We start from the raw sequence: 288,358 nt of genomic DNA, 5'->3' as shown, positions 1-288,358 counted from the left end.
CCCCCCTTCCCATTTGAGAAGAGAAAGGTGGAGGTCTTTCCATCAATTTCTCTCCCACTTGCTTCCCTCACCTTCTCTCCTTCTTAATCTACCCATGGCTCTAAAAGGATTAATTAGAGAGATGTGAGCAGGGGTTGGGACGTTAGAGAACAATCGTCACTTTCCTATCTGACCTCTCTCACCAGCTGCAGAATTAACAAATTGAATGTCCTCAGCAGACAGGAGTGGCACATGATACGAGTTCATTACCAGCCTGGCCAGGGCCTCTACGCGGAGCCCCGTTTAGACAACTCCTGCTGATTAAATTCCTCCCGGGCGCTCCTGCCAGACGCTGTTAGAGAATCCTCACGGCCAATAGCGTTTTAATTTTTTTTTAAACATGTGCCAGTTCTTGGCCCGCTATCTGCAGGTGCTGGCCAGCATCACGGCCAGGCCGGCCTCGCTGTCTACACTCTTATCCACCCGGCGCCTGCCTGGGGGCTTGCGGCGGCAGGAATAGGACCCCGGGCTCTGCTCTGGGCTGTCAAACGCTCTCCAGCCACCCTCCAGGGCCGGCCCTCCCTGCCCCCAGGCCCGGCCCGCACGTCTCACCTTCTGAAGCTCACAGCTCTCTCAAATGTTTCAAGGTGACAACACAGCCCGGTGACCTGCTGGAAGTGGGGCCTGGAGGGGCAGGCACGCATTCGTGCCTGGGCTGGTGCCAGCTGCGCCCCAGCCAGGTTGTGCTTCAGACCTGAGCCAAACAGGGACGTGTGATCGCCTGTCAGGGACCGGGTGGGCAGCGCGATCCTGCTTGTGAAAGGGCTCGGCGTTTGCTCACAGACCCCTTGAAAACAGGCCTCAGAATCCACTTCTCTTCCCGCTCCCACTCCCGCCATCCTGATCACTCACGTCATTCCCCGTCTGATGCTTAATGAAAGCCGATGAGTTCTTAGCAGTCTAATAGATGCCAGTGAATATCTAAAAGTGAGGGTTTGAAAATATAAGCGATAGGATTTGTATCAATGTTCATATTTGTTTAGCAGAGGCAATAGATAAGTTATGCCAGTAAGACTGCCTTGTGTTCCGCTGTAACCCACTCTCCCCACCCCACCCCAGGTCAGGCATGGTGACCTGTCCCATGAGGCCAGCTCCCTGGACTGCACCTTCCCTGTGGTTTCCCTGCACCCTGTCTACACCTTTGGGATCCACTTATTAGCCTCTCCTCTAGTTTCAACATGAGAGGCCATCTCACCGACAACAGCGGCTCCAGCTAGGAATGGATGCCCCCCGCCCAGCTTCCTTGGCAAGTCCTGTCCTGCCCTTTGATGATGCCCAGCACCAGTCGATGGGCATTATTTCCCCGGCACGCTCACCTCTGGGCGCTTATGAGACTGTGTGTTCCTGCTTCTCATGAAATGAAGAGCTCCCACGAGTCAGAGGACTCAACTAAGCAGGCACATGGAGTTGCAGGAGGGAACTGAACAGGTTTGTCTTAGAGAAGAGACACCTTGGGGGTGGGAGGAGAACGTGAAATCTCCATTAGGTTGAGTGACAGGCCATGTGAGGAAGAGGTGACAGACTCCAGCTCTGAGTCATTTGCGGCAGAACCAGGATCCATGGAGGGAAGCAGCAGGGAAATACATTTCAGGTCAGTAGAAGACATGCCTTTATCACAATCAGAGCTGCCCTGAGAGGGAATCAACTGCACTGAGAGGTAGTGAGCTCCTCACCACTGGAGGGATTCAAGCAGAGGCCAGATGGCCCCTCGGTGAGTGTGCAGGGCTGGGTGGGAGGTGGGGACAGGGTGAGAGGGTGACTGGATTATACCTTTAAAATATTTGCTCCCAACCTGGGATTTTATGACTCTCTTTTCAGAAATAAGCATAATCCTTTTCAACCACAGCGCTTTAGAGGCTTCAGATCAAAAAGAACAGGGTGGTCCTACAGGGACCCAGGCAGAAAGGGACCCCGTCTGAAGATTAGGATGAGGGAGCAAAAAGGCAAAAGGTTTTCAAAAGTGCAACAGGCTGGGACCGCTTAGTGTAGGGACACTACCTTAGAAACTTTAATAGCCTAGAAATGATCACTCTGTTAGAGCCCCGGACAATTTTGAAAATGTATAAAGGCTATGTCATTAGGAAGAAAAATTAAGAATAAAATCCAGCGAAATTTGGAATTCAGAAGTTAGAATTTTTTATTTAACTTGGTGTCTGGCATAGTCCCCCTACCCCGAATGGCAGTACCAAAGTCACGAAAATGCAACACACAGACAAGCAGATAACAACCCTTTAGCAGAATATGAGACGTCATGTATTAAATTCTGGGGATAGCTGTTATTAACCTCACCAACGAGAAAGAATTGAGAAATTATTTTGGAGCACACATTTGCCAATTAAAACAGCCCACATCCAAAGAGAGAAGAGGAAATACGCTTAACACCTCCCTGCTGATGTCCCTATCTTAGAGTCACAGGCACAAGGATTAGAGAAACAGGCTGTCTCATGCCCACTATCTTCAAAGCCAGCTGAGCCGCCCGGGGTCCATCTTTCCCCGGGTGCCCCCCACCATCCACTGCCCACTGCCTTCAGGTGATCTGGACCTGTACCCTTCCGATGCCACGTGCCCCCCAGCAGAGAGGGCTGGAGGAAGCGCAGTGCGTCTTGGCTGACTCGGATGCCCACAGAGAAGCAGGGGAGAGTCCACAAGAGCCTGGATACCATTCGTGGTTTAAATTATATACGAGAGGAACGAAGGCTGCATCTCATCCAGAGCACCTGGTAACTGGAGCAGGGAAAATCTAAGCTCAGTCCAGCAGCATCACCCAAGACAGAGGCCCCCCAGTGGACTCAATGGTTGGTTCTTAGCTCTGCGCCTTAGAAGGGCGGCTGTAGCCCCAGAATGTGCAGCGAGGAGGGTCGCTGGAAACTCCAGCTTCCTTAGCAACCCCTTCTCTCAAGGCTGAATGAAAAGATTAATAAGGAGCTGAAAGGAAGGTACTATGAATTATGGAAAGGTACACAAATTATGGGAGGCTACCTAATGATTCATGGCCCTAAAGTGTTATTCTGATAGAAAAAGAGGAGACTTGCGGAATAAACCTTCCTGCAGTCTCCTGTGAAACAGGAGCAGGAAGCCGTGAAGTGAGAATGGGCGGAGATGGAGGCACTGTGCAAAAGTAGTTGGCTGTAATGAGAAAAGAAAGCAAGGGAATTCCAAAGACGGTAGCAGGATTAAGATCCAATTGAGTATGAAAAGTAAAAGAATAGGTCTTGCGCAAAATTATACCAGAAATATGGAGAAGGAACTGAGGAACTTCCTGAACACAGAGGGAAATGATTCAAAGATAAACATGGCGATGGGCAGTAGGTCTCAAGACAGGAACGTACAGTAAACCTGTGAATTCTCCATGCCCCAGACATTCAGTATAGCCCACTTTTAAGCTGGGGCTTCCGCTTCAAGACAAGATGTACAAACATCCCCAATAAAACACTAGCAAATTAGATTTGACAGGTTAGTAAAAGAATTATCTATCATAATAAATATGGGGTTGATTTCAGATATGTGAAAATGGTTTAATATTATTACAGGTTTCATAATTGGTGGATTACCTGCGTAATCAATCCATGGGTTAAAAAAAGTATTATGATCATTTAAATATAGACTTAAAAATGTTTGATTAAATCCAATAGTCTTAGACTCCAAGCTCAGAAAGATTTTTTTGGTTGTATATACCCATGTTTTCTCCCCCCAAATATTTTTTTACCCTAGTGCCGATGGTGAGATTTAGTTTTTTCAGTATTTCTGGTGTTTTGCATATAGCACTATGACCTTAGGTCAGTCACCTGAGTGGATGTGCAAACAGCTCCCTGCCCCTCCTGGTCCTCACCTACAGTGTTCCCTGCATTTCCCAGGTGCTCTCTGTCTTCAGGGCCCCTCCCAACACTTCTGCTCTGTGGGCCAGCACTGAGCCAGGGACTCGTGCTGCAGACCTCATGCAGCACTTTCAACACACCTCGTTCCCCCTCACAGCCGTGCTCCCGTGCGCTGTGCTCCCACCAGGGAGCAGCAGGGACCACTCAGAGGTGCTGCGTGTGGAAAATCATTAGCAGGGGCTTCTCCCTGGCGGTGGAGGATGTAGCTCTGCCCAAGAAGGTGTGGCCCTGCAGCTGTCCCCCGACGCAGAGAACACCCTGCAGGACAGCCACTGTGCCACAAACCTTGGGTTGGCCCAAGACACAGCCGTAAGCTTTCTAAGAGCCGCCGTGTGGGATTTCTTACCTTTCCAACTTTGACTTGGCCAGAGTGCCCTGAGCCCAGCTTCTCAGCCCTGGTTTAGCACTTCTGCCCCCAGCTGCCCCAGCAGCAGTGACGGTAGGGACGAGACGCCAGCAGTGTGCCACCCGCACACCGGGGCCTCTGGGTTGGTCACTGGTGACCTCTGAGAAAGCCGCTCAGCAGACGAGAGGGCGCGGTTCTCACCTGAACTTGCTGAGGAAGGGGTGGGAGGCGAGGCTGGAGGCGAGAGTGGCGCCCCTCCCGAGAAACCTTTCTGAGAGACGGAGCGGTGGGCCGAGACGGGGAGCCGACCAGTTTAACCAGGGAGGACAAGTCAGCGTGTGGCGAAGGCATGGCCGGAGCAAGGGCGGCGTCCCCGGCGTGGCTCCGAGGGGTGGGCACGGCCCGACTGGGGGGCCAGGGCTGTGCGAGTGGGAGGCGGGCGAGGGGGCTCGGCTTAGGAAGGAGAAGGCCCCGGGAGATTACAGGGCACGCTGCAGGACAGAGGGGGACACTGCAGGATAGAGGGGGACACTGCAGGACAGAGGGGACACTGCAGGACAGAGGGGGACACTGCAGGACAGAGGGGGACACTGCAGGACAGGGGGGACACTGCTGGACAGAGGGGGACACTGCAGGACAGAGGGGGACACTGCAGGACAGGGGCACACTGCAGGACAGAGGGGACACTGCAGGGTAGAGGGGGACACTGCAGGACAGAGGGGACACTGCAGGACAGAGGGGGCACACTGCAGGACAGGGGGGACACTGCAGGACAGGGGCACACTGCAGGACAGAGGGGACACTGCAGGATAGAGGGGGACACTGCAGGACAGAGGGGACACTGCAGGACAGAGGGGACACTGCAGGACAGAGGGCACACTGCAGGACAGAGGGGCACACTGCAGGACAGAGGAGGGAGGCCAAGGAGACTCAAGGAAGGTGGCCTGACGTCACCTGCTGAGCATGCGGGGCCAGAGGCGGGCCTGGGGGCCGAGCCCGTGTGTTCGGAATCCCTGGTGTGAGGACTTTAATGGGGGGGAAGCGTCAAAGCCCCGGAGCTGCAGGAGGGGCCGTGGCCTTGACTCCCTCTCCCCCACTCAGGCCGCCGCTGACTGGCGGGTGCCGCAGGCCCACGTCCGCTTCCTGCCACCTCGCTGCTGAGGTGTCCCTTCGGCCCAAGCGTTCACGTGGCCCCCACACCAGTTCCGGGCCTCTGCCCGTGATGTGATTAAGCGAGACCCGGGCCTTTAAGGAGCGCCCCCTCCCTCAGCCCTTCCCCCTCCAATTACAGCACTAATTTCAGTAATGGAGCATTAATAGAGTAATGGGCGAGGGAGGCTGGCCTGCAGGAACTGTGGAGCTCAGCACAAATTGAGTAAATAAACCATATATTAGATTTCTAAACAATACTTTTAGTCCAGTCTCCAGGGAAAGAGAGTCGTCAAGACTTACTTAAGTCGTCCCCGCAAAGTGTATGTAAAAGAAGCCTCCTCTCAGCCTGGTTGTTGGAGAGGCTGGAAACCTCCCCTCTCTCCCAGGGACGGGAGAGGGGGCACTGCAGTTCCCACACCCGCCCTTTCTCCTGGTTTCCCAATTTCTCTGACTTTGACAGATGTATCAGAGGTGAGAACCCCCCAGGGTGCCTCCTCCTGGGGACCCTGACCAGCTGGAGGGGACGGGACATCTCACGGAAAGTGGCCCAAGGCAGGTGGCAGTGTGGATGGGAAGCGGGGGGAGGGGCAGGCCAGCGAGGAGAGGAATGTGGGGGAAAAGGGGACATTATTAGCAAATAACCTCAGGATGGGAGAACGGCCCTGTCTTTGCCACTACTTGGCAGTGTTTTCATAGGGTCCCTTTCAGGAGACGAAGGGATGAGTGACAACAGGTGCTACAGAGAGGCCAGCGGAAAGCACAGGCTCATTGCAGACCAAGGAGGTGGGCTCAGCTCTGTTCATCACTAGCTTTGGAGCTGGACAAACAGTCCCTCTCTGGGCCTCAGTTTCCGTGTCTGTAAAGTGGGAAGCGCAGGAAACTGGGAGGGTGAAGGAGGCTGTGTTGGTTGGGTGGAGGCCCTGCCTGCAGTGGCGGGCGGCTGCATCCCTGCCCCTGCTGCGCGTGGCCCAGCTGCAGCCCCCGAGCGCAAGGAGAGGGGCTCCTGGGCCGTGAGGCCTGGGTGGCAGAGGAAGCCCCTGGAAGACGAATCAGGCACCGCATCGATCCCCAGCTCCACGATGATGGCACTCGGAAGCTGGGAAACGGGATCATGGGATTCCAGTACTGTTGCTAAAATCCATCCTGACTTTGTTGGTTCCCACGGCCCAAGCGAGTCCTGTACGTGGGCTGAGAGCCGAGGGTGGGGGCCTGATAGGAGCCCCGTCTCCTCCACGAAGGGCCTGCTGCCTCCACAAGGGCTGATCCTCAGAGTGGCTTTCGGTGGCTGTGAAGAGACCCCAGGGGGAGGCATTGCTAGCCAATGGCTGCTCTACTAAACCTGCCCAATGTTCTGGAAGGTCCACCTGCTAGCGGTCAGCTCTGAAGGTAAGGTCCTTGAGAGGCTCCTGTCTGCAGGGAATGGGGGTGAGGAAGGAAGCAGGTGGGTTCTAGGACCTGCTCTGTCTCAGTGGGTGAGAGCTTGGGCTCTGTGTTCAAAGTTGGGTTCAAATCCTGTCCTACTACTTACTGGCTGTGTGGCCTTGGGTGAATTTCCTGTCACCTCTAGGCAGCAGTTTCCTAAATGTTGGTGTGTGTGAGCCGCCTGTCTTGAAGGCCTGTCAGTGACATATACAGGACTTTATCTTACAAATTGCCGTCGTTTTATATCTCTCTCTCTGAGCTCTTTAAGATCAGGTGTTATGCTTTTCTCTTTAAACCTAGCACCTACATAAATAAGGAAGGAAGGTAGGAGGGAGGGAAAGAAGGAAAAAGGAAGAAAGAAGAAAAGAAAGAAAGAGAGAGAGAGAAGGAAGGAAGGAAGGAAGGAAGGAAGGAAGGAAGGAAGGAAGGAAGGAAGGAAGGAAGGAAGGAAGGAAGGAAGGGGGTTTGCTGGGGAGGGATCTGGATTTCTACTAACCCCTCATGGCCTTCAGTGGCCTTAGAGCTGGGTCCGTAGGTGGTGAGGCTCAGGGCTCTTGTCTGGATGCTTGAGAGGAGCCTTTGCTCTAGGGAACATGGGGAAAACAGGATTCCCCCCCCATTCCCCACTCCCCCCCTGCCACCTGTGCCTCCTTCTGGGATAGTCATCCAAACAGACGCCCATCTTGTAAACAGTCAAGGGAACTATCACTCAACTGGAGTGACAGGTTGCTTTCTGACATAGGGCCCTGGGTCAGGAAGCTCAAAGTGGCACACAGGCCCTGGGAGCACTGCATCCCGACAGCTGCTGGGTGGCAACCACCTCCAGGCATCTGCAAGGGCAGAGGACCTGGCCTTGTTCGAGAAGCCACTCAGGTGAACACAGCTTTGGGGACTTCAGGGTGCATTAGATGTACAAACAAGCACATACAGAGAGAAAGGGCTGGAAGAACAGAGGGGAAGAGGAACATACGCAATGAGGGAGGAGAGGCTGGGGCTAGGCTTGTAGCTGACATCCTGACCTTGTGCCTAGTCTTGCCATTGCCAACTCTGTGACCTTAGCCAAGTCACCTCGCCTTCCTGAGTCTCCTTTCTCACTACACAGTTATACAGTTGGCTGTTTGGGATCAGACAATCCATGCTCTGCATGCAAGAAGGTCAGTCTGGAAGTCCAAATGAGAAATGAATTTGAGTCAGAGGGTCTGCCTCTGACCTGGCCTTGATGATCCCTGCGAGCGTAAACTCGAGTTACTAGTGGTGGCAGATGCAACCAGTTCCCCCTTAGTTACTGGCTTAGATGGGGCTTCCGGCAGGCAGGTGTCTCCAAGAATCTCAGGCATAAAATAATTACAAACTCCGGAAGAAAATGCTTTGTTACATATATCACTTTTGGGGGGAAAAGTCCAAATCTGTATGCTATTTTCTTCATTTGCAACACAATGCAACCTGAAGGTATTTGCTCTAATTAGATTCCTACTGAGACACAAGCCCTGTGAAATAGCAAATGCATTGGATTACTCCCAGACAGTGCATCTCACAGAGCAACTCTGGAGTTCTACTCTCATCCAGATGTGTCCTACTCAAATTGGGAGGTCTAGCCCATCCAGCCTGGACAATGATATGCTCTACGAGTCACTGTGTATAACGTTGGGTTGACAGTTTTCATAAGTTGTTTTAGAACCTTTGGGAGAAAGTATTCTTTTAGGGACGACCTATATTCAAATTCCGAAAGGAGCCCCCTTTAGGAGAGAGGGAGAACACATTTCTAGCCGTGTTTTTTGGCTGTCGCTCTGAAATTCAACCTCATCTGGGCTCAGAGGTTTAGAACATAGGTAGACATTTAATAACTTGACTTGGAAGGGAGCTAAAGGTACTGCCTGTCGCATGCAGGACGAGGACATTCTGGGTAGCGCTTTCCTGGCCTTGACTGAGGCCTCCACGGGGGGAGAAAGGCTAGAAAAGGAGATGGGCATGGGGGAGAGATTACACCACCCTGCTCCGGTTGATGAGTTCAAGTCTTAATTTAATTGATGGCTGCGGTCCCGCGAGAGCCCACTGCGGTGTCAGAATGGCGTTTGTTGAGCTTGGCAAAGAGACAGACCCTGCCTGTGTGTGCTCCCCAGTCTCTGAAACCAGCACTTTTTTCTTTAATGTCCCTTTGATGTGTTACAAGACCCTAATTAGAGCAGTTCAATAAATCAGGCCCTTGGGCATTGACACTTCAACACGGGCCTAATTTGCTAAGGGGGGGGATATTAACCAGTTGTTGGAGATTTGCTGCGACATTCCTTAAAGACACACAGGGATGGAGTCCCACCAGAGGCCCCATACCAGGTTCTGGCCCTGAGTGTATGTTCCCAAAAGTCTATCTCAGATAGCTCATGACTAATAATACCTCCCCAGGCCCTGAGTGGATTAGGCTATTGTTTGCCTGAGCTCCAGGAGAGACAGAGATATGCAAGTGTTAAGTGGTGGCCTCATGGCTCCAAGTTTCCTGTGGTTACTGCCCAGCCTTCAGGATTGATGTGGGGCCTATCTCTGCAGAGAGTCAACTGTCCTGTGCAATCCTCATTCATAACTTCCTGCTACATGTGGCCAGACGCCAGATCACTCATTCTTTGTCTACTGGGCCGAAAGGGGAAAAAAGAGGGGGTGGAGGATTATGGAGGAAGGAAGGGAATTAGGGATGCCTTATCTCCAGGGAGCTCCTCCATCCCTTCTCTGCAGATAAGAATAGCAAATCAGCCCCATTGGAGTCCTGGGATCCAGCCTGGGCTAGAACAGGAAGGGTATGATATGATGGGGAAGGGACACTCCCACCTGACACGGCTTCGGAACTGGCACCTGGAGAAGTAGGAGGACACCACCAGCATTTTCTGAGCCTTTCCTAAAGCCAGGCCCTGTGTTCGTGACTTCAAGGGCAATCTTTTATTTAAACTTTCCTGCACCCCTATGGCTTTCTTTGAGGTAGAAACTCTTATTATTTACATTTTAGAGAGGATGAGACTGAGGCCAGAGGTTCAGCTCCATGTCTGTCATAGAGCTAACAAGAGGCCTGTGGTCTGACCCTGAGCCACCATGCTGTGTGGGAGGGGCAGTTTCCAGCCTGTCCTGGCAGCTGCGAATGGGATGGAACTGGATTGTGCACAGTCCCAGAGGGCTGATTATGGAACTGGCCCCAAAATCCAGAGAAATAAAATGAGGTGGAATGAACTTACTATTACAGAGGGCAAAGCCTGGACCTGCTCTAACTGATGTTTGAGAAGTAGATGGTTTGCAAACTTCGGAATCCTTAACTCCTCTTAGGCAGATATCACCTGCATGCCATCTCATGGCTGATCGCAGTCAACCTGTGGATGCTTGTCTTCACTGTGCCTCATGCAGACAGTGCTCAGCTTCCTTCTGTGACGCTGAGTGTGGCTTTGGCTTTGGTTCCTGCCACTCTTTCTTCCGTACGCGCCTCTTAGGTTCTCACACATCTGTCGGGGCAGTGCTTGTGGACTAGGTTATGGGGGACTAGGCAGTGATTCTTGCCACTGACTTGAGCCCGGGCTGGGATGTGGTTCTGCTACTGCCGTGAGCCCCGGCTGGGGTGTGGTCAGCATAGATCGTGCAAGGGCCCGGATCAGACTATTTAAGTTCTGCACCCAGCTCCGCCAAGTATCCAACCTGTTGAGTCTTGGTTTCCTCATCTATAAAATGGGGAGAATAATAGGACTGACTTCACTAGGAATAGCAAAGATTAATAGCAGAGATAATCCCTATAAAACCTTGACCCAGTCTCTGCTGTATAATGAGCTCAAATGGACACCAGCAGTTATAGTTTCCTGACTGTTTGGATTTCCCATCTTTTCATGACAGCCAGGGTGTCCTGGCTTAGTGGCCCTGGCTCTTGAATCTGTGTTTGGTTGCTGACTCCCTGACAACATAGTCTCTGTTTTCAACTGGCCCAGGTTACAAGACTGTGTGGTGGCTCATGCCCCCAGTGAATCCAAACTGGGGAAGCTGCCATGGTGCTCACTCCTGGGCCTGATTTAAATTGACATTTTGCCCAAAAAGATATGTGAATGGCTAATCAGCACATGAAAACATGTTTAACATCATTGGCCATTAGCAAACTGCAAATCAAAACCACAATGTGATGTCATTCACACCCACTAGGTTGGCTATAATTGAAAAGACAGATAATAACAAGTGTTGCCGAGGATGTAGAGAAACTGAAACCCTCATGAATGGCTAGCGGAAATGTAAAATGGCATAGCCACCTTGGAAAAGAGTTTGGCAGTTTCTTAAAAAGTGAAACAGATGCTTACAATACAACCCAGCAAATAGACTTGTAGGTATCTACCCAAGAGAAATGAAGACATATGTCTACACAAAGATTTACATGTGACTGTTCATAGGAGCATTATTCGGAATAGGCCCAAACTGAGACAGTCAGAATATCCATCAGCTGGAGAATGGATAAACAAACTGTGGTATGTCCATAAAATGGAATTCAATTCAGCAATCAAAAGGAATCAATACACATGAATACATGCTACGACATGGGAACATGGATAAAGCTCCCGAACACTGTTCTAAGTGAAAGAAGCCATATGCAAAAGCATACATATTGTATGATTCCATTTATATGAAATTTCTAGAAAAGACAAATTTATAGAAAACAGAAAGCTGGTCAATGGCTGTCTGGAACTGGGATGAAAATGAGGATCTATCGCAGGTGGTCATAAGGGAGATTTTGGGGTGATTGAAATGTTCTAAAATTGGATCAAAGAGATGTTTGCACAACTGTATATATACATTTACAAAAAAATAATTGATTGACCTGTATACTTACAATGACATTTTATGGTATATAAATTACACCTCAGTAATGATGTTATAAAACACACACAAATACTTGACCAAGGTCACACAAGCGGCAGAGTAGGGATTTGGACTCAATACTCCTTCCTTGCTCCTCTTGCTAGCCTCCACCATCCATTCTTGGGTATGGTTTGTCTCCCCAACAGATGGACAGCTCTTGGAGGCCAAGGAACGTGCCTTTACATCTTTGGGACTCACCTCCCCGTGTTCTCAACAACTACGTGGAGCAGAGCTGATAGGACATCATATTCTAAGCGGTTATTCTGTACCAGAGGGAACAGCGGGGGCTGCTGTTTCTCCAAAGGCTGCTCGGAGTGTTGAGACGCAAGGGGCAGATAGTCCATCAAAGGCGCCGCCTGCAGAACAGCGTAGTGACAGGGCTGGCTGACAACGAGAGACAAAGAGCTGTGCTGTCGAACACTGCCCAGAGCAACCTGTCTCTTCCTGCTCGGCCCAGCCGGCTGTTAAAGGACCACAAAAGGCTGCTGGGGAGATGACAAGAGCTTAAGAATTTGCTGAATGTGTTAGCCCTGATAGCGAGAGTAAACCCGAATGACCTTCCCGGGACACACAGTGGAGATGATTAGAATGTAGGCCAGACCTGAATCCAGGCAGGAGCAGAGATACGCGCTTGAGGACCTCACCGTGGCCTCGCACATATTCCATCCACTCGGTACAGTTAATGAAAACCAATATTAATTTTTTACTGGTTTACAATAACCAATATAAAATTTTAAAACTAATTTTAAAAGGCATTATCAGAAAAAAAATGTCCAAAACTTGAAAAAGGGTAAAAAGAGACTACTGGGTGTCCTTTCAGTGGCTCACTGGGCACTGTCTAGCATACTCTGTAAGGTGATGCCCCCCCCCCCAAACAGTTGACATTTGCTTGGCCATTAGAATGCGAATGGAGTGACATGTGTCCTGTCCCAGCAGGAGCGGTAAGAGCCCGTGCCTGCCTCAGCCACTCTCCTTCCCTCTGCCACGAGCCCAGCACATCCCAGGTATGAGGCTCTTTCTTGAGCTCGCATCTCAGAATGAAGACATTGGTCAGAGCTGCAGCCAACATGCAAAGGGCATGTCATGTAGAAAAGGATATAAACCTTGGACGTTGTAAACCAGTGAGATTTGGGGATTATTTGTTTCTGCGGCATAACCTCACAAAAACTAACACAGCTATATGCAGGAAAGAAAATCCGAGTCTCAAGTGCATTTATTATTATTAAAAGGAGTATCGAAAATAATCTAATCTCATTCCAGAGTAAGAGAGAAATATAAGGGAAGCAGGGAAAGGTAGTTAAAGGTTAAAGAAAAATTAATTAGAAAAGTGGAGAAATGATAAATCCAAAATCTATTTTTCAACGGAGCCAATTACATTGGCAAACCCTGTACAAGTACCATATAATCAAAACAAAAAAAGAGAAAAAAGGAAACTAACCCCTGGAAAATAAAAAAAAATTAAAATATATATATATATATATATACACACACACATATAAATATATAAATATATCAATCATGAGAAGTGGATTTAGGCAAAGATTAAAAAAGATTATGAAAACTTTTAAGAAATGCAATGTACTTTTCTATGTTGATAAATTTAAAAGTCCTGATTAAATGCATTTAAAAAAATAAAATGCATCAAGCTTGTACAAAAGAAGTTGAGAGTCTGTGAAGTACAAAAAGCAGGGGGAGGGTGGAAAGAATTGTTACAGATCTGTTGTTAAAGTACTGGATTCAGAGGAATTTACTGACAAGTTCTGTCACACTGGCAAGGAACACACAATTCCTGTGCATTAAAACTATTAAAAGGGAGGGAAATAAAAGCTTCACAATTTGTTTTAGAAAACTATTATAACCCTGATATCAAAATGCCATATTAGAACCAAAAAAAGAGACAGCTATAGACTAAATGTACAACTATATAAATGTAATAATCCCCTGTGAAATATTAGCAAACCAAGACTAGAACTATATTTAAAAACATACTTGTCCAAATGAATTTATTCTAGAAGTATAAGAATAATATAATGTTTAGGAAATTCATAAATATATAATTAATCATATTACTGGAGCAAGGAAAAATATTAGTGTCACAATATCAAAATATGAAAAATATTGATGTTGAACATTTGATAAAATCCAAAATCTGTTCCTGATTTTCAAAAAAGCTAAAAAATGTAACAATTAAGAATCCTAAAATTAATATTTTATAATTAATAGCAGAGAAATAGACTTCTGAAACCAGTTATGTTAGGTTTCCTGGTACTGGCAGATCAGCTTAATCCTAATTCCTTCTGATTGATGTTACTGTATGCCCGGTGTAGATTCAGAGAGGTTAAGCCCCTTGTACAGTCTGCACAGCTATTAAATGACTGTCAGAGTCTGAAACCAGGATGTCTGACTCAATGCTCCAGCTCTTAATCCTGTGCTCTTAAACTTCCCGCCCCAAGATGATTTCCAAATCTGAGCAAAGGGCTTCGAGGCCTCGATTTCAGAAGCTCATTCCTATGCTCTTCTCCAGCCAAAGTCCTAAACCCTTCTGGGGCTTCAGCAGTTGGAAATGAACAGGAGAGGACAAGAGAACAGGAATTCTTTCTAGGTATCTTCTTAGTTACCGCCACACCTTGCTGTGTCCTCAGCCCACTGTGTGACACCAACACTTTATTTGCATCTCTCTTTGGGGACCATCCGTTGTTGTTACTCAGGACAAAGGTTGCGAGCTTATAGGCAGTTGCCCCAGATCTATAGGCAAAAAAGCTTTTACCATCTCCCCTTCCTCCATGAGTGACCAGTGTGTCAGTATTAATGCATCTGATGGCACCAAGCCTTGGTGGCCTGAGTGAGGACAGTTGCCAAGCAGGGATTGAAATCACATTTTTATTTATATTATTACTTTTCCACAGCTTGGTTTCTTGCAGGCTTTTGCTCTATTAGGCTACACTACTTATCTGGACAGAACCCTTGAATTACTTTATTTTTCCTCTAAGACTCGCAAAGAACTTGATAAATTTGTAATCAAAATATTCACCTATAGTGTTGATACATCAGGCCTAAAAGTGAAACTGCTTGATGTGCACAGCATGGAAGACAATTTATAGATTTTCAAGTATGGACTTGGTGATTTTTATGTGTGAAGACTAACCATTGCTATTTTAGGGAGACCCTTATTAGAATTGGATGAGTCTGGATCCTTACGGTAAAATGTGAGGTCCACTCCTTCTTGTAAAGGAAACTCATATTACTTTACTGTGTCCAGTCATGGCATTGATAAAAACAGATTGTCCTGGATCAAACACATGGTTAGCCTTTACAACAGATGTGAAAATGGGATTATAGATAACTGCTGTTCTTTATTGTAAACATTAGGTTGTATTTACTGCCATGCTTTTTCAACAGCTTCTAAGGAGTAAGTTGTTAAATGTATTGCAATGGTACTAAAGTACCAGCTGCCACTCTGCTCCATGGCACTCCTCCTCCACACACCGATGACAGAGATGGAGACGTGGGCAATCCAAGGAGAGCCGAGGGATTTGCTCAATTCATTCATTCTGATTTTCACTTATTGTCACACAATAAGAGAGTAAAGATTCACTGAATTTTTCTTTTGATGAGTAAAATGAACAGCTTTCTCAGTACCACAGCTTAGTTTTGGAAGATAAGCCCTAAATGTGCCAGTGAGTGCAAACTCTAAATGACCTGCTGTGTATTTCAAGAGTGAGGGCCAGGAGGTTAGCACAGAAGTAGAGTGAGGGCCAGGAGGTTGGCACAGAGGTAGAGTGAGGGCCAGGAGGTTGGCACAGAAGTAGAGTGAGGGCCAGGAGGTTGGCACAGAGATGGAGTGAGGCCAGCAGTTTCCACTGTAATCGAGCAGGTCCCTGAGGAGGGCTGGAGGAAAAGCGGTTATCTTCCCTCCCTGGGCCCACTGGGGTGCTGCTTGTGTGTTGTACAGAATTTCCCAGAATTCCCTTCCCAGTGTGGCTCTGAGTTAGGGTGGGCCACAGGAGATTTGTAACAGTGACACTGCAGTCACTATGCTCCAAAGGCAGCTTGTGCGCCTTGCCGAGGATGTGCTGGCTCCCCTCGTCAGAGTTCACTGCCAAGGCTGAGCGTGCTGTGTTCTAGCTGCAAGGGAAGCAAGTACCTTCAGTCTAACCTTTACCCTGGGGGATGTGGACATTTCAGCTAATACAGGGAGGCCATTTAAAAGTTGATGGGCAGCAAGCATATGTCAAATGTCCACTAAGGGCCTGGAGTTCCTTACTACTACCAAGCTGTGCTTGCCTCAACATCTAAGCCCCTAAATGACAAAATTTGTGGTAGACAAATATAAATCTGGTGTTGAGCAAGGCTGACAATTCAAATATTTTCAATCAAATTCTCATCCAAAGCATTATATAAGATTTCCTACACTCAATACATGTTCAATATCCTCAAACATTTATTGAGTATTAATAAGTGAATAAATGTTGTCATGTAAAGTGTTCCTTTTCCTTAATGATAATTATTTGAACCTAAATTTTCGGGTTGTACTTCTAGGTTCTCATTTTCACCCCCCCAATGATGTCCACCCTTGCACCCAAGAACAGCATTTATCTATTGCTTGGTAACCTTGTTTCCCTAAAATTGGGGCACATGGTTCTAACAAAGAATCTTGGTACTTGTTTTTGGGAATATAAGCAAGCTGATCAGTGACACTCAAGTATTGAAATGGCCATTTTGATGGTTGGTGGAGACATGAGATCAGAATACTTCAAGTCAGGATTGTTCCAGAAAAGTAGGGCATGGTCATGATATAGTCCCATGGTACAGTGGGTGCAGCTCTTGCTTCAAGCAGCTTTACAGGCATTAGCTAAGTTACTCAGGCATTCACTTTTCCATCTGAAACATTTCTTGTGTGCCTGCTATGGGCAGACGCTGACCTAGGCCCTTGCATGTTGTGCAAAGTCTAATAGCATGAGACAAATGGGTAAGCAGAACAATGCAATAAAAGTCAGAGGCTCTAGAACAGAAACCTACATGTCTGCTTAACCACACACTGCATTATAATTACACAACAGAAGTAAATATGGCTCTACTCTTCCTCAACACCGAGTAACTACAAAGAAGTCCTATATTAATATCTGTCCCCAAGGCATAGCAGCTCCATATCAAGAGTATTTGAAAATCTCCTACCTCTGCTCCTCTGTTTAAAGACTTAGTTCCACTTTGCAGGCAGTAAAACGTCAACATGCTTCTGGAGCCCATGAGATAGAAAGGTTCCCGTAAATACAAAGGACAGCGGTGAGATTACATCGGCTTGTGTACACGGCAGGCTTTTAATGAGAAGCTCTTAGCACAGTCTTTTCTCTCTCAGACATCTAATCATTTCCAAGAACTTTTTCCAGCCCTGGCCAGTGTGGCTCAGTTGGTTGGGCACCAAAAGGTTTCTGGTTTGATTCTCAGTCAAGGGCACCTGCCTGGGTTGCAGGCTCAATCCCCTGTAGGGGACGTGCGGGAGGGAGCCGATCGATGTTATACTCTCACATTGATGTTTCTCTCTCTCTCTCTCTCTCTCTCTCTAAAAATCAATAAACTATTTTTTTTTTAAAAAGAACTCTTTCCAAAGAGGCCAACTTATACCCTAAAATCTTCTGTGGAATCTTTAAGAAAGACCTCTCCAGGTTTCCTACTGAATTTCATTCTTCTCTCTACCCATCGCCTTATTTGATGGTAGAGTATTTCTCTCTTTGTCTGTCTCCTGCCCTGTGCTGTGTGTTCTCCTGGCCCCTGGCCCCTGGCAGATGAGCGATCTCAGCAGAGCGAATGGACAGGTGGTGGATTAGAAGAACACGCCCTGTATGAGCCAGCAAGGCGTAGAGAGCCGCTTCCCACCTAGGACCACACGTTCAGGAGTTAGGCAGGCAGCTTGGCCTGGAACCTTCGCTGTGTGCAGGTGGTAGGAACCTGAGCCAAGCGTAGGCTCAAGTCGGGCAGCAAGCACATGACAAATGCCCACAAATGGAAGATGGGTGTCGTGAAGAGCACATGCCTCATGGCTTGCTGTGTGTAAGGCTGCCTGGGACAACAGGTGCCAGAGGTGTAGCTCGTGCTCTGCGGCACCTGCCAAGGCCATGGCTCACCCTCAGGAAGCGCTGGAGAGTCACCAGGACAGGCGTGCCCGTGGAGAGGGCGTGCTTCGTGGTGGCCGCACCCTCTCATTCAGGGGGCACAGAAACGTCTGGATCGAACAAATCGCACATCTGTCCTTCGGCTGCTATTTGCCTGCGTCTCAAATACTCTTTCGTAATATAGAATCAACGCCGCCACCTGCCCCAAATCTCAGGGCACTGTTGACCCTTGGAGAAGGCAGCCGTCTTCCTTACTGCTGTTGTTCAAAGTTCCCTTTCTCTGCCTCCCACTGCCCTGAGAGGGGATTTGGTAAGAAAGTGCCCCCCTGCTTCATTTGAAAGCCCAGCCTCTTAATTCATCATGAAACATAGAAATCTGACACACTGGCCTCATTAAAGTAAGAGCCCAGTATCGCTGCGCCGTGGAGTTTGGGGAGTAGAGGGAATACTGGCAGGTCGGGGGGGGGGGGGGGATGGCGGAATATGCCCCCAACCCCACCCAAACACAAACACACCCACTGTCTTAAAATAGCCTGAACTGTTTCTCTGTTTATCCTCAAGTAGAGGCTCAGTCTGAAACTGGACCAAGTGGAAAAACACAAAGCCCTTAGGATTTGTCCTGCTTTGTAACATTACATCGGGAGGGAGCATGTGACGGGGGTGGGGCGGTTTCATAATATAGTAAGTGGAACCTTTTAGCTGCAGTAAGTGAGTCTGACTCAGGAATGTAGGCGATTGTATCTCCAAAGAAATCAATATTAAGATGCACAATTGCTCCCCTGGTATCGAAGGAATTAGATGATCTACATGCTAAATGACAAGCCTCTTGATAACAGGGATTATGCGACCTGCCTTTCCAGCCAGGGCTGCTGAGGACTGTCCCTCAGGTCCCCAAGGCAGAGATAATTTAATTAGAGCAACAAAGCCCAGGTCCATTTGAGGAGAAGGCAGCCATGGGGGGGCAGGAGGTGAGGGTGGGTGTGCAGGGACTATGCTGGGTCTTGTCTCGCAGGGAGGGGCTCATCCAGACCCAAAGCATCTAGGTGGCGAGTTGCTGGGGAGAGAGGCCAGGAGGGGAGGGGATGCCTGAGAAAGAGTGGACAGAGGTCACCTCTAAAGCATGAGCTAATCTCCTCTTTGGCTCCACAAACACTGCCATGCTGGCTCCCAGACTCCAGCCAGACTTGACGGAAGGAGCGAGCAAGTCTCCAGACCATCCGATGCTGAGAGGCCCTGCAGCCAGTCACGGGAGAGAGGAAAGGGCCTGGGAAGTGGATGTGGCCTGTCTGCGCCAGGTCCTCCGCCTCCTGCCTGACCCCCACCGGCCCCAGGCCCAGGCCCGGGGCAACGTTCACCTGGGCACAGCGAAGGGAAAGATGAGGCTGCGAGCTGCGCTCTCCAGGAAACTAAGCTGCCTTCACTTAAAGGACTGTCCCCTCCCGGGCTGTGTCCCGATGTCTGGGTGGCGAAGGTTCCCTTTTAAAACAGGCGATGCTGAGAGTAGCTAGGAGAAGTTATTTGCTTTTGGTGGCTTTCCTTAGGTTTGTTTTCAATGCTCTTACCTGGTAGTGTAAGGAGTTTCCATCAATTTCAAAAAATATTCGTTTTAGCAATTCTGTGAGTTTGAAAAACAAAAATCAATGAAATCGTCTTGTTCAACACACTTCCCAGCGAATGTCTTAAAAATGTAGCCTCACACATTTCGTTTTTCTTGTGGGAAGAATCAGCCCAACAAGCTGTGCTCCTGGTTCCATGCCCTCAGCATCTTTTTGCTGTCAGAGTCCAAGGTGTTCGCAGTACCATGGGATTCTAGGGCAATAAGGCGTTCATTAGGCTGGTAGTTTCCCTATTTTTTAAAAATGCTTTTATTTATTTAGAGGGAGAGGAAGAGAGAGGGATAGAGATAGAAACATTGATCAGCTGTCTCTTGCACACCCCCTACTGGGCATGTGCCCCGACCAGGAATGGAACCGGTGACCTCTTGGTTCATAGGTTGATGCTCAACCACTGATGCATGCCAGCTGCACACTTTTTTAAAAGCAGGAGGGCCTTTTTCTGTGATCAGGTCACTCGGAACCTCAGTATGTACCACAGTGTGCCCTGCAGGAGAGGGGCTCTGACTTGGGACAGATGGAGCTCAGAGCCCTGCCTTCTAGGCCTCTTCTTCAAATGCCCTTCCCCTCACCCCCAGGGAGCTGGCTCCTTTGTGTGTCCCGGGCTCTGGGTGGTGGGGGTGCTGCAGATAAGTTCCCTGGCAGCCCATTCAGTTCTGGTCCAGTGGGAGAGGGCCTCCTTTCCTCTCCCCAGATGTTCGTGATGTGGAGAGGCTGACCTGGCCCATCACCTGGGTTTCAAACCCTAAAAAGCTGAGTGTACATGAGGCAAACCTTCACAAACCCAGGGCAGTGGTGATGCTGGGTGATTTACCCTGATTTATTTGAGGGGACCTTCCTACTCATCTAGGGGAGCATAGGTGGTGTCTGTGAATGCAGCTCAAAGGTTCTATTGATGCATCACTCAGTGTGGGAAATGAAGAAATGTTGTTGGGGAAGGGGGTGCAGGGTGGAGAGGAAAGGGCTTCGATTATCTACCAACCAGCTCTATAGGCAAACAAACGCTAATATCCTACCTAAAAAGAAACTAGAAAAATGTGTGAGGTGCCCTTAACAAAGGCAAAAGATCCTGAATTTTTATGCTCCCCATCCCCACCCTCTAACACACATTCCTGAGATTCTTAGAGATGGCCACTGAATAAATGATACATTCATTTGGTATTGCTTTTATTCAAAATTACATTACCGATAATTGTTTTGTTTTTCTGTTTTGGTAAGAACCGGCTTGCAGGATTTTGCTAAGGGGAAGAGGTTATGGATATTTTTGGGTGGAGTGTGAAAGCAAAAGTCTTTAGGGATATTATCTATATCTGACTTCCTTGCTAAGTTCTGAGGACCGAATTCTAGAATAAGTGACAGTTAATATCTGTTTAACTTGAGTTAAAACCGTACTTGGAAGGCTTAACAATCTCTGTCCTTGACTTACTGAAGTGCCAGGAATTTATATTAAATTGAGTTGCTTAAGCATACAGTTGGGTTTGGTTTTTTAAAAATGCTGCTTTTGTCTGAACCTCACTACGACTGAGTTTAGAAGGAGGTCATGGCTGAATGAATGAGAGGAAAGAAGGCAAAGGAGAGAGGATCCCCAAGTCCCACTTCTCTCCTACTCTAATAAAATGTACATGTATATTCTAAAAATTAAGACAAAATTTGCTAATCACTTTGGCTTCTAATATCAGTTGTTGGAAACCTCTTGTGTTCCCATTATTATTGGAGGTACCAAGAAACCATTCCTAGTTGGGGAGAAAAGACAAGCACAAAGGAAATAACTCAGGGGCAGAACAGACTGTAATTAAACACTAAATTGTGTGGTTGGTCACAATTCAGTTGGTCTCTGTGTGGGCTGTAGTGGTCTGGAAGGCTCTCTAGAGAACGAGGCCTGGTGGTTTGATTCGCTGGATGGAGAACATCACCGAGAGTATCCCAGGCAGGAAAACACAAAAGAAGGAAGCTCAGAAGCGGACGTAAGAAAGGCGTAGACGGAGTTCAGTGGGAAGGGTGAGTCAGGGTCGGACTCAGCAGAGGACCTTCATTTTGGAGCGAGGAAAAATGACGTTAGGTGAGTTGGATGAGGCCAGATTATGGTGGACCTTCACATGGCCATTTTCCATTCCTTTGTCTAAGAAAGACGTCACTAATCACGGTGTCCTGCCTAGTGCTCTCCAGGCGGCCACTGACAATTCAGTTTGGCCTCCAGGGTGAAATCTATTTTCTGTTCCCATCCCAGGCCAACATCTTTAGACTTGAGACATAGGAAATGGGGAGACACTGAGTGAAGAACAGATGAATGAAGGAGACACGAGGCCCCAAACTTCCCAGTTCCCCTGGGTTCCAGCCTTTCCTAACCCAGTTATGTTGTGAGCTGGAGCCAGCTGGGTGCAATGGGAAGAACACTGGACTAGAAATCTTGGGACTTAGATTTCACATCCAGTATGACCACCGACTTCCACAGTTGGTGCTTTGTTTTCCTCATCTGTAAACTGAAAGATTGAAATGGATTGATGGGTAAGGTCTGTCCTAACAACGAATTTTAACAATCCCACAAATGCGAACAGAAAGGCAGCCAGGCTGGGCCTTGCTTGAGCCCCTCGGGGGAGGAGTTGGATGGTGGTACAAGGCGGGCCAGCCATGCAGAAGAGGAAGCTGAGGTTCCGGCTAACGCACACCCTAAGTTAATAGCTCCCGGATAACCGCGTATCAGTGTCCCTGGACGCTATTTGTGTTAGATGATCCACATGGTACGGAACATGGTTTAGGCGCCTTGAGGTCTCTCAGTAGGAAGTCGATGAAAGGCCTCATCTGGAAACAGCTTTCTCTAAGGATCACTGCTGGTGGAAAATTTTTGTATATCATTGTTTGCTTCCCTCTGGATCACATGTCCTCAGCTTCATGTGGCCAGTTGGCAGATGTCCCCACCCAAAGGGACTTCACAACAAAACCGCCTTTCTCCCTGATGATGTCTCCTGCTTCCCTGTTTGTCAGTTTCTTTGGCCTCCGAGGGGTGCGCTTTGGAGACACGGACTGTGGCAGGATGAGGTCATGGCTCCATGCAGGAGGAGCTGCACGCCCTTTATCCATGGAGCAGACCTGAGGTTATTACCACATTTGCCGTCTCAGTATCAAGAGATCAGCTCCTGGGAGCCAGCTTGCCAGTAGCTTGGTTAAACTTCAAGAATGCAGATAAGGTGGGGACGCTTGGAGCCATGGTATTTGAATGTCTAGCTAGGCATTTTGTAGGCCTGAATTGGCTCAATTGATTAATTTGTTAGTATTTGGGCAGGGACACAATGAGATCTTGTGCTTCCTCTTGAAATGGGCCTTTCTCAGGCTCCCTACACACCCAGTCAGGGGCTCAGTGTGCGGAGTCCCATCTGAGGAATTCTACATGGCAGGAGTGATGTCTGTCTTTTGAATTCGCTCATTTTTAGAACGCTCTTTGATGGATGCATAATAAAACAAACATCCTTTGTCTATTGTCACTTTTAAAATACATCTTTGGAACATGTGGCTAGAGACAATAAGGGGGAAAATGTGTATTCCTTACTGATATTTTGCATTTCATAGTTCTAGGATGTCCAGGAATCCATGGACAGAAATCAGGAGTTTGATTTCAAAGGAGCTGAACTTGTTCCTCTCCTCCTCTTGGGTTTTGTCAGATCCATTCATCCATCCATCCACCCATCCATCCGTCTTTCCTTCTGTCTATCTGTCTGTCCATCCACCGCTCCATCATCTATCTATCCATTCATTTACTCCCGCAGTTGTTTACTAAACACTGCCTGAGTTTGCCATGGTGCATAAGACAGACCGAGCCTCTTCCTCCGCAGGCCCACAGCCGCAGGGGGCCCTGGCTGCGGGAGCTGTGGTGGTGGAGGCTGCTGGCCTTCAGCCCAAGAGCAAGAATTCGAAGATCTCTAAGTCCTGGCATTTTTCTTCCCTTCTCCAAACAACTGCCTCCCAGCAGAAAGACAGATGCCTGCACCTCATGCGCGCTTCTGTGATGCTGGGGGCAGTGAGACCCAGACACACTGCCATTGGGGGGCCACCAGGCTCCGTGGTAAGGGCCGGGCACCTGGACAGTGTGGAGGGCACCTTGAGTCACTGTCCTCGGCTCAGTGTGGCTTCTGGTGCCTGACTCCTCACATCAAATCCAGCTCCATTATTTACAGCTCACATGACATCAAGCAAGTTATTCGGTCTCTCTGAGCCTCAGACTGGGCTAATACCCACCATCCTCATAGGGTTATTGTGAGAGTGAAATAAAATAATGCACATCAAACACTTAGAGAACAGAGTCGTTCACATTTTAAGGTTATAAACATTCACCAAACACTAGCTACTATCATTACCGCAGAACTGAGCTTCCACATTTTTGAAAGGACACTAAATGAGGTCATCCTATTTTCTGGAATTGGTCCTCAGTCTTAAGATGTGAATTTTCAGAAAAGGTATCAAGATGAAGAAAAGAATCGATTGCTCTAAGACAAGCTTTCTAGAGGACGGAACTTGTTAACCTGCTTCGTTTTTCTTGCCTAACAGAATGGGCAGCGTGCCCTGCTTATGAGATTTCTTACAAAAATCACTTTTGCAGAATTCTAAGGGTTTACGTGAACTGAAAGGTCCTCTCTACCTTTCTTATGCTACTTTTTTATCTAGGTCAGCATCTTCAGTCATAGACTGGACTCCTTCATCTGCTGTAGGACACCTGACGTTTGTTTTACTTTGTTCTTCTCTGGCCAGTGTTGGGAAGGGTTCGATTGGCTGATTTTTCCTTCCTTGGCTCCCTCGTTGGGACATCCCCGGGAAGAGGGCAGGGCTGTGGGCCTGTGCACGTCTGAGCTGAGGTGTGGAGGTGAAGACCCACCACAGTCTGCTGTGCGGCTGGAGGGGGAACGGAGGAAGATGAAAGGAAACCAGTGGGAAAGAGTCCCTTAGGGACAGAGCCCACAAACGGCACTGACAGGTGCGTGACTGAGTGAGCCAGTCCCTCTAAGGCCTCCACTCACCTCCCAGTCCCAGGAGAAAGGAGCTGGGGGGAGGGACCCGATCCTCATGGGGGGGGGACCTGATCAGCCAACCTCGTGCCAGGTGCAAGCAGGGTGGACCCCATGGGGGGGGGTGTCCCTATTGCACAGGTGAGGAAGTTGTGACTACTCAAAGGTTATGAAGGGCCAGGAAGGGGCGCTCAGGCTGCTCAGGCAGCGGGGCCTGTGTTCCTACCCAGTGGTCCCTTTGGCTGAAACAAAGGCTTACAGATCCCACACTGTCTGATGCAGGACACAGTCAAGCGTGAGAACATACCTCCACGGCGGTCCTCTTTCTGGAGGTCTTGGGACTGTCACTCGCGCAGGCCACCAAGATAATTTCCTGAGTACTGGGTAGTTGTTAGAGGAGTTAAAAAAAAATCTGTTAGACAATGTTTCCCAGGAAATGCCTATCAGCTAAAATGATTCGAGATAAGGGTGAGCAGATGTCAGAATAGATCACCAAGGAGCCGAGAAGCCTGAGGAAACCTGGGACGACTCTGCGGGGGCAAAGACAGACTCAGATTTAGGAGCCACAGGCAGTGCCCACGCCCGTCCGAGAGGCAACTGCTCCTGCTTCCAGTCCATTCATTCGGAGTCACTCTCAAGATGTTGCATGAAAACAACCAAGTTGTCATTATTCTGCACTTTTAAACGGTGAAAGTAAGAAGCAGGGAGGGGACACTAACCTCCCTCCTCAGGGCGCGTGCTGCTCGGTCAAGAGCATGGGCCTGTGCGATGACACGGCTGAGGGTGTGTGGAAACGTCCTGTGTGAGCTGCAAACGGATCACACAGCAGCTGCCAGGGTGAAGGGGGCCCCAGGCCCCCCTCAGTTGTCGGCACAGAACAGAAGCCTCGAAGTCCAGGATTCGCAGGGGAATCTCACCCTTATATTTAAAAAGCCTATTATATCAGTTTTAGCCACTAGCTAACTTTAGATGATTCCTGTTTTACGTGGCAGCTTTGCATCATGTATATTTTCCACTGGAGCCTATTTATAAATAGACCAGTGACACTGTGTGTCCATCACGACCAAGAAGCCAGTAGCTTACAGAGAAGTGTTGATATTTCTGCTCAAGCTCACGGTTGAGTTACTTAGCTGCTTCATTCAGCACTATTAGCAAAACGAAAGGGTGTTAAAAAGAGTCCATCAATGAGTCCCAGGAAAAAGTTTTATCAGCAAACAAAATTTTGAAGTACTAATTATCCATAAATCAGATGACAGTCATAAGTTAAACCTGGATGGCATGGTCAAAGGACATGCCAACAGGAACACAATCTATGCTGTAACCAGCTTTCGTCAACTAATGAACATGAACTATAATATCCATCCATTCATTTAACAGGTTTATTGAAATACTTAAAAATATTTAAAAATTTAAAAGTTCTCAAAATAACTTTTTAAAAAATTACATAAGCATAAATTATGGCTTTGAATTTTAAATAGATTTTCAATTTAATTTATGGGGGAATTGGGATAACTTCATGGGCAGTATCTTGTCACCATAATATTACTGGCACCTAGCATGTCCTGGGTACTCAATAAATGTGTTAAATTAAATTGACTCTATTTCAATTTAAGCAGCATTCACTGTGTGTATAAATTCATGTGCACAGATCTGAAAACACAGCCAGGAATGAATCACTCTGAACCTTTGTGTAAATGCCTTAAAAGCCACATTTAATTTTCAATTAGTAGTCTGGGGACAGTGGAAGCCATTTGACTAATGAGACTCAGAGAATCACTGCATGCCTTTGATTGACCAATGGATTGTGACTTTGATCAAATTGTCTCTGCTGTATTGTCCTGGAAAAGTCTATTATTTTGTGACTTGCACAGACTAGTTTTACTGGGCTGGACGATTGCATGGTGTGGACAGAACTAATAAGGAGAACATAAAATATTTGACCTCAAGCACATTTTTAAATGTGATGGCGTTGATAATCCCTTTTGTTAAGTTTTGGCCGTGCACCTTCCTGTTATACTATTTTTTTTTTTTTTTTTTTTGAGGACAGGAATGGCCAAGTGATGATGACTCTTCATCAAAAACTCAGATTTTGCTGGCATTACACACGCAGATTGCATTGTGAGCACTTTCATCTGATTCCAAATAACATCCATTAAGAGGTTTGTTGTCAGGTTTCCAAAGGGAGGTTGGCGGTGGCAGGAAGCTCCTCTGTTTTAATTTGATTGATTAGTGACCTACATTCGCCTCTAAAAAGGCAGAAAATCACCCCTTCTCAGGTTAGAGATGACCAAGAAAACAGCCATGTTAGAAAGATATGAATATCACTAATTAATTAACCATATTAATTGAGCTGTTATAATGTTCAGCACATCACGGAGCATTTTACACATAAATCTCTGACCCTTCCAGCCATCTTCTGAGGTCGGCATTGTTCTGGTATCAATTGCTGTGTAACAAGTTACCCCAAACTCAGTGGCTTAAAAGAACACCCCTCTTCTTGATTGTTTTTGTTAAGGCCACTTCAAATGAGTTTTCATTGGCCCACAAGTGAAACAATTGTGGGTGCAGATATGAACGTGCAGTAGACAGAAGGAGATGAGACGTGCAAACCATTACAGTCGTGGTGGTAGAAGCTGGTGAGAAATGAATGGCTGAGGGGACGAGGGAAGGACTCGGGGGGAAGGGGTCCAGGAAGGTGCCACATAAAATGCAGAAACAAATGTTGAAGAAAGAGCAATGCCTGGCCAACGAGGGGGAATGGGGCTCCAGACAGAAGAGACAGGCTGTGCAGAGGAACAGGGAGTCAAGGATCGGAGGGTGGGCACTACCCACTGAGTGGTGGGCGAGGCAGAGTGGGTTCGAGGCTGGGGCTGGAGATGTGAGGACACCATTCTCCTCCATCCCCATGTCTGTAAAGTGGTGCTAATTCTTGTTCTTTTGGTTTGTTTCAAAGTGAGGATGAGAGAGAGTGTCTTTGAAGCCCCTGGCACCTAAAAAATGCAGAAAAATGTGACCGTTTTTATTGTCCTGTAGGAGTGGCGGAAGGTGAACATAGCAAGATTTAGAGTCCCAAGGGGAGGACGCCTTCTCTCTGCCTTACTCCTGCCGGGCCTGTATTGGCAGATCCTGTTCCTTTGGTTATTTCTGAAAGCAATCGCAGGGTCCACATGGAAGCCCAGTACAGGCGCCAAGTGCAAATTGTGCGTTTGCTCATGACATTCACGCAGCTCTCTTAGTTCAAGTGGGGAGTTTCCTGAAAATAAAAAGGGGCAACATGAGAAGTATCATGCAAGATCTGCATTGTGGGATGATGACTTTTGACTCTTTCCTCTGCATTGAACAGCCAGGGCTGTGAATCTGTAGCAATCTGGCGGGAGGGGCAGGCAGGGCCAAAGGGAAAGGGGTTCGGGTGGCCCGTAAGTCCACAGAAGGGTACAGGATGGCGGAGGAATTTGGGGGTTGGTGTAGACCTAGCTTTTCTGAGTTTGGGGAGAAGACATGATGTGTCTTTATTTTTTTATTATTTTAAACAGTCTCTGTTTCATTAAGTACATCTGGGTGAGTTTTTCTTGATTTTAAAAAAAATACATGTCTTTATTGATTTCAGAGAGAGGAAAGGAGAGGGAGATATAGAAACGTCAATGATGAGAGAGAGTTATTGGTCGGCAGCCTCCTGCACGCCCCCCACCGGGGATCGAGCCCACAGCCCGGGCCTGTGCCCTAACTGGGAATTGAGCGGCGATCTCCTGGATCCTAGGTCGATGCTCAACTACTGAGCCACGCCAGCCAGGCAGTTTTTCTTGATTTTATAGAACATTCTGAAACAAATCCCCACTGTCTCCCTGGGCTGTTGGTGTTGAAGAGATTTCCTGTCCTCTCGGCTTCTGCGGGGTTTTCCTGGGAAAGCTGCAGAGGCTGTGTCAGACACTGCTAACCAGATGCAGGCCCCTCCCACACCCTCACAGGCCCCTGTGCTCCTCTTGAGTCCCTTCACGGAGAGTGAGCCCCAGACTAGATGTGGCATGAGGGTGACCGCAAGCTCAGAACTCAAGCCAGAGCGGGGAGTGAGCTCTGGTTGGAAGCCTGGAGCTTCCCAAGGAGGGAACCAGACCTGTGGCTGCGGCGAGCCTGACTTGCACATGGCATGGCCAGGCCTGCGAGCACTCAGGCTCTCAGGCTCCGGTGACCTCTCCCTGGGATTGGTCCGAGAATGGAAGCAGACCCCCCCCCCCCCCCCCCGTGTTGTGCCTCCTCTTTGAAACACTTATTCCAAATCTCAACAGGTGAGTGAAACTGGGCAGTTTCGGTTCCAAGCTGGGTACCTTGGGCCGTGGCCTCTGCATATTCACTTGTTGCTTTCACAGAATTAACTGATGCTTTTCTGGCTCAGGGGAGGGCCCTGGTGTTTCAGACCTTGTGCAGATTTTGTTCTAACGTTGACTTTGCTCTCCTTGTGTATGTGGCTGCTCTGCTACAACATTAATGGGTTTGAGGAGGTAAATAATGCTATTAAAACCCTGAGCTCATGTGCCCGGGACCCAGCACAGAGCCAGTCGACCCCTCCTCCCCTGCCTGGTCTTCTAGTTTGTACAGATACTCTCAGCTTTGGACTGAGAGGTTCAGCTGAGTGTCCCCCTGGCTCACAAGTGGCCCTGTCACTTCCTACCATGTGATCACTGCCAATGCACTGTAACCTCTCTGGGCTTCAGCTTTCTCATCTGTAAAATGGGGACATTGGACTGAATCAGTTGTCTTCAAATTCTCTTCTGTGACCCTAAGAGTCTCTACCTCCAGGACACCGAGGAGAAAAATGATGGGAGGCTTAGGCTGTGGGCCCCTCCCCTACTCAGAAGCCTGGGCATCCCAGGCTTCTGCAAACGTTTCCTTTGCAGCAACCTCGTGCTTCTAAAAAGTTTGCAAATCACTGGCCTAAATCAGGGTTTGCCAAGATTGCCTGGCCGTGAAAATCTTCCTGGGGGCTGGTTAAAACATTCTCAGGCCCTTCTCCTGGGGTTTCTGAGTCAGTGGGTAGAGGGTAGAGTCCCTCTCCGGGGCCCTGACAAGTTCTCATGCAGCCTGAAAGCCCAGCACAACCCAAGCCCCTGCCCAGAGAGGCTGAGGATGGAGGCCCTCCCAGGCCCAGGAGCCCCGGCCAGAGGACACTGCAGCTGTCTAGTGACACCGCCTGGTGACGGGGTTGCCCAGCCCTGACCTCTGGGCTCTCGAGCCCTCCTCCCTCAGCCAGCAGCCAGCCCTGGACTGCTAGTGTGAACGTGGACGAAGGTGTCAGAGTCTGCTGGGTGCTCCTGTGGCGGGAGCCCCAGCCAGAGCCCAGGCACTTGCCCTGCAGTTTGGACCTGTTGAGACACATGGCAGGGTGGGTGGAGAGAGCTGACGGGACTCTCTGCAGAGGGAACTGAGGAGCCTCCTGGGAAAGGAACTACCAGAGTATAGAGGACGCATGAACTCGGTCTGAAGTCAAGGGGTCAGCATCAAAGGGGAGGAGAAATGTTAGCAGAGAAGGGTGGGCCTATCAGCCTGTTTGAAGAAGATGAGCAGAGCATGGGTGGGAAGAGCTGCCCCGGGAGGTGGGGAGGAGCTGCCCTGGGTGGGGAGGAGCTGCCCCGGGAGGTGGGGGAGGAGCTGCCCTGGGAGGTGGGGAGGAGCTGCCCTGGGAGGTGGGGAGGAGCTGCCCTGGGTGGGAGGAGCTGCCCCGGGAGGTGGGGGAGGAGCTGCCCTGGGAGGTGGGGAGGAGCTGCCCTGGGTGGGGAGGAGCTGCCCCGGGAGGTGGGGGAGGAGCTGCCCTGGGAGGTGGGGAGGAGCTGCCCTGAGAGGTGGGGAGGAGCTGCCCTGGGTGGGAGGAGCTGCCCTGGGTGGGGAGGAGCTGCCCCGGGAGGTGGGGGAGGAGCTGCCCTGGGAGGTGGGGAGGAGCTGCCCTGGGAGGTGGGGAGGAGCTGCCCTGGGAGGTGCAGGAGCTGCCCTGAGAGGTGGGGGAGGAGCTGCCTGTGGTGGGGGAGGAGCTGCCCCGGGAGGTGGGGAGGAGCTGCCCCGGGAGGTGGGGGAGGAGCTGCCCTGGGAGGTGGGGAGGAGCTGCCCTGGGAGGTGGGGAGGAGCTGCCCTGGGAGGTGCAGGAGCTGCCCTGAGAGGTGGGGGAGGAGCTGCCTGTGGTGGGGGAGGAGCTGCCCCGGGAGGTGGGGGAGGAGCTGCCCTGGGAGGTGGGGAGGAGCTGCCCTGGGTGGGGAGGAGCTGCCCTGGGAGGTGGGGAGGAGCTGCCCTGGGTGGGGAGGAGCTGCCCCGGGAGGTGGGGGAGGAGCTGCCCTGGGAGGTGGGGGAGGAGCTGCCTGTGGTGGTGGAGGAGCTGCCCCAGGAGGTGGGGGAGGAGCTGCCCTGGGTGGGGAGGAGCTGCCCCAGGAGGTGGGGGAGGAGCTGCCCTGGGTGGGGAGGAGCTGCCCCAGGAGGTGGGGGAGGAGCTGCCCTGGGTGGGGAGGAGCTGCCCCAGGAGGTGGGGGAGGAGCTGCCCTGGGTGGGGAGGAGCTGCCCCAGGAGGTGGGGGAGGAGCTGCCCTGGGAGGTGCAGGAGCTGCCCTGGGAGGTGGGGGAGGAGCTGCCCTGGGAGGTGCAGGAGCTGCCCTGGGAGGTGGGGGAGGAGCTGCCCTGGGAGGTGGGGGAGGAGCTGCCCCAGGAGGTGGGGGAGGAGCTGCCCTGGGAGGTGCAGGAGCTGCCCCAGGAGGTGGGGGAGGAGCTGCCCTGGGAGGTGGGGGAGGAGCTGCCCTGGGAGGTGCAGGAGCTGCCCTGGGAGGTGGGGGAGGAGCTGCCCTGGGAGGTGGGGGAGGAGCTGCCCCAGGAGGTGGGGGAGGAGCTGCCCTGGGTGGGGAGGAGCTGCCCCAGGAGGTGGGGGAGGAGCTGCCCTGGGAGGTGCAGGAGCTGCCCTGGGAGGTGGGGGAGGAGCTGCCCTGGGAGGTGCAGGAGCTGCCCTGGGAGGTGGGGGAGGAGCTGCCCTGGGAGGTGGGGGAGGAGCTGCCCTGGGAGGTGCAGGAGCTGCCCCGGGAGGTGGGGGAGGAGCTGCCCTGGGAGGTGCAGGAGCTGCCCTGGGAGGTGCGAGGCAATTGCAATGGGCCCCTGAAAGGACAGCCACACTGGGTACTAAACTCTGATGCAAAGACAGATCAGGCAGGACCCTGCCGGGAAAGCTCACAAAGTAGAGGATTTTTCTCCAAGTCTTAGAATCTCAGATCACTGTACTTACACAATTTAAATACCTCTCATCTGAAAACTCACCCATTGTCCTTAAAATTGTTGGTCAGCATCGCATTTGTGACTTTTCAATTCGACATCATGCTAGACACTCCACACACTTTATTTCTGATCTTCACAGCAACCCTGACGGAGAACTATTACCGCCCCCATTTACATGTTATTAGAGGGAGTTTTGCGGGGACATTAAACTGTGGATCTGGGCATCAGACTTCCCCGCCCCTGCTGTCTCAGGTGCCCACATGCTTCCCCCACCCCGGGGAGAGGTGGTTTGGGCTTCTTGCCCTTCTGTCTTGATAGATTTGCTGCCCCTTTATGAACACACCTTCCTCAGAGTAGAGCTGCGCCCAGTGTCTGGTGCACCAGGGTAGTTACCTTGGGCCCCTTTTCTCCATACTCACCCCTAAACACTTCACAAGTCCCTCAGTCTGTCCAAACCCAGTGTCGTCCTCCTTGAAATGGACAGGGCTGGCCTCCCTGTAAGAGATAAGTGTCCTCACGCTCCTGGCAGGGCACGGAACTGCGTTGTACATTGTGAGCTATCTGTGTGTTCCAGAAAACAACCAAAACATCCTCCAGAGTGTGGTTCATCAGCAGCCTAACACCGAGGCAAATGGAAAGGACAGATACTTCTCTACGCATGCGTGTACACACACGCACACGAGGCTGAATGTTTCCCTTCTGAGTTGAACTCGTTTCCTTTCCAAGTCATCTTTGATACACGTTTAAGTCTGATCTTGCCCACATGGAATGTTAGGGAGACAAAGACATAAAATAAGTGCAGTAAAGAGAAATAAAGCAGGGTAAGGGGGCAGAGGGTGACGGGAGTGCTAATGCATGTAGGGTGGCCCCAAGAAGGGAGGCCTTTCTGAAGAGGGCAGTTGAGCCAAGACCTACATGTCATTTTCTGGGGGGGAAGTGTCAGGCAGGGGAAGAGCAAACTCTGGGGCTGGGAGGATTAAAGAAGGCACTGTGTGTAAAACTCGACATATAGCAAGCTCTTGAGAACAAGAGAGAAGCTCAGTCTATCCCAACTCAGAACAATGATATAATTTTGAATAAAAATGTCTGCGTTGGGTCCATTAAGGTGGAACAGCACGCAGAGGAGTTCTTGTTATTTCCCCTTCCAATGGCGCATCTCCATATCTATGCAGTTGTCCAGGGTCACAGTTTCATTGCTGTCTCTGGGCTGCTGCCGACTTTGCCCCGTCTTCCAGAATGTGCCTACTGTTTTCAGGTCTGATCAAAACATCTTTGAAACACTGGTGCCACGGTTAGTCCTGGCCTTCAACCCTTGACTAAGAGAGTAATGTTGTCAACCAAGGTTCCCCTCCTAAAGATGATCCATATATCTAATTTTTAACCCGGCCTATCCATTGGTTCTCCGTGGCCATTCTGTTGTGAGTTCCAAATTGAATTTGTATGGATTGCTCATGCAAAAAGCCTTTTAGAGAGCATGGTGGGCAGACTTGCGGGGGTGGAATGGAGGTTTGGCCTGGGATGAGCCTGACTTTGAATAAACTCTCTCATTCCCTCTCTCTCCACCCCATTCCGTGAATGGTAGAGGTGAAATGAAAGTGGATTCTCCCTGTAGTGGGCATTTCAAGGAGCAGGATGGGTAGCCACAGACTTTAAAGTAAAACCTGAGAAGCAAAAAACATAACCCTTTGTGTTTGGTTATTGAAGGCAGCAAAAAAATGGGAAAGTGCCAGGAACCTCTGTGCTTCCCCTTGTCCCCCCACCAGCACATGCACTGGAGAAAATCATTCGTGTTTGCTCCCTCACCAAATGTCCGGGGTTCAGGTAGATCATTTCATTGTGGGGGCTCTGGTGGGAATTGGCGACAAGGCAGCCGGGCAGAAGAGTGAGGCCCTGAGCTGAGCACCCCACGGGAGGACAGCCCAGGGGAGTGGGGGAGAACGGATCCCCAAGGGAGATGTTAACAGCCGGGCCCAGCCCAGGAAGGTGGACGTTTTATTTCATTCCATTGCTCCCCACAGGGAAACCCTAGTGCCTGGGCCAACACAGCATTCGTCATCTTGACACCTTTCCATTGCTTGTCAAATCTTAAGGGCCCTCCTGGGCCTCTTCACAGGTCCTCTTTCTCCGAGGCACCTTTGCGTCCGGTGGGAGTCTCATTGCTGGAAGCTGTTAGGAAATGCTGTTAGCAGCTCAGGCCCGGTTTCGGGGAAATGCACATTCGTTCATATGGAGCATAATAGGAAGAGCGCAGACAGTGTCCTCCGTGTGGGCTTAAATCCCAGTATTTGGCCAGGCGTGGTGGCCACCCCCTCCTCGCTGCCCCTTCCACCTAATAAGGGGATCGCATTTCCCTCTACTGCCCTGTGCCCCGTGGGAGACGCACGCGGGCCCCGATTTCCTGACCCCCTTAAACGCGTTTTCCTGATGCCCCGGCCTCGCTGGGGTGCGCCCCTTGTATAATTTCTCAGCTACTTCAGCGCGTTGCTCCGCAGCCCAGGGTTTGCTCTCTAGATTCCCTTTTCCCATTCACACCCTTTTCTGCTGAACCGTAGCAATGCTTCGTGCGATTTTCTTCCTGTGGGGCACCCGGCCATCTCGGGGGGCCCCTGTTTGACCCTTGCTCTCCTTTCTGCGGAGACTTCTCAACGAATCCCTTAAGCCTGCTGGAATCCTCTCTTTTAAAATCCATTTACCTAATTTGGCCCCCGTCCCTGCTTTACTGCTGGCTCCAGCCCTGACCAGTTGGGCAGCCTGGTCCCAGGACACCCTTTCCTTTTTATATTCTTGTTGCCCAAACCCCTGCTCCCTGTAGGAAAAGCCTCAAACTGGAAGAAACACAAGCCTTTTCTCTCTATGGTCTTGAGAACGGCTTCGCTCTTGCTACCTCGCGAGGAACTAGCCATAGGAAGCTCGCTCTCTTCCTGGTCTCATGAAACCTTTTGCTCGTCAGGGTCCAGCGTCTGAGTTCAAGATCCACAGCATCTTTTCCCAAATGATTTAATTTTACTCCTAAAAGTCACAAGTAGCCCAAGAGGTGTGTCCCTGCATTTTAGATTTTGGGATTTTAATAAGGGGGGCATGCTTTCAACAGATTGCGTTCCTCCTTCAAGAAAAGCAGATGTGGCCCGGCCGGGCGTGGCTCAGTGGTTGAGCGTCGACCTAGGATCCAGGCGATCGGGGTTCGATTCCCGGTCAGGGCACATGTCCGGGTTGTGGGCTCGATCAATGGCTCTCTCATCATTGATGTTTCTGTCTCTCTCCCTCCCTCTCCTTTCCTCTCTCTGAAATCAATAAAGATATATTAAAAAAAAAAAAAAAAGCAGATGTGAGCAGGAACCCCAGGGGCTCCAGCGTGGTGCAAGACTGCAATTTCATAATCCACCATCAGCTTCCGCCCTCGACAGTAGGATGAACTGCCTGCCTGTGACCTCCCTTATTCTCCCTGTCACCTCCCACACTCACCACCACGTGTTCCCATGAGATGTCCATAAGATGACAGTGACACTGGGCAGCTGAAGCGCATACCCCAACCTGCTCTTCCTACGTCCGGCTTTCTTGGGATGTGTCACTCTGCTTCACCCCCAGGCCTCGGGGGTGCAAGGAGCCAGGAGACCCTCCAGTGAGAGTCTGTGCAGGTTTCACACGTGGTGATACCCAGGGAGTTTACAGAGGACTTGCTCTCTCTGGAACAATCAGTTTGTAGGCGCAGAGCAGCGCCCTGCTGTGAGGAGCAGAGCCACCTGCATTTGCATAATGTTCCATCGTTTTGAACCTGGCCTTGGCCCCTGAGTGCCGGGTGGCATGTGGAGGACAAGTGAGTTAAGCTGGGACGATTGCCCTATATTTTCCATCAGTACCAACAGCATCTCGGGGATTTTAGTGCGTTAGGTTTTTCCTATTTGGGTGAAGCAATCACACTTGAATTTGAGGGGATAGTAAGACTGTTCAATATTTCTGCAAATTGTTTGAAATGGACGATGTCTATTTCTTCATCAGTTTTTTACTGCTCGGTTAGGGAAAATCATGGTGACACTGAGTAAGCCTTTCCACTACTCCGTGTTCTTCCCCTCCCCGGCCTCCCCTCATGCCCTTCCCTCCAATAAATTACTCTTGCTTTCCAAGTTGGGTGTTTGGGGCCACTTTATAGCTCTCAGGACGCAGGAGTGCTATTAAGTAATCCGTCCATCGGTGTCCTGGGTGTAATTTTACAGCGTGAGAATACCGGCCGCTCCGCGTGGATGAGTAGAACTCCTTTCCCCGCAGATTTGCCTCAGTCCTGACTACACCCCTGGGTAGAAGGCAGTTATTTCTCGTGATTTCCCACGTCAGGAAATGGATGCAGAAGGATGAGGTAGTTTATCTAAAATCGCCCAGGGCCTGGCCGGGGTGGCTCAGCGGTTGAGCGTCGACCTAGGATCCAGGTGATTGGGGTTCGATTCCCGGTCAGGGCACATGCCTGGGTTGCAGGCTCGATCAATTACTCTCTCATCATTGATGCTCCTATCTCTCCCTCTCCCTTCTTCCTCTCTCTGAAATCAATAAAGCTATATTAATAAAATAAAATCCCCCAGGAAGTCAATGACATACACTCATGGGGGCTCGTTTTCTGCTGGGCGTGACAAAGCAAGGACCCGGAGGTGGGCCCTTCCCTTGGCTGTGTGGGTCGCTGCAAGCAGGCGGCATCGCACACGGAGGGAAGCACCGCAAACAGCGTGCGTGCTGGGGGAGACCCAGCTTCTAGCCTGACCCCCGCATTACCGCACTGATGGCTTCGGGAAAAGTCTTTTAAGCTCTTGGGCACAAGTGTCCTCTTCTGTAAAGTGAAAGACTGGAAGACAATGGCCTCTAAGGTTGTCAGCGTGGGCCATTTGCCGTCATATGATTGATGCGTGGCAGTCCCAGGTTAAGTGGGTTCTGAGAAAGATGGCTGAGGTCCACTTTGCTCGTGTTCTGTGCTTTCTTCTGTGCTCCAAGTGCCGGTGCCCTCACCTTGCAGGGTGGCATCTTGCAGTGTAGCCCTGGGACTGTCCTCAAGTCCGGCCTGCAAGCCGATTTCTGCCTCTGTCCTGGGAGCATCCCGCCCCATCCATGCTGTGAGGCACGTCCCTGGGTTGTTTGGAAACTTTTCTAGTAAACATCTGACTGTGACTAATATGCTGATTTACAAGTTGTAAGCAACCCTTTACCAAGGAGAAAGGCTGGCAGAGGTCTCTGTGGAAATGCACAGCGATACCAGGTGCCACAGGATCCCCCAAAGCCATTAACAAGCCGAGGTGATAGACACACGGTCGAAGGTGAAAAGAGAGCCTTGGGGAAATCAGCCATTAACATCAGGGAGAGGGAGAGAAGGCAAGTGTGAAGTGTAATAGCTGAGCAGGGTCAGCGGTTCTGTCCTGGGTGAGACTTCTCTTGTGTGGCCTCCGGGTCCAGGTCTGGTCAAGACAGTCCAGGGTTGCTGCCTGCCAGACATTTGGGGGCATTTTTGCTTGGATAGGGTGGATCATGAGAGAAAGAACCTCAGAAATTCTTAATCTGGCCATAACTCACCAAATGGTTCAGAGATTTAAGGATTTTAAAATATTAACTTCAAGAATACATCGTTCCACTCAAAAGTTGTGCACCATGGAAAAGCAGGATAGATGGGTCAGAGTCTGCCCGGGCGCGTCTACGAGGCCCTCTTCTAGGTTCAAATGTTTCACATCATTGGCTCTTGGGAAAGTCTCCCTTATGTGGAACCCAAAGTACCCCAACAGCGGTTTCAGTCTCACTCATTTGATGAGAGAAGCACTGGGGGTTGGGGGCAGGCAAAGAGTGGTGGACTTGGATAGACTTGAATTCTTAGAATTTACAGCTGTGCGATTTGGGTCAAACTAACCTCTGTGAGCCTCGGTTTACACATCTGTACAATCAGCATAACAGTGACCGTCACGGAGGGTTATCGTGAGAATTATTACATCAAGCCCAAGGGAGTTAGTTGCCTGTGCAGTGGCTGACACCCAGAAGTCATTCAAAAGCAGAAGTAAACCTGGAATCTCTTTTTGAGTGTCCAACATGAATATATTTTAAATGAGACATGAGGTGTGTTGAATGGTGGGGGTGAGGTGATTTTCTGGGGACATGAGCCTGAGACACTGTAAGGGGACCCAGACCCACTGCCCTCGGGGCCTGGTAGATGGATGCTCCATGTGCCCGCCGCCTTCCTCAACTCACAGAGATCCAGAACTTCCTCAACAGCGATCCAGAACTATTGGGCCACGTCCCCACCTCTCTGTGGTTGCTCCGTCTTTGCTCTTGATTATAGCCCAAGGTCAGAAGAGAAGCTGCCCAGGTGCCTCTGACTGGCCCATGTGTTTCTTCTGTTTCTTCGGGCTGATTCTGAGCTGGGAAAACACTCTTGGCCAATTTTAGAGTATTGTCTGGAAACAGCACACAGAGAATTTGGGTCTGGGACAAACATCATTTATGAACCATAATAGAATTTATACCTTCCATCCCCAGAGGGGGCAAGCAGTTTCTCCCCTGGCTTAGGCTGCGTGTAGGGTATGGCCACACACTATTTTCTCTGAACTTCCTGCAGCACTTAAATGAATTAGATGATTTCATAATCCTACAGTGTTTTCATTTAAAATGTTTTGTTTTTTAAAAAAAGAAGTTCTGGGAATTCTCAGCCCAGTGTTGCTTTAATGGTCTGCAAGAAGTTGAATTTGAATGTGACCTGCCTGAGAAATATCATTGAGTGAAGGCAAAGCCTAAAAAGAAGATAACCACAGGAAACTCAGTCCTTCCAAGGTGTCACCAGTAGAACAAAGGAGGTAAGCACGTGGCCATGGAGCAGCTCACATGAGCTCCGATGTTCACTGTAGAGAGAAGAGATCTCAACGCTGCATGATCCTTCCACACACACCACAGTTTCATGAATTGTGATTTTCTCTCCACAGCCCTGTCTTTCCTCCTGAAGCAGCTGGGGCTCTCCCATGCAATTCATTTTTGCATGGGACGTTATTTCATGTCCTGTCATGGTACCGCGGCTCTTCAAGGACATGATGTCACACTTCAGAACCAATTTTTCTTAATGGGCATTTCAATAGCCCTTCAGGGCTGGGTGCAGGGCTCGCTTCTGCGAGACAGTGCACTGTGGAGGGATTTGAAAGGGGCCCACCTCAAGGCGGTGATCAATCTGCTTCCCTTTGGGCTCAGTCACATCAAGAACATTCCTTAAAGTCCTGTCCTTGCTCAGTTTTCCAGCTCATCCTTCTGTGAAATGGTATGAAAAAATATATTGGTTAAAAAAAAAAAAGACATAAAAATTCTGTAGCTTGGGGGTCAGCAAGCATTTTCTGTAAAGGTCTGGATTGGAAGTATTTTTGGTCAGCAGGCTCAAGTCTGCCCAAAAGCAGTCATACGTACATGAATGATCGAGGCAATGTTCTGGTAAAACTTTATTTGTGGACACTGGAATTTGAATTTCACATAATTTTCATGTGTCTTGAAATATTATCCCTCTTGATTGCTTCAACCATTCAAAAATGTAAATGTAATTTTGTAGCCATGCAGAAGTAGGCTGTGGGCCAGGTCTGGCCTACCGTCTGTGGTTTGCTGACCCTGCTCTAAGTAAGGAAATATTTCCGTATCCAAACTGCATTAACTCCAATTTTCCAGCATCATTCTTGTGCAGCATGAACCATGTCAACTGGTTCCTCTTTCATGATGTCACCAATAACCCAATGAGTGATCCTAAAATTAGGGTGGGGTTTGCTCTCTCCCTAGAGGCAGAGACACCCCCCTCCAAGGAAACAAAAACCAGATTGTGTATGTGCGCACTCGCCTTGGTAGACCAGTGAGCTCCATGTGATAAGCATGTGTGCGTGGTAGGGAGTAAGACTTGGGTAGGAGAGGGCTCTTTTTGAAATTATCAGAGGCAGCTGAGCTACACTCCCTCTGTTTAATAATCACAAAGCCGGACTTAGAGCTCTTATCAAACCCTCTCGGTGGGGTCTGCATCATTTCACCAGTTTCAACAAACTGTCCCAGCACCGAGAAAGATTAGACCATGTGTGTTTACTCTGGAGTTATGGCTGCGTTCTCAGGAGGGTGAGATATGGAAGGGGAGCCCACTTCGTCTGCTCTCTGATGGGTTCCCGTGACAGGAAGGGGTGGGCAGGCTGTGCTCAGGTAAATGAGAGAGAAATTCTACCCGAATCCTCCCCTCTGGAGATGCAAGTTCTTCAATGGGGGCTGCAGGGTGGAGGGGCCCGGCGGCCTCTGCTCCAGTTGTAGTTGGGGCCGCAGAGGCTGGGCTGAGGCTCGGGAAGCAGGGAGGCAGGGGAGGCCAGCATGCTGAGCACTGCGCACTCCACGGCATCAGAGCTGGAGGAGGCTGCAGGCCCTCTCACCCAGAAGGGGAGTCGGAACCCAGAGAAAGGGGTGTGGTCACCCAAGGTGTCCCAGGGTGAGGGGACCAGGGACAGGCCAAAAGGCCCAAAGGAGGTGGACCAGCCAAGGGCCCCTTCCATCACTCACTGGATGGAGATGCCCACTGACCCCCCAACATCCCCACAGTGACCAGGCTCAGCTAGGTTCTCCTTAGGCACCTCTTGGGGCAGACGTGGGTGACCATTGAGTCTGCTCACCTATTGGGACTTGAGCTTCACTCCCTTCCTGCCCCAGGCCCACAGCTAGCCAGGGTGTGGCCACCACTGGATGTCAAAGGGCATGGCGGTTTATTCCATTCCCTTACTAGCTTTCCACAGAGGGATATTTTAGCAAAAGCCTTAAGCTGAACACTACAGCGAAGACCCAACCAGGAGGAGAATAGGAACCGGGGAAATATGGAGGAATTTTTTTGATGTGTTAAGTCTCTATATGACTGCTCCAGAGACCCGGGTGGGCCAGAACCCCAGCTACCCCCTTGGGAGAGACTTGGGCATAGGCCTGTGCCCACTACGCCCCCACCCCACCCCCAGGAACAAATGACACATGACTAGGCCTGGGGTAAAGACCCCCAGCATCAACTGTGTCCTCACTGTCCCTCCTTAGGCCTCAGGCTCCTCATCTGAGAAGGGCCAAGGCTGGGTGAGATGTGTTGAGACCAGGGCCATGCTAGCGTTTTCTTATAAGTGCTGGACACTGTTTGCATTACTTTTGATTATAACAACTATAATCAAAAGTAAAAGCTAAGAATGTCACAATTGCCTGTGGAATGGGAAGATAACACCAATGTGACAAAAGGGAAAAAACAGCGACCTGGACTCACATATCCAAGACGCTGACTTCAAAGCTCTTCATGCACATTGATTTAAAAAATATTGCGCTTACTCTGGGCCAGGTTTTATATGTTTTCTCACTGAATCTTTACAAGAACCACATGAGAAAATTAAAGCTGAGAGAGAGAAATTTGCCCCAACTTATCAAGCCAGTAAATGGTAGAGCCAGTGTGTGAACGTGGGTCTGTTTGGCTCCGAATTCCCCATTATAGAATAAGACAAAGATAAGATGAATCAACCTCTCATTTATCTAAACCTCCCTCCCCAGCCCACCCGACACCTCATAAAACCCAGCTTCTGAGGTTCTCTCTCCTACTGGTTGTACAGGATGGGGCAAAAGTAGGTTTACAGATGTTTGTGTGGAAAATAATACAATAAAATAATACAATAATTAATAATAATATAAGAATAAACTGTTTCACATAGTCATAACTGTAAATCTGCTTTTACCCCACCTTGTATATCTTTCCTTTAATCTCAGGGGCCAGGGCCCAATTAAGAAGCAAAGATTTCCTTTGCAACCTGGATAGAGATCACAGTACTTGAGGGATATGCTGTTCTAGCCAAAAACTCCACATCCATAGGGTCATTCAATAGGCAGAGAAGAGCTCACCTAGGGCTAATTTCAGAGGCTCTCCTTGTAATTTGGGCTCTGCTTTGTGCTTCTCTCTGTTTCTTGGCCTGGGTTGGCCATAGGTGGCCAGGGCCCATCGCTTCTTGGGTTAAGGAAATACGTTATCACCAGGAACCTATTGCCAGGAGAGACCAGATGGACGTTTTCACTGTTGCTGCACAGTTGTATCAGGGGGGCCACAGGGGAAGGGAGAGGGAGAGATGGTCCTAGGGGGTTCGCGTATGCACGTCCAAGTACACCAAATGCCTGGTGCCTCCAATCTGTTTCCCGCTGTCACAGGGAGCCGGTGAGGAGCCGCAGCTGTGCTGGGCCAATGTCAGCAAGGCCCGAAGAGCAGCCCCATGGCTAGAACTGGAGCCCTGCGTGGACCAGGGAGGCAGGAGTGGGTGGGAGAATGTGGCTGTGGGGATCCTCAGGGAATGGTTCTGTCCCAGGATCTCAGTTTATCTTGGGTGGAAGAGAAGTTCTCCTCCAATGGCCTGGCCAAGAATGTTGATGTCACCGGGAAAGGGAACAGAGTTTGATTGTGTGTCACACAGAACTGGGAACGGGAGGGACGCCCTTATCAATTAGGTAATGTCTGCTAATGATTGAGGAACTGTGTGAGGCAGTGCTCCAGCTGTGGACATGTTAGCAAACATCTGCAAAGGGCGCTAGTACCTTGTGGGAAAGGTTTTCTTAGACCGGATCCCGCTGGCCTGAGCCCTGGGAGACCGGTACACCCAGCAGCGTCCCAGGGCATCTGAGACAGGAATATGGCAGGAACGGGGACTGGGCATGGGGGCAGCTGTGGCTGGGGTTTTAGTTCCACCCCCAGGAGGTAGAAGTCTGCTTGTGCAGAGATGGTGCCTATAACCAAGTTTTCTTCCCCTCTTCCCCCCAGTCTTCCTTCCTTTCCCTCCCCTTTCTTTTCCCTTTCTCCCCCCTTCTCTCCCTCCTTCCTTCTCTTCAGTCTTCTCTTCCTTCCTTCCTTTCCCCCCCAGTCCTTCCTTTTCTTCTCTCTTCTCTCCCCCATTTTTCCCTTCCTCCCCCTTGGCCTGTCTCCCTTTCTCTCCCTCCCCTCTCCCGCCCTTCTGTGTTCCTTCCTTGAAATACTAAGATTGAATGATGCCTACAATATGTGTAACACTGCGCTAAGTGCTGGGCACACAAAGATAAAAATAGTGCCCTGTCCTCAAAGGAATAATAGTTAGAGGCACAAAATGAATGTGGAAACTGATGGATAAAAAATATGGAAAATAATACAATAGAAGTACATAAGCTCCACCATAGCCACTGTCTATGTAATTGGTTTTACTTAATGTTATCTCTTTTTTTAAAAAAATATATATTATAGGTTATAAAATTTAAAGATCAACAAAGTAATCCCCGTTCTCACCAATCAGTAATGGAAATGTCTGAACAACAGCCGTATATAATATGTACATGTCTAGATATGTGTACATATGTACATATTCGAAAACAAGAATGGGATATTTCTGCCCATACTGTTATGTGCTCTTTTTACTGAACGCATTATTGGCATCTTTCAGGATTAATAACCATAGATGAGCCCCATTATTTTCATTAGTTATATAGCAAGCAGCCCATCAAATGAACCCTACCAATTCTCTGTTGCTAAGAATTAACATTGTCCTCAATTTGGGGATATGATTTCTAAAAAACATAGCAAAAATCTTATAACTAAATAATTACCTTTGGTCAGATTATTTCCTCAGGATAACTCCCTAGAAATGGCACTTCAGGAGTAGTGTGTATGCATTTTTAAGACTTTTTGGTACACAACCCCACTGCAGCCCAAGAAGTTTATATCAAAAGATGATATTATTTGTTCAATGTTTTCCAATTCAATAGCTGAAAAATATATCTCATTTTTAAATGAACATATTGTTACATCTAAAAACCCCAAATATTTCAAATTTATGTGTTTGAATTCTGAGATTTCTATTTTATTAACTTTTTCCTATTCATATATTTTATGTATTAAGTCACTAATATTTTGTCACATATATTAGAAATATTTTCACAATTTGTCATATTCTTATAGACATTGCTTTCTAAACAATTTGTGTTGTCATTTTACTTTCCAACAAAAGAATTTTAGAAAAAAAGTTTATAGTTTATAAGTAGTTGAGGATTAATTTAAATAATTGTCTTTAATTTATGGTTTGCTACATTGCAGCCAAGAGTATGGATAGACTGTAGATGCTTTTCAACTTCTGGAAATTTTTGAGATTCTTTGAGTCCCTAACTGGTGTTTCATTAAGAAAGAGGGAAGATGGTTAAGTTTGGAATTCTAAATTTACTTGTGTTTCTCTCAAGTTGTTAAAGGAGATGTATTGTAATCTTACAGGCCATGAACACTCACTCCCCTGCTCGACCAGCACTCTCGGCCACACTTGATGCCATGCCTTGCTCCTCCTTGTCTAATATAATGTGCCACAGCATGTCCCTGACACTTCAGGTTTTACAGAGTCTGTGCCAGGTGGAGTACAGTTCTTTGACTTGTATTTTCTCCCTCAAATCTGTCCTTGGTGCTGTTATCCATCTTCAGAAAGTGGTGGAGGAAAGAGAAACTAAGGAGACAGAAGAGGAGGGGACAGATTGTAACCTCCATGGTCATTTAGATTCCACAATTAAAACTGTGACCCCTGCTTTCTGTTGCTGGTGATCATATGCTATCCTTCTGATTGAAGCTTTATCTTCATGTGTTATGTGTTTAGCTTTAAAGTTTAAATGGATTTTTCCACTCCCTATGAAACTATTGACAGATTATTAGGCAAGCTTAACCTGCTTATATTTATTGTTAAATCTACTTATTTCTTTTTAAATCTGACTTATTCTGTTGTGATTTCTGGTTTTTGTCTTCCTTGATTTTTCCTTCATTTTCAGTTCTTTAGTGAAGAATATATCCTATTTTCTTTTATCATCCTTAGAACGCAGTCCACTTTAAATTCCAATAGCTATTACCATCAAGCTGTTCAAAAGCATTAGTCATTTTCAAAAAGGTGAGGGCAGCTTAAGCCCCGACGTGTCAGTAGATAACCTGTGTGGATGGCCCTTGGCTCTAGGCTTTATCCACCAGGGATGGTTGGGTTCTGTTCTTCGTTCTGTGGTTGAAAGGTGGATTGATGTTCACAGCTCTCAATCTAGTTTACAGTATTTCTCAGGCTCTTACCAGCATATGATTGCCCTGCTGAGAAGGCCCTTTTTGCTACCCGGTCCAATCATTCTCGGAACCACTGGAATATGAAAAAATTGCAAGGCTAAGAATGGATCACTTCGAAGGTTCTGGCCAGCCCCACCCCCAGCTATCCCTATTTCTGGAGACTGTCATTGCCCAAAATATCATAGGCCATCACCGTTCCTCTCTTTTTGCTTTCTGATGTCCTATTTTCTAAGACTTGATGGGGGAAAGGGCATTGGTGCTTAGAAATTTTGGCTGCTTTGTAGGTTGACAGCCCTATGGAAAGAGGAAGGTACAGCCACAGTGAGTGTGTATATCTGGGGAGTTCAGAAGCTGGGATAGCCATTCACAGTGGTCCAGAGGAGGCGATGGGTCAAATGGCATTGGATGTGGACTCCCCTGGGCAGGGGGCTTGACCTGGGGTGAGGCAGCACTCTCCAGTTAAGTCAATCCCTGCAGACTGTGTTTTGGCAGAATTCCCAGCAGCTGGACAGTGATTTCTCCCACCCTGAAGGGGGTCTGGACAGCACATCACAGCATCTACCTCCTAATCATATGCTTATTCATGTAAGTTTTGCCTATTTTCTGTCTCTCCACTAGACCGTGTGCTTTATGAGAGCAGAAACTGCCTCTAACTTGTCCAGTGTTCGTCCCTAGTTCCTAGCAAAGTTTCCGATAGGCTCTTAATACACATTAGTTGAATGGGTGATGGATGAATGAATGACAGACACATAGTTAGGTGTAGGGGGAGGACCGAGGCTGAGAGGAGAGTAAGAACTGTAAAGAGGAGAGGAATCCCCCTTCTCATATAAGAAAGATGTTACGAGATGCAAGAATACTGTTAAATGACCTTCACATCCGCAAAAAGACAACAGAGACTGCAGAGTAATTCCCCACATCCCATTTGAGAAATGCAGCTGGAGATTGTGGGAAGAATATTTATGACCTTCAATTCCAAAGAGGGACATTAAATAGTCACCTGGCACAGTGATCTCTACCCTCCCGGGGCTCACAGCACACTCTCGCGGTTTCCTGGTGTATCTGCATCCAAATGCACCTCTACATTGTGTGCCTTTATTACAGAGAATCCAAATAAATTTGCGAAAGACAGATGATTGATAGATGATGATGATGATGATGATGATAGATAGATAGATGATAGATAGATAGATAGATAGATAGATAGATAGATAGATAGATGATAGATAGATAGGCAGATAGATAGATGATAGATAGATAGATAGATAGATAGATAGATAGATAGATAGATAGATAGATAGATAGATAATATATAGAAAGACCATAGGTCTCAGCATATCTCAACATTTTATGCTATTGAGATACTTGGAAATGCCTTGGAGTATCTGAAAAGTCGTACTATGGGAGACTGTCCTAGAATTTTCACTAGACAAGCTCAGGGCCCCTGTTTGCTTTCATTGGCTTTTATCTCATAAACAGAGCCACTCCCTCTGCCTGTGGAAGTCAGTCTCTGGTATGTTCAGTTGTGTTGGGACCTGGCTGCAGACACATTTGCTTCTTGCTTTCTCTGTTCCTTGGCCTCGCCCTTCCCTCTGAAGATTAACTCAGTGAGCAAAGCAAAGTGAGGCCATACGACAGATAAAGACAGCGAAGCTCAGGAGGTTCTCGCCTCTCAGAGGGCGCCCTGGGCAGATGGCACCTGCCTCGCCAGCCAGGGGGTGAGCTGTGAAACGCATATCCCCTTCTCTGAACCTCCTGCATGGGAGGTTACATGGTGTCTTCCCTGTGGAGGGAAAGACAGATGACTTTTCTTAAATAGAAACATCCTCGTCACAGACTATTTCTCTGTCACCGCTCTTCCTGGTTCCACTTTCAAGTGCAGAGTCCACAGATGCCCATCCCGAAGAGACCATGCCTGGCTTGCCCTGCCCTGGGGCCCCAGCCCTTCTGCAAGGAAACGTACTGCTGTGTATCGCGTCTCTAATCTGGTCTGGTACTGAACCTATGCAGTCTCCGTCTATCTCCATTTTACACACAAGCCTGCTGAAGTAAAGGAAGGGTTTGTCTTCCCAAGGTCGAGAGAGGAGTCAGAGTGACTGTGAAGGGTGTTCCTGACAACGGAACAGTTAGCATCTCAAGGGCGTCCTCTGCCTGCTTTTCTGCCCTGGCCTGGGAAAGCAGGTGCCCTTGCCCGAAGCAGCAGAGCTGACCACCCACAGGCCTGGTGCGAAGAAGCCACCAGGATGCACAGTGGGAAGGCTGGGGGAGCCAGAGGCAAAGGGAGACCTGGTCCCCTGCTGGGACAAATAGTCAAGGGTCCAGCGGGTGACAGGCAGGACAGGACCTGTCCACAGAAGCAGGGCTCTGGAGCCACCTCCTCTCCTCATTGCCTCACCTTCCCCTTGGAGCAGATGGCTGCTTCCAGAAGCAAGGAAAATCAAGTCCCAAGACCAGTCTTAGGCTGCTAAGAGAATCAAAACAGGAAAGCAGAACAAAAATGCCTACATTTTTATTTTACAGAAAATCAAACTGAGACTAGATTTCTGGATATTTTTTAATAAACGGGCACTTTTCCCACCAGCTCACCTCAATCCCCTTCACACTAATAAACTGTGAATTGCAAAAAATAAGCCACGCCAGCTAATTGCACAAAGGAGCATTTCACTCCGAACTGACCCTGTGCCCCTGAGCTAGGTGGGTGGGACTTACTTTCAGCCCCTGGACCCCTCGTACGGGGCACAGCCAGTGCCACCATTCACAGCTCCCTCGGGCAGTCTGCACACAGTGAAAACACGCACCCCGCGCATGGATTTATCCATCTCCCTGTATCAGTAAGGAGATGCGGCTATAGCCCATTAAATATTTACAATGATCAGAGACGAGACAGGACACAGTGCTGAGCCAAGATAAGAGTACGGTTTTAAAGTATTTACAATGTACACATCTTGTGCCTCTGGTTCTTTTCTTCAGCCTGGCGCTTTAGGTCTCTGATTTCTTTATTGTATTTTCTTTCCAGGCTCTCTGTCGTTTGAGAATATCTGACAGAGCTGCGAGGGTAAATCTTAAGAGGACTGTCATATCTATGAGAGACATTTGGGGGATTTCGTTCCCAGGCCTCCAGGCAGGAGGGTGTTTTGTTTGGTCTTTTAAGCTGATGTGTGTTTCTCCTACATGTGCCTGAATCAAGTGTGTGCGTGGTTCTGTCTATGGTCCTACCTGGGACAGGGAATGATATGCTAGTGAACCTGTACGAAGCATGAGAATCTGTTTGTGATGGTTTCCTGAATACTTAGTTATTTTAGTCATTGGAGTTAACAATGTGTTGGGAATTAGTTCAGTCCTAAAACATTATACACTGTCACACTCAGAAGCACAACTTCATCGAGTTTGATTTTAATCTCAATGACCAGTGATCAAGAACAATGGAGTTTCAACCTGAATGGGAGTCATTAGCAGCACTAGGGAGAAAGATCCATTAGAAAAACAAAGATTGGCGTGGTAATTCCACCCTGTTTAATTGTAAAGAGTGAAAATACTGGCTGGCCAGAGATGAAAGATCTCTAGCGTTTGAGGTGGGTGCCAGAGTTATCAGGGAGCTGTATTTGATGGGGGCCATAGTTGACCTTGAAGCGGCGAGGTTGGCACTCCTTTGCATCCTGGGGACCTCCTGATGTCCTTGCTCCCTGCCGGCATCTGCCCCCGGGCCTCTGAAGGCCTCGGCTCTGAGTCTGAGCATGTGCACGGTTCTGGTGTGTATTTATATCGAGGTGGCTGTGTTGCCAAGGAGCTCTGAGAGAAAGCAGAGCGGAGATAACTTCTAATCCACCTTTTTGTGATAATGTGGCGCAAAGTGAAGAGACCCAGGGCTCCATCCTCTGGTCTGGCATTGCCCGGGGAGGGGCGGCCTGAGGGGTGTCTTTTGCAAACCCAGCAGGCACTGGGGGTAGCTTTTGCATTAGAAATGCTAGTGACCACACAAATTGTGTGCAGCAAAAGAGAAAACTAGGAAGGAAGAGAAAACCAAACACAAACTGGGTTTGTAGGTAGCAAGAAGTGGATTTGAGTAACCATTTAGTGATTTGGACAACCAGAGAATTAGAATCTGGGAATGTTGGAGCTGGTGAGGAGCCAAGAGGGCCTTGGGCGCTGAGAGAGAAGCCCCTTGTCCAAGATCACAGTGGGACTGGCGACAGTGAGGCTGGGAGCCCAGCCCAGAATTCTTTGCTCCATGTCCCATGTATCCAGTGGGCTCTTACTCAGCAGTGAGGTGGTATTTCCCCGTCAGCACAGAGTTGGACAAGGGCGCCATCCCCTGAGGATTTCCTCCTGATGGGCCAACAGGTCTACCATCAGATGATCAGAAGAGTAGGGGGGTCTGCATAGAAGTGAGAGCAGAGGAGATGGGGGAGAGGGATAGTCCATCCCACGCACATAGGTTGTGTAGCAAGATAGTAACATATCTGACATCAGACACAGTTGGCTTTGCATCCTAGGCTCACCCTTGCATGAACTTGGGTGACTCATTTAAGTTTGGGGTGCCTCCATTCTCTCATCTTTAAAATGGGGATCAGGAAACCTTCACAGACTTGTTGTGAGTCTCACATAGGAAAATACACATGAAAGTCCTCTGTGATGGAAACGTGCTTTACAGTGGAGAGCTTGGGTTCCTGAGGAATTGCCTTTGGTCACCCCTTTTCATTCATAAGCATCATGCAGTGGTAGCTGGCCATTTTTTCATCCTTGCCATCCTTGTCTTTTTCTACTTCCCTTAGACTATATCTCTACCTGTCATAGCCTGAGGCGGGGAAGAGGAACATGGGCTAGAGGTCTATGAAAGTACCATAGGTACTGGCTCACGAGCCTGTGCAAAGTGGCCCAGACAGCACCTTCCAGGTCAGTCCTTTACTGGGACCTAAAAAGGCTGCCCTCCCAGGTGGAGTGGAGAAGAGCTGAGGAGGTCCCAAGCCTTTGCTTTGAATTTCTTTTTTCTTTTTTATATTATCACTTATTTTATTTTATTTTATTTTATTTTATTTTATTTTATTTTATTTTATTTTATTTTATTTTATTTTATTTTATTTTATTTTATTTTTATTGTTGAGAGTATTACAGGTGTCCCATTTTTCCCCCAATTGATCCCCTCCACTTCACTCCCACCCCCTCCCCAGGCCTTCACCCTGTTATTACCTGTGTCCATGGGTTATGCATATATGCATATAACTTCTTTGGTTAATCTCTTCCCACCTTCCACCCCCCTTCCCTCTTCCCTCTGAAATATGATCATCTGTTGCATGCGTCAATGTCTCTGGATCTATTTAGTTCATCAGATTCTTTTGTTCATTAGTTTCTTCATAGAGAAGACCCTTCAACTTTTCCTATAGTGCTGGTCTGGTGGTGATGAACTCCTTTAGCTTTTTCTTATCTGTGAAGCTCTTTATTTGACCTTCAATTCTAAATGATAGCTTTGCTGGGTAGAGTAATCTTGGTTGTAGTTCCATGTTTTTCATCACTTTGAATATTTCTTGCCACTCCCTTCTGGCCTGCAAAGTTTCTGTTGAGAAATCAGCTGACAGTTGTATGGGTGCTCCCTTGTAGGTAACTAATTGCTTTTCTCTTGCTGCTTTTAAGATTCTCTCTTTGTCTTTAACCTTTGGCATTTTAATTATGATGTGTCTTGCTGTGAGCCTCTTTGGGTTCCTCTTGTTTGGGACCCTCTGTGCTTCCTGGACTTGTAAGTCTATTTCTTTCCCCCGGTAGGGGAAGTTTTCTGTAATTATTTTTTCAAATAGGTTTTCAATTCCTTGGTCTCTTTTTTCCCCTTCTGGCACCCCAATAATACGAATGTTGAGCCTCTTGAAGTTGTCCCAGAGGCTCCTTATACTACTTTCATATTTCTGGATTCTTTTTTCTTTTTGCTCTTCTGGTTGGGTGTTTTTTGTTTCCTCATGTTCCAAATTGCTGATTTGATTCTCAGCATCCTCTACTCTACTGTTGATTCCATGTAAATTATTCTTCATTTCAGTTAGTGTAGCCTTCATTTCAAATTGGTACTTTATTATGTTATTGATTTTCTCAGTTGTTTCCCTAATAGTCTGCTTAAACATCCTTATAAACAAAATTCTGAACTCTGTATCTGTTACCTTGCTTGGATCTATTTCATTTAGTTCCTCTTCTAGAGATTTCTTCTGTTCTTTCCTTTGTGACATGTTTCTTTGCCTCTGCATTTTGGCTGCTTTCAGGTGTTTTTTTCTATGTATGAGGTAGAGCTGCTATGTCTCCTGGAATTTGTAGAGTGGCTTTGTGTAGTAGGTGTCCTGTAGGGTCCAATGGCTCAGCCTCCCCAGTCACCTGAGCTGGGCCTTCTAGGTGCTCCCCTGTGTGGGCTGTGTGCACTGTCCTGTTGTAGTTGGGCCTTGGTTGCTGTTGGTGTCCCTGGGAGGAATTGACCCCCTGGCCAATCAGATGTGAGGACCAGCTGCAGCTACAGCTGAAGAGCTGCTGTGCTGGAGACACCCCTATGGAGCAGGATTTACTTCAGTGGAGCTTTGGTGTTCACCAAGTGCGCCCCTTGAGTGTCACTCGTGGATGTGGTAGGGCTGTCATCCAGCGTGGTCGAGTCTGACCACCGGGTGCACTATCTCTGGGGCCTCCCTGGAGGTGCAAAGTCAGCCTCTGCCAGTGCCTTGCCCAGGGCCACCCAGCAGGAGCTACTCAGCAAACCGTAGTTGGCTGCTGCTTGTGCTGGGCTTGGAGGTGCCCAGGAGAGGCCCAGCTATGAGCCAATGCAGCTGCCGCTAGTGCCAGGCCCGGGGCCCCTTATCAAGCCGTATGGGGCCCGCTGCTGCTTGTTTGAGAGATTTTAGGAAAGACCTAAACATGAGGCTCGAGAGGCCACTTGCACAGAAAAGCCCCTGGAAATGGCCTGGATGAGCTGCAGGTGGGGAGGGGCGGGGCCTCCGGGAATCACGGGGCGGGGCCAAAGGTGCGAGTCAGGTGCTGGCGACTCAAACATGGCGCCTGACTGCCCGCTGTGTGCGGGGAGTACTCGCCATAGGCGCCTTGGCCTCCGCCAGCCCTTCTGCCTGGGAGGAAGCCGCCCTCCGCCTCTCGCCGGGATCTCAGGCAGGTTAGTTCCCCCCTGAGTGTCCCGGGTCCTCTCAGGTTGCTCCCGGTGCTGGGCTCAGAGGGAGCGTCCGAGTGAGTCCGTGCCGGGCCCTTTAGAGGAGCTGCTGGGGCTCCCGTAGCCTCCGCGACCCTCAGGGACAGTCCCCGCTGGTTTCACAGCCTGGGGTTGTGGGGACGTCTCTTCCCGGCCTGGAGCCCTGGGCTGGGGCCTGCTGTGGGGCTGGGACCCCCTCACTCCTCCGGGAACCTCCCCCCCGCCGAGATTCCCTCCCGGGTTTAACCTGCAGCACCGGGTGGGCCCACGGCCGTGTCTCTGATTCAGCCCCGACCCGCCCGCGTCTCCCCCTCCTCCCGGTCTCGGTGCTTCTTCTGCTCCCTGGTTGTGGGGCTTCTGTTCAGCCAGTCAGGAGGCTCCGAGTGACGGTGGTTCTGTGTTTTAGTTGTGATTTTGATGCGGTCGCGGGAGGTGGCGGGCGCAGCTGTTCCCTGCCGCCATCTTGTTTCTCCAAGAGCTGTTGCAGTCTTAAGACTGTGCCTTGAATTTCTGATGTCACTGTCACTTCATGGTACAACCCCTTCCCCCAGGACCGAATGGTCTTCATAGGAATTTTAATAACACTCAGTGGAATAAGAAAAAAACCCCAGAAATGATTCACAACATACAAGGAGCCACATTAGTAAAGCAGCCATGACTAGCCATAGACCTGAGCGCTTCCCGGCTCAGAGTCCCAGCATCAGCTGCTGTCCTCAGCAGCATTGGACCTGTAAGGTGCTGGCTTGGATTCATAACCCAGTTTAACCCAGGCCAACAATCCAGCATGATCCTTCACAGGCCCTGAGGGGTTCTGAGCTTTGTATTGTAAGGAAAATAATCTCTGAGCGCTCTGGCCACGACACCCCTCTGAGATGTTCTGGGTTCTGGAGTTTGTAGGATTCCTCTGGCTCATCTGGTTGATGGCCAAGGTCAGACTGTGGTACCATCAGGATAGTCCCCCTGGTCTGTGGGCAGCAGCACCTTCCCATGGGTGGGCAAACTAAGTGGCTGGAGACCCTGAAGAGCTGACTGTGGGCCTGGCGGGTAGTAGGAGTCAGAACTCGGCCACCAAGAGTGCGTTGGAGGAGAGACTCTATTGTCCTTTGAAAACAAACAACACAAGTCTGGCGCTGAGCTTCCTTTTTATGGAGAATGCCTTCCCACTTCTGGCTACCGGTCTAACCACCCGTGCTCAAGCCCCATCAAGTTTTCACCTTCCCTGTGAGCTCGTTTCAGCTGATGAATATTTAATGAGTATCTACTATGTGTCCTCAAAGTGCTTTAACTTATGTTGACTTGTTCTGAAGCTGAGTAAAGGTCTTGATTCGGGTCGATTTCCATATTCAAGGGACCCCCAGGAAGGGCAGTGATGTCATGGTCCCTGGGTATCAGTCTACTAGAAACAGGACTTCAGGCAGTGGCTAGGGGACAAGAGGCAAGATGTGTGAGTCTCAGCTCCCCCCTCCTGGAGAAGAACTGGCGAGACTGGGCAACTCAAGGTGTCCGAGCCATGGCCAGGGTCTAGCACAGGATTATCCCATCAATGGAGGGTTCAAGTGTGGGACAGGAAGCTGGGCAGGAGCTCTGTGGTATATATGGATGATCTCTGAGGAGCTCTATGAAGGTGCAGTAGACGAATTGGTGCTCAGAACACAAGGTCCAGGCCTGGAGAGGCAGGACTATGCACTTCCCACCAGGACTGACCCTGGAGCAGGCACAGCTGTACCTGCAGAAGAAGCACGGACACCTTCAACCATAAGGGTCTGAGTCTCTTCTCTCGGCCTTTCCAGATCCAGTCCTCCTTCGAAGTACAGCTCAAGGGTCACCTCCTAAAAGCAAAGATTCCTGTGTCTCCCAACCATAGGGACCTCTTCCTCTTCTGATTCCCCAGAGCTTTCCCTCCATCTATCAGTTTGACCCAGAAGAGTGTCCTGCTCTAAATCTCCTACATCGAGCTGAAGCTACTCAGAGGCAGGTGCTAACTAAACACTAAATGGACATGTTTTGCACATCACACCTCACCCTGAAGTTACTCGGAATTAGATTAAGTACTTTCGGCTCGTCCCCGGCACAGTGTGGGCACCTGAGGTCCTAGTGGACTTCACACACCAGCTCTCGCCTCAGCCAAGATCAGCGCTGGCCTGGGCTGTTCCAGGCAGTAGACCAGTGGGAGCCTGACTTCTTTATTTGAGAAGATACTTTTGAGTTGACTTATTTGAAGAAATACAATTTGCTTAATGACTTTTAGAAAATCAACACAGGTGGGAGATAACTGAGAAGCAGAAAAGAGCAAGAGTGCACACTTCTACTTAGGAATATTGCTTACAGTTGACACTTGCCTCTCCTCAGATTCATTCTTGACTTTGCATCCTGTCCACAGTGACACTTTGCCAACCAGACATTGTCACCTGCTGTGTGACTCACGAAGGGCTCCTTGGCTCTGTCTGGAAAATCTCTCTCTCCCATCCTTGTCTCCCATCCCCCTCTCCCAGTTCCAGCCTTTGTTGACGTTGACAGCTCATCCCTGGGCCATCATTCATCCTGCCCATGGCAAACTTTGGAGAAAATAAAAAACCCTGCTCCCCTAATCTCATTAGAAGGGCTGCAAATTGAATTTCGCCCCTCTCAGTGTCCCCTCAGCTGGCTGTCATTAGGAGCAGAGGCTGGGCCTTGGCTGAGACCCAAAGACCAGCTAACTGAATTTGAGATGCTGTGGTCTTGACAGGCCAAGGGAGGTAATTGAAGAGCCGTGGGGCTCCTGGTAACATTTCAGGCTGGGATTACACTGGGGATCCGAAGCCCCCATCTGCATTGGTGTCGGGGGCACTAAAGAGTCACCCGCTGGGCTTCCAGGGGTCGGATTATTGATAAAGAGATCATCCCCAATGGAGGGTGGGGGTGCAGTGAGGAGGCAGTATTTGGTTATGATGCAAAGTGGGTGTGATATTTGAGAAGAAAAGAGATCCTAGTCAGTGAGGATCAGCAAATCACCCAAAGTTAGAAATAATTTGCAGAGAGTGTTGTGTAATGAAAAGAAAAGGCAGTTTTGGGGGAGATAACAGATGAACCCACAGAATATGAGGAAAAGAAATACTGAGTTTTAAATTGCGGGCATTGTTTATATGTTTGCGTAAATCTTCATATTTTACTTCCTGGATCATTTTAACTTTATTTTTTCACCTCAACACTGAACCCTAAGCATGGAGAGGAGTGGGGTGGCTGTTCTGTGATTGAAAAATCAAATTTTTGTGAGAAAGAAATGTACAAAAAACCTCTGCATCGGTGTAATTCGGCATTTAACAAGTTTGTGTGGAAGACCGACACTGATTTAGATTCCTGAGGCCTTCTTAGTTCCCAGACCCACTGCAATAATTTCAGTGTGGTTGAAAATTCAGTGGAATCCCATCTTAAAAAGGACACTGACATAATTAACCAGCTCCTAGACTGACTTTTGACCCAGGCAGTGGGGATCATCGGTGCTGGGCTGGGATTTGAACTGAGAACTGCCTGGCTCCACCAGTGCAGACGCTCTCTGGCTTAAGATAGCAGTAGTTTTCCCACCCTGTGTCATTTCCCTAAAAAACCACACGGGCTGGATCTATCCCTCAGAGGCAGTGAGGTTGGGTACACAGCCTCAGGGCCGGAGGGCTCAGGTTCACTGCAAATTAGCTCTGTGACCTCAGGTAGTTCCAACTCTCTCAGTGACCCTGGAAATGGGGAGAATATAGGACTTGCCTCACCGGTTTACCATGAGGATTCACTGAGTCGCGCATCCGAGGTGCACTGTGGGTACATTTTAAGTGCTCACTGCATGGTATTAAATTATAATCATCATTTCAGTAATGCTATGAAGAATGTCCATTCACATTCATGTTTAATGGTCTAAATTTGAGAGGCTGTCACCCAAAATGAGGCCACAATATCATCAGACCCTGTTTTCCTTCCCAAACATTATCCAGCTCACTCGCAGATGCAACTTTCGGTGGAGTGGGAAGGGTGAATTTAAGGCTTCTCCACTGGTTATTATATCAGTGGTGTTTTCCTTCATCTCTAAGGCTGGGTACAGAAGTTCTAGCCGAAGGCCTCGCATACCCATTGTTGCCAGGTACTCGCTCTGCACCAGGCATTTTATCAATTTTACCCCATTTAATGCTTGCTCACTGCTACTCTTCTATGGGTAGATGTCATGTCCATTTTTAAATGAGGAAAGTGCATTTACATTATGTTTTTCACATTCCAGCAGGCCTACAGCGTTAACCACAGCTTTAGAATTGATTGAAAATGGCCCAGACTATTAGAATATGGGTTTTGCTACCGTGGCAAGACTTATTTAGGTAACCAAGGCTTCCCTGTCCCTCACTGTACATCCCAGTGGTGCTCAGGTTTCTGACCCAATGACCCTGATTGAACACTCCCGCTGTGCCCTGCACTGGGTTGACAGGCTTTTCCATATTGTCCCATTGAAGTCGCCATCAATTCTTTGAAAAGCCTTGTGACTGTTACTTTGCAGAGAGAAAGGCAGTTTGAAAAAATTTATGAGGGGTTTCCAGGACCCCATGTTTACTAAGCGGAGAATCTGGGATTTGAACACAGGCATCTCTGACTAATGCCATCTCCAAGGTGCTTTCCATCTCAGGACACTGTGTTGCTGTGGTCCAAGCACCCTCCGCTCAGGCCCCCAGGGAAGCCACTTCCAGTCAGTGAAGTTGGCACCAGTGATAAAACCTATTTGTCCTCTTGGGCTTAATCAAATTCCTTTTCTATGGAGGAAAAACTGGGCCCAGAGAAGGTATGTGGCTTGTCCAAGGTCACACAGGCAGCTTGACCTGCAGGAGCCAAGACTGCATTCACAGTCTTGGTCTATTCCCCTTGCACCCCTCCTCAAACCCCCAGCCCTTAGAACCTCATTCACCGCAGGCAGCTCAGGGTTCTAGGAGCTGAAAGCTGTTGGGACAATGTTTCCTCTACAGAAAAGGGACTTTATCCCTTTAGGAAGGGTTCCTTCTCATTCAGATCCTGAGATGTGGTCCAGTCCCAGCTGTGGAGGGATTTCAAAGCTGTAAATCACAGCCTGAGGAGGGTGAGGAGGGCCTGCTCCCTGGGGCTGAATTAGCAAGGCTAATATGGCCCCATTACGCCTGCCTTGTTTCTACAGACCCAGCTGCCATGCTACCTGTAACTCAAGTACTTACAAATTGGCTTTCCCTGGATTTGACTTCTCTGAGGAATCTCTGGAGACTTAACTCATGTTTGAAATTCTTGAGACCTTTTAGAGAGAGGTAGTCCAACTACTTGAACCCCAACAAACATGAGCCAAGCCCAGGGTGAGATTCTTCTCTTTATGGAGAATTAGAAGTTGCTCCAGTGTGAGGGGACTTGTGAAAGATTATGGTCCAATCCCTCTCACTTTATAGGAAGCCAAGGCCCAAGTTGGGGTATGAGTTACCCAAGGTCACAGTGCAGCAGCATTGATGGGCTCAAGAGCCAGACTGCCTGGACACAACTCCTAGTACCACTGCTTACCTCTGTGTGACACTGAGGGAGGTGGTTACTCTCTCCTTAGGCCTTGGTTTTCCATCAGATTTGGAAATAACCATAGTATTATGGTGGATTAGGGATGGCTCTAAATTCTTGGGAGCTTTTCTATCCCAGAGATGCCACCCATGTCCTCTCTCCTTAAATCTGAGCTGGATTGTGATTGCTTTGACCAATAAGGTCTAGAGAAATGTCACATGCCGGACCCAGGCCCAGTGTTGAAGACGATTGTCAATTTCTGCCTTGGCTTCATGGAGCTCAAAACTGCCACAAAAGAGGCAGCCATGATGCAAGGAAGCCCCAGGTAACCATTGGGAGAGGCTGTGTGTTTGGGGAGACAGAGGCCTAGGTAGCCCTTAGGTCCAGCACCCCCAGCCCTTTAAGTCATCCTAACTGTAGCCCAGACATTACGGAATGGAGATAAACTAATCATCTCTGCACCTTGTCCAAATTCCCGACCTGTGAAATCATAAGATATAATAATAACTCATGGTTTTCAGCCACTAAGGGTGGTCAGTTCCACAGCCATAGAGAACCAGAACAGTGCTTCTCAGAGGGTTGGGAGAATGATGAGTTGACACACCTGTAAAAGCAAGGACAGTGTCTGACACAGTCAGTGTTCCATAAAATCGAGCTATCACTCATTGCACAAACACTGATTAAACACCAAGTTGCTCCACACCCTGTAGTAGCTGGGAGGGCTGCAGAGGTGAATGTAGCCCTTGTGGAAATAAGGGTTAACAGTGACCCCCCCATGTCATTTCTGCCCCTGAGAGACTTCTGCAACTTCTCACTGCAGTGGGACTCCTGCCTGGCTCTGGGTGGGCCTGGAGGGGTTAAGTCCATGAATGTTGTCCCATCGCAGGGATGAACCTTCAGCTGCTATTGATTCCTGGTGAGCTCAGATGCCCTTCCCAGGTCAGAAGAGAAACCCAAACCATTGTTGAGTAAATACAGTATTCTGTTCACTACATCAATTAGGCTGACCCTGGGGGCTTGGGAGCCCCCTCCTTTCCCATTTGCAATGACAGCTGCCATGCTAATGAATCCGCATTGACATGATAATTAAACCATTACACAAAGTGGGGCTTTCCCAGTGCAGGGGCTTTAGCAGGGGAGTTGGGGTAGCCCTGGCTGGGCAAGGCCTGGGGCTTGTTCCTGGGCGTTGAGGTGACGTGCAGTGCCTGGGTCATCCCAGACTTGGCCCCAGGGGCAGCTGGGCTGGGGCACTGCAGCTGCTGCCTCTGGTGCTGATGGCAGGAGGGGGCTGGCAGGGCCAGGGAAGGGCTGTGCTTACTGTCTCTTGAGCCTCGGGAAAGCCCTAATTAGGTGAAGCTTGAAAGGACTCCCCAGGCCTTTATGGAGGGGGTGGGGGTGCTCTGTCAACTCCTTTCTCGGAGGCTTAGAGCCATCCCCATGGAGTAGTGGGCAATGGGGACAGCAAAGGAAGGGGAGCCTAGCATCAGAGGGAAGAGCTGGGTGACACCCTCCTCACTAGCCCTGGGGAAAATGACTCTTTCTGTAAGCAGATGATCACAGGATAGAAATCCCAAGCTTTTTGTGCCACCACACAGCTCACCAAGACTCACAGTCCCACCAACCAGCCATAGCCCTCTTGCGAAAGAGCAGACTTGTGAGCCAGGTGCACCGGGCTCATGTTCCGATTTGCAACTTAACTGTGTAATCTTGGACAAATCAGCAGTTTTCCTGAGCCTCCATTTCCTCCACTGTAAAATGGGCTCATGATAATGGCCTTGTCCATCTGTGCTTGAGATTGAACAAAATAGTTTATGTAAAAGTTTTAAGACAGCATTTTACATAAATACTAAATGACAGAACCTTACTGACAATATTAAGTTTCTCCATAAAAATAAGTTTCATCCACAGAAAAACTGGGTTGATTGAAAAGCGTCTAGAAAGTACAGATTAAGACATGTCCAGAAATGCCTTCAGATCACATGAGTGCTGCCCTTGGAGGTAGTGAGGTTGCATGTAGAGTGTGCTCAGTATAAACAAGGGAAGACAGAGAGACAGAAAATGACCCATTTGGGGCATAAAGAGGAAGAAGAAGAGTGTCCTGGCTCAGGACTACCAGGCATCACCACATGAGAGGCGCCTAATGAAACATGTACCCATCCACCCATCCATCCACCCATCCATCCATCGTTCATACAACGGTAAACAGACATTAGGGACGTAAGATATAGAGGTGAAACTGGCTTTATGAACATTTGGTCAATCAATGAATAAATGTACGAGACACAATCCTGTCCTCATGATACTATACACAATGAAGTATGAGCCTCTCTTACCTTAGACTCAACACAGTCCGGGCTGAGCCATGATCTACAGGAAACAAAGGGACATCAGGTGAACACAAGAGAACTGCACAGATATGTGCTCAGGTGGACATGCTCAGAAGCACAGGGTTAACAGTGGGCAGGTGAACAAGCCTCAGTGTTGGATTCAAACCTTAGGATTCTCAAGTCAGATCTACGTTCAGCAGGGAATGTGCTGTGATTGATTAGTAATGTCTGCCAGGGGGACAGGCATGGAGAGAGATGACTCTTCATGCCAGCTATTTGTCATCTCAGATTTGCACAAGGTCTAGGATATCTCTGTGTTAGAGAATTTTGTAATTTTTATAGGATAATCCAATCATGTTCACCTCATACTGTGAGCAACTAGTATTACAGTTTGTTCCAGAAACCACAATTTTAATTCTTTTCTTTTCCCTGCCAGTTACCCTAAGTAGGGCCACTCAAGCTCACAAAATCTGTGTCACCATGCAGAAGAAATCTGACTGCCTCAAGAAAATCTAATTTGATTAATCAAAATAGTGGAAAAAAAGTCAAACTTTTTGTTAATTAATTCAACCAACATTTACCAAGCACCTATGTTAAAAGCCTTGGGCATAAAGAAACAGATAACCCAGGCTTCCCAGGTGGTCAGTGTCTAGAGGTTGTATGTGTTGGGGGGGGTGAGGGTAAGTATAAAGAGACAGGAATGCCTACAGACACGCTCTCACATCACCTGTTTGGAAGGGACAATAGCCAGTGGAATTAAGTGTGGTGTGGATTAAGCATTCTTTGGAGGGAAACCCAAGCGTGATGTTTTCATGGCCGCCCTCATCTATGCTGTGGGAGCTGGTGTGGTTCTGGGGATGGAGCTAGAGGTTTGAAATTGAGCTGTCGGGATTTATAATCCTCCTTCAGCCTTGGCTGCCTGAAGGAGGCTGCCCCAGCCTGGGAGTGTCCAGCCAGGGGCTGTAAGATGACAGGAGGGTAACAGTGACTGGAGGATCCCTTTCACACCAGAAAGTTCAGAGTCCTTCAGTTCTGTTCTGGTGGCCTGTGCACATTTTAAAAATAATGACATGGGACATGCTTGGGAGCCTTTTCACTTTGCACTAAACCAAAAGTATGGTTCCTGGACCAGCAGCAGCAGCAGCAGCATCACCTGGGAGCTTGTTGGGCGTGCAGCACCTCAAGTCAAAACTCAGACCCATCAAAGAAGAATCTGACTTTGAACAAGATCCCAGGCCACTCCTGTGCACAGTGCAGAGTGAGAAGCACTGGTTTATACAACACAAATGCCATTCATGTCCTCGGCCTTGATGGGTGGTCATGGTGGGCTCGCCACATCACACCTCCCCTCTCTCGCTCCTTAAACTTTCCTAAGTGCTCTCCGTAATTACTCTCTACCCTTCATTTCTAGGGCAGCCCGATGTATGCCCTCTTGTCCCCCTCTGTCATGCTGTTTCTATGGCCCCAGGGAGAGCCCTCCATGGCACAGCCAAGGAGAGCCCATCAGCTGTGGCTCAGTGCTAGGAGGACACTGCATTTACCTGCTGTGTTACCCTGTCCAGTGGATTCCATCCCCTTTACGTTCTCTCCCTAGGTTTTCTAAGAAAAAAGAGAGATCCATTGTATTGTGGGAGAGCAAGAGGTGAGAGAGAAAGAAAAGGGATCCTAAGAAGGGGAGGGGCAAGGTGAGGGAGCCAGGAAAGGTACACAGAGAAGGTGTTGATCTGGACCTTGAAGAATCAGCATTTCCAGCTGAACAATGAGATTATGGTTCCCCCTCCTTGTTTCTCTCTCTCTGCCATTCATTCTCTGGATCCTTCGTTCAGCAGGCATTCCCTGAGGTGCCAGCTGTGCGCCAGGTCCCGCTCCATCTGCAGAGGATACCGAGGGAGGCGAACCACACCTGAAGCACAGGTGAGCGGGGAAGAGGAAGACATTCTCTGACAGGCAGCTGCAATGGCCCTGGCCACAGAGTGGCCCGCCAGGCCTGCCGGTGCTGTGTCTGGTCTGGGCCCCCTCCCCTCACTGCTGTGGCATCTGAATTCTAAGGCGACCTAATGCAGAGAAACACTATACAAAGCAGATAGAGTGCTCGGAGGGTCCTCTGCTTTGCCAGTTATTTCCTTGGGATTAACGTCATGAGATGCGTGCATTCCTGGGTGTTTCACACGCATTCTCATTTAACCATCACAACCCTGGGAAACTGGTCGAAGAATGAGGGGAAGCACTAGGGCTCAGGGAGCTGACGCAGCACGTGAGCTGCTGAGTCAGCCTCTGACCCCAGATCTTTGCTCACCAAAGGGCCGCTGGTGGCGACAGGGAAGCGGACTGGACATTTCTGCTTTGAGTTAAATGTTGGGAACAGGATTGAATTCATTTGCAGTGAAAGTGTTTCGCTGGCCACTGAGGAGGAAAACCACCTGGAGCTCCTTCCCTCACGGTAGGTGCTCAACCAGCATTGGCTGAAATGAGTGGTGAGCGGGAGGCAGCAGGAGGCTGAGGGCTGAGGGCTGGGCCCTGCCCGGGCCCCAGGAGCGGCAATCTCTCCTCTTGAGGCTGTCAGGAACACTCTGCTGGGCGCTGGCTTTCCTTGTCCCTCCCCCTTTGAGAAATCCTGGGGACTGTCAAATAAATGACAAGACTCCTTTTACAAGTAGACCAGAAGTCTGCAGTGGTGAGTCCGAGCTGATTGCCTATCTTATCTGAGTCATCGGTCTCCCGTCCAGGTTTCCACAAACAACTCAGTCCGGCGCCTCAGGAGCAAGAGCCGGATGGGGCGGGCGTTTCCCTGTTCTTTCCTGAGCTACAACTCAGGGGGACGCAGGAAAGCAGGGGCCTTTTGGCCAGAGCAGCAGGAAGGCTCAGGAGTTGAGGTTCTGGGGTAGCTTCTAGGTCCTGAGAATGATGGTGACATGACCACAATGACAATGATAATGACAGGAGACATGATTTGGGTATGCCATTAGCTGAGTTCTGTGTCATGTGCTATTCGTGCATCACCTCATTTCACCTTGACAACCCTTTCTTGGGATACAGACACTGAGGTCCAGAGAAACCGAATAACTCTCCTGAGTTCACACATCCACTAAGTGGACAAGATGAGACTTGAACCTTAGTGTGTGGGATTTAGAGTTTCTTACCCTCTTGTTTGGGGCAGGAAGTCACTTGTGTTACCGAACAATCACAAGGATTAGCTCCAGAAGCATTCCCTGTAGGAAGGTGGGGCAGCCATCCTTTGCCTCTGTCTCACCTTCCCCTTGAGATTCTCTCATCTCTTTCTTTCTGCCCCTTTGCTGTTTAGCACCAAACACATTGGCTGAAACTTAACAAAATTAGATACTGGCAGACCAGACATAAGAAACATTGACTCAGCCAAGTTTGTACGGAGCTGTACAGCTCTCTCATCTCAGCCAGTTCTTCCTAGGGAGCAAGGGGGTGTCAAGAGGCGGTGATCCAGGATGCCACCCCACTTAAGTGAGAAAGGTGTTACAGTGCAGCCAAGGCCCTAGGCTCTGGGGCCAGGCACTCCTGGGCTACAAGCCTCACTCCGCCCCGTCCTGCTTCTCTGATCCTGAGCAGAGAACCTCAAGGGTCTGTAATGTTCTCACACGTAAGGCGGTTATTATGATAATCCTTGCTCTGCTGGTTACTGGAGGGTTGACTGAGGCAGTGTGCATGGAGCCTTTGTGGGGTGCCTGGCACAAATACGTGCCGGATAAATGGAGCCTGTTATCTGTTTGCAGAGCAAATATTAGCATCTATTTTATATATTGGGCTTCAGCCCGAGATTTCTTTTAAGCTCCTCAGTAGGTGTTCTGGTTTTCTTCATAGACATCTTGCATATTTCTTACAAAGTTTATTACTAGCTTTTGAAGTTTTTGGTTGTTATTTTAAATGGCACATTTTCTCTTCTAGCTCCTTCAAAGTTTTCTCAATTATGAGATATTTCAAATGCACCAAAAACACTTTTAAAGTCAGAATTTCAGCCCAAACTAAATTGGTTAACTCCAGCCCTCTCTCCATGCAGAGCACACCTGCTGGGATAATGACCCTGTGTCAAACCAAGGGGGTCGTTCTCCCTCTGCAATTTATGGAGGGACAGACCACCCACTTCCTGTCTGGGAGACATGGGCACCCCCCCCCCCACGACAGTGCTGAGCGGGATTGCTTTGTCTGTCACCCTGAAGTTCCTCATCTTCCAGTAAAGACCCTATTTTGCGCACCCACAAACACAGGCGCCTATCGTAAGTACCCAACTGGCAATATACTGATTACTGCCTAGTAAGCTTCCTTTTAATAAATGGAAATAAATATCAAAACTGAATAGTTTTCCATTTGAGAAGGCACTGATATTTATGTAGATAAAAATATATTAACACTTTTAAATCCTTTCTGACTTGTTTGCATTAAAAGCTGCATGGTAATTATGAACATGTATCATTTGCATCTTTGAGTTATTTTCTGATTGTTTCAATATATAGGGTATCCCCAAAAATGTATATACACTTTAACAGCTGAGAGCTGTTAGATGAAAATGTATTTTAATAAACACTGCCTTTATAATTATTCAGAGTATGTATATACATTTTTTGGGACACCCTGTATATTCATATTGCAGGACCAAAAGGTTTGCACATTTAAAAATTTTTTAATACTAACAAACTCTCCTTCAAATAAGTTAAACCAAGTTATACTCTCACATCTCTACCAGCACTGATTAATATCTGAACTTTACAAAGTTGAGATTTTAAATCTTTGTTACTATGCCATCCTCTAGGGTGTAGGCTTAGTCCATCAGCTGACTCATAGGCTTCATTTACGTCTGTGTTAGTCTAGCTCACAAGAAGGAGAGTCCACCCAATGATGTTCTATATTTTCTTTATAGATTATATATCTTTTGTTAGATTTACTTCTAGCCAATTTACAGTTTTATTGCTACAATATATTTTTTCTAGTATATTTCTAATTTGTTGTTTCAGGTATATAAGGATATTGTTGATTGTTGTATGTTGATCTTGTATTGAGTGATTGTTGAAAGCTTAGTTCTAATGGTTTATTTGTAATCCTCCTATTTTCTATTTAATCTACAAATTCTGGTAATTTGTTTCTTTTTTTTTATTTTGTACATCTTTAATTTTTTTCCATGTCCTATTGCATTGGCTTGAACACTCATTACAATGTAGACTAGAAGAGGCAGTAACACGCCTCCTTGTTTGTGTGTAACTTTACAGTGAATGTGTCTGTTTCACCATCAAGTATAGTATTTGTCCTGGGTGTTTGACAGGGTAAAGAAGTAAAGTAGTTTTCTTTAATTCGTGGTTTGCTAAGGGTTTCATAACATAAATGCTATAGAATAGTATCAAATGCTTTTTCTGTATTTATGGAGGAAATTATATTATTTGTCTCCATAAACAGGAAGATTATCAGTTTGTAGAAAATAAAAGTTATTTCCCTTGTAAGTTTTGTAAAACTTTCTAGTAACACCATCTGATGTCCTTTTTTGCCAAGGTGAGTTTTGTCTATTGATTTAGTTTCTCTAAGAGTTTGTGGTGTATCCAGGTTTGCATTTCTTAGTCAGATTTCTTAATTTATATTTTCTAGAAAGTTGAGGGCTTCGTTTATGTTTCTCTTCAGGTTTTAAAAGTCTCTACTCTTTCTGTAGTTATGACTGCCTTTAGATCTGTTTAGTTATCCAATCATTGGTTAAGTCTGTTTATGTTGGGTTTTATACAATTGGAAGCTAAAGGCATTCTAACCAACAGAAGAAAACAGATAAGAAAGTATAATGTACACTGTACTACAGTAGTTGACTCGGAACTATTTTCCATTCCACCATGACCTCCTTCTTCCTCTTTGCTCTCCATCTACTGTCCTTCAAGGCTCAGCTAAGATGTTAAATCCTCCAAGAAGCCTTCCTTGACTGTTGCCCCCTCTGGTGAGCCTGAGTGTTTTTCTTGTGCTTCCCTTTCTAAGAGCATTAATCAGTCTGCATAGAAATAATCAGTTTATCCCATTAAACTGAGTGCTCATCCAGGGCAGGAGAACCACATACATTATTGTACCTGCTGAGGCAGGCAAGTGATAGCAAGCACTCAACAAACACTTTCCGAACGAGCTGTGAGCAGAGCAGTGTGGCATACAACGGGAAGGATAAACTGAGGCCAGAGGTGCTCCTGAGGGAGCACTCTGCCCAGAACACATCATTCTCAAACTATAAAAATACACCCACTGGGCTAGGTGCTTCCCCTTGCCTGTCTCATGCCTCTCACTCTGTATCAGCTGCTGCTGGGGCCATGGCAGAGTGCCTCATGCAACAAGCCCTGGGCTGGCACAGCTGACATGTCCTCTTCTTACTCCAGTTCCTACCCCCACACACTTCCCTCCCCCTTCTCCTCTCTGCCCACGGCCCTGCCAAGAGACAGAGAAATAATGGAAACAATGGAAAGGGCTGGGCTTTGGAGCCGGGGTATTTAGTTTAAGTCTCACTTTTATCCCTCCCAGGACACCCAATCTGGGGCGATGTGCTGCTCCTTTGCACACCTTGGTTTGTTCCTTTTTAAGAATAATACTGAACTCCCAGATTTGTGAAATTCCTGCCTCATAGTAAATGCTCAACAGCTTTACCATGTAGCACCTCAGCCCTTCTGATGCTCTAAAGTATTTCCCCTCTGTTCCCCACCCCGTCCCAAGATTGGGATGTCTGAGTGCCCAGGAAGCTGCACACACCCATTCCCAAGTCCCCTATGGTTGGCGACTGCATTTAGCAGTGGGATACAGGTCTCCATCGCTCAGGGCCAGTTATCCTTTCTGCTCTTCGCATGGCCCCCTACAGTCTCTGTCTCTCTCTGTCTCTCTCTCTCTTTCCTAGGTGGGGGGGGCCCCTGGTTAGAAACATCCCAGAGGCCATTTCATGGTACACTTAATCCTTCCCCTGTTTCTAGTCCTCAGAGGGCAGAAAGCCAGGTGCTCCCCTTGCTCTTCACGGTAACTCAATTACAAGAATTAAAAGCTTTGGTTACATTATTAATTTTGAAGCTGTGGCCTCTCACCCACTAAGAATCCTCAGCTGCAGCTGGCCTGTGGGTGCTCTACCTCCTGGAAGCCACACATCAGATGACCCTTAGGACCCCTGGCCCACTTGCCTGACATAGTGCAGGACCCTCATAGGACTCTCAGGAGACTTTCACAACGACCCTGTGAAGCGAGAGAGGCAGGTTCCTTTTACGTTTCAGGTGTTCTACCAGGGCACAGGGTCTCAGGGGCTCAGATAGGTAAGTGATGCCCCAGGCCACAGCCAGGTAGTTTAGGGGTGCAGCAGAAACCAGAACACGTTCCCACAAACATTTGAGCCAGTTCTCTTCACTACCCCGTGGAGCGTGAGCAGTAGCCGATGGAAGGTGATTCTCTGTACGCACCAGCGCATATCAGCACTTAGCTGCTGGCCCCCAGCCCGTATGGATCTACATTAAAAATGTCCACATTTCAACCAGTGGTAGGAGCTTTAACCCCCCCAGCCAGAGAAATGGCGCTACAGCCTCTCAGTCGCTCAGGCCAGGAGCCTCATTGTTGTCACTCACTGTCCCTCTCCCTTGCTAAGTCAGCCCTGGGCAGCCCACATCCAGTGGCGCCAGGTTCAGAGAGGACGGAGCTGCCAGGGGAACGCACCTCGCAATCCCCTCCCAGACCCACCGAGGGGCACCTGGGGCGTGGGGTCCCCCCACCTTTCCCTCCTCCTGGGGCCGGACTGATAGACTCAGGGGTGAGCATCCACCCCACCTGGGCCAAGCAGATCCATGGAATTTAAAGGGGGGGAGCCATGTAAACTCAGAACCCATCAGTGGTCTTGTTTTCCTCCTGGGACACAGGAATGCAGAGAAAGCCAGCCTTTAGCTACAGAAGGAGAGTGAAGAGGGTCCAGGAAAGATGGGAAGGAGACAAAAACGTCCTGGCTCTAATCTCTTCTGAGCCCTGGCTCCCTGCCCTGGGTTTGGTCAGATACGACTGTACCCTGATCATAAAGCTCCTGTTTTTCTTAAATCAGCACCTGGGTGTTTCTAATATAACTAAATGAATTCTAACCACAGCGTTCCACCAATTCTTCCCTAGCAGCGAGTCTGAGATTTGGGAGTTGATTTCCCTCTTAATTTGCCCCCATCCAGAATCTCCTGTCTCCACACTTAGTTACAGTAAAGGCCTAGCCAGTAATCATCTAGTTTGTCTTCTAGATCATTGTTTTCCTAAAATAAATATAAATAAAATAAGCATAAGGCATTAATGTCATTCTCCTACTCAAAGAGGGTCCCGATTCCCCATAGTTGAGCTCTGAACTCCTTTACCTGATAATCAGGCTCTTCAGGATTCCAAAAAATGATAAATATCCAGTACTTGATGCATAAGTTTCAAGTAACATAAAAGCCAATATCAACTGGCTTCAAAATAACAAAGGTGATACAGCAGACGCTGCAAACTGGCTCACTCAATGCTCCCTCCAATGCTTTCCTTGGATCTTCTAATACCGAAGATGCTGGGGAGACAAAAACTGCGTCTCCCAGAACTCCACGTGCTGGGCCTTTCTGGAGACACCTTACGCCTCAGTCCTTCCCTCTACCTCATGATTCACTTCTTGACCCAGCCCCCCTCCCCCGTGCCCCCGCACATATCTACCTTGGGCATCATCGCTAAGGCAGCATGGCCAAGGCCATAAATCTGTGCCCTTGTTTAGAGTGGCATGTCCTCTACCTCTAATCCAATCTCCCCTCTGTGTGTTCTCGGTGCTCGCTCACTCGGTTTGACAGCTATTTAATAAACCTATTTGCTTTCCTTTGACATGAGGCAGAAGTGGTGGGTGTTGAAGAGCCGCGAGGCCCTCATGGACAATGAAACCCTTTCCCACTCAACACTCTTCCAGCTCAGTACAGATAAATTGTGGAGAAGTTGAAATTAACCTAGCTATCTTCTTTTCTTAAGGAAAAAAAAAATCACTAGAGACCCACGAAGCAGAGCAAGTATAGTAAGTGGAAGGGATGGCAGGAGAAATCACATTTCCTGGCTCCAAGGTCAGGGGTGAGCCCAGATCAGGGGCCTGCGAGCCTCCCCTCAATCTAGCTTTTATCACTTCAAAGCAGAAGGTCTTAAAGGAATGCCCTTTATGACTGATTCTGCCTTCAAAAACATGAAAGAACAAGCATATTTTCTTAAGCCTGCTTGCTGGAAGCCAAGCAATTTTTTCACTATGCTTAAGGCACAGGGCTCTGCAATCGAGACACAGTTTTGTGTGATACAGTACTGGTCCCACGATCAGCAGACAAGGCCAGAATTCTGACTTCACCTCTCATGAGATTTATGACTCTGGGCCATTTATCTCAGCTTTCTGAGCCTCAGTTTCTTTCTCTATAAAATGGGCATGCTGTTCACCTCACAAGGTTGTCATTAGGAGTAATTGAAGGAACAAACATGGACATTCTTGGTGCAAAGCAGTTGCTCAACAAATTGTAGCCAGTATTATTATTTATTGCTAGTATTAATAACAGGCAATCTGCTCTCCATCTCCAAATACCTGTGTACCCCTGCTTTTTATTGGTGAATTATATAGAATGACTTTACTTGGTTTTCACCTGCTTTGGTGAATGCATATGTGTAGCAACAGCCACTCAATCCCACCGTCCTCGTGGTTGCTCCTTCCCTCACCCCACCCAGTGCACCACCTCACACCTCCCCTTCCTCAGAGATCCCAGCCATGCCCATCACCAGCAAAAGTTTTCATCATCACACCCGCACCCTACAGCATGCTAAGAACGTTTTGTTATTTGCCTACCGCTAGAGACTGGTTCTCACTGGCCATTTACCCGGCTCCAAAAATCCCATTTAGAGTCCATCCTGAGGACTATTTCTGGTTCCATTTGCTGGAATGAGATGCTAAAGTGGAAAATATGTTGCAGAAAGTTTACTGCTGCATCCTCTCAGATAATAAACTTGCAAAGAAGCGAGGAGGGCAGGGCCAGGCAGAGGGAGAAGCAGACCCACCATGTTGTTGCAGCTGAGGCCATGGCTAATCCTATGGGGAGCTTTGGAGAGGAATGGCTCTTTAGAGTGTCCCAAAGTGAGGCCTGGGGGTCAGGCCTTTGAACCCCTGCATGGGTCAGTCATTAGTCACGGCCACTTCCTGCAAGGGAGATAACTGGGCAAGACAGTTCCCTGCAGCCAAGGCCAATGCCCAGTAAGAAATGCAGATGGTGGATGATATTCCCAGATGATATTCTGGATATCATCCTGGATGATATTCCCAGAGCTGGGGCTAAAGGAACATAGATCACAGATCACAGGCCAAAGAAGGCATCTGGGCAGAGCACCATAGTATCTATTACATCATGTAACTAACTTCCCCCTCAAGAGATAAAACATTTCCCCACCCAGAAAGTTCCCAGTACCCTTTGCAGTCCACCTTTCCCTCTCACCTCACCCCCAACACACACACCAAGAGAAAAGCACCACTCTTTTCTTATCACCACAGATGATTTCAGTGAGTTCTCCAAGTTCATGTAAGTGGAACCACAAAGAAAATAGTCTGTAGTATCTGGCAGTCATAATGAATTCTTGATTTGATCACATTTTTGTGCATATCAGAATTTTTTTTGAAATATTCCATTATATTCATATACCACCAATTATTTATGCAGTAACTTATTGATGGGAATTTTCGTTGTTTCTAGGTTCTCGCTGTTAAGAGTAGACCTGTTAGGGACATTCTTGAAAAAGTCTGTGTGTGGACAGGCACTTTCCTTTCCTTCAGATCAATGCTTAGAAGTGGAAGGGTGGGTCATGGGGTGGCTGTTCTTAACAGTTAAAGAGTAAGTACCCAAGCAGTTCCCCATGTGGTTCTGCCATTTCGCCTCCTACCGGCAGTATAAGGGAGGCCCCTTTTCCGTATCCTGTTGATACTTTGGGTATTGTCAGCATCGAGTGGCCACGAATAAACTCCTTGTGGGTTCTAATTTGCATGATCTAATTTGCAGTGATGTTGAGCACTCTGCCTGTGTTTACACACCAGGTGTGTATTTGGAAAGTGTCTGTTCAAGTCTTTAACTTAGTTTGTGTTGGGTTGTTTATCTTTTTACTACTGATTTGTAGGTGTGCTCTATACATTCTAGATCCAACTTAGATGGACATATTTGTCAATATTACTCTCAGGCTTTGGCTCATTTTCTTTAAAAAAAATTTATTGTTGAAAGTATTACAGATGTCCCCCATTTTCTCTCCTTTATCCCCCTCCCGCCATCTCCCACCCCTCCCCAGTTCTTCCCCTGTCTATTGTCTGTGTCCATGGGCTGTGCATATATGCTTATAAGTTCTAAGGAAAAAAATAAATTGACAAACAAGATAGGACCACACACATGGAAGCATGAAACAGACTGACAGATATCAGAGGGAAGGCGGGAAGGAGGGTGGGAAGAGATTGACCAAAGAACTTATAAGCATTTTCTTTTCTTTTTTTAAATATATCTTTATTGATGTCAGAGAGAGGAAAGAAGAGGGAGAGAGAGAGATAGAAACATCAGTGATAAGAGAGTCATTGATCGAGCCCACAACCCGGGCATGTGCCCTGACCGGGAATCAAACCCCAATCGCCTGGATCCTAGGTCAACACTCAACTGCTGAGCCAGGCCCCGCTGGGCAGCATTTTATTTTCTTGATGGTGTCTTTCGATGAGGTCCAATTTATTTGTTTATTTCCTAGTTAGTGCTTGTTGTATCCTGTCTAAGAAATCTTTTACCTGTCCCCAGGTATGAAGGTGTCAGGATATTTTTTATTTTCTTATAGAAGCTTTATCACATGACTCTTAGAATAAAGTCACTTTTGATGCCACACTGTGCTGTTCAAACACGAGAAATCTTTAGTAAAAGTGAGCCGTGCAGAATATGGGAGGAGGTGGCCACAGAGCAATAAGCTGAAGTCAGCAGACACCCAGCCCAGACCATTCAAGTCTCCCCAGTGCCGGGTGCACCTCCTCCTCTCTGGCTGTGATCTTGAGGCTGCTCCTCTCCATTAGAGCCAGGGAGGCCAGGGAGGCCAGCTCTGCCTTTTAAAAAGGGGACCTGCAAATGGAATTCACACAGTGCCATGACCCTTGATGTGAGTGTGGCAGGCTGTGGACGGGTTCACGTCCAAGGGCACAGCACACATTCACAGCTGGGAGCTGCTTCTGTGCCCTGTGACACCCCCACTTCCCAGCAAGTCCACAGCCTGCTCGCCCTGACAGTGTTTTGATATGTTGGGCTAAGACTCTACAAGGCACCAGCTCACTTCAGGGTTTCTAAATACACTTGTCTGGTGTCTGCAAGGCCAGTTTCAATCTCCATGACTGTGGCTTCACCCCTTCTGATCTTTGAGGAGTGAAACTATGACTCCCAACCCCTCGGATCTACACTGGCCTTTTTTATCTAAAGCCCTTTCAGAGTAACAGGCGGGAAGCATGTGCCTTGGAAACTGGGTCATTGCCAGCCCTTCCCAAGACCTCTTCACAGCGAGCCTGCTCACCCCAGTCCATGTTTTATGCCCCATGGTACCTGAGCCACAACTCCTTGGATCAACATGAGTCACATGACCAGGACACACGATCCGGGAGCGCCAATCACAGGCTGCCCAGCATTCTCCTCGCGGCCCCATGAAAAGAGAAGCTCCTCCTACAATCAGATTCTTTCTCTTGAGAATTTGAGCTGGAACACATGGGAGGGATTTGCAAATATGCAATCAGAGAGAAGCAAGACCAGCAACGAGAAGGTCAGGGGCCTGAAAAGGGCCAGGTGTGAACCTCAGAGACAGAGAAGCAGGGACCCTGAGCAGACAGAGCGCCCTGCGGGCAGAGAACGAAGCACGGGGCAGCCGTGTGGTCAGAGGTGCCAGGAAAGGGCTCTGCGCCTGGACGGGCCTCAGGTCCACAAACAGATCCCTGCCCAGGAATCAATCAACTGGCTGCCAACCCCCAAAGCCATGAGGCACCCTGTGATGGTCTCTGTTTTTGTCACCAAACAAGTCTGACCAAAACTGAAAAAAAAAGAGAGCTGAGGGAGGAATGTAAAGCAAATGAACCAAAATGAAGGAAGGTGGTTCTCGTCCACTCTCCAGTAGGGATAGTTCTCGTACAAGCAGTCCGGGGCGTGTTTAACGTGACCTCATTCCATTTCCAGTGACACCGCCCCATTCCCCTGGCCTGTGCAGGTCAGTGAGAAGATACCGACTAGACTGGGAGAAGGTAGCTGCCTTCAGTGAGCCAGAGGGTCTGAGTCACTGGGCAGGGACCCCCATGTTATCAGGTGGTGGTGGTGGGGGGGTGTTTAAGCCAAATCTTTTAAGTGCTTCCTTCTAGAAGTGTGGTCGGGCAATAAGAGCTCAGAGGCGCGGAAATGTGACTCTTGAACATGGCTGTCCTGCTGGGATTATGGGACATTCACACAGCATCTTTGCAAAATTCTATGCTGTCAACCCTGGGAGTAAAGTGCTTTTTGAGAAAACCACTTATGAAGGGCGTGACATTCTGCTAAAGGCAGTGGTCATTTTATGCCCACAGAGGATGGTGTTTTCTAGGTTGCGCTAAGGGAACACAGGTCATGGGCACATACTCTGGACAGTGAGACTTCACACTTAGTATGTGTGCAATCTGACCACAGGAGTGTGGTCCATGCACACACACACGCACACACACACAGCCTGGAAATGGAGGCTCAGCTGCAGTTGGTCCCTGGGAATTAGCTCTTTGGAAGAAAGCTCACAGCTCACTGGGGCTGACCAGTGAGAAAAACCACAGCAGTTCTTCTATGTGGCAGAAAATCAGGACACTTTGTGCCCTTGGAATAGGGCAACATGAGGAGAGAGGCCTCAAGCTGAAAGTAAAGAAGGGGGTTGGAAGGCAGAGTGGCCATGGGGGCCCCTCAGAGTCCCCTGTCTGTGTGTGGAAAGCATCCTTTAGTCAAAGAGAGTTCGAGCTAGAAGAGACTTGAGCAACCGAAGCCCGAATCCCTTGTTCAACAACAGGCAAGGAAGATGAGGCACAGAGACCTTTATGCAAAACGAATTGTTGATCCTAAGTTTATTGGGCAGAGATCATGAATAACAGCATTCTCTCTACAGCAGTGAACACGTGAGGACAAATACTGCGATAAAAATCACCAAATGTGGGTAATACCGGAGCATGAGGAGGCCCAGGGAGACTGAATGCTGGCCAGTGGCTCCCAGCAAAACAGTTAACATGTCTATTTATTGTGCTTCTGTTTGAAAGTCTCTCTCTCTCAAGCTAGTTTTGTGGGTTCTAAGTGTGCTGTGCAGACAGCAACATCTGTGTCGCAGGAAGTGGCTCAGAGATGCAGGATCTTGGCCCCGCAGCCCCACAGCTGTGTCACAGCCTGCTCCACAACTGGGTACCCAGGTGCTATGGGCGCATGTGGTGACAGTGTGAGAGGCACAGCTCCAACGCGTCACTGGCACGGCTTTTTGTCAGGAAAAGAAAGTGCAAGTCCCACCAGCTGCAGTTTAGCAGCAAGGGAGACTCCATTCCGGTTTTGTGTTGGCATTGGTGTTAGTGTCCTAGAGATGCTGTAATCAATTGGCACGAATGTGATGTCTTAAAAAAACAGGGATTTATTCTTTCATAGTTCTGGAGGTCAGAGTCCAAAATCAAAGTGCTCGCAGGGCTGCACTCTCTCTAAGGCTCGAGAGAACTCTTCTTGCTTCTTCCAGCTCCTGGTGGCTCCAGGTGTCCCTTGGCTTGTGACCACATCCCAGCACCCCTGTCTCTGTCTTCTCTGCGTCTCAAGTCTCCCTCTGCCTCTCTCTCGCATGGACACTTGTCACTGGGTTTAGGGCCTGCCTGGGTCATCTAGGATGACCTTATCTGAGATCCTTAATTACATCTGCAAAGACCCTCCTTCCAAACAAGATGACAGTCGCAAGTGCTGGGTGATGCTCTGGGGGCCTCTGTTCAAGTCACTACCACTTTATGGGGGTCAGTGAGGGAAACAATCTCCAAGATTTGAGGGCCTATCACAAGAGAAGAAAAAGGGCTGGTGCCACACGGTTGGGGATGACTTTCAGCTCTTAGGTCCCACAATTTGTTTTAAATCATCAGCAAGGTCCCCGTGGGCTGTATTCTCAGAGAGGAGCAGAAAGAGAGGAGCAAGAGGCATACTTCTGCAGTCTCCCTGGGTCCTCATCGGAGGAAGAGCAGAGGACACTAAATTAATTCAGGTTATCCTGAGAGCACTGTGCTCTGGCAATGAGATTAAAACATCCCTGGCATTAGAAGCCTGTCTAAGATATATCTCCTTTCTGTCAGCGACGCATTCCCCCCTCGGCCTCTATCTCCCACCCCTCTTCCTTCCAGCCCCCGTCTCCTGACTGCTGGGTGCTGGGCTCTCTTCATCTTGTAAAACTGAATTCTGTCCCCATTAAATGACTCCTGATCTCCCCACCCCCAGCCCAGGCAGCCACCATTCCACCTTCTGTCTCTACACATCTGACTACTCCAGGTGCCTCACATACATGGGATCATATGATAACACTTGTCTGTTTTGTCCAGCGTATTTCACGGAGCATAACGTCCTCAAGGTTCATCCATGTTGTAGCACGTCAGAATCTCCTTGTTTTAAAAGCCAAATAATAAATATCTCATTGTTTAAATAAAATACCACCTTTTATTCCCATTCATTTATCAATGAACACTTGGGCTGCTTAGGACACAGATTTTTAAAAGTAAATATTCACTTTAAATTTTAAAGTCACTTCAGCAGGAGGAAGGAAGACCCCAAACAGCCTAAAACTCAGTAGTGTACAAAATCAAGGACATCTTTGACAATCACTGAAGGCAACTCAGTACATTTGGGAAAAAAAAAAGCACCTTTTTACAAATGCAAAAAGTCGTCAACTTTTCCAGAATGAGAGAAGGTAGGGGAGATCTGGGGGCCCATTAAGTTATGGCACCAAAGAGCCAAAGGGCAAGAGAACTCCCTGGGCCATTCCAATGAAGCCGAAGGACCCGAAGGAGCTTTGGGAGTTACGAGTGGTGCCTCACGATCTCAGTCCAGGTCTGCAGATGGGAGAGGGGCAGACAGTGGTTTTCCAGAGTTGCCCAGATGAGGGAAGTGGGGGCCGCCCTGCAGGGGCCCCAGATATCTGGTTGTCCCAGGGCACCTACTTTGAGAGACGCTGATTTGGGTATTAAGTGGCAAATAAAGCGCCCTTTTAGTGTAGTCTCTGAAAACTGCTTTTAAATATTTTCCCGCCCTGGCCAGTGTGGCTTAGTGGTAAGGCCGCCGGCCAGAGCCCCAAAGGGTAATGAGTTTGATTCCCTGTCAAGGGCATGTACCTGGGCTGCAGGTTCAATCCCCGGCCCCAGTTGGGGGGGATGCAGGAGGCATTTATTTTTCCAATGGATAATTTGTATTTCTCCATTTTACCAGTAACTATAAGTGAGGAGGAAGACTCATAAATGCCAGGCCATGTAGTAACTCAAGTAATGAGAATTCTCTGGGGCGTGGTTTGCTGCATCCCATCTTGGTGAGAGAGAGACCCTGGAGTAATGTCGCACCAGAAGCAACAGAGGTGTGACGTTCATGTGGCCACTGTTAGTGGTCCAGGGAGGGTCTCGAGTCACAGGCCGGGAATACTGAACCAGCTCTTCAGTGTCCCCATGAGGCACCCTACCCAGACTAGGGCACAAAGCTGGAAAATGCAGCCCCCGCTGGAGTCCATCAGGCTGTGTTCAATGCACAGCTAGACCACCCCAAGATCCAGAACATTCCAGACTGAGATTCCCAGAGCTCAGCCTACCCATTTTTCTTCTGCCTCCGCACCTTCAAAGCAGGCATCCCACCCACCCTGCCCCGACTTTGCTATTCTGCCAAATGAATCCAGACGTGCCAATGCCAAGGTCTCTGCATTTCCCCAAACACCGAAGTTCCTAATATTTCTCCACTCACTGTATTGGGAGGGAAAACCACTGATGTGATTAAACGATTCTTGAGGCACCTTTAGTGGCACAGTCTGTCCCCCAAGTTCAAAGGGGAGTGACATGGGGTCTTTAAGCAGTAGAATGATCATTTCTTTAGGAGAGAGCTGCCAGGGACCGGGTGGCATTCAGTGGCCATCAGTGCTAATGCCATGAGCTCTGGCTGTTGGCACCCACTTTTGTCTTTTAAGCCCTCAAAACCATGTTCTGGTGAGGAATTTACCTAGAGGGTGAGCTGTCGGTGGTCTTTGCTGGTGGATGCCTTGAGTTATCAAGTCCCAAAATAAAGGAAGCTGGGTAGGCAGGTCAGTATCAGGCTTGGAGTCCCCTCCGCAGACTGCTCATTAGTTCTCTCTTCCAGGGGAACCAGAAGGGCATTTCCACCTGGGTCTTGCTCCCTGAGGCTCAGGTTTCTCTGGATATAAATGGGAACCAGAAAGAATGTGCCAGGCTTTCTACTAGATGGATGGGCCACTGCCCTACCCTTATATTTACAGCGTGGTCTCTTTTCCTCTGTGACATGTGGGAACCTTAAATGAAGTCCCATCATATGTCATTTTCATGTTTACTCTGCTTTCTCATTTCTCTTTGTAGTAAGAGAAAGCCCCTAATCACACCACTGCTACCTGCTAGAAACAATGACAATGATGATAATGACAATTGTGGCTGCCACTTACTGTCCATTTTCTATGTGCCCGTCATCGGACTGTGGGCAGCATAGGCTTCATGTCACCCAAGAACATGAGGCTAGACCTGGACTGGCTGCCCTGCACCACGGGATCTGAGGCATGAGAGTGAGACTGTGATGTGAGTGGACAGTGGAAAAAACTAACAGTGTTTCAAAGCGTTGATCATGCCTGGTTGTTGTCACTTGGAGAACTTGAATGGAGAAAGGAGCAGCTTCTGGATAGCACGCTGTAAGGTAGATGGACTCCTGGGTCCATCTACCCATGTTCCTGGGTCCCAGAAACATGACCTGTCTTCCTTTCCTGGTCAGCAGCACCCAGTGTCTTCATGCCCCCCTGGCCTTGCCCAGACACTGGGCAGAGGGACTCTCTCCAGAGGGCACTCAGGTGGATTCTGTAAACTTATTTCCCGTAGCCTGATTGGCCTGGGCCACTGGGCCTCACACTGGGCTTTTCTGTGGCAGCCCCTCCACCTGTCACCACAGCCTTCCTGTCCCCAGCTGAAGACAGACATTCCCCATCATGAAGGCCCAGCAAGACTCAAGTCTCCACCATGAGTCTCTGGGTCTCCCTACCTGATGGCTTTGGAGCCAGGGCAAAGGGTTTGCTTGACTGGCTAGGGGGGTACTTTTACAATTAAAAAGGAAAAAAAAAGTCACCAAAGACCAAGCCTGTAGGGTCCTGAGGCATTCCCAAGGGTAGCTAATTGGAAAAACCATTTGCCCCCTTGAGCGTCCCTCCCCCACCGCCCTGGCCTTATCCGGGAGCAGCCACCCCTATCTGTGAATGGAGGCCGTGGAAAATGCGCCCTGGCGACTCTGTGGGGAAGATAGGCAAGGCTCCTAAAAAATCTTCTCGGAGGCTTATCACCTTCTTCTGGCTCCACCGCGGGCCCGGGCTCGGGGCTGGAGGAAACTGCCTGTCTGTGAGCCTAGACAGGGTCTCATCAACAACTGATAAGGCCCTTGCGAGCCAGCAGGCGCTGTGGGCTTCCTTGCTCCCAAATGCTAGAGCCGTTTGTAGAAAACACACAAGGTCCAGTGACCTCCGAGAAGGAGGCCGGGGAGCCCAGTGTTGCCAAGAAGTAGGGCAGCCCTCCCCCCACCTGGGAAAGGAGAAAACCAAGAAGTCACAGTGCAGGCCAGGGGGCTGATGTCTGATGGTCAGCTGGGACATCCACGCCAGGGGACCCAATCACAAAATCAGCTCCAATCTGTTCAAACTCTAAACAACCCCAAATCTTCCCTGATCAGAATTTCTGCAGCCCTGTGTGAAGCCATGGATATGAAAATGACAGCCTCGCAGATTGACAGATTTGGGGTTCCCTTCCAAACTGAACGACTTAGTTCAACAAGGCGCAGATTAGAAAGGAGAACATCGGACGTTCCATCCAGCCCTGCCCTTTCACTAGCCACGCAACGTTAGATAAGTCTGTTTCCCCAGGAAAAGGCAAATATTTGCTCAGACTGGCTCTTGTTATGTGAACAAGATTTCTAAATAAATGCTAGAACACTACATAAACAAAGTACTGTTTCGTTAAAAATACACTCCTCAGACTTTCTTCGGTGGCCAGTGCCCTTCTGCCCTCTAACCCCTGAAAATTGCTCATCCCCACTTAGCATGGCAGACTGAGCTGAGCGAAAGCAAACTGAGTTCCCTGTGTACTGGGAAACGAGAAAGAAAGGAGCTCTCCTACAGAGACACGTGGGACAAGAAAAGTGAAGACATGTCCCGACGTGGAAGTGAAGCAGCAGCCAGCAGACACGGGATCGCCACGAGCCCCAAAGGCCCACAGACACTCAGCAGCAGAGCCAAGAGGCAGCAGCCACTAAAAGACATGGCTTTCCATAGGCCTCCCCGTGCTGGCCGCGCTTGGGGGCTGGAAGGGCTCAGCCTCTCCATTGATTGGTCGGTGACTCTTTCTCTGATCTTTCCACTTCCGTTCTGAAATCACTTCCCCAGTTCTTTCCACAATGGGGTGAGGTCTAATTGCTGCAATAAATCTCTTCCATGGCTCAGTGGTTCTGCTTTCCTGGTGGAACCCTGACTAACAGGCACAGAAGCCATCTCAGAATGCTGGTGCTATCAGGGGCCTTCCAGTGAGGTTGCCAAGCAGACTATGGCACACCAGGTTCATGTGAATTTCAGAGAAATAACATAAATTTTTAGCATAAGTCTCTCCCAAATATGGAATGGGATATACTTATACTAAAAAAAATAAAAATTAAAAAATTATGTTTATGTTAAAATTTATGTTAAATGCAAATTTTACTAGATAGATAGATGATGATAGATGATAGATGATAGATGATGATAGATAGATAGATAGATAGATAGATAGATAGATAGATAGATAGATATCTTTATTGACTTCAGAGAGAGGAAGGGAGAGGGAGAGAGAGAAACATCAATGATGAGAGAGAATCATCTCCCCCTGCCCCCTACTGGGGATCAAGCCTGCAACCCGGGCATGTGCCCTCACCAGGAACCGAATCTCAATCTCTTGGAACCTAGGTTGATGCTCAACTGCTGAGTCATGCTGGCTGGGCTATATACATTTATATATATTTTAACTGGACATTATATATATATTCCCCACTCCTCCTTAAATTTGTCAATCCTACCTTAAAGTTTACCTGGTTCAGTCTCCTCAAGTTACAGAGAACAAATCTTCAACCCAAGGCTGATGAAGGGACATGGCTAGGATGTGTGTTTTCCTCATTGCATTGATGAGAAAGCTGATATCTGGACTGGAGGTTTGCTGTCCTTGATACGATTGCCCACCTCCAGCTGTTTCCCTGGGCCATTCCTCTCCAGTCTCTGTCATCCTCCCCACTCCCTTTTCCCTGTTCTGGGACCTGCTCTCCTTCTGGAGACTCTCCTGGAAACCCACGCTGGATGTGTGAGGCAGAAACGCTGATTTCTCTCTCCTTCACTTGGACTTCATGCCATGCTCTCTGGGGTCTTTTTACAACAAAACCGTCCTTTAAGCCCTTACACAGAACAAAGGGATTTTCTCCTGACAAATTCTGCCGACTTTGAAATTCACCATTTTATGTCAAGCACACGTGCACGTGTCTATTTTCTGGTGCTCATTGGGTGAGCCCACTGATGACACCGTAGGCTCAATTGCACCTTGGGTTTTGCTTGGAAATAAATTTTCAAGGAACACATTCGATCAACTTCGTACTTTTGCCAGTGAGAAAAGAAAAGTGAGCTGGTAAGAATTAGAGTCCTAATTTTCACATCAACACCTATTTTTAAAGGAGACAGGTGGAGGTGATTTAGACAAGGTGATTTTGACCAGGGCAAGTCAGGGGAGGAGCTGATTGGATACTCTTGTTTTTCTGAACTAGTCCTATCATCTAAGAAAAAGTTGACAGTCCCCTATCAGGGCCCCTTTATGTCATCACCAAACCACTCCTGCCTCCAGAGGAAAACTGAAGCAGGATTCCAGTCTGCTGTACAGACGTGACCTCACAGGGCCGCAGATAGAGGCTGCATTTTAGGTTAAATGATATTTTTTCTTCTTTGTTCCACCACATGAGAAATTTGCCCTTAGAATGCAGGGGGAAGGATTGTCTGCTACTTCTTATTAGAGTGACTTCTAAGAGATCTGAGAAAACATGATTACAGCCATTGTCCAAACAAAGAAAAACACCAGATTTAAGCACAGTAAATGCAGTAGTTTAGACCACGTCAAATACTTTTAAAAAAGTAAAGAGAGGGTGAAGAGAATTGATCAGGAATAGAGCAGCTACATATAGGGTATCCCCCAAAAGTGTATATACACCCATTTCTGTAGATTCTTTTAAATTTTGAAAATGAACTGTATGTTAATAAACACTGACTTTATAATCATTCAAAGTGTATACATTTGGGGGGGGGGGGACACATCCTGTGAAAAATGTATCAGTATACACAGTTATGGCATCTAATTTTTGTTTAACCTGAGCATTTCTCTGCCTTTGGTTCTGTAGCCCATGGAGTGTCCTCCACTCTGCTTTTTCAGTTATGAAGGGGAGTGCTGTGGGATTGCTGAGCTCACTGTGTAAACCAGGGTCAGGGTAGATAAGTCAGGAGTCTATGAGTTTTCCTGACATTTTGCAGTAGTCTTTCTTGGGAGGAAAATACACATTTTTCTACAACTTGTTTACCAGTTTTTATTTTAAAAATAAATTCTCTGATATTTAAGAACTGCAAAACATTCCAGTGGGAGGAACCACAGACTAGAAATAGACTGTGCTGGGCTTGGCGCTCAGCAAGCCCCGTGACAGATAGTGTAACAGAAGACAGAAGGGTCGGCTAATTGGTGCGAATTCACGAGGGAGAGGAGGTGGTACCTCTGAAGTGATCTGGGAGAGAACATGTTAGCTTTGGAGTAAAGTGAAAATATGAGTCCTCATAAAATTATTTTGGAGATCATCAGTTGTCAACATGCTTAGATGGGATGCTATTTTTTTGCAATGGCTGCTATTATTTTACTTTTATAAATATTTAAAAATTGTTTCAAAAATTCTTTATCAACTGTCAGTAGCAAGTACACAGTGTATTTACTTTGGGCATATTTGTGTGTAAGTGTGTAGGAAGGGTCTGTATGACAAAAAAACAGCAATGCATTTTCATTCAAAGTAATTTCTGGCTGGATTTTAAAATAAATTCTAATATTTTTAAAACATACTAGAAAAGGAATTCTAGCTCAAAGTGGTGTTGGCTGATAACTCTGTGTTTACTATTGTCTAACTCTCGGTAAATAAAGTAGGAACACCATAAAAATGAAGAAATGATACTATAGAATGGTAAAATGATGTGTCTTATACCACCCAACTCAGAGACTCCAGTATGTACCACCCAGAAAGCGAGGCATGTCTTTCCTTCAGAGGCTGAACATAGCTGGGCTACGGTCTCCATCTGCCTGCAAACCTCTCTCGCTGTCTGATACCTTCCCACAGCCAAAGAGTAAATGCCAGGTATCACCTGGCAGAAAGCACAGGTAGCACTTTTATTGAGCATTGTGCATGAGATAGGCGACCGCCCTGAGAAACCATTCTCGATGCACACAGACCTGGGAAAGAGTTGATAGCATGGGAACTATGGTTGCTCATGCATTTCATAAGCTCAGGGTACCAGACAGGTGGACATTAGACACAGGGAGCTATGTCAACTTAGTAGAAAAGAGACACCTTGATTGAAAGCCTGGGAATTAGATTGGAAACCGTGCACATCAATTAGAGTAGATCTGAAAGGGGAATTAGATCATCACGTAAGCAGAGGAAAAACAGGGCCAAGGGCTATTCTCATACCCAGTGTCTAGAAAGATGTCATCTTCCTCATGATCCATTCATTAAACAAATGTCCATTAAATCCCTATTGTACACCAGGCCCTGTTCAAGGCAGTGACTGAGTAAAGAGAAGAAAATATTCTTTAAAAAAACAACAACACTGTAAAACAAAGGAAAAAGAACAACGTAATAAAGACTCAGAAGAAAAGCATAAACCTAGGAAATATCTACTGGAAGATTCAGAGTAAAATTTCAGAAAACGAATTGGCATATTCTAAAGAGTTCAAGAGAAAATAACCTCAATAAGTAGGAGCAAATCTATTTCCAAAAAAGTCCCAAATCAGGAGAAGAAGAAAGAAATTCTACGCACTATCTTCCAGAAGACAGAAGAAAACATGTCCCAAGTCATTTCACGCAGCCAGGATTAACCTGATACCAAACGAGACAGATATCCCAAGAAAAGAAAACTAAGGGCATATGTCCCTTATGAAGACAGACATAAATCCCTGTGAAAACATTATCAAATCAATTCTAGCAACCTACAAAAGGATGAATACATCACAATAATTGGGTTTTATTACAGAAAGACAAGGCTCGTTCAGCATTTAAAAATTAATCCATATAATCTACCATATAAACTGACTAAAAAATAAAAACCACATAATTATATGTCAACTGATGCAGAAAAAGCACTGGACAAAATTCAACACAAAAAAAGATACTAGGACTAATAAGTTAGCTTAGCAAGATCACAGGACACAAGTTGAGGATATAAAATCAATTGCATTTCTTTAAGTTAGTAATTAACACCTGGAAAACAAAAACAATTTTAAATGCCATTTAAATAGCTTAAAAAAAGATAAACCCTTAGGTATAAAACTAACAAAACATGTAGGATCTGTATCTTAAAAACCGCAAAGTCCTGATGAAATATCAAAGAAGACCTAACCTATCTAAAATTTATAGCATTTTATATAATAATGAACAAGAAACATTTCTGTCAAAGTTAGAAGTAAGACAGTAATGCTCATTATTACCAATATTAATGTTGTACTCAAAATTATAGCCTGTCAAAGGTTGGATTCTCTGGAAGCAGATGCCAAGGTGTAGGGTGTGAGGTACAAGATGTTTATTAGGGGTCACACACCCTGTGCTGGGCAGCTTGTCCTTCCCCACAAGAGGTTCTGAGTGGTGCATTTCTGAGTCTAGAGGAGGGGTCATCAAATGTTTTCTGTAAAGAGCCAGATAGTAAATATTTTAGGCTTTATCTGCTAAGAGGCACCATAGAGGATATTATGTAGGCACTTATAACAACCGTTTTGAAATGTAAAAACCAGTCTTAGTTCATGGGTCATACAAAAATAGGTGGTGGCTGAATTAAGACTGTGGGCCATAATTTGCCAATGCCCGTTCTATGACATAGCAATAAGAGAAGAAAAAGAAATAATAAGCACAGATGTTGAAAGGAAGAGGAAAAATTGTAATTATTTCTGATGATATCATTGAGTTTTAGGGAAAACCCAAGGAGCTAACTATTCAAATTTTAGAATTTAGAAATATGGGTAATTATAAAGTACTCACAAGTTATAAAATACCACTAAACATGGACATAAATCCACTTGAAGCCAGTGGATCTCAAATTTTAAAGTATATCTTCTGGGAGGGTTTTAAAATGCAGATTCTGGGGCTCCCACCCCAGATTTTCTAATTTAAGCATTCTGGGTTGAGGTCCAAAAATCTATATTAAAAACAAGCCCTCCAATTGATACTAATATAAATTATCTACATTTTTGTTCTAAATCTTCATATTAATCTCTTTTAATTTAATGTTTTTTATCCTTTTGGGGGCTTAAACTACCTGTGAGAATTATATAAAAGTTATAGATACCCCACCTCCCAATTCACCTATATTCCAAGGAGTGAAAGAAAGTCTCCTATTGCAATGGGATCTTTAGAGGATAGGTGCCAGCATGGCTTCACTTGAATAGGGGACTTGGGCTAAAATACCAGGTTACATTTGCTCAAATTCTGAAAAACTATTAGGGAAAAATTTGGAGGACAGCGAAGGGTAAGTGTAGAAAACTAGCCCACATTAGAGCTGGCCTTTTTGTGCAGAACAATCTGGATCTTCAGGAGGCAGCTATCTTTACCTTCTCAGCTCAACGTACCTTCTAATCTCACCCCCACCTGCCAGCTCCCCACCACCGCCATCCACAACCACAGCGTCTCTGTCCATCTCGTATCTTTCCGTTATCTCCCTCTTTATGTACCTACCGGCATGTTCAACCTGTGAGCAGAAGATCTAGGAAGGAGGTGGCAAGTACAACCAGAAATCTTACAAGGTTGGGGACAGGAAGTCAGGGGAGAGGTTTTGCACTTTATCCTAAAAATTAATGTGGAAAACTTAAATGATGGGAAGCTTGGGGGAAAGAGAATGACAAAAAGAGAGTTTTCATGTCAATATAATGCCTTTTTAAATGAGTAAAGGGACACTTGCATATTTTTTATGATTATTACTTGGGACCTTGTTCACATCATCTCATGGTTGACTGAACACTCCCCTCTGACCTCTCCCTCCTCAGGGACCAACTCAGGTTTAATGGAAGCTTTTGTCTCTATCTCTGCCTCTGACAGCTGGGAGATTAGCAGGGACTTGGCTAATTAGTATTTAACTGTTCGCTAATGTTCCAGTGGGTTTGTCAATCACAATCTAGTTTAAAATGATTCAAAAGTTTTCAAAATCTTGGAAAAGGATGCTTTGTCAGGACTGATTCAATTTCCTGCCAAGACTGGAACAAGAATCAGATTCACGTGACGATGCCCAGTCACATTCCCTAACAGAGCGACAGCTGGAATTGCAAATATGCCACAGTCCTCAGGTGCAGGGGCCTCCAATGAGAGGAAAGAGTGGATTGAAAGGTCTCCATGGAGACAGGAGATCTCATGGGCCTCTGTCTAACGTAGCCCTCCAATAACAGGCTCCCACGTGTTCCCTGGTGGCTTAGGAGACACACGAGGAGATAAGCCTCCTTACGTGACATTAGCCCCTGAAGTTCACTAAAAAGTACCATTCAGCTTGATTGCCTACTTTTATTCATTCGGCAGTCAGGCATTCAATAAAAATTTCCTTTTTTTGGTGCCAGGCAGTGAACTAGAGCTGAGAATAGAGATAGAAAGGTCTGGCCCCTAAAGGAGCTGTCATTTTAGATGGGAGGCCAGGTATATAGACAATTACATACTATGTGTGACACAGTGTCTTCATGTGGCATGACATGGAGCAACAGGAACACTAAAGGAAGGCCTACGTCATGAGACAGCTGTTTAGGAAGGACTTCAGGCAGGAAACACTTTGGGTATTAAGTGGTGTGTAGGAGTTTCCCAGAGGAAAGTGGAGGCAGAGAATTCTAGGCAAGGGAGCAGCATTTTCAAAAGCATAAGACAAAAGGCAATGTCATTAAATCTTGGGTCTTTTTTACGCCACATCAGGAAATGTAGGTTTTTATCCTATTAGGGCAATATGCTCTAAAGTCAAGACATGCCACTAACTAGCTGCAAGATCTTAAGTTAATTGTGTAAGCTTCTCAAACCAGGGTCTTCATCTGAAATAGGGCAACCAAACGTTCAAGTGCCAGGGGCATGCCACAGGTACAGGGTGCTCGAATCTTATTGCACATAAGACCAGTTCAAATAAAATTGTCATTCATATCTCTTTCGCATACGAGTCCCGACACAGGCACTCCAGAACTGACAGGGCGGCCCTGCAGCCTTAGGGACCCAGGCTCCTCTGCCTGGAATATAGATCCTGTCTTCATGATGTCCTCATGTGGTCACTGGAGCTCCATTGTGCTCTGCGCAGCAAGAAGAACAAAAGGGAGGATCTCCCAGCAGGATCAGCTTGGAGCTCCAAGTGGCCTTCCCGGAAGCCCCACACGAACCTGCCACTTGGCTGCCACGTGCCTGCACACCTTGCTCCAGGAAGCCTGGGATGTGGAGTTTTTTAGGAGGGTTTTGCTATCAAGAAAGAAGGGGAGCATGGACATTGAGCAGCACTAAAGGTCACTGCCATAGTGCTCAACTGTTGGTTTTAGTCCAACGCTGACAAGTGCGCACAGTTTAAGAGGAGAAGAGGCGAGCTTCGAAGTCAAACACACTTGGGTTCGCGCCCCAGGTCTGCCACTCATTCGCTATATAAACTCGGGCAAGTCACCTTACACGCTCTGAGCTTCGGGTTCATCATTTGTAAAATAAAGGCGCTAGAACACCTGCTGCATGGAGGCTGCGCAGTAGGTGGGGGTCTGCCTCGCTCCATGCCCCTCACACACCTGCAGAAATGCAGGGCATCGGGCCTGAGTCCGGCCTGCCCTCTTCTGTCCCTGGGGAGAGACAACAGAGTCAGGGTCTTCTGTCCCTGGGAGAGAGACAACATCGGGATCTCGTGAGTGGGCCGAAACCACAGTCGCCTCCTCCTGCTTCTCCACCGCCACTGCCGTCATCCGTCACTTCACAAATGGATGGCTACGGCTGTTTCCTAACTGGCCCTCTGCCTCCAGCCTACCTCCGTCCAAAGCATAGCTCGTGTCCTGCCAAATGAATCTTTCTAAAATATTGATTTAATTGCTTTTGTACTCTTCTCAAAACAGCCAGCTTTTTCCATCCAGAACTAAAAGCTCTGGATCCAGATTACTTTTTACGTCTTATTTCCTGTGACTCCCCCTGGAACTTTCGGATCCTGCTTGGCCAGCATGCTCATTGCTCTTCAAACCTAACACAGTCCAACCCGTCACCACCGTACCGCTCCAGCCTGTCCTCGGCTCTGTCTCCTACAGTCCTCTGTTTCTGTACAAATTCTACGTGGTTTCAAAAGTGGGCTTAAATCAAACATCTCCCGTGGCATTTAAGGAATTCCTCTTAAGTACATTAAAGGACTCGCTGCAGGATGACAGACCAACACTGACTTGAGTAACTGATCTGGTTTCCACTTTCCTGTTGGTTACTAGAAAGCTTAGGGCTAACTCTGAGTAGCACAGCATTTGGGGTAAAAGCAGGGACGTCTAGCTCCAGAGAACTGCAGCTCCACTACTTACAGATTAAATGGCTTAATCTTCATGAAGAGCTTAGAACAGCGGCTGGTACATATTAGAGTTTAACAAAATAAAGTCTTCAATATCCACCTGTGTGCTAACCTCACTCATCGCTCCATTGTCTGTTCTCACCTTTGTTTTACACTTTTTCTTTGGCATCTAACTTCACCACTTCAATGGTTACTGGGCCATTACAAATACATGGTGATTTTTTTTTAAATTTCTCTCTTGTTGGACCTTAAGGTTGTTAATAACACTTTGCTGTTGCGTGTTTCATTGCAGTTGGCATCTTTGTGCTCCTAACCTTGTATTTCTGGTGTTACCTGGGAGTAGAGTGCTGGGGGTGGGGTTACTGTGTCAAGGCAATGAATGCACAGGCGGCTTTGATTAGCATGGCCAAAAGTTTGATCTGTTAAATATTCTATCAGCAATAAAGAAACGTGCTGATTTCATCACATTCCCATCAATGTGGAGAATTATCTTTTTAAAATCATATAAAAATCAGAACGTATTTTAAAATAAGACTTCGCATGTCGTCAGTGTTGGTTCTCAACTTTGGAAATTCCAAGGATCCAGAACTTTCTTTCTCACCTAAGAAGACATGTGTAATGCAAAAATACTTCCAAAGAGAAGGAAACTCAAAGACAATGTTATCAATTGGCTGTTTGTATGCACTATCGTATAACTTTTGTGTGCTATTATTTTCTAACATTACTATTAGCATTTCTCCAGATTCTTATAAGCATTTTGAGGGGGGGGAAATGGCATGAATGTTATAAAACTCCACCAGGTGAATATATCATATTTTACTTCTGCATTCCCATGTTAGTTTATCCAATTGTTGCTATTATAAATAGTGCTTCAATAGATATCTTTGTGCATAAAGCTCTTCCATCATCTATGGAATTTTCTTAGGCTGGATTTTGCCAAAAGTAGAATTACTGGGATGAAACATTAGTATCTTCAGGCTCTTGATACATTGTCAGACTGAGCAAAGGTCATTTGAAAAGCAATTTTAGAAACATCAAGTAATGTGGTTTGGGAGAGGGAAGAATGTGTTTTCATTTTCTTAAGGAGAAGATATTCCTACAGAGGCAAATTTACTGTGAGGCTGATGAGGCACGAATGGCAGGCCCCTCATTTGCATGGGCTCCTTCCTAGGTTTTGAGAAAAGTCGAGAGCTGTGCTGTGGACCAGGTCTTGGATGCAAGAGCAGGATAAATGCTCTTACAACTCCGTTTGTTGAAAGCTGGCTTTCCTGACAGATGGAAAAGAGTCTGCCAGAGGCGGGCCTCTGACAGGAAGGAGAGGCTCCATCAGGATCCCTGCTCTGGGTTCCAAGAACCAGATCCAAGTTCCTTTCATCTGGGTGGCTGTGCTCACAGCCCTCGACACCACTCCAACGATCAGCCTGAAGGCAGGGCTCCCCACCACCACGGCAGGGCCAGGGCTCCGGGGCACTGAGATGCCACACAGAAATCAGAGAACTGCCCTAGGGTGGCCGGGATGCCCAAGGCCCAGGATATGTCTACTGAGCCCACCAACTCCATCCTTGAGGCCTTGGTCAGGGAAAGGGGGTGAAGAGGTGGAAATAATATATTCTCACACACAACTCTATTCCCCATCCAAAGCCGTGTTTTCCCTTTGCTCTTGTAAAAATGTAGGCATGTGGACAATAACAGATTAAAGATGAGGAATTGAGGCCCCATAGAAGTGGAAGGCAGGAGAGAGGTACCTAAGCTGTCCTTGATTTCGGGGGGAGGACCAGTCTCATTTCTTCAAGTTCCCCCCTATTGTTTTGATTGAGGAGTCTGAACCCTTACAGGGCTCGCTCCTTCGCAGCCCAGTCTTTGCTGTTGGAAAGAAGGACCTTCAAAGAGGGACGATGGGATCTGAGGCTGAGGGGGAAGGATGGTGGGGGGAACAAGAGGAGGCTGAGGGCTTGGGAAAGAGATCCCAGTCTTCAGAGTGCAGTGAGAAAGCCACGACTTCTGATTCTTGGATTTTGATTCCCACATTAAAACAAAGAGACTTTGAGTCATTTAAGATGGAACTTGGCGTGTGCAATAATAGCCAGGGACTAGTCCCCCTGTCCCCTCCAGCCTGCTCACCCCGGCCTCCGAGGGCTGGGTGGCAACACTCCAGCGCCAGGTCTCAGGCAGGATCCCGCCCAGGCCTGAGGGCCGCTGCGTTTCTCCCAGTCCTTGGACCGGAATTAACATTAAGGCTGAAAAATGAGCGCGATGAGCAGCAGTGGCAGGGTGTTTCAAGTTTACGTAAACACTGGCTGCGCGGAGCCGGCTGGAACACTGGAATCAAAGCGTCCCTGTCACATCAGTGCTTTACATCTCTAAGCAACCCCTTGAAGATGGTCTGGCCTCTGGGAACACTGCAGCTGATAAAAGGCCCCTCTAAGCTCACTTCTTATCTGCTCCCGCAAGCACAGGCTGCCCTGACACTGCATGCGGGGAAACCGGCCAGTGTGCCTGGGACGTGCCTTCAGGCCACGAGACAGGGCAGGCTGCTGGGGCCCCGGGCTCAGGAAGGACGGCACGCTGTGAGGTTCTCCAGGGCAGTCACAGTTCAGTCCCCTCCTGGGCCAAGTTTGTTATACTCGGTGGAGTGAGCTCCTGGGGTTACCGAAGGGCTGCAGGCTGCCTCTGCAGAGGGGGGAGAAAGAAGGCGAATGGGATGTGGCCTTTGTCTTCAAGGTCAGGAATCTGTGACTTAGACAAAAGCAAAAATGGGGCCCAAGAGGTCTTCCCCAAGTCTTGTCCACCAGACACTTCTCTGGAGCGCTTTCATTTTTGAACAGTAGATATTGACATGAGCGTCCCCTGGGGGACTTGCTTGGTGGCTTAGTTCCCTGGCACTGACCTTGACTAGGATGTTAAATCATGAAGACTAATATGAAAGGGGAGGCAGGGTTCCTTAGCCTTAAATCCACAAGCAACGAGTAGCCATGCAGATAGTTCAACTGAGTGACTTCAGCCAGTCAAACCAATTTCTCCTCAATTGGAAGCCATTTCAGACAAAAGCCACCAATGTGAATTGCCTAGTACAGTGCCAAGCATGTCATATTCCATCAGTAGATGTTGGGCACCTTCCCTGCGTTTCTTCAGTGCGGGTGGCTCTGAGTCGCCTGCTCAAAGGAAGCTGTAACCTACAGAGAGGCTGGGTCAGGATGTAAGGTCTTACTCCAGCTCTCGAGATGGGTGTTGTTGGATCAGTTACTGAAATAACCCTTGGGAAAATTTCTAAAAATGAGAAAAAGTAAAACATCAGAAGCAATTTCTTTACAATGATATGGCATCTATTATTCCTAATTTTTTTAAGAAATGGAAGGTTTCTGATGATACCAGCAAAGCAGAATACAGATGACATTCGGTTTTTCCATGAACCTGAGATTGCAACTTGATAGACTCCATGTTTGCGCAGTGTTATCCATCCTTGACTTTGAGAAGGTAAATCTGAATTCGTGTATAGAGCCTCACTTGGGCTATCTTCTTACCTTCTCTAAGAACTACACCAAAACCATACCAATCATGGGGACTGCAAACACCCCAAAGCAAAGCAATCATTCTAACATAACCTACTAAGCTAATCAAAAAGCAATGATCATAAAAACAATTTTGAACTAATTCATCTAGCTTAAGCAGGCAAGCATTGATTCACTTGTTCATCCACCGATTTATTCACTCAGTATGATCTAGGAACTGGTTCTGGTCTTGGACACAGAGCTAAATAAGAGTCAGTCTCTAACCCACTGTCTCCCACAAGCACACACACACACACACAGGATCCGATAGCCAAAAGGGGAAACATTCATGCAAAGGAAGAATCCCAATCCTAATCTGATAAATAGCTTAGCAGAGATCTGCCCAAAGTTCTTCAAGATCACAAGAGAAAGGATTGTTAACCCACTCAATCAAAGTAGGCTTTACAGAGAGGTGAACTCCAGAAAATTCTGGTGCTACACAATGGCCATGCAGGGAACATGGGTGGGGAAAAGGCAGCTCTTCCAGAAATGAAAACACTAAAGTACTCCGGTAGCAGGTAACATTTCCTTCCTTTGACAAACTATGGGACCCCAACTTGTGTTCTTCCTCTGCTCTACAGAGAAACATACCCACCAGCAGGCCCATCCTACAGTCATGTCTTCCAGTCAAAGGTGGGGAACCTAGTATGGAAACAGATGTGCAGGAAAAGGGACATCCACCCCCACTCAAACACGCATCGTCCCAGTCTTTCATATGTAAATAGCAATGAGCAACTAAAGACCACCAGACGTGTGAGAAAAACCAAAAGGAACAAAGAAAGAGCCCAGATAAACAGGATGATCAATGTTGACAAGAAGAAAAGATATGAAAAATAGAAAAGAAATTTAAAAATTTTAATTAGTATCCACCTAAAACTTTCAGGAGGGTGTTTCATTCATGAAACAGGAACAGGAACAAGGTGTGATGAGTGAGAAAGCTCTGAGATCTCTTTAGAGCATCTAAACTCACAAATTCTAGACTCATTTATCCCCACCCCCACTGGGTTGGCTCTTCAGGTCATTTTATTTGTATTAATATTTTTTCTTGCCAGGAGGCCAACCCAATGGTTATCCTTGACTCCTTTAGTAACGGGACTCTGATAGATACTTAAGGATCCCAAAGTCCCTGTAAAACATCAAACGCCTTGTCCCCTTCCTGTTAATGATTCATCACAAGTATTATTACCCCAACAAGCTCGTGATCGATAGGAACATCTTGATTTGTGTGTAAATGACATCCGTCTTCTGGGGCCAGTGCCTTCTCTCACTCCTACACCTGCAAAGACTTAAAGAGATTAAGTGGGTCTTCTCAGTACATCCCATGAAATATTGATTAAAGGTCTGGTTGAAATAAGTGTATTAATGTAGACTTAAAGCACTCAAGTGTGGAGGAGCACCCGAGGGGAAACATCTCTACAGGGCAAGTGAGACCAAAATTGGATACTTTGGAAATGGTGCGAATGTTGCTGGGCACACAGACCCTTTTTGCAATGTCACACAGCAAAGTAGGACTTTTATCAAATGGCCCCAGTGATAAAAGCCTGGCTCTTGGAGGGAGGGCTAAGGTGTAGGAGGGGAGGGCATGTTAAAAATGAAATAAGCAGGAGGCAAGCAATGACATCATAAATTATTTCTCATCAAATCTGCTTAAAATCATGAAACTTTTCTCTCTCCCTTTTTATTTGCTCTCTTGCCGACTGTCACTCAGTATGAGTAGAAATGAGCCTCAGTTTCTAAGGGAGAAAGCAAGAAAGGCAAAGCTCCTCAGCCCTCCTGCAGGACCCGAAACGCCGGCCATTCACCGCCTACGTTTAGTTTCTTTGGGGAAAATCATCTCAGACTTAGCTTTTGGTGGTGGTTTGGGGGGAAAAGCAATCTCTTTTTATTCAGAAAGGCCATTTGTATTTCTTTTACTTAAAAATTGTAGCTTTAGTGAATGTAAGAGCTGAAAGAGATCGTAATAGAACTTCCAACCCTTTTAATTTTTCAGATCCAAGTGAAAAGACTTGGCTGGGACTCACGGTATGATGGCAGCAGAGCCCAGTCTAGATCCCGGGTTTCTGAACATCTACTGAGTCCCCATCACTTGTCAGAGTCCTTACTCCGAGCCAGGATATAAGGGGACTCGGACGAACAAGAGACGGCTTACTCACGTGCTCAGGGCCCGTGTGCAAGAGCCTGACACGGTGACGGGTACAGCGGGGCACAAGCAGCACAGCTGGGAGTGCGCAGGGAGCCCCGTCGGCCCTGAGCGTCAGCCGCTACAACCTGACGCGCTGGACTCGCGCCGTCGGATGTTCCAAGCGGGGTGGGGGGAAACGCGGTCATCCTTAAGAAGGAAACTGTCCTTGGACAAACCCCGAAAGCAGAGGCACGTCTCTCCTGCGTCCCAGCCCCATCCCGCACGGGAGGCTGAGAATCTGCACATGGCCCCTTCGCGCCCAGTCACTGGGGATCCGAGAAGGGACAGAACACCCCTCGGGGCATCCTGGATGTCGGGGAGAATGGCCCTGGCATTTGTCGTGGGTAAGGAGCCAGGGCCGGTGGGGCTGGGCTGGCTGGCTGGGCGGGACTCTCCTGGCTCCTACCTCAAGTGCTTCATCAGAAAACATGACTCTCAGAAACAAAAAGTAAGGCCTTGGAGGACCCTGTCTGTCTGTGACCTGTGTGGGTACCACCCAGGGGCACAAGCAAGCACTTTCCCAGCCAGCAGCTACAGACCAGTCTGACTGTCTATAACCCCAAGGCCAAGACACTAAGTCAGGTCTAATTTTTAAAAAAAATAAATTTAGTCATATTACTCTATTATAATACCTCTCACAAAATGGACGAACTACCCCAATTAACAGACAAAGATTGTCAGACCAGGTTTAGGGGGGAAAAAACTATGTATGGCTTATAAGATGCATACTTGAAACACAAGGAACAAGAGGGTAGAAAGTCAAACACAATTATATATAACATATATTTAAATGTGCCTGTGAAAACAGCAATCAAATGAAAGCTGGTGAGGCTATATTAACATTAAACTAGGTAGATTTAAAGTTAAAAATAGTTACTAGAGATTAAAAAGAAGAAATAATGAGAAAAGGTTTGTTTCACCAATGTGTTTACACCTAAAAATGTGGCCTCAAAATGTATAAAGACAGATTTTGACAGAGTTAAAAGGAGAAACAGACAAATCGACAATCACCTTTCTCAGAAACTGATGGTTATTTGTAATCATGTTGTTGGGACCTTCTGTGTTCTTACAAAGATCTGGAAGAACATAGGAGACATTAACAGACTTTAACCAGTTGACATCTGTAGAACAGGGCCAAATAAAGGCCTTTCAAACACAAATGGAATGTTAAAAAACAGGGACATATACTAGATCACAAAAAAAAGGTCTCATCAGATTTCAAGTGATTGAAACAATGATCACAATGAAATAAATCTAAAAAATTAGAAAATATCCACATATTTGGAAATTAAGAGATATACTCATCGATAATCTGTAGGTCAAAGGAGAAATCAAAATGGCATTAGAAATTAAGTGTGAGTGTAATGCTAACCAAAAAGTTCTACATTTAAAAACTTGTGGGCTATAGGAAAAGGAGTTTTTAAGAGGGAAAATCATATCCTTAAGATGAATATATTAGGAAGAAAGTCTGCTCTTGTTTGTCTTGATCAGTTTAGCCTATTGATTTTAATAGTCTTTTCAAAGAATAAAATTTTTAAAATATATATTTTATTGATTTTTAACGAAGGCATCGTGGATTTTCAATGGGGAAAGAAAAATTTTTTCAACAAATGGTTCTGGAATAACTGATAAACGAAACTGGATAAAATGAACCTCAATCACTACTTCATACTACTCATCAAGTTTCATTCAAGGTGGACCATAGACCTTTATGTAAAAGCCAGGATTCTAGAGCTTCAGAAGAAAACACACAAGAATATTGTCCTGAGTTTAAACAACATTTTTTCTGATGAGACGTGGAAAATAATAGTTATAGAAGAAAAAAAAAGACAAATTAGGCTTCATAAAATTTAAATCTTCTGCTCATTAAAAGAAACCATTAAGAAAATAAATAGGCAAGCTACAGAGTAGGAAATATACAAACCTGACAAAAGATTTATATTGAAAATACATGGAGAATTCTCACAAATCAATAACAGAAAGATGAACAGCCCAAGTTTTAAAAGATGGACCAAAGATCTGAACAGACAACTCATCAAAGAAGATACACGAATGGCAAATAAGCACATGAAAATGTGCTCAATATTATTAGTCCTCAAGAAAAGAAATATTAAAATCACAATGTGGTTCCATCTCGAACCCACTCACACGGGTAAAATGAAAAGCCCCCAATGTTGGGGGGACGTAGGGTCTCTTGACTTCTCTTCCGTCACGGTTTGTAAACTTTGGTCTTGTCAATCCTCCCTATTGTATCTGTGTTTTCTATTTAATTATTAATGTGTTTTCATATTCTTTTCCTTCTATTTATTTGAATTTATTCTGATGCTCTTTTCCTAATTCCTTCAAATAGATGTCGGTTTAGGTCAAACTGCTTCCTAATAATGTTGCAGTTTCCAGAGGAAGCCCGTTACAACCCATCTATCTGAACAACGTGTCAGTTGGTTCAACTCAAGTTAAAAGTGTTCACAAATTTTATTCTTTCCCCAAATAGTTCTATTCTTCTAAGAAAGTAGAGTTGAATAAGTGACACAAGAAGATAAAAGAAAATGATGCTTTATCCCAGTCAGGAAAGAATTTAAATCAGAAATGCAAATCAGGAAAAAGTGACAGGGACCAAAACCAAATCCCACAGGAAACATCACTAAAAGCTCAAGTTCCCACCTAAGGAACAGAAGCCACCCTTTGGTTACAGTGGGGTGTATTAATGAGTCCACCACAGTGCCTTGAGGAAGCAAACTCTCTCTCCACCTCCCCATGAGCATGGCAATGAGATTATTTGGGGGCTCATTTGTGAATTTATGGAGACAAGTCATCCACAGTTTCATATGAATTCAGTGTTCAATCTACAGGCCAGATAGCCAAGTGAAGCATTACCCAGCTATGGCCTTCTTAATCATTTTCTCAGCTAATCATCAGAATAAAAGGAATTACTAAAAGCAGACGAGACTGTCTTTTTCAGGCAGACTGAGGCATTTCCCTTGACTCCTGATGAACTTTTAGAGGTGCCTAAGTATTGCTAAGGTCCTCCACGTCTTCTAAGTAATAAAAAAAAGCACAGTACTTTCCCATTGGATAATTGCCCAACTACCCATGAGCTGTAGCTGAAGGAATAAAAATACATGCTACTGTGAGAGAAACCAAGAACTCTTATGTATGACCATGTCCACAGCTTGTCACTTAAGCTTTGGAAAGTTAAATTCCCCTCTCCTGGAGGTAGTCAATAAGAAACCATTCCATGGGGAGTCTGTGAAGATAAACAATTTCTGCCTAAAGGATGCTATATAATTAAGAGCAAGGAAAGACTATTAGAATCTTGTTTCCAGCTTTGTCACTACCGAATTACAGCATCAGTGTATTAGTCAGTATAATTCCACTAGCAGCTGTAACAAACAACTCCCGAAATCTTAGTGGCCTAACTCTGTATTTCTCACTCATGTCACAGTCCAATCAGGTGTCCGGCCATCAATGTGATACTTTAGGGATGCCAATTCTTTTGTCTTCTAAGACATCCTGAGTCCACCACAAGATCCTTTGCATTCAAATAAGAAATGAGAGAAGAGGATTGTACCAGGCTTAGAACTGCATACATCTCTAGTACTCACATCCCAAGGGTAGTCACATAACTCTGGTCTATCCACAAGTTTGGTAAATACAGTCTTCCTAGGGACCCAGGACAGAGAAATGAGACAGACACGCACCTAGGCAGTCTGGCACAGTTAGAAAGCACATCATTCAAGCACTCTGGCACTCACTTCATAATGATCCATAAAATGAGCTGATGGAGCCATAGGATCTTTAAGTCCACATGCAGTGCTGGCATTCCGTGCCTCTCAATAGGGGAATAGCCCTGCTGAGTTTCACAGATGTGGTCTGCCCGAGAGGTGTATTACCACTCCACTATTACCCAAGGCTTCTCTTCTTGATGTGGCATTTTATTTATCTTTAGTGTTTCCAGTGATGTCCAAGAAAGGGAGGGAATGCATATGATAAAGCGGCCTGAGCTATCAACAGTGAAGCAGGTCCCTTCTGGCCCAACGTTCTGTGATCCATTGAGTCACACTCCTCAATTAGCAGAGAAGTTGTCCAAGAATCCCTGGGAGTGAAGAAACCAGGCAGGTGTTTTTCCATGGCTTCAGCTTTTACACAGGCTGAGCCACATGGTTATTGCTACGGTCATAAGAGAAATTAAGAGCCTAACGATGTTACTGAACTTAATGTGTTTTTCTGAAGATTTCCAAAGCGTGGCTGGCAAACATTGCTGACATGAGCATAAATTAATACTCCACCATGGATGTGTATCTGGGCATTACTATCAAGATATGAAAACGCATTTAAATCAATAATAAATTTGAAATAAACTGGTTAACTATCGAATAAATCAGCCCAAGGCCATTTCCCTTGGTGTCTTATTTTCTTTGCTTTGTTTTCCATTAAGATAAGAGATATAGAGTATCAGTCCTCGTGATTTTTTCCACTTTACTTTATCATAATCATTAGTCCTGCTCTATTGTTAGCATATTCTAAAAGTTTAGATAAGATACCACATTTTTTAGCTGGTATCTTGTGACAAGAACCAGGTAAGTGCATTTGTTACTAGAGATCAGATTTGATGTTTTCACTGCTAGAACTGTAAATGTGTATCAGGAAAAGACATTTCACATATAAATATTTCATTAAGTGGTTAATAAAGGGGAATTTGTAAAAGGTAATTGCTAATATATCTTTTAAAAATCCCTTTTATATTTACCATATTTACCTTAAAAAACATTTTGTAATATTAGTTGATCCTATAACTACTGTATATAAACTGAGATTTGCAGGACAGAATTTCCTTTGGAAGACCCTCTCTAGAGACTGTGAGAGGCAGGGACTAAGGGCCACGTTTCTTGATCTCCATCTGGTGCGCACTGCTGTGTCCTGCTGCCCCTCTGTTCCACGTGCTCCTGTAGTGGCCTCCCCATGCCCCACCTAGTAGGGTTGGATGCTGAACTCATCTGCTAGGGCTGCCATGACAAAATATCACAGGCGGGGAGGCTTAAACAACAGATTTTCTCACAATTCTGGAGGCCAGAAGTTCAAGATCCAGGTGTTGGCAGGCGTGGTTTCTTCTGAGGCCTCCCTTCTTGGTTTGTAGGCGGCTACCTTCTCACTGTGTCCTCATATGGTCTCTCCTCTGTGTCTGCACTTGTCTGCTGCCAATCTTCTCTCCTTATAAGGACACAAGTCATTTTGGATTAATACCCAACTGTATGACCTCATTTTACCTTAATTACCTCGTGGAAGCCCTAACTCTAAATAGAGTCACATCTGAAGTAATGGCAGCTAGGACGTTAACATATGAATTTGGGGAGGACACCATTTAGCCCATAACAGGTGCCATCACTGTGTCTAAGTGCCCTGTGTGTCTCTCAGTCACAGCGTGCATGTCACTCTGTGTATGCAAATGTGATATGTGTCTCCCCTACTAATCTGTGGACAATCTGAGAACAGGAACTGGGCTTGTGTTACTATTAAATAGTACAGCCCCTAGGATACTGTAGGTGCTCAGCAAATGTTGAGCATGTGAATTATGAAGGCAGAGGACCCCACTCAGAGCCTGTGGTCTCATTTACCAGCTGTGCGGTTGGTCACTGAGATAAATGGGGGTAATAAGCACCTCCCCCCGTTTTGGTGCGAATTCAATGAAATATGTCCCTGGCACGGTGCCTAGCACATAAAGGAGCTCCATAAATGTTAATTGAATCTGAGGTTGTATCTCCTTCCAAGATATCTATAAAAAACTAATTAATAGCAGTGATTACAGATGCTTAGTAATTAAATTGCTTTATAAGAACAATAATAGTGAGGCGTGCTAATCCAGGCCACCTATTAGGTAAAGGATTTGCCATCAACAACAATAGTCCATAAATTTTATCTCACGGGCTGAAGCCAATTTCAAATGTAGGTAATTAAAAGTCGTTTAGCCAAGGACTCTGTTTTCTCCTGGCGAGCCATGGAGGATGCTGCTGTGTGACAGCTTCTTGGGCAAAATAATGGATAAAATAGCCCCTGCTAAGGGGTTAGGTCTGTTGCATTTTTCTCAGGACATTCGAGGCCTGGCTGCTGCAGTTGGCAAGGAGCATTTTAAAACTTTGATGTTATTCAAGGAAGAGATTCCACTCTAGTTTTAGTCAGAGACACGTCTAGGGTGAAGACAGGTCAAGCTCAGGACACAGCAAAAACCTCAAGAGGCACTGAAATCTATTTGCCCCATGTGTATGAGTTATTGTTACCCCAATAATGCTGTGTAACAAACCAACCCATGCCACTCGGATCTCCAACTGTGGGGAGTGTAACTGATTGATGACCCCAGTCGCTGTCCTCTGGATCCATCCTAGAGGGAGGCCAGCACTGGCTGGGCAGAACCCCAGCTACCGGGAGCCGCGTTAAACACAGTCTAAGCAGCTGCTCCTAGTGGTCCAGTCCCCCTCCCCGGGAACTTGAAGAGGTTTCCCCTGAGTGCAACGTGAGGTCTCTTTCCCGTCTGCTCCCTGTCACCCTGCATCAGCTTCAGGTCAGGAACGCTCAAAGAAAACAGGGCACACAAGCATTTGAACTCAACCTTCCTTTTCCAAGAAGCAAACCAACAATTAGGAGCAGGCCCCGCATCAAAAAAGAGCAACCCAGCATGGAGTCCGTCTAATTAGTCATATGAACGGAGAGCTTCCCCTCCGCTTCCTCTAGAACACACGCTTGTCGGATCCTGTAACAGAGGCTGGGCCCTGACGCGCTATTGAGAGGGGCCTGGCTGCAGGTAGCTGTGTGGCAATTCTGTGAGCGCCCCCCTCCAGGCCACCAATGTTCCTTGGAAGTCCCCGTTAGGTTTCCTCGTGGCCTCTTCGGCTGCAAACGAAGTGGAGGACTGAAGCTTTTAATTGTGCTGCGGAGATGGGCCCATGAAGAAAACCAAGCAATGGTCCAGATCCAAACCCCGACCTTCACAGTACTTCGTCTCATGTTCATGGGAAGCTGAGCAGGATGAGGGATTCAAGGTGAAGGCCGGACATGGTCCGCTAATCCTGGGAGCTGGATTGTTCAGGCTTCTGCACTTCATGGTTTTCCTCCCCTAAAGGGCCTGTGTGCCGCGGAAGGTCACCAGGCCTGTCATCGGAACAGATTAGAGGAGACATCGCCCAGCACCTGGTTCCGGGCGCAGCAGAAAGGACTCTCCTGCTTGGGAGGGTCGTCGGGCCCCAGGCGGGGAGGAAGAAAGACAGGTTCTTGGGGCGATCTTGCTGCCACCAGGCCCTCCCGCACAGTGGGCTGGCCTGGCTCCACCCAGCATCTGCCCCTTGCACCTTTCAGGTGCTGGCTTTGGGCAGCCGCCCCTCTCTCTGCAGGCAGCTCCTGGCTGAGCATCCTGTGGCCACGTGACCGGGAATGTGATCCAAGTCACTTACTGTCCTGTTTGGAGTCCCTGACCGTTTGCACGAAAGGACTCTACTGTAGCCTCAGACACACAACCATGCTTTTTATTTCTCTTGAATGGTGAAGGGAAGGTGTGCGTGGTGGGGAGAATGAGGCGCGGGACAGACAGGCTCCCCCTGGACACCCTTCACTTTCCTAACTCTCAGCAGAGGGAGGAACCCTTGTTTCATCGGCCGTCACTTGGCTGGGCTGTGAACTCCTACTCGCTCTTCAAGGCCTCTGGGAGCCTTCCCAGGCAGCAGGCTGCCACCTCCCTCACCTCTGGCACGTAGCGCCCTGCCCTGACCATTTCCTTTCGTGGCCGCTCGCCTGTGTGCCCCACACCAGGCCTCTGCTGAAGTAGCCATGAGCCCTGGCCTCCTGGAGGCTCACCTTGGCACAGGCAGGAAGAAAAGTGAGCCTTAGTTATTGTTCAAGAAAGCTGAGGCTAGGAGGCAAAGAGGAAAACGAACATGTTAAATAGTCATGTAAGTGTTACAGGCCCAGTAAACCTACTGGCACCTTCCAAAATGCTTTTTGTTGGAATTTATCATTTTTGAGGGGGAATTTTGTATCCTCTGTTTCGCTTGTACCTCATAAAAGTACTGCAATTAACTAGAGGGAAAAAGACACCGAGAAGCATGCAGGACAGATCTTCCTCCGCCTCTCCAAGGTGAAATGTCTGGATGCCTGGGGCTCACAGACCTGCGAGCTGACGCAGGAACCCGGAGAATGGGCCTCTGACTCCCAGGCTGTCAGCCTCTTCACTGCACTTTGCTGCTTTATCTTTGAAATGTAAACAGGTCCCAAATTCATTTGGTTTTTGTTTTAAAACAACACCTTGTGAGGGGCCCAAGGTGGTTATTTTTACCGGTGTAAAATCACTAATGTAAAATCACACTCGCCATTGGCCTCACTGATTCTCTTTCTAAAGCTGTAGTTAAGTGGTTGTCTCCCTTTTAAGAGGCCAGCCTGTGTACTTAGCAAATCCACATCATTTATGCTGAGAGGGCTAAGGGGATTTTCATTTTCAGGTTTCCTTTACTCTGGGGCCTTTTAAGCTAGAAGGCTAATCATTCTACATTACGATAAAGCCGTGAGTCGAGAATGGAAGGCTGTCTGTACCCACCGCCCCCAGCCCTGACAAGTTAGATATTTGGTGGTGGTTTGGGGGTTTTTTTTAAAGGAAAATATTTCTTTTCTCTATTACCATGACTTGGTTAAATAAGAGTTTAATTATTTAAGAACATTCAAGATAACCTTTAAAAAAATCACCAGTATTCACTTTGATCTACTACTGGTCAAGTAGTTGGTCAAGAGTGAAATCATCTAGAAGCTTGACTTGGTCTGGAGGATCTGCTTCTAAGCTCGTATTTCTTAGGAAAAGATTTTCCCTTTTCCTAAGAAATTCTGCTGATTTTAATGAAAACAAAAATTACCCACCAGGGACCAATATGAAGCAGCTGAAACTTGAATTAATAATAGATCAGTAGCATCTCAAGACACCCTGGACTTCTCTGCACCCTTCGAATGGAATGTTCACTTCCACACCCCTCCCCATTCCTGGTGCCCAATCCCTCGCCCGGAGGGGACACGGCAGACAGGCCTGGATCATATGACCAAGTGCACACACTGAATTATGAAGCCAGCTCTGAGTCATCAGCAAGTATGCAAAAGAAGAACACTATGGTGCTTCTCACTCAGGTGACCCGCGGTGTCATGAGTGCTGTTTGAAGTGTGTGTGTGTCTGCATCACAACGCAGACCCCCCCTCCACCGGGGGCCAGGCTGTCCTATTTCCACGCTGCCTGAGCTCCACCGTCCTGGGCTCTCAGGCGGGCTGCTCCTGGCTGTCAAGGGCCTGAGATTTCATTCCTATTCCATGAGCCCCACAGCCCATGTCTGGTAAACATGCCCCGTCCCTCTTTTCTTTCTTGGGTCTAATATAAAAGCTGCATGTTTTTTGGAAGGTTCATTCTTTGGAAATTTAACTAAAGTTAGAGATAAAGAGCCCTGGCTGGTGTGGCTCAGTTGGCTGAGCGTCGTCTGTGCACCAAAAGGTTGCTGGTTCGGTTCGTTCCCGGTCAGGGCACATGCCCGGGTTGTGGGCTTGATCCCCAGTGGGGGGCGTTCAGGGGGCAGCTGATTGATGTTCCGCTCTCACATGGATGTTCCTCTCTCTCTCTCCCTCTCTCTCTAAAATAAAAAATTTAAAACACACACACATATTTAAAGTTAGAGACACAGAGAAAAAATTCAAGATGGATGGCATCAAGGAAAGAATGAAGGGAAGGAAAGAGGAAGTCAACAGAGAAGGGGTTTAATGGGGTTCTCTAGACAGTCTGCCTTGCTGCTATATGCAGAATAGAGAAAAGCCCGGTCCTGCTCTTTAGACCTATCTGTACATACAGGATCCTGCAGGTCGTAAACGCTCAGCTGAAATGCGGGGAGCGTGGTACCAGTTTGCTAGCTATCAGTGTCCCTAAATCACTGCCTTTATGTGAAGTCAAGATGCTGTAAACAGCATTCCCTTCCTGTATATTAACCAACAAAAAAATAGCCCTTATGCTATAATAATTAGGTCATTCGTGGCATGTAAAATATATAGCATTCATCCTTTGTTGAACAAAAAACCACAGGTCTCACCAGCTCTGAGATCAATTGCTTGGCTAATGCCCAGTCCTCAATGAATTCATCACTGCATCTCTGATAAAGCATCTACATCTCAAAGAGAATCAGGGTGAGAATCTGCTTATTTAATATGCAGATTCCCATTCCTCTGCAAAAATGATTCTAGTTCAAGTGGGGGTGGGGCAAGAGAGGAGCTCCTCTGAGGTTTCTTATATAAAATATTCAGAGGAAATGACAGGAAAATCCCTCAAGTGTGGTCCACCTGGGAAACTGTTGAGATGCAGACTCTGGACGGACTCAAACTTACGGAACCCAGGTGCTTTGTATGCAAATTAAAGCTTGAGAAGTACCATTCTAGAGGAAGGGAGGCAAACTTTTTCCGTAAAGAACCAACTAATAAATATTTGAGGCTTTGCAGGCCACGTGGTCTCTGTCACAGCTACTCAGCTCTGCCTCTGTACTGTAAGAGCAGCCAATAAAACCGGGGTCTGCAAAGGATGGTCCGTGGGCCAAATCTGGCCAGTCACCTAGTTTTATAAAGCCCACTAGCCATTTTTTTAAATGGTTCAAAAAAATCAAAGCATAACATTTTTGCGACATGTGAAAATTGTATGAAATTCAAATTTCAGTGTGCATAAATAAAGTGTTATCAGAACCCAGCCACATCCATTTGTTTACGTACTGTCGATGGCTGTTATGATGTTATGATGGCAGAGTTGAATAATTGTGACAGAGACCATATGGCCTGCAAGCCCAAATATTTACTGTCTGACCCTTTACAGGAAACGTTGGCCAATAAAACTTTGTGGACACTGAAATTAGAATTTCAAATAATTATCATGTTATAAAATACTATTCTTCTTTCATTTTTCCCCCCTGCAATCATTTGAAAATGTGAAGACCATTCTTAGCTCTCAGAATGTACAAAAACAGGCAATATCTGAAGCAACCTGTGTTCTGTAAAGCTTCATTTGGGGAACACAATCCAGGTTTCCTGAAAAGAAGAAAAAAAAAATCTTCTTAGGCAGGGTTTCCCAAGCTCGAGTACGGCCAATAGCAATCTCATTTTTCCTTAATGAAGTCACCCCTTTCCTGGTGTCAGTCATATAGTTTGGGAGGACTCCTACCCCTCCAAACTCCAGGGGTAGAGCCCTGAGTTGGTTAAGCCAATCAGTGTCCCCTAATCCTTTGATCATGGTTTTGGGTTCAAGGCACATGATCCCTAAACCAGGGCCAACGAGATGTAAAGGTATTTCCTGGACTCCTTTCTCTGCAGGTGCAACTGAAGGAGAGAGACTATTTCCCAGTGGGCGCAAACAATGAAGATGTTGCCATGCGACCTGCTAGCAGCCCTCTTGTGACCCCAGGGGAAAGTCGGCCTAAAAATAGGAACATCAAGACGTCAGAGATGAGAAATAAGGATTTCCTCTGCATCTTGGATCACACCTCACCTGAAGTGATACCTAAACTATGTAAGTGGGTGGGCCAACAAATCCCTTTGACTGTTTAAACTAGATTGAAAGGAATTTCCCACGATTCACAACATAAAGTCTTAACTGATGCACACATTAGGTCTCACGAAATGTTAGTTATACAATCACTGACAGTTACACCATATAAGAGGCATGGGATCGTTTTACAAGGAGTAAAGAAGTGGCTGACGAGAAGTCATTCTGAGCAGTAAAGGCCCTCAGACCCTGCCAGGAATTTATTGTAACCTCTCCTGCTAGAAGCAGAGAAATTTCTGAAGTTTTCTGTTTGTTTCCTCTGGACTCACTGAGTTACCATCAGTTGTGAAATGTTTTCAGATTAGCAGAAGAGTAGGGGCTAAAATCTGGGTGATGCAGGCATAGGAGCCTTGGAGAAAGGCAGACAAGAATTCAAGTCTATCCTGTGTGATTTATAGTAAGTTACATAACCTCTCTGTGCCTTATTTCCTCATCTGTAAAATGGGGAGAATAAGATAGCACTGGAAGGGTGCTTAGGCTATTGCCAGGCAGACACACACACCGAAAACCAGCCATTATTATGAGCCATTTGCTTTCCCTGTGAGAGGAAGAAAGTCATTCTAGGCTTTTGGGGAAACTGGAGAGCGGTCCAGAGCAGGCTGAAGTCGAGCACAGTCCTTCAGGATTGGGCTGTGTGCCCAGCACATCCCCACTTAAGGACCATTCACAAACATTCACTACTTAGAAGGTCACTTTAATGATTAGTCTTGCTTTGCTAATTACACTTTACTGATTAGAAACTGCCGCCGACAATACTGGGGTTGCTGGGAGTGCTAATCTTTTAGCAGCCGTCTGAAAATAATGGTGACCGATTCTGCTGTTGAGCTTTTATCTTTAAATGGACTGTGTCAATAGGGCATTGTGATGGGAATGCCAAGAGGAAGCCCTGGAGGCCAGGGTGATTCACACTCCCTTTCCCCAGCCTGACCTGCAACCCCAAACCTGAGCCCCTTGCCCCAGGAATATCCCTGAGGATCAGGAGCCAGGAGCCTGCTTAGGGAGATTTTTTTAAAAAATCTAGTCTGTGGTTTGTGAAAACATTTTGCTCGTAAACAGTAACAATTAGCCTTTGCTTAGAGAGCCTGCTCGGTACTCAGCTCCTACATGCAAAGGTTCATTAATGTGCACAAGAGTCGGCTAACATAGAAACTGGTGTTCTGTCCATTTTACAGGTATGGCAACTGAGGCACAGAGATGAAGTGAAATGCTGGAGTCACACAGGCAGCAAGTAGCAGAGTGAAACACCAGCCCAGTGGGTAGTGAATAAACCAGCAGGTCTGTGAGGGACCTTTGGGCCCCTTTGGACTATTCAGCCTTGTTCCCGCTCTTCACCTCCTTTTTCATGATATTGGTAATAATAAGCCTTTAAAAAGCAGCTACAATGGGGGTCTAATAACAGTAGTAACACCATTTGTGCCTGTTACGTCATTCGCACAACAGTGCGCATCGTTTTAGTAAAATTCCACGACGATCTTGGTAAGTACCCATTTTACAGATGAGAAACTGAGGCTCAGAGAAGTTCAGTGATGTGTAAGGGTCGAATTGGGGGCCAGGAAATAAGAGCCTAGTAAACGGTCAGCCTGAGAAAGGCTGGGCTGAAACGGCCCGCGCCTCGGCCCTTCTCAGGCGCCCCAGAAGCGCTGCAGCTGCGGCCCGGCTGGCGGCGGGCTGGGGACCCCGCCCCCACGCCGCCCGGCGCTAATGGGGGTAAAGCTCGGACGGCGCCATCCCGCGAGCCGAGTCTGATAATAGCCCTGATTAAACGGCAGGACCGCCAGGGGGAGGCCCCGCCGCCGCCAGCGCCGCGTCCCCGCGCCGGCTAAGCGGGGCCGGGCGGCGGGGCTCCGACCTGCGCGTCCGCGTCCAGCCCGGGGCGCGGCCTCTGCGCGCGTGCGGGTGCGAGTCTCGTGTGTCCGGAGAAGCGGGTCTGGGTCAGCCTCCCCCAAAATGCAGCGTTTCGCAGGGACGGCGACAGCTTCGCCCTGGGAAGAGTCCTTGGGAGTGGAATCCGTCTGTCCCCGTTCCCCCCCCCCCCCCCAGTCACCAAGCAGGGGAACCGAGTGCAGCGGCGTAAAGTCCCTGGTCCCCTGGGCCTCTCCAAGGAGAAGGTCTGGGACCGACGGCGGCGGCGACGGACGGGTGGGTGGGAGGGAGGGAGGGCGCCGGCGGGTCGCGCCTCGCAAGCCCCCTGGTTGCGGGGAGAGCCGCTTCCTGCGGTGGCATCGCCCCAGCTGGGGTGGCGGCCCCCAGGGCGCTCGGCGCGCGCCAGGCACCGTTGGAGCGTCGCTCCTCAGCCTGGGAACCGAGGCTCGGGCGGGGCAGACAGCTTAGGGCCGCAGGGCCGGCGAAGGGCAGCTCTGACTTCGAACCTCGGAAACTCGGCAGCCTGGCCGTCCGCCTCCAGACGCGCGGGCGCGCGGGCAGAGCGCTCACAGCCTCCCGCCCGGCGGTGCGTGAGCCCCGGGCCGACCGTCTCTGACCGCCAGCCGCCTCCGCGGACCCTGCGGGCGACCCGCTAATGACATCCACTAAGGAAAAAGTTACAAACGGCGCCTGGCCCGCGGTCCGCGCGCGGCACCGAGAGACCTCTGCGCGGCCGCCTTTCGCTGTGCGCGCTTGGAGGCTGACCCCGCGCCTGTTGGGGGAGTAAAGTCCCTGGTCGCGGTGAGCGGACAGAGACACGCACGTGTGTCCGGGCCGCGGGGCTGCGAGCCACAGGCCGACCGAGAGAACTCAGCCCCCCTCCCCGAACCGCCTCTGTGTCCCGACGGGAACCCATCCGGTCAGCGCTGCGACTCGACGTGGGGGGAGGTGAGATTGAGGCGGGAAAAGGCCCGTGACAGGGCCCCCGGAGCGCGCTAGCCTCCCGAGCCTCAGGGCCCGCGGCGTGAAATGCGCGGGACGGCGCTGCCCGCCGGGCACCGTCGCCCACAGTGCTCACTCCCGGGAAGCCTGGGTGCGCCCCGCACACTTGCCCACAGTGCTCACTCCCGGGAAGCCTGGGTGCGCTCCGCACACTTGCCCACAGTGCTCACTCCTGGAAGGCCTGGGTGCGCCCCGCACACTTGCCCACAGTGCTCACTCCTGGAAGGCCTGGGTGCGCCCCGCACACTTGCCCACAGTACTCACTCCTGGAAGGCCTGGGTGCGCCCCGCACACTCTAAGCGCCCCGTAGCTCTTCCTAACGCCCTGAAAAGCTAGCGTCCGGAGCTAGAGACGGACGCAAAGCGCCTTCAAGCCCTGTGAGTAACAGGAGAAAACGCAGCGAGCGGCCGACCCAGCCGGCGGCCCTCCCAGCGCGGGGCGGGCAGAAGCCAGCGCTGCGGCCTCCGCGGGACCGGCCCTGCTCGCCCCTCCGTGGGCCCGTGTGGGGCGCGGCGCCTCTCGGACCGCGGGGGAAAGCCGCCCCTCACACCCGGGAGCGTGGAAACGGGGCTCCCGAGCAACTTCCTGATCGGACCTAATCTGTACCATCCCTGAACCCGAAAGGGGGCTTTTCCCAAGCCCCCGCGTTGGCCAAGGCCCCGCCTACGCGCCCTTTGCGCGCGCAGGGACAGCACCCCGTTTGGCCTCACAAGGAACTCTCGCGCAGGTACTGCCTCGGTGGCCGCGCTTCACAGGCGTGGGAGCTGTGCCAGGGGCCGCTCCCAGCCGGTGCTTGGATGCCAGACCCTAGCGCCTTCCTCTGCAGAGCTTTTTACCAGTGACTTGTCCTCTGATTTGTGGTCAGCATGGAGCCATTGTGTGCCTCCGTCCCAAGAGCTCTTTTAGCTCAGCGTTGAGGAGAACGAACATGCCTTTTTTGTTTGTTTGTTTTAATCCATGCTTTTTTAATACATCTCCGGCTGGGCTTTGAACCCTTGATGGGCAGGGATCATAGTGAACTACCCAACCACATCCCACCCCAATAAGCCAGTGCCGTCCCTAAGGAATGAATGCCCACAATAGGCTGAGTTTGCCATCTCTGCTCCTTGCCTTCTCAAGTCGTTGTCACAGTTTCTGTTTCTTGTGGTTTTTACATGCTTGCTGGTGTCTGCCAGCAGAATGTGAGTGGCATGCGGTAGACATTTCAGGGTTCTGACTGCTGGCCTGTTCCTGGACCCTGGCACAGTACCCAGCCCAGGGTAAGCACCAGGTAACCGGGTGAATGAACAGATGCCCTGCACTCCTCGCCTTCCGTTACACGCCTGCGCCTTTGTTTCCTTGTGTAACGTGTGTGGTACGTGCCTGGAGCTCGCTGACATGGGAGCGGGCACCCAGCCCTCACTGCTGAGCTTTGCCCTGCGTAGGGAGCTGGGCGCTTCCAGGGATGGCTGCTGGGCTGACCCACAAGGGCGCTGGCGGCAGGGACCCTGAGGGCCGCTTCCCGCCGCTCTTCCTCACCTTGATCTTCAAGCCCCCTGATGGCAGGAAAGTCTGTAACCAAACAGCCTCGCTCCAGCTGCTGAAGATGAAGGCAGGCGTGCCCAGCCGTCACCAGGGGGGACAGGGCGCCCTGGTGGGTGGGAGGCTGGGTCAGCTCAAATGAGCCCATCGCTAAGCTTAATGAGGGGACATCTCCAAAACTGGCGCCATGGCGGGAGGAAGGGCGCTGCCCGCAAGTCCTGGGTGCTTTTCTACAGGAGTCGCCTCATTTAGTTTCGAGTTGGTGCTTAAACACCTAGGGAACCGCACCCAGGAAGCGTGCTGGCCGCCCGTCGGCCGCAGGTGCCCACCCCGCAGGCCCCAGGAGCCCGCACCGCGAGCCGGCCGAGCGTTCGCGGGGAGACGGGGCACCGTCCCCGCCGCTTTCTTCCTGCGGTGGGTTCCCGCTCCACCCGCCCGGGCGTGCGGGGATGGCGGGAGCGACGCCTTCGCAGCTGGAGATCCGCGTGGGAGCCCCGCTCGGCTGCCTGTCATCCACGTGATTCCGGCCACGTCCATGACCCTCCCGATGGGGCCGGCACTAGGGTGAGAGCCCAGACTTGAAGGGGCGTCAAACACCTCAGTCATCAGGAAATAATATTTTAATGCAGTGACTTAAAAGAAGCAACACTCATGCAACAGATTCACGATGGACAAAATATCTCAGCGTTGAATAGAGAGGATCCTGAGTAGAGACAGGATCCGCCAGGCGGTCGGCAGGGGAGGCAGCGGCGCCCGAGAGGAAGGCCGGAGGGGGGGCAGGAGGGCGAGCGGGGCGGGGCGTCTGCGTCCCGCGCCCGGGGTCCGAGAGCTGCCTTCGCCGCCCTGGGGCTCCCGCCGCGCGTTCTGCACCCGGCCCTGGCGCACCGATTCTTCCCGGGGCCTAAGGCCTGGGGCGCCCAGGGCCCGTCCCAGCCCCCCAGCCCCTGGAGGAAGGGCCGCGGAGCGAGCGGTCGGGGCGGAGCGCGAGGGGCCCAGCCCAGGCGGAGCGCCCGGCCGGAGGCTCTGCGCCCGGCGCCTGACCGCGGCCCCAGACCCACGAGGGCGGCGCCGGGGAAACCGAGGAGGCCCAGGCGCGTCACATCGCAGCAGCCGGCCCGGCTCCAGTGACCTTTCCCCTTCACCACTGAGGACAGGGTCCCGGGCATCGGTGCCACCTGCCCTGGCTCACACGACACCCCTTTCCTTGGCCCGAGAGCTGGGCGCGAAAGTGAGGTCCCGGGCGGGACACGCGCGCACCCACCACCCGGGACGGGCAGATGACAGATCCGGGCCGCGCCCCGGGAGCTGCCCTGTGCCGCGTCCTCACAGGCGGCGCTGGGCGGGGGCGCCTCGAGCGGCCCCCCCGGGGTCCTCCTTTCTGGGCTGGAAGGGCGCCTGTCGGGGCCCACTGGGGGGGCAGGAACACTTGACGTCGCTAGGGTTTGCGTTGGAGCCGGGCCGCAGCTCCTCTGGACAGGCTGGGACCCGCCCTCTCGGCGCCGCGCCGCGCCGCGCCGCGCGCTCCCTCCCCGGCGCGGGGACGCGCGCTGCCCGGGGCGCACCCCTGGGAGCCGCGGGGCCTCCCTCCCCACGCGGCTTCGGGGGTCTTTTGCGTGCGGCAAATCGAATTGAGAAATCCAAACGCACCGAGGCCCACCACTGTGCGTTTAAAGCGGTCGCCAGAAAGAGCCAAGAAAGGAGGGGGACTGGACGTCCGCCGCGCTCGGGGGTAGCTGCCCGCGGGCTGAGAGGCGCGTCTCCCCTCCCACCTCGGTCCGGCGCGCACCCTCGGGGGCCGGAGGGCACTCGGGTCGGTCACGCGCTCCCACCGCCCCGGCGCAGCCCCAGCGTCGGCGGGGCGTAGGCGACTCCAGCGGGGACGGGCCCTGCAGCTGTCAGCAAGGGGCTCTGCTTCAGCCGGAGAGAAGCGAGGGACCACTGGCCCAAGGCGGGAAACCGGTTACTTCCAGGACAGCTCTGGAGCCGACTAACTCCTGAGTCCCGGGTGCTACAAAAGAGGATTTGAAAGGGCGGCGTGTGTGAGACATCTTCCAGGGCCCCGTGTAATGGGAGTCCGTGTAATCAAACTCAGACGTTCGGCCAAAAATTTAATTCCTAGGCTCCAAAGTTCAACAGGATTGAAATAGTCCGTTACCGCCTCGTGACCCCAGTTCTCTGCGCACGTTGCAAAACTGTCTACAGCTGTGAGGTCGCCAGTTGCAGTTCAAAAATTAAATGTAGTAAAAGTCTGTAGGTAATGTTTTACTTATATTGGGGTAACTGTTAAGGTTACTCATGGCTTAGGCGCCTCAGGCAGGTTACCTCATTAACCCTCAGAGCCCTTTCCCACCGAGGGATAAACTATTGGTCCTGTTTTAATGCAGATGACGAGGTTGAGGCTCTGCGAGGGCTGGGGAACCCACACGGCCTCAGGGCTAACAGACGAAAGTCAAGATTCACACTCTCCTGGAACATACGACACTTGCTGGTGCCGAAAGCAGCGCCCGTGGGTCCTCAGCCTGAGAAGGGCCCCGAGGGAAGTGCTAACGGGGTTGCTTTGTTCCAGCCTCTTGGGCGGCTTTACCTGTTACCTGCCCTGACCAGGGGCTGGAAGGGGCCTCAGAACGCCGCGCTCTGCTCTTGGACGTCTCTGAGTCACCCTTTGACAGCACCTCTCTGCCACGCACCCGTTCCCCGTTTTTTATAGCACTATATTGATTTGCAAAGGCAATAAATCTGAAAGAAGGGACACTGTGCCCCGATAATTACGCTGTAGTATATACATTTGACTGCAGCGGTTTCAACACCGACAAGATGCATCGCTTGTTAGGCGTCCCCAAACGGCCACCTCTGGCGCCCCGATTTGCCGACAGTGGCCTTTCCAGTCGACAGGTTTGCCGCCTGCCTCGGTGCTCGCTTCGCTTTTCCCTCCTTCTTCTGCCTGTAATAGGGTGAAAAGCCGGGGTCTCCTGCCCACCGGAGACCCAGAGCTGGGCCAAGGCCATGGGCAATGGGAAAAAGAAATGGAAACTGACTGGGCGCAAGGCAGCTTGCTCCCTGCTCCGCCAATTTTCCTACAAATGCCCGTCGTGATATTATTCAAATTCCAGTCTGAACCGTTAAGACAAGAAAAAATAAGGTGTCCCCTCTGTGCAGAAATGCAATGGCAAGGTTTTTAAAAACTGAGGTATAATCCCGCAATAACTTTTTGAAAACTAAAACGAGCAGAAAACCCAGCTGAAGCATATATTAAGCTCTAGACTAATTGTGCCATCACCCACCCCCAAGTAACACCCCAAACACCCACCACCACCAAAACTCTCGGCATAAATCTTCCTTCCTGGCCAAACGCTAAGCGCGCGAGACGGGGAAGGAGCCGGTGGGCGCCTCACGTGGGAAAGGGGGGCCGTCACCGCTGCCCCGAGGTGGGGCTGGGGGCGGCCGGGAGGCTTCAGTAACTGAAGGGCCTGGGTTGGGCCTGGGTTGTCCCAAAGCAGCGAAGGACCGAGACTCAAGGATGGAAGCGGGTCGTTTAGGCGCACGGGTGGTTTCCTCGCTCCTTCTCACCGCGGTTTAACGTAATCGGGAAGCCCTCCGCTCCCAGCCCGCGCGAGCCCTGCCGCGGACCTCGCGGGAACAGCCCGGAGCCCTGCGGGGGGGGGGGGGCAGGACCGGGCCTGGAGTGCGGGTCGGCTCGTCCGCCTTGAGCCCGCTGCGCGGGGCACGCGCCCTCCGCCGCGCCAGGCCCGGTTTTTCCCTCCAAAGAAAAGAGAGACGGGCTGGGTGACGGCGGGAAGCCCTTCCATTCAGCGCTATGGTTTGATGAGTTCCCCAAACAAGGGCCCATGTGCCCTCTGTCCGTCGAACCTGGTGACGGGTTAGCCCCCTCCGCGCAGGCCCCTGCTGGAAGCCGGCTGCGCGACAGGACGGGCTTGGCCGCGGCTCCCCGGCGGCATCGCTTTCCTCGCGTACACGCTCTCAACTTTTGACTCCTAGGTTTTCCCCGCGAGTTTATTTCAGGCGCCGGCAGGGGGGTGCCGGGGAGGAAGGAAGGGCTGGTGGGGAACGGGGGCTGTTTTCCTTTCCCTTTCGGACCCACCAGGCGGCTCCTAATCGCCAGACGACTGGCCGAGAAGGGGCGCAGATATTTACACGCTCGGCGCGAGTGTGCGTCAGCCTGTGTTTACACGGCTCCGGGGCAAGCGGATTACCCTGCGAATTCGGAGGATCTGAGTTCTTGAGGCTGAACAGGCCGACGGGGCGACCCCCACAAGGCCGCGGGAAGCCCGGTCGCCGCCGAGTCTGCGAGCGCAGAAGGTTCCGGGCGGGCCCAGCCCGCGCGCTGCGGGGCCCGCACCCTCCCCCCGCGCGCCGCGCGCGCCGCACAGCGCGGGGCCCTGCGGTCGGGGCGCCATCCCGCTGCCCTCTGGGGACCGGAACCCCCGTGAGGCGCACCGCTGTGCGGCACAGGCCGCGGGGGCGCCTGCAGCACCCCCTTAGCGCGTCATTGGCAGGGCTGCGCCTCGCGGCCCCGCCGTCCCGCAGGCGGTATTGGACCCAACGGTCGGGGACGCAGCCCTGGGGGCTAAGCCGAGAATGGGATCCGGCCCGAGGGCACCGGCTTTACGACGCCGCTCTCCTCTCTACTTAGCGGTTCCCAACTTTCTTTTGGAACTTGGAGCACGGGTTAAGGAAAACGCTGCACGAAGCAGCAACTCCCCGCGTCCCTCTGGTCTAGGTTCACGCCCTGCGCCACTCCGGGTTCCCCGATTTTAGGTCGCGGCACAGAAACGCCCCCTTCCGACAGCGCGCACCCCCTCCCGCCCCGGGGCTGCAAGGGCAGGACGGGGGCGCGGCGGCGGCCGGGCGGTGGCACCCTCTTTCCCAGCGGGTGCCGGGTTTGCGGCGGGCTGCGGCGGAGACCACGCGGGCGCTGCGCCCCGCGCTCGCCCGCCCCGCCCGGCCCCGGCCCCGCCCCCGCGGCGGAATCAGGAAGCGGTGACGTGCGGCGGCGCTGACTGGCTGCGGGCCCCGGGGACCGGCGCCGCCAGCAAATTAAGGCGCAGGCTGCGAGCGCCGGGGCGCAGTGTCCGCCGCGCCGCGCCCGGGCTCCCGCTGTCCGCGCCCTCTCCCCGAGCGTCCCCGGTCTCCCACCTCCCTGCAGCGTGGGCCACTCCGGCCACCCCCGCGGGGCAGAGGGAGGAAGCGCGCGAGGGGGCGCTAAGGGACCCCTGGGTTTCGCGCAGCTGACGCCCGTCCCCAGCCGCCAGCGGCGCAGCCTGTGGTCCCGCGGAGCGCCCCGCTGCTCGCGCCCCGGCTGAGCCCGCAGCTGCTCTTCGCCCGTCCTCTCCGGCCGGTTCGAAGCCTCCGCGGCGCCCGGGCTTTGCGGTGCGCAGTGGCGAGGCCGCTGTGGAGCTCCCGGCCGGCGGGGGCTGGCCCAGCTGCGGGCCCCGCCGCGCGGTGATCGCACTCGGGAACTTCGCGCGGTGTGTCGGTCTTTGTCTCCCTCGGGGAAGCTGGACTGCACCTCGGCGGGCCCCGTCCCTGGGCAGGACCGCGCGCTGGGGGCCATGGAGTTCACGGCGTCGCCCAAGCCCCAGCTCTCCTCGCGCGCCAACGCCTTCTCCATCGCCGCGCTCATGTCCAGCGGCGGCTCCAAGGAGAAGGAGGCCACGGAGAACACCATCAAACCGCTGGGTAAGTGGGGCTGCCTGACGGCCCGCGGCGGGCACGGGCACGGGCGGGGCCCCCCTGCGCCCCGTCTGCCGCGTCCCTGGCTGCGCGCGGCCCGCGAGGGCGCCGCTTTCCCGGCTCCAGCGCGGCGGCCCGACCCTCAGCGCAGGCCGAGCGGCTGCGTGGGAGGCTCCCCCCCAAGGCCCGTGTTTTCTTTGGGAGCTTCGCGGCCTGTTGAACACAACCGGTTTGCGCTCCCTGTTTGTCTGGAACCCCAGGGGGTGAGAGGGTGTAACTTTGTTGGGATAACAACCATCAAGGAAAAATAACTTTACCCCCCGCCCCCCCTTAAGACTCAACAGGATTTGCGATGCTTGTAACACCTGCTTGTGCAGTTAAAACCAAGGAGGCTCTAAGCGACTTCACAAGAAACCGGTTTAATTGTGTCCCCCCCACTCGATGGACGAGGCAGGGCCAGTGCCTTGGAAACACTGGCGGGCTGTGGAACCAGCCGGGTCTCCCCGTGAACCGCCTTCTTCACAGACGCCCTGGACTTATCAATAGGACATCATTTCATGACCAGTCCTGTCCAGCAGAGGCTGGCAAAAGCATTAGCCAGTAACCATTTTCCAAATTCCTCAACTTTTAGCTATACTGTTTATTTAACAACCTTTACCATTTATAGAAGACTCTAGGCTCGGAGTAAGCAGAGAGAAGGGATTATGTGCCCCTTAGCGCTAGTGAGCTCTGTGGGAAAGACACTGCCAGCGATGGGTCGGGTCCCTTCGCAGCTGAGAAAGTCGTGTTCTCGTCACCTCGTGGGGCCCCAGGAAATAATTATTTCATATCCCGATCAGCTGGTAGCCCCCAAAGAGTGAAAAACATCAAGTAGCAAACTGGCTAATATTTCTTTCTTTTTAACTCTCCCCAGTTTTTTCTTTCCTTCCCCCGTCCTTCCTGACAAGTTAACATCTCACATCCAAAACAACAATAATAACATGAAAGATGAACCCCTAGAGATGACAAATAAGGGGCCTGGGCAGAGAAAGAGGAGAGAATTAAAATCCCTGTAGCAACTCAGAACCAAGGAAAAAGAAACCGGAAGATCCCTAGAACACAGAACATCAAAGTCTCTCCTCCAAGGCTTTCACTTTTCCCTGGTCCCCCCCCCCCCCCATCTAAACCTAAACCTGCCCAAGGAGTGAAACGACCGATCAAGCAAACCCTGGCTGTTTAGAAAAAAGTCAACCACCAATTTCTGACTTGTGTTTGTGGCACTTCCCAACATTGTCCGCTCCTGTTGGGGTGCTTCCGAATTCTTTATAGATGCCCCCATCACAGCTTGGTAGCCATCGGGAAAAGACGATTCCAGGTTAAAATTCCTGACAGAGGTACCCACAGCATCCTGGGAAACCAGCCAGCTTCAGCCTCTGTCATTTCAACGTTGCTTCTTGTCTGTTCTCCTGAGAAAAAGCACCCATCTAAAGTCTAAACTACAGGGCCATTCCCCGCTCCCAGACCCCCCATCCCTCGCTCCTCACCACACACAGTGTGTAAATAAGCGTCCCTCTGGAGGAGCCAGAACTCACTCTTGTCCCTTGGAGGCGTCCGTTCAGCAGAGCACAGTTAGGAATATAAGCTGAAGACTCTGGCAAGAGAAGCCTCCAAAGGTTCTGTTACGAGAGAGTGTGGTATGAACCCTACTGAAATGTTGAAGCAAATGTGGGGTGCGGGTCAAAAGCGTCTCCTGATCGCCCATTCAAACGCATTAAGTCTATTTAGAAGAACAGCTTGGGACCACTAGAGCATTTCTTTAAATTGTTTTGTGATGTAATTGACATTTAACGTTGTGTTAGAGCATTGCCATAGCCTTTCCTCTGCTTCCCAGCCCGGACACACGGGTTAATCTGGGCCTTAGGGACTTTGCATTTTTCAGTGGTCAGGAAATCAGAAAATTCCTAAGGCAACTTGTTAATTCCCTATTAAGACATGTGAATGCGCTTCTGAAAATATTGGTAGAAGATAAGATTTTGCCGTAGCCTGGGTCTCTTGCTCTGAATTTGAGGATATAAGGATAAGATAAATAATTGGATAATTCTGAATTTAAAACATTTCCTGGAGTCGGATTGTTATTGTAAAAGAAGAAAAGGTAAAAATTCTCTATTTCCTGCCCTAAGTCAAGGAGAAAGACAGAAAATAAAACATTTTATATGATACGTATATCGTACGTATGCACATACCTACATTTAGAACGTGTTTCAATTCCTTGAGGGCACTTAGCATAGAGTTGTTTGGAGGTCAGTTTCACGTTGCAGATTCAAGTAGTTTCTTTTTTAAGGGATGCAAGATAATTGGGATAATTACAAAAGTCCCCCTGTATTCCATCAAAGTGACTGCTGTAGTCCCAGGCCCTTATCAGCTGTGGGGGAAACGTTTGGTTCGCAGGCAGTGCTACTCCAGCCCCTGGTGGATGGCAGAGCCTTCTTTCTGCTTTAATATTCCCGCTAGCCTGAGTTTCAGGTTGTTTCCTCACTTCAGGAACCGTTTGGTCCAGAAATGACCCAGAGTGCACACTCCTGTGATTTAACAAGCTAAATGCTAGTCTTTCATAGATCTCAGGTTGTGAGTACATTGTACAAATGCCTTAATCTAACACCTTAAAGCCTAGGAAACAGAGCCAGGCAGAGAGGTGAAGGGACTTAATTTTTTTAACCACCTTTCCATTCCTGCCCACATTTTATTTTTTCAGTGGAGAGAGGGCTCCAGGAGGGAAGGAAAAGTTCCTTTCAGTGTGAGGAAGGCTCTCATCTCTTCCCTTGGTCTCCCTGGAGAAAAGTCGCTCTTGGTTGTCAACGGGGCAGGACTGGCACCAGATCCCACAAGCTGTGGAGTCTAGAACTTGGGAGGGATAAAAACAGGAATACTTGCTTTTCACCCATCACAGTCCCCACTTTCTGGCCCTTACATGTTAATTCTCCAGTGTGGGTTTCAGTAACGGGTAACAAACCGTGGCTCTAGAACTCACTCGTTTGGTTCAGTAAGCAAGCACTGGACGTGTCACTCGTGGGAATCACACGCCTGATTTATATGATGATGGTTCTCAGCTGCCCTCCTGGAGTTTCTGAGCCTAACTTTTCCAAGGTCAAATCTGGGTACCTATTTTAGTTGTGCTGTTCTTCCTTTATCTGCTTGACAACGTTAGCTGTCACTGTCCCTTCTCTTGCAGAACAATTTGTGGAGAAGTCATCCTGCGCCCAGCCCCTAGGCGAGCTGACCAGCCTGGAGGCTCACGGGGAGTTCGGTGGCAGCGGAGGCAGCAGCAGCCCCCCCTCCTCCTCGCTGTGCACGGAGCCGCTGATCCCCACCACCCCCATCATCCCCAGCGAGGAAATGGCCAAAATCGCCTGCAGCCTAGAGACCAAGGAGCTCTGGGACAAATTCCACGAGCTGGGCACGGAGATGATCATCACCAAGTCTGGCAGGTAGCGGGGCCTGGCGGGGTGAGGAGCGGGTGCTGGGAATGCGCCCTGGGTGGCTCGGAGCGGTTCCAGGAATTGCGTGAATCCCCGTTCTGAGCACAGAGAGAAAGCTTCGCTCAGGGAGGGTCCTTCCTACCCACTTGCTTTGGAAAATGCTGCTCAGAGAATTTCCAGGCTTTTGCTTTCTCGAAGTCTGGCCATGGGAAACCTCACCTCGGTCTTGATGAGAAGGGCACAGGGACCAGGGATTTCTGTCCCCTGCAGCCTGGGAGGATTTGGAGGTGCAGGCTGGGCATCTGGAGGGTAGGAGGAACTGGAGCCCAGGGTGCAGGGAGGCAGCTGGGTGCTTCTTTTATATGGGCTTCAATCTGCAGAACCTCCAGTTCCCATTAAAACTAAAAGTAAAACCTGGGCGGCAGAAGGAAATTCATAAGGACCGCACTCCAGGGAGGAGGGGCGCTGGCTCCGCAGCCCCAGGGCGCCTGCGCTCTCCAGGCCGGGGGCAAAGGCTCCGGAGGTCGTTGGCCTGGGCGCCTCCTTGCTCCAGCTCTCAGCACTCTGGGAAATACCCCAGGGTCCCCCAAACCCAACCGGAGAACCCCGCTCCCACTTTTATGGCAGGAGCAAGTTTTCTCCCAGCGAAGCCAGGGTGGTGCAGGGCTGGGTAGGCTTCGGAGGCCCTGGGTCAGAGCCTAATGGGTTTGCTAATAGAGCAGAGGCTTTCCCCTAACCCCAGACCTTCCGGCATCCAAAGTGAAACAAAACACAGCTAACTTCCTCCAGCCTTGAAGACTCTTGTAAAGGTGACACTTAAAATCATCTAGGATGTCGGTCTCCAGATTCACATCTCTGTGGCTTTACAGGAAACAGAGGGTTTGGGGGCCTCTGGGGTAGGGAGGGGAGTCCCACCCTTCTCTCCCTCTAATCCTAGGCAGTGTGAGCTCAGGCTGATCCGCTTTGTCTCCCTGTGTCAGGAGGATGTTTCCTACCATCCGGGTGTCGTTTTCTGGCGTGGATCCTGAGGCCAAGTACATCGTCCTGATGGACATTGTCCCCGTGGACAACAAGAGGTACCGCTACGCCTACCACCGCTCCTCCTGGCTGGTGGCTGGCAAGGCGGACCCTCCTCTGCCGGCCAGGTTTGTGCCTCCAGATATTTGCCTGAGCACAATGCGTGTTAACCCTGCTGGTAGAATGTCTCCTGCCTGGTGGTTTGAATTCTAAGCAGGTCTGTTTGTAAAGCCCTGAGCTCTGGTAGGATTTTCAGACACTCCAGGACTGACTATACAAAATATGAGCTAGTCTCTGAGAAAGGCAGCGTTTTTACATAGCCGAGCATCGTCTGTAATTTTATCTTTGCTCTTAATTCACTTCAGAGTTTCCTTAAATTGCAGTGGGAATGTTTGTTAGAAATCTGGGCCCATTTCATATGGCACTCATCATTTCTAGTTGGCTACTTAATACTACTGACAAAGTGGTTGCCCTAAAATCCTTTTTAAAAAAATGCATTTTGGTAAAGTGGTGGCTTATTGTAAATATTTGTTAACAATGTGGTAATATGTGCACACAATAAATATCATTTTGGTAAAGTGTGGTTGTTTTGGGCCAGAAAGGGCTCAGAGATTTTAAGTTTAAAGTTTAAGTGGATGAATGTAATTCAACATCAGGTTAGCATTTTTTTTACATGAAACATTGTTCAGTTAGTATCTTAGAGATCATATATGTTTGTGCTGTTCATTGGCAATAACATTTCCTTAGTAGAACCCTGTTTAAAATGTAACACATTAAACCTCTATTAGTGCTGCTTTGCCCAATTGAACACGGGGCAGTATGGGGGTGTTAGACCTGTTCAGATATTTGCTTATGTGAACAGTTACAGCTGTAGTTCCAGGAACCCAATTGTATACTTTAATACAAAGAATATTAGCTGACTTTACATTTAGGGTTTTAAAACCAAGCCTCACAGCTTTTAAGCTGTGTCAGGACTAATTTTTGTAGTTGATTGAAAGTTCCTATCAGAACTGAAAATTTATTTCAATGTAAAGATTTAGGAACTTTGAAGGTACAGCCGGTTCTTTGTAAGTATGTAGCCTGGAGTCTTAGTAAAGGCACGAATCCGCACAGACTATTTACACTCATGGTTCACGCAGAATATTAGCTTATTTAGCAGCTAATGACGCTATTGAGCCTGCAGGATGCTAGATACAGGAAAGAAGAGATGAAAGAAGCCTCTCAGAGCTTTCTATGCCCACAAGAGACGAGGAGGGACATCTTCCCAACCCTTCCAAATCAGTATGTTAAAAACATATTCAATGATGAAGAGATTTTTTTTTTTGTTACTCATTTTTTTAATGAAGCAAGATTCACCAGTTTACAATAGATATTAAAATAAATATAATTACTGTTCTCTGTTTCCTACTAAATAGCTGATTCACATTACGTTTGAGCTTTTAAAGGAGAGAGATTTAAGCAGATTCCTAACCATTTTTACAAACAAACCCTTTTTTTCCCCCTTCAAAGTCTCTCCTCTGAGAAGTTAATCACTCTTACTTAGCATGCGTTTTCTTTCTATCTGAAGGTATGGGAGCTGGTGCAGGCCCGCAGGACTTTGGAAATATGACATGCCTTGTTTATGTTACTAATCTGCTCTGGTTGGGGAAGGAAGGCAGGAACCAATGCACTATCTTAACTGAAGCATGTATAAGCTATTGCTGGAATTTCAAGTCCCAGGGACCTTCAGAGAGGAGGGGCTTCCTGTGCGCTTTTTCATTTATCTTAATTCATCTTATTTATATGGCCATCAGATAAAAATGTTTAGTGTGCTCTAGGATAGAAATATTCGAGATAATATAAGCAACTATTCTTTATTATTATTAAAAAAAGAAATAGTGCTAAATTTTCTAGCTCCATTAAGGAAAAGGTGGGGAACTTGGCAGGGTGATCACTTTTGTACCGATGGTGGAAATTCCTTGTGGGTCTGGTTCTTTGACATGTTTTATTTCAGACGGAACTTCATCGGTCAGTTGTTCCTAAGCAGAAAAACTAATGCTTGAACATATTTGATCATAATAATGGCAAGACATTCTACATGATCTGAAATCATGCTCTATTTTCACATAAGACATTCCCTTTTCTTGAAAGTAATGGATAAGTGAATCTTTATGAATGTGACTACACCTGGTGAATTGAGACTTAAAGAGAGGATGTTTCAGCCACTTCTGGGGCTTGAAATATCCTCGAATCTTTCTCTCTTTTTTCCTGGCAGGGAGGGTGGGACATGGTGCTGGTTGGTAAAACAACTGCACCTGTAAAGTTATAGCCTTGGTTTGGACCAGTGACACTCGAACAGCCATGATAGTTGTGTCATCAAAGAATTCTTCCATTGAAAGGCAATTTTGAGCACTCCTCCTAAAAAAAAAAATCAAACAGGCAGGCAGGCAAACAAACACCTAGAGAAAGCCTCCCGGGTCCCTGCGTGGGTCTCGGGAGAATCTTCATCGCTGTCCGCCTTGCCTGTGCTTTGCTCGGGGGACTTGCTTTTAGTACATGCCCCCGATTCTTCTGTACTTTGTCCTCTGTGTGACAGGCCTTGGCACAAACTTTGTGTTCTTCATATGAACGTTGCCAGGAAAGGTTTTGTGACTTTTCCCCTTGCCTTTGCCCCAACCGTAATTATGGTTAGCTGTAGTTATAAGGATCCTATACAAAATTGGTGTGTAAATAACCTGTTGCCCCCATGAAGGAGCTTGTCCTATGGAACCAAGCACATTTCCTCCCCTGTCGTTGGTTCTGTAGTCTCCCCTACTCCAGAAAAGCTGTGGCAGGTGGGTACCAGGACTGGGAGTTACAGAGAGCTGTGCTTAGTGGGATCCTCGCGGGGGGAGCAGACGGCCAGCGTTTAACTGTGAAAGATTGCTTTGCACACAGCAGCTGATCAATAGATGATAATGCTTGATAAACACATTTCTTTTTCACTTAGGCTGTTTACCAATGAATACACTGAGTAATCTGAAGCTTACTCAGCTTGTTTTCATTTTCATCACTTAACAAGGTGATGAGGAAAGTAATGGCGTTTTAGGGTACCGGGGAGAGTAACAGATTAGGACAGTGGCCAATTAAAAGTTCCCAGGTCCCTGTATTAAAGTTACTCTGTCTTGTATTTACAAAGAACATAACTTTAAACTCAGTCACTTTCCATTTTAAATGAATGGATTCTCTAGAATTGTTTCCTCTTTTAAATTCTTTCTGTCTTCATTGCTTTTTAGCAGTGCTTATCCTAGGAAATTATTACGCAATTAGTGTAGCCTAATCTTTCTTTTGAAAATACCTATACCAATAGGTTTTATATTTTACAGAAGTAGCTCAGTGGCCTATTAGTAGGTAGATAGAAAAAAAACTCTTTAAAATGGCTTGCTCAACAGATAATAGAAAGTTTATTCAGTATTACTCTTTTTAGATCATTGGTACATGAAGAAACACATTTAGAGGTTTTAGAGTTATTTTGGTATTGCTACATTATTAAATTTGACATTATGTGGGATAAATAAAAGTCACCATTTATATGGGGGGGTTGTGTTCCTTTAGAATCAGAATATTTTATAACCTACAGAGAACAGATTAAAAAAAAAAAAAAAAGCCTCAATAAACTCTGTCACCATTTTCTCAGGCTGTATGTACACCCAGACTCCCCTTTTACCGGTGAGCAGCTGCTCAAGCAGATGGTGTCTTTTGAGAAGGTGAAACTCACCAACAATGAACTGGATCAACACGGCCACGTAAGTGCAGCACCTACGACTGTGCGGGTTCCCCGGGTGGAGTGGAGAAGTCACACGAAACTTTCTCCCTCCAGGTCTCCTCCTCCTCGCCCTCTGTCTCCCACCCTCTAGCTGTGAATCATTGTCTGAGAACATCCATTACTCATGTTGTCAAGAGGCCATTCACAGGGACACTGCGTGCCATTTCTAAGCAAGAGGGTCGGGGGCCTTCAGCACCATGGATTTCCTTTTAAGCCACTGCTTTGTACCTACACCAGTCAGACAAAGGGAACACGCCTGAATCCTGTCAGTGGTGTGTCAGATAACACAGCATCAAAGCAAGGGGGCAGAGGTCCCCCCGCGGGGTTGCCCAAAGTGTGTTCTCGAGATGCAGTAGAACAACAGGGTTTTATGTCCAAATAAGTCTGAAACTTGTTCACCTACTTCCAACCTCTGAACAGCGCCACCAGCAGTCCTCTGACTCGGTTGTGATAAATGGGCTCCTATGTGCAAGTGGATGCCGGCAATCTATTTGGTTTCAGGTCCAGGCTGACCATTTGAAACCATGCCTAAAGAAGTTTGGGAGAGCGCTTTTTACTCAATCTGTGTCCCCTTTGTAGAGAGTCTGATGAATACTAAAGCACAGAGAAGTCTTGCAGTGACAGACAAAACACTGATGATTTTGTGTCAAGAAGGAGTTCATCAAAACGTGGGAAGGGACATGCTGGAATTCTGAGCTCTTATCAATAGTTAATAGAACAAACACCAAGGACTCAGGCCTTCGCGCATCTGATAAGATTGCTTTTTAAGGAACCATCTGGTATGTTAGTCCGTGCTCTTAAATAAAGATTTACGTAAAAATTCTGTTTTAGATTTATGCTAAAAAAAACTTTAAACAGACTTGCATACTTGTTTTTAATAAGAATACTGTTTTGGGTTTTTTGTTTGTTTATATGTTTTTGCCTGAATTGCCACAAAGCACATTGGTATTTGCGTAGTGGCTTTTTGGGGCTTAGATATTCTGGTATCATTATTTCTTCTCTTATCCCCTTGTTACTTTACGTTTCAGTTTTTGTTGGATCTATGCAATTTAGAAAAGAATTTCAAAATTTTTTTCAGAAAAGATGGTGATAAGTAGATCATAAATTAGAGAGTTCTAGACACAGTTTCCAGTGGTTGGATTGAACCTGAAACCGCATAAATCTCTTCTGGCAGCATCCACTTGCCCACAGGAGACTGTGTTTATCACGAGCAAGTCAAAGGAACCAGGGTAACTCGTGACTGCAGGTGGCGCTGCTCAGAGGTTGGCAGCAGGCAGACAGGTTTCTGTCATTATACTTGTTGGAAAAGATAGTTGACCTTTATCTTTAAGGATGTTGTCATAACTGTCCTTTTTCTTCCCAAAGATGTTCCCATTGAGGACTTTTTTTCAGGTTAAAATTTATAAAGTGTCTGAGAGACATTTTCTGTAGGCCAGCGATCGTTCTTAATGTCATCCATATGAAAATGTCTTGGGCTCTACTGAAATCTTTGTGGGGAGAGATGAAAATTTTTAGTGGTTCTAGTATTTTCTGTGTGTGAAGCTTTTAGAGGAGCTGGGTCTTCCCAGAAACACTTGGACGTCCATTCTGAGATCAGCCGTCCAGAACCTGACACATTTTCCTTTTAGCACCTGCTTTGTGGGCGGGCATAGCGCCGGCTGCACCTTGGGAGCTCTGCATCCAGCCAGACGATGCCAAGACTAGGCTTTGACAAATTGTTGAGTTTCGGATGGTTGTTAATATCCATTTTTGCTTTAAAATTTTATTATTTAATATAACCCTTTGTCACCAGCCATAGTGTGTTCTGGAAACGACAGGAAAGGTTTTGAGGTCCTGTGTTGTTTTGCCACACTCTCTGAGTTAGTCCTGAAGAAAGCCCTCTTACTGGTGCATGTTTAGTTTTATATTCTTACTTCCAGGAAATTATTTGGAAGTAAGACGAAGCAGCGTCCACATTTTTATTAGTGTTCCTGAGCCTCACAAGGGCTTGAGCAGAGAGTCCAGGAGCCTGGGGTTTGAGTCAGTCTGGTGTCCTTTCCCAAAGGGAAGTGACTGTAGGGGAGCCAGGACCTTATTTAAAGCTTAGGGTTTTTCCTGTGTGTGTGTGATTTGAAAACTCTACCTTCTTAGAGCATATAGTGAATTATCAGGTTTTCTTTTATATTAGCACTTTGTCACTTTGAGTTTATTCTGGTTTTATGACTGAGCACAGATACCCTGAACTCCTTAGAATACTTGCCTACAAAGAGATGACTGGTTTTTTAAGTTTTTTTCAATTCATTTGAAGCTCTCACGCGTTTCAGTTATTCCTACTCAGGTTTAGGGCCATAGAAAGATCGCATGTGCAAAATCCAGTGCCAGCTAATGCCCTGTACCTTGCAGTTGGCTTACATCTCAGCACAGAGAGAGACCGATTCTGTACCAGGTACCCCACAGCGACTAGTATCTGAGTCTCCTAAAGTCAACCAGCAGGAACACTCACCTTCCACACCCACACTAGTGGACAAAACGAGGGAGCCATTAGTTGCAACAATGCTGTGTGCATTTGAACTTGGTCCTGCTGCTGTATTTATAAAACACCTCCTCTGAGAGCCAGGCTCTCTGCTAGGCCCTGCGGGTGAATGGCACACAGTGCGAGGCCTGTTATCCCAGGAAAGACATACCTGATTTTGCAGATTTAGGTAGCTGTCTGGGTGGTGGGGCGGGGAAGATTTTATATCCGAAGGTGAATTTTATTGCTCAGATTTCGTAATGGCAAATTATTATATTTGATTGAAAAGATACACGATCCTGTCTTGTTGACCTGGGTATGCTATGGTTTCTAAGTATTGGGTAACTTTTATCATTATCATTTATGCTTAGTTTGTGCCTGAAGTCAGGAATCGGCGAACCTGCCAGAAATACCAACGACAATAATAATACAGTTCATATTTACTGAGCATTTCCTGCTTGCTCTGTGATTTATGACGGTTACATCATCTAATCCCCACCACACCCTATGAGGTTAATACTGGTTTTGCGTTTGAGAGCATGAGGTTGGAGAGGTGAGATCGCTCACCCTGAGATGAAAGAGCTGGAAAGTAGCAGATTCACTATTCTAACTCTGGCCTGTCTAATAGCACACCGCCCCCCATAAATAACAGTCTGTCACACCTAGCATATATAATTCCTTACTTTAGAAAATGTAGACATACATCCTTTGGCCTAACCAGACCAACAAATAACAAATATTTCAAAGACTTGATTTAAAACTAAATAAACTTGTATTCCACATGGCTTTCCCCCCATCATTTTAGAAAACGATGTGTACTATCTTGCAGTTGTTTTGGTAAAATGTGACTTACAAGGATAACTCTGCAGTAGCCTGTGCAAATGATTTGCTTTGAGAATGGAACAGGGTAGATCCTGTTCTTGAAACTGAATTTGAAACTAGACTTCATGCTGCGTTTGTTTCCTCATTGTAGTTCAGCCTGTTGAGCAATATAAACACCCGAACTTCAGCATTCCCCACTTCTCTGCTGCAGATCATTCTGAACTCGATGCATAAGTACCAGCCGCGGGTGCACATCATTAAGAAGAAAGACCACACGGCCTCGTTGCTCAATCTGAAGTCTGAAGAATTCAGGACGTTCATCTTCCCAGAGACGGTCTTTACCGCAGTCACTGCCTATCAGAATCAACTGGTAAGCGCACCACTCACGATTTATTTCCTAAGTAAGGTGAAGATTTAGGAGGTTCTTCCGTTTTCATGGAAAAGACAACGATCCCAGTACTTAAAACAGAAGGTCTCTTTGGAGAGAGCTATGGAGTATCAGCCCGGAGCCTCGACGTGCCGAGTGACCAGGCTCAGGGTGATGCAGGCCCGCACTGCGCCATCTGTTCTAGAACCTGTGTCCTCCTGGCCAGGTTGTTCGCTGCCCACTCTCTGACCCAGAACTGCCCCCTATCTGGTTCCTCAAATGCTCTTCTCGAGAAATTATCTGCTTCCTTTTCTTCTTCCTGGTAGAGCCTCCTGAGGTACTTAGCCGTTCGCTCATTGATTGCCCCACAGAATGTGGAAGTTCAGCGTTTCTGCAGAATCAGCACATACTCTAGCCAACTCCCCAAACCACTGGCACTTTCGCTACTTTGTGGCCTCAGTCAGTGGTAATTTAGGGCGTGATAATTCTACTAGAATGATTTTAAATGTCTCTTTAGATGATAAGCTGTCGTATGTAAGCAGTGTGTATTTAATTAACATCAAGGTATTTAATTTATAACATGGAGTTATATATTTTTACTCTTTGTTGTATATCACATTTAAGATTTATGCATTTTTCATCCACAAGGTTTAATTCAATTCAGTAAATATTTATCAAAGTCTTAGTAAGGACTGGGTGCTGTTAGATACTTTCCCATGCATTTTCTTCTCTCGTGGTGAGCATGACCTTGAAGCCTGGGGATAATAGCCACATCTACATAATTATAATAATGACTGATATTTGGGCATTCACTATGTGCAAGACACCATTTCAAGTGCATTGTTTTATTTAATCTTCACCATGATTTTATGTGATAGGGACAAGAGTATTTTTATGTCACCTTTTATAGCTGGGAAAGTGGAGGCACTGGCTACATCTAATAGCAGCCAGATGATCTAATGACATTATCTCACTTAATTTCTTTTTCCCCCTCTCAGATTTTTATTTAGAAAATTTTCAAATGTGTGAAAGTTAAGTGGTAAATTGAATCCACCCAGATTCAAAAATTAACATTTGGCCACTTAAACTCCCCTGCCCCATTTCCGTCTCTGTATGTGTCCATACTTACTGTTTCTTTAGTCATTTGATATTGCTACATATATCACGATACCTTACCTGTAAATACTTCTATAAATACATACTGACCATAAGAATATTTTGTAGCCACAATATCTTCATCACAGCTAAGAAAATTATTAAGAATTATTCCTTAATATCATCTAAAATTCAATTAATATGAACATTTTCAGGATAGCCCAACAAATATCTTTGTAACCCCTTCCCCCCTCCGAACTAGAATCTAAAGTCTCTGGTTTGGATTTATTCTAATTTAGAAAAATCTCTCCACGTTTTTCTCAATATCTCATTTAATTCTGACATCAATCCCCTGAAGAAGCCCACCTCAAGCCCCATTTTGTAGATGAAGAGACAGGTTCAGAGCAGTTAATACACTGGCCCAAGGTCACAAATCTGGGTCTTCATTCCTCCTTTTTCGTGGCATCATGCTGGATGTCAGGGCCAAGGACATTACCACCGACAGTGTCAAAGTTTGGAAACAGCGTTTGACAATATTGTCAAATTAAAATAGTTTATTTCTATGCATCTACCTTTAAAACCCTAATTCCTAGCACAGTGCCTTCTATATATTTGAAATTCGGGTAATAGTCAAAGATTTGATTTGGTTTTTCAAGCCAGTTTTGAAATGGTTTATAAACCTTTTAAGACCAATCAAAATTCACGCTTACTGAACATTTAGGGGGTGAATAAATTAATTTGGGGGTTAATGTTGTCTTTAGTCTTATACAGTTTTCTAAAGCTACCTTTGGTTCTTCCTAGGCCTCCCCACATCTGCTCTTTCATTACTCTATCATGTTTGTGTCCTGGCTTTTCTATAGCAAACATAATAAAATAAATATATAGGAAATATGTTAAATATTTACTAAGGATACTAGAAATACTAGAATTCTGTTTTCTATGCACAAAGAACAGGCAGAGCCCTCGCAGGTGTGGCTCAGTTGGTTGGGCATCATCTGTGCACCAAAAGGTTGCCGGTTTGATTCCCAGTAGGGGGCATGCAGGAGGCAGCCGATGGATGTTTCTCTCTCGGATGTTTCTCTTTCTCCCCCTCTCCCTTCCTCTCTCTCTAAAATCAGTAACAACATATTTAAAAAAAAAAAAAAAAAAAGGAACAGAGAGAAGAGAGAGGAAGAAAATGTGAAAGTTCACAGTCAGGATCACCTTCATATGTCTTAAACTTTAGACAGGACTGGTATTTTTATATCTATTAAAAGCCAAATCAGACTTTTCCAATGGAATTTGTGGAAAAGCTTCTCATTTATTGCGGCTGGTAGTTTTATTTATAAGTAATGAAAATGGGACTTTTAAAAAATTATTTTTCCCTCTGGTTTTGGCGAGGAAACGACCGCATTTGTCTACATCATTAGATAAAAGCTAAATACATTATACTTTCAACAAACTATTTTATAGTTTAAGATTTAAAGGTCATACATTGTTTTTGGAGCAGGCAGACCACTGCTGGAGAGTTGAAGTGTAGGTCAGGTTCCATTTTTAAATGCCTTTGGACAGATCTTTTCCTGATAATTGGAGAAATGGTCTCTGAGGGCCAATTTCACCTTGCGGCTGGGAGCCCCAGCCGTAGCCAGAGACCAGTGATGTCACGGGGAGTGTCAACCCCTGGAAAAAACGGCTGAAGCAGATGCTCGCCCCTTTGGGGTCTGGCTGAGTGTGAGAGAAGGTTCTCCACAGACTCCCGAGGGTCACCCTTCGGAGGCGGCCTCGAGTCCTGTGTTTCTCTATACGCATCCTCAGAGTGGCTGCCGCTACCCATTAAGAACAGATTTCTTACTTACCCAGCTTATTTCCTTCCCGGTTTTCCATTTTCCATGAACTAAGCTGAAAAGGAAATTAGCAATTTTCTTTTTTTGCTGCTCTAGAGTGAATGTTCATGGGCTAAAAATGAGCATTTCTCAGGCATCATCAAGCGCCCTTAAAATTCATATTATCCAAGAATCAATCTATAACCTGCCCGTGTTAATGACAGAGAAGTTCAGGCTCTCTGGTCAGGAGAGTGTGGAGAAATTTCTACTCCAAGGGTAGTAAATAGCTTCTTTGCAGCTTGTACATTGGCCAGCTCACATCAAGAAAACTTGAAAAAAAATGTCTTTCTTTTGTAATAATAAAAGCAGTTCTTCAGGTGTTAGTGGCTTAAAGTGAACAGTAGATACGCTGTGATCAGAGGAAAATTGCTGTTGGCAAAATAGCACTTCAGACTATTTCAATCCTGTGAAAGAAGAGGACATGCCCCGACCCATGACTTCCCCCCCCAGTTTAGGACTATTTTGTGTGCGTGTCTCTGAAGATTACCGTGGGTGTCGGAGTGATATGGATGAGCTGTGACTCTTTAAAGGGACCTGTGGGTGTTTTTCACGCACTGAGTAGCTGTGTCAGTTCTCTTACGTCCCTTTCAGCTCTGACACTCAGGGATTTTACAAGCCAAGCCTCTTTTCATCAGTGTTTCCTTTATTTACTTATTTTTGTTTCGTAACCTAATGTATTCTTCTTTGGAGATGCAGTGCGTATGATTTAATAGATCTTTTCATACTAATTATTAATATTATGGGAATTAGGACTAGCACAGCATAGACACTTAGTACTTCAGACAGTGATTCTTATTAGCAAATGCTTTTTTCCCATACAAGCTTAGAGTCTATAACTAACATTGCATGGGTGGGCAACAAAGACCGACTCACTTGAGTCTATAGGAAGGGGCTACTGGGGTAAATTTATATTCCAAAAGCTTTAGAGCATGTATCTATGTCATGTATCTCAATAGACATTAAACACGAAGCTGTTACTGGTCATTTAATCTTTTTACCCATTATAAATATAGATAGGTGCCCTTGGTATTAGAAAATTACGTTGCCATTTCAGCATGAGGCAGCATTTCTGTTTTTGCTCCCCAGTGCCCACCAGTGCTGGCCCTCCGGGCAGCTCCCCCTTCCCCGATTGTCTCTATGCACTGACCTCCGGCCTGTCCTCAAGTACCTTCCTCCGAGGCTTTCCCGGACCATCCGTTGCATCCATCCTGTGAGCTCTGGCAGTTGCGACCTTTCTCACGAAACCCAGGCACACTACACGTTCTCGCGGTGCCGTGATGGAAAGTGAACAAACTATTTCCGATTTTATTTCCCGACCTCCAGAATGATCTTGTTTATTGCCCGTTCTTCCCCTTCCAGATAACCAAGCTGAAAATAGACAGCAACCCCTTTGCCAAAGGATTTCGGGACTCCTCCCGGCTCACTGACATCGAGAGGTAATGAGAATTTTCTGCTTACTTTCTTTGTCCAGATAAGATAAAGAGAAGGGCAGGTTGGTAAGAACACACCGCCGTCAGCGCCAAAGGACCGTGACGTCCCTGTGCGCGGCCCCCCTCCGCCGCCGCCTTCCCGTGGCGAGCCCTGTAGATACGCGGCGCTTAAGGTTTGACAGCTGCTGCAGCCACATCTGTTCTGTGCTCAGTTTCTGAGTGAAGTGGCTCCTTTGGTCGGGACATTTATTCAACTGTAAAAATAGGGCTTTCTTATCAAAGGCTCAGTGCTCTTGATGCCATTAAGCTCCACGTCTCGAGTGGCAGTCTGCAGAGAAATGGAGCCTTGATAGCCTTTGCCTCGGAACCGGTGTATTTGCTAACACGAAGATTACAGGGGTAGCTTGGAATTTTGAAAAAAAGGTCATTTAACTCAAGGCACATATTCTACCCAGAGCTTAGACTGCTTCTGTTTAGTAGGAGAGACTTCAGATCTCAGGACCTTTAAGAAGACAGGTGACAATCATGTGCCTGGAACTCCCCCACTTTTAACTTAACTCAAATGGTCCACACAGTGTGAGACCATCTATGTGATTAGTGATGACAATGTTGAGATCCACGGTTTGCCCAAAAGGAATGTCAAAAAATGTGTTTTTCAGAGAGAAGATTTTTTAACCTGATTGTATCTCTTACATATACTGTGTAACTTTCTGTACTTTTTTTTGGAGAACATTTAAGTTCTACTTTATTAATGAATTTGAGTAATGCAATAGTGTTATCACCTCTACTCGCCTATTACACAGGAGATCCTCAGGCCTGTTCATCTTCTGTGCTTGTTCTTTTACTGGGCTCTGTTTTACCTCATTTCCAAATCTTGGTGTGATTTTCCTACCAAGCACTGCACTTTGCCACACTCTTCATTACCTACCACGTGGTCACATCTCCTGATCTTAGTGCTTCTTCCCAGCCTGTCTTGGCAACTCAAACTAAGGGCTAATTACAGGTCTTAGCAATTTAGCAACGCCTGCCTGATCCTTCCTGCAGCCTTCCCAAGGGCAGAGCATTGGGGGGGATTAATTTGGGGGAGCAGACATAGAGGCTCAGTGGGGAGGCAGAGAAGCCAGCAGGAGTTGGGCAGCAACTGTGCGATTTGAGTAGAAAGAAAGATCCATTAGTTGGAGAGCTTGTTGAGTGGTTGGGGATGTTGCGATCAGAGGGAGAAACTCGAGCCTGTGGTCGAAGATCCATTGCAAAAACAGAAAAGGCAGTGGGCAGCCCTCCTATTAGTTGGGACATCGGTGGGCAAATAGGCCTTGAGACCCAACTAGGCGAGAGTGTGGTATCAGCAGGGTAACAAATGGGTCTGTGAAAAAAGGCTGCTCTCAGGAGCCGTGACCTTTCTCATCTATTTCTGGAATTCCAGGGGCACCGAATCAGACTGTGGTGACGCAGGTGACTTTGTAATCGGTGCACCTGCCTCAGGGTTAGTCAGCAAGAACAAGGACGGTGGCTCAGCGGGGACAGTAGTGATGTGCTTTCAGAGTGTGTGTCGTGCTTTCTGTCTCAGACCAAGGGCGAACGTGGTGTGCCGGGAGACAGGTCATGGGGTAGAGCCCCAGCCCTGCCTCTTACTAGCTGAGGGATCCTGGAGAAGCCACCTGACCCCTGAGTCTGTTTCCTCATCTAGAAAATAGAGAAAAGAACCCTGCTCGCTTCACAGGTTTATCATGAGAACCAAGGAAGGTGACATTTATGAAGGCAGCTTATCAGTCCAGGCTCCTCATCTTTGTAGACGAGCATGACTGTTGCCCCATCCAAGTGTAATAAACTACTCCTGGAGTAAACGTAGCCCTTGGCTGCACATGTTCATGAGATAGGAGTGCCCACTGCCCTTTAGAAGGACAGGCTTGATGGCGCATGTGACACATTTTCCACTTCCAGAACAAGCATCCTGATTTCAGGGACACTCACACGATGCTCAGTGGCTCTCAATGCTCTGAGGGCCAGGAGAGCATCTTGTGTGACTTAGCTGGAAATTTGCAAGATGACCCAAGTTGTGTGAAATCTGCCAAGGTTTTGGATTTCATTTCCAGGTATTTAAGTCTGAATTTTCCCTAAACAGCCTTTGGGGATGGGGCAAATCAGATCAATTGATCTTTAGAGACCTACAGGAATTAAATTAGTCTGGAGTCAGTTACTGCACTAAACCGCCTAGTAATTGAATTGCTCCTTGTAACTGATTGAAAACAGCCCCATCTGTAACAATACAGGGAACTTTGCTTTAGAAGGGATCTGAGAGAAAAGTACACTTTTTTATGACACGATGACAGAATTGGCACTTTTCTAACCTAATTGAATATGATATTATAAATATGCGACCCCAGTGATTTCCACTTCCCTGCTCCAGATTTACAGCGGCTGTGGGACACCCAAGCGAAATGCCTTGAAGGTTGCTTGCCTGACACCTCCAGACTCATGGTTTTGAGTTTTAATCCCTCTGCCACTGCACAGGCTTTGGGGATGTCTAAAAGGCACTAGGTTTTCTTGCTCTCACTTGATGAGGCTCCGTTCAGACACGGACTGTCTCCCCTACTTCACGTGCAGCTTCTCCCTCGTCTGTAGAAGGAAATCTGCCTTGTTCGCCAAAGTAGAAAGTATTTTCATCAGGTACTTTGCACGTATACCTGCGATGGACAGCTAAGAAGCAACCCAGAAGCCCAAAGAGACTTCTTAATCCAATTTAAGGTTATTTTAGTTCAGGGAAAGAAGAATCTGATGATTCCATAAAATAAATAACCTATAGACAGCCTGTTGGCTTTTTTTGGACACTGTACAGCAAACAAAGGCACGGTGTTATTTAAGAGAAAGGAAAAATAACAAGGAGAGTTTTTTAATGTTTTCTTAAAAATTAACTCCCTTTTGTTAGCTTTTTTCTTTTAAAAAAAACAGAGTTCATGCTCATTGCAGAAAAATATTGCCAAGTAAGAAAAAAGAGCATAAACAGGTAACATTGTTTTGTTTACTCAGAGATAACCGCTGGCAAAGACTTGCATATTCCCCCAGATATTTTCCTATGCAGGGGCCGAACATTTACTTCCTTTTAATCGATACTGATAGATACATGTCTGCAGCACACTTTTTAACGGCTGCCTAATTTTCCATTGTGTACAAGAATTTATGCCCAATCCTGTATGTTACTTAGGTTTCCCACTTTTCATTCTTACAAACAGTACTGGGAGGAAAATGTATGTCTTTATACATATTCTTCATTATTACCATAGATAAATACTAACAAACAAAAACGCTGGGTCAAAGGACATATGCTGTTTTTAATTGTTAAAAATTTTGGGAAAACCTAAATATTCAATTATAGGAGAATGGTTTAACAAATGTTTATAGTCATATAATGGAATTTTTAAAAATTATGATAATATATACAAAATATAAAGCTTAACCATTTTAACTATTCTTAAGTGTACAGTTCAGTGGCATTAAATACATTCACACTGTTGTGCAATTACCACCATTATCCATTTCCAGAATGTTCCCATCGTCCCAAGCCAAAAATCTATACCCATGAACACTAACATTTCTCCTTCCCCAGCCCCTCGTACTGTCTGTCCTACTTTCTGTCTCTGAATTTGCCGAGCGTCGGCACCTCATGTCAATGGAAAGACAGACATGTTTTTAAGGCTTTCATACATGTTGCCAAGTTTCCCTAGAGAGCAGTCGTCCGTGTCATGGCCTTGTGCCAGTTTCTTAGCACCCTTCTCACACACGGTTGCTATCTTTTCATCTCTGCCAATTTGATAAGTGAAAACTTGTATTTCCTTTTGTAAACTGGCCAATTATATCCTTAGCCCATTTTTTCCTTTGGATTGTTCATCCTTTATTGATCTATAAAAGCTATTTATATATTAGTATTTTTGTTGTTCATCTATGTTGGAATCATTTTATCTGTTCAAAATTAGTTTTTTATTTGTTTTTGATAAATAGAATATTTTACCACCAAACCTAGTGTTCTCTTTTTTTATGATTTCTATCTTAAAAAGACATTCTCTACTCCGAAATTATATAAATATATAAATATTCAACTACAGATTTTGTATCATTTAACTGCTTTCTAGTTTTTTATTTAGGTATTTAACTCATGCAGTACTTTTTTGGTGTAAGATATAAAATACATATGTCATTGTATATTTTAATAAGTGGCCCTAATACCATGTATTTACTGACATATTCCTTTCTCACTAATTTATAATTCCTCCTTTATCATATACTAAATTCTTGCCTATAGTAATTTCTTCAGTCTCTCTTTATTGACCTGCCAGTATTGTCAAAGTTTTTATAAATTGGCAAAATATATAAATATTTGATGATACTTAGATATCTGATATAGCAAACTCCAAACCTTTTGCTTGTCATTTTCAGATTTTCTTGCCATTCTTTGAAATTTATGCTTCCAGTCTTTGAAATCATTTTGTCAAGTCTGCCCCAAAAATATTATTGGAATTTCGATTGGTCTTGTTTTGAATTTATACAATAATCTGGGGGAGCAAATTGATATCTTTGCAGTACTGAGACTTCCTTCTAGAAATATGCCCTATAATTTGTCCTTATACTGAAATACCTCCTTATGTTCTCTAGAAGTTTGGCACATTCAAGTGTGTAAGTTCCGCACACATTTTCTTAGGCACGTAGCTCAGTCTGTTAGAGCTCTGCAGTCCAATTCATTAGCCACTGGCCATCAATGGCTAGTGAGTGAAGGCTTGAAATGTGGGTCATTCCATGTTGAGGTGTGCTGTGAGTGCACACACCCACACATACCCATACATGCACGCACACACACACAGACACACGTGCACACACAGCACTGATTTTGAAGGCCTAGTATGAAAAAAGAATGAAACTATATTCATCATAGTTTTAAAATATTGATTAGATGTTGAAATACGATTTTGGACATATATTGGGTTAAATAAAATATATTAAAATTAATTTTACATTTAAAAAAATATTGCAACTAGACTATTTAAAATTACATGTGGCTCACATTACCTCTCTATTGGGTAGCACTGTACTAAGAGCGTTTTTTTGGGAGGGTGACAGGGAGAGGACTTGCTTTGGAAAATAGAATTTTTCATTAGAAATCTACCCAGTTTAGTCCGTAAAAAGCTATTGATTCCTATATGTCCTTGGCATCCTGCCATTTTACTGAACTTAAAAATTAGTTTTAATTTTCCTTTTAGTCTGTTGAGTTTTCCAGTTAGATTGCTATATCATTTATTAAAATGATCATTTTATCTTTTTCTTTCTGATAGTTATACTCTTAAAGATGTCTTTTTCTTGTTTTGTTACACGGACTAAAATTTCCAGGACAGTATTGAAAAGTAATAATGATAGCATTTGCTCTTGTTTTTGACTTAGTAATGCCTCTAGTATTTTATCATAATACATGGGTTTCATTGGCTGTTGGTTTCAGACAGGTATCTTTATATTGAGTTAATACCCTTTCTTCTATGCCTAAATTAAGAATTTTTTTGTTATCCTGAATGTTACTTGGGTTTAAACAAAACGCTCTTTTAATATCTAATGAGACAGTTTAAATTACTTCTGTACTTTTAAATAACAATATAATTGATTTTAGTCATATGGTCTGTGTTGAGCCATCTTGTATTCCTGGAATAAATCCTGGCTGGATTATGTTTGTTTTTCTTTATAGTGCATTGCTAGCTTTAATTTATTCGTTTAAATTAATGAGTAAGACTTTATGTATCAATCTTCATAACAGATTTGACTTTGTTTCTCCTTGCCATCTCTCTTAGTTTTTGGTATCTGGTTTCTGCTAATTTGTTCAGATGAACTGAAATATTTTCTTTCTTTTTATTGTCTGGATGAGTTTAAATAGTAAAGACATGATCCTTTACCTGAAGATTTTACAATCTTGCCCCTAAATTCATCTGGGTACAGAATTCCTTTGGGGAATACTTCTTTACTTTTTTAGTTCCATAGTTGATCAAATATATATTTAACTTCCTTCCCACTTAATGTTTTTTCTTAATTCTACTTTGTCTAATCTTATATTGCTATACTTATAAAACTTTTTGCTTTCTTTTATTTGCTTTTTAATTAAAAAAAAAACTTTGCACTACAGCAATATACTGCCCTCTTGCATGGTCGGATGTCCTGACGTTTCTTTCACTAAGGGAAAAACAACCTTCTGTTGATCCCAGCTGTGTGGAGCTGACCCTCCAGCTGTTGTTCCCCCTCGCAGTAAGGCCCCTTCAGGAGAGCTGCGGTCTGTTCCCCAGCCCCCCCAGCCCTGCCCCCCTCCCCCCTGCCCTTTAGACTCTCGTCGCCTCACCACCACCCGCCCTTGTCCAGGTCCCCATGGCCGCCCATTGCAATCCAAGGGAGCGTTCTCAGTGCTCGTCTCACTTGACCTGTCAGCGGGGTGTGACAGTTGCCCATTTCTCCCTCTCCTCTTGGCTTCCAAGACCCCCTCCTGGTTGTGACTCTACCCCACCCCACTGACTACCCCCCCCCCCCTTAGCTCTTCCTCTTGCCCTTCCTCCAGGGGGTTGTGAGCCTGCTCCTCACCAGCTGCCCCAGGCCTGCCTTTCTCAGCGGCCTCGGCTGCCCTGGGCTGGGGTCAGGTGAGGCCCTGACGGGGTCCCGCCGTCCCTCCCTCCCCTGGTGGCTCCCCTCCCCGCCCGTGGACGCCTGGCTCCGGCTGATGCTGTCCCTGCCCCTTTCCCGTTTGCGGCGAAAATGCCCAAATAAGGAGCTGGCACTTGTTCTGCCGAGTCCTCTCCGTGGGCAGAGAACTGAACACAGGCTTATCTCACTGTATCGGCTCAGAATTTGTCCTGGGAGTCTCTAGAAAGTATGTTTAGAATGCCCGGCATCGGGTGACTTGCGGCCGCGGGAACTTTGGACACCCGCCCGGCGGGAACCGGGTCTGCTCAGACCCAGCGGCGCTCGGCTCGCTCAGACGGGAAGGAAGCTTCCAGAGAGAAAGTCACAAGTCTGATATCCTGGGAAATGAGCAAAGTTTCAGCTACATCCAGCCACGGAGCAGCCGGCTTCCTGGCAGGCCTGCTGAAGAGGTTCGTAGCTTATGGGTAGCTTCTCGGCCTTTCGTGGTGACCCGGAGGACAGCAGCGTTTGGTGGAGTGTCTGAGGCAGCGGGGCCCATCTGAGCGGGTAGGTGGCTTAGCGTGCGGGTCAGGGCACCCTGTCTGGTACAGAACCCAAGCTAAGAAGGTCTTTACATTTTTAAATGGCTAAAAGAATCACAAAAATAATTTTTAACAAAATTAGTTTAAAATAACGTGACATGCAATAATAAGAAATTAAATTTTATTGTCTATAAATAAAGTTTTATTGAAGGACAGTTACGGCTTTCAGTTTATATGTTGTATGTGGCTGCCTCATGCTACGAAGACAGGGCTGAGTGTATCTGACAGAGACCATAAGGCCTGCAAAGCTTAAAATAGTTACTGTCTGGCCTTTACGGAAAAACTCTGCTGATCCCGGCTTAGAGCTTTAAGGGGCGGTGGGAATGTTGGCCGCCAGGAAAACTCCTACCCAGAAATTTGACCTCCTTGGGACGATTGTTCGTCTTTCTGGGTTAAAGTAAAGAAACTTAGAATTTCATTTCGAGGCCCGTGGGCGATGCTGCCTGACGCCGCCGGCGGGATCAGATCTCAGCCGACACTGGTCCTCCCCGTCTTCCAGGGGTGGCTGAGATGTCCCCTTAGGGCCATTGAGCACCTGCAGGTCCAGCCAGAGGAAGAGGCCAGACCAGGACGAGGAACACGTGAGATGCACACTTTTCAGAGTCTCTGTAGATTTCAGCTGTCTCTTATTTTTGTCTTCTAATCTCTTATGAGTAATTGAAAACGAGGTTGAATAGTTTCTCCCTTTGAGGGCACTAACGCCTGCAGGGCCTTAGGGAGCCGTGTAAGGGCGTTTGGGAAAGTGGGTGTTAGCGAGACCCCTAAAACGTCATCCAGGAAAGAAACTTTTTCCTTAAAAATCGCCTCCAATGACGGTGGACTCAGTATAAGACCCTGCGTGCATCAAATGAAAGCAGTTTTAAAGTCTGCTTTTAAATTAAATCTAGTCACTGAATAAATTAAAAGAATCTCTGGACAACAACCACAGAAAGGGATGGTTTTTAACAGAACTAAATTTTTTTCAAATTTTGTAGAAGTACTCACTACAAAATTCCTTTAACTAGCACCGTGTTTCTGCACTTAAAATGTTACTCATTTATTGACAGCTTCTAAGAGGAGGCACTTACTTTATAAAAGTGTCAAACCAGTGAGCGACAGGTAGAGTAGCAGAGTTATTCACAATTAACTTATGATTATAAATTATCCCTTTTTCCCTTGCTTGTGCCTGTCTTTCTGGGTATGAAGGACACATGTTCCCTGCCTCACAATTTACTAAAGTTTATTTAAAAACTGAGTAATCTGTGCTTTTCATGAGACCTTTCTTCTGGTTGTCACAGCCATAGGACTTAGGAAACTAAGCATAACAGCTTTTGTTTTAGTCAGTGGTGTAGCTGACTTATTTAAGTTGCTAATGATAATACAAAATCAGAAATGTGTATTACTACTGAAAACAAAAACCAGTAGGACTAAATCAGATAAATGAAAACAAACTAAAGTCTAAAAGCTTTTTAAAAGATTAATTTAGACTTATTTTGTTTTTCCAAAATGGATTGCATAATATATTTCAGTTTGCAAATTAAAATTAATGATTTATAATACATTTCAAATCATATTATCTAAAGTTTTCATTTATTAAGTACTTTGTGGAAGCTATAAATATTGATGTATTGTCTTCCAGTAATTTATAAAATTATCTGCATAAATCTTTAGAGAAATGTTGTGACAAGGAGTTATTTACAAAGGTCCAGCAAGACATGATGTAAACACGAGCGAATTGATGAGCAGAACAACTTGAAATATTGTGTTTCCTATAAGTTAGATTTGATTTTAATGGATCTGACATTTTCTCCCTGGACACAGTTTTTTCTAGGTCTGTATTTAGGAGAGAAACTTAAAATGTAAATTGAAATAACATTTACTTTTTATTTAATTCCTTCTCTGACGTGTATATATTATAGGATGGTTTGGGTGCAGCCTGGCAAGTTAGAGGGACTGGAAGTCTCAGTTTCATCCAAAATGATTATGCCTGTGTGACCAGCGTTAGGAACACATGATCTGGATCCTCAGTGATAACAATTCTAATTTAACTTTGTTATCTATAAACACTTATTGAGCACTTATTATATTCCAGGTACCAATATAAACTCTCCATGTATATTCATTAAATCTTAATCATAATCCTAAGAGCTAGGTCATATTAACACCCTCATTTTACAGATGAGAAAACTGAGGCATGGAGGAGTGAAGTGAGCTGCCCACAAGCGCGCAGCTGGCCAGTGGCAGAGCTGGGATTTGAGCGAAGCGGGTGGCTCCAGCGAGCGTGCTCCTAACTGCGAGGCTGGGGTGGGGTTCTCCCCGGGGCCTCCAGGTTGGCAGCCTCGGCATCACCTGGAATCACACTGGAAGTCACATCGCAGGCCACACCTCACACCTGCCTAACCGGAGCTCTAGGGTGGGGAGGACAGTCTGTGTTGTGACAATCCCTCCGGGTAACTTCGATGCGCGCCGTCTTGGTCTGTTCGGGCTGCTAAACAAAAATTCCATAGCCCGAGTGGCTTAAACAGCTGTTTATTTCTCACAGTTCTGGAAGCTGGGGCATCCCATGTCACAGTGCGGGCAGGCTCAGTGTTTGTCGAGGGCCTGCTTTCTGGTTCACAGACAGCCACCTCCCCGCGTCCTCACGGCTCCCCTGCCTTTTCTTAGACCATTAATCCCACTTATGAGAGCTCTGCTCTCAAGACCTAATTGTCTGCGAAGGCCCCCCCTCCTGATTCCATCCCGTTGGGGTTTAGGATTTCAACACTGACGCCTGGGGGCCACGCTCAGTCCATCACACGCACTAAAGTGGGAGGCCGATGCCCAGATAAAGCGCTGCTCTCTGCCTGGCCCAGAGGCCAGCCGGGTGGCAGGACAGCACTCATGCCAACGCGCAGTTGCCATCGATCTAGTAAGTGCAGCAAAAGAGGGACGTACTAAGCACCGTGCTGGTGCAAAGGAGAACGCTGGGAAGGAAGGGTCTGCTCTTTTAGCAAGGAGAGATTTGCACTCCGGTTTCAAAGATAGAGGAAGGGCAGTTGGTCCAAAACTAAAAGAGTCTGTCCGTTTTGCTTATCTAGAGTCTGAACAAATAGTTGAAATGACTTCAAATGGTTCTGATCATTTTGGCAGGATCAGCACAGGCACTGTAGCTACCCTCTGTCCTGCCACCTTCTGGCTGCAAACTGTGCCTTTCACATGTGGTATGTTATTCTTGGAATTGATGGCTACAAAGTAGTCAGAAGAAACCTTTAAAACATATCTAAGATATAATGTACTCTTTAAAAAAAAAAAAAAAATATATATATATATATATACACACGTTGATTTTTAGAGGGAGAGGAAAGGAGAGGGAGAGAGAAAGAGAAACCGATGTGAGAGCAGAACATCCATCAGCTGCCTCCTGTATGCCCCCTACAGGGTATCGAACCCAAACCCCAGGCTTGTGTCCTGACTGGGAATCGAACCCGTGACCTTTTGGTGCACAGGACGATGCTCGAACAACTGAGTCATACCGGCCGGAGCTGATGTACCCTTTTGCCTGGAAAAGTAATTTCGTCTTAGATATTAGAAAGACTGACCATCAATAATAGTACCCATTTCATTTATCTGTTCAGTCCAAAGTCAGCCCGCTCAAACCACCGTCTCTAGCTTTGGGATGTAACAGCACTGAACGTTACAAGGCAGTACCTCGGTCACCTACCTCATTGGGCGAGTCATCCCTTATTTTTCAGGATCCAGTATTTAGAAATCTTCCCAGTTGGCTCCCAGGCTAAACAGAGCCCTTGCACTTTTCATTTTGCTGGAAACAGGGATTAGACATAAACAGCGCGGGCTGTCTACTCTTCCTGAGATCTTTGAAGAGATGGCCCTGATATGCACCACTGTTTTCAATCACTTAAAAGGCAGTAACTCAATTAGGCCGCCCTTTGTATAAGAACTGCCACTGCTTTCCGTTCCCTCCCAGGCCTGACACAAGTAAATCACTTCGATAAAATCCCCTTTTCCTCCCTCCTAGAGACGAGACTAAGTAATGATACCAGGGATCTACCAAGGACAGAATGACTGTGATGTGCTGCTTCTAGAAAAGCAACGTATTTCACCAGGCAGTGATGCCCTGGGTCGTTTGGAAGATGATTTTTCTCGTGTGTGTAGAGCAGACACTAAACTCTGCTTTTGAGCTGAATGCTTGGGTGGAGCAGTTTATGTCCTGCGCTGGGAAGAGTCTGTGCCGCAGTGACACACGTCCATAACGGGCCCGCTGATGGTCATCCCTTCATGACTGTGCGCAGAGAAAATATTCTCTAGGGCATTTGTAGCCGGTTCCTTCCTCATGGGAAAATAACCACTTAATTCATTTCTAAGTTCCTCTCATATATTAACAGTATGACATGTGGCTCAGACTAAAAGGACATCGGCTTGAATGTCCTGTTGGTAAGGGTTGTTGTTTTATTAAGGGTTGCTCGGCTCACTTGACTTTTCTCTGAATGACCCAGGCTACCCAAAAAGACAGTCCCTCTGCAACACCATAGTGAACTCAGCCCTCTAGTGAGTGACATCGGCTGTGCAGGCTGCAGGCTCCAACATTATCAGCCTGTGGGATACAAAGATTAACATATATGGCAGGTGGCAGGTTGATTGATTAGGGTCCATGTCATGCCAACTTATCCTTTCCATTAATATACTTATTAATACAGATATTATTCCAGTTCCTATAGTTACATGCCTGAGGTCGCGTCTCTGAGAGGTCTGTGACGGAATGAACTATAAATGTTCGGGATGTCGCCTTCCCAGAAGTGGAGGGCTTTTGGCTGAGAAAATGTCCCTCCTGACTAGTAAACTGTCTGTGAGGCCCCCGTCCGTCCCGGGCACCTGCCCTTGGCTCACATGGCCTGCTGCTCTCTGACGCAGGGAGAGCGTGGAGAGCCTGATCCAGAAGCACTCCTACGCCCGCTCGCCCATCCGCACCTACGGGGACGACGACGTGCTGGGGGACGAGGCGCAGACGGCACAGACCCGAGGTGAGGGACCGCGACGTGCTGGGGACGAGGGGCGGGCGGCCCAGACCCGAGGTAAGGGACCGCGACGTGCTGGGGACGAGGGGCGGGCGGCCCAAACCCGAGGTGAGGGACCGCGACGTGCTGGGGACGAGGCGCAGACGGCCCAGACCCAAAGTGAGGGACCGCGACGTGCTGGGGACGCGGGGCGGGCGGCCCAGACCCGAGGTAAGGGACCGCGACGTGCTGGGGACGCGGGGCGGGCGGCCCAGACCCGAGGTAAGGGACCGCGACGTGCTGGGGACGCGGGGCGGGCGGCCCAGACCCGAGGTGAGGGACCGCGACGTGCTGGGGACGAGGGGCGGGCGGCCCAGACCCGAGGTAAGGGACCGCGACGTGCTGGGGACGAGGGGCGGGCGGCCCAGACCCGAGGTGAGGGACCGCGACGTGCTGGGGACGAGGCGCAGACGGCCCAGACCCAAAGTGAGGGACCGCGACGTGCTGGGGACGCGGGGCGGGCGGCCCAGACCCGAGGTGAGGGACCGCGACGTGCTGGGGACGAGGGGCGGGCGGCCCAGACCCGAGGTAAGGGACCGCGACGTGCTGGGGACGCGGGGCGGGCGGCCCAGACCCGAGGTAAGGGACCGCGACGTGCTGGGGACGCGGGGCGGGCGGCCCAGACCCGAGGTGAGGGACCGCGACGTGCTGGGGACGAGGGGCGGGCGGCCCAGACCCGAGGTAAGGGACCGCGACGTGCTGGGGACGCGGGGCGGGCGGCCCAGACCCGAGGTGAGGGACCGCGACGTGCTGGGGACGCGGGGCGGGCGGCCCAGACCCGAGGTGAGAGGGCACCGCCCCTGCCTGTGCAGCTGCTGGGAGCCCGAGAGCCCGGACCACTGGAGGCAGGTGGGGCGTGAGACCCTGACCTCGGGGAGCATGTGGGCCCCAAAGTATTTCAGGAGCCTCTTCAGAAACGGGCAGCCCCTGAGGCTGTGTCCACAGAGTCCAGGGTTTTGCTCTTGAGTCTTAAGAGATGCTGCTGCCTGAAGGTTTCCTGTGGGGTTTTTAGTAAAGAGACGAGGAGCCTCTGGCTCAGGGCTCAGGGCTCAGGAGTTACTTGTCTGAGATCTACTAACCAAAGAGCTGTAAGACTCGGGGGCAGCCCCTTGCTTTTTCTGCCCTCAGCTTTATAATCTGAATGCCTTTTTTCCCCCACTGGTTTTTAGAGAAAGAGGGAGGGGAAGGGAGAGATAGAAACATCACCCGGCTGCCTACTGCACGCCCCCCACTGGGCATAGGAATACCTTATTAGGATAGTGACAAACTGAAAACCTTGGAAAAAGATGCCCCTAGTGAAGGGCATAGGCGGAGGCAGTGGCCCCAGTGGGGAGCTTGGGGGGCGCTGGAAGCTCCTCTGTTGAAAGGCCCAGGGAGGAGCCCTCTGCGCCTGGGAGTCCTGAGAAAAGAGGCCAGAGGGCCCGAGCCCTGGGCACAGGGGTGTTTGCATGGACAGAGAGCCCTCTGTCATATTTTAATGTCCATCATATAGAAAGAGCCTAATCAGTCACAACATAGAACATTTATTATAACTAAATCCACAGAAGCTACTAGTAATTATACGATGGGAAAATTCGATGTAGACTCCTGTTTAAATGTCTGGATGTCCTGATGTAAGAACAAGTTGCTTTGTGACTTGTCAAATAGTTAATAAAAAATTATGGAAGCTGAACAAGAAAGAAAAGAAGAACACACAGTGGGTCCTCACAGTGACTTTGGAAACCGGCAGCTGTGTGAGGCCCCTGTGCCCCCCTCCTTATGCGACGGGGGTGCTGCGGAGGTTCGGACAGGTACCAGCTGCTGGAGCTCCTGTGAAGGGAATCAGGTCATTGCCTTGGGGTAGGGAGCCATGTTTTGGCCACTCTCTGGGAGTATGCAGGCCATCTAACGAGTTAAGTCATTTTCTATTTAGTAAACTCTCTTCCATATATGGTGTAAATGATTTTTTTTCTAGAAAGGTAGATTTGCCTCATGGTTGACACGTTTGTCTCTTTGAATTGCAGATCTATGCCATGTTTCTTTAAATAAGTTGATCCTTACAGATAAATAATAAAACTCTCCATTTGCACACTTCCAGTCTCATGCGTATTTCCCCCCCGCCCCCCAGGGTCGGCCTTTACAACATCCGATAACTTGTCGCTCAGCTCCTGGGTGTCATCGTCGTCCAGTTTCCCTGGATTTCAGCATCCACAGTCCCTGACTGCTCTTGGCACCAGCACAGCCTCCATAGCCACGCCCATTCCTCACCCCATCCAGGGCTCTCTGCCGCCATACAGCCGACTTGGGATGCCTCTCACGCCCTCGGCCATCGCCAGCTCCATGCAGGGGAGTGGCCCGACCTTCCCCTCCTTCCACATGCCCCGGTACCATCACTACTTCCAGCAGGGGCCCTACGCTGCTATCCAAGGACTGCGCCACTCCTCTGCTGTGATGACGCCATTCGTATGACTCTTCTGAAAGCAGGAGCATCCAAATTCAGAACGTGCAAATGGGTATGGAAAGAGAGGACAGGGTTGGGTGGGTGGGGTCTGGAGGGTTGGAGCCAGGGCTCTCCAGGAGACATGCGATCTGTTCATGAGGAGAGCTGGACTCACAATAAAGCCTACTGTGGAGGGAATGCACCATGGACCAGGATTCATCCGGAGGCGTGGGTGGCTCTTGGGTTCGAGAACGAATCCGTTTAAAGGCCTCAGCCAGCCTAAGTCCATCCTGCAACTGATAAGGATATCAATTCACCCAGAAAGGTTAATAATACAAAGTAGATGAATCTTAAAGTGCATTATTCCTAGTGGTTAAAAACACTGCGTTGATGCAGTAATGTATAAAATCAACGTGTATAGGTTTTCTTTCTGCTATCCACAGGTTAAAAGAATCTTCAGACAGGCAATACTATATAACATACCAACCGTAATGCTTCATGATTAACTTAAGTCCACTTCTCCCCGTAGAAAATGAGAGCCAGTAGGAAACCTGGTAGCGCTGTAGCGTAAGCATGTTCAGTTTTCCTTTGCGTTAGCTGCCCGGGCAGGAGCTGCGGTCACGCTAAGGCACCCTGCTTTGTGGATGAACAGTTGGTAATGACGTCACAAAGTTCCTTTTGTACCATGGAAGGGCCAGGACCTGACAAGCACTTTCTCAGTCTTGTCTTCTTTCTTCCTAATTCTCTTTCTTGCAATCACTTGCCATGGAGGTAGGAAAAATCTTCTGTGTACAGTTTTGAAGCAAGAGGCTCTGTGTGTTACATCGTAAAATAGGGTTTATTTTTACTACTGACTTGCTCAGTGAGGAACACTCTTAAGCTACTCCATGGTGACACGGGAGGTTTCCTGTCACCTGTAGCTGCAAAAAGAGCTGGTGGCCCTGTTCTGAAAGGCACTTCTCTGCCATTGGTGCCAAAGGCCCCTCTGTGCCCAGAAGGAGTTAGATGTCCACAGATCTGATCTGTCCGTTTTCTTACTGTTACGTTCACTGGCTCCTTTACCATTTTTCTAGCCTATTATATGAAATTACATGTTACTCAATGACTCTCCAACTGAAACATTTCTTATAAGTAATCTAAATATTTACCCACTTTATTTCCAGCTCTTGCTGTCTTCTTAATCCTTCCTCGAATGTTGTATAGTAATTAATTATATTTTAGCTATATATAATTTCTATATTATTTTTGGGCAGCATAGTATATATCTAAACATTTACCGTCAGGGTACTACATTTGGTGTTTTGCAACAGTTCGTGACCCTAATAACAAATTTAATGACATTTGTAGTCCTTCAACTTTAGATATAATGCAGTCTAGCTACAGGATATAGCCCATCTTCTTCACAAAACTCCCCAAACTCTGTTTTAATGTAATCTAAATTTTCTAAGCAATAGTCATGTTACTCTGTCTGACTGCAAAAGCATCAAATCTGTCCAAGGAGATGGGAACTTGCAGCTGAGCGTAGAGGTGTATTTCAGAGTAAATGCGATATACCTATCACACCTGACTCCCCTGGGGTTTTATTGGATTGCTTTAAGGTTAGGCTTGCCCATAGCAAATGCCTGTCTTGCGCATTTCCAGCTCGTGAAACAAGGCAGAGTGGCGTAGCCCGTCTGTGGGATGCTGTCGTCGGACTTGGCAATGGCCGTTCTCTACTGTGTCCCTGAGCTAATGGAGGAGCATGGGCTGTGCTAACCGAGCATCTCAGAGCCTGTGGCAGACTCTGGAGGCTGATCTATAGCTTCTGGCATGCTATGCTCTCGTATGCACAGGTAGTTCTTTTTTCCAAACACAGCACAGATGTGCATTTCCTTTGAAAAGCAGTTATGAGTAATGTTTAAATATCCATAGAGCTTAGGATAGGGATTTAATATTTAATAGCTGGCCTGTTGCCAGTGGCTCCTTTCAAGACAGAGTACGGCTGCTTAAAGCAGGAACAACAGCAGTAGACACTATTTTACGCGATGCTTAGTAGCCTGGCAAATTACTGGTCTACTAAAGTGAATCGTAGCTGAATTTTCTTTTCAGTGAGAATGAAAGCATCGTTTTAATACTGTTTTGATATTTTTCCCAGTCGGCGTGTCTCAATGGAGGGTGTGTGTTTTTGTTAAATGTCCAGACTTTATCACTTTATTTTGTCATTAAGCAATAAGACTAAAAATAACTAGAGTGCTTAGAGAAAAGACTAAGACATCAAAGCATGCTATTGGAAAATGACACCTGAAATTCTAAATTGGATATATTTTTAAGTATTTGGTTTTATTTGAACCAGAAAAAAAAGCACAAGGGAAAATGGAACTCCACCGATTAGAGTCACTGTCTGCATGGGAACCAGGGATAGGAATTTACCCCACCCGAGTCTTTAGGAGCTTTTTGGGTTATTGATTCTTACTTAACTCCTTGGTTATTTAAGATTTAAAACTCTTAAGTCTATCTTACCAAAAGTAATTGCAAGAACTAGATAATTAGTGGAAAGCCAATTGAATAAGAGAGAGCATGAGCTACAGTGTATTTGGAGCAAGTTCAGGTTTTCCCTCCAGGTGTATCTCAGTATCAGAAGCATGGCGAATGCGCAGGGCTGCTAGAAAGAGGCCCTGCCGCAACTGCTCCATCAAACTCCAAGAAGTGAATTCACAACTTAGTGGGCCTGCGTCTGTGATTTGTTTTCAAAGCATTTATCAATAATTCTAAGTTCTATTATTTCTTCTACTTAGTAAATCTTCCCCCTCCTCTGCCCACCCGTAGCAATATAAAGATAAACATATCCAGCTTGTGTCTAACATATCACCAATTCTTAGGCTACAGGGTCTACGGCGATGAATTCATATTGCATTGCTGGGCCTTCTGAGTTTATAACAATGGCATGTTATCCAGAAGGTCTGCCACCATCCCTCGTAGGTGGGCACAGAGGAGGAGCTATGGTATAGGAGTCACACTGATTTCTGGGGTATTCCAGGATCTCCCTTCCCCCACCCTTATCCAAATCTCTGACATTGCACAACATCCCCCCCGCAAAAAAGAAAAACAAAACCTTGTAAAAGCCCAAGAACTGAGTATTCTTAGAAGCATCCTTACCCCATACCACTCATGAATTTCCCAGAAAGATGGTAAGGTAGTTATCCCAATTCCGAGCATCACACTAGCTTTTCAGGCTTCCTGCTTGTATTTAGCTGAATTATATAGAGAAATTAAGGCTCCAGTAAAGTAAGTGAAGGGACTGCACCACCGGTTAAAGACAGTCAAGCTTAGCTGGGACTCAGTGACTCAAGTTCAAAAATCTGGTTACGGAATGGACAGGTCACGCATTGTAAGAAAAACTCTCTTTTTCCTCAATCTTCCATTCACCAGGTAAGGAAAACTGTTTTCAGTATTAAACGTGTATACACTTGATCTTTATTATGAGGAAAACAATATTATACCCTAAATCTAGACAGCCCGGATGGGAAGAAAGCCCTGGACGGAAAAGGTCTTCAGGGCTCCTTTAGAGAATCCCACTGGGGTAGACGATGGATTTTATACATTTCTATGTTATTTCAGAATGTAGGGATTTTATGTAAACAAGCAAAGGGAAGGTTACAAACTCCTAAAACTTCAGAAAATCAAAATCCTTTCTTCACTGCTGTCCATTCCCTGCCAGTTTTCAAACAGTCCAGTCCTCATCTCTCTGCAGCACGCTTACATGTGCCTAGGTTCATCGATAAATGTTGGACAGGCAGATATTCCCAAAGGATTTTCTGGCCCTTCTTTCTCTGTCCATGCCTTAAATAATTCCAATTCCCTCCCCCTGACAATAAGAAAATTAAAACATTTTGGCAAAAATAATACATTTGGACAAAAAATACGGTTTGTTGTATTTTACTTCTGGTACATTATAATAGTGTATTTAGTTGTTTTTTTCTTAGTTTCAGAAACCTAAAAGAAGGTCTTTGATTTCTTAAGGAAGAAAAAAATTGGATTAGCCTTTTGAGTAGAGTTTCTCACCATTCTGTCGTTTGCTGTGTCCCTTTGCTTCATGAATTGCGTGAGAACAGTCACTGTAATGGTGTGTGTGTTGGGGGCTGCGGGAAGGGCATGGGAAATGTTTTATGAAAAAAGAAGTTATAAGCCTAATACTAAGAAGTAACATCTAACGAAGTTCTTTTTAAGTGCAATATATTTATTTCTGCTAGAAATGTATTATCAACATTGTGTAATATTTGAAGCATTACATGTTATTTGTAAACAGCTTAAAATTATATATTACCCAAAGTTGTACAGAAGTATACATGTGTGCATATTAATTTCTTTCATTAAAAACGGTGTGGTTTTGATACACACACACATTTACACCTTCATTTCTGACACAGTGTGCTTCGTGACTTTAGATACCTGTTTCCTTATCTGGAAAGAACAGGAGGATTCGGTAAGGTCAGAGGTCGCGACAGGCCATTCCCAGGCCAGATGCAGCCAAAGGATTACCACGTGGGGTTTGGGTTTTGCCTTTGAAAACCCATAGAGAAGACATTATTCTCAAGACCCCACTAGTTCCAGATGTCCTGTGCCTGGTCCCCTTCACTCATTTGCTCTCCCTGATGAACCTGGGAGAGCCGGGACTTTGCACCTCTGTGCATAGAAAGATACGGAGACGCCACGAAGCTTAGAGGACTCCCACCTCCCATCCAGCCCTGAGCTCTCGGATGTGATGTAATGACACTACACAGCAGGCTGACACAAAATAAGATTAGCCAACCCAGCCTTAAATCCTTCTTCCACATGACAGGCCTTCAGAGCGGCCGACGCTGGCAGGCTTTCTGCTCTTGCACCCCCTAATCTATTCCCCGCATTTTCTGTGCATGCCAAACACCAACCTTGTAACAGTCTTTCACTTGGGATAATTCCAAGCTTACAGGAAAGGTGCAAGAATAGTACAAAGAAACCCTGTATACTCTTTACCTATTTTTCCCAAGTAATTCAAAGTGTATTTCCTAAAACCAGGAAGATTCCATGAAATATCCATGGCAGAGTCAGCCACCTCGGGAAATTTAACAGTGATATAATACTGTGATCTACCATCTGTACTCCAATTTCGTCAAATGACTCATGACGTCCTCTGTAGAGTATCTTTTCCTTCAGTACCGATCCAGTTGAGGGTCACATATTGGGTTTTGTTATGTTTCTTTAGTCTCCTTTAATCTGACACAGTTGCTCAGCCTTTCTTTGTCTTCTGTGGCAAAAAAAAATATTCTTGTTGTTCAATGGTTTATAATTAAAATCCTTAGTCATCTTGATGCACAAGTCATCCCAGATTTGGTCATTGGGAGCCCCTTGAGCTGGCTCCTGTGTCCTTTTGACATGCCCCAATTTCTGGCGTGACACTACCCAACTGTGAGAACGTGGGATTAGATAGTGTGGTCACTGCACAACCTCATGAATATACTAAAGTCAGTGAATCCTACACTTAAAAGAATGCATGTTATGGTGTGTGAATTATATCTCATTAAAGCTGTTATTTTAAAATGCAAAAGAGAAAAGATAGCCAGCAGATCTTTTCATTCTTTGGGGCCCAACTTGTCAGCTTTGAGGACTTCCAGGGGAGTCGATCTTGCGTACTTGGGAGTTAAGAGTGAGTGGTCTCGAGTCTTCTCCTTGCCTGAACTTACTTTATCTGTAAAAAGGAGATAATATTGCCTATTTGATAGCACTGTGTGGCCTGAGGCTCTCAACTTATATTAGTTTCTTTTTACCCCTTCAATTTTTTCCCCAAGAAGAATTAGAGCTGGCTTTGGACTCCCTGGGAAAGAGAGAGATCATGTAAATTCTCCTCCATCCTGAGCCTTGACGTGGCCATAACTGCCACCTTTTTTATAAGACATTTGCTGTATCTATACACTTTATATGCATTATCTTAATCGTTGCAACGACTGTGTGAGGTAGGAGCTAGTATTCCCATTTGAAGTGTGAGATAACTGAGGCTTAGCGAGAGTAAGTACCAGTAAGCAGCAAAGCCAGATCCAAGTCCTGCCTGTGCTCGTAGCTAACACCCTGCTCTAACCCCTCACATGAATAGCTCTAACTTCTAAGGATAAAAAAGTTTACCTTGCCTTTTCTGAACCCAGGTATGCGGCCTAAAGAAACATGAAAACTGCAACTCAACACTTTTTCTCCTATTGGATTATAAGTTGTCACTGTAAGTGTCTCAAGAAGAGTATGAACAAACTGCAGACCAGGAGGGAATGTTAAAGGCCCACATTTGTCCTCGTGGGTGGGTAACATCCATGCTGAAGCGGGACTCGGCTGCCCCAGCGACAGTCTGCCGGGCTTGATGGGAACACTTACTACTTATTTAGGGCCTGCCATCCAGGCTGCTGGAGGAGAGAAGTAATTAGAAAGCAGGAGCAATGGAGCCCCCTGCGCCTAGAGCCTGCACAGCAGTGAAGTCAGGGAGGACCTGGGGCAGAGCCCAGGCCGCAGTGGAGCCGGGCTGCAGCTGGGCTGACCAGGCTAGAGAGAGGGGTAGGCTGAGCTCCCCTGGGTCGGCAGAGACAGGTGTGGCAACTGGAGGACAGGATGCACTGCAGAGGGTCACACGCTCAGGGTGGAATCAGAACACAGAGCTGGAGAGAAGGGAAGCCCTGGAAAGAAGAGGGCTTGCTACAGGGCACTGTATGGACTCGGCAGGTATATCCTTCCGGCTACCCAAATCTATGTACACATCCTAACTAGAATTAAATAAGTTGAAAAGACTTTAATAAGGCCGTGCGGCCCAAAATCTTTATTTCATAGTTGAGGAAACCAGAGATGGAGAAATAAATTGCCCAAAACATACTGGGCCCAGTCCGGTGATATTTCTAGACCATTGTGTCATAATCAAAGTTAAATCCATCTAAAATGTTACGTAATATAAAACATAGCATGCAGATGCCTTATGCAGCATTGCCATGTTTACGATTTTGCACTTATATTTTATAATTCTTTAATATATTCTGAGACTTCTGCTTATCAGTATTGAATGTAATAATCCTTGTATTAGTCACTTTGGTGGTAAGTGACGATAATCTCAACATGTTGGAGTTTGTACATAGAACTGTCGCCAGGGTGGTATGTGTATACATGTATGTGGTTTTGTATATGTGCGTTGTCAATTAACAATATGTACTGAGTACCTTCTGCTGACGTCAGTGTGCATAAACTATACAATCGGTCAGTCTCCCCATGCAGGGGGTGAAGGAATCCTCTTTATTCCATTAATCCATGAGGCTGTTCAAGGTCAAGGAGGTCTCAATTCATCTGATAAAGGCCTGGGGACCTAACCAGAGTATGGGTGGCCGGGAGAGCCCCAGCTGAGAAGGAGAGTAGGCCCCTCATGGACGCAGAGAGTAGACTAGAGCTCCTAGAAATTCCAGCTGCTTACAGATGCCGTTTCTCCCTCGGACGTCTGCATGGTGCCGGCAGGGGTGCTCAAAGCGGCACACGCGGGTACTTTCGAGCTGCTTCGCTGCAACTTGCCCATTTTCCATTTTCTCCTGTGGGGACGCGCCCGAGCCCAGTTTGGATTTCTGCATGCTCTACCGAGTAATTCAACAGCAGCAAAGGCGCTGTTTCAAAAGGAATCACTCAAGATACATGATGGTTTTAAACTAAAACAGTTGTTTTATAATATATACATGTGCAAAGATATTTCTTTCAGTGGAGGTAACTGAAGAAAAATTTGAAAACATCTTTTGACAAGTATATATCACATGTTAAATTAGAAAACAAATAGCCGTACTTAGGGCTATTCTATTTTTTGGAGACTAAAATAGAGAAAACTAAGCAAAAAGGTTTTTTTCATCTTTGTGAATTGATAGGAAGTCTTGCAAAAGTATAAGATATAAATCGCATTTGGTCTACCTTTTTAAAAACTTCTTAATTGAAATGAATAAAATTACTAAATCAAATTGCTCTAAAAGAATCTTGGATATGTGGTTCAACTAGCTAACATAATTATGAGAGCCTCAGAATTTTGTTACCATCTTTGGGACTAATGATGACAAACTAGAGATAAATATTTGGGTGCCAATTCCAACTCCTTGCACCATAAGAGAAAAAAAAGTACTTTAATGTAAAAGAAACTGTGAAACAGCACAAATACCCATCTCTTATGCAGAAGAGTATCAATTAAAGTGAAATTAGTATTTGAAATGATCAAATTTCAGGTAGGAAATTTCAAAATTTCAAAATGTTGCTCATTGAGCTACATCTCTTTCCCATTCCATATAACCACACTAGACAAAGATGTAACTGAGCTACTCACTTAAATTTATATCTATTTGTGCAAAGTTAAAACATTTAAATTTGATTACAAAATTATCTGAATCAATTAAAGTCATTACTGTATTAAATGGAAAACCAAACTTTGCCCATGATGAATATCTTAATTATTTTGATAAATGAAATATGCAATGCAATTATTCTTATGCAGGGTTACATTTGGAATTTTCATAAATTTTACATTGAGTAAACTGATGTATTACAAGAACAGTGATTTTTCTTTTTAAGAATAAAATACGAAACTATCTAAAATGTTAAATTCTGATTTACAAGGTATTATTGCCATCTGCTGGTCATACAGTTTCATTGCATTTTTTGCAAACGACCAAAAACGGAGGTGAGGTTTAGATATAGATGACTGCATTCAAAATCGCTCAGTAAAAGAAATAATTTGCCAAATCATGAGGTATCTCCATTGCAAAGTGGATACGATACTGTGGGAATATATTATATTATATCAAATTATACTGTATTACTTTAATTGTCAGTTCATCACAGAATAAGTATCTGGCATACTGTTTTAAGTTATTGTCATTAATAAGCATATAGCTAAAATATGACCCAAACAACTCTCTGCTCAAAGTTAGTACATCAAAATAAGTGGCTGCTGTTAGATAAGTTATAAAAAGATGAAAGCATGCCATGATTCTAGTCAACGGAATAAACTAAGTGCCATGTTTTTCTTCACCTAAGGCAAATCGATTCTCTCCTTAGTAACAGAATGAAATGAATAATTATTTCGGCGAATGTCAGTTTTCTGAGTTAACTAAGGAACCTAGAACTTGTGTTACTGTTTAATAATAGAACGCATAGCTAATGACAAAGAATCCAGGTACGAAAAAACTAAAAAGTAATACTCATCACTATACTCTGAATATGATCAATCTAGAGCAAGATATAAAAACTTTTTTTGCCAGGCTGGTGTGACTCAGAACCAAGAGGTCACCATTCTGTTCCTGGACAGGGCAGTGCCCAGGTTGCGGGCTCCATCCCCAGTAGGGGGCCTGCAGGAGGCAGCCCATGGATGTTTCTCTCTCTATATCCCTCTTCCTTCCTATAAAAACAATTTTTAAAAAAGATCCGAGGACTTTTTTAAATTATTAAGCTTGTACTATGTTTTAGGTGCCTCAGCATTTTTCAGGCGAGGAAATAAATGGAGTGGCCAGGTTACTAGCTTAAGTCCCGCGCTGGTCATCCTGCATAGACGGCCCTGTGTGTGAAAGATTTAGACCCAGCCTGGCACACAGTCAGCTGTGTGTGTGCTGCCATCTGAGTCACTACCTACGTCCTGCTTTCACCTTTCACACTGCAGCGCGAGCATTTGCCTGCATCATTAAATATCCAAATGACTTTAGTCAACTTAGTGATGAATGCTGCGCTGCGTGCACGGCCTGCCATTCACCGCTTGGTGTTGAGGTTATTCCTAATTTTTAACTGATACAAATAGTGGTACAATGAACATTCTTATAAAAATATTTTTAAATGATACAAATGACCATATTTGTACTTCCAAGGGCTAGACCAAGGGTAAGAATATGCTTTACTCTGTTAGGACACTGAGCGTCCAAAGGCTAATGGAAACTCCAGGAAACAAATTGATGAATAAGGGAAACCTAGGAAATATGGGCGGGGCACGTGGGGGCTGCGTGGGGGCCTGCGTGGGGTGGTGCACGTGGCGCGGTGCACGTGGGGGGCGGTGCGCGTGGCGGGCTGCGTGGGGGCGGTGCGCTTGGCGCGGTACATGTGGGGGGCGGCGTGAGGGCGGTGCACGTGGCGCGGTGCACGTGGGGGCGGTGCACGTGGCGCGGTGCACGTGGGGGGCTGTGTGGGGGGCGGTGCGCGTGGCGCGGTGCACGTGGCGGGCTGCGTGGGGGGCGGTGCGCGTGGCGCGGTGCACGTGGCGGGCTGCGTGGGGGGCGGTGCGCGTGGCGCGGTGCACGTGGCGGGCTGCGTGGGGGGCGGTGCGCGTGGCGCGGTGCACGTGGGGGGCGGTGCGCGTGGCGCGGTGCACGTGGCGGGCTGCGTGGGGGGCGGTGCGCGTGGCGCGGTGCACGTGGCGCGGTGCACGTGGAGCTGCGCGCGGCCGGCGCGGAGCGGCGCGGGCCGCCGGGCCCTCACGCCCCCTCGGGGTCTCGGTCGCCTTGACGACAGGGAGGCCCGCAACGGCGGCGGGCCGAGTCGTTGAGGCTGCGAGCCCCCGGGCGCGCCCGCGCCGTGAGAGCCCAGCTCCATCCGACCGGGGACTATGAGAAAATGCTCGGGCAGAGGAGGAATAAGCCCAGAAAGGCGGCCCCGGAGCCGGGGCCCTCTCCCCGCGCCGCGCAGCCCAGGCGGCGGCGCCGGGCCCCCGGGGCTGGGGAGCCGGACATGGACGAGTCGCCGCGGGAGGAGGCGGAGAAGCCGGGGCCGCCCGCGCCCAAGCCCAGGCCCAGGCCCAGGCCCAAGCCCAAGCCCAGGCCCGTAGGCGGCGGCAACCTGCCCAGGGCCGCCCGGCCCCACTCCCCGCGGAGGCCCCGAAAGTCCAAAGCGCAGAATTGCGTGCAAATGCAAGTGGTCGCCAAGAGCCTGTTCCTGCAGCGCTTCCAGTTTCTCAACTGCGTCCTGGAGCAGCTGCGCGACAAGGTGCACGTGTTGCGGAGGCGCCAGCTGTCGCTGCGGGCCACCGCAGGCCTAGGTGAGCGCCGCGGGCCCTCTGCGCCTGGGCTTGGGGCGGTTTGGGGGCGTCTGGAAGAGGACCCGTCTCACAGGCAAGCCTAGTAGCAGTAATGGGTGCCAAGGGCCCAGCTCCGGAAGTCGCTGGCGAAGTCCCCAGCCCCCTTAGTTCTTGGTTTCAGACATTTTCCGGGGTCACCTGGACGTCACCGACAAAATTTCATCATCAGGGCACCCGTTTATCACAGCGCGTAAAAATGAGGGGTTAGCTGCTGAGGGGCAGACCTTGTTAAGGATGGAATTAAAGACACGCATTTGAGAAGCTAACTATGGAGAAGAGAGAAAAGCAAGGATGACTGTAGAGGAACCTCCAAGTGGGCAGAAGTTTGGGATGCTTGTGGCAAATGGTCTTTGTTTCAGTAACTGTAAGACTGGGTCACGTTCAGAGGTGAGGTTAGTAGGACCCAGGGGCCCAGGAGACCTGCGTTACCACCACGCCTTATGCATTTCCGATATTGGCATTATTACACCTTATCATTTGATCAGGTGTGGAATGTGGGTAAGGGGAGGGAGTGAGAGGCGGAGAATATTGGTGAGGACTTTGGGAAAGCTAGATGGATTTGGTAGGATATTTCACTTTCCCTTTTCCTGAAGTATAACTTTTAAGAGTTTCCACCAGTCTATATAGTTGTCTGGAAAATAAGAAAGAGCATACAAATGTAGCTGAATAGGACACTCTCTGTGTATTTTATTGATTTTTTAATTGATTTGGGGCTTTTTTTGAGAAAGAGAAATATTGGCTGCCTCCTGCACGCACCCTACCGGCGACCGAGCCCGCAACCTTTCAGTGCAGAGGCCGGCACCGAACCCACTGAGCCACAGGGGCCAGGGCCAGTGTCTGTGTATTTTAAAGCCAGTGAAGCCTGATCAGAGGGGCATCTGTTTCAAGTTCAGAGAGAGGGTACAGGTTTAACTTCAAAGTGGCTCAGGGTATATCATATATTAGTAGAAAGAGTTAACGTGCATAGCGAATGTATACTTTTTCTGTAAAGAGCCAGGTAGTAAGTATTTTAAGCTCCGCGGGCCACATACAGTCTCCATCACTTGTTCTCCTTCCTTTTTATAGCCTTTAAAAATGTAACAACCATTGTTAGCTAGTGGACAGGAACAGAGAGTCGCCTTCAGTTTGCTGATCATGGTATAAAACAAGCAAATCTGAGACGTATTGAGCAGTTGTAGGGGCGAGCCCAGGATGGTTAGGAACACGGAAGAAGACCCGGAGACGTGATTGGGAGCCTTCAGCATTGCAGGATTTTATTATTATTAATTGACTTATTGATTAATTTGCACTTATTTTGTTGGCCAAGTTGAGTAATTTTTTTTTAATTTTTAAGAGGTTAATATAAAATGTCTTGCCAAGTATATTTTGGAACAACCATAAGAAATACTATTATAAAATCTTGGCGAGGAGGCAGGACATCAGGAATAGGTAAGTAAATTCACTCCTCTGTGACAGTAACAAAACTACTTGGAATATTATGAGAAACAACATTTTCAGATCCTTAGAAACTAACCAGAGGTTTACAACAATCTAGAGTGCATTTATTCAAGAAAAACTGCTGGAACCCTGTAAGAACAGTGGGGTTTGTGGGGTTTTAGTTGGCCTCTTGCCATCCCTTCTCCCCCACTCCATGATATCCTTGGAAATAAGGAGTCCCAGCCACCAGAGGGGACAGTGTTTGGAGCTCCTCAAAAAGCCCACAGCAGTATCAGGGTTTGCCCTGCCTGGCAGCTCCATGATAAGCCTCATTCCTAGGACACTGACGTGGGGACTCCAGATGAGCCGCCCTGGCCAGGAGTCTGGGGGCTCTCAAGGCTCAGCAAAGGTTTGACTTGCCCCAAGGGGAGTTCAGGTACTGCTGAGGCCGCACTTCCTGCCTTTGCCATCTTCTGATGAGCACCAGGGAAAGTGGGCCAGAGTGGCTCCTGTTGGCTCGAGTCACTTCTCAAAGGACTGAGCTGATCATAGTGTGTATATGTGGTTCTTTTTAAAACTTGATGTAAATAAGTAGAGAGTAACAGGGAAAATAAGAGAGAATGATACTGAAAAAAATCACAAAAAGGTCCAAATCATTAGCAATTTCATCACTCGTTTGCAAATGAAGTCAATGAGATATAGTCTTCCAAGTGTCTCCCTCTGCCCCCCCTCCCCCCCGAGGTAAGCTCTGCTCACAATTTGTTTTATGAGCTTCTGGGATTTTCCTGATGTTACGTAGACAGAATTAGCTAGCCACCATGCTCTAGTGAGCGCTCTCTAGACATAGAGGGGGGGATGCATTTGGAATAGTTGTTTTAAGGGTATATTATAATTACCATAAGAAGGCCGCCTTCAATGACTCTTCTTTTTTCTTTTCCCAGCTGCCTTTGTGGGAGTTTTGCACTGGTAAGATTAGTTTCCATTTGAAATAAAAGCATTTGAATTAAAAAATGGCATCACTGTTTGCATACCTTAACAGCTTTAGTTAGATTTTCTAGTGTACTCTGCATGTTTATTTCATCTAAACTCCCTTATTTTACAGTAATGGTATGTTAGTTGACATAAACTTAGAGATAAAGTTTTAGGGGTGATGTAGGGAATTTTTATTTTCTACTCACTGGAAAGAGTCTGCTGTGTAAAGGAAGGAAAGCACAGTTGCTCCCTGTAACTCATTTTGTGCATCACATATGCTTTCATCTCTGCTGCCTACAGCTATTGCTTTCAGTTGCACCAATAAAACATCTTGACCCACAGTCCTGGGTTCTCTGACACTTGAAACTGATTCTTTGTATGGAATTACCCTTATTTATAACTGCTTCAGTATAAAGTAGTTTTATTTAAAATGATATCCCGAATGCTTTGCAGCAGTTACAGAGGCATATCCCAAACCTGGTGCATTAGAGGCGCTTGTGACATGACAAGCCAAGCCTTCCCTCTGTTCTGATGGAGAGGCCTGGAGTGGAGGCGCCCAGCGGGGGGCAGCACTAGAGGATAAATGCTAAAAACATGCAAGCTGGTGAGCTAGCTCTAAAGTTACCTCACTGTTTACTATAAGAATGTCTTCATTTTCATCTTCATGGTTTTGTACTTTATCTATAACTTGGTTATTTTAGGACTTGTTTGAAAAGACCTCGTTCTTCTAATATGTTCTTTTTTTCTTCCCAGGATACATTTAGTAACACTCTTTGAAAACGATCGTCACTTTTCTCACCTCTCATCTTTGGAACGGGAGATGACTTTTCGCACTGAAATGGTTAGGTCCTTTTTTCTAATGAATTAATTTGTAGTTGAATAATATCAAGGCTGTAAGGTGGACATTTGTGAGGAACTGAGAAGCATTTTTGATGAACAGCACTGTTTCTCCAGCAGTGACTTGGGGTCATGGCTCAAGTAGGAAGTGGCTTTGGGTCCTTTCACTTACCTCGTTTTCTCCTCTCCTGGTGCAGACTTAGACTCTAAGATGATAAAGGTCGATCGCGACAGCTGCGGAAGGGTAGGACAGGACAGCATTTAAGACGTGAAATGGTATCAGGTGTTACCAGAAATGGCTCGCTGTTGGGTTAGAGGTGGGAGACCCCATCTGTGTTTTTCCTGGCTTTTTTTTTTTTAGCTCTTGCCTTCAAGATAACCTCTGTTAAGAGGTTACTTTGTAATCTCTTTACCAATTTTCCTTATTTTGACACCTGATCTGTAAAATGGAGATCACACCACCTGCCATGCATATTTCATGCTGTTATTGTGAGGATGAGATGGGGTAGCGAAAGCCAGCATTGCAGAAGTTTACAGCTGAGAGCCGGGGCGCAGCGAAGAGCTCAGACGGGCCTCCCCGTTCCATAGCCTCTGCTTGTTTTGTTTTGTTTTATTTTTAATTGTGGCTCAATCAAAATTAAAACTATGTTAAAACTTTTTAAATAGCAAAAATTACCATTTCAGCTATTTTTATGTGTACAGTCCTGTGGCATTACATACATTTATGTTGTGCAACCGTCACCACCACCCATCTCCAGAAGTTTTTCTTGCAAAGAGAAACTGTACCCGTTAAAGACTTAACTGTCCCTTCCCTTCCCCAGCCCCTGGTCACTGCCCTTCTACTTCCCGTCCCTCTGAATTTGCCTATTCTAGGTCCCTCAGCCAGTGCTTTTTACACTCGCCCTTATAGCCCCCTGAAAGCTTTGAAGAGTTGGCTACTCTAGCATCTGTATGGCATTCGCATTTTTGATATTTTATAGGTATTATACTCTTTGGGGGAAGGGGAGCTTTTATTTTTATTTTTTCCATCACCATTTATCCCCTCTCTGCCCTCTTCCACCTCCTCCCATCCCCTTCCCTCCCTCAATTTTCAAAGAAAGGACAAAAATATTAAATAAGAAGCATTAGCTGTGGCAGAGTGGGCTTGGATGACCGGCGGCCACTGGGTTCAGACGGAAACTCTGTGTATCCCTGAGTGATGACGTCTCAGTGATCCGCCTGTGAACTAGGAACAATGACAGCCTTAGAGGGTTTTACTGAAAAGGGAGATAATGAACAGAAACAATGGCTGCTATTAATAAAAGTGTATGATATATTTTCTCTTTCTCTAAATATTGCCTTATGCCTGTTACACATCCTGTCAGTGTCAAATTGCCTGCTGCCCTCATAAGCAGAAAGAAAAAAATCCTTAAATGAATTCGTTTTCCCAGCACCAACTACGACATCTCTTTCAGACACCGTTCAGCTAAACACACCTTCGGCTGAGCAGCCACTGCTGTTGCTGAATCTCTCCGAGATAAAGTGGTTGTATGAGGCTCAGTGAGGGTTGAGTTGAAGATTGTTTTCCAGGTTTTTGGGGAGAGTATTGCAAACAATGTGGCCCTTTATTTGCTTTGAGATTTTAGGAAGGAAATTGATGAGGGAAGTAATATGAACCAACATGCTGCTGTTCATCCTTGACTTTTTATTAGTCTGATAAAGTGGTTATTTCATGTGCTGGAACCATGCACTAAGCTCATCCCCTTCTTAGGACCCAGCATTTGTGTCATGAGCAACAGTTGACATGTGGTTAGCGTTCACTTCGTGCTGAACTGTGGGAAGTAAGTCGAAAGCATGAAGTTCCGTCTCATGATTATGATCATTATGTTATTTCATAAGGAGCTGAAAAAAGTAATTTTCTGTATGCAAAGTTATAAAGGACGTGAAGGATCTCTGTTAATGCCGATTCATCAGATCGCAACCTCTAGGCATCTAGAGGGGGCTGAAATTAGGCATGGCAGAGTTGAAAATATACTGATTACCCCCTTTAGGGTGTGGTTAGAAAAGCCCCTTGCAGCATGTAGCCACCAAGCGTGCAGGGCTTTTTCAGAGCTGCCGAACTTACGAGAGTAGCGCAGTGACAGCCGCAGCGGGGGCCTCTGCGGCCAGGAGCGGCGGGGAAACCAGGGGGCCGACTGCGCACCCTTCCCTGCGGGCGAAGGGCTGAAAGCACTTACAAAAATGGGTATTTTCACATTTTACCTACATGGACCGTTTGTGCCTTTTAAGGGACTTTATTATTCCTACTTCAAGACCATTATTGAAGCACCTTCATTCTTGGAAGGACTGTGGACGATTATGAACGACAGGCTCACCGAATATCCCCTTGTAATCAATACCGTGAAACGCTTCCACCTGTATCCGGAGGTGAGTGGAACTAGAGGGCTGCTTTTGAATTAGATAAAAATACTAAGTAAGCGCAATGGTGTAATACAAAGGAGGGGACCTTCGGGTTTATTGATGGTATGTGTCCTTACAGTTGAGCAGAGGATCAGAAGTTGCCCTCCTGCATCTGTTTTCATTTGTACTTCCCTTATGCTTTGGGGAGTTAAGAAGACCCTCACGTGTAATAGCCATTTGGACCTATTCTTCTTTCAATAACCTGTGTAAATATTTGTCACCTATTTGATGGCTGTTTTCTTATTTATTTGTTGGCATAGTTGATAATATTTTATAGCAGAATCCTTAGTAATACATGCTGACATATGTTCCCTCACTCTGGCTTTCTGTTTACTTAGTCAGCTCTGTTGAGGTATAATTTACATGCAATAAAACATACTAGTTTGAGTATACAGTTCTTTGAGTTATACATTTGACAAAAGCATAAAACTGTGTGCCCAAACCACAACTGAGAATAAAACATTGAAAATAATGCCAAAAAGTTCCCATGTGCTCCTTCATGGTAACCGTCTTTTCCACTGAATCATCTTGGCGCATGTGTTGAAAATTGACTGCCTGTGTTATGCATGGATCTGCTTCTGGATTCTCTACGATTCTGTTGTTCTGGATGTCTATATTTATGCCAATACCACACTGCTTTAATGACTATAGCTTTAGAGTAAATCTTAAAATAACGTAGTTCTTCAACTTTGTTGTTCCTTCTCAAAATTACGTTTCTGTATAAACGTTAGTCGTTAGTACAGAAATCTTATTGAGATTTTTGTGATTGCATTGGATTTATACACATATTTGGGAAGAATTGACATCTTAATATTAAGCTCCCCAACCCATGATAATAGTATAGATCTTCATTTTATTAATCATTTTTGTCTCAGCAGTATTTTGTATTTTTCAGCATACAGTCTTCTGTAAGCACTATTTTTACTGTTGTAAGTGGTATTATTTTTAAATTTTATTTTCCCATTTTTGTTGCTTTTGTATAGAAGTTACAGTTGATTTTGAATATTGACCTAGTACCTGTCAATCTCTTTTAATTGGTGCATTCTACCACTTACATTTAATATAATTAGTATGTTTGGGCTTAAGCCTGGTAGATTTTGTTTTCTCTTTGTTCTTGTTTTTTCATTTTCCTGTTTTCTTTTTTCTGTTTTCCTGTGAGCTGTTTGTACATTTTTAGGATCCTATTTTGATTTATCTATAGTTTTTGAATATATTGCTTTATATAGCTTTTTAGTGGTGGTTGTAGCTATTATATTTTATACATGATTTGTTACAGTCTTCTATTACAATTCTACTAGTTCTAATGAGGCACAGAAACCTTACCTTCCTTTATATCTTTTACCCTTACTCCTTTATAATATAATCATCTTAAATATTTCCTCTACATCCATTTAAAACTACATCAGATGTTTGCTTTAGCCACCATACTTATTTTTTAAAACTCAAGAGGAGAAGAAAAGTATTTTGTTTTACCTGTTTTAAAAAATTACTTCTTCCTGATGTTCAAAGATGCCTTCTTTCATCATTTCATTTCCGTTTAGAGGATTTTCTTTAGTCATTCTTTTAGGATAGATCTGCTGACAACATGTTTTCTTAGTTTTTCTTCATTTTTCATATTCAGTTCCCTTTAATTCTTGAAGGCTATTTTTGCTGGATATAGGATTCTGCATTGACAGCTTTCCTTTCAGCATTTGACAAATGTGTCACTTTATCCTGTCTCTGCATGATTTCTGATGAGAAATCTACCTTTTGAATTGTTTTCCTTTTTTAAGGTAAGATTTTTTTTTCTCTTCCTTGTTGCTTTCAATATTTTATCTTTTTAAAATTTTCCCACGAGTGTTCAAAAGTATGATATTTAAAAGTTTTCAAAAGTGTAATTGATGCGCTTGGTGTGGATCTCTTTGGTATTATCCTGGTTTTGGTTTGTTCACCTTCAGTTTCCCCTCCCCTCCCCCCTCCCCTCCAATGACACAAGCATTAAGTCTTTTGTTATGGTCCCAGGGGTCCCTAGGGATCCGTTATGATTTTTTTTTAGTCTCTTCTCTCAGTTGCTGAAATTGAGTAATTTCTGTTGTTCTCTTCGCCAGTTCACTGATTATTTCCCTCAGTTCCCTTCATTCTGCTGTTGAGCTGAGTTTTTATTTTGATTATTGTATTTTCCAGTTCTGAAGTTTTCATTTATTTCCATCCTTATATGTTCTGTTTCTTTGCTAAGACTTTCATTTTTTCCTAAGACTTCTTATGTTTCCATTTGTTTTAAACATGGTCATAATTGCTTGTTGGAGCAATAATTCTAATATTTTTGTCATCTCGTTGGAATCTGTTGATTTTTTTTCATGAAGTTTGAGACCTTCCTGGGTTTTAATGTGATGAGTGATTTTAAACTGAAACCTGGACATGTGAGCATTTTAGAGATGAGATGGCTGAGTCTCAGAGGCTGAAGTATTACTTCAGGCCATAGAAATTGTAACTTGTAGAGTGAGAATCTGAGAAATTTTTACTTCAAAGGCATGGTTTTTTGCTGTATCAAGCTGCATCCCAGAAAGGAGTATAGTTTTAGATTCATCACATAATTTAGTGTGGTAATGTTTTCTACATGTATGATAAATACACGAGAACAAAAATTATAAATGTTAACAGAAGGTCAGTTTTATAAACCTGTTATAAAGTAGTAAGTCTATACTTTTTGAACATGGAAAGATGTTTATGATGTTTGTTAGTGATGTATGTTATATTGGTAGTAATAATATTATGTAATACTGAAAGACCCTGGCTATGTGTTGTCATATCCTAGGGAGAGACTGGAGGGACGCTCCCTGGCCTTTTAAAATAGTTAGCGCTGGATGGTTTTTACTTTTACTTTGAACTCTTTGTTTACTTATCTTTTTACTTTTTAAATTTGTCTTGCAAGCTTTTCCCCAAATACATAAAATTTTTTAAAATCTTCCAGTTTATGACATATCGTTGCTGTTCTTTTCCTTTGTTTTTAAACTTTAAAAGTGGGTTGCAGGTCGGAAAGATTGGTTATATTACATCTGCTTGGGTAGAGTTTTAATGGGCACAGGAGCTATGCTGTATGAGGTTGGTTAAATATTTTTTAGACTATGAAAAAAATAAATTCAAGGACCTAAATAACATGTTATGAAATATTTCTATAAATCTTTGTATTTTGCTATTAATCATCATCATGTTTTAATACATAATTTTATACTTGATTTTACAGTTACTATTACTTATATTAGAATTGATTACAAGATATATTAGAGATGTTGATCACAACAAAAATTTTTATATTCATTACGCAGTAATATACAACTTTAGTTTATAACGTGTGTGTGTAATTTTAAAATGACTGTTTCCCAAGTGAAATGATTTAAATAAAGTGAAAGTTTATAATGTCAAAGGCAACCATCATGAAGTGGTATTTTGAAAAAGTTGTTATGAAGATAGTGTATTTTTCTTCACTATCTTTGTTTTTCATCTTTTGTAGGTGATTCTGGCCGCCTTCTATCGCACATTTGTGGGATTCATGAATTTATTTGGGCTAGAAACTAAGACCTGCTGGAATGTCACCAGAATAGAACCTCTAAATGAAATTCAAAGCTGTGAAGGCATGTTTTTCCCCCCCCTAAAATGCTGCTAGTTGTCATTAACGTTTACATAATCATCTTATACTGTTATGGCTTATTTCAAGAATTATCGTAAACCATTGATTGATTTTTTAAAAACACTATAACTCATTCACCCAAAAGAGTATTTCTCTTTAAAGTAATTTTCTGAGAAAGCTGTGTACTTACTAACATGAGTATTAATATACCCCAATGTAAGGCAATCCTGACTAAGTCATTCCTTCCATTTCAGAACAAGATACAAAACCATTTTAGGGGAGCTTGAATATATAAATGTGGGGATGTAGATTAAAAAACATTTACCCATACTAGTGAACGTAAAAGTTTAGTTATGGAAACATAAAAATCAGATATACACTAGTAGATTGATTTAGAAATACTTCTCTCTTCATGTACACTTTCTACAGTGGTATCTTTGCCGAAGAGCCACTCTTGGAATCAGCTAATGGCTTTCCAGGTCCTGTCATTGCTGCTGCCATTTAAGGTGTGTGTGGTTTCGCGTTGTCACAGTTTGCGCAGGATGCGAGCCTTGAAACTGACAAGCGAAGTCACATGTATCTACTTGCATAGCATTTACATGGTTGTTTTTCTCTTTATTCATATTCTCCACAGCATGACACTGAGTATATTTTATAAATATATTTTTATAGACTTGTTCGCAATAACATTCAACTCTCAGAATATATACTAAATCTGTATACTAAACTTCCCTTACATTCATACTGAGTCCCTCAGGTGATCTTTGTAACATCTAAACTAGCACTGGTAGAGGATACTTGAGACATAATTGGGCTTTTCTTATGTAAAATAAAGGAATGGAGAAAATGCCTCCTAAAATGAGAGACTCTGTAAAGACTAAAGCAGCTTAGAAAGGATGGCCTTTTGTGAGAGATGGAGAAATCGCCTTGAGTCTGTGCGTGTATGTTATTTATTCAGTTGCCACTAAGTGATAGGTTAGTGTTAGCCCTTCGGACCCCCGGGTGCACCAGTAAACATTTAGAAGAAGTGCTAGAAGTTGTAACTGCTGGGTGAGCCCAGAGAGAAAATGCGTTTGCTCAATAGGAGTAAGGGAAGGAAGCGTTTCAGAAGCAGGGACCAGCTTGTTCAGGATTCCTGAGGCAACAGAACTGGAGCAAGGGGACTCCTGGAGCCCAGCGAGCGAGCCAGAGAGGGAGAGAGAGAGCGAGAGCGCGAGCGAGCGAGCGGGAGCGCCGGGCCTGGAAGCCAGGGCCAGGGAATGCAGGGCAGTGACTGGTTACGGCTTTTGTCCTTGACTCATTGAAGAATTTTAACGGATTTGCATTTTAAAAACGTCACTTTGGCAGTTCCACGGAAAAGACTGGAAAGGATCCAAGTGGGTCAGTGAGGCCGCAGGGGACAGCCATGCTCCCAGCAGGCGGCGGGAAGGGTGACTGGGAAGGGCGTGGGTCTGAGAGATTTGGAAGCTGGATTGACAATGTGTGGTAACCGGTTGATGGGAGAGGGAAAGGACAGGGAAGTCGTGGAACTGTTTTGTTTCCAACTTAAGTAAGTGGGTCCTTTTGAATGGTGTAAAGCATTATTAAGGTAGCAGGTTCGAGTTGCTCAGCGTGGAGAGGTCAGGCAGCAAGAGGGAAGCGGTCCTGGAGGGAGGCTTGAAGTCACTGTATGTAGGTGACAGTTGGAGCCATGGAAGTGGAAGCTTTCCTGAAGGACACTATAGAGACTGAGGAGGAGGGTGTGCGACAGAGCCTGGGGTGGTCCAGCACCCAGGGGGTGTGCAGAGGAAGAGAAAGAAGGTATCAGGACAGGCTGCAGAGGGACAGTCGGAGCAGAAGAGGCATTAGGTCAGCGCCTTCAGGTCTCCGCGCCACCAAAAACTTTTATAACTAAATAACACTTGACAAGTTATTTAAATTTTCTATGCTCTGTTTTCTCAACCATTAAAAAATTATTTTCGTAACAACTAATAGGATTATGACATGAAGATTGTAAAGCGCCTAGTCGACCATGTGACTGTTAATATATTTTATGCATGTCTGTCTAGTCTCGTGCATGGGAGTTATTCTGTGTTAAGGTTTAAGGTTCTGGCTCTACGTAATAATGGATCAGATAACTGGGTTATCTCACAGACTAAAGCTTTGCCAGGGGCAGCACCCATGTCTTACTCGTCCTAGAACAGAGCTCAGGATAACGCCATGGAGCTTCTCTCGTAATTCAAGTGACTCTACAGACAGTTCTAGATACTGAACAATAGCAGCAGCATCTAGATAGAGCGAAGAACCAAATAATTATTACAGTATAATGATACTTAATTGGGGGAAAGTATAAATGTAGCCACAATAAAGTATAAAGTTTGAATGTAACTAGTAATACCTCATGTAAGAGGAAAGTACTAATGCTTTCGGCAAACTCATGAGCTCTTGATTACAAAGCACTGCAGTTATTATGTCCAATTACTTTAGAGTCGTTTATTCATGAAATACTGAATAATCTGTGTCTTTTTAAAGGAGTGGGAGACCCTGCCTGCTTTTATGTCGGTGTGATTTTTATTTTAAATGGAGTAATGATGGCAATGTTCTTCGTATATGGTGCGTATCTGAGGTAAGACTGCTACTGTATTGAAAGATCCTTTAGCGGGCTCATAAGGACTGGCTGCCATTTGTTGATTATATAAAAAGGATAATTAGTGAGATTAATTGACTAGTAGTAGGAACATTTGTAGATTTATTTTTTTCGGAAACTTATCCCATATCGTGCAACCTGGAACTAGAGCTGTCACTAAACTAATATCATAAGGGCCTTCCTTTTTCCCTTGTGGGGAACTTTTTTTAGTTACGATTCCTTAACCAAAATTTTAATGAAAATACCTGAGTCATATGTAACATTATTATAACAGAGGGGACCTTGGGTTGGCATGAGTAGCAGATAATTTCTAATTTTAGTCTCTGTACATGTAATATTAAAAAAAGAAATATAATGTTTATCTCTTGTAGCAGACACACAGCCGATAGCCTGTCTTTCTTGATAACAATGCTATACTACAACTTAGTTTGGGGTGGCAGTGTGTTCAATCTCAGGTGATAGGTTGCAGTTAACTGTGACAGTCATGTATAGTTGACCCTTGAACAGTGCAGGGGTTAGAGGTGCCAGCTGCCCCCCCCAGTTGAAAATCCATATTTAACTTTTAACCCCTCCAAAACTTCACTAGCAGCCTACTGTTGTCCAGAAGCCAGTAAGCATATGTAAAGTTGACCAACATCATTAGTTGTCAGGAAAATAAAAATTTAAACCACAATGAAATACTATTTCACATCCACTGGATTGCAAAAGGGACTCTTACCCATAGCACGTGGACATATTTGTGTAACTATTTTGGAAAAACAGCATGCATTATCTAGTAAAGTTGAAGATGCAGATACCTTATAACTCAGCAACTCCTGTTTAAAGTGTGTATGTCTAAGAAACCTTGGCACATGCGTACCAGGAAATAGTATGTACAAGAATATAGCAGCATTGTTGGTAATAGCTCCAAACTGGAAACAATTCAAATGTCCATCAGCAGAGAACTGTACGCACAGTAGTTCATTAATGTAGCGGAATGCTGTAGAACAGTGAACGCGGAGCTGCGGCTACACACATCAGCGCGGGCAAGCCTTAAAATGAATGAATGAAGGCAGGCACAAAATAGAAAGAAATCCCGCCTACTTCCATGTGTATCAAGTTTAAAAACAGATTAAAGTGAATGATAGTATGATATGGATGTACAAGTGGCTAAATTGATAATTGCAAAAATCAGGGTAGTGGCCGTCTCAAGGGGTGACGAGTGGAGACTCGGGTGCAATCAGTTTTCTGTCTCAATGATGTGGTCACAAGGATGTTTGCTTTATAATTATCCCATAAACTGTCTAGAAGTTTTATGTACTTTTCTGTATATATGCCGTATAGGAAAAATAGTTAAGCTCATCACAGTTTTTTTTAGGGAAAGGATTACCTTTAGATTATGGTGTTAGGCTTAAAGATGTTCTATTTCAGAGAGTAGTTTGTATGTCTTAGGCTTTTTTAAACCTGGAAAATGTTACATAAGACTAAAGCCTTTTAAAATTAATATTTTTCATTGCTGAGCAACCCAAGAATTATCATCTTCTCTAAATTGGTTACATAGTTCTGGAATATGAACCGAAGCTTCAGTCTTTAAGAAGGATATGTAGATAGAACAAACGTTGGCTATAAAAGTTCACTCAGATTGTGAGGATAGTGAATGGCATGTGAGAAACAACAGAAACGGGATTTGTGGGGATATTTTATGTTTCTTATTTTGTGATTCCACTGGCACCAACTTGGAATCCAGATCCTCCATTTCTGTTCTTTTGGTGGCTAAGGACTAATGTTAACATGCATATCTAACTTCATCAAGTCTAAAATTAATTGATATCTTTCCTGATCTGATCGGTACAAGAAATGTTAAAGCACTTGGCTTCACAACAGCCCCTTGCATCTTCTATTACCATAGTTTAGCGCTCCCATTGCCCCTCTGCGGGATTTATTGGGTTTTGTCTTCTATTGTGTATGTTGTCGAATCTTAGTGTTATCCACGTGTTGCTAGTTTCTAGTGTAGTATTGCCCTTCTTAGACATTCCTTCTCTCAATTTCTTACTTTCCTAAGTGCATCCTTTGAATCTCCTTTAGTAAAAACTTATTAATGGCCAGTCACTTCCCATTTGCTTTCCTCTGTTTTTTGTTTCTGTTTTTTTTTGGAAACTACTCCTTCCCTTTTCAGTCATTATGTCAACATTTATTGTCTTCCAAGTGTGGCGCAGTGGATGTAAGGGATGAACAACATCCAAAGAAAAGGCTGCTTTAGGAAATGGTTCTTAACCTCGGATGGTTATCCTTGACCAGATTTTTGTGTCCTAGGCTGTTATTTCTTTGGGACTCGAGAATATTCCCAGTGGTGTAGACAGTTACTGCTAAATGAAGCTGTCAGACTCTTGTTTTCATCCCTCAGTCAAAAGACAAAGTCTGCCCCCATTCTGAATATTCGAATAATGCGCTAGAGACTGAAGTGTGGCCTGTTCGTTAAATGTTATCTTATGTTTGCATCTTATGTGTTTTATTTAGAAAATAAGTATATTATAAAATTCAGATTATTTTGTATGTACATTTTATATGCTTGTACATTCAAGATTAAAACACCCACAACATAGGTACTTTTGAGATTTTTCTTATTTTATATGGCTTAGTACTATGACATTTTAAATATGATTGTAAATTCTAAGATAATTTTGTGAAAAAATTCACTAAATTTTGCATGAATTATGATTGTATACTTTTTTTACAGTGGGACTCAACTTGGAGGTCTAATTACAGTATTATGCTACTTTTTCAACCATGGAGAGGTTTGTTTTCTAGAAAATAATTTTTAAGAAATAGAAGGGACTATATAGGAACAAAAAAATATATTCAAATATATTCATCAAAACAATATATAATTGCGTATTACTTAGGACTTCGCAGTATTTTAAAGAACCTTGTGTTGTAAGTTGATATTTAATCCTTTTGATCCACATTTTTACATAATAATAATTTATGACATGAAATTTCTGACCTGGTTTTTAGTGTATGTGTTCATACACATATATTTTGTAGAAAAAGGAAATACTGTGCTTGTTAAGTTTAGGCACTTTGTATACATTATCTCACTCCTACCAAACTTTTCTGGGAGATGGTAGTTATCCTCACAGGAGATAAGAAACTGAAAGTTAGGGAGGTTAAGTTCCTCACCCAAGATTTCACATTCACTGCATGATGAAGCCGGGTCTCCCGTTCACATCTGTCTGCTCCAAAGCCTCATTTCTTCTATTGCACGATGCTGCCTTTTCAGGAGCACAAAACACTAAATCAGAATAGAGACCAACCAGCTAATTCAGCCCAGCAGGTCATGGGCAACCTAAAAAGAGTTCCTAGAAACTTAGAACAGGATAAATTCGTCCCGCAGAGTGCTGCGTACATAACAATGTGCCAGGCGCTGTGTTGGATGCTGAGGCTGTGGAGTGAAGGGAGGGGACCCGGCAGCTAGTTTCCAGATGCACAATATGTGATATGTTAGGGCCCAGCTTATACATGGTACAGCCTTTATTCATCACCCCTGGGAAAGATACTTGGTTAATTTAAACAATCTGCTAGACAAGGGAGTCAAAAGTATTATACATAAATATCTTAGATATATAAACTTAAAGCAAACAAATGCATCGTCCCTCACCAGTGTGATCATGTGAAGAGATGTTTTCTTTGAGTGCCAGACGACCAGCATTGTGAGTTGACTGTCATATGTGCCACAAAACCAAGTTCTTGCAAGTTTAAGAATTTTGGTTTCTTGGAAGAGGAGCAGTAACTCCTACAAGGTTAGGTGCTTTCTAGAATTTTAGAATTCTTGATAGAAAACTTTTATAATATTCTCACCCATATATCTTAAAACAGTTTTACAGTTTATTTAAATGTAATTAACACTTTTATTGTATGCATCACATTAGTGATTCCCAAATACTACGTTACTTTTAGAAACTTAGTTAACTTTTTAAAGGTATATTTCACAAATTCAAAGATAGTCTTAATTATTTGTACTGTGTGTGTATATTTATTAAACTCGTTATGTGTAAGCTCCCTTAATGTTTGTGAGTTGCCCGGGGACATCTGTTTGTGTATTTTCCCGGGCGTGTGCGTGTGCATCCCCAGGCCCTGGGACTGCGGGGCCCTCCCTGCAGCGCCGGGGGTGGGGCAGTCCCTTGGCCCTGGGCCTTTACCTCCCCTGTGCCTCCCCCTGCCTGCCCTTTGCGTTTCCTGCGTGGCCTGGTGAGCTTTCCCCTGACTGCGCTCGCTGGGGATGGTCCTCGCCTCACGGCCGCATGTCCCTTAGAGCTCCAAAGCCCACGGAGCTGTGCCAGGCGCCCGGGAGTGAAGGAGCCTGCTGTTAAAGCGATGACTGTGAGGTTAACAGTGTTCGTTGCAGGGGCACAAAGTGAAGCGAGCGTTTTCTGGTTTCAGGCCACGCGCGTGATGTGGACACCTCCGCTCCGGGAGAGCTTCTCGTACCCGTTCCTCGTGCTGCAGATGTTCGTGTTGACTCTGATCCTCAGGTGATTTCCATTATACAGCAGACCTAAATAATAAGTGACGATGCTTAAAATACACTCCAGCCTGTTATCATTCAAATGTAGGTGCTGGTTTTTTAGTAACTTTCAAAATAAATTGAATATCCGGTTAAGAAAATATTCTAAAATACTGAGTTTCTGATAACTACCTGACGTTTTAATAAGCAAGCAGTATTTTAGGTTCTTTCCAGTGAGCTTTTACAAGTGAGCTGCACTCTGTTGTCTTGCATGGAAGACGAGGGAACCGGTAGGCGAGGGCGCTGTGCCCTTGGCCTTTGCGTTGTGATGGGCGACCTTGGGAACTCACTGCTGTCGCTTCTCCCCCAGGACGTCGCACGGCAGTGGGAGGCACTTCGTCGCGCTCTGCCTCTCCAACGTCGCCTTCATGCTCCCCTGGCAGTTCGCTCAGTTCATACTTTTCACGCAGGTGAGATGATTGTAAACTCATCTGAGTCAAGTGCAAGTGCACTGGGTTGTTTCTGTACAGGTTTTAGGGTGTGACTGTATCTGTGCCTGATAGAGCCCGAGGTAGTTCAGAGGCGGGGGACCGCGGGGCGCCCCTGCCGGAGCCTGGGGACCCCCCTGCCGGAGCCTGGGGCCGCCGCCCGCATCCTTCCCGGTGCCCCCGCTAAGTCCCCCGCAGCCTCTCGCCGGCAGGTGTCTCTGAGAGAAAGGTGACCCACAGTGCCATGCTCACACTGCAGATTTCCACCCTTTCTCTGCTCTTAGGTTCCTAATTTTTTCTTTATTTTATTTTTGTCTTGTTAGTAATCTGTGTCTTTTGTAGGTATTTTCCTTAGCTATTCTAGTTCCCAGGGAGAAGGTTGGTTAGATTACTTAGGTATCATAGAAATATAACTCTCTGTTACATTTACTTCACTTATGAATAGTAAAGTATTTGTTTTTTACATATTTTTCACTTTTGCTTTTTTAACATTTTTCTTTCAGATAGCCTCATTATTTCCCATGTATGTTGTGGGGTATATTGAGCCAAACAAATTTAAGAAGATCATTTATATGAATATGGTAACGTTTTCATATTTATAAGTCAAGATTAAAATAAGATCTCAGGGCTACCATCTTTCAAGTTGCATTTAATACATATGATTTTGATAACATCCAGAAGGAAAATGGGAAGTGTACCTTATAGAGACCATATTATAGCGTACTTTCAACTATAGTGGAGGTGGTTTTACTCTCTGAAACTCTTATTTTTATGCTTTCTTATTAGTCACTACCTTTGAAACTGCCTTTTCCCTGAGACCTGAAATGAATTTACTCTGTAAATTTTGTGTGTTCATGTTTTTAAAAATTTATTTTATTGTTGAGAGTACTATAGGTGTCCCCCACTTCCTCCCCTTTGCCCCCTCCACCTGGCTCCTGCCCCACCTAGAATTTTTGTTTTTATCTTAAGTTTCCAAACACATCTCCCCTAAGGACATAAAAATATCTTCTAAGAACATAAAATAAACTTCCTTAGTGAAAGAAATCCTCAAGTAGTACAGCAAAAATAAGATAAAAAAATTAATACAACTAAGTCTTTTTTATTATATTACTCCATTATTGAATCAACAGATATAATAGTTTTTCCCATATTCTTTGTACCAAGTAGCAGATAGAGAAAAAAATTAAATATTTCTATAATGAATTTATAGTGTTGAAGATACATAGGACCTATCAGTGCATTGCAATTCTATTATCATTTGGCCAAGATCTATTAGTCTTATTTATGCATATGAAGTTTATATTAGAAAGGCTATATGCCTGTAGACCAAGTGTGCATTATGCTACATATCATAATGATGAAACGTGTTTCTTTTCTTCCCTTTTCAGGTTTCAGTTCTCCTTTGTTTTGTATTAATGTTTGGAAATCCGATGTATTTATCTTCTTATTATTCTTCATCTTTGTTAATGACATGGGTAAGTATATGTTAAGCTCATGAAGTTGTTCTGTTTTTTTTAACCTGTGAAATAGGAGGTGTAACCCACCCGACATAGGTTTAGGAGTATAAACAGGATCCTTTCCCAATTATTACTAATACGAAAAAGTATTCCCCAAATAACACCTACTCTCTCTCTCTCATCCTTGGAAAATAACATGGTACAAAGTTTACCATTTTAAGGCAATGCCCAAGGAAATCTTTTAAAAAACAACTAGAAGATAGTAAGACTGACTTACTTTTAAAATATGCCATAATTTATGATCAAAGTTAGTTATTTCCTCCCAAGTCACTCCAGGAGGCCCACTACTTACTGCAGTGCCCCTGCCATTGCTCAGAACAGTTTGGAACTCCTCTGAATTGCCTTCACAGACTGTGGCACATTCTTTTGAATATCCTCAATGGTGGCAAAACTTCGTCTTTCAAGGGTGGATTTGATTTTTGGAAAGGACCAAAGTCTTGTGATAAGGTGGGTGATTGGGCTGGGGAACATATAGATCTTGATCAAAATATGGTGTGACATTAAAGTAATAAGACCTATTTTCTTGCTCCTATAACTAAATTATTTTTGAAGGTAGTTTAGAAAATAGAGTTCCAAACTGTTTTCGAGCAATGGTAATGCAGTTAGAATAAGTTTATAGTCTCCTCATGTGACTTACTTTCACTGAATAGCATTCATTTGGATATGTATTTGGAACAGTGGTTCAGAAAATCAGCTTTATTACTTTAGAGTCACACTTCTGATATTCCTAAGCCAGAGCCTATAATGTTCTCCTCCATGGGAATGTTCCCCGCGTGTTCTCTTTTCACAGTTACCAAAAATGACCCCAACCACAGTAGTACCAATACAGTGCGCGCGTTTCCATGTACGGGCATTGACTGACTCTTGTTCATTTGACCTTGTGTTTTAACATTTTTGCTCCCCACACCTTTTTTCCCTCATAATAAGTAATTCCTTCCTTTTCTCATTCCTCTAAAACATCAGCTTTTCATTTTCAGCATTCTGTCAAACTTTTTCAGCATTCTGTCAAACTTGTTCAGCATTCTGTCAGACTTATTCAACATGACAAGATAAAAGACTTATAATTGTATGCTCATCCACCTCTTTTTCGGAAAGCTATTTTATTTTGAAATACAGAAAACTGTATAAAACAAGTGTTTTATGTATTGGCAGTACTAACTAGTACTGATAAGTACTGATTAATGAACTGTTATTTGGCAAATATATTTAAATCACCATCAAGTCAAAATCAGAACTTTTCCAGCTGTTCTGCCCCAATTATAATTCCCTTGCACTGCTCTACAGCATTAATAACTATGGTAATTGCTCCTAGCTTTCCTCTATAGTTTCATCACTTAAGTTTCTATTTTTGTCCACAGGTTTCATATATATATGCCTGTTTTGTTCCCCAGGAAATGCACTTGTTGAAGAGCCTAGGCCATTGAACACTAGAGGATTATATGGTGTAGATTTCACTCTCTGAATCCTCGTGGTTTAGCTGTATATCCTCCTTTGTTTTCCATATTTATCGTATATTAATAATTGAATCTAACACTTGGACAGCTTAAGGTTTGATCCATTTAGCATAGTGTTCTTCTTTTGTCAGGAGATACATAATATCCAGTACCTCTCTTTTCATGATAGCAGCCATCAATGCTTAGTACCAGATCCATTATTTAGTGGGGATTGCAAAATAGTAATATTCCAGTCCCTCATTTACAGTTGATACAGGAAAAGTAAACTGCTGTCTAAAAGAATGGAGTTAGGAGGAGGTGGAAAAATATGTGAAGAAATAATGGCCAAAATTTTTCTAATGTGATGAAAATTATTAACTCAGAGATAAAGAATTTCAGTAAATCCCGAATACAACAATGCTATATAGTAAGGCATATTATAATCAAGTTGCTCAGAATCAGTGATAAAGTTACAATATTAATAACCAAAGAAATAAAACATGTTAAATGTAGAAGAACAAAGGGTAAGGATGTCAGATTTTTCATAAGAAAAAAATGCAAGGAATAAGACAGTTAAAATACTCAAAATTTCTTTAAAACGCTTACAGAAAAAATACTGTCAATCTACAATTCTATACCTAGCAACATATGGCTCAAAAAATGAAGGCAAAATAAAGGCTACATGACCGCATTTGCACTAGAAGAAATGTTAAAGGAGGCCCTTCAGATGGAATATAATATTAGATGTCAGTATGGCACTGCACAAATGAAGCCCTGGAAATGGTAGCTAGAGGTGCTTCCACAACAAAAATACCGTAGATTAGGTGGCTTATTTCTCACAGTTCTTGAGACTGGGAAGTCTAAGATCAAGGTGCCAGTCACTTTGGTTCTTGGTGAGGGCTCTCTTCTTGTCTTGTAAACAGATGCCTTCACTGTATCCTCACATGTGGAGAGAGACACCATCTCTCTCCATGTCTCCCCTTATAAGGGTACTAATTCCATTCAGTAGGGATTTAATTACCTCCCCAAGGTTTTACCTCCAGCATGTCACATTGGAGATTAGGGTTTCAGCACGTGAATTTGGTAGAGGACCTAAACATTTTGTTGATAGCACTGAAGGTATGGTTTTTGAGGACCCTGGCTCTATGTATGAGCCTCAATTTCATTTTCTTACCTTTCATAGTTCCAAGTACTCTTCTGCTTCCCTCCCTTTTCAGTACTAGCCTGTAGTTGTAACTTCCTTCTACAGTCCTCCTTAAAGACTGCCATAGGGTCCCTCCTACTGTTTTTGTTTTTAAAATCACCTTCTTTTGTCTGGCATCTGGAAAGTTCCTTTTCTTTCTTAAAAGTTAGGGTTTTAAAAAAACATTTTAAAATATTTTATTTGGGAGTTTGGAGAGGAAGGATTTTCAGGTTAACTTAAACCACTAATTTTGCTGGATAACCTGCATATACACTTGCATGGACACACCATCCACGCACCATCTACCTCATCAGAAGAGTTGCCTGTGTAACACATCCAAGTAGTGCAGTGAGGAATTAACTTTATTCTAGGGGCAACTTTTTAGTGTTCAAAGCATTTAGCTTTCACCCCAAGGAAATTCTGTCATGTTCAAATTTTGAAAAATCAGCAATTAAGAAGGAAAATGGCTGGTGATAGGCAAGATGGAAGGGGGGCGTGGCCATGTAATTTTTGAAACATATAATTCATATAAAATATAAATGTTAATTTTATTTCATTTTGTATCACATGTATTTTAGGTGATAATTCTAAAGAGAAGTAATATTCAAAGATTGGGAGTATCTGAACTCAACTTCTGGGTGAGATTTAACATTTTTAATACAATTTCTTCAAAATCTTTATTTCCATAAACCAAATAGGATGATATACTTAAAAATGACTGGTTGGAGGTAATACATCTTAGTCTTCAGCAACATCAAGAAGTCATCTTTAAGAAACTTGTACTGCCTCAGCCTTTCTCCCTTTGCTTTCATTCAGCTAGATCCCTACTACCTTATTTTTTTTAAAAAAAAGTATATCTTTATTGATTTCAGAGAGAGAAAGGGAGAGGGAGAGAGAGAGAAACATCAATGATGAGAGAGTCATTGATCGACTGCCTCCTACACGCCCCCAACTAGGGAACGAGCCCACAACCCAAGCATGTGCCCTGACCGGGAATCAAACCTTGATCTCCTGGCTCCTAGGTAGATGCTCAACCTTTAAGCCACGCCCAACCAGGCTACCCTACTTTTAAATTTTCTATTTGCCTTAAGTTTCTCTCTCTAACCTTTTCTTCAAAATAACCAGGTTTGTAATTCTGTTCCCACTTTCCCCTTTTCTGTTCTCTGCATCTGTCCATCATCCATCTTTCCCTCTGCTTCCAACTTTAGACTCTAGTATTTTTGTCCTTTGGACATTTCTCTACAATCTCCCAGCCTCTTCTTATTTCAGTTTAGACACTGCTTAATCTTTGTTCGACTTCCTCCCAGATAAGCAAATGGATGGCCCATGTTACCTCTTTGTTTGTGTAAAGCTTTGTTTCCAAGTAAAGTAAGTATATTATTTGCTAGGCCCTACAGTGACTAATTATCATAATATCAGCAGATGACATTTTTTCCCCCTCTGTTTTACTTCTGTTGAAAAATAAAACCTACATTATTGAAGAACTATGTGAATACATCTTATATATTGATAGGGTAAAACTGGAAAAGCTATGATAAGATAAGTACATTTCTATTCAGAATACAAAATGAACAAAATGAATGTATTGCCAGCTTCTCATTGTTTTCATTTCAGTAATTCCAAAGGAACAAATTCTAAAGAGAAAAAAGTTGAGCTTTAATGAATGTTCAGCATATATTATATTTTGAAACTTGTATAATTGATAATTGTCAGTCTTGCAAAAGGGAGAAACATCATGGTAGTCATTTAAACAATGCAAAAGATGTCCTGGATTTTCATAGCTTTTTTCATTTTACAGAAGACAGTCAAAAAAGAAAAGCAAAGATATTTTGTGAACTAACACTTTTTCTTACCTGTTTTGTTATTTCTCAAGTAATTCTTTCCTGGTAATGGAATAAAGATTATATTGCATATCTTACTCTGCCACAATTGAAAAATTTGAGAACAAGGAAGTTCTTTATTATTTTTATATTGAATAGCAGTAAAAAATACACAGAAAAATTGTCACTTATGACTGATCAGAATCTATTTTTAATATTCTTTACCATTGTGTGGCAACTTGGAAGAAAAACTAGTAACTCAAGAACAGCTATATATAACTATGTATCCTCATTCTGATAAAATTGGCCTCATCCCAGGAATGCAAATATGGTTCTGGAAAATCCATAAGTGTGCATTATCACACAGACAGATTAAAGGGAAAAACCACTCATCGTTCTGTTAGATGCAGAACACGAATCTGATGAACACCCATGTATATACGATAAAAACTCAATACAGTAGAAATAGCAGGGGGTTTTCTTAACCTAGTAAAATTTTTCAACATCCATTGATCTTATAGGTGAGGTAGTTAGAGTGTTCCATTTAAAATAGCAAGATAAATGTGTTTTTTTCACATTTTCATTAAAGGTCTGAGCTAGCACATTAAAGCAAGAAAGTAAACAGGAATGGGAAGGAAATAGAAAGGAAGAATCAGAAGTCATAATATCATTATTTACATGGAAGAGAAATAATTTTCAAGTTATTAGATATAAGAATTCAATAACATGGCTAGATATGATTAATATTCAAAAGTCAATTACATTTCTATTTTCTGGCAACAAAGAAAAAATTTTTGTAAATTTGTCATGTATATTAGGAAGAAAAAGCACAGTGTCTGAATAAACTTAACAAAATATGTACAATATTTGGGGAAAATATTTTTAAATTGTTAAGACTATATCAAAATAAATGGAAAAAATATACCATGTTTATGCATAGGAAGACACTATATAATGTCATTTCTCTTCAGTTGATGCTTAGATTCAAAGCAGTTATAACAAGATTACCTTGCAGGATGCTTTTCAATGAATAATGCTGGAGTAATTTGTTATATATATGGGAAAAGTTATATCAGATACAAATATCAATGTCAGAGTTGGAAAGTGTGGGTTTTCCCCCATTTGATCTATATTCATAATTCTTTATGTACTTCCTTACATTATGGCTCAACAAGATGTGTCAGGCTCTTCTTATATTGTCCTTGCCCCAACTCTGGAATCAGCCATTTCTCCCAAGACCCTTAGTTCCTTTTAGTGTAGAATGGTATTTAGAAACCAAGGTCAGAGTGTTGTCATTGCTACCAGTGTGTCCTTGCGTCTAGACCTTTCATTATATGTATCTGTATGTACACTCACATGTGTGTATTTATATGTATGAAATAATGTCATAACTCTACCTCCAAATCCAGTCCAATGCTATAAGGAAGATAGTACAATAGAAAGAAATCACCCAATCTAAATAACAAAGGAAAAATAGACTGGAAAAAATATCATAGAGGCTTAGGGTCCTGTGGGACAATAACAAAAGATCTGGTTGTATCATTGAAGTTCCATAAGGAGAGGAAAAAGAGAGGCACTGAAAAAGTTTTTAAAGAAGTAGTGGCTGAAAACTTCTTAAATTTGGTAAAATACTTAAATCTACAGAGTCAGGAGACTGAATGAATCCCAGGTAGGATAAACTCAACAAAATCCCTGGCTAGACACATCATAATTAAACTTTTGAAAACTAAACAAAAAAATTTTGAAAGCAGTCAGAAATGATGCATTACCTATAGGGTGAAACTGATTTGAAATACAGCAGACTTTTCACCTGAAGCTATGGGGGCCAGAGGTGGTGGCACAACTTTTTGTCAATTTTTTTCTATGCCATTTTTTGATATAATTGAGTATTTTAACTGGGTAATTTTTAGTAACTGACTTCTGTTTTTTTTATTCTTTAGCTAATTCAAGGTTTTGGTTGGTTATGTGGAACAATCATTTTGAAATTTCTGACATCTAAAATCTTAGGCGTTTCAGACCATGTAAGTACTTTCTAGTTAAAATATAAAAAATTCTGTAAATATGTATACCTGGATGAAAACTTTGAAATCACCTATTTTTACTGCTTCATTTTACATATGTTAAGTGCCTTCTTCAAGGGCTCCAAGCTAATTATTGGCAGAGTAAATACTATAACCCTGAAATTCAATGAGCTTTTCAACCTACTAAGAAAAAAGTATATCAGTGAGTGCTGACTTACCCTTCTAGGAAAATAATAATATGTTAAGTAGTTACTTGTTTATATTTCAGTTAAAGCACAAATAATTATTTGTTTAGACAGTTATTGCAGATGTTAACATATGAGCAGTCTATACTCAGCTTTGGAATATAGAACTCTTAAAATATCAATATAGTTTTATTTATAATTACGGATTAAGTTTAAGATATTTGATATTTTTAAGAATTTTTAACATAGAAAATGATAAAAGTTCTTTTTTTATCTTCTAGAAAATATATGGACCCCTTGTGTGGCATTTCTGTTTTAAGGCTAATTCCTTAAATAATGGCCCTTTTTAAAGCATAAGTCCCTACTTAATGAATTTAAGGAATAGAAAACAATTCATGGGTTTACTTTCGAGTTTTAGCACTTTCTGTTTGGATATGAGCATACGTGCATGTATCACACAATAATCTACTCTGAAATTTACCACATCTAGTACTATCCAGTTAGGACCCTGTCTAATGTTGAAGTTGCCTCAGCTTTAACAAGGGAACATAGTATTTACTCTCTGAAAGGTCAACCGCTGTTGTCATCCAATAGAATTGAACTCATGTATGTGTTCATATTAAATACAATTTCAGAGTGTAAGGATTCCTTTGCTATTTATTGCGAGCTTTGCATAGTGATTTATTAGGTTTAATTGTTGCTGCTGCTCTCTGGTATGTCTGACACATTTTCTCTCTTTCCCCTTTTATTCTTCACTTTTTATTGTGTAGGGAGTATCTATTTTATGATAAGCTTTACTTAGATATCCTAAGTTACGTACTTATCCATGAAGTTGGTCTATAGTTTTCTCTCTTGCTTTGCTCCGCGTGGTCACCCAACTCTTTACAAATCTCACACACATATGTGCTTGCGTGTGCACACGCGCACACACACACCCCCATTCTTGGTACTCTTAAGTGACTTCCTCAGTGAGACAGCAGTGAGAAAGATTTGAAACTAAAGTGTTTTGGTTAAATTATCATTAGTCACCAGGCCTACTCTAAATTAGGAAAGTTAAGGAAACTAGTCATCCTCAGGACCATGAATAAAAGACAATCGCAGATAATCATATAAACTTGATATGAAACAATTTCTATCCCTGTAAAATATTATGAATTAAGATTTTATACACCAAATGTTTTCCTTTCTATTTGGCCTAAGGATGCAGTGGGAGAAGAGTTGTCTCCCCAACAGAGGGTAAGGAACAGCATAGAAGCTGGGAGTTGCGCTGCGTCTGTTTAGGCCTTGGAGAGCAACTGACTAAGTGAGAGTAGTGCGGGGCATCTCGTGATGGCGAAGGCGGCACTCCGCTCGGCCTTGAGCGCGCATCTCAGAAGCTTGGGGCCCCCGAAACAGTCACTCGAGGCTTTGGGGAAATGACCACGCAGAAAATCTGCATGATTTACAGTGTGTGGTCAAGAGCGTAACGCAAAATTGTCTTTCTCTTGCTAGATGATGTGATTATAAAATCTCATGATTAACTGCATGGTGGTTTCTGCCCAGCAAATATTGATTTTAGCTCACTCTTTACGTTATCATCTCTGCTTATTTTTCCTGACCTCTTTCAACTTTTCATTTCTCTTGACATTTCTCTCTCTCTCGTTTTTTTCATAGTTCAGCATATAGCATGTATTGTATTGTTCACTGTATTTTTTTTCCTTTGAGGGGCACCATGTACCAGATTTATGTGCTCTATAGATTTTTATTACTAGGATATAAAATCAGTGGTTCTTGACTATAATGATTTGTGTAATTTTAATTTAACTATTTTCTTCCAGATTCGCCTGAGTGACCTCATAACCGCGAGAATCTTAAGGTATACAGATTTCGATACCTTAATTTACACCTGTGCTCCTGAATTTGACTTTATGGAAAAAGCGGTATGTTTTTTTTGTTTTGTTAAGTTTTCTTTCGAATCTGAAACTCAAAATTTTTTATTCAGAAACATCCAACTTACCCTATCAATTTTTTTACTGGAACATTCGCTAGTTAGACGGCCTTCCTTGCCTGCTCTCTTACATGTAAAAGCAGTCAACAGTGGTTCCCGTCTTGAAGGGTTATTGATGTGGTTGAGATAATCCAGGGAGAGTGCTTAACGCATCCCACGGACCACTGCGACTTACTGTTATGACAGTTCAATTACTTGTAATAATCCAGGTCGGCTGGAGGTATGGGACCACTCAGGAAAAGTAAATCCAAATTCTTATTTAGGTTTTTTAAAAATTCAGTTTTATTTTACTTAATACCCCAAATACTACACAAATTTTAAACAAGACGTTGCCAGCAAAGGGACACTACTAATCAGATGTTATTCTTATCTACCCAGTCGGTCAGTCATTCAAAAACTCACTGGCCACCAGTTACCCATGAGGCAGCTGGTGGCAAGACCACAAAGAGGAATGTGACTCAGGTCCTTCCTCCAGGTGGTCCCCTGGTAGCTCCCTCCCCGTCACAGTAACAGCTCATGAAAACTGGTTAGCTGCTGATGCTGCCTCAGTCCTCATTGCTACTCAGTAAGTACTTAGGCTAGCCCGTCTCCCTGTTAATTCCAGTGTGGTGCATGAAAATGATGAAGCTTTGCAGCCCGGAAAATGATAATGTAGGGCACACGGGTCAGCAGACACACAGTATAAAACTCAATATTATGTAAATAAAGAACGGATAAACCCCAAAGCAAGGAAAAGTTAATAGACGTAGCTAATTTTTAGTTTAATATTTTTATCCTTAAAACTTTTGGTAAATCTGTAACTGTTTTTTAATGTTGATTCTTATATTAGAACATGAAGGTTGATAAATATATATATTCTGTTAATGACGAAGATCTGCCTTTAAGAATTTTCTTTGTGACACGCAGTTTGACATGGACTTTGTTTGACTCATTTAATGTAAAATTTAATAAATGACTTAAATAATTTGTTTTATTTCAGACTCCATTGAGATACATAAAGACATTATTACTTCCACTTGTTATGGTGATTACTTATTTCATCTTAAAAAAGGTATTTAAAATTTTTTTGTCACTTTGGGTTCAAGATAAGAACTTTATACTAGATTAATGATAACAGCTCAGAATTCTGCCCATCTTATTTTTACACTAAACTCTTCCCCTTCCCCCCAGATTTTTTATTGAAGTCTTTTTTTAATCTCGTATTATATGGCTTTTTAGGAAGCCACATTAGAAAAGGTATTCTTATGTATCCTCTCAAAAGAAACATCAATTACCCACCAGGGGGCAAGAAAGACCTAAACATCTTGGAACAGTGAGACAAAAAGGCCCCTGCCTTAGGACCTACAGCCTAAGGTTCTATTCAATGGGTTTGGGGACATTAAACAGCCACACAAAGGACTAAAGAATTACACATTACAGATGCTATGAAAGTGAAGTGCCAAGGACAGCTCCTTCAAGGAAGTCTCGATCCGTTTTGAGACACACAGGAGAAATGTGTGTAGCTATTTAAAAAACACCGTTCTGTTCTCCTTGTGTCCATTCTCAACAAAAGAACGGGTTATGGCTGTGGAAGAAATCCCGCTCCGACTAGACCTCCCTCCCGCGCCCGCTACCGGGCGGCGGGTGAAGCCGGTTTTCAGTGTTTAGAATCGGTTGCTATCTTCTCTCTGTGGTTCCAGCTCCCGCGTTTCTCATTCCTGTGTTGCCACACAGAATGTGAGTAACTCAAGAGTGAGAAGGGCACCTCCTCCGCATCTCTGTAGTTTTCACCCCGATCCAGGTCCCCAGGGACCACTTGGAAAGAGTCAGGAGAGCGGCGAGGAGAGGGGTGGGAAACCGCACCCAGGCCTGCTCCGCCAGCCTGCTGGTAGCCCGGCGTGGAAAACGGCGGTAATGTCACAGGGCAGGCTCGCTCCCCCTTCCCCTCTAAGAAACTCTCCCTACTGGGTGTGTTTATGTTCATGATGAGGGCGTTTTAAATGCTGTGTAATTTCTTAGAAAAGTTTCATTGATTTGATTCTATTCACAGACTTTTCGTGATGTTTTATGTGTCTTATCTACAAACACTTATTTAAGGTAATTATATCATAGTTGTTTCTAAACCACGCTATTTTTAATTATTAAATAATTTACTGTCATGTCAGTTTTTCAAATGAATGGACATTAAACCTCAGCATTATGGTGACAAAAGGAGATACGAACCAAACTTACATGTTTTCTAAAAAAAAAAAAAAAAAAAAAATTTAAAAATTGGCTGAATGTATTAGTCTTATTGGATGGATCTATCTCTTTCATATATTTGGGAGCTGTTTTTGCAGATATTTATATTCGTGAATTAACTCAAAATTTAAATTAATTTAGTTTAATATATGACTAGAATTTAAAGTGAAGAAACAGAAGTATGCTAACATTTATCTGGCCAATTCTTTTTTTAACTTTCGGAGAAAGTATAATTGGTTTTCTGAATATCAATGAAATAGTTTCTTTTACATTTCTTGTTAAAACTATTTGTTTCATCACATTTTTTGGTGATTTTAGTAAAGACAGCAGATTTATGGCATAAACATATGCAAGAAAAATAGGACATGAAATAAATTGAAGAAAACTTAAGTCGAATGACCATACATTATGCCTAAGAGATTGCTGTACTTTTAATGATATCATCTAATATATTTATTTTTCTTTATGCTTCTAAGTAGTTAAGAGAGAATCAAATTTTTAAGATCTAAGAAGAAATAAAGTTTATTTTTATGGACTCATAGAATAATGGACGTTTAAGAAATAGAGACTATTTTTGTTTTATTTCAGAAAACAGCTCCTTGAACAGGGCGAGGTAAAGCCTTCATTTTAATCTCTGGTAGATTTGTGGAGTAGATTCTAACTCAAGGCCGGTTTACCGAGGTGCAGCCTCGCTGCTGACGGCCATCAGCGGAGCTTGAGTGGTTCGGCCGTGGTGGTAAATGTCTGCTGACCCTCCTCACATTTTAACCCGCTCTGTTGTGACCAGTGGTAAGGATTGGAAAGCTCGAAGGCTGATGTAGGACCGTGGAGCATGATTAAATTAAGTTACCTTCATTCATTTATTCTTTTGTGCATTCGACAGTCACATTAATTTCTCGGCCACTGAGCTGCTCAGCCATCAGGATGGGTACCCGAGGCCTGTGACTGGAGGCCGGGCTTCTGCCCAGACAGATGTGACAGTCAGTTAACAAGCAGCAGCAGCGTTACGGCTGTGGAAGGTGGTGTAGCAGGGCTCCTGTGCTCACATGTGGATAAGTTTTCAGTGGAGACATGGAAAAACACTAGGCACCCACCCACCACTTCCTAAAAGACCATATAATGGATTTAGTTTTGCTTTATTTTCTGTCTCTCTTTACTAAATATACTAAAATGTAAACCTCACGAGGGCAGAAATTGCTCGCTGTTTTGTTAATGTTGAATCCGTGGCACCCAGAACAGTACCTGGCATGTAGTAGGCATTCAGCTTAGCTTTGTCGAGTGAATAAATATTAGTAGACTTCTTACTAAGCTAACAGATCCTTGTCCTAGCGAATCGTAGTTTTAATACACTTTATTTTATACTTACCAATTTAACAATATGTAAAATGAAACTCATTTTGTTTTGTGTTTTTGTAGCTGATTTTCCACACCTTGCAGCTGTTCGCATTCACTGCTCTTGCCGTTTTAATTATGAGGCTGAAGCTGTTCCTGACGCCTCACATGTGTGTGATGGCTTCCCTGATATGCTCTCGGCGGGTAAGGCGCTCGTCCCCCGTCCCTCGTCCTGTGTGGCTGCTGTGGCGCGGCTCCCGTCACTGCCGAGTGCCCCAGAGCACAGAAAGGCCGTGTCCCCTTAGATGAGTTACAGGGTTGGCTCACGCTTCCCTGTGGAGTAGGGCGAGCAACTCCGAGTAGCTGTGAGATGACTCCCAGGCTGTGACTGATATTCCTGAGACGAGCGATGGGCTCACCCTCCCCTCTGTCCGTGACCCTGCCCACAAACGTAGCCTTTTGGTGGAGCTCAGGTCTGTGCAGGGGTGTCTAGGCCCGTGGCCCCCAGCCCCGGCGCTCCTCTGATGCGAGAGGAGACTCGGTGGAAGTGCTGGCTTGGAGAATCCCCGGGGAAAGTCGCTCTGGGGCTCGTTCTTTAGAATAATTTTGATCATGAGGGTCTTGTCCTAGGATATGAGGTGCTGCTTTTCCTGAGAGCAATATACATGTTCGCGCTAGTGGGCTTGCCCTGTTATTTAGGATGTCCGTAAAAATACTTGCTGTTCGTAACAGGAGCTGAGGGCAGCTCTGTAAGTGATTAGTGCACTTGACAATATCAAATGGTAATCCACCCTGGCTTAAGTAGCAAGGTGAGAGTATTAATTACTGACCCGAGAGCACTGTTCACATAAGAATGATAAATAAATGGTTTCTCTCATTCCAGCTCTTTGGCTGGCTTTTTTGCAGAATTCGTTTTGAGAATGTCATCTTTGGCATTCTAACGGTCATGTCACTCCAAGGGTGTGCAAACCTCCATAATCAGTGGAGCATACTAGGAGAATTTAATAATTTGCCTCAGGAAGAACTGATACAGTGGATCAAATACAATACCAGACCAGGTATGCAGCTGCTTAGTTATGCGGGTGGCTGGTTTTGTGCACACATTTGAAAATGCACACACACGGTCGCTCGCTCCGGCGCCGGTCGCGAGCAGGCTCACTGCGACGGCCACTGAAGCAGAGCTTTTCACAGCACGCCCCGCGCCCTCTGTCAGTCCCCCCAGGTAACCGTCAAAGAGAATTTTCATTAACATCAGGAACGCAGGATTGTTCACAGAGAACCCACTGTGTGAACTTGTGCAGATTAAACTGTGTGGTCCCGGTAACAACATTTAGCACCGCCTGGCACCAGGTTGGCTCTTACTGTGGTGGGCAGTCAGGATCGAGCGAAGGGACATAACATTCGAGTGGTTGTTTGCGTCCTGCAGCATCCTTCATTTGGGTTCAGCTGTGACAGATAAGTCACTCTTGGTTTTCTTTAAATATGTCACGAAGGACTGTCGCCTTTCAGATGCCGTGTTCGCGGGCGCCATGCCGACGATGGCGAGCATCAAGCTGTCCACGCTGCGCCCCATCGTGAACCACCCGCACTACGAGGACGCGGACTTGAGGTTGGCAGCTGAGGGGACATTGCCCCCAGCACGCTCACACCTGGCGCTGACGCTCAGCACTGGGAAACGTGTTTACACTCGCACACGCGCTCACTTCATCCATGCTACAGGTTAAAACGTGTAACAACCACCCAGAGATCACGTGGGCCTGTGGGCCCTAAAGCAGCTTGCTAGGCTCTGGGGACAGAAGCAAAAGCCAACTGTGGCCAAGTGGAACGTGGGCCACATTTATGACTGCCTCAGTGTGAGTGCGCATGTGCGCGCTTTGCGTGTGCTCATTGCAGTAAAACTCAGGAGTAACGAGCTGAGATGGTTGGCCCGTGGCCTTATCTTTCCAGCCCCCGCCCCGGACTCCACCGCCCCTCCGCCTGACTTAAGAACCCATTCTCCATCTTACTGCTGGCCCGTGACTAGCCTTTATTAACAGATAGAAAAATATATGAAATTTGACGTATTAGATGCTTTTATGAAAATTTAGGGTGTTCTTTTGCTAGGTGGTTATGAGAACTCTAGTTTCCATTGGAGTCTGACACTTATGTTTTTCTTAAATGCTTGATTTTTAAAAATTAATTATTCTAGTAATTGTCAGGGTAACCCTTTTTTCTGCATACATTTTTGGCCGATTGTTACAGGTATATTTTTAAATTATTTAAAGTTTTATGTCTTGTCATGGAGATTGGGCATCCTATTTGCTTGAACTTCCAAGAAATGTCTAGAACATAAATGGTAATTTGCTCAGGATTTCATAAAAACTCCCATTTAGGGCTAAACCATGTATTGTACCGAATTTTGGTGACCATCCCTGTGTCCCAAGCTTCTGCAAAGGTGCTTTATCTGACGGCTACCCTCGACGCCCTCTGTCTGGATGTTCTGTTTCCTACATTCAGCTTCAACTCCTGCTTCTCAGAGCTTCTATCGATGAAATTATCTCCTGAAATCTGTTTCAGCTGTATTTAGCCTCTACCTGAATGTGTTCTGTGAGATTAATTCTTTTATGAATTGTATGAAGCAAACTTTATATTGTGAATGATTATCCTATTATCTAACTCTAGATCCTAAACTGGTTTATAAACAAGCCATACATGCAAAATTCAAACTGCTGTATGTTTGAGCATGCACAAAATATAAGGAGTGTGGAAACCACTACCCCAAAATAATTAATGTATTTGGGGTCATATATATAAATGCTCCATCCAGTGAGCATTCAGATTTTAATTTACTAGCAAAATTTATTTACTCCATTCTATTATTGTATATTAAAATTTCCTTAACCTGTTTTAAAAATTAAAGGGCCCGGACAAAAATAGTTTATTCCGCATATAGTCGAAAATCTGCAAAAGAAGTAAGGGATAAATTGTCGGAGTTACATGTGAATTACTACGTTTTAGAAGAGGCGTGGTGTGTCGTAAGAACTAAGTGAGTATGAGCCCTATGATATATTTTTAAGCAGCAACTGTTTTACTTTATTAAAGTAGTCCTGATTCTTTAAAAATTCTTATTCTAAATAAATTTCATTAAAATATTTTACTTAAAATTATTTCTTGTAGGAAAGTAAAACTATACTATCATTTCAGTAGAATTTAATTTCAAAAAATTATACTGTATTTTAGTTTCCTAATTTTTAAATTTTATTATCTTAAATACAGCTTTTTTCATAAAGATTTTTCAAGTTTTATGATAATTTTTATTAGATGTGTGAAATACAGATTTGAATTTACAGCGAAGTGAGAAATTAGCATTCTGCTATACGGCTAAATTACTTGGGATTTATAAGATTTATGACAAAAGTTTCACATACCTTAAAAGGACATAATAAAAGTATTTTTAATTAAAATTTTTAAATTTCAGAATTTTGAATGTCTAAAAATCTTAAAATTAAAAAAATGTTTGATGGATATCTTGAGGCCTTTTCTTTTAGACTCCTTGATCTAAGAGGTGTTTAGTTGTATTAAGCCCAAAATTGAACATTTTTACTTCTCCTATAGGTAATTAGGAATTAGGCTATAACAGTATTGAAAAGGTAAGTTCAGAAATTTTAGTACCTTATTTTTATATAGTTTCATTATCTAGTAAATGTATCCTGGAAGAAATGGCATCTTGCAAAAGAAACAGCATCATAATGTTCATGTGTGTGCATGTAATGTTAAATTTAACAGAACAAAGTGGATTTCAAAACAAGGCTTATTGCCCCAGATAGATAGATAGTTTATAATGACAAAAGGATTAATTCATCAAAATACGTAACAGTTATAAATGTGTGGACATCTGAACAGTACTTCAAAGTACACAAAGTAAAAATATGCAGAACTAAAAGCAAAAAAAACCCCAAATATTCAGTCATAGTTGGAAATGTTAACATTCCTTTCTCTGCTGAGAAAAGTAGATAAAATGTCAGTGAGGATGTAAAAGATGTGAGCAACAAACAGTATCAGAGACCCTGATCTGATTGACATCTATGTACCACTACGGGGAACAGCTGGAGAACACATGTTCTCTTAAAGGGCACATGGAGTGAAGTGTTCATCAAAAGACGATATGCTGGGCCATCAGAGTAGACTCAGTGTGTTTAAATGTTGTGAAATTATACAGAATTAAATTAGAAATCTATAAACAGGTACCTAGTAAATCCATACATATTTGGAAACTAGGCAGTAAACTTATGGATAACTAATATTTTTTACTTGGATGGAAAAGGAGTCTTTTAGAAAATGTTGCTGATCTAACTGAATATCTGTATAGAAGAAAAATTTTGAAACATGACCCATACTCAAAAATTGACGTGGATTACAGAACTAAATGTAAAAGCTCAAATTTTAAAGACATCTTAGAATACAGAGCACTAACCATAAAATGTAAGTAAATTATATACATCAGAATTGAAATCTTTGCCTCAAAACATGGTAAGAAAATGAAAAGGCAAGTCACAGACTGGGAGAAAACAGTTGCAAAGCATATATCTGATGAAGGACTTACATATATAGTTTATATAAAAAAATTTTACAAGTTAATGATAGGTGGAATTGGAAAATACTGAGCAGGGATAGCTGCTGCACATAACAGGCTATCCCAGCAAGTTAATTGACTACAAATCGATAGTCATCACAAGAACAAAACAGATTCCAGAATCATGGCAATTTATAATCTTCAAAGTCCAGTTTCTAACCAAAAATGATCAGACCTCCAAAAAAATGGACAGTGTGACTAATACTAAGGAAAAAAGTTGATAGAAACAGATTTGAGTAGGCCCAGATGTTGGACTTAGCAGTCAAAATCTGCAAAGCCGCTGTTAAATAGTCAAATAATTAAGGAAAATATTCTTTAGTGAGAAATATTACTTCATTCAGTCCACTCATAGAGCGACCCAAATGAGAAACGGTTGATGGGAACAAACCTGGCATAAGAGTTTCCCTTTCCCGTCTTGGACTGTGTGTTTTCATGCTAATTCCACACCAATTTAAGTTCAAAAATATGAATTTCATCAGGAATTATTTGTCTCATTCCACTACTAATAGACCTTATGTTGGTTGGTGATATCATTTAGAAAATATATTGATTTATATTTATTTCAAAAATGAATTTTTAAAATATAGTTCTGAATGTATACTGATCCTTTATTAGATTCAGTAACATTATTATTTGATTAAGTGGAACATGAAAATGCAACATAATTTCATTTTTATCTCTAAATATTGAGTTTATGCTTTCTGAAATAGTGTCTTAAAATCTCTAGTTTATTGAAAAATTAGTCTCTCAAAATCTAGGAGCTGCTCTATAACTTGGATGTGTCCTCTGAATATGAATGCATTGTTCCTATGATTTACTGTGGCTCGTTTGCAGGCCTGGTTGCAGTATGCTCGAAATTTGGGACTTGGAAGACCCTTCCAACGCAGCTAAGCCCCCCTTATGCAGCATCTTGCTCAAGGATGCTCGGCCTCACTTCACCACCGTGTTTCAGAACGGCATGTACAGGGTGTTGAAGGTCGACTGAGGACACAGCCCGATCACACGGCACGAAGAAGTGCATCGGGAACCGTTGCTTTGGCTTATTGGCGTTAATAAAAATCACAGCCTTTACTAAGGACCCTTAAGAAGAAGATAATAAAATCACCTGTTGTTTCTGATTCCTGAAGGGTAAAGTATTTGTTTTCCATTGAATGTCAGCCTTATTAAGCTTGTCATTTCAATAACTAACTCATTTCATACTGCATAAACAGATGCTCATCTTAAAGTTTAAAAAAATTGTATGTAAAAGAACAGTGAAATGTAATAAATCAAAGATGTGTATGTCCTTCTGAACCCCGCCAGGTGAGTTGCTTCAGATTGTCTCTGGTACCAGGAGGTACTGGCTTAGACTCTCGAAACCACTTGGAGAGACTAAAGCCGTTTCTCAAATGACACTTCAGATCCTGACACCACAACTTCCTGCCTGTGTGAGGACATTTGTTTATAACCATGCCACTACAAAGGCTGTTTCTTTTACTGGCCTCAGGAAAGGTCTTTAATCACTTTTAATAACTTTTTACCATTTCAAGTTAAGCATTTTTTTAAAAACAGCCGACTATGTAATGTTCTGAACATCTCGAATTTCTTTACCCAACCAGATGAGTATTTTTTCTGTTGATTCTCAGCCTAAATTCAATAAGTTATTTATCTGTCTTCAGAATCCAGTGGTTTTTCTTTTGATATCCAGGTAAAATAAAAATTGGCTGTTGTACATGACATAATTTGGGGTTAAACACAATCAGAAAAGAAAGTCCGGTTAAGTTTATCGAATGAGATTTTAAGATTCTAGATCTTGAATGAGGCAAAGGCATTTCGTCTTGGTAGCCGCGTAGGTCATTTAACATACTCCTTTTTTTCTGGTCACTGTCTTTTGTAATAATACATTTTAAGTCCTCATTTGTTTTTGGTTTTCAATGAGGAAGGTGATGTTTTATAAATTCTAATATAAAACCTACCCAACAATAATGCTTTGAAAAGGGGTAGTTATCTTGAAAATACTGTTGCTAAATGCAAAGATAAATACTCTCCGCTTAATAGATGTTAAATATGCCACATCTATAGTATCTTTAATGTGTATCTATTTTAAATTAACATCTTGGAGCTTTTGTAATTCCCTTATGTTCTTGACCCTCTACATTTGAGGTAACAAAATGACTTAATTCCATAATTTAGTTCACTTATAGTAGGTAGGAGATTATATACAGGAAAGCCAATAAAATTATTTTTCAACTCATACTTGTAAAATATTTTAATACAGGATACAAAGCAGCTAAGAAGGCATGCCACATTTTACTTTAGCTTTTTCAAATAATTTATGTTGGTATGTGAGGCAAATAAAAAGACCTAACACCTAACATAAAATTAATATAACACACATTGGATGGTGTTTTCATAGGAAACATTTTTTAAAGTTTGCAGAATTGAACACCAAAAAAAATGGGACAAGCTGTATTGACTAATAAAATGTTTCATGTAGATATAATGTATTAATATGGATTTATGTTGTCTTCATGTGCTATGTATGTTTAAAAATTAAAAGAGGCCTTGGAGATCCTGTGTGTGTTCTGTCTTTCCTCATCCTTGACCAGCACGAGTCCTGAGATGGACATAGTTCTGATATGAAGGTAGAAATCTCAGGTTCCTGGATTTGTGAACCATGTTTCCAGTGGCAATGATATTTCTTAGCCATTTTAAAGCAGAAGGCGGTGCATGTGATGAAAACAGTATGGGCTTTGTAACCAGATAGGTCTAGGTTTGAATCCTGACACTTCATTTACTAGATGTATTACTTTTCACCCATTCAAAAGGTATTTATTGAGCACTTACTGTATGTCAAGCACTGTGCTAAACTTGGTCATGTTTCTTGATTCTCTGAGCGTCAGGTTTTTTGTTTTCTTTTTTAACCTTTAAATCAGAAATCTTAGGACCTACTTGGAAGGGTCGTTAGGATTAGTAAGAGTGTGCGAAAGTCCTTGGCACGTGCAGGACTCAACAAACGGTATTTCCATGTGCTCCCCCTTCCCCGCTTGCTACGTTGCCAGTTCAGTAACGTCAAGTTGCATGGTGGTTACCTCATCGCAGAATTCTGAATAGTCCTGCATTTGTTTTGTGTCAATGAACAGGAATACTGGCCTCTAGCCGCCGCATGATGAGAATTCTGTTTTTATAACCCAACACATCCGTTTTTGTATATCAAACATCCATGTTCTATAATATATAGGAAAAATACAATTTGTTTTTATTTTTTAAAAAGGTCATTTTTATTACCCAACTAGCAGCAGCCCATTGTCAGTAGTGTGACCGTGTGGTTCGGAGAGGCCTGTCCTTCCTCACAGTGCGAGACCCTTGTCTAATTTCAGAGATTCCAGGATGGAGAAAAGTCCTGTGAGAACAGTGGAGTCCAGACATGCAAACTGTGAAGGCATAGTATACACACATTGTACACGTCTATGAAACAGTAAACACCAGAACTTGGTCATAGAATTACTCTAGCCAAGTCCAGTTATTTTAAATGAACAGTTGGGCTTTATTAGACTCTACAATGTTGGAAAAAGCAGAATTATGTTAATCTGAAATATTGTTTATCCCCCATACTTAGTGAAACGATGTATTATAAAAAACAATTTTTTTTAAAATACCCACTGAAAACCGTTAGTGGGCAAAATATTTTATATAGACCTAGTGCCATCTGCTGGCTATGAAATGTGATAACACTTGTCATGAAATAGCTACAAAAAGTGTTAAGGAACTAGTTTGCATGTTTTAAGAGAAAACGGGAGAAATCCGGGAAGAAACAGAACTCAGGGACGTGAACTGCTTTTTAGCTGTGACTGTCTCTGCAGGTGGTGACGGAACAGTAATTCCTGGCTCTTCTCTCCCTTACCCCCCCCCCCCCCCCCCCCCCCCGTCTCCACTGTTCCGCGTCTCCCGCCTCTGGCGCCTCGTGAGCGTCTGCTTTGGGTCCACCTGCCTGTCCTGGATGATGGACACTCCACGCTTTCCACTTCAAAGGAAACGCCTCAGAATCCCCAGCATCATTCCTGCCTGTGCTCACACTGTAGCCTCAGTCTGTGAAAGTCTTACCTGTTCTCACTTTCTCTTCCTGCTTGTATCTTCACCTCTTGGCTCAGATGCCCCCTCCTCTAGGAGGCCTGCCCTGACCATCTCCTTTGTGGCCTGCTAGTGCCACTCCACTTGCCTTGTTGTTTGATAATTTAAAAATTACCCCTTTACCTTTGGGAGTCTCTTGTTGAGCTGTGAGCTACTTAAATATAGGGTTTGTGTCTTATTTCTGTGTTCCACTTAGCACAGTACCTGGCACATAGTAGGTGCTCAGTAAATGTTGCATGAAGGAATAACATGGAAAATAACTAGTTGAAACACAGGGGAAAAAGGTGGGGTGGTTGCTGATCCTGTTGGATAATTTTTACTGTTTTCTATCCTTACCACATATCTAATTTATTCCCAAAACGATCAACACATCTTTTAGATCTCCAGCACTGTTTGTGGTGTTCTGGGGGACAAATACAATATATTAGTATGTACATTAAGACTGGGTTTGAATCCCTGCTCTACTACTTACTAGCTGGGGAATTTAACACTTAAATTTTTTCTCATATGCAAAATGAAAATATAAAAGGTATGCCTATTCCTCTGTTAAAGAGAAAACCACAGGCCCAAAGTGGTGTCACTTGTGCTCAAGTCTCAGATACTAGATTTAATACCTGACCTGTTTCACCCTCTCCCAGAAACAGAGTCTTAACCAGTCTGGAATTATCTGGTCGACACCAATAAGGTCATCTGTCACATGGACCCTCTCCATGCCCCACAGAAAGAAGAGGTGATCCGCACGATAAAACCCAAAACAAGACACTGGGGTCTAGAAACAATCTTTTCTTTAGTTAAGAGCTCCCTTTCCCCACCCTTTTTGCTGTAAATTCCTTCCATTTGGTACAACCCCACCAAGCGCCTTCTAGTTGCTGGATGGGACGCTGCCAGATTCAGGAATCATTTAATAAAGCTAATTAGATCTTTAAATGTACTCAGTTGAATTCTGTCCTTTAACACCTCCAAATGGCCTTTCAAAGCGAAGAGGCGATGACGTTACACATGCCAAGCAGAAGCGCTGGGAGGTTGCAGTTGGTTCTTGCTCAGGTCGGATGGGCACCGAGCTGGTGCTGGCTGGACGGGCTTCCTGGTCTCCACTCAGTACCTTATTCTGGAGGGACCGCCTGTCCCTCCTAGAGTCGTCAACAGTTGGCCATGCCAATTTTCGAAGGCTTATGCTGCGCTGTTTCTCCGATGAGATATATCTTTAATTTTAAGAAGCCGTTATGCCGGAGACAGGGAGCGCAGGCAGCCTGGATATATGACTGTAGCTCACCCTGCAGCGGCTGGCGGCTGCAGGGCAATCCCGGGGGGCGAGCTTCCAAATGGCTCCGAATTTACTGCGGGGTCTGTCCCTCCAGGTCTGCAATAAGAAACCCAACAACCCAGACCTCCGGAGTATGGTTTCTGACCAGTGTCTCCCCGTTGACCCCAAAGCAACATGAAAGGACGACTCCCTGTCACACCCAACTGCCCAGGTGGAAGCCACTCACGGAAGGGGGTAGAGCTGGCGGCCTGGAGAGTCGGCGTCCCGGGAGTCGTCACGTTATACTTGGGGCCAGGTAGTGAAGGAAATGAAGAACCAAGAGTGAAGGCTGAGTCCTGGCCGGGGCAGTTCAGTGGTTAGAGCGTCGGCCTGCCCACCCAAGGGTGGCGGGTTCAATTTCCAGTCAAGGGCACAGACCTGGGTTGCAGGGTCGACCCCTGGCCCGGGTCGGGGCACGTGCGGGAGGCAGGCAATTGAAGCAATTAATGTGTCCCTCTCACATCGATGTTGAATGTCTCCCTTCCACTCTCCCTCAGAAATAATGGAAAAAATATCCTCGGGTGAAGATTAAAAAAAAAGAATGAAGGCTGAAAATGGAGGCCCTGGCACTTGTGCAAGGGAGAAGCGAGGTAGGCACCCTGCAGGTAAAGGCTGAGGCTCCCAGAGGCCGTCCCAAGAACGGCCTCGGGTATTACTGGCCAAGCAGATTGCCCCGCTCGCTCTGCTCGTCCCAGAGCTGCTCAGGGTTGGCGAGGGCCCGGGGTGCGGGGCGGGGCCGACCCAGGGCAGGAAGCGGCCTCCACGGGGCACCAGTGGAGGGGACGGGGAAGCAGGTGGACGAGGTGCCCCAGCAGCCCCGGAGCGTCGCCCCAGCAGCCCCTGCTCCTTCTACCCCCGCGACAAGAGGTGTCGCCGAGTCTCCCCGCCGACCGCCCTGCCGCAGGCCCCCCAGCGAGCCTGAAGCCCGGCGTCCTCTTGGGGGAAGCTCAGACTTCTTCCCTGCAGGCCCCCGAGGTCCCTGCCGGGGCTCATGCCCAGGGTGCCTGTGAAGCGGGAGTCAGGGCGCGGGCCTTCGAAGCCTTCCCCATCGACTTGTTCTCTAGAATCCATTTGCTGGGATTAAAAATTCTCTGCAGAGAATCAAAGTCCCGCCTGAGGCCCCTGTGGGGTGTGCGATGTGAAATTCCCTGCCGCCCTGAGGGGGTGGCGCTGTCCCAGCCATAGGATGCACGGAGCCTGCAGCCAGACAGGGCGGGCCTCGGCCTGGAGCCTGTAGGTGAACCACTGAGTTGACATCTTGCTGAAACCACTCGGATGCAAAGTTCCTAAGTGTGTAAGAGCCTCGGAAAATAGCATGAAACGGCCTTGACTGCACTCACACGCCAGCAGACCGTAAGTGCCATTTTACTAAAAAACTTTTTCAGGCTATTGTGGGGGCACAATGATGTCATGAAGTGTGGCCTGTCACGCACGTGGTTGTTAATTGGGTCAGAGACAGGAAGTCAGGAAGCCTATTTTTTTAAATATATCTTTCTTTTCTTTTCCTTTCTTTTCAGTTTATTTAAAAAATTTTTTAAAAAAATATATCTTTATTGATTTCAGAGAAAGGAAGGGAGAGAGAGAGAGAGAAACATCAATGATGAGACAGTCATTGATCAGCTGCCTCCTGCACGCCCCCTGCTGGGGATCAAGCCCCAAACCTGGACATGTGCCCCGCCCAGGAATCAAACCGAGATCTCATGGATCCTAGGTCGATGCTCAACCACTGAGCCAGGCGAGAAACCTACTCTTAAATGATGTCCTAGTGCAAGAGTAAAAATGAGTGACTTGTCAATCAATGTATACTGAGCCGTCTGCTGCGCAGCCGAGGGGAAATGAGAGCAGAACTGTCACTCTGAGGCTGACTCAGATTCCCCGTTTCAGTCTCTTCTTGGTGATTAATAGCTTTCGGTTGAATAGAGAGACACCTGAACTCCCTGGGCTTGAGTTTCCTGTCTGGGAAGTGGGGGAGATTCCCGTGACCACCCTGCACAGCTCCAGGACACTGCTGTTGGCGAAGCGTTGACCCTTGTCTCAGGGACGGGAGACCTGTGATGACAGGATAGCTCTCAGAGATGTGTGATGTGTTGTTATTATCAGACGTGTTTAACGAGACAAGAAAAATGCTGCCCCGCATGCCAAGAAGCTGAAAGCCAAGCTTAAGGCAGCCAGGCAATGAAAAGAGCCATCACACTCCTGCTCCGAGCGCAGAGACAAACTCTCTGCCTCCGGGGGGAAGCAGACTTAGAGGCCAACAATTACACGGAGTGTCACAGGCGATGGTGGTGGCAGTGCTGAGGCACGTTTCAGAGCTCGAGCATAAAAACGGGACACTGGGTCATTATGATTCCTGGGAGGTGAAGCCCCCAGCACACAAATGAGTCACAGGTGGGCTAACAGACCACTCCCCTGGCAAACTCTGGGCACCTGCCCCGGAGCAAACACGTCACTTTGGCCTCACTTGGATTCACCTGGTGGAGAAGCCCTGGAAAGACAAGGCACGACTAGTAATGACCAGGGATTAGCACGGGCCAGGCGCTGTGCTTAATGCTCTAACCGCATCATTGACTCCTTACCACCGTCCCAAACCCTCCCGCCCTGCTTCCTCCTTTACTGGGTAGGAATCCCTTGATCTCCTGCAATAAATGCTGGGCTTCGGGCCTGTCGTCCAGTAGTCTGGGCAGGCGGCAGGGTACCCTGGAGCTTATCCCTCCAGGCACAGCTGCCACCTGGGGCGTGGTCCCTCTTCCACCAGCTGGTGTGAGCCTGTCGCACCTTCCAGCTCCCGTCTCCAACCTCAGCACACAGCTCTCTTTGCACTGAGCTTTATTTTCCAGGCTGGTACTTCCCGCAGTGATGGCGTCACCACCCGCCCTGGGGTGGCAATGGGCTGTCAGCGGTGACGCAAGTCATTTGTTACTAACAATAGAGTTCGGAAGTCGGGAAAGGACTTACTTTTCAATGCATAAATTAAAGAGAGAGAACCCAAGCTAATCCCCGAGCCCTGAGCACACTTTCCTGTGAAAGCCGGTAATTGCTGATGGGCTTTTACCGCCTTTCTTTCCAGGGAAGCAATTTTTAGCGCTTAGGGGAAACCACGACTCATGGTGTCTGTCGTTTATGAATGTTCCACCTCACCACACGGGGCAGAGTCGAGGGTGAGGCGGAGCAGCGCCATCGGGGTTCACTTCCTAGCACCCCCTCTAACTAGCTGTCTGACCTTGAGCGCGTTACTCAGCCTCTCTGTGTTTCCCACCCCACAGATTGGGGGTAGGAAAAGTATGCACCGTGTAGGTTGTTGTGAGGATTAAGTAGTGAGCATGAAACACAGAACAGTGCCTGGGGCCTGGTCAAGGCGAGTTTCAGAGTAGCTACCTGTTACTGCGAGGCCTTCCCTTTTCGGAGGGTTTTCCTTGAGGTTTTACCTTTTGGCATTTGTCTTTGGGTGTAAAGAACACATACGGGCACCATTCCTAGGTTGGATCAGGCCTGCACAGGAACATACAGGGTGCCGCCTGGATTTCTTTTGTTCATACTTACAATTCCACGGGCCTCTTCCTTGCTGGCCCCAGAAATGTGTCTCAGGCTTGGGTAGCTCCAGGAAAATGGGATTTGGGACCAGGAGCTTTTCTCCAAAGTGTTTCATGACTCTCTTCACTGGCCCCTCACACTCGATTCATTTTTTCTTCTATCACTTTCGAGCTTTCTCTTTCCAGCCAGTCCACGCAGGGGGCCGGCGCCTGCCCTGGTTTTCCAGGCTTCGGCAGAGCTGGGCTGGCTCGAGGGGAGGAGCAGGAGTTTTCAGCCAGCGCCCGCGACCCGCTGCGCCCTGGGGTGAAGTTAGCATCTGTGGCCTGAGCTGAGGGACGCAGACGGAGGCCAGTGCCAAGGACAAAGTCTGCCTCTGAGGTGTGACAGCCACGCCTGCGTTTTGACCAGACCGCCCCCTCATTCCTGGCTACCTCATTGCTATTTCTTTTTCCTGGACAGACCCTGCGTAAAGATAAATTCGTGTATGATAAAAATCTGTCGTGTAACCAAGGAATGAGAATAGAGAGGGTTTTCTTCTTTCCCTGGAGTCATGGGTCTCAGCCTCACTGTTCTGCCGTCACCTGGGAGTTTCTAAAAGGCGCCGATGACCTTCCTGTCTGATCCCATTGGTCGGCTGAGGTCCGGGCATCACTGTTTCTTAAAGGCTCCTGGGTAATGTTAACGCTGCCAGAGCTCCGGGGCTGAGACCTGGGAGGCCTGTGGGTCTGCACTGAGCAGCTGAGGGTGTTCCTAGCTTCCTTCCCCCCACTTCAGGTTCCAAGGAAGGGTCAGGTGCCACCAAAGATGCAATATAACAGGTATCTGCGTAACCTCTTACCAAAGGTTTATAAATGGCACACGGCCTATTGTTACCTGCCGCATTTTCTTGGCACTATTTTCAGGACCCGTTTCCAAGATCCATCTTGAACCACTAAAGGGAGAATTATTATGGACATTCAATAGCTATTCCTCCGAAATATGACTCCAAAGAGAAGGGTGAGGCGTGATCCTGGTGACAATGTGTCTCTACGGCTCCTTCCATTCGTTCTACAGGCCAAGTCTGTTTGTGTCTCCTTCACACATGTATAGACTATTAAATATTCATAATACAGGAATTTGAGAAAATATTTGTCTTCAAAGATGCAAAATGGAAACGAAAGAATTTCAATGTGCTGTGGAGTGTGCTCTCCAAACGCTCAGACCAGTGACACGTGGAGCCAAGGAGTCTGAACCAGCACCCAGGCCAGGGTTTGCCAGGGGTGGTCAGGAAGCCCTGGCTAGAAATGCGGGCGGCCTTGGCCTCACCCTGAACTCCTCACTCTCTAGGGCAGGGCCCAGTAATCTGCATTTTAAGCAAGCTTCTGGGTATTTTGCCTGACCTGAATTTTCAAAGCAGCAGTGCCCTCTTTAAGTAAAACTGTCCACAGGATTCCAGTGAAGAAACTGGGGAGGGCAGGGCTCCTCTAGTTGAGCAAAGCTGGGATGAGGCAGGTCGGGGTTCAGCAGGCGACCTGGGCTGGAGCCTCAGGGAAGCCTCCCAAGCTCCCACACTCAGCGGCCCGGGGGACCCAGCCACACCGTCGCTCTGCCTCTGCGCTGCCCCCGGGGCTGCCCATCTCCCACTTGCCCCCGTCCGGTTCCCTCCATCCCAAGGGCCCACCTGAGACCCTCAGGCCTCATCTCACCACACGTGTTGTTTCTCCGCCGTCTTGGTCACGCGATGGTTTCTGAAATGCACGCGTTTGTCCAGTTAGTCGTAAAAGAAATTCAGGACACACAAGGTTGCAATAAGCTGAAGCGATTTTTTTAACAATTGCAGGGAGCTTGCGATGAGGTTGGGGGTGAGAGGACAGGTCCCGTGGTACCTCCGCGTGCTCGCCGGGGGAATGGATGGGGCGGGCGACTGCCCACAGGCGTCTCCATGAGTCAGCCCCCGCATCTCCTTACCTGTGTCTGTGGGCCCTGAGAGGCACTAGGTGTCAGCTGAAGCCTGAGGGGTGCAAGCAAGCCCTGGCCCAGATCAGAGGCTGGAGGTGGCATTCATGGGCTCCCAGAAGTCCAAGGGCCACCTGGTGTAGGGAGCCCAGTATCCCCGGGGGAAGCGGCTGCTCAGGTCTAGATGCACCTGCGGGGCTTTGCGAGCCAGGGTCCATGCTGGGGCGCTCTGGGCAGTTCACGCTCCGACCATCGCTTCATTCATTTATTCACCTTTAATCCATCTGTTTATCACTCACACTTACATTCGTGGTTTCTTACCTTCCTCATTCCGAACGGACTGAAGATATCCACAGTTGCCCCTACTATGTGCCAGGCACACAAGGGATTCTGAAATACGCTGCTTCTCTCCAGCACACCCTTTTCATGTTTCCTTTGTTCAAACAAATCCCGTTGCTCTAACAAGGCCTAGCCCGAGGTTCCTCTCTTCCCTGACACCTCCTGGGTCTCGGCACCCATGGTCTCGTCTTTGGGGCTTTTTCTGTACTTGGCTCTGACTCAAGTACTTATTTTCCTATCGGCCGTCTTGTTTCCTGTAACTGCCTTGCTCCAGCTCACCCTGCGGGGATGGAGACTCACTATATGAGCTTTTAATGTTGATAATACCTACTAAGGTCCTAAGGACACAGCAAGCCCTCGATAACAGGAATTGCTTTTTAGAGAGACAGGCCCTTCTGCAGCCAAGTGGTTCTTCTTTTCCATTTTTTAAATTTAGCTTTATTGTTGAAAGTTTGGCCGATGTCCCCTTGAAGCGGCTCCTGACCATGTAACTCTAACCAGGACCGACAATGAACTCTGAGTTTCTCAGCAGCGCTCACCGGAGCGTGTACAGTTTAAACTACAAGGTCGGCTGGGAGGAAGAGGGTAGATAAAATGTGAAAGGCAAAAGAGTAGCAATTTACACGCGTCCTCCTGACAGGTTAACCCTGGCGTTCTGCTGGGCGGGGAGTGTCACACGGATACCCTTCGCCGCACCCGTTTTCGGTTACCGTGAAGTGTTCTGGGAGTATGAGGTTCCTCTTTTAATGTGAGCAACAACTGCCAGAATCTAGAACTAGACCCCGTGACACTTCTCCAATGAAGAGATCGGGCCCAAGGAAGTGAGAATCAACGCCACAGTCAGGGTTCTCCTTTGGCCTTGCTCTGTGCGTGGGAGAGCAGATGGGGGCAAAGGGAGAAATCTGGGAGTTTAAATGGGGCTTTAAGATGCCAGTGTGCAGAGGAAGGCACTTGGCTCCCAGCATGGTCTGCCCTTGGCCTAATTTGACTTTTCCTCTCCCATTTAACAATATTCCTTCCCCTGGTCCCTATATCTTAATATTGCTAGGCCTTAGTTTTGGGTATTACTTGTTTGCCTCTATTATTTTATGCTCTTCCTCTTTATTTTATGATCACTTCCTCATTTTTTTTTTAAAAAAAATCTTTATTGATTTCAGAGAGAGGGAGAGGGAGAGAGACAGAAACATCAATGATGAGAGTCATTGATCGGCTGCCTCCTGCACGCCGCCTACTGGGGTCGAGCCCACAACCGGGGCATGTGCCCTGACGGGGAATCGAACTGGGATCTGCTGGATCCTAGGTCCATGCTCAACCGCTGAGCTACGCCGGCCAGGCTCGCGTCCTGCTTTTAATCTTCTTTCTCTTTATCCCTAAAGTTTTTAAAAATTATTTTTCAATTAAATTTTTTTTTTTTTTAATTTCAAACGCCCAAAGTGGAGCTTTGAGTGAGAGAGGATTGGGTTTGCACACTGGGGACCAGATCAGGGCTCCTTCATGAGCGGTGGCTCTGGTGGGTCCCTTGGAACCCGTCTGCCTTGACCCAGTTTTCCTACAGCGTCACATGAGGAAACATACTTCGGTGGACCTGGAGCCGCCGAAGAGGAAAGCACGTTGAAGGCGGTTGGTAATTGCAATGCTTAATTTATACTCAGTATACACTTGAATCTGTCCAAAGGATCATCCATTCTCGGTGCCCAACACAGTATTTAAAATCAGCTCTCAGTTTGTTTCTTTTTCTCAGCATCCGCCACTATGTGGCGGGCGCTGGCCTAAGGATGCAGCTGTGAATAAGCTGCAGGGCCGCGCTGGTGGGTCTCACAGTTATGGAGACAAGATGAAATGTGGCTGTAACCTTCCAGGAGGGACCAGTTTCTGCCCCACCACCCTCCCTCTGTGCAAACACCCTCCTTTTCGGGGATGGAGGGGAGGAGGGCCAGAGGGGTTGCCTACTGTTTTGCCCAGGCTTCGTGATGCCCGAGTGAGCATCATTTGTGAGGCACAGGCGGGAAGCAGGGAGCCTCGGGGAGGATCAGCGGCTCAGTGGCTGAGAAGCGGAGGCCCAGCGGGACTGGTCTGAGGGTGCACAGCCGTCTCTGCTGCTCTGAGCTCTACTCCCCTGCATCCCACAGCCCTGGGCTGTCCAGGACTGTCAGCCTCAGGCTCCGGGAGGACTGAGGGTCCTTATACATCATCCACTGCTTTGAACAATTACTGAAAAATTACTTCCATGGAAGTAATTGTTAGATACATTACATACACTGTCTTATTTAATTTTTACAAACCTGCCGCGGAGATGTTTTTATTATTTTCAGTTTAGGGATGAGGAAACTGACACTCAGAAAAGTCTAGTAACTTGGCCAAGGTCCCAGGGCTGTTACGGGTCAGAGCAGACTGGAACCTGGGCCTGTAGTTACCACGTTTTTTAACCAGTGCCCCACACAGCCCCTCTGTGGGATTCTCTACTTGGTAGCCAAGCAAAGAAGAGGACTGGTCAGTGCTGGTGGAACTGAGAAAACCCGGCTGGGTGTGTCTTTAAGGTGTTACTCGTTCAACTCCGCTCAGCAAGCTGCTGTAGCCAGGCCCCGGGACAGGCCCTGTGGGACAGCAGGAGATTGAGCGCGGAAGATACTTTGCCCTCTAGAAATTCAAGACAGGGCAGAGGAAGGCCAGAAATAAGTGACTTTCACATGTTCTACCGAACACAGCCTTATGCATCAACATGGGGTTGTTACCACCTGCATTTGTTCACTCAGCTGCTCATTTGCTCATTTATTCACCCGACAACAGTTTCCTCACCTACAATAGTGCCGGTTGAAGGGAGGCAGTTCCTGAATCGGAGCCTGCCATGTACAGAGGACAGATCAGTGATCCAGTACTTCAAACAGTAAACCTCTTTTCCACGTGTTTTTTCTAATCATTAAAAAAAAAAAAAAAATCAGTCAACAAATTGTTACATTTAATAGACACTGAATTAAGTTTCTTTGACTCTAATGGTTAATAAATTAAAAATTAATCCAAGCGGGTAACACTGGATCCATCTGACACATTGTTTCATAATCCAAGCATTCTGTTATATCACTTTCAATCTTTTTTTACAACAGTGTCTAAAATTAGTTGTTCCCTGCTCCAATAAAGACATCTGAAAATCCAAACTCACAGAACGGAGAGTGTGAGGGGTTATTAATTAGCAAGGCAAAATAAATTCCCTTTACCAAAGAAGTCATTGTCCCTTAAAAGAGCATAATAGCGAATGCCAATTATTAACTTCCTTAATAAAGAAACCTGCGGGCAGAGAACTTAAGCGTGAGGATCCACCGGCCCGCGAAGACCGTTAGTACGGGGAGATAACCGGGTCACAGCGGCGTGGCTGGGATTACAAAACCGGGGCTTGCGGCCGCTTTTCGGAACAAGCCCACTGGACAGAGCAAGGGCGGGAACTTCTCGGTTGCTATTCAGGACGTTGCAAGGCTTTGCGCAAAGAATGCGCGGTGGAGGGGGGGACAGCTGGGACCCACGGGGTTTTCCAATCCTCCTCGACTTCCTTTCCTCGTGCATTTCCAGGCTATTAAAAAACACACAAAACGTTTGCTAATACAAAACTTTTGTATTACCAAATACAGTTCTGCTTTCTTTAAGCCCCAAGGTGAGAGCACGTGAAGCGGATCACTCCGCTCTTCGTAAGGCGGGGTCGCCCGAGCGAGCCCGGGTGCAGCCCCGCAGGCGGCGAGGCCACGCGCGCGGAGCGAACGGGCGGAGAACGCGGGGCCGGCGCCCGAGGCTGCAGAGCGCGCCCAGCGCCCCCGCGTGGTCGTTCCGAGGGCCTCGCCCGGGGCCAGCCACCGGAGCCGCGCCTCCTGGGCCACGCGGGCTCCGCCGGGCGCCACGCGCAGCCTTCAACCGGTCAAAACTTCCACCAGCGGCCCCCGCCGGAGAGAGCCCTGCCTCCCCGCCGCTCGCAGGGAGACGGCGGCCGCACCCGGAAGGCGGCCCGAGCCCGCGCCCCGCCGACTTCCGCGCGGGTCCCGAGCCGGACCGGGGTCGCCCGGCGGCCACGGGGTTGGCTCCCGCCCGCGCCGGAAGTCTGCGCGTGCGCGCTGGCCGGCCGGGAGCGCGCGTCCGGCGCGGAGGGGCGGGGGGGCGGGGCCCTCGCAGGGAGTCCCCGCCCCCGCCCCCCGGCGTTCCGCGGTCGCCGTGACAACCGGAGCGGCGGTACGGCGGCGGGCGCGCGAGTCCGGCGCCTCCTCCCGGCCGCAGCGCTCGGCAGGCGGCCGCCGCCCGGCCTTGCAGCTCTCCCCGCCTCCCGGCCCGCGGGGAGGGACCGGCCCGCCCTCCGCCGGAGTGAGCGGCGCCCCGGCCGCCGTCCGGGCGCGCGCAGCCAGCGGGCGCGACTATGCCAAGATGGTCCTGCAGGCGCGGAACAAGCACCGGGAGGCGGCCCCCAAGCCGCCCCAGCAGCCCCGCGCCTCGCAGTCACCGCTGAGGGGGGCGCGGGACGCCGGCGCCGGGGAGCCCGGGCCCGAGCGCGCGCCCCCGTCCCCCGGGCGCAAGGGCGCCGCGGGCAGAAAGGGGCCCCGCGCCGAGCCCGCCGCGCCGCCCTCCGGGGGCGGCCTCTGGGGGCGCCTGGCGGCCGGGCTGCGCGGGGCGCTGGGCCTGCGGCGCGCGGGGCGCGGCCGGACCTGGACCACGCTCCTGCTAGGTGAGCAGCCCCGCGCGGGCGCCGCCGGGCGCGGAACTTTCCGCCGCGGGCCCGTCCTCCGCTCCTCTCCCGCTTCCCCCCGCCCCGCCCCGCGCCCCGTCCCCGCCAGTTTGCAGCCCTCTGGACTTTTCCTGGGACGCCCTCGTCTCCTCCCGCGCTCCCCTCCGCCTCCCCGGGCTCCGGCCGCCTCGCTCCCCGCCCTCCCGCCCGCTCTCGGTCTCTGCTTTTTAAAAAATGGCCCCGAGATCAACAGCTGCCCGGCCTGGCCGCGAACTGGCGGGTCCGCGCTGGCGAGCCCCGGGCGCCGCTGGTTGGCGCGCCGGCCCCGCGCGGGTCCCTCGCCCGCCGCCCGCGGGGGCCTCGCTCCGGGTCGGAAGCGAGCCGCGGAGCCCGCAGCAGGAGCGCGTTCCCTGCCCTAGAAAGTTGCTAAACTTGTCATTAGATCGCAGCGGGCTTTTTCCTTCTTGGCGGCAGACACCGCCGGTGGCACTTTATGTGATTCCCCGTCAGCGCGTCACTTTCCAGAGCGTTCGGGGCGCCGGGCCTCGGCCCTCCCCGCTGGCCCGGGAACGGGGGTGGAGGCCTCGCCGCCCCCTCCCGCGGCCGGCGCCGAGAGGATGCGGCGTGAGCCGGTGCCGAGCCCACCGGAGCCGAAACGCCGCGGGCTGCGGACCACGTCAGCTTCCCTTTGTTTCCCGCGGGCGTTGCGAGGAGGCGAGTTAGAGCAGTTCGGACGAAAGGCCTGATGTTCTAAGTCGGCCGGTGCGCGGCTCTAACTGCTGTTCCCACGTCGGGCCGCTGATGGGCTCTGGGTTGCTGAATTATTGAATATTGGCGACCTCTCTCTTAGAGCCTTTCCGATGCCCTTCGTGACCCAGAAGAACGTGGAGTTCAGTGTAGGCCGAGAACTAGAACCCAGCAAGCAGCGCCCCTGAGACAGGCCACAGCCACCCGAGAAGGCGCTCAGCCCTGGAACCCAGGGCCACCGCGTGTGCGCGCGTGTGAGAGAGAGAATGGGCTCAGAAAGGTTGGTAGTGTTATCGGGGTACTTTTTCCCTGCTGTAGAGTCAAGCCTAGAAAAATGCGGACTTGAGTACTGTCCTTTCCTCCTCTCTTCAGGCCTGGGCTTGGAAACCTCGCTGGCGAGCGGCATAGATAGGCTCACCTTGGGGAGGCAGCATGGTGCAGTGGATGGGAGCGCTCCAGCTTCCCTCCCGTGCTGAAGTTCGGATTAAGTTTCAAGTGATTTCCTCTGTGAACCTTCCCTTCCCTGTGACACGGGATTGTCACCTCCCTCCTTGACGGGGGTGTCCTGAGGAGCACAGTCAGAGGGTGGGTAACGCGTATGGACAGGCACTCTGCGTCTAAAGCATTTAACAGGGTTTAGTTGCTGTTATAAAGGCACATGCGTAATACTTGCGTTCTGGTGGCAGGATGCACCTGCGTTTTTCCTGAGTGGCCGGTGTAAACATTGACAGCTATAGTAAAATACGGAATGGCACCGCTTTTTCAAGGAGGTGGCGGTAACAAGTCAGAATAATACGCATTGCCATTTTCTTCTGTGCCTCTCTTCTTGTAATTGCATTTCCTGTGTTTGGATTTAGTCTTCCCCGACCTAAATACAGCTTTGTATTAACACAGCAGCACGGCACTTTACTTGACTCACCCCTTTGGCCATTGGAAGGCACAGTGAAGGAACTGTCCCGTGTTCTTGGGTGTGCGCTGGCCAGTGGCCACCAGGTGTATGGAGGTTAGGTGACCAGACCAAGGTCTAGAGACTTTCTAACCATCTACATAAGACCGCAGGACACTCTGAGAGATGGCTCTGAAGAGTGATCGGACCTGGGATGTTTGGTTCTTTCTTTGGCCCTTTACCCTCTAATCCTACAGAGAGGAGCAGAGTATAGACATTTTAAAAAATTTATCTTTATTGATTTCAGAGAGAGGAAGGGAGAAGGAGAGAAAGGAACATCAGTGATGAGAGAGTCATTGATCGGCTGCCTCCTGCACGCCCCCGACTGGGGATCCAACCCGCAACCCGGGCTCGAGCCCTGACCAGGAATCGAACCGCGATCTCCTGGATCTTAGGTCGATGCTCAACTGCTGAGCCACGCTCGGCCGGGCCAGAGTATAGACATTTGAAAGCCTCATTTCCTCTCCTGTCCCCCCTCGCAGAATGAGGGCAAGTTGGGCCGACCCCGTACAGTCTTTAGTATGGGTCTTTGCTCTTACAGAAATTGCTTCATTTATGTTTAGGAAGAAATTTTAAAACCTGAGTCTCCTTAATAAAAGCACAAATTTTTGAGTTAGAAACTGACTAGGGGTCCCTAGTTCAGCTTCTCTCATCTCCTTCATATGTGCTAAGTGCTGGTGAGGAGCTCACTAGCTACCAAGGGCCCCTTTCCTCATCTGGGCAGTGCTAAACATTGTTTAAAAACCCATTGTAATAAACAGATGTTTTTCGTACTTGGGGACATGATTTACGATTTGTTTAATGCTAACAATTGTGAAGAAGGGTTCTTGAAATGTCTTTTTAGACATCTCAACCCAGCCTGAATGCTTCAGGGAAGGCCGGTGTAGTCAGGAGAACCATGACAGTGTTCCTCAAACGTCTTTCACCACAACCCACAGTAAGCAGTGCAGTTTAACCTAAAATCCGCCCACACTCCTGAAAGTGCAGCCCAGTACATAAATGTGTTTGTTCGTCTGTCTGTTTCTACATGTCAGTGTTCCAGCAGGAAACATTTAATTAAAGGACTGTTTTTAGGAAGTGTGAGCAGGCTTAAGGAATCCACAAAAGGTCCTGAAGCACCCAGGCACTGCGAACACTGGGAAGGTGCTGCCACCTCTGGGCCTGAAGGAGAAGGGAGCTATCAGGAGGTGAACCCCAGGAGAGCTTCCAGGGTGCCTTCGGGAGCAGGGCCACCCAAGAAGAGTGGCTTCAAACTCTCCTGCAGCCCTGTGATCTGCTGGTGCCTCTCACTGCTGACCAACTGGAAACCCTTACAAGGGGCCCAGCTGAGGTGTCCTGCGGGTTCAGCCTCCTGGGGCTAGAAACGAGGCAGAGAAGGGAGGAGAATGTGTTTGGAGGCAAATGGAAACCAACCACATGGGTGCATATATTTAACTGTAGCAACAGTATCATGTAAGAATACTTACCCCTGTAATGTGCAGTGCACTCTGATTTTCTATCTGCCTTTAAAAAAATGCTGTTTATAAGCCATTAGGCAGATTTCATGATCTGTTATGACCCATCCCTGTTTCAAACCAGGCAGGTGCCTGACCTCCCTGAGCTGACCTTCCTGCGGCAGGAATCCTGGAGCTAAGTAAATCTCCTCCCCCTTTTCGATGGGGACACAGTCTGGTTTACGAAAGTTTCTCTGATGCGGTGTTTCCCTGACACGGGATCTGCATTGCCCTTTATGATCCGATGTGGCTGTCATTCTAATCAGAGTTGGGGGAGAGTGAGGCTCCTTGTCCCTGTCGCTTATCAAGCAGGAGGATGAGAGGCTAGTGGGAGGACTCGTGTTTTAGGGAACAGGACAGGGTGCTTTCCTTTGTGGAAGGGAAGGGTGCATGTTAAACGTAAAACAGCTTATCTGCGTGAGAGACCAGAATGTAAGATGCCATTTACAAAACAAACATCATAACAATGTAACCTGCGTGTGGAAGAGATGGTTGAACTACTGTGTTATCCCCTTCGTGCGTCCTGCCTGACCCATTTCCGTCCCCTGCCTGTGGCCGATGGCACCGCACCACCGCTCTCAGCTGGTCCTTTACTCAGGGCTTCGGGGCCTCAGCACTAGGACATGTGGGGTCGAACAGTTCTTTCTTTGGGGGTGGTTCTGTGGATCGTGGGATGTGTAGCAGCATCCCTGGCCTCTACCTGTTAGATGCCAGTAGCCCATCCCCAGCTGTGACAACCAGAATGCCTCCAGGTATTGGCACATGTCCCTTGGGAGACAAAATCTCCATGTTTAGAACCACTGCTTTTGTCATCACAACTTAGGAGACCCGGAGCTCATGTCCTGGGAAGACATGTAACTTCTAAGGGGCAGGAGGGGAAGACGCCAGGTCGGGCAGAGGGTCAGGTGTGGGTGCTGGGAACTGGGGCAGGTGGGAGGCAGCATGTGTGTTGGAGCCCCCCAGGCCTCTCAGTGCTGACCTGCATCCCAATCCTGTTTCTATACTCTAAGGGTACAGATGCCTTCATATTTCTGACCCTTAATTGCCTCATCTTTAAAACGGTGATAATAAATGCTTCACCTGGTTATGGTAGAGTAAGTAAAATAATGTATGTAAAATAACTGTGGCTCCATTCACATCCGCTGGTTGTCGAGTGCCTACTATGCCAGGTGCTGTTTGCCGGGGGATAGCGTGGAGAACAGGCCGCTGTAGCTCCTGCCTCCGTGAAACTTCCATTCTTGGGCGGGGGGGGGGGGGCAGCGGGGGGGGGGCCGGGGTGCAAATAAAAGTAATTGCACATTTGCTTCTTGCAGGAAGTGTAGTGGAGGAAAGAAACAGGAGGCAGAGATAGAGAAAACAGGAAACGTCCCTTTAAATAGGGTCAAGAAGGCTTCTGGGAGGTAGCCCCCCAGTGAGACCTGGCAGAAGAGAAGGGGCTGGGCAGAGGCAGAGAGCTGTGGGTCAGTGGACCGCGTGCCGCGGGGCAGGGCAGGGCAGGGCTGGCGTGCTGGAGGAGGGGCTGTGGTGCGCCAGCGAGGTGGGTGCAGAGCAGGCCTCCTCGAGGAGCTTGGGCTTCATTCCTAGTGGGATGGAAGCCGAGGGTCGGGTGAGGGGACAGGTTTGAAAGAAAAGATCAAGAAGTCTCTCTTGGACACCTTACCTCTGAGACATTTGTGAGGTATCCAAGTAGAGATGCCAAGTAGGTGATGGGACGTAAGAGGAGAGGTCTGAGTGGAGACGTACAGTAGGGCGTCATCAGCAAGTGGGCGGCATTCAGTTCATGGGAGTTGATCGCAGCATCTTTCCCTTGTGCGGGGTTTACTCTGTGCCAGGCGTCGTTCTAAGAGTTGCAGGTGAACTCACTTATCTTAAACTCACCTGCTCACTCGGTCCTCACCTTGACGCTATGACTGTCATGCCCATTTTCCTAAGTGGGGGATCTAAGGCACACAGTTAAGTCTTGCCTAAGATCACCCCTAGAATGTGGAAGGGCCAGGATTTGAACCCCAGTGATGTGGCTCCAGACTTCATGCTCTTAACCACTATTCCACCCTTTGTAGGGTGAGTATAGCGAGGGAAGAGAGGAAGCCCAGGATCCAGTCTTGAGGAACCCCGCCACTTAGTGCTCAATGCACTGCCTTTCTTGTTTCTCCCTTCCTCAGGGGAAGAGGGATTTTACATAGAAATGTGGGACTAGGACGTGGAAAGAGCATGTGAGGGTTGGCATAGGGACCAGAAAGGCTGAGGTAGTGTGGGGCTTGGGGCCACCGGCCCAGGTGGTGGGCTTGCTCTCAAAGGTGGAGGCACAGCCGAGTGCCCACTGAGTGTGTATTAATAGGGAGATGCCAGGCCCTACATTTCCCAGGAAAGCCAGTGAATAGGGTGGGAGTTTGGGATTTTAAACAGTTTTTTCAATGTTTAAAGCCTTTTTTCCTTTCTAAAATAGACTTCAGGTTACCGCTAAAGAATATTTATATTTACTTAAACATATTAAGAGATACAGTTGGAAGGGTTCTGAATATGTGGCACTCATGAGTGCTCAAATAAATAACAGATTCAATGAGTATAGTGTAACTATGAGGATGTATTACCAATTTGTGGTTGATGTTTGGTCCATACTATGGTATCGATACTAAAAGCAGATACCATTTTATTATATACATATGCGTATTTGGATGTTGCTGAAACTTGAACTACTGCCGTTTTTATGTTTTACACAGTCAGCTCTTAGGCTGCATTAATGTCTCTTAAAGTTTATGTTAATAAAATGTATTATCGTGGAGACCTCAAGCCTGTGTGCATGTTTCCCGGTGGGCAGTGCCCAACTTTATTTATATGCTTAGTCCTGAATTCTTGTTTCACTGGTTCATCTTTTGCCATCAGATTGTTCTTCACCCAAATCACTGGAATGTGACTCTTCCAGGGGAGTTTGCTGGTTTTCTTTAGTTACCATTCTAATGATCACCAGTCATAAAAGTTAGTGAAAATTACATCTGTTTCTAGGTCAAGACCATTATGTGGATGTCTAATTCCATAAAAGGCAGTCATTTCACAGGAAAGATCAGTTCTGCATGGATGACCTTTCGTAATTCAAGAATCATTTGATAGGGATAAATGTAAAGAGGAAGAATTTCCAGAGCACATAAATCTACAATTGTTGGAACTGTTATTTTTGCTTTAATACTGTGATTATTAGCATCATCACTGTGTTTTTTTAATGCATATAAATTAACAGTTCACATGTTTCCATGTTTTCTGGCATATGTCCTCTTGTTTGACGCCTTTGCCAAAGTCACCAATCACCAGGTGTGTTTTGCAGCACTGTCACTGCACACAACCAGTGCTGGGTGGCATTTTGTAATTTTAATTTACAGCAGCAAATGTTAGCATAATGACACAGTCGCCAGAATCGAGCACAGGAGTTCCAGCATGACTCACTGTACTGAGCAAGGACGCAGGGGGTATCGTCATTAGCACCAACTGTATATGAGACGCAGGTATAAATCACTTGACTAATTACTTTTGAAAACTTGCCATCTTGACACATTTTTAAACTTGCGAAGATTGTTAAACTTGAGAGTGAGGCTTTAGTCATGTTCTTACGCCAGCCCAAGTTTGCTGAAGGGTTACTGCCCTGCACTGCCTTTTCCCATTGACTTCCTGGCAGTAATTAATCACCGCTTTTTGTAACGCCATCGTTCAGTGCTGAAATTGTCAAACCTAAGACTTTTTCCCCACATTTTATACTAATCACGAAGTACTTATGTAACTGGCATAGTGCTACTGTTTTCCATTAGGTTTAACATTTTTTAAGACCTTGTTTCTCATTCTTTTCTCATCTTTGATCTCCATGGAAATTTCATATAAGTGTAGAACTTAAAGGTTACCTCATGTCGTTTCCCAGGGGAGGAAACTAATGTAGGCCAGGTGAGTGGCCTGGCATCATTAGGGAGCTCACTGGGGGAGGGTGGGATTGAAGTTAAGGTCTCGGCAGGTCTGTCGGGTTGTCGGTGTCAGATCTACAGCCTGAGGACCATCAACAATACATGAATGGGAAGATGACCTTATATGTTCCAAACCTGACAGCTCTTTTGGGAAGTGCATTGCTTTGCTGGCTGCTGCTCACATAAATATTTTTAAAATGTGAAAATTTACTTTATGTGTTTCTTTGTTTAGAAGCTTAATTATATTCTCTTAGGGGGTTGTGATACACACTTTCTATGCTCTGTTTTTATGTATCCACTTAAAAATAAACCTTGATTTTGCAATTGTTTCTAAGGGATTTCCTCCTGCATATTAGTGCATCCTTTGGTCCCTGGACTCCAGCACTCCCAGTTTGGATGCTCCAGGCCCCTCTGGTTGGGGAGCTGTGCCAAACCCCTCCTGGTGCTCATGGCTCTCTGAGAGCCTGGCACACTGTGTTCAGGGATGGACAGAAGTAGGTTTACAGTCATAAACAAAGAAACAATAATTTATACACAATAATGCGAGAATAAACTTTCGCGTTCTTGTAACTGTAAACCTACTTTGCCCCACCCTGTATATAGTGAGTGGGCCCTCAATAAATATTGTCTCATTATTGCCATTACCATTTATGTCCTGCACCATCAGTATTAGTGATGGGGATTCTCTTGTCCTCTTGGATCCATGTCAACATCCAGCTTTTTTTCACTGTCCTCTTTTCTGATACTCACCATAAATTCCACCTAAGTTGTAATCATATCATGAGACACCCCCCCACCCCACTTTAATAAACCTGCCCTGAGAAGGTCATTACTGATCTGCCTTCTCATATTTCGTGCAGTTCATGGACTGTGCCATTTCCCTGAGTGCCTATTGTGTTCTCTCATTATTTTATTACCTAAGTCTTATCGCAGGGATTTTATCTCTAAGGGCAAAGATATTGGCTAGTATTTCTTTAACGTTCTCGGTTTCTGGGAAAATGTGTTGTGTATCTCGTAGGCATTTAGAAACTTGCTGACTTTAAGGCTGTAATAACACACAAACCTGGGTGCTAGAAAGAAGGAAGGAGCTGAGCACGTGGGACACACGACTGTTTCCTCTTTCCCAGGCTGTGTCCTAAGCAGTGTCTTCTCACTTGGTAATTTACTACACAGAAGCTAGACTTTGTTTCATTCTGCATACGATAGGCTAGAAACATTTCTTTCAATATACTAATTGTATTGTTTTATCTATACATTTACCTTTATGCAGTGGGAGTGCTTTGGGCAGTTTAGAATGCTTAGATATTGTCTCTAGGTGTTCAAGTTTTTATTGAATTGAGTACTTTCTATAACTTCTCTTACATGGTGATAGTCACTTAACATTTGAACCCAGCAAGGAGCAAGGCTCCAGGCACAGGGCCAGGAGATGGAGACAGTAAGATGGATTCACCACGAGCTCAGCCTCCAGGCACCTGCTTCCAGCAGAGGAAGCTGTTGTGAGCGTGACTAGCTACTCACTAGCTGTGATACAGGTATAGCTGGGGTGGTGGACAAGCTTCACCAAATGCCACACTTGAATTGCTGTGGCTTTGAAGGCTGGGCGAGGAGTTTCAGGTGGGAGCAAAGGCATAGCATCACCAAAGCACTCAGTATTTTAGGGGATTCTTGCCCAGTGCAGCCTGTGTGAAGGCTGGGCAGTGGGGATTAACTGGAAATAGGCCAGTCATGTGTGGGCCTCAGGGTGTGAGCCATGGGACGCCGTGGGCTTTTCAAACAAGGGGGTGAGATGCTGGGTTTGCACATGTAGAACCTGTGTTCTCCAGGGTGGGTTAATGTGGGACAGGGATGCTCTTTACTTGGGACTCAGCTTCTGGAAAGAAACATTTATTTTTTTAAAATCTATTTTGTTTATTGTTGACACTATTACAGATGTCCCCTATTCCCCCCCTTCACCTACCTCCACCCAGCCTCCACCCCCCCTCTCCGAATGGACCCCTGAGAACAATAAGCCATTGTTAGTCATTGCTGGAAGGGCTTGACTATAGAACTTCAGGTTGACTTGAGAACCATGTCTAATAGATTTAAGGGGCATCCTTCTTTTTGTCATTTTGTCACTTGAGGGTTAGGGAGGTTAAAACTGTTTAGAATACTTTAAGCATGGATTAACCTCAATTTAGTAATAAGTTGTATTTTTAAGATTTGCAGGTCATTTTGGACTTAGAATACATTTCTCCATATAAACATTGTCACTGGGTGAGGCCATCAAATGCCCACAAGCAGGAAAGCAGGCAGCTCTGTCAGGGAGGCTGAAAGAAACCCAGGTTGGGGTTAGAACCCCTGGGTTCCTGGAGTTCTCGCCATCTGCCAGCTGTGTGCCTTCGGGGAAATCGCCTTGGGGCTGGTTTCCGTCGCTCTCACTCGCAGGGCTGCTGTGAGAATCAGATGAGGCCTGTGGCAGTGCTCTGTGACTTAAAGTGCATACTAGTTACAGAGTCAGGTGTGAGGGAAACGTCCCAAGGGTGGGAAAACGTGTTGGTGGCCAGGAGACATGGCGCTGGCTGCAGGTAGCACAGGGGGCGCCGGAGCGCAGCCACCCGGCTTCGAGCTCTCGCTCGCCACCTTGAGGACGAGGGGACCGCAGGGTGCAGGAGATGCAGCTGAGGAATCTTAATGATGCAGGTCACGGGGCTCCACTTCCTCCACGGGATCCGTGGGGTGGCAGGGCCTGGAGAGGGACCTGGGCTTCCCAGTCACCCACTGGGCGGGACGAGGCTGGAGAAGAGGTGGAAAGGCGGGGGCTCCGTGCTGGGCGGAGAGCGCATGGGATTCAGGATTGATGGGAGCAGTAGGGGAGGCCCCGTGCCCCATTTCTTTGTGGGTTCTTGCTGCCGCTAAGGCTGTGGCCAGGCACTGGGGGCTGGCACTGGACTAGCCCCTGTGGGGCGGCCTTGGGGGCTGAGGCTGGAAGGAGGGGCGTCGGGTGGGGCAGGAGCTGCTACAGCACCAGGGGAGCCACGCCCTGTGGAGCGCAGCCCTGCCCCCCGCTCCTGGCCCCCAGCTCCGGGCTGCCAAGTGCAGACACCGGGGGCTAATTTACACTAACTCAGTGGTAACTATTTTTGAAAACACTGTTACATGCACAGGTAGTGTATGTATATGTCCATCAATTGCAGTTTACTGAAGTTTGGGTTATTATGTGGACATGATTTAGGATTATTTCATTTCCCCCTTAACTATATCAAGTTGTACGCGTTAATTCAGCAAACACCTGAGTCTGGCTGTGTGCTCTGGTAAAGTTCAGTAATCGTCTCTACTCTTGGGAGTTATATTCTATTTCCTTTAAACAAGATTCTGATAACAGAAGAATTTTCAGTGAAGAGGCTGCTCAGGTCCCATAAGACTGAAAGTAGATATAACGTGATTTATAATCCGGAACAAAATTTCCTTAATCACAAAGTGGAAAGAGGTCCAATTTCGTTTCAGAGTGTTAATAATTTATGTGCTTCCAGCAAAACATAAGAGCCTTTCAAAATTCTCAGCCATGGGGTGGCAATCTTTTGAATTAGACCACAAAGCCAACCTTCTTTCCTTGAACACCTTCTTGTTATAGAACAGATTTGGATTTTTTGAAATTTAGTTTTATGTTCTGATTGAAAAAGACCCAAAACTTGCTATACTTACCTCAATATCTTAAATACAAAATATAGCATATGTGTTAAAATGGAAAAGACGGATTATCAATTTTATGACACTTTCAAAGAGAGTATAAACAGGTTTGATAATCAGCAGACTAAATTTAGAGAAAATCAATTTTAATCTCTTGTAGGCAAGGAGATAAGAAGAGTTCTTTAGGGCTGCCTTCAGAAGTTTTTATCATTTTATGTGTTTAAATTACATGCCCACAAGGCAAGTATCTACTTTACTTGTGCTTCCATTTTCAAATGACATGTACATATAATTTATTTCAATTTTGAATAAATTAAAGCACAGCTCTACATCTTTAGATAAAAATAGCTTCTATAAAACACTGTCTATATCAACAGATGAATTGCAACTTTTTCCTTTTATCTTTAATATAAAAAAGGGTAAGGGGAATGAGGTACTTGAGAAGGCAGCGGCCATGGCCTTTGTCCGTCCCCTCCCCCAGTGCGTGGCTCTAGGGTCACAGTCCTGCTGCAGCTTCCCTTTCTCTGTTTACCTGCTTTGTTTGCTTGGGCAAGTTAACTCAGGTTTTCTGGGCCTCAACCTCTCATCTGTATCCTAGGGAAATAAATATTTGTACCTACCTCCTAGGGATGCATTGAGTTGGCTCAAGGAAAGCACTGCAAGTTTCTGGCCTGTAATAAGAATTCCAGCGCTAGCTGCTTTACTATTCTTACTACTAAATGGAAATGAACAGTGGAATCCAAAACATTGGGCTCATTATTAATTGACCCAGAGACTAAGAAAGTGCCACTCAAATACCAAGAGCTCCAAGAATTGTTTACTCCCGTGCTGCAGAAAATGAATTAAAGGGATTCCAGAAGGCACCAAAGGCCACTCTGTATCTTCCACCCTTCTCCTGAGGAATCGTGGTGTCCTGAGGAAGTAGAGGACTCTTATTGATCACTCCAGAACTGTGAAGGTCAAGGCCAACTTAAAGGCATAGTGTGAGATGCATTGCTGTTCAAGTCAGCAGAGGACAGGATGCCCCCTTAGAGAATCATTTAGTATTCTACAAGTTTATTGTCAAATGGGAAGAAGAAACAGTAAAATTATAAAATAGGAGCAACATTATTATTTTAAAATAATACTGTTTAAAATGGAGAAGTGAAGATAAGCCAAAAAAACCCTGTGAATTAATAATTTAGTAAATAAATCACAAGTATACACATTGCAAAATAAATACATTAACAATATCCAGTACATGTAATGAAAGAGTGATTTCATGGATATTAGAAAAAAAATGTTAAGTTCCCAGGAAGACTTAGTAAGAAATATCAATTGACTATGTATTAAATATGTATTAACTCTACTGATAGGGTTTTTGTCGAGGGTAATTGAAAAGCAAGATGAACAGTTGAAGGTATATATCATGAGTATGGATGTGAACATAGGGAATTATATTGTAAACATGTAGATTCTTCCCAAATTAATTTATAAATGAAATCCCAATTATATTCTCAAAGTATGACACATCTTCAGTATGATAAAGGTGGCTTTTCATTCTGTGCGAGAATGGTTTATTCAGAACATTATCACTAGGTCATTGAGAAAGTAAAGCCCAAGTTTTATTAGTGGGGGGGGGGTGGTGTCTTTAATGGAAAAGGAAGCGGGTAGTATTTGTCAACAAGAAAAAAAATCAAGATTTCCAAAGGTCAAAGTGGCACATGCAAACAAATGTCCAGTGACCAGCCTAGTTCAGTATTTGCAGTCTCATTGGACCTAGAGAGTAACTTTATCTTTTATAACCATTAATATCTCCTAGGCAAAACATATTTTTTTAAAAAATGTAAATATTTCTTTGAGAATAAGGCAAAAGATCTGAGCTGTTTGGTTTTCATTTCTAAGAATATTTTCACCATTCAATTCCTTAGTAATTTAATCAGAAGCCTGCAGTAAGATGAACCTTGTGATACAAGAGAATTAAATGGTATTTTCTGGATTCATCTTAATATGTGCTTTGTACTTGGACAGAAAGCAAACCATTGATTCTGTTAAATAACAAGACTTCAAATGAGTAAATTTTAAAGATCTGATCGGCGTCATTGAATGATGCCTGAATGGGGCGGCATCCCCCCAGCAGGTAGAAAGGCTTTTGAAGGCCGAAGGGGGCCGAGGAAGAGTGATTAGCAGGCTGCCCTAGTCACTCCGTTTTTGGTCTGTCGTCTGTTTTTTACAATTCTCATGTACTGATTTTATCATTAACTTGTTTCCTCTGTAACCTTTTCTTCATTCCTTTTCCCGTTCCATCTCTTCGTTTTTTATTTATTTCATTTTTTAAATTTGTCTAAAAATAGTAAAATTTATCATAAAACTTCAGGTATTGCAACAGTATGTAAAAAGTTTTTTATCCATCCACAGTCCTGTTCCTGAAGTCAACTTACTTCGTTGTTCCCAGTTACCTCTCACCATTGCTTCTATCTGGATATTTCCATCCGAGGGTACCTTGTACACAGTTTTGGGCAAATAAAGGCTTTCATGTATTTTGTTGAAAGAGTGAGCGAATGTAAACTGTAGACATACGCTTAATTCCTTTATAATTCAGCCAATTGATATTTTAGGCATAGTCCGGGGGCTTCTTTGGAAGTGTCAGTATTCTGCCACCTTGAACAGTCCCACACTCACCCATCCCTAACCATGCATGCCTTTGTAGTGGTTTTCTGTTAAGTTGAAAACATTTCTTTATATTAACGTAGTAACTGAAATTTCTTTTTTCTTCCAGCTGCCTTTGCTGCAGTGTTGCACTGGTAAGATTGTTTTCTCCTGTGGTCTCTTCTGCAGATGGTTATAACTTACCGTAGCTGTTTCTTTTGGCTCTAAGGAATGATTTCAGTATGATGATGAATATATATGATCACATGCAACACAGTCATCTGAAAAATCGTGTAATTGATAAATGGGCAGAATGTAATTTTTTAATAAACATATTTATTATTGAAGAGGTTATATTTGAGACTGTACTTCGCTTAACATTACTACAGTGTTCATGTTGAGAGGAAGATTAATTTTTTTAATCTTCTAGATAGAAATATGAATTTCATTAATCAGACATCTCTGAAATGGTAACTCAATGGCATTTATGGTTTATCATTTTATTGTACTTGGCTTAAAATATTCTGGTTCATTCTAATTTTAAAATCTAATTTGAATGTGTTTTCTTGTAGAGAGAAATTTTAGTATAAATGTAAGACATACTGAGCAGAAAAACAAATATGGGTACCATTGTATTTGAGTTTTGTTCCAAAATTATCTGCAAATTATTAATTTCATTTTTGCTTTTAGTGTTTCTTTGAAAAATATTACTTAGGATAAGCTTCAGTACTGTTGCTTTGTTGCTTCTGTTTTGCAGGAGCCACATAACACACCTCTTTGAAAATGATCGTCACTTTTCTCACCTCTCAACCTTGGAAAGGGAGATGGCTTTTCGCACTGAAATGGTTAGTTTCCATGTGGTATTTGATTGTAGTATTTTAGGAATCTCAAACTTTTAAGCTTTTTCTTACGGAAATTTTCAGAGATGCTCCAAAGTAGCAAGAGTGGACACCTTCCGTCTCTGCATCCCCCAGCTTCAACTCCTAGGGCACAGCCGTTTTCCCTTCATCCACAACCCCCACACTCGTCTCTCTTAAGGAAACCTCAGATTTGTATCATTTCATCTGCGAGCGCTTTCATATAAGGACTTTTTTGTTAATGACCGTACTTTTGTCACACTTGAAAACAATGAACAGCAATTTTTATTTTATTTTTTTTTAAAATATATATTGATTTCTGAGAGAGGAAGGGAGAGGGAGAGAGAGATAGAAACATCAATGATGAGTCATTGATTGGCTGCAGCCCACAACCCAGGCCTGTGCCCTGACCGGGAATCGAACTCTGATCGCCTGGATCGTAGGTGGACGCTCAGCCGCTGAGCCACGCCCGGCTGGGCATGAACAGCAATTTTTAATAACATCAGGTGTCAATCCGTGCTTAAATAACCCGATTGACTTTTTTTTCACAGTTAATGTGTTGGTATGTTTGAGTCAGGATCCCAACACTGTCTGTACGTTGCATTTGGTTGATGTAGCTCTTATCTCTTTCTTAAGTCTTTCAGTCTATAAGTTCCTCTTCCCATGTTTGTTTTGTTCTCCCTGCTGTTTATTTTTTGAAGAATCCTGGCCATTTGTCCTATAGAATTACCCACAGTAATTAATGTTATTTATTATGTTCCACTGTCCCAAGTTTCCTGAAAATGGATAGATAAGAGTCTTGATAGCTGAAGGTTTGATTTTTGGGGGCAGGGCAGGCAGGAATACTAGCCCTCAGCCAAGGTCAGTTATTTTGTTAGGATTTCCAAATGGTGATGATCTATTCTACTACTTTTTCTGCATTATTAACTGTAACTCTTATATAAAGAAATTTCCTGTAATACTTGAACTTGGTTTCTCTGAGGTACACGTCATACAGGTAAGACGAGTTCATTCTTGGTTCATTCTACTTACTGCCTTTTGGAAAAATGAGTTGGTTCTCTCGAATCTTCTCATGATAACCAATGGAGTTTCTTCTATGGGAGTCTCATTATGATTTGATGGATTTTAACAAGTTTTATAAACTCACTTGTCTTTAGGTGGTTCTTTAGCATTGCAGGCCGCTCTGTGTCCCCTTGACATGGCCCTACTAGTATTCTGAAGCTTCCTTTCCTGTATTATAGACATTTTATCTCCTGACCTGGAGTCATCCAGTTTTCCAATTTCCAGTCCCTTTCAGTGGCAGATGGTATTTAGAGACTACAGTTTTGGTGCTAGAGATGCTTACTCCTGCTATTTTAAACTAGATTGGCCTTTTCGGTAAACAGAATTAGGAAACAGTTTTATTATAACTCATGAATTTATAAAATAACTCATGAATTTATCTTATTTTTAAATTAAAATTTAAGATTTCATGGTTTTTACTTATTTTATATTAAATTTGCATCTTTTCTGTTAGCCTGAGAATCTTGGTTTGAAATTACTTACTTTTGAGGAATAACAGTGCCAGAGGTATTAAAAATATGATTTCTGAAAACAGTTTAGGACTTTCTTGCATTTCAGTTTGATTTTAGGATACACAGTAGGGATGTACAGTGAAATTACTACATCTTAAAGTTATTGGAAATCCTCTCCCAACTTGATAATTTCTGTTTAAAAATTTTAATTTATAATAGGCTGTTTATGTGATTCCAAAATCAAACCTACAAAACAAGGATTCAGATAAGCAGACGGGGAAACATTTCTGGCCAGGGAAGAATTTGTAGTTGATGGTAAATTTCAGTTCCATAATAGGTTACACACCCTATTCAAGCTAGCCTTCTCCAACACTCACATTATAGGTTATAGGGTTTTCTTAAATGAGATATGCTGAGCTATTTTTATAAATGTGGAAACTATTTTTGAAGCTCTTTTGAGCCCAATTGTTTCAGTTAAGACAAGGTTATACTAAAATATGTACGCTTTTTGCAATCTAAGAACTTATCAGTGGTTAGAAACCTATGAAATTGATTGTAGCTCTTACTTGCTTGAGTGCTTTTTTAAAAACAGTGTATTTTAAGTTTCTTTAAAGCTACTATAGTAATTATGTACTTTTTATTATGACTATAATATATGCTTATTTCAGGGGCTGTATTATTCCTACTTCAAGACTATTGTGGAAGCGCCCTCGTTCTTAAATGGAGTATGGATGATTATGAATGACAGGCTGACCGAATACCCCCTTGTAATTAATACATTAAAAAGGTTCAATCTTTACCCTGAGGTAAGCTACTTTCTCAATTGTGATTTTCTTACTTTACAAAAAAGTGTTATTTGTATTAAAAGCTAATTCTAAATCTAAGGTATGATTCAGTACATTACATTTTATTGTTTTTTAAAAAAAATGTATCTCTTCTTAGAAAGGAATATAAAAAAAATCATTAATTTTGAAGAACTTGAACTGATTCTGTGGGACCTATGATTGTGTGGTTTAGGGAATGTGAAGCTATCTGCATGGTGTGCTGGTTGGGATTATAGCGGGGGGTGCCATGCCTTTCACAGGTCATTGGCCAGATAGTGTTTCTTCCCCATCTGGGAGGCTTCCCTTCACTGTATTTTCTCAAGGTGGGCCACCCAGGAGGTGGGGAGGAAGGCAGTGACATCAGTAACTTGTTTTGGCCTCTCTACCATCCTGCTTTCAGGTGACACATTCCTCAGAGCTCTCCAGGGCCCCCCTTACCTGTGCCTTCCTCAGTGCTCGCCTCCTTGACGTGATGGGTGGTGCTCCAGTTACCCACAGTTCCCCCGTCCCCCCTTCTCAGCACCTGCTGCTGCTGGACAGCCTGGGCCTCATGCCAAGGCCTTGGGTGGCCTTGGTCTTGGCAGGGGTCCCACGCTCTGGCTCAGTACCAGCACTTAGCTGGGCTCCCGGTCATTTCCCATTGAGTGAGAGGAGTTGAACTTCCAGGCCAGTGAGTTCACCCGACTGATTAATGAGGAGGCAGAGACCAATAAATAACCACAAGCCCAGTGTTCTGCTTACCGAGTACTTTCAGTATAACCACGTACGCATTTACTTTTGCAGAAATTGGATCACACAAGAAAACTGAGATCACATGGCGCATCTTTTAAATAAATGCCTTTGTCTTATAAGACTATTTATAACCATTTTCCTGTGTCATCTTCTCTTCCACAGCCTCCTTTTTAATGGCTGTGTGTACAATGTACCATTGTTTACTTAGTTCATCATTTATGAAAATTCCTTTTAAGATATTCTGATGCTGCAGTAAGCATCTTTGAACTCAGTCTTTACATGTCTCCGTTTTTCACACTATAACTTTGTTGAGGTGGAACTGTTTAGTTTAACAGAATCCACACTTGAGTGATTGTGGTCATGCTGCCAGAATGCCTTCCAGATAGGTTACACGAAGTGCAATTCCCACTAGCAGTGTTTTTGAGAATGCTTGGCTACCTGAATCCTTGCTTTGTGTGTGTATGAATTTATTTAAAAAATGCATCTTCTCTTTTAAAAATGCATTTTCATGCCCTTTGTCTATATTTCCATTGAAGTTTTATAAGAGCGCATTTATTATATGGGGATTTTAATACTGTTATATGGATAAAACATTTTTCCCAGCTTTTTGTTTGCTTTTAGCTTTGTGTATGATGTGTATGTATTTTTTTCTGTACAGAAATATATCTGAATCATTTTAATTTATGATTTTTTATTCACATATGTAAAAAAATCTTTGTTCTTTTTAATTGTGATGTTTTTAATTAATATTTGCATTTTTAATTTACCTGGAATTTGTTTTGGTATAGTGTGGGGTAGGAATCTAATCATGTTTTTTCACAGTGGTCATGCGTGTAACCTGACACTTTGGGGTGTGGTCCATCTCCCCCACACTCATGATTATATACAACGTTATTATGCGTGTGTGCTTGCTTCTGTGTTTGGACTTGCGTGTAGTGTCACCTTAGGTTGAGGTCGGAAGCAGACTTAGATTTCCTGCAGGACATGTATGGGGGTCAGTGCCTGAAGGGAAGAAGGGAGCAGGATAGGGCAGGAGGAGCTGGGCTGGGCTGCAGCCACACAAAGGCCTCAGCCAGTCCCAGGAGCTCTGGAGCTGGGAGGCTCTGCAGGCTGCGTACCTGCAGGCAAGGGCCCGGACTCGCCAGTCAAAGGGCGCAGCTGTCCTTGAGTGAGGGTGGCCTTTAGTGAACTGACTCTTTAGCAGACAGTGGTTCCCAGAGAGGGACTCAGCTGAGAGCTGTCAGCTGCAGGCCGTGCAGCTGCTGGGCGGGATCTGGGTGGAGTCCACCACCTCCACCGGGCTACTTTGATCTGTTGATCACACTATTTTAGTTGTAAGTAACGCACTTTATGTGTGTTGGGACATTCTTTTCGGTTGTCTCCTCTTTGTTTTTCTCTGGGTAACAGCCCTAAACAGACACTTCGGATTTGACTAGTACTGGTTTATGTCAATAAATTAATTTGAGGGAGAATTCACGTCTTGAATCATTAGACCCATTCAGGAAGACATAGAGCCTTTCTGATTGTCATCTTTTATGTTCCGTAGTAGGGTTTTATAGCTCTTGAAAATACAGATAAATCCCGCACGTTCCTGGTTCTGTTTTATTCCTGCCCGTGGGTGGGCAGCTGAGGGCTGCCCGCGGAACCTGTTGGGGTTGTGAGGCTCTTACCGGATTCCGCAGGTGCCAAGTGCATGCTACCGGAAGGGGACATTTGATAGTTATCAAGCATCTTACAAATACTCCAGTAATGAAACTGTTGAGGATAATATCTTTTCTCATAATGTCTCTATTTTTGAAAAATTAGGTCATCTTAGCCAGCTGGTACCGAATTTATACCAAAATAATGGACTTCGTTGGCATTCAGACCAAGATCTGTTGGACGGTTACCAGAGGAGAAGGGCTCAGCCCGATCGAGAGCTGTGAAGGCAAGTTCTGCCCGCGCCCCGCCTGGCGCCTGCTGGGCCCAGCGACGGGAAACCGCCGCCCTGCCTTCTGTTCATGGTCCTTCCAGCGGGGCGCCCGGGCGGGACCGCGGGGGGCTGCTTCCCCTGCTCTCAGGGGCCTCGGCTGCACCCCAGGGGCTGCTGCGCTTACTTCCTGGCTCCTGGGCTGGGGCCACAGCCAGGCTGGGCCTGGCTGGGATTGTCAGCAGGGCCACCCACATGTCCCCTTCCCTGGCTGCTGCACACTCTGTTGAGTTGTCACCAGCCCAGACAGACCCAAAAGCTGGGGCAGACCCCGTACTTCCCCGGCAGACCCTGGAGGAGCGTCTGTCCACGGCTGCTCCCCGTTCGTCTGAGATCCGCAGGAGTGTTGTGTGTTCGGATTGGAAACAAGGCAACCACTCGATATATATCACAACCATTTTCAAAACAAGCATGTTTAATATCAATTGCCAGACATATAAAGAGCCTTTTAGAGCACACGTTTTGTTTGTTTTTAAAGGATTGGGAGACCCCGCTTGCTTTTATGTGGCTGTCATTTTCCTTTTAAATGGACTGATGATGGCTTTGTTCTTCATTTATGGCACGTGCCTCAGGTAAGCCTGCCCCTTGAGAATATTTTAGCATGGTGTGTGGTAGCGTGCCCGAGGGTGATATACATAGTGCAATTATTGTTGAAGTGTGGTTCTGTTTTAGAACAGTGTCACTGCTGATATCTCTACTTGTAGATATAAAATTACTTCCCATTTGGATGATTTCACCATTGTCATGGCCAGCAAAACCAAAAATAATTTTAGAGGCTTAAATTTATCAAATGTGGGGGGCATATTTGAAAAATGTTAGGTACTCATGGGTATGTGAGCATAAGCAATATATATTATTTACGTGAAATATAATGGAAACACTCATCATCAAACAGTGTAAAGGCTCTTACTTTGCTAATGTTAAAATAGAAATATATTTTATGCAGGTATTTACTATCTGACCTGATTTACTTTGTAATCAAGCAACATTCCTAAAACTAAAAGATTGACAACTTTTCTGAAGGGTTTTTCTGTTTATTGCTCTTTTTGTTGACAGTTCTCCACATTGTATACTTTAATTCTCTTGCCATGAGAGTATCCTTAGTTTTCTTTTCTTCTGCTCGCTGATTCTTTGTGGTGCAGAGTAGGAGCATAGTTACAGGTATATACACACTCTTCAGTTTGAGTTAATAGATTCGCATCTGCCATTCTCCTGCTGTCTTCTTTGCTTTGGAAGTGTGGCATTTCATTTTAGTACCTCTTGAGTTCTTAGCTTAGAGTTTGAGTATACAGCAGTTACTTGATAAATGTTTATCAAATGAGGTAGCTAGTAGATCAGTTGAGAATATATTTGCATTTAGATTTAAGATACTTTAATGCTAATGTTTCTGACTTAGCTCTAAGGAAGTTCTTTTAATGATTTAATTAGGGGAGACTGAAATGAAAATGCATGATTAAGAGATGGGAAAATTTTCTTCTTGAAACAAGACAACTTAACCAAGGGGTATGGCAATCAGGAGAGGAGGCTGACTCGGGAAGCAAGGCCGACGCACCTCACCTCGTGTGGTGATGAGCCGAGGGGAAGCTGGGGCATGTGTTCTTTTGCCGAGGACTGCCCACTGTCTCACGGGTAGCTTTATTACATTTGGGAGATTAGTTTTCAAGTAGAGAAGTTAAAATATGGAAATGACATTATTGCTGAGTCACTAATCTGTAGTTGTGCTCCTTTTCACTGCATTTATTGAAGTCATCATTCAGTACCATTTCCTTGAGTGCCTGTTATAACCGTCACTTCCGAGGCTGAAGGCTCAGTACCTGCCTCAGAGTGTCCCTGGCTGTCCACCGTCCTGGGCCCTGAGGGCAAAAAGGCAGTATGGAGGCTCTGCACTGTGGATGGACCCTGCTGACATTGAGTTTCTATAGAATTTGAATAAATGCCATGGGAAGAAAGGGTTACCGCCAGTCCTGTGGCCTGCCTTCAGGGTTGTAGCGGGGTGAAGTGTTTTATGAGGTTACCTGAAATGGAAGCTCACATAGAGGGTGTTTGGAAGTGACGGGGCAGAAGGGGAAGACCTCACTCAGGTGCGAGAAAAGAACGCCTGCCCTCAGGAAATAGTTTTCAGTGGGACGAAGGGAGTAAATCAGTTACAGAAAAGGAAAGGGCTGCCGTCCTGGGACGTGTGCTCCCCACGCCCTGAGGGCTCCCTGTCCTCTCATGCTGGTTCACTGTCGCTTCCGGCCTGTATTGCTTCCTTCTGGTTTATTCCTTCATTTGGGAGGATCCCATCCTCGGGTAGTTTCCAGGAAAGAGTACATGGAGGTAATTTGGAGGTTTGTAGCTTGTATGTGGGAAATTGATTTTACCTTTATACGTGATTGCTGGTCTGGCTGGTTGTAGGATTGTGTTTTTCCCTTGACTTGGGTCCAGGAAGACTGTCTTCCAGGATTCACTAGAGCTTTTCAAAGTCAGGCCCTGTTCTGCCCTCGATCCTTTTGAATGTGGGCTTGTGTCCCCCCTCTCCCTCCCCCAGCGGGCAGCTTTCAGGTTCTGCTTTTTCTCTCCGGTGCCCTAGCGGCCACGAGGTGGTGAATCCTGTTTCGATCTTGTTGTCAGACGCTGTGGCTCCACCCATCTGGCCAGTCCTTCTGTTGAGGGGAAGACTTTTCTGGCCTTACTCCTTTGATGACCTTCTCTTCTCCGCTGCCTTGGCTTTTCCTAAAATCCTCTTGTTTGAAGTTGGAACCCTCGAGTTGAGATCCAGTTCTCTTAGATTTTTCCTCCCATGTTTTATCTGTTAGGTTTCATTGTAACTTTCTGTGCGATTGGACTGTGCTAGTGGAGTTTGAGCTTGGACTTTCCTTCTGCCTCTTGGTTGTCCCTGTTGCCTCCAGGTCCTCTTCAGTTTGTCTCTTTTTCCACATTGAAAGCTTCCTTGCAGCCTGGTAACTGACCTGACATTTGTATTTAAGATTGAGGTAGCTTGTAAGAGGTGGTTAGAAGGTTGTAAGGGGACAGGATTATGGCCCAGTGGCTTTTCTTAGAGAATGAACAGATGTAAGTCCCTTTGTGAGGGGACCCAGGCCTGGCAACCTCTACAGGTGGCAGCAGACAGGAGAAAGTTGAGGAGGCACATCTGGTTCTTAACCACCTCAGTGCCGAGGGGACACTGGGTGGCAGTGACAGTCCCCTGCCCCGTCACTTACATCTGTGAAGTTCTGGGTGCCCTCCCCAACCAAGGCACAGCCCTGTGTTCCCTGCCCCTCTTTGCCGTCCTCTCTGTTGTACTGAGAGAGTTTTTTGAGAACTGTTTCATGATTTTTTTTATGAACTCCTCCCCAGCCAGTGTCTGCCGCTCATGTTGCTGTGACCATTCCCATCCACCTCTGGTCTTCCCTCCTCCTGTGAATATTGACCTCTCTCTGGGTCTTCACTCAGTTCTCCACCTTCTCAACTCCTGGGACAAAAGCCAGCCATGCTTTTGTAGACAGAACAAGTCACCAGAAAGTGCCTTTTTGTCTAGCAGGGAACCAACCAGTCAGAACTGCGCATTCATCCCCCAATTCTGATGTTCTCTGTTGTCTTCTGAGGTCACTGGAGATTCATAATTGCTTCTTTGATGCCAGAAAGAGTTTTTAAAAATACTTTATTTCTAGATATGGTCCAGAAGCCCTGAGGGCCTGGAAGATTAGTCTGTATGTCAAACCTCCCGTTAAATTTGCTTACTCTCCCCCTTTCTACCCTGTGGTGAAGTCACAGTGACTATGACCAGTTCTCCTGGTCCCACCCGGGTTACCTGTCACTCAGGATTCCTTTCTGGCTCCGTGGCAGAACAGACTGGCTTTTTATATCAATTTTTACTTCTCTCCTGTATCCCACCTGCTTTAAGAAAAAGTTGCATTTTATATTCTTTATGCCAATTTTGCTTCCATTGTTTTGACTTTTTTTGTCCTTCATTAAAAAAAATTAAGCCTTTACTCTTGATGAGGGCTTGAGTTTGGCTACGAGCATGTCTTACATAGGCTGTGGTTACACCAGCTCAGACTTCTCCATCTCTGGTCTTTGCAATGTTCTGTGAACTTGGCCTGCTGACAAATTTGATCACTTGGTCTAACAGCTGTGTATGAATATTTAAAAGGTAAGTATTTCTCTTTAGTACATGTAAATGCATGAAAGTCATTGGTTGAAAAATTAGCATCTTTTCTCCAAACCTGCCCCTTTTAATGTGACTGTGTCAGCAAATGACACTTAACTACACTGTTGCTCAAGTCTGACCCCTGGAAGACACCCATGACTTTCTTTAGCTGCATCCTAAATCCAGCTGGTCACAGGATCCTGTTGGTTTCTTTCTTCAGCATAGCTCTGGCCTCCCTGCACTTCAGAGAGAGCGGGGTTCCCCTGAGGTCCTGGAGCAGAGCCGTGTCTGGAAGTGGGATGGAGGCAGGGCCTCACCTCTGGGCCTTGAGCCCGGAGCACATGGGCGATGGGGGAGAATTTTCTCTGAGGAGAGGGAGCTTCCCAGGCAGGAGGAAAGGGAAGCACCTGGTAGAGACAGGGTGCTGGGAAGGAGGTTGTTCACTTGGGAGTGGGGGTTCGGAGGGCGCAGGAGGGGTCTGGACGGAGAGTCAGGTGTGTGTTGGTTGGGCCTCAGCAGAGGCTCTGCTGAGCACAAAGCCGTGATGACGGCCAGAGCCTGCATCTGCTGGCAACCAAGGGTCCAGGGTGGTGGTGACATGAAGTGAGATGTGCTTGGCTGCAGGTTTCAAACAAAGGGCTGTCGGCTGTCTTCTGATTGAATAGTTTTCGTTTCCGTCCATGTTTTCATTTCTTCCTCCCCCTTCCTCCGTCCGTTGCCCCCTCCTCTTTCCTCCCTCTCCCCTCCGCACTCCAGGCGTCCTTGCCCTAAGGTTAGGGACAGGTGCTCCCTCAGCCCAGCCTGCGGGCAGCCCTTCCCCAGCCAGCAGGTGCTGACAGCCTGTCTCTCCGCCCAGTGATCCCCGAATTATTCTCTCATGTGCTCTTAGCATTTACACCCGAGAAAACGAGCTCCTGCAGTTATTTAAAAATTATTTTGAATTAACTGTGATTACTTTTTCTCTCTTTGAATGCTGAACTTTGCACGTCTCGTCATTCCTTGGTAAACAGAGGGGAAACCCTCAGTGATTCAGGAAGCCTACAGAATCAGAATGTGAGGATCGCTTTCAGTCCACTTCACTGAAGGGTGCAGGAAAAAAGTTATAGAATTATTAAGCGTCAGAACTGAAAACATCTCTTACATTCTTACCCCCTCATTTTATATCTAACGAACTCAGGCCCAGAAGCTGCATGGGGATGTATGAGCAAGTGTAGGTATTTAGCAAGTGTAGTGTTTTAGCAATAGCTGTGTTCATACTTTCTGATAGTTGGTGGTCATGTTGCAGAAGAAACTTTTTTTTTTTAACTGCCAGGGAATGCTGAAATATCAACTGATCAACTGTAATGGGGAAAAATCAATTTTAAGTACTGTTGTTAGTAGGTCTTTTCTGTTTAGCAAAATGAAATGACCTCTGTGGGAGTCTCTAAGGATTGGAGGGGAAGGAGAGAAATGCTGGGGATACTACTGTAGCATGAGTGGAAGTCACATCATTTCATAGTGACTGTAACTCAGCATTTTGTGTAGATCAGCAGAGCATTAGAGGGTGCCAGACAATCCGCCTCTGGTCTGTACTCACGGAGCATGCTGCACCGTAACCTGTATTATGGTGGAACATGAAACACTTCTGAGGTGGGAGGACCTTCGCAGACAGACAGGAAATGCAGAAGAATGGAAAATACTGACATTTCACTACATAAAATGAACCACATAAAAAAAAAAAAAAATGATTCCCCTCATCTTTAAATAGGGAAACGGACAGTCCAGTAAGAAAATGGACAAGAGTGTGAACAGGCAACTCCCAGAAGAGAAAACGCACCTTGTCAGAAAACACACATAAAAACACCACAAAAATGGTGCTGTGTACAGTTGGCAGGAAGCACAACTCAGAATAACAGCATGAAAAAGTTGTAGAGTAAAGCACCAATATTTACAGGTACAAGGGTGTAAATCTGTTTAAAATTATAGCAAGGGATTGAAAATATCTGTCTAATGATGGCAAGGGCTGTACTGTGCGATGTCTGACATCTGTCCAAAGAGTGCTATGGGTCACATGTATTGCTTGGGAATGATCTGCAGGATAGATTAATTAGAAAAGGAACAAATTCCAGAGGGATGTTAATAGTATGATCACACTAAAATATATGTTTATACCAGTGTATGGGTTAGAGAGAGATTTGGAAGGATGGACACACAAATGCTATTATTGATTAGGTCAGGTGAGTAGGATTAGGGGAGGTGGAAGGAGGAAACCATTTTTTTAAAGTATGCAGACCTCTGTACTTTTTCTCTCGGAATAAGTTCAAAATATCAGAATAAACTCACCTACCCGATTCTTATTTGAAGCCATAAGTCATTCTTCAGCGCTCTAAGGTGTCATCCCTGCACTGACGCCTGGCTTTCTCTTGCCCGCCTGCTGCTCCCGCTGGGCTGTAGTCCTTTTAGGCACCGTTATCTGTCCCTCTATCTCCGTGACCCATCGCTTCAGCTACTTGCTGGCCAGTGTGCTGTTCCTTTCTCTTTGGAAGGCACTGTGCCAGTCCTGGTTGATAACCAGTGTGGGGGGAGTCACCCAGTCCCACCATTCGTGTCCCTGTGGATTTGTGGTCTTGGACTTCAGTGGATCCTTTAAAGACGGCCGCGGCCCCTCCCTTTTCCCTCCTTACCTGGCTCCTTAAAGGCAGGAGGTGGCCGCAGGCCTCCACTGCGGCCTCTTCCTCGAGCCGCAGGTGGCCGTGTCCCCACCCGCGAGCTCCCCCTCCCGTGCACCCGTCGGGCCTGTGCCCCTGACCGCCGCGCTGCGGCTCGGGCTGCGGAACCCGGAAGGCCCAGACTTGCCGGAAGGCGCAGACTGACTTACCCGGAAGGCCCAGACTGACTTACTCGGAAGGCCCAGACTTGCTGGAAGGCGCAGACTTGCCGGAAGGCCCAGACTGACTTACCCGGAAGGCCCAGACTGACTTACTCGGAAGGCCCAGACTTGCCGGAAGGTCCAGACTTACCCGGAAGGCGCAGACTTGCCGGAAGGCCCAGACTTACTTACCCGGAAGGCGCAGACTTGCCGGAAGGCCCAGACTTACCCGGAAGGCGCAGACTTGCCGGAAGGCCCAGACTTACTTACCTGGAAGGCCCAGACTTGCCGGAAGCGGAAGTGAGCGTGTCTGTAGAAAGGCGGCTGGGGCGGGGCGGGCCCTCCAACTTCACCGCTGGCACCCTTTTCCGTGCTTCCCTCCCCTTTCCCGAGTGTCTGCCATGTGGCCCAAGAAAAAGGGTCAGAAATGCCAAAGGGCACAAATAAACGTGCCGCCCCAGAGTCAAGGCCGAAGGAAAAGACGGGGGCCCGGGGCGGGTAACGTGGCGCGGAGGAGGCCTCCCTGCCCGCGTCGGAGGGAGACGGGTCTAACTTTGTTAAAATCAAGCTCCTTTTGACGACACTGACGTGGACCCCGACGCCGGGAGGAGGTAAGTCGCGCGGGCGGGCCCGGCGGGGCGCCGGGCCCCCTCTGAGCCCCGTTTTCTCCCTCTTGCAGCGGCAGCCGGCTGGGGGGCGCGCTCACGGTGCTCTGCTTCTTCTTCAACCACGGCGAGGTAGGTGGGCGGCCGCCTCGCGTCCCGGGGCTCTGCCCCTGGAAACACGCTGGTTCCGATAGTCACGTACTTACAAACACATTGGATTTCACTTACAGAAGTGCAGGGTTCTTGTTAAGATTTCATGTCTCAAATCTCCAGCAGTGTTCTTTCAGTGTTTGATCTTATTTTGATTCAAGTTTTAAACACTAGCACTGATTGTAAGTTAAGTTTCCATGGTCGCTGCAGCTCTGATGTGATGTGTGCATGTGTCCCAGCGAGCTGAAGAAACCCTGGTCTCTTCCAGCGTTTATGTAACTTAACTGAAAGCTCAGCTCTTGGCTGCAACAGACGTACCAGCCCCTGCGCTGTAGCAGACACAGCCGTGGGCATAGTCAACGTCTCTGGGGGGATCGCTTTCTGTTGTAGGAGCCACATTGTACAATTCTGTTTTAATGTATTTATATTAAACTTTGATGTACTTCTAATGTCCTTTGTAGAATGTTTTATTATAGTTACACATTTGCACATACCGACGGACTTTCTCAGGAGACGGCGTGGTAGAAAGCATAGGCTCTGGATCCACTCTACCTGTGTTCAAATCCTGGCTGCCGTTTGGTAGCTGAGTGACCTGGACAAGTCCTTTACTCTCACTCGCCTTAGTTTCCTCTTTGTAAGTGGGCACAAGGTGTTACCATCTCATGGGATTACTGTGGCCATTAAATGGATTCATATGTGTGCAGTGCCTGGAACCATGTTTGACACCTAGTAACTGCTATGTAACTGTTAGTCTGTATTATTATTATTACTCACTTAGTTTAGATTAAAGAGGAATATAAATTCAAAGTGCCAGTGAAATCCTTTCACTAAATGGGAGTTGTAATTGAATGTCTAGTAATATCTCTGTCCAGGTTTCTTTCATGTTGAGTAAGGTTCTGTGTGAAGGAAAAGGAAAGGTCAGCTTGCTTGTGTGTTTATACACTAAGTGGCAACAGTCTTTGAAAATGCACATGTCCCAAAACTCTACAAGTGGTTACTCTAAAGCTTAACAGTGCGGTCAAGGTGGGGCTTGTTAAGTACTCAGTGGGTGGTTGATAGATATGGAACACATGCTTCATATTTAATCAGAACTTCAAAGCCAGAATGACCTTATGGAGTAGAGTGTTTGACAAACGACTGCAACATAACCAGTTAATTGGTTTGGTCTGAGTTTTGAGCAAAAAACAAGGAATTATTTGGCTCTTTTTGACTGTGGATGCTGCTCAGTGTCATAGTGTGGACAGTACTGTAAGAATGACCCAAGAAACAGGAAATAACCGCCACCCATGAGAGAGAGGGGCATTGAGCCTTCATATGTTACCCCGGAGGGAAGGGATTACCGAAAATCTGTACAGTTTTATTAACCAGTCACCTCAGTAATTTCAAAAAAAATTTAAAAATTTGAAGCCAAGATGTAGTTTTAAAGACTGCCGTCTGTTAAGCAGAAAGGTCTACTATGTTACCCTCAGTGTTAGGGGTTCTTAATTCCCCATCTTATGTTCTTACAGTTTTGATACTCATGGAGCATGAACATCATTCCTTACAAAGCCCTTCCAGTTTTTAACAAGGAAATTCAGACTATTCAGCTCATTTCTCAGGCTGATAGATTTTTAAAATATTTTTCAGCTACTTGGTACATTTATTTAGACATGCTTATTTATCACTTCCTACTTAGGAAAAGGTGAACTCAATGTGATTAGAATTGTGGTTTTACTGAAATAGTCAGAGATCATTGTACTCGCATCGGCAAGTGTAGCTTAGGGTAGAAAAATGACCATTTTGAATAATGACATATTAAAATTGAGAGCATAAATTGAAGTTTTGGGTAATATAATGGTGAGAACTCAAGGAACTGAAAACTGTTTTATTATGATTTTGTATTCATTTTGTTTTCAGGTCGTGAGATTTTTAGCCCTTGTTTTTTTTTCTTTTCTGACTTAATATGTTGCCTAGCGTATCTGATTTTTGTATGGGGAGAGGCTCCAACTCTGACTTGCCTGTTCCTGCAGTTAGTGAGCTTTCCTGCAGTGCCACGGTGCTCTGCTCACTGGAATTGCTGGTGGCTTACTAATTGGTACCCTTCTTTCTTAGGAGAGCTATTTTAACCGTGAGAGCAAGTGGTTTATGTGCCAGAAAATAGTTGTGAATTGTGACTTGCTTTTAAGTTCTATTTCCATTACTTAGTTTGCTTTGTACTTGAGTCTAAGATAGTATATGACATACTTTTAAAAATAATCTTTCTCTCAGATGGTTTTACAAGGGAAAATTTTTGCCTGAACAAAATAACTACAAAATATATAATGTAAAAGGGTTACCCCAATTATTTAAAACAGAATTTTAAATCTGAAACGTGAAAATTCAATAAAGGAACTATTAATTGCTCAGAGTAAACATTGATGGTATTGAGGTTATACATTTCATAATAAAATTATGCAGATTATTTCATTTATCTAGTTTTTCCCCCCCAATGTTGATTCTGTCCCTATTGAGAGTTTCTGCTAAGATGAAAGCTCACAGTTTTGCTCTGCCTTAAAATGCTTCCTTATTGTGAGATAAGATGCATGCAGCAGGCTTAACGCCCCAGGACTCAGCAGGATATGGATTGAAAAGCATTTAGATCAGTATATAAACAAACTAAATATTTTTTTACCAACTATGTTAGAAATTTATTATATGTGAAATAGGCTTGTTTTGCTTTTTCATGATGAGATTTAAAAGAATTATCAATCATGACTGACGGTGTTTTATATAAACCATGTTCACAGATATAAAAATATGCACATAGGAGGAGGAAAATCCGTTTCTACTTTTTTTAAACCAAAGTAATTCAGAGTATATAAAGGGATTGCTTTAGAGGCATATCTAATTTCCCTTTTTATTTCCCATGACATATTTTTCTGACTATATTAGTTTCTTAAATATTTTTGAACTGAACTGATATGAAAATAAAAGTATAAATGTATCTATTCCTAATGACTTTTTGGCATAGTTATGTTATTTTTATAAGATTTGGAAAGAAATTCTCAGAATACTTTGAAAACAGTCTCATTCGTCTTTATAATATTCTTATTTGGCAGATAAGTAGTAAATAATATTCTGATGTGCATTGAAGTGGAAGCACTAAAAGGTTAAGTGTTTGGCTCAAGGTTGCTAAGCAGAGAGAGGATTTAAAATTTCCCAACTAACCAGTAATCTCTCCAAACTTCTCTGAACACATGTATGTCGTAGATAGGGCATAGGATTTCAGTGACACCACCACCGTTGATCTTTTCCAGCTGAAAAGTCCAGAAATCTTTCCTTGTCAATTTGTGGGATTTTTCTCCTTTCCTCTCTCTCTTTTTCTTTCTTCCTCCTTCCCTTTTCCCTCTTTAGTGATGGTGAGGTTTTGGCCAGGACATTTATTCGGGGTCTTCAGTTTATTCAGCTCAATTAAAACAACACCTGAGAGCCTGCTGTATGCCAGGTACTGGTAGAATCTGGGTGTGTGTCAGAGGGTAAAGCAAAGATCTCGACCTTGTGGATAGTTGTGTGAAGGTGGGACTGTCTCCTGCTTAAGGTGGAGAGGGCCAGCTTATTGGGGAGTATTGAGGAGGCCATTGTGACAGGAGCAGAGAGTGGAAGGGATAGGGCCAGAATTTAGCAATAGGAGCTGGGATGTGGAGGGAGCCGATCTGTTGTCCTGGTCGGTCATTGTGAATTTCAATTGGAGCAGATGCAAAGACCACTGGAGGTTACTTGCAGAAGAGTAACATCAATGAAATACTTTTTGCATTAATTTGGAAAATAGTATAAGTGCAAGATGTATTATTTATTCAGGCTATTGAGTGGTGTACCTGTGGATTTGTGAATTGACATTAAACCTAGTTTAACTCTGAAAATCAAAAAAAAAAAAAAGTGTGCTAATCTTTGTTGGGAATGAATCTGTGGGTGTAGAGTAGAAAAATAGCCTACGGTGTCCTTCCTGACCTGGTCCCTGCTGGGTCTTATCATTTTGCAGGCTGTTTTCTTTTCAGTTCTATAGTCCTTCCTCCTTTTTTCCCAGGAAGGACTGTTCCTTTTCCTTCCTCAGGGCCTTTGCACATGTTGTTCCCTATGCCCTGAATGATTCCCTTCCCTTTTATCTCCCAACCAGTGCCTAATTAACTTCTTGTCATCTTTGACAACTGGACATTTCAATTAGGGTTTTATTGGTGTCCTTCATGTCTTCCTGCAGACCTGGGATAATTTCACTTTACTCTTAAGAACTTTATTTAGCATTGTGATGATCTGCTGCCATTAAATTCTCAAAATGCCCTTATTTTTTGAATTGCATTTTTGCCACATAAGATTTCTAGGTTGATAGCTTTATCTTTCAGCACTTTAAATATGTCATTCTATTGTCTTATGGCTTCCATTGTTTGCTAAAAAGTCCGCTGTCACTCTTATCGTCACCCTGAATGTTATGTGTTGCGTCTGTGGTGGCTTGAAGACTTTGTTTTTATATTTGATTTTTATTGGTTGATGTTGATGAACTTAGATGTGGTTTTCTTTGTATGTATCCTGCTTAAGACTCACTGTACATTTTTGTTCTGTTTTTTTAAAATCAGTTTTGGAAAACTTTTAACAATGTCTTTTTCAAATATTTTGTCTTCCGTTATCTCTTTTTTTTGAGGATTCCAATTCCATGTATGTTTAACTTTTGATGTCCCACAGGTTTGTTACACTCTCTTCCTCTTTCTTTCTTCATTTTCTTTCTTTCTTTGCCTCTGTTTGGAGATTTTCTTTTGCCATGTCCCTGAGTTCACTGATACTTTATTCTGATACCTTCAGTCCACTATTCAGCTCATCCAGTGAGTTTTCATTTTAGATATTATGAGTTTCAGTTTTATAATTTTATTTTTTAAGTTTTCATTTGTCTGTTGAGAATTCCCATCCATTCACCCATTCTATCCACCTTTCTCTATAAAATTTTAATCTTAATTATTATAATTAGTTTAAGTCCTTGTCTGCTAATTCCATTTATGTTATTGTGAATTTAATTCTATTGGCTAGAATTCACCCCTTGCTTGTGTTGCTATAGTCTTTAAAGGAGCCCTGCTTGACTTGAAAGATGTAATGATTTCTTCTGGTGTGATTAGCTCAGTTGTAGTAATACCAGATTGTTTATGTTTAAACCAGTGCAGTTTTTTAAAGTTGAAAGATGGGCTTGTTAATACCTTTATATACATGCGGGAAAATGATTGAGCTTGACAACTGGGAGAGTACATTATGTAATTAAGTCTAAAGTAAGCTGTTCCGAAAGGTTTGTATTTGACTATTTCAGGACTTTTGTTATTTTATTGGATCCTTTGTGCCACTTTTAAATATTCCACAGCCAAAGGTAGCTTGGACAAAGAAGTGAAAACAAAAATGGAGTGTTCCTTTTAGCAGCATTGTAGATAAAAATGCTAACACTGACTACAAAGAGTTTCAAAGTCTCAGTTATAGTTTTGCTGAAATTTATAGAAAGAAGAGAAACTATAGTCAGTTTATACAACCAATTCAAATGAGATGTTTTTCATTTTGGCAGAACAGTTTCTGCTGGTACTTTCCCCACTTTCCTTTTGGGCTGCAGTTGAAAGTTTTTGGTATTTGGTTGTTGACAATTCACGATGTTAATATTTCACGGGATCTGTGCTGTCCCTCTCCCACTCAGTAATGTTCTCACTTCCCAGTTTTGCTCTTGGTGGAAATTTAGTAGCTTGTTTGACAACACACCACTTAAATTATGTGTGAAAAAACTTCTCTTTTTTAAAGAAAAATATATATATCTTTATTGATAGCTTCCCTTTGTAGTTAGAAATGGCAGCTTTCAGGTGGTATGTCTTAACAAAGTTAGCAAATAGGCCTTACACCATAACTCTTTTCAGTGCACCCGAGTGATGTGGACACCGCCTCTCCGAGAGAGCTTCTCCTACCCCTTCCTCGTGCTGCAGATGTTGCTCGTGACTCACATTCTCAGGTGACTTTGACCTGTCTTTGATAGTGGTTCTTTGTTTTGCATTGAATAACTTAAGCTAGAATGTTTAATCTTCTGTAATAAAAGCAGTCAGTATAATAACTGAGAGGATGGGGTATTAGGTTGAGTTCAGGAGCAATGGGAAAATGCTTTACTTTGGAGAGTGGCTTTCACTGTGACCTACAAGAAAGAGGACATTTTACCTTGCGACCTAGTATTCTCATATGTGAGTATATACAGACAGCTCAAACAAGCTTCATGGAATAGAGCCCTTATTATGTAGGATGCAACCATGCATTTTTTTTCACTCTACTACATTAAAAAATTGCTGGTTCTTGTCTAATAAATTAATTTTGTAACTCATTAACGAGTTACCTGGAGTTTATAAATGCTCAACTTAGGGGCATGCTAGTAAGAGCTGTGTTGGAAGAACACAGGAATGTCCTGTGGTGAAGAGATACTTAGGAAATAAAGGAAGGTGCTCAGTGCATCTTTTCTTCTAAGGATGTCTTTCTCTGTCCAGTGGGCACGGCTTGTGCCCTCTGGATGTTAACATGAGCACTTTACTGTGTGAGGATGGTAGGTGTGTTGGAGGCTTTGCATTGGTCACTGATTCGGGAGGAAACTGGTTCTTAAAACTAACATGAAAGATAAAAACACTTCACCACCCTAAAAGTCCCCTAAATTACAAGTAGGACCAAAGTCAGACATCTACAGGAGGCTTCAGAGCTACCTGCCTTGGCGCCCTCTTCTCCACTCTGTGTCCTACCCGTGCGGGGCCTGCTTTCTCCCACATTCTCCCAGACTGAGTTCTTGCAGGACATGGCTGCAGAATCCTGAGCACTTAGATGTGTTATTTCCAATGGGTTTTCAGAGCATCCTCTGTCTCTCCGACTGAGGGGAGCATTAAATACGTTAGATTATGAATTTGCCAAATACAGTTAAAAAAAATTCAGTGGGTATGCCGACCCAGGTGCCCTCTCTCTCTTTGGCAGGCTTTGTTTTTATAGTAATAATGGCTATTTACTTTTCATAGAAAGTTGTTGTAATTGAGGGTCAGGAGGGGTAATTTCTAACCCCTTGGTTCACTTTGTCCAGTTCGTGTTTAGAGATTGTACTTTGCCGCAGTTGGGAGCCACGCTAGAACAGCCGTGGTTAAACTCATTCATCCGTATTTATCTTCTCAAGGGCCACGAAACTCTGTCGAGGGAGCTTGATTGCACTGTGCGTTTCCAATGTGTTCTTCATGCTCCCGTGGCAGTTCGCTCAGTTCGTACTCCTTACTCAGGTAAGTGCTTCTGTTTCTAAACTGAATCAAGCTTCGTGCATTTAATCACATGAGCTCATTTGTATAAAATTATAGAACTGAGACGTCATGCGATTCTAAGTCTAAAATGTTTTTTAGTTAATCCTTGTAAGCAGAGTTCAGGGTAGGGAAGTACGTAAGATTTGCTTATCCACAGGAGTTAATTATTTGCGTCCCAGTAGAACGCAGGGAACTTTTGTTGGTGGGAGTGCCTGCCTTCGTTATTCAGTATTTGTTAGTGTTTAGAGAGGGCGAAGGCTCGGACTCTAGGTGTTTCTCTTAGGCAGATGCCCTGCTTTATGACCACGGATAGGTCATGCAGGATAGCTCAGGGTAGGCGGCTGATGGGAAGTGTGCGTGGATTGTTCGGAGAGAGACCACTTGGTGGGGGAATTTGGATCCCATGGTTAGGTGTCCAGCTGTTTGTGTAGTGGGAGGAGCATGGGCTCCCCTGGGAAGTCCTTGCTCGGTGAAGAGGGTGGGAGGCATCATTTGATGTAATACCTGTATTTTACTAGTGGTGCACATTCCTCAGTCAGTCCATCTGACCCGGCCCGCCTAGATGTCTTGGTAGAGACATACACAGTTTTCTTCAAAACGCTACAGAAAGTTAAAAATACCTTTGTAGCGAAAGTACTTCTAATTTGAAAGTTGATAAATTTGAGAATAACTAACACGTGGATATTTATGAAAGGACACTAATAGAGGTACTTGTAAACGTGGCCCACAAGCAGAACTTAATGTATTTTATACACATGCGTTACATGATTATTTTTGAGTTTAATGTACCGTCTTCAATTATGTACTCATCTTTGTGTTATAATTAAATTTTCATTATTTTTGGACTGGGCAGCACACTTTGTAATTGTACATGTTGACAGTAGAGTCGCCAGACATTGAGATGAGTGTTGCTTTGGGTAATCCACAAAGGAGATGATTTGAATGGCTAATTGAGAGCTATGTATGGAAAAGAAGTCAGCCAGAGTTTGCTATGTTAATATATTGAACATATTAAATAACAAATTGGTAGGTAAGAAACTAAAGACTGACTTTCAAAATAAATATAAGTCAATTTGAAACAACAATAAAATAATCTTCTAAAAAAGTTCTTTTAGCTAGTCATTGTATATATAATTTTTATTTTTAACTTAATTTTTTTTCAATTTCAGATTGCTTCATTATTCACAGTATATGTTGTGGGATACATTGATATATGCAAATTACGGAAGATCATTTATATACACATGGTAATGGCTTTTAAATTTGTTTTTTTGTTTGAATTTGACCTTAAAACAAGCTCCTGATTAGTAGTCGATTGTTCATGGTTGAAACTGTTCGTACCATGATTCTGTAACTAAAACGAGTGTCATTCATGACTGTGATATAATTAACAGGCCTGTTTTAAATAGGCCACGAGGAGTTTTAATTTGGGTCGTGTTATCTGCTTTGAGGCTGGGCCTGACTTGCACGTTATCGCTAAAAGAGGTAATTCACGAAAGGGAAACAGAGAATGCTGTCCTGTCTGGAGCCTTCTGTCATGGAATGTCATTTCCTGAGCACCCACTGTCCAGGCACATGGAGCATACCAGTGCCTGGAGCTGCAGGATCCCAGCCTGCATGCTGATTACATCCTGGTAGTGTGGAGGAAGGAGGGAAGACGGGATCAGTGATAAATACAGTAAAAGGGTAATTGTACAGTGTGTTAGGAGGTGATAGGACTGCAGAAAGAAGGAAAGGACAAGCCACAGCGCCTCGGAGATCAGGAGTGCCAGGGTCAGGGTGGGAGATGGTGGTGTCAGATGAGGTAGTCAGGGCAGGTCTTACTGAGATGGGGAGTGGAGCAGAGATTGGAAGGAGGAGGAGAGGAGCCAGCTAAGCAGATACCATGGAGAGGAATATTCTGGGTGGTGTAACTGCCTGGATGGGTGATTTTCATGAGTGTTTATTCTTTAAAAACATTTGTCTTCTTTTTGTCATTAGTTCTTATAATTTTGATGCTTTTTTCCTACAATTTTAATGTTTATAATATGCCATTATTATTTTTTATTCTCTAATAATTGATGCATATAAAAGGACATTTTATATCTGGAGAAGTTATGAACAAAGTTATGAAATGAGCAGCCGTGAGCTACCTTCCAGTTGAAAACTGGAACCATCATTACTCGGAAGCCCTTGTGCCCTGGACACATCCTGTCACTCCTCCTAGAGATGACCACTGTCCTGACTTGTCAAATTATAATTGACTTGCTTTTCTTCGTGACTTTGCCACACGCATTCCTAAACAGTACACAGAATAGGCAAGGGTAGGGTTACAGTGTTGAGGACGTGAAACACAGATTTCATTCTTGTGTATTTGTTATTAGTTTCCGTATGAACAACTGTAAACCTGCTTTTGCCCACCTATTTTTATTACTAAATATTAGTATTGTTTTTAAGGTTTGTAAAAATCGTATACTTTTATGAGACTTATATTTTTACTCAGGATTTTGAGATTTGTGTGTTACTAGAGTTTAGACATTTTCTTGCCTTTATATTTTCCATTGTATAAATAAAGCACAATTTATTTATCCATTTTCTTATTGAAAGACACTTAGGTTTCTTTCTTCTTTTTTTTCTCTTATGAATAATGCTGTGCCTTTTTACACATGCCTCCTGGGGTGTACATGTTGAGTTTCTCTAGGGCTTTTACATAGTTGTAGACTTCTGGGTGGTAAGTTAAATTCATGTTAAACTTCATAATTTAATACTGCATGGTTTTCACAAGTGATTAGACTACTTCAGACAGTAATGTAAACAGTTCAGATTTTTCTGTATCCTTTTATATTTTGTCAGTCTCATAAGTATAAAATGGTATCCTCTGGCCTTAATTTGTGTTTTCTCATTCAATAAAGGTGACCATCTTTTGGAATGTGTGTGGATCCTCTGTGTTTCCTTCTTTGTACATTCCTATTCATATCTTTTACCAGTTTTTCTCTTTTGTCTAAGGGCAGTGGCATCTGTTTTCTTCACTGCAGCGTAATGCACTATTTTCATTGTTTGTTTATTTTTTTATTTTTTATTTTTAAACCTCACCAGAGGATATTTTTTTCCACTGCTTTTCAGAGAGAGTGGAAGGGGGAAGAGAGGGAGGGAGGGAGGGAGAGAGAGAGAGAGAGAAACAGCGATGTGAGAGAGACATCAATTGGTTGCCTCCTGCATGCACCCCGACCAGGGGATTGGGCCTGCAACTGAGGTACCTGCCCTTGGGTGGAATCGAACCCAGGACCCTTCTATCTGCAGGCCGACGCTCTAACCACTGAGCCAGACTGGCCAGGGCCTTCATTGTTTACTTTGATGCTCGAGTTCCCCATTGGGCCAACTTCAGGCTGGCTTCTTCGTCCTTTTAACTAGTCCTCATTGTGTGTACCTTTACTTAATCAATTTCACTCCTAGTGATTTATCCCATAAGTGTGTTGACATATATGTAAGATATACACAGAAGGATGTTTATCATAGCAGGGTTTGTAATAGAAAAAACGAAATACCAGAACCAAACTGGAAAGCTCTGCAGGGTTCAGGAGTAGTCTGAGGACTGGCTGATGAAATTATGGTGCCATTCTGGAGTGGAAAGCTTTCATTTATTCCACAGAGTGAATTGGGTTGGTTTGGATTGATATGAAGCTCTCTGAAACAAATTAAGAGTAAAATCAAGCAATAGCTATGGGTTAAGTTTCCATCTGTGGTGTTTACAAAGTAGAAACTAGGATTTGCACAGGTGACTATCTGGAAGGGTACACTGGGAACTGCCAGTAGTGGCGATCTTTCAGGTTTCGAAGCGCGGGTTAGGACATGGGCTGTTTTTGTCGTGAGTTCCCTTTTGAACAGTTTGAACTGTGTTTATCATGGGCATGTGCAGTTTCCGGGATAATCATCAATTTTGGTTTTGTTTTCTGTGCATTAATTATATTTTTCTTGGCTTTTTCCAGATTTCTCTTGCACTTTGTTTTGTTTTGATGTTTGGAAACTCAATGTTACTAACTTCTTATTACGCTTCCTCTTTGGTGATCATTTGGGTAAGTGTTCTTTAAGCACATGGCTGTTTTTGAAATGAATGGTTTATCAGTGTATCACTGGCTTGGGGTTTTGTATAAGAAGCGTCTCAGTGTTTTACTGAACCCGTCTGTGTATGATCGAGTAGCTAAGTCCTCCCTCCCAGAGCAGGAGAGAAACACAACAGAGGTTAATACTGGAAGCGCAGCACCCTGCCTCCTTGTCTGACTTGCCCCGTCTTTCTCTTTCCTCGTCTTTCCTGTCACCTCAGTTTTGGTCCCGGGGTTCATTTCTTTTGCCTTTTGCCCTCTCCTCTTTCAGTTTTTATCCAATTCCTGCTCCACCCTCAGGCCCCCTTCCTCCCTGGGGCGTCTCCCAGCAATCTCTCCCCCTCGGTCCACCGGATCAGAGGCCTGAGGCGTTGGTGTGCTTTTTAGGGTTTCTCCCCGTGTTTATTTGTATAAAATAGTCGGATAGTTTAGCTCAGGTGGTGACTGAGGTATAGTTCCTTGAATCGCTACAGATGCAGATTATTCGGAGAACAAACAGTGAAGAGCCACCTAACTCTTTTGCCTCTTTGGTAGAATGACTTTCTAAATAGAAATTTTCCTGAATTTAAGGACTTCAGAGGTGGTTATGTCTTTTTTAATCAATGGGCTTCACCATTACAATGTTTTGCAACCCTAAGAAGAAAGAAATTCCTCTATTTTAACACCAAAGCATATTGTCCTCTCAATTGAAATGTATTCGACTTCTTGAATAATCATTTAGTTTCTCAGACTCCTTGGCTTTCCTGATTTCTAGAACCCATTAGCAGGTAACATTTATTTAAGATCTTATTTGTCCCATTTTACAAGTAGCACTTTTTTAAGATCTTATTTCCCAGGATCTGCTGCTTCCCAATCTGGACCAATACCCTCTTCAGGTTGTGTGACTCAAGTATGCTTGGTCCCAGAAATTAGCAGTTAGCCAAAATTCATTGATGGAGTTGCTGTGCTTTGAGACTAATGATAGTTTTCATAGTTAGTGAATCCTGTTTGTAACTAGGAAATGTGAACATGTACTCGATTCTCTATTTACACGTGTGCAGGGGCAAGTCCTGTTATCACTCAGCTTAAAGTCCATGCCTCTTGGGGCCCATGTCCAGGAAGCCATTGGATGGCATTTGCGTGTCAGTGACATCTAACCTGAGTACATTTTGCAGGAAATTCCCCTTCATTCAGTTGAGCACCTGCAGGGTGTCAGATCACCTACTAGGTGCCTGACACTGAGGTGTGTCGTAGGGATGAATGGTGCATATTTATGTATATAAATTTCACATATTTTGTTGTATAAAAATAAGTGATACCAACAGTTACAGAATATAGCATGTTTTTGCATATTTAACCATAAACAAGCATTTGCCTACTTTTATTTATAGTTATCATTTTGAAACCTGAATCTTAACACATTTTGTGTTCGCAGATACTCAGAAACTTCCGAAAAGATTTAATTTGAGTTCATATGTTTACGTTTTGAACTCTAAGCATATGTTTGCCAGGTTTGAAGTAGATTAGATCCCTATAGGGTATTATCTTTTTGGAGTTTATTATGTACTTGGCAAGAAATAAGATTCGATAGGGAAATATTTAGTTGATCCATTAAAAACTCATTTGTAGTTTATCCTAAAAGTTAATATTTAACTTAAGAAAAATCTTATGACTGTAAGACATCTGTCTAAAATTCTGAATTTATTTTATACTTCTTGGTTCTTAGGTAAATCAGAGATATAAAATCACTCACAAAAATTAATATATGGTGATTCTGTTTTCAGCTTTATGAAGTCGCTAACTGACCTTATCTACTTTGGTTAAAATTGGGCTAGTACTTGACATCATTGGGCTTGTGGTGATGCTCTATGAAACATTGACAGTGTGCTGGATTTTAGATTCTAAAGAGTCTTATAATTTAGAAGTGCTTTCTGGCACTTCATTTATAAGTATTAACTGTATGCTGTGTTATTTTCTCCATGCAGGGTGTGCTGGCAATGAAACCATATTTCCTGAAAATAAATGTATCTGAACTTAGTTTATGGGTAAGAATCAGTTTGTTTGAATGCATACGTTTTCCCTCTCTAAACTATGTTATCGATTTTATGTTTTACTTTTAAGGAAATGATCTATTAGGTGCAGGGGATCTAACAGTTTTATTACAAATTTTAATGTTCCAAATTACCCTCTTTATGACGCAAGTCAAGATTAATATTTGATAGGTAGTTAAAGAATTCCAGTTTTATTTATTATCCATGTTTTTTCCTAAGGAGTGGTACATGTGTAAAAAACTCTCAGTAGGAGGGGACTTCAACTGCAATTGCTGTATAAATCTTCTATATAGTATATTTTTATAATAAAGTATGTTTATATTATTTTCAGTAATAGCCCCTTGATTTTGGAGTAACATTTTAATTTAAGGTGCACTTTTTTAGCATTTTCTCTTGGATGCAGAGTTATTTATTTGACATGTGATCAAAGATTTTTTCTTTCTAGACTGTGTCTAGAAATGGCTATATAGAGCATCAGCTTGCTATTGTTTTGTTATGTTTTCCTTTGTAGGTCATCCAAGGATGTTCTTGGTTGTTTGGAACTGTCATACTCAAGTATTTGACATCTAAAATCTTCGGCATTGCAGATGACGTAAGTGCATTTTCTGCTTCAACTCGAAAGACTCGAAAGGAATCTAACAGGCTAAAAACCAGTTTACTTGGGTTATTAAAATACCACTATTTAAACCAAATTCCAAGATGAAGTCTATTCATCTTTATTTTACCTATTTATTACAATAGAAGGTAAATATGACTATAGTCTGTATTATTCAAAATTAATTTTTTAGTACAGTTTTTATATTGGTTTTTCCATATCACAAAGATTACAAAATTTTAAAACAGGAAAGCTCTGGAGACTTAAGCTCATACCTGAAGGTCTCTGCAGTCCTTTTCTGCTGGTGCCTTTATGGCCTTCTTTGTCACAGATAAAGATGCTATCCTCAGAGTCTCCTAGACTGTTGATCATATTACAGTCTTTTTCTTTTTTTGCCTCAGTTTTCTGTTCAGTGCTTTGAAAAGTTTATGAGCCTTATATGTAATGTATTCCAAGTTAGTTGTATTAAGAGAAATTTTCATTGCTGTTGTTTTGGTATTTGGGTAGGAGAGAAAATAAAATGAGAATTTGCTTTATAACGTTAAGGATTCTTTCTACCATAATTTTGCTTTCCCTGTTTTACTATGCTGCTTAGTAAGGAAGAGGTTAGGGTCGGAGGTGCGTGGGCAGAAAATAGCATCTCAGACGATAAATTAAGAAAAATTGAATTTATTTAAGGAAAAGGGGAGGGGGCATGGAGATACCCAAAGGGAAGGGCTGCACAGCACAAAGCCGAAGGGTGTTGGGTCCTTGATGCAGCAACAATGTACTTGGGACGGAGAGACCAGGAAGAGCCCAGAAGCAGCAGCAGGAGAGCCTGGCTGGGCTGCTCCGGCCACTGAGAAGTCAGACAAGAGGGGCCTTGGAGACAGGCCCGGGGGCAATTAGAATAGGAGCTTGTTTAAATCAGTAAAGAAATTACCAAGAGCTCTCACAGCGTGGATTCGCGAGTGCCGCCTGCTGCAGGGACACGGAGTCGGAGCTCCTAGCAGCCAGCAGCAGGTGAGAGGAAAGGTGATCGAGCCACCGGGACACACATAGTGAGCAGGAAGAAAAGCGAAGGAGCCCAGTCCTCGGGTTACAGAATCTGTCGCCTCACGGGGAAGACAGGCCAGTTAAGGTGTTGATTCAGGTTAAAAGTTTTGCATACATGTGAAATGGTCTTTTATGTTTTTTATTTAAACTTCCTTATTTGGATTTGGAAATAATATTGTATGTTAATATTTTCAAAGCACCACTTTTTTAAACCCCTCTTCGGCTTTGTGGTGCTTCCCTTTGTCACCAGTGCTGTCAGCTTCCTTTCCTTGTTTCTTTGGGCTCATTCTGTAGCTTTTCAAATGCTTGGGGGAAAGTGCATGGCTCTTGTTTTCAATGTTTCTTATTTTCCAATAAATGCATTTAAAACTATAAATTTCCATATAAGCAATACTTTTCTGTGTATCTTACAAATGAGTTTTATTATGATTCTCTTTTTAACCTTAAGGTTAAGTTTTATGTTACTTATTTGCCAGCCAAAAAGATTTTAAAAGCCCTTTCTAGTTATCATTTTCCAATTTCATTGCATTTATGATTAGAAAAATATAACATTGCGGTGTAGCATGCGAACTTTTTTTAAAACATTTTACTTTTTGAGGATAACGTGTATTCTCCCTTTGTGAAGTTCGTATTCTGTGTTTGTGAGCTTATTAATAATATTCAAATTATATATTAATGTTTGTCTGCTTTTTCTAGTTTAGAGGGAAATATTTAACATTTCTATTGAACACTGGCCACTTACCTGTTTCTTCTACAGTTTTTAGGTTGTTTTCTTTTACATAAATTGAATCTATTCTGTTAAATATAAATATGATTTGTATGATCATGCTTTGCTGTTCATTTTACCAGCGTATGATGTCATCCAGTCTTTCCTATATTCTGGCTTGAATTCCGTTTTGTGGAACATCACAATTGCTCACCCAGGTGTCTTTGGCTCAGTCTCTGGCATTTCTCGTTCCTCCTCCTGTTTTCAACCTTCCTGCACACTTTGGTTAAGTGCATCTTTTATAGACAATATAGTATTGGATTTTCCCCTCTTAAATCCAGTTTGAGCATCTGTTCTTTAATGAGTGAAGTTAAGCTCTTTACTTATATGGCAGACAATTTTCATTCTATTGGGCCTGTTTCTTTCATTTTATTTGGGATTTCCCAACTATTTTTCTTGCTTTTTAGGTTTTTTCTCCTTTTCATTGGACAGATGGTTTTCTTATGCTGTTGTAGGTGCTCCCTATTGATTTTTTAAGCTTATTAGCACACGTTTCTTCTCCAGCAAAAGAGCATTTTGAAATTTTCAGCACGTCCCCCCCTCCAGTCCCTACTCCTCCTGACCCTGTCATTAGATACCACTGGAGATTTTAGTTAGGATTTGTTTTCGTTGTCATTTCCCCCCTTTTCTTGGTTCTTCCTTTGTTAGTAATGAACTGAGAGTCTGACATCTGTCTCCTTTAAATGAAAATGGCTTTGTTGGGGGGTGAGGTGATGTGAGCGAGAGCTCTTGGTGGCGTGCAGGTTACACAGGTGGCGATTGTCGGTGGAAAGGTGCATGCTAGTCCAAGCCCACCCGTTTTCTGCTTCTCCCCCTTTTTAGAAACCTGAGTTAATGTTTCCTTTACTCTGTCGCATTGTCCTTCTGTGAGTGACAGGTGTGTTACCAGGCCCGGTAGGCTCCAGCAGAGAAGGTGGTGTGTAGTGTTTTGCACCAGGGTTAGCACACTGAGGGGGGGAAACCCAGGGATAAAGACTTGGGTTTGTTGACGATCGACCCTGAAACCAGGGTATGCTGGAGCTGTCACCTGTCGTCAAGGAAGAGAGAGCTGAAGTCAGAGGGCAGGCACTTTGCTGTCTATCAGAAGCTCGCTGTGTGGGAACTGAGCTCTAATGCAGTGATCACCATTTTTAGGTGATATTGAGATTAAAAGGAATTATTACAGTACATGGTGTAATCTAATGGTGCCTCGTTTTATTCTTTACTAGGCTCATATTGGCAACTTGCTAACATCAAAATTCTTCAGTTACAAGGATTTCGATACTCTGTTGTATACCTGTGCAGCCGAGTTTGACTTCATGGAGAAGGAGGTAAGAGATGGTTTCTAGTCTTTCCCCTTAGGTTTTGGTTCATTCATTTTTCAGGAAGGGTATCCCTGTTATTTTTCCTCTGTCCTCTGTGCCGCGAAGTTTGAAGGAAAGGCAAACCTGGCAGCTCAGAGGAAGTGGTTCTTATTCACATTGGCATGGCTCCTGAAATACATGGTCCTCTCTCATTTCGTACTGTGGAGCCCGCATTCCCCCAGCAGTGTCTGGATGAGTAAACAGCACTTCACGCGGCCTGTTTTCAGGTGTAGCATTAGTCCTGTGAGCTCAGCTCTTACCCTGCTTTTGCTCTGTGGTGTGTGTTTGAGTGATCTCATTGCTTTGAAGTGTGATCAAGTACAAGTTTCTTATTCCACATCAAGTTTCTGTTAAACTGCACTCAGATATTTATAAGGAAACCAGAGGGTGGTGGAGGGGATTGTGAGGTGAGCCTGCACTGCTCTACCTAATGTTTTTGAGCAAGTGACTCCCCTTCTTTGTGTCATAGCTACTAATTTATACTGGCACACTACAGACAGATGCCGTGAGCACAGACTGAGGTACATTGCAAAGTACTTTGCTGTTTTAATGATATTTCATAGAAAATATTATTTTCAGTACTTGAGGAGCTAGTTTGATTCAATAGACATGCATATATGTATCTTTATACACCACCCATGTGGCCCTCATTTATGATGATATTTATTATCTGTGAAACATGTTTTTTTAGAGCTGTGTGTGGATGTATTAAACTGGCCAGCAGTGCTCTGTTGATGCCTTCCTCTCCCTTTGTTCTCCCCGTGCTAGCCGTGTCCTGAGCTACAGACCCATGGATGGGAGCGTCCTACACTGCGCGGTCTAAACAGAGCTGGTTTAGACCGTGCAGTGTAGGGCACTCCCATCCACGGGTATGTAGTTAACGTGAAATGAAGAGAGCACACAGATGAATGGAAAAAGATGTATTATTTCATGAATATTCATGAAAATTGTATTTGGGGTGGGGAGTCAGTTCAAAGCTTTGTATCACATTATACACCAAACTTTATTTCATGTGCTAAAAATAAACTTGAGAGACATTTCCATAAACATTAACTTCATTTTTAATGAGCATAATACCAGTGCAAAACACACATAAGAATGATTAATAGATTTGTGTGCATGAAACTTAAAACATCTGTACAATAAATATTATTAAAATCAAAAAGCAGATGACTGACTGGCATGATTCTTGCCATAAATACAAGTGAAACTACAGATTAATGTAATTTTAAATTACATTAAATTGTTTAAATCAATAAAAAATTTATCAAGAACTCTCACCCTTCCCCCACCACCAAAAACACATCCCCATCCTGCATGCATATGCAGAAATGGGTGAAAGATATGAACAGGCAATCCATTGGGGAGGAAATGCTGGCAACTGATTAAAGTGTGAAATTACCTTCTTTGTTTTTTCTGCATTTTCCAGTTTTTACAATGAGTATATATAACCCATTATATATGCTTAGAATAAAATCAAGAATTATAAAGAAATATTAAGATAAAATAACTGGTAATTAAACTAGAACACACTGTACACGCACACCTCTCTCACCATGTGGCATATTTCCTTTGCATCTGTTTTGTGTGTATACACTCTCTGGTATATCTTGGGTATTGAGGAAGCTTTATAATTTTGTTTTATATTAATACTTTTATATATTAACCTTAGTCCCTTCTGTTGGTTTCCTCCTGAGGGTTTACTGAACGTAGCTAGTCTCTTCTTGCCCCCTCTCCCTTACTTCTCACCCATTTCTCATTTATTGTGATGCTGTCATCAGTGAGATTCTTTTGCTTCCTGCATACTCTTCCCCATCTCACCCCATTTTTAAGATTCCCATGGTATCTTCATTGTCAGAATATATAAACCACTCATACTATTCTGTCACCTCTATTTCCCTGTCATTGTCATAGTTGGGTAGGTCAGTGTTTTGTTTTTTATTGAATTTATTGGGATAATAAACTTTATTAACTTTATTGGTTAATAAAGTTTACATAGGTTTCAGGTGTACAATTTACAATACATCATCTGCATATTATGTTGTGTTTTCACCACCCCAAGTCAAGTCTCCTTCCATCACCCTTGGTAGGTCATTGTCACCATGAAGCCCCTCCCACTGTTTCTTGGCTGTGTGAAGCTTATCTCCAGTGGGTTCGTAGGAAGGGCTCATGGAAACAGTAATCCTGAGTGTTTGTATGTTCAAAACATTTTATAAATGGCTTTTATACATGACTGTCTGGTTATCTAGATGTAAGTCTGACTCATGTATCTTGTCTTGAGTATCATAAGTTACTCTACTGTCATCTGGTCTGAAGTATCTTTCAAAGTCTGATGTTAATTTGATTTTCTTTGAAAGAGAAATATTTAAAAATATCTTTTAAACTGTTGGAATATCATGTTAAAATTTTTTGAACACTTTGTTAAATTGTGTTAAATACTTTTAACACAGTTGTGATGGATTGTCTTTTTAAGGTAGGTACCTGTATCTTACAACTTTTGTTACATTTGTTATTAGCAAATATCTAATTTTTAAAATATTAAAAGTTTTAGTTATATGATTTTTGCTAGATTAAGACATAATTTAGAATTCACAAAATAAATATATTTATATATTTTAAAATATTAAGTACTATGCAAATGTTTATACAGGCAAGTAGTAAGATAAAAACATAAAAATTCTCTTACTAGGACTTCCAGCTCATGAAGTATGCATTTTGTGTAATTATCAAAATTATTCATCTCCTGCACAATAAGTGAGAAAAATTGGACTGAGGGAAAAATCAGAAAAGGCTACACAGTATATACTTTGTAGAATTACAATGTACCAGTGTTTTTAATACAGTTGAAGCTAGATTTCTCTTTATAAACATAATAGGGAAAGTGTACATTATTTGACTCAAAAGTACAGAATTGTTTTATGAGGGAAGGTGCTGGTAATAAGCAAATCAATCACAGTTTATAAACTTCAAGTTCAGGATTGTATAAGACTGTGACCTCAAATTATTGAGAAGTGTGTAGGATTACAATGTGCCGTGCTTTGTTAATTAAGTTTTTTCTATAGTTTTTTTCTCTGTTACTAAAGAAAAATGCCAAAATCTTTTTTTTTATTCTTGTAAACATTGGGCATTGTGTGTGTGTGTTCATGGTTAAGATTTTTATTCCCTACCGAATGTACAGGGAAAGCTAATGCCATTTGAAGGAGTTCTGCTGACTGTAGGTGAATATTAAGTTGGGCCCTCTAGTTAGGGAGTCGTGTGCAAAAGGTGTAATCTCTAGTCACATTTTACACTTACACGTGTTGAGGACTGTATCTGTTAGTGTTTTCAACTCGTCGTTTTGGGGAGGTTTGTTTCTATGGAAACCCATCTTCGTTTTTATGATGGGAGTCCGTGGTTAGAGTGGACCCTAGCTGGTGCACGCTCATGCTTCCATTCACTTGCTTCATTATTTGAAATGAAATGTTGTCTGTTCAAAATAACACTTTCCTCTAACAGAACATCTCTGAATTTCAGACTCCCCTGAGGTACACAAAGACACTGTTGCTTCCAGTGGTTCTCGTCGTGTTTATTGCGATTGTCAGAAAGGTATGTCTGCCGCGTGAGAGCTCTTTCCTACAATAGAACATTTTCCTGTTTCTACGTAGGGGTCATGGGTACTAGGCTACATGTTAATCCGACACAACATTTTGTATGGGCTTATTGAAACACATTTTCTTACTAATAGCCATTGATGAACATTTACAAGCCTTGAAAGTATTCTGCTGTGTGCCAGCTTAAAATAAACATGGGAAGGGGTGGCTTAGGTTTTCATAGCCATGTATGTGAAAGACAAGACCAAAGAGATCTTACTGACCCAGATACAATTGTTTTCACCTGTGTAAATTATTACTGACTTGCTTTTAACTTTTATGTAGTATTTCCCTGAAATATTTAATATATGCCTTTCTAAGTCAGCTGTGCAGTGCTCACTAACTCCTGGGTCGAATTTATTATTAATCAAATGGAATACATAGAATATTAACAATATATTACTAAACTCAATAAAATGGTTATCTAACTTCGCCTTGATAATGAAACTCTAAGCCCAGATGTAAATCGGGGCAGGGAAGTTACAGCCTTGAGCAGAGAGTGGGTGTGATGGGCTCTCTTTTCTCTTTTAAGAGTTGGTGAACTTAACTGTAGGCATTTTAAGAGAATGAATTCAGATTAATCTGTAATAGAAAAATAGATGGTAGACCCTGAAAGTTTTCTGATCTGTAGCTAGTGATTGCTGTTTTAACACAGTGTGGCATGCTTGTACAATATTCTGTACCATAATCATCATTCACGTTATGTATTTGTACTTTCCCTGAAACATTTCACTTGCATTATTTCAGTTGGTGGTTCCACAGCCCTGTGAGGTAGGCAGATGTTATTGTCCCCATTTGGACAGATGCAGAATTGGAAGATCAGAGAGGTTGTACCAGCCTCACATCTCGAGACATCCACTGAAAAGCTAGGGAGGAGCGAGAATCAGACTGTGCCCCTTCCCTGCTCCCCGGGCGCTGCGCCGTAGTCAGCTCTCCAGCCTCGCAGCCCTTTTCACGTCTAATCAGTTTGCAGTTAGTCACTTTCTGCTGAACACCGGGCTCTGCTCCCTTTGCACTGCGCATACTTTATGTGGGTCTGCACCCAGAGGAAATAGGCAATACTAGATGTTGGCAATCCAGAGTGCATTAGAAAGACAGCCAGCTGGGCGGCAGCAGACGACAAAAACAATGAGATCGGGTTAAGGAAGCAGGGATGTTTGATTCAAGAAGAAAAATTCGAGTGGAAAGAGGATCATTATTTTCACATATTTAAAAGCCTGCGACTCAGAAAGAAGGTTACATTCATTTCAGCTCCTTAGAATTGTGGCCAATTCCAGGAGGTAGGATCAGCCCCAGTCAGCAGTGTCATAGCAGACGTGGTCCCAGGGGTAGCATTTCAGATCGGATGGCCTCCCAGTGACTGCTGAATGTGAAAACACAGTTCTCAGCCACGTGTGTCTGTAATTAAGGGGGGACCTTGCCAGCAGCCTTGGAGGGCGGAAGTGCCTGAGTGAATTGGGAGCCAGAGGTCTGGTTTGAAGACCCAGTGAGGCTTTGCCACCTTCTGGGAGGTTATTTCATCCATCCGAGGCTATTGCTCGTTTACAAAATGAGGACAGTGACATCTGCCTGCATGGGGTTATTGGGTGTTAGTTACGCTCAAGAACTGTGCAAATGTAAAATCATGTTGTTGGAATTATTACTTTAATAATAATAAGTTATCTCTTATCTTCATGCTTATATTTAAGTAAAAGTTTGAAAGTTTAGAAGACACTTTAGTTAAAATTTTGCTTTTCCCAAATCAGCTAAAGCGTTTAAAAATCTATTTGCAGATTATTAGTGACATGTGGGGCGTCTTAACTAAACAGCAGACACATGTAAGGTAAGTATGTTGTTAATAATTTTCTTACTTCCTCCATTTATTATGAAGTAGATACTTCTAGTGTGTTAATTGTATAGTTCTGTGTTGCATACTTGACATTTGCTAATTGATGTTTTCGATGGTTACCTTCCCTTCTCTGCTTTTCTCTTTCATTTCTCACCTGTGCAGAGCTCAGCACATCACTTATTCACCCCAGGTCCTGTCCAGTCCAGCCCGACAGTAGCCATGCCCATGATCTATGCCAAAGGGACATAGCGTTGTGCTTCAGTTTAGCAGGGAAAATAGGATTCTGTTGATGGTTTTAGGACCAGTGGGCTGCCTTTTACGGGAAGAGCAGGGAAATCGAAAACTGGATCCATACCTCACATTTTGTGCAAAATAAATTTCAGGTGGAACAAAGATTCAGATACAGAAAAAGAAAAAAAAAATGAAACCTCAAAATTAACCAAGAGATTATTTGTATAATTTTAGGATTAGAGAGGCCTTGTTAAGTCTGACATAAAAACCTATAAGCTAGAAGAAAAGATGACAAGGTTGACCAGGTACATAGTATGGTTTGGTAAGATACTATAAGCATTGCTCAAAGAAAACAAATTGGGGGAAATATTTGTAACATATGACAAAGGACTAATCACTATCATATATAAAGAATTTTGATACATTAGTAAGAAAAACGTTAAAAACGCATTAGGAAGATGAGTGAATACAAACAGGCCACTGGAAGACAGATAAATTACCCTTTCCCTTCCCCACTACACTCCTGTCCCGTGGGCCTCCTTTCTGCTCTTGGAACTGTGGCAAGTAGTTCAGCCGTGGTTGTGCCCAAGCCCATACCTGCCCCCCTCCCACTCCCTCCACTCGTCTCACAGCCTGGCTCTTTGCATGGCCAGCTCCTTTAATCCTTACCTGAATGTCACCTCCTTCAGGAAGCCCTCCCTGACCATCATTCCTGAGTAGGTTCCTTGTCTCCTAGCTTGTTACCCTTCACCATCATACCCTTTATGTTTCTCTCGGCATTTATCACCATTTATGCTTACACACTGTGTCTCCTGGAGTTGGCGGTGCTCAGCAGAACACAGAGGGCCTGTGCTTTAACCAGCACTTCTCCCCGTACCCCTGCATCCCCTAAATATGCTCACAGGAACGCAATGCAGACACAGTGGCACAGAGATGCCCACGGTGGTGGTGTGCACAGTGTGGGCAATGGAAACAGCCATAGTGGCCACTAGTAAGGGGTTGGTTTAATTATGACCCAGCCATAGATGGGATGCTGGCCATCCTCATGGAAGTATTCCCACCACACATCATTGAATGCAGAAGTTACAGACAGTATATAGGATGACCCCTTTTGTTTAAATAGGAAGATTGGGCATGTTTACTTGTATGTAGGAAGGGTCAGGAAGGGTTAGACCTGTAGCGGTTGAGAACATGGGATTGGAGGGTGGAGAAAAGGAAGTTTCAGTTCTACTTCCTTTCAGTGCCTCTCAGTCCTGCTCTGCAGGGATGTCACCAGGGAGGTGTCCCACTCACCTGGGTGCCTTTCCTTAGCCTAATTAAGGTCCATATCGTCAAAGCTACAGCATGTGCAGCGTTGCCACTTCTTTCCTATAAACTGTCTTAAAAGATCATAGCACCGGTTTTGGTTTATAACTTTTAGTTATTTTGATTTACATATATGTGTCCTGAGGGAATATTACAGAAGCTGTAAAACTCGTATTTGTAAGATAAAAATGCAAGTAATTTAAGTTAGTGCTTCCACAGCGATTTAATAGAAGTATTTCTTTTTCCATTTCAGAAAACACCAGTTTGATCATGGAGAGGTAAAAACTTAATGTTACTGAAGTGTACCTTATTTTAATGTTGGCATATGTTTGGACTTTACTTGCTAGTTCCAGCTTCTAAGCTTATTAGTAAAGTCACTAATCATCTTCAGAACAGGCCTGCGTGTGTTTTTAGGAGAGGACTACAAACGTGACTGTTCATTTGTTAGGTAGGAAACTCGCTTGGTCCCCTCCGATCATCCTCACAGCAATAGCAGTTTATTTCTGGAGCCCGCTCGGAGGCGTAGGGAATGTCCTCTGCAAGATTGGAGGTTACTTTCCTCTCTGCTCGCCTCGCCTGGGGCTCTGGAGATGCGACTGGTTGTTACTCCCAGCTCCTGGTGATTCTGCCTGGTGTTTTTTTTCTTTCTTTCTCTTCCTTTTAAATTGATGTATAATTGACATGTAACATTATATTATAGTTTCAGGTACAACACATAATGATCAAATGTGTATACATTGGGAAACGATCACCACAATGAGTCTAGTTAACATCTGTCGCCATTCTTAGTTATAAAAATTACTGTTTTTTCCTTCTGTTGAGGATTTTTAGGATCTACTCTCTTAGCACAAGCGTGGTGACTGTAGTTAATAATGCTGTGTTGCATATTTCAACCTGGTTCTGGGGTCTTGAACAGCAGCTGTTTCTGGTCACCACCCTCCGCCTGGCCCGGGTGCATGAGGCAGATTCAGAAACTCAGACTTTATTCACTGCAGGCGCGACCCTGAGCACAGTTCTAGAACATTGGCCTAGTGATTTAGGTTTAGCCCTCTAATAAAGCGGAGAAGGTGGAAAGTGAATTTCAAGACTTGTTTATTTTGGAAATTAAAGTCTTGTTCCTGAGAAACAGTGCCCTTTCCTATGTATTGGCCATTGTAACGATGTGCCCTTAAACTGCATGGACAGTGGGAGTGGAAACTCTTTCTTGCAGCTGGTTTACCACGCCCTGCAGCTGGTAGCGTATACAGCCCTCGGCGTCCTCATCATGCGACTGAAGCTCTTTTTGACACCACACATGTGCGTTATGGCTTCTTTAATCTGCTCGAGGCAGGTAAGGTGGTGGCATGTGGGCGTTAGCACTGCCTTTGTTACTGGGGGACCCTAAAGTAATATTGAATTACCCAGAGTTCAAATGATTATCATTGAAGTTCTTCATGGCTTTGTACTAATTATTCCTAAAAAGTCAGCTGATCATTTTCTATCTTCTAACTTCTAGAATAGTCCTTGATAAACAACAGTCAGTGCAGAGAATTCGTGGTTACTACAGATGTTGATAGAAAGCAGAGCTTAATTGTAGAAATAATATTTTTGTTTTGACATTCATATCACAAAGAGTTCTAACAATTGATTTCAAGTGATAAGTACTTTCAGATTATATGTTCTTTCAGTATTGAGATTTAAATTTGTTTTCGTTGACTCTACTCGTGCATAGAGATGTATACTCGATTTTAGTACTGTACTTTTTAAAACTGAGCTGAAGCCCTGTTGGGTCTTGGCTGCTTGCTTTCCTGGATACCTGCCTCTGTGCTCGGAATTCATAGATTTATGTTTCCACATTGTCACCTTTTCATCAATCAAGTAGCCCAGGTGCAACAGCAGTACCTCTCCTAAACTTTTCGGTATTTACTGAGCATCTGAACCACGCTCTAGGGTTGAGGGTAGAGTGGTGTATGTGTCCTCATGGATTAGCCTTTAGGAGAAAACGGTAGAGATAGCATGTCACTATGGAGAGGGGACTGTCTGCGTATGGAAAGGACCAGCCAGCCTCAAGGTTCCCAGGCAGAACATTGTTAAGTTAGGGAGGCACTGCCTTCTGGAGGCTGATCGCGGAGGAGGCTACTGTTTCTGGTCCCTCCAGCCCTGACAGGAAAGGAGGCTGGTTGGAAGCTTGTCCCTTCAGTCCCACCCGCAGTGTGACTGGCGACCATAGATGCTCCAGGCTGACCTCACAGGGTGGGAGCTCCACGTGCACGGCCCACACTGATAAGGACCCTACCGATAGCTCCATGCTCTGCAGTGGCTTTTTAATCTTTATAATCTTCAAATAAGAGCCCCCTATTTTCATTTTGCCATGGACCTGGCAAATTCTGTAGTGGGGGGGCCTAGCCTGGCCTGACCCTGGGAGTAGAGAGAGCAAGTTGAGAGAAGAGCTGCTTAAATCACGGCCCGCCTGTGTGAGGGCTGGTGGTAGAAGCCTTCTGGTTCCTGGGGTCTTTGTCTCGGGAACTTTTCCGTGGGGTAATTAATGCTTTAGCTGGTACTCTGGGGGAGGTGGTGGTTCTCTGGAAAGAACTTTTGCTCCCTGGATACATGCTGCTTTCTAACAGTGAACTCCAATGTGTCTGACTTGGTTTCAGCTCTTCGGATGGCTCCTTTGCAAAGTGCATCCTGGTGCTGTTTTCTTTGCTCTGTTAGCAGCAATGTCAATACAAGGTTCAGCCAATCTACAAGCCCAGTGGAATATTGTGGGTGAATTCAGCAACTTGCCACAAGAAGAACTTATAGAGTGGATCAAATACAGCACCAAACCAGGTAAAAAAGTATTTTAGGTGGTGTTTTTCTCAAATTTGCATGCCACTGCAAAGTCCTAAACCCGAGTAACTAACTGCCAGTAAATAGTCTCACTGTTTCTAATCCATCAGTGCTGCTTCCAGATTATCCAGAAGGAGAGAGATGTCTGTCTTTCTTAAGTGGTTTGCAAAGGAAATGCTGTGCATATTTTCTTAGTAATTAAATTTTGCCAATTTCCATAATTCTAATTTTTTCAGTTTTACATGCTACAATTTAAAATAATTTTTAATGATTATTTTCTTAATGAATTTTTAATCTCAGTCCTTCAAATTCCTTTTTGAAATGAACTGATGGAATCTTCATGTTTAAAGAGAGGGTTTTTTTTGTTATTTCAGTATCAAATGACTGAATATTAAATCATCTTCAGGATTTTTTGGTGCTATAAAAATTTCTTAGTCAGTTTGGTACTACTTTCCTAGAATCAGGAAAGACAGCCAAGATGTTTAAAATAAGTGAAACACAAAAATTCTCAGTAGTGAGATGATGAGGCTGGGTCTTCCAAGGAGAGTAGTTTACTGAGCTTGGTTGCTGCTTTATGAGCCATTGGACTTTATTTGGGTTCTGCTGCAGAGCCTTTAAATCCCACCCCTCTGGGTGCAGCCTGATCAGCTGGGCCCAGCTTCTTGGAGTCGAGTGTCATCCTAAGACGTTGTCCTGCTTGCAGACGCGGTGTTTGCGGGTGCCATGCCCACGATGGCGAGTGTGAAACTCTCCGCACTCCGGCCCGTGGTGAACCATCCGCACTATGAAGATGCAGGCTTGAGGTGAGTACACGATTCTCACGTCGAAAACACATTTCTCATACAAATAGTGCAGGAACCGGCCAAATAACAAGGAGGGTTTCAAAAAGGGTGTGGTGAGCTGGGACTGACAGAGCTGGGGAGCAGTGCTGAACAAGGTGCTGAGTTAGATAAAAGTGTAAGGACCCGTGGGGTGGCACACCACCAGCCTCTGGGGTTATCTTCTCCACTAGGCACCCCAAGAATTCACGGCGAGTCACTTCCCAGTAGGGTGTCGGCTCCCAAATATGCTGGTTATTAGTCATCCTTGGCCTCAGGTTCCCCAGAGAATCAGTAGCCTGTAGTTTCTAGGAAGGTTTTCTTATGGGCTGTTTTCCTTGAATTCTCAGGAGTCAGTTGAAATTCAATCCCATGCAAAGGGTTTTATTCTGGTTTTCACCAGTATAACCTATAAGAATGATTTTGTTTGCTGTTTCTTACTATTTTTTTTCTTAAACACATAGAGTATGTTCTCTTTGAAAAGGAAATAGATTTCATTTTCGTGCAATTTCTACAGGAGGTCAAGTGATTAATTTCCTAAGGGACTGGGTGAATCCTAGTAATACATTCTTTTGTCTAACAGTGGGACATATATTTTATAAATAAAAAGCTTTTTCGTTTAAAAAAATTCAGTTCCCACAAGCTAATTTCCAGAGCAGTTATGTTGAATAAATTTAGCTTTTAAAAAACCTGGGAATAAAGTGGAGAGCCATTGAAGGCTAACTTGATGGTATCAAAGCTGGGGCAATGCAGCTTTGAAGAAGCCTCCTGATAGTGTTTGTGTAGCTCATCCTGTCCACACACACGTCTCTTTACTCTTCCTTGTGAGGAGTGATGAAGAATTTAAAACAAAAACAAGCAAACAGACAAAAAGCATAAGCATGGGGGCCCCTGCTCCCAGGACGCCCGCGCCGCCACTCCACCCTCTCCTCCGGCCCCCGCCCGGCGTGGCTCCTGTGAGCCCTGACCGATCTTCTGTGCTGTCTTCTATTCCCATTCATGCCGTCTTCCAGACAGATTGACTGCATCCTTTTAATCTTGACAACCTTCTGCCTAATTATTTTTCTTTAAAGGGCCAGAACAAAAATAGTATACTCAATGTACAGTCGAAAAGCAGCTGAGGAAGTGAAGCGAGAACTGATCAAGTTACAAGTGAATTATTACATCCTGGAAGAGTCGTGGTGTGTCAGAAGGTCCAAGTGAGTATTTGGCACGGGTAACGCTTCCTAGTCATAAGACATGAAAAGTTAATTCAGTCTCGTGGACAAGCACTTTGTTAAGTCGCTTTATTTGACTTGAAGTTGTTTTCTTTCCTAGTCATTACAAATACCTGTTTCTTTTATAATGGTTTGCTTATGTTCACTTCCTTAAAGGTTTTTTTATAGGCATTTACTGATAATTTCCCAAATGATTCATATTTGCCTGTGATGGTTTTTCAATCTTTTATTTCAAGTTGGATTTGTTTTCTTTAAAAGACTTGCAGAGTCTGAGACCAGATAGTGGAGAGTGTCATTGTAATGAGAGCATATGGGTGGTGCAGGGATGGGGTGGGGAGAGCCTTTTTTTGTTCCTGCGCCACCCCACATACTGTGATGAACGGGAGCCTCCCAATGTCAGCTTAGACTGAAACTTCTCTCTTGTTTCACATCTTATTTGAGTGGGAAAATAACTAACTTTACTCTGACCCCTATGCTCTTGGGTTTATAGATTTAAAAAAATATCTACTTTCACAGAGGTGTTCATGAAGCAGAGTATAGTAGCAGGAGTTAGTAAGACCTTCAGAGCTAAAGTGAGCTCCCAGTGGGCGGTTGAGTTGCACCTGGGTGCGAGGCAGCAGGTGACGGCAGCTTGCTGTTGAAGTACCAAAGCTTTGGCTCCGGGAGGATCACGGACCTGAACAATTTCATCAGAAATCAAGGATATTTTATGTGATCTACTGTTTTATTCTCATTGCTCTTCAACTAAACAGAAGCCTTCAGGAGATGGCTGTGTCTACGGCTTAATCATACCTACTCACCGTGCATTTCAGTGATGCACGAGGGTGTTAAGACAAACTAATTAGGTGTTGACTCAGGAGTAAAAACAGCTCTGGGACAGTTTGTCAACATTGCCCACCAGGAAACTTGAACAGTTGTTGATGGTTGAACGGTTTTTCTCTCAATATGTCACAAGTGACTTGAATTGAATCAGGATCTATAAGGTTATTGTTTTTAGAGTTAAAAATGCTTTGAGTCCTTTCGAACATAAGAATGTATATGAAATTCATATGTTCACCTTTAATTAACTTTGTCGAGTAAATTTAGGACAGAAAGTCATAGCTTCTGCCATAATTTATGAGGACATTGTAATAACCGGGTGGGATGTGACCCCTGCATTCAGGAGCACTTGGTTTCTTGGTGGGGATTTCCACCCGCCCTGGGGTCTACTTTGTCATGTTGGCCCTCACTCGCCCTTGTCATGTTTGTTCCAACAGAAAAGGAGGGAGGCAGTGAAGGAAGTGACTTTCTCTAATCTGTTACCCCACTCAGTTACCAAAACAACACTCTCCATCTACTGCCAGATTTCAGCCAGACTGATGATCAGTCTCAGGGAACCTTAGGCAGGTGGACTCTGCTTAGTCCTTGAAACACACGTCGTGCTTTCCGTTCTCATAGGGAAGCAGACGGGACGTTCAGAGGGGGGGGGAAAGAGGGACTGATACCTGGCGCCTGCCCTTGTAGTGGGAAGGACTGAGTTTCTTGGCAGGCTTTCCACCGGCACTGGGATCTTTCTTCTCTGTGCCCTCCCTCGCAGCTCAGCCGTGCCAGCCCGAGACCCCCCTGTGTCCCTGGAATGGAAACTAAAACAGGGAACCAGTGGGGAACGCACATAGGAGAGAGGGCAGAGGGACGAATATATGTCTAGTGTTTGGACCGTGCCCCACAGCACTTTGGTGAGCCTTAGATTATGTTATCCCATTTATAAGTGGCTTAATTGCATGGCTTGATGATTCCTTAATTATTCGACACCCTGTGTTCAAATACACGTCTGAAAATACAGTCCATGGAGAGTTATAGGTGAGCTTTTCATTAACTACTTTTATTCTCAGCGCTCTGCTTTCTTTCTCATTAATCCCAATAATACAGTCGACTGGAAATTAAAATACATGAATTCAGAAGAAAATTATTCAGGTTTTCACTAATGCTGTTTGAAGATGTAGCTGGCTGGCCTGGGGAAACTTCGGGAACTCTGATTAGGGAATAAAGGGTGTTTCACTTGCGCAGACAGGGCTCACACAGGCGGCTCTGCCCTCTCTCTCTTCCTGAAAGCAGTTGAACTTGGGCGCTGGGCAGTGTTCTGCTTCCTGAGCGTTCGCTCCCCGCTGCCATCGCCGGCAGTGTGCAACGGTTTGGCCTCGGCACGTGGGAGGAAATGAGAAGGTAGAAACCCCAAGCCCAGTCATGTCTTGTGTTCAGTGTTGGTAGAATCTGGTGTGAGCAGGGTGTGCCAGACTGGGCACCAAACACGCTTCACGGGACACTCTCTGGGAAAACCTCCTGTGGAGACAATTCGATGGAGGCGGCGTGAAAACCATGTAGCCCTTTGTCCCATTCAGAGTGCTGCTTCCAGACTTTTAGCTGGCGGAAAGAGAGATGCAGGAGTGCTGATGAAAAGGGAAACAATTAACATATCTATCCATGAGAGTGGTTACATGATGCACAGGAGTACTGGTGACAATGAAAAAGCATAAAGCAGGCCTATATGTAAGGAGATGGAAAATGGCCACGTTTTCTTGGCCCGGGAAGAGTCCCGCATCTCGCTTCTGTAAGCAGCCTGGAGCATGTGTGTGTGTAAGTGCGTCCGTGCCTGTATTTGTGTGCGTGTGTCTGAACGGAGATGAAAACGTTCTAGCAGAGGGGGTACTGGGCTGTTTACAGAAGTCACCTCTGAGGATGGCGCTGGAGGTGACAGTGACGTCCGTGTTTTTATTTTGATGGGTCTGTTTGACACTCTCTGGATGATTACTCACCTTTAAATAAAGATGCCACTGAAAGGAGGAAGGACTGCGTTCCTGTCCTGGCACTGGCCCCTGGGAGGGGGCAGGGGAGGGGCTGCCACTGGGAATAAAGGGACTTGCTGGGAATGGTTTCTCTCTCTTAAGAGCGTGAAGCAACTGTGACAAAACATAAGTTGTCAGTGCTCTATAATTTCCCCTTGTATTTTTCTGGTGCAATTTTAAACTTCTCAGCACAAATAGGGAGTTGTGAACTTGTATTCACCTTTTCTGTTTTATTGATGCTCTGGGAGAGCCCAGGCCGCTTGTCCTCATGCCTGGATTCAGTGGCAGATCTGGCAAGAACCCTACAGGGAGGGTGGCGTGTACTTTCCAGTGCGTCGCTGCGGGATGTGTGCGCCCCTTTGCTCTGCCATTGGTGAGGCTCAGCTCGATCACTGAAGTGCACCGCCACTCCCTGCAGCTTCACTCTTTTCCTCTCTCCTGCCTGCACGTGAGGCATTTCCTTAGCCACTTCATTCTGGCCTGAATCAGTCATTACCTTAGTGATTACAAATAACGAGGCTAATGGATTTGCCAGTAGTGTGTCGCTTATTGATTAGTGGGTGTAAGCATGGATTTGATAGTAATTGGGCCAAGAGCTACTAGGCTATCTATATGGAAAAATTCAAGTTAAATCTCTACCTCACACCATACAGAAAAGTTAATTCCAGATGAGTCACTGGTCTGAATGTGCGACGCAAACCCTAAAACTTCCCTAGGAGAAGACATGGCACACATGTTCACAGTAGTGCGGTGAGAAAGAACTCTTTAAACAAGACGTTAAATCAGCCCTAAAGAAAGGACCGGCACCTGGGAGTATAATCACATAAAAATCTTCAGTATATAAAAGCCAAAGAAAGAAAGAGGGCGGTGGGGAGGGGGAGAGAGAGAGAAATTGGAATTGGGAACCCTAGCAAAAGCCAACAATTCTAGATTTAAAATAAATGCTAGCGTTATCTCGAAGAACTTATTTGGTCAAATGTCACATAATATCAATTTTATTTCTACTATTCTTTAAAAAATATATTGCTTTCAAGATTTAATTATGTGTTCAGTTAAGATATGAGCTTAACACAACTTGATTTCCCTGAAGTTGGCTCATTCTGGAAGCTGCATAAATATGAACTAAATATATTTCCCAATTATAATCTTTAAAATTAATGTAATATACTACCTCTTACTATGTGCTGGGCACTATGCTAACTGCAGTCTCTCTTAATCCTTTTATACTCAGCAGGGTTAGGGGTTTTTCCCGTTTTACAGATGTGGGGGTGAGGCCGAGTGAACTAGACAAATCCACATTTTGGTAATTGGCTGAGGCAGAGTTTAACCAAGATCTCAGCCCATCTTCTGCAGTCCTGGAGTTTGTAGGTCTGTTTCTCTCTTTAGAATCACCTTTGCTGTGTTTACCTTGTTCTAAGGAGGACTTCAGGCTGATTACACGAGTATAACTGTGATGGGAGTTTTCACAAACTAAGTTAAGTGGAGCAGGTGAAAGGAGGGCAGGTTATAAAGTGTGGGCTGGAGGGCAGGCTGTGAGGCGTGCGCCCTGCTTCGTGCGCCTTTACGCAATGTGCCTCGGTGTCTCACCTGCTCGTGCATCCTTCCAGGCCCGGCTGCAGCATGCCTGAGATCTGGGACGTGGAAGACCCTGCTAACGCTGGGAAGCCGCCCTTGTGTAACCTCCTGGGGAAGGACTCGGAGCCCCACTTCACCACCGTGTTCCAGAACAGTGTTTACAAGGTCTTAGAAGTGATAGAGGAGTGACCGCCGCCTGCAGACAAGTGCAGCAGCAATGGTTTTAGTGTTTCCTAGTAACTCATGCCTTGTTTCTAACCAAATCCCAAAAACTTTTATGGGGAACTGTTTTCCAATAGGAAATGTTTTATTTGGTCAATTTGAATGTCATTCTGGTTGTAAAAATATGTATACCACTATCAATTGGTACTGTTTCAACGCACCCCTGAAAATTTGCTATGCAAATAAGTATGTGCTTATGTTTGACTTAAACGTTTGTGCTAAAATGAGCAAAGCTGCTTGTATACAAAATACAAAGGAGATATGAAAATACAGTCACAACTGAGCTACGTTTTATAGGGGCTGGTTTTACAGTTTATGGACTATCAATGCCCCTTGCCTTTGTTTCTGCCCCTTACTCTTGTCTTTGGGACATTCCAGTAGCGTGAGCTCCTCAGTCCTGTTGGTCCCTGTCACCAAGAGTAGTGGGGCTGACAGGGAATTTGCTGTGTGGAATTGTCAGTTCAGTTCTCCTCTTCGTGCTCTTTCGTTCTGTGCTGCTCTTGTTAATGAAGCATTTTCTGCCCATTGTTACTCCAGACCCTTAGACCCAGTGGTCAGGTCCAAATTCTGCACCAGCCCACAGCGTGGTGTTAGCGTGTCTCCTTCCACCCCCTGCCCCCTCCCCCCAGCATTCTCTGTCAAATAGTGGTATTTACTCATTTAGTTTCTTATCAGGTACTTATTCTTGGTTAAAAAAATTTAATGGCAAGTGGGTATTTTCTCATTTTTAGTATTATTCAAATGTGTATATTTTAATACCTTTAAACCACTTTTAAAATTTTTCATGTTTAATTGTAGTTTTAAGGAAAACTATTTTGAACAACCTCAGATGTAATGCATCCAGAAGCTAATGTATATTTCTGTAAACAGAATTCACAGTGCACAGCAGACCGTAGTGTGTGGTAGTTTTTCTGTTACTGTTAAGATATACTAAAACATGACTAATTTTTCTGTCAAAAAGTAAATGAATAGTGATACATGAATGGAGTTTTTATATTTTACTTTGAAAATTGCCTGTCTTTAATAAGACAAAAAGCCTTAAGCCTTATAATTTTGGTTCTAAAAACCGTTTCAGTATGAGGAATGAATATACTCAGCCTTCCTATTTATTTTAATTTTGAAATTTTCCAAACCTGCTCTGAATTCCTAGTATGAATTTTTGTTCTCTAGAAGTTAAGTTGTGTAAAATGAGATTTTTCAAAACGGTGAATCCCTTATAGATCTGAGAAATGGTTTCAGGATTTTAAATTCTAAGCAAACAGGCCTCTGGTGGACTACACATTTAATTACAGCGCTCTCTCTATTAACCGCAGGCCTGGTAACCTCACTGTGGGTCGCCCCGAGTCCCCAGAGATGGCTTCGGTCCCACTCCCGGGAGCCCTGAGTCGCTCTGGTCCTTCTGCCTCCGCACCGGAGCCCACGGCCAGCCTGGCCTGGGGAAGCTCTAGCTCAGAGCAGAGCGCGGAGTGCGCAGCCCCCGCGCGCCCCCGGCCCACCTGTCCAGCCCCCAAATTCTGTCAGTGTCTTTAGGTGCCTGCCCCCTCTTTGCCACTTGTTGGGTGACTTTTATTTCTTGGGGTTTTGCCAGTTTCAGGAAACGGGAACGTCCCAGGAGCTGCGGGTCCGGAGTGGAATTTGGGCAATGCGGCAACCATCCAGAAAAGGGGAAAGGGGGCGCCCGGGGTGGGAGGAGGGGAAGCGCACCCCACTCTGTCTGCAGCTGCTTCCACCCAAATGTGGCAGTTTTTACATTCAGCGGTTCCAATTGTTTTTTTAAAATGGCACTTTTAAAGCTATTGTTTGTTCTTCCCACCCTCCAGTAACTTCCTTTCTAATAAGTTCATGTGTAATGGTTGGACATTAAAATACTGTGATAACTGTTTCTGTGCTGGGAAAGGGTAAAAGTAGTCCAACTTGTTTTATTTCAGAAGGTCACTGGTACCGGGACTTGTTCATGTGGCTCCCAGCAAGCTCTGATCCTGCTGGGGCCGGGTGGTGTAGACAGGCCTCGGGCTGCGCTTGCTGCACTCGGTCTCGGTCACGCCCGGCAGCAGCCAGTGCTGCAGATTATAAATCTCTTTTATGTAACATGGCCACCATAGTAGGTTTGATAAATGTGACAACACAGTATTAAAGCTCAGTATTTTATGCATTTTTTGGCATTTAAAAATGTTTTTCCTTTAGTGTGAGGAAGGTAAGGATGGGCAAGGAGGCAATAAGACAGCTGTTGCTATGACGTGAAAAAACAAAGTTGGGGCAGTATTTCTATAAAAAGACAAGCCTCTAACCAAGCTTAGCAGAGAAAGTGAGGTGTTAGAGAAAGGCAGTGATACTAAGACAATGAGAGGATGCGCCAGGAATAAAGTGACATTACCTAGGAGTATTGTATTTTTATGAATTTTATGCCGGGTGTTTACATGTGCTATGTATGTTCAATAAAAAAGATCGTGAAAATATGGAGAGTGGTTTTTAATTGTTATTTTCACTTCCACCTTGACTGTGACCGTGTTGTGTAGTCAGAGGACCGCGGGCTGGTCTGTGGCCGAGCGCAGTCCCGAGCGGTCCTGGCCATGGGGCTTGGGCGCTGCTTCATTGTCTTGGTCGCTGGTGGGTGGGTGCTGGGGCTCCCCACACCTTTCCCACATCTGTGGCATTACACACTTACATCACTTTATCACTTACATCAAGGGGCACAATCACTCTTTAAAGCCATATTTTGGGGATAACCCCAGAGTTGCTGAAAACTTTTTCTCACACATTAACTCATGATTTGGTCTCATGATGTTTCCTAAGTCAAACCTCCATAGTTTTGCTTGTTACAAGCATCGGCTTTATGTTTTTTCTGTCTGGAGGAAAGATGGGTTAGGTTAGTTCACGCCTGCACAATTAATTTCTATGCATAGTGACACCTTCATTCTCTAATGTCTCTGGGGAATGACATGTTGTAACAGTGACTCAAATTTAGCGCATGTCAGAATCCCCCGAGGGCTCACTGAACCCAGGCTGCTGCCCCACTGCAGAGGTTCTGATTCCCTGGGCCCAGGATGCTGCTGAGGCCTGAATGTGTTTCCCCCAATTCACAGGTTGAAATCCTAACCCCTAATGAGATTGTATTAGGAGGTGGGGGTCTTTGGGTGTTGATTAGGTTCTGGGGTGGAGCCCACATGAAAGGGATTAGTGCTCTTCTGAAAAAGGAGGTGCGAGAAAGCTCCTGGCCCCTTCTGCTGTGTGGTCACAGCTACATAAAGCGCTGGGAAACAGGCTCTCACCAGACACTGTATCAGCTGGATCTTGGATTCCCAGCCTCCAGAACTGTAAGAATGGATTTCTTTTGTTTATAAGATATCCAGTCTAGCATTTTGTTATAGTAGCTCCAACGGGCTAAGACAGGTGTGGCCCCAGAGTTTGCATTTCTAACCCTGTCCAGGTAATGCTGATGCTGTTAATCCACGGGCCGTATTTGAGAACCACACTCTAATGAATGGGAAGAGTCGCTGGAAGAATGGCCCCTAGGGCGAACCCCATTCGTGGCAGCACTTATCCCACCCACCGGGACAGGCTGGAGGGTCCCTATCTATAGTGGGAACAGTCTTGCAGAGTCCCTCTGGCCTCTTAGGGGACGTTCCTCCAATGGAACTTGCAAGGAGCGGAGAATGGATACGGTCATTTTTAACCAGAGCCTCAGTTCAGCTTACTTGAGACTGGGCTTGGACCCGTTTCTTTCAGTTTAAAGATGGAAAAAGAGTGAAATCCTTTGAAATCGCGCGTGCTTTTTAAACTTACTTTGCCTGGAAGAAAGTAGGTAATTTAGTGATGTGTGTGGGTTTTAAAACTTCACTTTCCACTTTACTGCTTCTGTTTGATCCCAGAAACGCTCCATCTTATTTCTCCCTCTGTTAGAGCGCAGGTGAGGGTCGGCTCTGGGCCTGGGATCCCCAGCTTCTCTTCTGCTGTCCCCTTTCCCCAACTGGAAGTTTCTAATTGAAATCAGTGAAATTGTTCCTTATGCAAGAACAGGGGAGCTGCTTTTAAACTTCATTACATCCTTAAATTGGTCTTTATATCCTAGTGCCGTGTCAGTGCAAGTACGTGTTTACATTTGAAGTCAAAAAGGTCATTGGGGTATAGAAAGGTCTTGAAAACGCTTTCCTCTTACCCTTCCTCCGTGAGACAGGTCTTATAATTCTGAATGAGTAGGAGGGTCGAAGGCTTTCTTTAAGGTTTTGAGTCACTGTGCTATAATTTAACAGATTTCTTCACTTTTTTATAAAGAGGTTAGGATAGTATTGATATTGGCTCTGTTTTCAAAGTGATGTTTTCTGTACTCGATGGTCTGTGGCCTGAAATTCTAATTAAATAAGCAACGTGTTGTCAGAGTGACTTTCACACAGATGGTAGTGCCACTGAGGATCCTGTGAAGCAGCACATTCCTTTCAGTTCAGCACGAAACAGCTTCACTGGTGTTTAAGGACCTGAGGTTTTTCCGGGATGCAAATGTAATAGCTTGAAAGAGGGTTGAATGTAGCAAAATTAAGCTCATTGAGTTGTTACACTGATTGCCCTTAAAGCTTTTAGTCCTTACCTGTTTCTACAAAAATAGAAATGAAAATAAGAAATGACCGATTCTAAGAAGATTTGGCATTGGGCCATCAAAACTGATTTAAAACAACAACAAAGGTGGCTGAAGGCCAGACCCTGAGCTCAGCTCCGACCAGCCCAGGCTGGCTCTGCCCTCTGGGTGGTGGGGCCTGCTCAGGTCTGCACTCCTGGTGTCTGCTTATTGAGCAGACTCTGGACGCAGAGGCTGGCCTCTTGCCCTAGAGCATCCTCCTCCTAGCAAGAGCAATTCAGCAACCCCTGCGGCCCTTTAAATCTGTGATGAATTTGGCTTTTTCTAACCAAGCCCCCTTACAGCAGTCACTCTCAGTCTTGTCTGCACATTGGAAATTACTTGGGGGGGTTGGAAAATACTGAAGCCTTTTCCCCATCCCCAGGGTTTGGGATTTAATTGGCCTGGGCTGTGGCTTAAGGTTTGGAACTTTTTTTAAAATTGCCCAGGTGACATTTGAGGACCTGGCCTCCCTGCCTCACTTCTGGGTAGCCACCCTTCACATCTCCACCCAAATGACAAATGTAAGCTAGTCTCTCTCCAGTACACACTCTTTTTTTAATAATGATTGTGTCCACTTTATTTCTGTTAATCATGGGACCTAGTGTTGAGTAGACTCTAAGGAGAGAGGTCTGTGTTCGGTTGGAGATATTTGCCATGTGGGGTGGGGGTGGGGGAGTGGCAGGATGGGTCCCATATATTTGCAAACCCTGATTAGAGTGTCAAGAAATGGGAATGTAGCAGTGACAATAAAGAATAAAAATAAATTACTTTAACAGGCACTTTGTCAGTTGAACATTGGTACGGAGAATCATGTTTCTCCTCTTTTCATTTGCTTTTTTATTTTCCTGGAATATGCTTTCTTGGTCAGTATTCAAGATACAATTCCAGCATCATCTCCTCTGTGAAGCCTTCCCTGACTTCCTACCCCTACTGAGCGAACGGCCCCCACTGCCCATGTTCCTATAATCCCTACGTTCCATACATTTCACAGGACTTTCTGCTGCGTTGCGTCCTCACAGACTGGACCTGTGTCTATTCCAGTCCGAACCCACAATGCCACCCAGCACAGTTCCCAGCAAGTAGTGATGCTGAATGATTTTAGAAATAAGTCAATCTTTCTGCAACAATGCAGTAAGTTTCAGATAGCACTCAGTATTTTTTACACAAAAAGCAATGGAAGATTATGTGTTCCAGATATGGTGGTGAAATAATTAGGAAATGCAGGACATCTTCTGTTCAGGTGAATAGATACAGGAGAAAAAAATGTCCTTGGTAAACAGCTAAACAAAAATAAGCTCCTATCCTGATTAGGCACCTTGGTACATTCAGACATGGCTAGTAACCAACGAACCACCGGAAAGCAGCGTGGCAAAGACAGGTGTCTGTCTCTAGAGGAAGGAAAGACAGGTGTCTGTCTCACTGGCCGGGTTTGGGTTGTGTGGCCCAGGATGCTGTGATGGCCAGTCCTGGTCCCATTCCCCAAGGATGGGGAGAGACTGGCATATTGTTGCTAGATGAAGATGTTAGACACAACAGAGGACGGCAGCCACGCAATTAATATTGTCAACATTGGGACAACTAAATTGGAATCCGGGATCCATCCTTTACAAACGTTGTGAGATAAGACATGTTTCTTAATTTGAGAATCAGTGGTCTCATCTTTCAAAAGGATATGCCTCCTAGGGCGGTAATTAAAACCAAGAAAAAAAACACCTGCACCGACAGCACATTTTAGCATACCTCCCTTAGAAACTGATATAATTAGCAGGCAGAAGATCAGTGAGGATATATGTGATTGGAGTAATAAAATAAGCAATCCTGAATTAATGGTCATATGTAGAAAATCTGCACCAAAAGAATGAAGAATACACCTTCTACCCCAGCATGGAGGACATTCCCAGGGACTGACAATAGGGCACGAACTTCAGGAGGCATGGCTTTTGGGTCTATTTTATTCACGGATGTAACCTAAGTACGCAGAACAGTACCTGCCATGTCTGCATGCATATATCACATTAAAACTCCAGTCATTTGCTGGTAGACACCGGGCTGGTTCTCACCGTAGCTATTGTAAATGCAGCGAACACGGGAGCGCTAAAGCTGAGACCCCAATTTCATTCTTTGTCTGACCTGCTTATCTAGGCCATCTATCCCTAGGGGCTCACATTCATAATCAAACGTGTCTGTTAGCTCATTTCCCAACCAGGGGATCAGGACTCTCCCTGAAATGAATTCTCTATCAAGCTTATATAGCAAATAGCTTTACAAAAATAACATCTCCCTCCCCGTCCCCACCCTCAATCATGGTGCCCAGCACAGATGAGCAAATCGGGGGGGATCTGATCACTAACCATTTTTAATGCTGACAACCTCTGAGGGCTTTTTTGTGGGTGTGTGTTTCTCTCCAGGTGTCTCCCCATCCCCTCCGGAATAATTTCTTGCTGTTCCTCTTTGTTTCTCATTGAGACTAGGAATAATTCATCCGAACATAAGGAGAGAAAAAAAAGCTTTTGGGGGGAGGGAGGAGAGAATCAGTCCCCTGTCAAAATAGTCTGTCTCTACATCTGTCCCTTTCGCTCAGCCTTTGCTTAAAGTGGGCTCGGCTGGGCGGGCTGGGCGGGGGCCTCTGCTTAGCAGAGTCTGGCACTCCCGGCAGAGCCAGGGCTGCCTTCGCTGCTGAACAGGAAAATGACTGTGATGACAGAGAAATGGCTGCCAATTCCAAGGAGAATCGCCACATCTATGCGCAGTGTTGTCCTTCCCGATGGCATTTTCACAGTGAGCTTTCTCTCTCCACACAGGCTTATGTGTGATCTGGAGATTTGGTGCCTGTCCAAATGCCCAGGCGTCTACTGGTTCTGAGAGTTTTATACTGGAAAAAACCTTGTGAGTGAAAGACAAAGCTGTAGGCTGTGAGATGGGTTTGGAAAGGATAGGAAATTCCTAAGGAAGTGTCAGGAACCCCAAGGTTTCTGGGCGAAAGCTCAGGGAAGAATGCTGGACTTGTTCCCCAAGACGTAAGTCTTTGCTCTGACACACATGCTGTGTGATCTTGGGCAAATGACTTTACTTCTCTGGACTTTAGTTATCTCATCTATAAAATGAGGACATTGAATGGGACCAATAATTTTCAAATTGTGTTTCAAGGATCCTGTAGTCAGTAAGTTGAGGAAATACAGGGATAAATGACTTAAGACAGAATACTTCAGCAGTGACCTCCTGCGAAGCTTTAAAATGCTGATATGCACCATGACCTCCCAGGACAGAAATAATGTACAAGTTTTCATATGTATCAAGAGCCTTTTAGTGGAGCAGGTGGCACTCAAGCCATTTACAGCTTTATTGGTCCTAATGACGCTTGTTCTGGACATTTAGTGATACAGTTCAAGAAGGCGGTAAAAAGAAGAGCAGCACAAATCCTGAAGGTACAGAGAGTGAGTCCCATGAGAATGAAAATCAATAGAAATAAGGACGTTCCGTTAGAAGGAGAGCTGGGTAAAGGCACTTTAATGGATCTGCACTTCTATTAAGGGCTTCAGTGAAGAGCGAAAGGTCATGGAGGACTAAGTGAATGAAGAGTGACTTAAAATTTAAAAAAAAAGAAAAAAACTCACATTTTTGCACATGTCCTTACTAGTTCCAGTGCCCTCTGTGTGGCTCCATATTTCCATTGGGTATCATCGATTAGTTTCCTTCTACCTTAAGGACTTCCTTTTACATTTCTTATAGTACAAGTCTGCTGGTGATGAATCCTTCCAGCTTCTGTATGACTGAAAATGTCTCTATTTTTCCCTTGTTTTGGAATATGGTTTTACTGTGTAAAGAATTCTAGGTTGACAGTTTCTTTCAGCACTTTAAAGCTCCATTGTCTTTCTGCTTTCACCATTTCCAAGAAGAAATCTGCTGTAATTCCTATCTCTGCTCCCCTGTATATAATACGTTCGCATTCTCTGGATGCTTTTAAGATTTGCCCTTTGTTACCGCTTTTAAACAATGAGATTATGATGTGTCTAATCTTCTTCATCTTCCTTGTGCTTGGGTTTCATTAAGATTTTTAAAAATTTTATCCACAAGCTTATCGTTTCCATCAAATTTAGAAAATCTTCAGCCATTATTTCTTCACTTACAGTATATTTTCTGTCCACATCTCTCTCTCTCTGTTGTCTCTTTTGGAGCCTCCAGCTATGTAAATATTAGGTTGCCTATAGTTGTCCTGTGGCTCACTGATGCTCTGTTCATTTGGGGGTCAGGAGAGAGGGTTTCTTTAGATTCTTTCATTTTGGGTAGTTTCTATTGCTTTGCCTTCAGATTCACTAATCTTTTCCTCTGAAATGTCTCATCATCTGTGGATGCCATCTAGTGTATTACATTTTCCATGTCTCTATATAACTTCTGAGCATATTGGAATCAGTTATAATAAATGTTTTAATGTCTTTCTCTGCTTGGTCTCCCATCTGTGTCAGTTCTCGGTCAGTTTCTACTGATTTCTTATGCTGCACAAAATAGGATAAAATTCATAATGTTTAGCATCTAACCAAAGATTATCAGATGCCAGAAAAAAAAACACAACAAAACAAGACAACATGACCCATAATGAGAAGAATAATGGGCAATGAAAACTGGGGGTAGGAAGGGGCTTGTGGAGCTTAGAGAGAAGGGGGTTGTGGGTCGAGCGGATGGGGAAGCAGAGGCTGTGGGCAGCCATGAGGGGGGCAGGGAAGCAGCAATCACCTGAGTGAGTAAGGCAGAGAAAAAGCCAGGGACGCCTAAGTCCTCAGACCGCCCCCCCCAGTTCCTCAGGTGGTGTCGAGTCGGAGCCTATTCTTCCCACCAGGATGGAATCAGGCCTCAAAACCTCTCAGCCAGCAGACCCCGCATTACCACAGATGCCTGTCCTCCACCCTGGACTGGCCCCGAGCCCCCCGGGTTTAAGGTAAGGGATCAAGCTGTCCTCTAGGAGGGTGTCATGTCCCAGCGCTTCCTGGGGCCTCCAGCTGCTCCGACTCATGCTCTTGGTGGGACCTGGCTGCTATTGTCAGGGAAGAATAGGACCATGGGGACAATGGCACTGCAAACGCTGACTAAAAGGACCGGGCCCTATCTGCATTTGGAATGATGGGGAAAAGCACAATGGCTCTTTATTCTGCGGGTGATACAGGATTTCAATGGCAGGAAGCAGCCGGATGGGCCAGGGGCTGATGAAGAGACAAAATGTGAGGCATTGTGTGCACAGACCTTCTCTGACCCCAAAAGCCCTATTGTAACCACCACTGTCCTCACGGCCCTGCCTGGGCCTGCTCCTTGCTCAGAAATACTGTGGGCCTCAGACATACCCTGGATTCATCATCGCTTCTTAGCAGACTCTGGGAGGGCCAGTGGGGACAGGGAGATGAAGGGGCAAAGGACAGGTAGGACAGAAGGTGACAGTGAGGGTTGGTTAGGGCAGAGACCATAGAGGATGAGGGGAGAGATGATGTACTAGAGCTTTGAGGAAAGGAGGGCAGGTGAGGGCAGGAAAATGTCACCACTGCCACCCCCATCCCCCCGCCATGAGTCAGGATGTCAGGAAGCCAAGTTCAAACTCCTCACCCCACTTATGACGTGGCTCAGACATCCTGTGTAGCTTTTCTGAGTTCATCTTCCTTGACTGCGAAATGCAGATGCTGACATTTGCCTCATGGAGGGATGTGACAATGACATAAATGAAACACAGCATAAGGAAGGACCTAGCACAGCACACGGCACAAAACACACGAATTCTAGTTCAGAAAGACGTCGCTGCTTGTTACTTGTGACTAATACGCCCCCTCCCAGCCCTGACGGGTTCAAGATGTGACTCCCGAGAGCAGCAGGGGGGATGAGGAAGGGCTGGAGCAGTTAGAGGGTCACTGCAATTATCCCAGCAGCACCTAGTTATGGCCTGAGCCACGGCCGGGGGGGGGGGGGGGGGGGGACGGGATGGAGAGAAGCAGCGATGTTAAACAGGATCTGATGTCACCAAATCTGCGTTTCAGGATAATCGCTGTGAATGAATGAATGAATGGGCCTGTGCTTTCTCCCCTTGAGTTATTTTATTGTTTCACTTGAATTGCTTTATTGTCCAGTCTCTGTGTCACTGATTTTTGCCCTCACTTGGTAATGAAGGCCACTTTCTCCCTGAGGTTCCAGAGGGTGTCACTCAGGAGCAGTTCTGCCTGCTACCTTACTGTCAGGCCTGTCTCAGAGGGAGGCAGGATGGGTCATCTTCCTCCCATGGTCATGAAGGGACTCATTTCCTTGGAACCCTGACCTTAAATGCTAAGCAGAGTGAGCTGTTCGTGTGACACTTTTCCAGTTCCTCAGGAGATGCTGGTCTCAACCCCACGTCGAGCCCCAGCTTCCTACCAGCAGCTTGATGTATTGATAACACAGTGTGGAAATGAAGTGTTCTGTCAGACGGAGCGCAGTGATGCCCGCGGTCAGGGAGCGGGGAAGGGAGTGATTATAAGGCAGACATGGAAAGACCTGAACAACTGCACGGATCCAAGATACGCCTATGGATGGTCCTCCAAACTGTGTTCTCTCTTTCTTGTCTCTCCCTCTTCCCATTTGTATCTCTCTGCACAGCTGCACCATGTCAGCCAACTCTGCTTATGGAGTTGGGGGTCCATGGGACCTCTCCTGTTGGGATTCTGTACCATGGACTTTGGGTTTCAGTTCCCACTAACCGGCTCAGTCTCTTGGCTGTAGTTCGCTGACCAGGGTGCAGGTGAGCCCCATGGATTGGGGGTCTACCTTGGTCTTCTCATCTGCTTTGGCCAGGAGGTGCTGGACCACATGGAACCCAACCTTGGCTGAAGTATTAAGAGTCGTGCAGGGCAGTGTCCCTCAGAAGGGACTGTGGGCGTGGCAGGCACACTAATGCGGGCCCACCCCAACTTTGTTCTTGCTATGCTGAGGGTCTCAGCTTTTGTCTGTCCACTTTAAGTAAAGGTAGGAAAAGGAAGGCACTCCCCATGGCAGGTGGACTCTGCGAGTGGCCTGGGGCACAAACGTCCCTCAGAAACAGCCTAGGGATCCATAAGCAAAAGCCTTATTCTTTAACTACAACAAAACAGAACTTGCCAAGAATCTCCTGAGAACAACTCTCTGTGGACTCTGGAATCTAGAGCAGGTGGGGAGGGACGTCAAGAAGAGTTGCTGCTCCTTTAACTTCTGCCCACTTTTGCCCAAAGAGGACTATTTGGCTGGGACCCACAGGCTACTCACAAGAGAGAAGCAGGGCTGCTCCCTCTGTCTGACACCTGTTGAGGAAGCTAGGAGGGGCGTGTCTTGGGAAAGCCAATAAATCTGGATAGGGAACAAAGGAAAGATTATTAGAGAGCAAATAAGGGGTGCACAAGAAGAAAAAACATTTTTGGTGGTGAGCTATTTCCTTCCAGGAGGAGGTGTGATCACCTAGTCTCTGGGAAGAGGCTCCCTCACTCCTACGGGGTGGGGCTTGATCTGGTTGGTTTGAAGGTGGGAAGACTGTTAGGTGCATGTTCAACTAGCCTCCCCCTCTTTCTCTTGGGCCTGGGCTGTCTATAGGGGGAAGAGCTTTTCTGCTTTTCATTGTCTCACCAGAGAAGCTAACTGCCTGCCACAGGAACTCCTGTCCTGGGAAGGTGCTTCCAAGAACTCGGTGGGTATATCACACAAGGTAGGCTACTCGATGCAAGAAGCAATACCTGAAATTTAGTAGCCTCATCTCTTTCTAAACCATTAGAGTCCTCCCCATTCAGCTTGCAGATGGGCTGGGGAGGGTGGGGGACGGAGTCATGAGAAGCACCCATGGGAAGTTTTTACGGATCATGCTAGAAGAGTGGGAAGAGTTTTCTCACAATCCATTGGCCAAAAGTCATATGACCAGAGTTAACTGTAAGAGAGGCTGAGTACATAGAGCAGCTATGCTCAGGGGAGGGGTGAATTCAGATACTGGTGAGTAGTAGAGGAGCCTACTCTAGAGCTCATTATTGGTAGGCTCTCTTGTCCAGTAGGTACCAGCCACATTTATTAATAATAAGGTTCTTATTTCTCTCTTTCCTGTCATCCTTTGTTCTATTTTATAATCTGTTCAAAGCTCTCATGGGAAAGAGAGAGGCTATTTTGGGGCCCCTCAACTCCAACAATTGATGCATGGCCTTGGAGCACTGAGAAATAAAACACAGGAGCTGAATAACAAATTGGGAGGAAGCTTGGGCTCTAATTTTCCTTGAACCCTAAATCACAAGGGAAAGAGAATATAATTTTGGACTTTACAGCCTTTGGACTTAAATAGTCTTTGGACTTTAACTTACTCGTTGACTTTAATCACCGAACTTTAATTTCTTCCCAGAAAATTCATGATGAGAAGGGGTTGATATTCAAATTTGGAACATTTTGTAATTGGTATTTTATTGCTGGAGTATCTTAACATCATTTAATTTCATTGTAGAACGTATAATGGTCTATATTTAGAGTGGCCATATAATTCATCATCCAAACTAGGCTAGTTTGAGAGAGAAAGGAGGCCCTATTAATAATTACACTGGGACAACTGGCATAAACCTGGTCTGTTTTGAGTGCATTGGGATGTATGGTCATCTAGCTTTGTTGGACAATGTGGAAGGACATAATTAGAAATGGAATAGGGAATGAATTTCCAGCAACGAATGTAGTAGATTTAATTAATGAAAAATTTCTGACCCATATAAGAGCCCTTTGGGGATCAATTCTAACTTGTCTACCAGTGGTCCTAGGAGGACCCACAGAGGGGCCATCCAGCTGGGGCCATCCAGCTGGGGAAAGAGAAACCATAGTAGGTATTTCAGACAGAGGGGACTCAATGCAGGGAATTGAGTACAATTCAGTGTAGGTATTGGAGGGCTGAGAGAGCAAAAATGAAGAGTAGCGTACAGATTAATAACTACAGGAAGCTCTTAGCATTGCTAAGACACGGGGAACTAAAGGAAAGAGGTGGAGTTATCCCACAAGCTCAGAGGAAAGCCCTCAGGGTGGATGCTAGGATCCCTGGGGGCAAGCTCCATGCAACTGAGGCAAGGGGAGGCCTGGCTGCTGCTTGTAACGCTGAGTAGATGGCAAGGCTGGTGCTTGGAGAGCAGGAAGGAAGCCCCCCATACTCCTCAAGTTGTTTGTCCATCCTTCCAATCTCCTGCCTGTCTCCCTTTGGCAGACCCTACCCAGCAGGAACCTACTGTCAAGGGAGTCTGGGAAATGTGGTTGGCAGAGTTCCTAGCCCCAGTGTCAAGAGTAGAACCTAAGGGTGGGCTCCAAGCTGAGAAATAGTAGGGATATAAAGGACCTAGATGCATGCCCTGGCCAGTGTGGCTCACTTGGTTGGGTGTCATCCTGTGTACCGAAATATTGCCAGTTTGATTCCCAGTTGGGGTACATGCCCAGGTTGTGGGCTTGATCCCCAGTATGGGGCATGTAGGGGGCAGCTCATCAATGTTGTGCTCTCACATCAATGTTTCTCTCTCCCCCGCTTCCTTCCTCTTTCTCTGAAATTCTAAAATTCAATAAAAATATTTAAAATAAAGGATAGATGCAGTGGATGCCATGGGGAGGAGCAGAGATCTTGGTAGAGCTGCTCCCCTCCTCTGAGGACCGCCACAGCTGGTTGATCACAGGCTCACTGGTCAAGCACAGGTGGGCTGAGAACAAACAACGGGGAAGTCATGGTGGATGGCTCTTCTCCATTCCTGATGTTTCCTTCTGTGTGGAGGTGCCACATTTCCAACTTCTATCTGTGTCATGAATTTGGGAGCATAAACTGGGCATGCTCAGCTCAAGGCCTTTCCCTTGCCGGGGCGGGGGGGGGGGAGCAGGTGACAGGCTGCCTGCAGGAAGCTGATGTTCTCCCCCACCCCTCATGCGTCAGTCTTACCAGTTCATTCAGAAAACTAACACTTATTGGCACCTTGTCCGTAATTCAGGCACTGTTCTGGTCCTGGGGCTACAACAGGGAACCGAACAGACAAAGATGTCCTTGTCTCATGAGATACAGAGAAAATAAATAAAAAACATACCCATCTATGAGGAGGCAACAAATGCTAGTGCAAGGAAAAGAAAATGCTGAGGGGTTTGGGACTGCTGCGCTTCCAGCTGCAGGGCTGAACGATGTGGTCCGGCCTGGGGGGCCTCACTCAGCAAATGAGGGCGCTACTCGGAACCTTAACACACGCCTCTGCTTACTCCGTGCAGTTGCCCTGGGTCCAGCTGAAGTGAATGTTGATCATTCTGTTCCTCAGGCCAGTCACTTGTCCCCAGTCCTGGTCATGCCCCAGCGGCTTGTGTGAGAAGGACTGTGGCTCTGGCCCGCAGGGGAGGCAGGTCTTATCACCAGGTTCGCCGGCAGAGGGGCTGTCTCGGAGCGAAGCCTCAATCAGAGTTGCCTGTAGTCACAGCTTCAGCCAGCTTTGCAAACAGATGCCAGGGGTGCCTTAGGCCACCCACCCCGCCCGAGCCTGGCAGTGTTCCAGCGACGGCCAGTGCTGCTGGCAAGGGAATGGGCACTATTTTCTTTAAGGCAGCAGCCCTCGGTGTGGCCCCGAACCTGGCGGGTGGACGCCCGTGTCTTTGAGGACGTTTCAGGGGAAGTCTGAGGTCAAAATTATTTTCATGGCAGCCTAGGGTGCTACTTGCCTTTTTCATTTTCATTCTCTGTTTTGTGTGGTGGAATTTTCCAGAGGTGGTGTGGCACGTGACCGCGCAACAGATTGACTGTGGAATCAGATTGAAATACTGCCTTTTGCCTAACTTCGTATTTGTGGGAAGCCCTATTTTCTTTATATATTTCCATCGAAACAATATACTGCAGCAGATTGAATGGAGAGGACAGGGAAATCCAGCTGTCTGTTTGCCAGGCTTAAAGAGATTTGCAAAGAAGTTCAAACAGTTTCTCTTCTTGCTGGATTTTTTTTTTTAAGAAATATAGTTACTTTCTGTATAAGAGATATTTATGTTAATATGTAATGAGCTTATTATTGTGATTTATAAACAAATTCATAAGTAAATATTAAACATTTTTTTCAGTTTTAATTTTTAATGTAGTAAATATCAATGGGTATAATCCACATAAACAAATGCAAAGTGGTCCTGAGACAACATGTTTAAGACAGGCTGCTCTCCAGGGGTTGATATGATGTCACACCCACGTGTTGTTACAGGCCCCAGACACCTGTTCAGGGGCATCCTTCCTTGTTCCCAGAGACACTTGGTCACACTTCCCCACCTGACTCTCTTTCGGGTGTCTGTATACTTGTACAACCACTTTGAATTAATGTTCATCTTAATGGAGAAAAAAATGCATTTAATCCAGCGTGGGAAGAAGAAATTAGAGATGTCCTGGGTTTACCTAACAGATAGCTGGAGAGTTGCAAGGTGATCGATCAAGTGGCTCTTAGGAGAACACATTTGTCCTCAGGTTGGACCCAGGACAACTGGATGGAGGTGAGCAAAGGGAGCCTACCCACTTCTTGGCCCTGAGAACTTTGGGCTCTAACCACCCACATGCTTTTGATCCCTGGCTCTGGAAGAGCTAGAAGAGCAAGGAGGTTAGTACCTAAACAATGGGAGCCATCTCCTTTCCATCAAATGCAATTGGAAGCTCCCGGGAACACTGGCAGGCCTGCATGTAAAATGAGATACACTCGAATGACACTGCAAGAACTGTAGTTACCAGCAGCTCTGTGGCTCACCTAAGATGATTCTACAAGAGCAGAATTACTTTATTTCCTGCCAAACATGTTTTTGTTTCCTCGGCAGACCCAGGCTTGTGGTCCCTTTCCACACTGCGGCTGTGGAAGGAAGAGGCAAAGCCATTTCTGGATGTGTGTCCAAATACAGTGAGGAAGACAATTTAAACCCCATGTTTGTTTGGTTTAAAAGGGATGCTTTTTTTCTCTCATGATTAATCACAAGTTAAGCCATTGAAAAGGTGTTACCACTTTCTGGGGGAAAACAGGTGGGAGATGTTGCTTAGTGAGATTAAACTTCATTTAAATTATGCTTCCCGCAAGCCCTGGAAGCAGAGAAGTTTTTACCGTTCATATTTAATTTAGTCCAGTAGAGTGGAAGCACTTGCTTTCCCCAGCGTGGCTACATATGTTAAGCACACCTGCTCCTGTTATCCTAAGTTCCCACCTGTTCCTGTGCTACGTGATAATGTAGCAGAGACTTCTTCGATATCTTGATGTGGGAAGGAAACCTCTTTATTTTGCATAGCACCCCCTGACTCCCTGAACCCATGTGGCACCCAAGGTTACAGATGGTGACATCGCAGCACAAACTTCCCATGTTCTTCAAGAGCTCCACCTGTATCCTAGACTGGGAAATGTCTCTCTGACTTCACAGTGACGGTGGGGAATCTACAACTTCTAAAAGGTAAGTGAGTCAGCGCTGAGCTGCCGAGTCCCTGGGCCCCCAGGGAAAGAACTCCAGCTCTGACTCTCAGGATATAATTTAACTCATTTCAATCTCAGAACCTGTACCTGTAACGAAAACACAGTCTTCTGCTCCAGCCTGATTCTATTCTCATCTCGTTTCTGGAAAGGAGACCTGGCCCTGAGCAGGTGTGTCTCAGGCTGCCTGGGAGCATGTGGGTTCTTGACTTCGTGCAGGAAAGATTTCACAATCAAGTCCAGGTGATTTTGAGAGCATGTTTATTAACACTGGGACAGTGAAACAAGAAAGGGCTTAGGATAGAATAACCAATAAGAGCGAGCCTAGGAGGGGCTGCTTTGGTTCTCTAGAAACATTATAGGAAAAAAGTGAGCCACGGTGGGGTGCTGTCAGCTCACTGGGAAGTCAGAGGAAAGGGGGCCTTGGGGACGGGTTCAGGGGGTAAGCCTGAGTCAAGCTGCTGCTGCCCATTGCTTCCCTAGTTGCAAGTCTCCTGGGGTCCCTTAGAGTTTAGAAGATACATGCCTGTGGAGGAAGACGATGCGTGCCTGTGGAGGAAGAAGAGGGAGACGGGAAAGGTGCGGGCATGCTCCGGGGAGGGAGAGCGTGAGCTGGGTCCTTTTTCTTGAGGGTTTTAAAGTCTGGGTGTCTAGGGGGGGGTCTTAGGGGAGGATCTCAAAAGAATATTCATCAGCTTTTCCAGGTGCGCACTTTCAAGGTCTTGGTCTCTACTGATTGGTCAGCACCAGGGCAGGGGGTCATTAGTCAAGCAGCCGGTCTTGGCGTTGTCCACCTGGTTTTGCTGCTTTTCTAGGCCTGGAGCTGAAATATAACTGAGGCCTAGATGTTATCGCTAGGGAGGAAAGGTCAGGAGGGTCTAAACTGCATGACCAGCAATGTTAAAGGTCAAGGGTCCAAACTACATGACTAGCGATATGCCAGAGGAGGAAAGGCCGCCCTGGGGACTAGGTCCAGTGTTAGCTTTGCCTGTTGCTAGGCACCAGGGGCTTTCTGCCTCGTGACCTTCTGTATCTGCTGTAAACTGTTTGGCCAGTTTGTTCAGCTGTCTGTCTCATTTCCCCATTCCACTTGCCAAGGAATTTTCCTAGCTTCTTACTATCCTGCCTCAATCTGACAGATGAGACAACTGATGCCCAGAAACATTCAATGGTGTGTCCGAAGTCATAAGACTGGTAATGACTAGTGTTCTCAGGAGGCTCATCCTGCTTCTCCAAGCTCAGCAAATGCACAGAAATGAGGATTCCAGAATGCACGCCGACAGCAACCTGCACCATTATCCACTGACGCCCAGTCTGCCGGGGGAATGGGAGAGACAGCATTGCCACCCAGCGTCACGTCCACGGCTTCTGAAGGGCACAGAGCCCCTCCCACACTCCTTAACTTTCAGGATCGAGTGACGGCGAGGTAGGCAGGGAATGTCTCTTGCAGACCAGAGCTTGAGGGAGATTGAAGGCTGTTAGGAGGCCCGGCCCGGCGTGGCTCAGCGTTGAGCAGTGACCTAGTATCCAGGAGGCCTCGGTTTGATTCCCGGTCAGGGCATGTGCCCGAGTCGCAGGCTAGATCCCCAGTCGGGGGCGTGCAGGAGGCAACCGATCAGTGACTCTCATCATTGATGTTTCTATCTCTCTCTTTCCCTTCCTCTCTCTGAAGTCAATAAAGATATATTTTTTAAAAAAAGAAAACTGTCAGGAGGACCCAGGCCTCCTGTTCTGCCATCTAGGACGCCGGCCAGGTTTTGCTCTGTTAATTGGCACCCATGCAGGCACCTGGCTTAGCAGCAATTCTGTGGGTCTTCCGTGGCCCATCTTGATTTAAAGAGAAACATTGAAAAGTATTTCTCTGCCACTCCAAGCTTCCAGGGCTGCTCACACTTAGGTCATTGGAGAGGAAGGCAGCCTTTAAAACTTGGTATTAAACGAGATTATTCAGGCTCTCAGATTCAAAAAAAATTCTCAGAAAGATAGTGATGCAGGGATCTGATTTCTGCCTAAAGAGATACTTTCCCCGAGGCCACATGGAATTGAGAAGAGAAATTTATGGAAAAAAATGCCACTGTGACCTTAAGCAGGCAGGCTCGGGGTCAACGCCATAATGAGGAACGGAGCGCTATTAAAATATACCGCACATTTTAATGAGTCCACCAGCAGTAGGCCCCCAAAAAAGTTGAGCTCAGAATAATTTGTGGAAGGAGGATTTTGCCAAGGAGATTTTAATGTCAAGAATGTATGTGGGACTAAAAATAAGAGGCTCACGCGCATCCCAGAGCTGTGGGCGGGCATCTATCTATAATCAAATTAAATACTTCCTTTTCCACTTACAGAAAAATCCGATGGTAAAAATGGACTAGAAA

General features: G+C 45.5%; 3 protein-coding genes across 4 annotated transcripts; all 3 read left to right on the top strand.

Annotated features, from left to right (window-relative positions):
• Positions 1–115,020: 115,020 nt before the first annotated feature.
• Positions 115,021–146,183, top strand: TBX20 (T-box transcription factor 20). The gene is made up of 8 exons (XM_087821440.1): positions 115,021–115,147; positions 118,350–118,605; positions 119,577–119,741; positions 123,269–123,377; positions 126,922–127,080; positions 131,394–131,470; positions 143,593–143,702; positions 145,843–146,183. The coding sequence occupies exons 1-8, from the start codon at positions 115,021–115,023 to the stop codon at positions 146,181–146,183; spliced, it is 1,344 nt and encodes a 447-aa protein (XP_087677566.1).
• A 10,573-nt stretch (positions 146,184–156,756) lies between these two features.
• DPY19L2 (dpy-19 like 2) lies at positions 156,757–193,460 on the top strand. 2 transcript variants are annotated; one of them, XM_087821439.1, is made up of 23 exons: positions 156,757–156,878; positions 156,936–157,177; positions 159,574–159,598; positions 160,358–160,445; positions 162,710–162,847; positions 166,371–166,491; positions 168,999–169,092; positions 171,830–171,887; positions 173,533–173,624; positions 173,967–174,066; positions 174,588–174,665; positions 175,473–175,559; positions 178,796–178,855; positions 181,978–182,058; positions 184,061–184,162; positions 185,210–185,281; positions 186,260–186,306; positions 187,039–187,063; positions 187,867–187,986; positions 188,666–188,840; positions 189,292–189,391; positions 190,682–190,807; positions 193,229–193,460. In XM_087821439.1, exons 1-23 carry the CDS (start codon positions 156,757–156,759, stop codon positions 193,377–193,379), a joined length of 2,304 nt encoding a protein of 767 aa, XP_087677565.1. In that variant the 3' UTR covers positions 193,380–193,460. The 2 variants fall into 2 exon arrangements, with proteins under 2 accessions (XP_087677565.1, XP_087677564.1); XM_087821438.1 differs by having other exon boundaries at positions 156,757–156,917; positions 156,960–157,177.
• A 14,537-nt stretch (positions 193,461–207,997) lies between these two features.
• Positions 207,998–271,410, top strand: DPY19L1 (dpy-19 like C-mannosyltransferase 1). Its single transcript, XM_087821256.1, has 22 exons — positions 207,998–208,308; positions 221,863–221,887; positions 222,490–222,577; positions 224,772–224,909; positions 227,466–227,586; positions 228,107–228,200; positions 235,288–235,345; positions 241,252–241,343; positions 242,529–242,628; positions 243,816–243,893; positions 246,612–246,698; positions 248,690–248,749; positions 249,267–249,347; positions 252,360–252,461; positions 256,008–256,079; positions 257,896–257,945; positions 259,741–259,765; positions 260,698–260,817; positions 262,124–262,298; positions 263,002–263,101; positions 264,190–264,315; positions 268,763–271,410. The coding sequence occupies exons 1-22, from the start codon at positions 208,011–208,013 to the stop codon at positions 268,917–268,919; spliced, it is 2,247 nt and encodes a 748-aa protein (XP_087677382.1). The 5' UTR covers positions 207,998–208,010; the 3' UTR covers positions 268,920–271,410.
• Positions 271,411–288,358: the final 16,948 nt, after the last annotated feature.

This window comes from Miniopterus natalensis, chromosome 10 (genome assembly GCF_054644295.1).
Source record: "Miniopterus natalensis isolate mMinNat1 chromosome 10, mMinNat1.hap1, whole genome shotgun sequence".
NCBI lineage: Eukaryota > Metazoa > Chordata > Mammalia > Chiroptera > Miniopteridae > Miniopterus > Miniopterus natalensis.
This window is presented reverse-complemented; position numbering and strand designations above follow the sequence as displayed.

Coding starts and splice junctions, on each gene's coding strand:
- TBX20 (XM_087821440.1), top strand. CDS start 115,021: ATGGAGTTCACGGCGTCGCCCAAGCCCCAGCTCTCCTCGCGCGCCAAC. Junction 118,606..119,576: donor ATCATCACCAAGTCTGGCAG/GTAGCGGGGCCT, acceptor TCCCTGTGTCAG/GAGGATGTTTCCTACCATCC. Junction 143,703..145,842: donor GCAGACGGCACAGACCCGAG/GTGAGGGACCGC, acceptor CCCGCCCCCCAG/GGTCGGCCTTTACAACATCC.
- DPY19L2 (XM_087821438.1), top strand. CDS start 156,757: ATGCTCGGGCAGAGGAGGAATAAGCCCAGAAAGGCGGCCCCGGAGCCG. Junction 160,446..162,709: donor TGACTTTTCGCACTGAAATG/GTTAGGTCCTTT, acceptor GTGCCTTTTAAG/GGACTTTATTATTCCTACTT. Junction 186,307..187,038: donor TCTACAAACACTTATTTAAG/GTAATTATATCA, acceptor GTTTTATTTCAG/AAAACAGCTCCTTGAACAGG.
- DPY19L1 (XM_087821256.1), top strand. CDS start 208,011: ATGGTCCTGCAGGCGCGGAACAAGCACCGGGAGGCGGCCCCCAAGCCG. Junction 221,888..222,489: donor TTTGCTGCAGTGTTGCACTG/GTAAGATTGTTT, acceptor TCTGTTTTGCAG/GAGCCACATAACACACCTCT. Junction 259,766..260,697: donor ACCAGTTTGATCATGGAGAG/GTAAAAACTTAA, acceptor TCTTTCTTGCAG/CTGGTTTACCACGCCCTGCA.